Source organism: Microchirus variegatus (genome assembly GCF_963457635.1).
Source record: "Microchirus variegatus genome assembly, chromosome: 13".
NCBI classification, from domain to species: domain Eukaryota; kingdom Metazoa; phylum Chordata; class Actinopteri; order Pleuronectiformes; family Soleidae; genus Microchirus; species Microchirus variegatus.
In genome coordinates this window covers 8,683,464-8,963,893 of record NC_139814.1, presented here as the reverse complement: position 1 = coordinate 8,963,893, position 280,430 = coordinate 8,683,464, and the positions used below count along the sequence as shown (strand labels likewise).

Genomic DNA, 280,430 nt, shown 5'->3' with positions numbered 1-280,430 from the left:
TAAATATACACTGCAGATAATAGTACTTATGTGATTCTATTGGATTTTTCTTCCCTGTTGCAGCCTGAAAACACCTGCACCTGCACCAGCCTGACTTCAGTAAAACCATCACAGGGATTAGATGGTGTGGCTGAGAGAGAGAAACTACCAGAGAGAAAGAAGCTTGGGGAACCAGTGGAGGATTTTGGTCACAGTGGCCATTGTTCAACAGAAGCTTCTCAAGGGACGAAAAGCCATTGAAAAGTCTGTAATGGCTGAGCTGTCATCAGCACAGGTGAGTGAATGCACCTGAGCATTACTGCTGCTGTGTTAGCAGCCCCCTGGACATTTTACTGCGCAGTAAAAAAAAGGAAGATCCACATTCCTGTGACACCAGAAAGGACAGAATACCCCCCCACATTTCTTTTTGTCTGCATCGTTTTTTAACCTGGATTTTCTTTCACCTGCGAGGGAGCAAATGACTAATTGTGGTTTTGGGAGCCTTTTGAGCTGAGTTGCAGAGGCTCAAGGGTCCACATGCAGGAATGCAATACAAGGAAGAAGAACACACAGGTTTGTGGCAACAGTTCATGTTGTGTAACAAGGCACACTGTTTCTTTACACCGTTTGTTCCATTAGTTTTGTTGTGGTGTCGGTGTAGCATTTTTACTGTATTATAATTATTATTATATTTACACTTTTTAAACAAGTAAAAGAAGCAGTAAACACTAATTAAAATACACTACATTAAAACAGACGTGCTAATATTCAGTCTAAATCACAGATCAGAAGCAGCTCTGATGTTCTTTAATTTTTATGTCATGATCTTGTTTTTTTTTGTTGTTTTTTTAAACTGCATCTTTCAAAAAAGAACAAATGAGATAGGATAGTTGAAATGAACATACAATATTTCCAACAAAATACAGAAATATTCAGCTGTATTGTATTATTGGAGGTTACATTTCATAACTACATGTCTTAATACAGACCGAAAGAAATATAGTTACTGTATATCATTTCCAACCATATACTTATACTCTAACATATACTATATGCTTCTTTGAGTGTCCAGAAAAGCGCTATATACATTTGATGTATTATTATTATTAATTATTATCATTATCATAGAAAAAACAGATTCATGTCTAAGGAAAGTGGTGTAAAGTTACATTGGACATGTTGGACACAGTCTCTGCGTGGTCCTCGCTGCTGTCTTGACTGTTTATCTTTCAGCACTGTTTCTTATCAGTTCTCATGAATTTGAAGCGAGAAACTTCCTCCTCACACTTCCTGCAAGACAGGATGTTGAGTGTTAGGACATTTACACTGACTTTTACTCTTGACCGTGCATTCAGTGTAATTTAATCAAATTGGATAATGTGTATATATTTTAACGTCGTCCAATGGTTAATTAACATCAAACTCAGCTTATCTTACATTTATCGACCACTTAGCAACTGACAAAATGTGCTAAACAAAGCAAAATAATTGTAATTTATTACTATTGAGGGACAGATGAATAATAGTTTGTTGTTATTGCAAAGGAGAGATGTGTACAAATACTCATTTTTTGCATACACGTAGTCTTCCATGTGCATTACAGATATACTGGCTGGTAGAAGACTGTAAAAACTCCAAAACTGGACACATACAGTAAGATGGTAGAGGACGGATGCTGAGCTGTGGTCTTCAGTTAAGGCTCAGTAGTTACAACATGTCACAGAAAGTTTTAGATTGAATTATTTATATATATAATATTTTTATTTATTTTCCATTTTCACATCTGTTTTGCTTCAAAGCAGAAGTCACTAACAGGATTGTGAGATGTTTTAAACTTCGGCAACAGGATATTAGCAGCATTGCTTCATAATGAAACTGACCGATGACATACATTTCCCTTTCATTTGCACTTTGACATCAGAATTTGTGAATCATTTTAAGCCATGTCTGCGGTTTATGTAGTGTTTCATCATGATCTTCTGGTGATGCTGAGATTCACATGTTGTCACATACATTTTAAAAGAATGTTACATGTAAAAAAGATAAGGTGGACAAGTACAAGTTCACGGAAGTTTTAATTTGTAAAACTGAATTTTATAAAACAGCGTGCCATTGATCATATATTATATTTATATTCGATCAATAAAGAAATTGTAAATGGTAAAATACCCAGCCTGATGTGAATTATGATCACATCAACTATATTTTACGAAACGATTAAATAGAACAGTTCACTGTCTGATAGTGTCCCTAAAGGACAGAATTAAATAACACAGAATAAAGAAACAATAAATAAAAGTAGCACCTGCTATAAAAATTCAGTATGGAGATGATAGGAAACATTAATATATAGGTAGGAACTCTCATAAACAACCAAATATTGGTTAAAAAAAACAAGGCATTTAAAGCAGTTAGCACAGTGCAGAATGTTAGGGAGTAAAGTAAAGAGTCAAGAGACTTATCAAGAAGTATGACAGTCATCAATACATTAAATCATTTCGCTCTGTCTTGCTCTCTTTAGCATTGTTTTTGAGCAGCTGAGTCCGTGAAGGCCCCAGTACCGGCCATGTTGGATCTCTTCCTCAGAGTGCTGGTGTTGACCCGTCTTCACCCATCGCCTCGCAGCAGCAGCACGCTGCCAACCTAAACCCCCACTCTCTCCCTGCATTCCTCTTCTTCCACTGCCTGGTCAGGAGAAAGGTAAACAAGGTGTGCTTGTTTTCCATTTTTTTTTCTTTTAAGTTGGCAGTTGTTATTTAGAAGGCGTGCTTGATTACAGTTAGCAGGTTTTTGAATAAACAAACTGTAGATTAGTTTGATAAGTTGCACTTACACACAGTGTTTGTTTACTGTGAGCGGGAGTCTGATTACACCTAAATAGTTGATGGGCTGAGACCTGAGAATCGTTATGTTCTCACTGTGGTGAAATTACATCCTCAAAAACACACCATTGGAGCATTTATTAGGTGACATTGTAACTGCTTAATTCGTACTCTCTCCATTGGTTGTACTACACTTGTTAAGCTTGTTTATTTGATTTAGTTTAGTTTATTTTTGCGTTGACGGGCAGTGTGAACCCTGTACATGCAGTTTTCCGCATCAACTTTCCTATAACTACATCTTTAAAGGTGGACTTTCATTTTATTCCACTGCATCTGACAGTCAGTACGTTTCATAGAGCCATAGGTCAACTGCAAGCCCTTGCAAGGAATCGATTTATTGACTCATGTGTGTCCACCTTTGCTATACTAGGTGATGATACACTGCCTCCTTTCAGGGCCTAGTCTTCTTACCATCCATGAACTTTAAAATATTAAATTGTTTAAAATGACAGAGCATAACATTGCTGTCTTCATCGGTCCACAAAGATCTACTAGCCAGGATCTTGACAAGTTTTTCTCGCTGTTGTCTTATTTGTCTGTGGACTGGCTTCTTCTAATATTTCTGAAGTCGACTCACAATCGTGTTGTCTGGGTGTGGTAGTCTGTCATTGAGGAATTGGATTTATTACCATTTCTGTCAGACGAAAGAGTTAACACAGTCATTACCAGAGACTGGATCAGACCCTCAGATGGGTCGTGGGAGATACTTTTTGGGTCGCCAAACAAATTTGCTGGATTTTTCCCAGCCTTTTACTTAAGATTCATTAAATAATACAATTAATAAAATTCAAATATTTATCTCTTGAAAATCTCCTGGTTTACCTATTGAAAAAAGTAGGTGTCTATAAAATCATGACATGATCACAAATTATATTATGCACAAATTTCTTCTTATATTTTTTTTTGAGTGGGTCAGATAGTTTGTCATCTTTAAAAAGTTGGTCCCTGTATAAATACTGGGAAACACTGTGTTAACATGTTTTTTCAAAAGTCCAACTATCGCCTGACTAACACAGTCATTTATTTTTTCCGAAGTTTAACACATATTAGTCTTTTTCTCCAGTGCTGAATGGAATTTGTAGACAATGCAATATCACTTCAGCAGCTCTGTTTAAACACAGATATCACAATGTTTTCAGGCTTTCTGGAATCCAAGGATATGTTCACATTACCCTATTAACATAGGGATGGCTCAAAAACACTTTTTGTTGCCCGATGCCAATGTCACAATCTTGAGAATTTAAAAGAACCAGCCATTTCAAAAACATGACGTTAACTGTATAAAACATTTTTTTGCCTCCATAAAGAACAAATAGATAGAAATGGATAGTGTAATTTTTTTTTACATTTCCACTAATTGATCCAGTAGTCTTGACCATTATTGGATGAAAGCCAAAACTGCATGTTATATCTGCTCATCTCTTATTACCAGCAGCATTATTCATGTCAGATTCAATACAAGTCACATTTGACAGTTCACGTTTACAACGCTCATGCATACATGCATGTAGGCAGAAAAGCTCAATGGATTCTGTGATGAAGTCAATGTGGTGGAACAGATATGTGTTTGAACGTTTTTATACAGTAAGGTGCAGGCCTTGAACAAGTTGTGTAAAAAGAGGATATTTCGCTGTGTCGTTCTTTTAACATTTAAATTATGACTCATTGGGGATAAATAAATCAATCTGAAAGTTTGGTGGGTTTGAAGGATATTGGGCTGGAGTTTGCAGTGAATGAGCTTGTGGCAGGTTGGCAGAACATGATGATGTGCTTATGCCCCTCTGTTGTCTTTCCCCAGGTCTTCTTAAGGTCTTCAAGGAAAATGTCCTATGCACATCACAAACTGCTCACCTGGGGCGAACCTCACTTCGCCCTCCTGCCACTGACCTACCTGTGCCTCATGGCTCTGACCACAGGTAAAACGAACACCAAACAGGAAAGCATTTGTTGACAGAAAACGAATCAAGAAACTCGGGTCTGTTACACCGTCTGCGCTCATCTGCATTCTAGATACACGGAGTAGATTCACACACCTTTGATTGCTCAGGGTGGGTCTTCATCTGTCTTGTTGGGGCTTACTGTATGTGTTTAATCTGAGGTTGATACACTGAGGACTGTTGGATCCCCCACTGTGTCTGTCTGTGTGTGTGTATGTGTGTGTATTTGCTCATGCGCGTCCCTTCTTTCAGATGCCATGCCACTCAGTGGCTTACAATGACAAACAGAACAATAAGGGCCTTGTGGGTAGACACTGTGTGTGTGTGTGTGTGTGTGTGTGTGTGTGTGTGTGTGTGTGTGTGTGTGTGTGTGTGTGTGTGTGTGTGTGTGTGTGCGTGTGTGCGTGTGTGCGTGTGCGCGTGTGTGTGTGTGTGTTGGGAGGGCTAGTGGACAGAGAAACAGTGAACAAGGCCTGGGGCATGACACCCCTTTCTCAAACAAACTGTAGCACTTTTGTGTGTTTTTCGTTAGTGTTTTTTTCTGACTTGTCTCACACTGACACATCCCATAAAGTTACCTCTGGCTCTAGTGTTGCCATGGTTGCGGAAGTTATTCCCAGATGGTCTAACTCTAATGGACTGCATTTTCTTTCATCTTTCCTTTTGCTTTAGTTTGCAGAAGTCAAACTAAAGCACTCAGCAATTTTCATACAGTTATACCCCACCTTTATGTTATTTATCGTAATTTTTTTTTAACCATTCACAGCCTTTACCTCTCTGTATCCATCATTCCTGGGTGGGATATCAAACAGTTAATCCACGTCATCCAGGTTCATTGTTTATAATGGCTAAGGAAAACAATGCGCCTGTCATTGAGATTTCGCTAATGAAAAATGCATCAAACAGATGGAGACATTGCTTGATAGAGCAGCAAGGTAATCGACTCCTTTATCTGTGCCGCTGAAGTGAAGTGAAGTGAAGCTCATGCCAAGATCATGGATGCATGATGAAAAAGCTTGCGCTGCTATATTCCTGACAAAGTAACAGTTCAGTTAGCCTTGCAATACCAATCAGGGGAGGTTTATAAGATAAACTGTTGAATAAATAATATTGTTTATCTGAATAATGCAAGTAGAAAACACAAAAAAACAACAATATACAGTCTGTTCTTTACAAATAGTGGATATGGACAGTAAAATAACAGGCCATCAACAACATAAAAACATATATAATGTGATGGATACACGACTGGGTTGATTTTACAACTGTAGTTTTTCCCTTTATTCCCCAAAGTGACTCAGCCAAAGTCCTTTCATCTAGTAATGTATTACTCACGGCCAGTTTGGCTTCTTTGTCTCTGTGGACATTGACTTAAGTAATGGTGAAATACAGTATAAAACCTCCATTGTGCTGTTTTATTATACCTGGCTATAAAAGAAATGTTTCATCTCAGACAAATTATGGGTTTATCCGACAAAGGGAGCACATGAGAATTCTTTTATCACCAGAAATAACCCCCCCCCCCCCACACACACACACACACACACACACACACACACACACAACAGCTAAATGTCCTGGTTCACTGCACTGCTGATGTAAGTCTGATAAGGTCTGGCTCAGTGGGCGGAGCTTTGTGCGTATTGCTGACTGTGCTTTGGGTTTTAATCAGTATCTTGTTTTGTCGGGGTGGAGGGGGTGGGGGGGGGCTCACTTCCTCTCTCTGCTTCTGAGTTGGCTGACTCCTCAAACTGAGGCCGCACATCGGCTTTTCTTCAGTGGGAGCCTAATCTGTTAAGTGTCACTGGTTTGGAGCAGGAATTCACTGTGGGTTTTACTTTGCCCTTTTGCCTATGACTTTGCCAAGTTCACCCAACAATGGCTGGACTGACACAGATGAGCGTACACTGCCCAGTAGCTCAACTGTGCATTTGACAGATCCATTTGATATTCTATAGTGAACATGTTTTTCATGACTACTCTGTGGAGCCGTTGCACGCAGCTTCTTTTGCACGCAGTCATACATTATTTACAAAGGAGATGCATGTTAGACATGTGCACAGCAACAATTTTGATACTTGGGTCAACGAAGGACAGTAGGCTGATCTTTGTCGACTTAGAAATAAGCTTTGGACCTTCATCATCCCAACTAAGGTCCTGTATAGTGGGGTTCCTCAACCCTGCTCCTGGAGATCGACTGCCCTACATGTTTTAGACGTTTCCCTTCTCCAACATACCCAATTCAGTTGGTCAGCTCATCAGCAATCACTGCAAACATTGAGAAACCCTGCTGTATAGACCCGTGAAGGCTAGGATGTTCCAGACACATTTCTGTGTTTCTGTGGCAGATAGGCAGTGCTGGTAATCTGTCTTCATCTGTCATTTCAGCAGGTTTTGGTTTTGGTTGCACCACACTCCCTTTCTGCTCATTGTCTCCTCTTCTTATAACCAGGATCTTGTTGCAAATGTTGTCTTGAGTTCTTGTAATAAAAAGACTAATTTTTATTTTCTACCTCCTCCCCATCTCCCTTCCTGGTCCAGGGGTGTCAGCAGATCTGTGCAGGGTGACTGGTGGGGTTCTGGGGATGCACTGGAGCAGCACCATCAGCCTGGGTTGGTACCCTATAGCAGACGGGATAGGCGGGGAAACGTGTTGGGAGTCCTGCTGCTTACATCAGAGCTGCGGTGCCGCGTGGAGCATCGGCGGGCGCTGCATCCTCCTCGGCTGCTTGAAGACAGGGGGCTGCCCCATCACTTTCCTGCCCCAACCTCACCAGGAGTATCTTGGCCTCCTTCAGTTGCTCTCCAAGGCAGGTTTATTTAATCTCACACACTGATTTGCTTTTCAGATTATTGAGCCATTGATTGGATTCATGCCCAACACTGCCCACAACAAGTACATCAATCTTAAACTACTGTAACTGACTTTCTCTTATTGTTAAGAAGCATGGACACTGGGGTGATTTCAGCATATGAGCATGTTTTGTTACAGGTAAAGCTCAGGATGCACCAACTTAAATTAATCAGTGGATCTGATATCTGTTTGACATTGTAAATCCCATGCAGAATACAGTTAATACAGAGAGCATTGGTAATAGTAATTGATACTGACGTTTTTGACATTTATAGAGGACAAATGTATTTCTAACATTCTTTGTCTGTACCTTTACTTAAAGGGTCCCCTCAGAGCAAAACACAGAGTGGCTCGCCATGCACTTCCTGCCGGAAGCAGACCACAACCAGACCTAACAAGCACGGTAACATCACAGAATATTTACTGCTTTCCATTCAACATTATCACATGCTTTGATTGTTTAGGTCAGTGGTTCTCACACAGATATAAGTATATATATAAATAAGTATTTGGTCCCTCAATAATCTTGTAAGATCATCCACTAACAAAGAAATGAACGTTCTATAATTTTAATGCTAGGTTTATTTTAACAAGCAGAGACAGAATATCAAAAAGAAAATCCAGAAAATCACACAAAACAAAAGATTTATATAATTTTGCAATTCATTGAGTGAAATAAGTATTTGACCCCCTATCAAAACATTACTTAGTACTTGCTAAAGAAACCCTTGTTGGCACAGTACAGAGGTCAGACGTTTCTTGTAGTTCATCACCAGGTTTGTACACATCTCAGGAGGAATTTGGACCACTCCTCAGGAGGAATTTTGGAATTCTTCTTCTTTGCAGATCTCCATCATGGGCAAGACCAAATGCTTAACTTTCTAAGGACATCAGGGACACGATTTTAGATCTGCACAAGGCCGGAATGGGCTACAAGACCATTGGCAAGAAGCTGGGTGAGAAGGAGACAACTGTTGGTGCTATATCAGAACATGGAAGAAACATAAAATGACTGTCGAGCTCTGTCGGTCTGGGGTTCCACGCAATATTTCACCTTGTGGGGTATAAACGATCATGAGAAAGGTGAGGGATCAGCCCAGAACTACATGGAAGGAGCTTCTTAATGATCTCAAGGCAGCTGGGACCACAGTCACAAAGAAAACCATTGGTAACAGACTACACCGTAATGGATTAAAATCCAGCAGCGCCTGTAAGGTCCCCCTGCTCAAGAAGGCGCATCTACAGGCCCGTTTGAAGTTTGCCATTGAACACCTGAATGATTGGGAGAAGGTGATGTGGTCAGCTCTTTGGAATCAATTCAACTCGTTGTGTTTGGAGAAAGAGGAATTCAGACTATGATCCCAGGAGCACCATCCCCACTGTCAAGCATGGAGGCGGAAGCATTATGCTTTGGGGGTGTCTCTGCTAAGGGGACAGGTCAACTTCACCACATCCAGGGAAAGATGGATGGGGCCTTGTACCATGAAATCCTGGGTGACCAACGCTTTCTCTCAGCCAGGAAACTTAAAATGGATGGGTCGTCCAGCACAACAATGACAGCCAGGGCAACGAAGGAGTGGCTCAAGATCATGGAGCAGCCTAGCCAGTCTCCAGACCGAAATCCTATAGAAAATCTATGGAGGGAGCTGAAGCTTTCAGTTGCCAAGCGACAGCCTTGAAACCTAAAGGATTTGGAGAGGATCTGCAAAGAGGAGTGGTCCAAAATTCCTCCTGAGATGTGTACAAACCTGGTGATGAACTACAAGAAACGTCTGACCTCTGTACTTGCCAACAAGGATTTCTCCACCAAGTACTAAGTAATGTTTTGATTATTTCACTCAATGAATTGCATACTAATTTAAACATTTTGTTTTATGTGATTTTCTGGATTTTCTTTTTGATATTCTGTCTCTCCATGTTAAAATAAACCTCCACCTTAACAAAAAAAAGTGAGGGATCAAATACTTATTTCTTTCACTGTACCAAGTACTACCTGAGAAAATGTTGAGCTCTTAAAGTAACACCATTATCAACAACAGGGTTAAAATACCGTGGTGTAAATTGGATAAGCAAAGTCAGACTTTTCACAGGAGGCAGATTTATTCCCAATAATATATTTTGCCCTCTCATCATCCTCCTCTTCCTCATATACACTTCACACGGTGGTATAGTCAAATTAGATTAAGATGGAGCAAGAGATAAGTCGACTCTAATTATTAAAATGTTTTTTTAGCTATTTGTAACGATTTTCTACGCACCCAGGTCAAAATTCCTCAGGTCCACTCTGAACACGTCATCATTATTTTTAAGTACCACCAGAGGAAGCTCCGTTTGACAATCAGTTTGAGAACCATGGGTTTAGTCAAATAAAAGTGTGGTGGTGGTATATTTGGGGAATTAAATAATAATTCAAAATACATTTTATACACATATGAGCCTAGATATACAGCCTCATATGTGTAGAAAATGGACAGAAGTCCATGGGAAAAATTATCCTACTTCCCTGTGATTTATATCATTAGTAAACATTTTCTTGAGGAGTTAATGATCTTGATTGCTTATTTCAGCTCTTCTTCAATAGAACTTTATGTCAGTTTTGTAAATCATGTTCTATTTTGAGGAAAACATTAAGCACTGTACAAATGTGTCGACACCAGTGTAATTGACATCTATCATCGTCCAATGGTGCAGGTACTCTGGTAGTACTGGTCAAATCATATATGTTCACTTTTTATATACAATCTATGCCTCAAATTTTGCTTAAATCCTTTATTGTCTCTGCAGGAAAGTTTCAAACTGGAAACATCTTTCCCCACTCCGACTTCACCCAGTACCATCGCACTCCAGATACCCCAAAAGAGCCTTAGCCATTTATCCAATGGGAGTTCAGACACAAATGTAGCATCATCACAACAAAACTCAACGGTGGATAACACCATTGATAGTCCGGTGTCTTCCAATAGCAGTGATGTCACCTCGTTCACAACCCAACTGAATGTCATCACAACTCCAACAAAGCCTGGTAAGACTATCAGAGATTAGCTATTTCCAGCTCATTCAGTATCATTGTCATCATTTATTAATTATCAGCTAATATATAATGTAACAGCGCTATGGTTGTGCAGCCAAGGAGAAAGATTCCACCTCACTCTCACATTCTTTCTTCACGCCTACATGCTTTTAGGGCTCATGGGCACGCATGTTTTATCTTCTCGTTTGCTTGTGCTGATGTTTAACAAAACAACGGTGTACTTTGCCCACAAATTTAACGGCAGACTGTGCAGATGTTATTTTTCCCACAAGAAAAACCACACATGTCGCGAGTGTGATGGCGGGTAAGTGTAATCAATAGGAATGTGCGGCGACTCCTCAGGCTTCTCCAAACAGGAATAACTCGCACGATCACTTTCTGAAAATGGCACCTCTCTTCTCTTCTGACATTCTGACAACAGACAAAGCCATGCACATGTTGGTACAGATTCCTTAAACTCACACTGTAGATTTATTAGTGATTCTACAAGAGAACAGCTTATGTTACCATTAACCACCGGATGCAATTCACAGTTTTACAAGATGATCAGTTTATTAGTCATGAGGATTAATGCTTAACACATTGTAAATCTGGCAATTTACCCAATTTTATGGCGCAGTATCATCGAGTAAGCACTAAATACATGTAGTATTATCACCTTTTAATTTGACTTTTTCCCCATATAGTTTACACATTAAGTATATGTTGATAAAATTTACATTGATTTGAAATCATGGCTGAACAATTAATGGAAATCTTGTCAAAATCGCAATATGGCCTACTAAAATTTTCAAATAGCAGGAGGCATATTATTTATTGAAGCCCAAAGAAAAATGTGTGTCAGAATACTATTTTGGATTAAATATTGTTCATTGTATTCTATAGACTGAAGAAAACATTTTTGTTTCTCCAAGATCTGCACAATTCAGTAATGATTTAATTTTCACTAATATTTCTTCTAATATCACAAATAATGTCACCGTTTCAGGCAAAAATAATCGCAAGTTATATATCTATTCAAAATTGTTATTAGAAATCTTGTTTCTAACTACATATTTCTGCAAGTTCAGTGTCCAACCTGTTTTTCGTCTCCATTAGTATTAAATCCCAGGAAAATTGTCATCTTTTCCTGGGATTTAATACTAAATTCCTGAAAAAAACATTCAGAGGCCACAGGCTCTAGTGTCAACTGTCAAGATGCATTCACTGACCTCCAGGAAATCTCATTGACAATACAAACTTCATTCTTTGTGCGATAATCGTGATCGAGATGATAATAATGATAAAAATAATAATAATATATTTTTTTTCCACATATACTCGCATTACATTCCTGGGAAATCGGGAAATGGTTCTGATGTGTTTCCCGAGTGTGTTTTGTTTGTTGCTTTGCAGTGAATGAACATTTACTTTTTAGTGGTTTTCACTATAAACCAGCTGCCTAATGCGTGATAAACACACTACAGTAATGATGTAGACCAGAAAAAATTTAATAAAATGTACAATATATAAAATGATAGAAAATTGACTTTTGAATGCTCTATTCCCTGACCAGTTCTAGTCCTTTGGTTGCCATGCCAACCTTACCCCACTGTCATTTTGGCATTGTCTCTGATCATGTGTTGTCACCCACAGCAGTGAAGGAGCTGGTGGTGTCAGCAGGACAGAGCGTGGAGGTCACACTTCCCCGCAACGAGGTTGAACTCAATGCCTTTGTGGTCCCTCCACCTCCGACAGGTAAAACCACTGCATCATGAAAATAATCCAACTGAATCAGACATTTCTCTCATTACATTGTTTACACGAGTTGCTAGTAGAATATTCTATCAATATTTCTGTTAACATCATGTCTCTAGTAGGGCCGCAACTAACAATTATTTTCTTAATCAACAAATCTGTTGATTATTTTCTCGATTAATCGAGTACTTGTTTGGTTCATAAAATGTAAAAAAACTAAACATTTTGAACCTGGAAATGATGATGTTCTCAAATGTCTTGCTTTGTCCACAAATCACAATTATTCAGTTTTAATGATTTCTTAAAATATTCACATTTAAGAAGTTGAAATATCAAAAAGCCTGTTTTAATTATAAAAAAACAAAACTCAAAGTGATTCATTGATTATCAAAATAGTTGATGTTTAATTTAGTAATTGATAAATAATCGTTGCAGCCTCAGTTCAGAGATGATCTTTATTGCCTTTCTGTGGGTAAGGTTTAGTGCCGATCTGTCATCTAAAACCAGTGTGACCATTCTTCTCTCACTTTTGACATCAACAAGGCATTTTCTGCTCACTTACCCACTCATTCTCTGTAAACCCTATGATGGCTTTGTCTGAAAATCCCAGTGGATCAACAGGTTGTGACTGTCACAACCTGTTGAAGTCACTTCAAAAACACCTTTCTTCCTCGCTCTGACGCTCAGGTTAAACTTCAGCAGCTTGTCTTGATGATGTCCACATGCCTAAATAAACTGAGTTGCTACCGTGTAATTGACTGATTAGATGTTTGCATCATATTTGAACAGGTGTATAAAGAAAAGTGTTGATAAGAGTGTCCCTGTAAACATCGTCACTGTCAGTGTCACATGTTTTAATTCAATACTGAGTCAGCCTATCTGATTGCTGTGTCCCTCAGTCACTATTTGTCAAACAGAATTTTAAATCCAGCTTGCACGTCATAATAATTTCCAATCCCGTGATCTATCATTGGCAAGCTCCTCCTGTGCTGTCTCTCATGTGGAAATGATTCTTATCTGACAGATTTGATTCAAGTAATGTTGTGTAATGTACTGACTTGGTAAACACTGCTGTTTCTCCATAGGGACGAACTATGCATTTGACTGGCGCTTGATATCACATCCCAAAGATTACAGTGGGGAGATGGAAGGAAAGAAAAACAAGACTCTTAAACTCAGCAAGGTACAGATGAACAGCTCTCACTTTCATACCCTGCTAATAATAGAATAGTAAAGCATGCAGCTGCAGCTCCACTGAATACAATAAACAGAAGGTTTCAGTTGTCTCAGAAAGATCGTTTCCTCTTAACGCTTGCTTGACTTACTCAACTCTCTCCTCTTCTCTCTCTCTCTCATAGCTAACTGTGGGTCTGTATGAGTTTGAGGTGATGGTGGATGGGGAGGGAGCTCACGGAGAAGGTTTTGTCAACGTCACGGTCAAACCAGGTGAGCTGAGGTCCATTCACATCATCGTTTGCTCACAATATGAACGGCAATCTCTTACTAAGTAGGACAAAATAATGAAGAAATGGCATTTTGTAACCAGAACGGTCTAACATGTGGCATCATAAAAACTAGCATGTGTGACTGGTTTTGCACAGTAGAAGAACAAAGATGACGGGATATGTATAAGATATCTTGTACGTATCATAACTTTCACTAGCGTGACAATTCAAATTCAAAATATTGTTATCCACCCTCCCTAAAGGCTCTCGTGGATTGCCAGGTACTTTCAGGATCTTATAGTCATCATACAAAGATTAAATTGGATTAGATTAGATTAGGTATGACTTCATTGATCCCACACTGGGCAAATTCACCTGTTACAGTAGCATAAATAAAAATACAATAGCAGTATTATAAACTATGAAATTGGGTTGTACATGTATGCAAAACAATCCAATCACGATGTGCTATTTTTATATCATTCAATTACGATATATATCACATGGTAAATCAAATCAATATTTCTGTAAGGCTGGTGATATGGCTGATAAAATGAAATAATATCTTGATGGTTTTAGTCTATATCCCGATATACAACATATATCTGGATATAAAGCTGCACACACTCCTCTAAACTCATGAAACGTTTTCTTTTGAGATGTTAGTGCTTCTAAAAGAAGAGTGACAAGACACTGTAAATACACTAAACTGTATTATCTGTATGACATGATCATAAAATAAAGTCATTACCTTTCATTTCAGTTAATACTGGCTTTATTTCTAGCTTTTTAATGTTAAATGAAGGCTATTTAGATTGTCAGAAACAATGAAATTGACTACAAATATGGTCAAATTCTGCTATAACAAAATGACAAGAAGTAATAATATTTTGCCAATCATTTCTATTTTTTTAATCAATATATAATATTTAGTATGTTTCATTGAATTATGAAATATGATGATTATCAATGCAACAGCCTTTAAAACCATGAAAGGTCATCACAGATGCCTTATAACTCAGGTCACAATATAAAATAGAATACATAATATAATATACGTACAGCCCAGCCCTATTCACAAATAATAATTAAAAAAAAAATCCAGTCTTTATTACATATTTTATGTGAGACAATGATGTAAACAACGGCTTGACCGTGAAAAACAGAATATCATCTGAACTGAAGGACTGGATATTTGTGTAAGAGTTTTCAGGAACAATTTGTGCAAGACTATTATATATATATTTGTTATTGTGTCCACCCACAGGAGCATGTTTTTGATCACATTATCCTTTCTGAAAGAGTCAATGAGAAGGAATGATCATAAGTCAGTGCACAGTCGATGCCTCTTGTTTAACTCCGATCATGTTACTGGGAGATGAGGCTGCTGTCCACCCACACACATACTTCATGACTGTGATTTGCTGACAGTGCCTCGCTCTGAAACAGATGATGTGCGGCTCATCTCAGTGGGTTCATTTCTTGTCTTCCACCTGACAGTGCCTCGGGTAAACAAGCCTCCTGTTGCCATAGTTTCTCCAAAGTTCCAGGAGATTTCCTTGCCAACTAGCTCTACGGTGATAGATGGCAGCCGTGAGTCTCGCACACACACACACACACACACACACACACACACACACATCTCAGGAAAAATGAAATGTATTATAATTTCCTCTCATCCTTTAATGCGTTTAACTTAAACTTTTATTTCATGTTTGCTTTTACACTGTTTCCACACTCTCTTTTAAAGCTGCAGGGTGTTAACTTTGGTGACTTTACTTGTGTAGTGTTGCTGTTGCCTCCATCTGTCTTGACATATCCTGAATCATATCCTGCAGCACAGGAATGTCGTTGAATAGTTTTAAACACTGCTGCAGTATACTGTGTTTGGAGCTGATAGGCTAAAAATTGAAATGTTATAAAATGTATTTTAAAATGTTATATATATTACATTCTTCAAAGTGAATCCTGTTGTTCCTGTGTGCTTCTTTTATTTCTAAAAGCACATTGTGTTTCCTTTTAAATACACCCGCCTTGCCCTCTTTTCAGAGAGCACTGATGATGACAAGGTGGTTGCATGGTACTGGGAAGAGGTCAAAGGTCCACTGAGGGAGGAGAAGGTCTCTGCCGAGACACCTGTCCTCACCCTCACCGGCCTGGTGCCTGGGAACTACACGTTCAGGTGCCGGTGCACCTCATTTATCTCATAACTGAATACTGAGTTCTTATGTACATTTATACGGTGTATCCCATACAGTTTGTATATTTAATAAGTTGATTATCCTTCTTTTTTTTGCAGTTTAACAGTGACAGACTCAGATGGAGCCAAACACTCGACGCAGGCCACCCTCTCTGTTAACAAAGCCAAGGATTACCGGCCCGTGGCCAATGCCGGCCCTAACCAGGTTTGTAAAATTTAGCAACATAATGGTGAAGTTATAGGCTGCAGCTGAATGTCCTTCACCTCCCCCTCCCCCTATGTAGCCTATGTAGCCTCCAGTTAGCATCAAAGCTCAAAAAGAAATTCAGTTTGTCCATTGTGGGTTAGTGTAAAAAACATAGTGGTCCAAAATGACGGCCACCTTTGAGCTTACCTTGTTCCTGATTTAAATATAAACATGCTCATTCTGGGCTAATGAAAAGTAATAATTGTACACTAAAAAAAATGATTATTATTTACAATTATTTCATCTTCGATGTCTGAAAAAATCAGGTCATCCAGTTGCCTCGTAACTCCATCACTCTGTATGGCAACCAAAGCACAGATGACCACGATTCCCTGTCTTATGAGTGGTCCCTGAGCCCTGAGAGCAAGGATAAAGTGGTGGAGATGCAGGTGAGAAAGTCGCCAACTATGCACATATTTTACTCACTCATGCTTTTAGTTCATTATTCCATGAGTTCGAACATGACAGCTCACTGTGTGTGATTTCAGGGTGTACGGACACCGATTCTGCAGCTATCAGCGATGCAGGAGGGAGATTACACCTTCCAGCTGACTGTGACAGACTCATCTGGACAGCAGGACACCGCCCAGGTCACGGTCATTGTGCAGCCAGGTAAAATGCTGGACAGTTTAATAAAAAAAAAAAAAAAGCTCCTGTTTGCTGACTCACCCTTTTGGATGAGCATTTTAATTCAATCTTATTTGTATAGTGCCAAATCACAACATATATTGACTCACTACAGAGATACATAGAGGGTACAGTTCACACACACATTTTGATCTGAATGTAACAATAATAATGACAATTCTACCACTAATAATAATAGTTTTGCAACTGAATCTAGGTCCTGCTGCTCTGGAGTCACAGGTACCAGCAGAGCAAAGGACAGAGAGATTATGAATAATAACAACAATAATAATAATGATAATAATACAGAAAGAAGAGAGAGAGGAGCGAGAAAATGAGCAAGGCTAGCGTCATGTCATAATGTAATACAGTTCAGGTTTTCCTGAGCCAGCTCCCACTTTAAGTTTTATGTCTTGGTACATTTATAGCTTCTAAGTTTCTTTGGCTTTGGTTTTCTGACACAGTACATGAAGCGAGTGGAGAGAATCTAACAGTGGACTGAAATGGTGTAATATGCATATGATATTTTCTTCTAGTTCCTGTTTGAATCTTGCTGCAGCACTTCAAATAAACTGAAGGGCTTTTCTTTTTTTTTTTAGCTCCTGTAGGGATAAAAATGTTTGTAATTTTTGAGTTTTGCAGATGGAAGAAGGTTGTTCTGGAAATTAGTTTTACATGTGAGTCAAATGACCTGGTCAAAAATAACTCCTCAGGTTCCTCACAGTGAAGCTGGAAGCCATGGTAACGGCATCCAAAGTGATAGTCAGGTCAGATCATGTTCAAGTGAAAAGGAATGAAAAATACTTGTCATCTGCTTCGGACACCAGCTTTAGCTTCATACTGTCTTGCTGCAGTACGTAGAAGTATGAAAATTATTTGAACTAAACATGTCAAAAAAATTAATTTCATTCCATTATGTAGAGAAAGTCAGAATTAATTAAATGAAGCAATCATTCTTGAAATTACATTTGGCAGACACTTTTATCCAAAGCGTCTTACAATTGAGTACTAACCAGCCAGGGGTGGAGTTGTGACCATGATGCCTCTGCACACAGGAGTACCACCACTCTGCTACTCCACCCCATGGAATGGCACAATTACCATTTAAAGAGTACACATTGCTCCATTTATGATATTGTACACTATGAATCTGCACAGTGTGGAGCAGATTCAGATAATAATCTTGATCGAGATGTGTGATGTGATCTTGACCTTTTATGCCCTCGACAGATTGCCCGTCTACTTTGGGTTTGTTTGTGCAGCTGTCTGCACTTAAGCCAAACCACTAAAACCGAGACTTGAATTAAACTCCTTATCACTTCCTTTATGCTCATTACTTCCTGAGTTATGTCTTGTTTACACGTTCTCTCTCAGGCTTTATACAAATATGAGCATTGTTTATACAGCACGCTGAGTGTCAGTTGTGTGTCTGTATGATGTGTGAAGCTTTTTTTAATGTCCTCACGTGAGAAGAGCTGCACCAAAGACAGATATACATGCACTAAGAACACTTAAAGGGCCAGCATGTTACATTTAGGGAAATCATTTTCTTTTGGAAGATAAAATACAATCACCTGATTAAATTAATTGCTGTTTTTCTTGACCCTGAATGAGCCTTTTGTATTTGCTTTAAGGTATGGATTTTGATATTGTAATTTTTACAACTACCTACTATGAAGTTGCTATACCAGTATTTTACCCATTCAGAAACATTTAAAAATGTTAATGCATTTTTTAATTTTTTTTATAAATAATAATAATAATAATAATAAAATAAATACAAATTGTCATGGTCTGTAGTGTCACACTCATAGGTGCTCGTTATCCTTCTCAGCTGATTCTCTGAAGTATTTTTACACATCCCATACAGTGATTTACCACCACAATATCCACACTGATTACTACATATGGATTTTTATTAGATTTTTTTCATTGTCAAGCTGAGTGCAGCAAATCACATGAAACCAGCTCTGACTCTTTGACTCAGTATGTGGAAGGCGATGAGCAGCTGGTGAACTGTAAAGTGTAAACATTAGCAATACATCATTGCAGTGTTTGAACAGGATATGGATGTGTGATGTTATCACTTGCTGTGTCAACATAGTGTAATTCCACAGTCTGATGTGCCTTATGCAGGTAGTGGATAGCAATTATCATACATGAGCAGTTCTGAAGAAATAGTCAGGTGTGTTACTGTTTCTTGGATGTTTTGTGTTGTTGTTTTTATTTTCATTGAGTATTACTCACACAAAGAGCAGCAGGCGGCATACATCTACACTAAGGAAGCAATAGGATGTGGGTACCTCAGCTCTTGATCTGTCCAGGGATTTTAACCAGCAAATCTACAGTTACAAGCCCAATTCCCTTCCACTTTGCAACCCAGAAGAAGTGCATGCAAACCCACAATCATTATATTCAAGTGTCACATGGTCTACAAACAAGAGCTAGCCAGACTATACAGTGTAAAAATGTTTCTTAATCTTCTCTCTTTCTGTAACTGTGTCCCTGCAGAAAACAATAAACCACCAGTAGCAGATGCAGGACCAGAGAAAGAGCTGACTCTGCCAGTCGACCGGACCACACTGGACGGCAGTAAGAGCAGTGACGATCAGAAGATTGCCACCTACCACTGGAAGCAAACCAGGTCAGTTAGACACCAGCTCATACACACACACACTGTGGCACATTACTTTTGGAAATCAAGCTATTTTTTTCATTAAGATGTAGATTTTCAGTTGCTAAAACATGGTTAGTTAGATGGAAACGTCAGTGATTAAGTGCTGCAAGTTAAAGTTAAATCCTAACTTTAGCTTATGGTTTAACCTCTCCACTCTGCAAACTGCACAATAGTAAGTAATAAGTAAAGTCAGTATAACTCTGTGTTAAAATCACTTCACTTCAAATATATAATGTAGTGGAACTCAAACATCCACAACACTCTTTTTCATCAAGGTCCATGAGTTAATCTCATTTCATGCTCTCTTGCTCCATCAGCGGTCCTGTTGATGTAAAGATCGAGAACGCAGACAGTGCCGTTGCCACGGTGACAGGTCTGGAGGTCGGCAGGTATGAGTTCACCCTGACAGTAATGGATGAGAGGAAGCTGCAGAGTACAGACACTGTCACCGTCATTGTCAGAGAAGGTGAGTGTGTGTGTGTGTGTGTGGGTGGGTATTTTCTTACCCCTTTAGGACCTTTTCTAGCATGAACACTGACCTTGTCGGGGCCAGTAGTCCTCATGAATACCAAAACCTGGTTCTATTGAACCTGAACCTCATTTCTGAGGAACTGGTTAAGTTTAGGGCTAAGATTTGAATTGTGTGGTTAGGTTAAGCTTAGGTTATGGTCAGGGTTAGCGTTAGGGATAAGACTTAAGTCTAAACTGTCCAAATTAATGGAAGTTGATGTGAGTCCCAAAAGGATTGCTGTGTGTTAATTATTACTTATTAATAATCATCTATTTCTTATCTCATTCATTTTGTTAAAGAATAATAATAAATGGTTGAAAGATGTATGCTAATGTGTATTTTAACTTAATTAAACCTGCAGAATAAAAACCTCCAACAAAATCTTTTTTTTTAGAAATATTATACTGCACGTCTTAAATACATGTGCACATACACTGTCAAAAATACATACCCATACATATTTGAGATTGTTTTTTACCTGCACCCAACTGACCTTCAAAAATATACTTTAAGCTATGACCTAATTGGTTTTTAAGTTCTATTTCAGCTTTTTTCTAGTTTTCCATATCACTATAAATAGATAGTGACATAAAAACAAATAGCTATAGATTCATTCAATGGGAAAAAAACATTATCGTTAACAGTAGTTTACCACACATGCGTTGACCACCATTTTTTTCACCACCAGAGTTGGACCAGCCACCTATGGCTCACGTCGTGTCGAGTCCACCCATCTCTCTGCCTGTCAGGACCGCCATTCTGGACGGATCCCACTCAACTGACGACAAAGGTGGAGTCACTTACCTGTGGACCAGAGACGATACCAGCCCAGCTGCAGGGGTGAGTGTTTCTGATTTAAGCCCTTGACTGTACATTAGAAACATGTTTTTACCTGATCTCATTTATAAGAGTACATGCTAAACAAGTCCTGAAACTATAAAATATGTGAATAAATGTTATCATACGGTAACTGTTCAAACAATAATTTTTCATGTACCTTTTTAAAGCTAATTTGGATATCCTCGTTAGGAAATGTCAGTTACATGTTTTGTCATTTTTCGTTCCAACAGGATGTACTGAACAACTCTGACCACCAGGCAGTCCTATTTCTGGGAAACCTGGTTATGGGGAAGTACAGCTTCAGCCTGACTGTGACTGACAGTAAAGGACAGGCCAGCACTGACAGAGGGACAGTGGAGGTCAAAGCAGGTAAAGGGACCAGACAAATCTATCTAATCTAAGAAGTTTAACTGCAAGCAATTTAACTGTTCTCTTTTATTATTGTGAGAAAAGATCAGATATATTTATATCACTCCGCTTATAGAGGAAATTCAACTTGACATAACAGCATAGAAGGTAGCAACAAAAGATATTTGATAGAAATAGCAGGCAAATAAAGGTTATACATACATTTTTATGCCAATTTAAAAAGAAAATAAGATATACATGTGCATATACTAAATGTCATTCTTGTATTACATTATAGTCATAGTAGTAGTCATTATTTAATTCCGTCATTTGGTAAAGCATCACTATATCTAATACACTATAACATATGACTTTTGTTTTGTAGTAGCATTCAACCCACCTACATTAAACAACAACAACAACAAACGTAAACCCAGACAATTCATCATGTTTATAAATGATTCGTTTTTTCACACCTGTGTAGAGAATCTGGCATGTTACAGCACTTTTGTTTTGAGATTAATAAAGCAGAAGCACATGAGATTGTTGTAGGTAAAGTGTGTAAATTTGAAGTGAACTTGCAGAATTTCATCATAAAAATTATCCTGAGGATGATAAAACAAAAGTCTATTGCAGAGTCTACACAGCAAGAAACACAACCCTACAGCAGAAGGTTGAACAGATCAGTGTACGACATACGGTGCACAGACAACTTTCCGCCAGAAACTAATCCATCGCTCGGCGCTCTGGCTCCTTTCCCAGATTTAAGAGTCAGATGGATTCTGTGATCAGCATGTTCTTATCTCAGCTTCTCCCTCTCTGTGTTACTATATTTTTATTTATTACACACAGATAAATACAGCAATAACATTAGTCAAGTAAAATAAAAGAAAACCACATCCAGAAAAATATGCATGAGGTAAAATCACTAAGACATAACAAAAAAAAAAACACAACAAACTCTCTCCCCCTCCCTTCTGTCCCACGTCAGACATGTGGGAACGTGACTTGGTGGAGCTGGTGTTGGAGGTTCCAGTATCACAGGTGTCCCAACACCAGCGTGACATGCTGCTGCGCCAGGTCGGAGTTTTACTGGGCGTCCTGGACAGTGACATCATTGTGCGAGAAATAACTGCATTTAATGAGCACAGGTGAGTCGTTCTGCACGTTCTGCTTCTTTCTCCATTATTTTTGTGGGAGAAATTCACATTAGCCTGGTAATAACAATGGAAAATGTAAGTGGGAACAATCGGTGGATGAATTTCAACTTCATGTGATGGTAAATCTATTATAATATAATATAATATATTAATGTGAAGGTATTACAAAGATGGTTATTAGAGGTTATGTTCATAACTGAGCTATTACAATGAAATAACATGGTATTACTTTCACATTATTTCCTAATTACCACACTCTTACCACTGAAACTACATTAGAAATAAGATGGTATGACAATAATACTGTAAAATTATTGCCATGCTTTTAGTGAAGCACTGTTTTAAGTCCAGATGCTTTCACTACAAGATAAGAATTGACGGATATGAAAATAATGAATGAATGAATGAATGAATGAATGAATGAATGAATGAATGAATGAATGAATCGTTTATTTCGGGCATGACAAGTAATCAACATCTGCATACATCATCATTTATATTCATACACATGACCGAAAGGGACAGCGGGAGAAGCAAAGCTTATCTAGTCCCGCCCCCATTACCCATATAATTTTATTACTTTTTTTTTTTTTTTTTTTTTTTTTTTTTTTTCCATGTTAACTTTCGACATTTTGGACGTCGCAGCAACAATAGCATAAGGCTGCAGTTCATCTCAAGGCAGTCAACAGACTACATGCACGGCCGTACATGTGTCCCTGTCGAACCATCACGAGCGATCACAGTCTCAAGTTGTTGCCTAATAATAATGATAATAATACATTTCGTATAGCACTTTCACAGAAATAAGATTTTCACAAATAACATTCATTCCGTTTTTTTCTTCCCTCCCCAGTACTTGTTTGGTCTTCCTGGTGTCGGGTGGTCCAGGGCGCCCTCCTCTGTCTGGACACAGTGTTGCATTTGGCCTACGCAACAAATTGCGCAAGCAGAAAAACGACTTCCTCATCTTTAAGGCTCGACGAGTGGATACAGTCAGTGAGTACCTTTTGGAAATAAATGTTGTATGAGACAAACGCAACAAAAGGAAATGAAGAAGGAGAATATTATTATGAAATATTTATTTTTCTGAATTATGACAACAATTAAATCAATTAAACAATTAAACCCTAACCCAGATAACAGGTTTTCATAGAGGGCAAAGGTTAAATCTCTCAGATTTTTCAGCTGCTGCTAAAAGTTATGTCTTTTTCACTGATGTTCTCTCATACTTGTGGTAAAACCTAACACTTGAATTCCTTGATTTTTATTCTATAACATTCATATATTGTAGTTTGTTGTTGGTATTTTAAATCTTGTCATCACACTGAGATATAAAGTTTCTTAACACGTGCTCTCTCTCCTCAGTCTGTCAGCTGAACTGCTCCAGTCACGGCGAGTGTGACTCGTTTACACGACGCTGTGTCTGTCACCCTTTCTGGATGGAGAACTTCATCAGAGCTCAGTTTGGAGATGCGGAGAGCAACTGTGGTGAGATGAGAAGAATTCATATACTGTACACTCATCAGCCACTTTATTAAGCACACTGGGCACCCTAATAAAAAGGCCCAGAGCAATACCTGTCTGCTCCTCTGCTGCTTTAGACAATTAACTTGAGTTAATTGAGTTAATTGAGTTAATTGAGTTATTAAGAATTTAGTTAATCTCTGAATTTTTAAAGACAGGTTATTCAAGTTACTCTTGCCTTTTTGTCATTTAAAACCAGTCTGGTCATTCCCCTCTGACAGTAGATCACCTGTTTCTGAAATACTCCAGCTAGACCAGCCAATCTGTCACCAACAACCAGGCCACATTCACTTAAATCATAGTTCTTCCTCATTTTAAAGCAGAACTAGACCGGAAGTTCCTATTATCGCTGTTTTTTTGGTGTGTATCTGCGTCATTACCTTGTTTATGAAGCCCTGACGGTTCGAAACAAACAGTTCAGCCACTGCTGAGAACGTTGTGTTTTATTGTAATCTCGGGGCTCAACGAGATCACTGAAAATCCCGTAATAGTTACGTTAGCAGCGGTTCTCCTGAACAACCGATCGTCCTGCTCCGGGCACTAGTCCGGGCACATCCGGTTACGTACATTGAACCGCAGAAGAAGAACAACGTCCGTTGTGGAGGTGTTTCAGGAGCAACAGTGTCTTCTGACTCTGGGTCTGACTCCGGTTTAAAGTCATAAAAGGGACTGTGGCGGGGAGTCGTGACGAAGCTATTTTTAAACACTGTTAAAACAATGTTTTGATAATGAGGAGCAGTGCATCCGCCGTTCCAGAGGGGGGCGCTGCGCTTCTGAGAACAGATGTGCTGGATAGTACTGGCTAATCACAAGACTCTGTCTTCTGGGGGTGAAAGTTCACTCTGAAATCTCGCAGCAAAAAAACACTGTCAGAAAAGAGGATTTCTATCGGCTAGTTCACAGCAACTAGGAGGTTTTTGACCATAAAAACAAGTTAATGTATGTAAGTAGACCTCCATAACTAACATTTATGTGCAACAGGACCACTCTATGTGACCTTTAATGCTCAGTTTCAACCTCAGCTTGTCTACATGCCTTAATAAATTGAGTTGCTGCCATGTGATTTACTGATTAAATATTTGTGTTACCTGGCAGCTGGACAGGTGTATCTCTGGCTGGTCAGTGTATATTATATAGGGATTATTCTGTGAAATTTAGTTGCAGTCTTAAAGAGACTGTATAATGTACAATTTTGCTGAATTATATTATTTTAAGTACATTTTCTTTGTGCCAAACATGCTTTGTTTTCAGAGTGGAGCGTACTCTACGTGACCATAGCATCTTTTCTGATCGTGGTCGCTATAGCAACAGTGGTCTGGGGTATGGTGTGTTGCTGCAAACGGTGAGTTGAAGTCCTAAAACTTGAAATAAAATATGCCGATTGTTCTAAAATTCCTTTGGAAGCACAAGTATACACTTTCTTTTCTGAGTTTTTTTTCCACCTCGTTACTTCACCGGCAGATGAAAAGTTAAATGTTTTTTTGTTTTTTTTCCTGGAAGACGAAAGAGCAAAGTGCGCAGAAGCAAAAGTCGATACAAGATACTAGAAGCTGACGAGCAAGACAGTTTGGAGCTTCAGCTGCCGAGAGTTGGTAAGACAGACACACACAAATATGACAGAATATTGTGTAGAGGCTTTTCAGTCAGGTAACTGACCAAAAAAGGCTAAATAAATAATTAAATGAAGGGTAAGATAAAGTAACATTTGCTGGTTTCCTTGTCATAACTGAATATCTTTCAATAACACAGGCAAGTGTTATCATACTATAGCATGTCTTTTTCTATCTAATTTTCTTATGCTGCATACATTAGAATAAGAAAAATAACTCAGAGAGCACAAACCTGTGCAAAAGGCTGCTCAGATTTCCACAATGTCAATACAGTGAGTCTGTATCCTGGTCTCCACTGAAATCTTATAATTTATTCCTTGGTTCATTTATTACATATCCAGAAACCTTTATCTAAATCCGTTGTAGATAAAAGTGTAGATGTAATAATTTTATAAATAAGTTACAGCTCTGTAACAATAACAACATAGTCCGGTTTTAAATCGGCATCACTTGAACTTCACACCGTTTCTCCCTCTTCACCACAACCTGCTTTCTAGCACGTTTGAAGCCAGTACCTGCTCCCACCTCCTCCGCTCTCATGCACTCGGACTCTGACCTGGACAGCGATGATGGGCACGGCGGCGTGCCGTGGACGGAGCAGGAGCGCGGGCACCTCCTCCGGCCCCAGAACGGCTCCCTGAGGAACGGCCAGGGGCCGACCAGGGCCAAGAAGCAAAGGGAGGAGCGGCTATAGCAAGAGAGGAGGAGGGAGCTCGCTGCTGCCCTCACACACCCCTCCTCTGATCATCACACCCCCTCTGTTCCTCACTCTTCCTCTTTTGTTTCACTTCAACACGAAAACCTCGCACCTCCCATTCATGAAGACAAGACAGCATGATACCCGGATTTGGGAAACACATGCTGGAAACGTGTCACAGCTTAAAACACCCATTATACTGGAATTTTCCTGATTGTTCTGAGCCAATATGAAGGGGAAAACATCACTCAGTTTTGGGTGAACACTGTTTTGTATTGTATAAAATATGGCATAGACCCCTTTTATTTAACACAGAGACATAAAGAATGTACTGTTACCCGTCTGACTGAGGCACACATTAGTTACACTTGACTTTCATTAGTGACATGAAAACCAGCCACGACTCACTCACACCTTGCCTCTTGTATCAGACTTTAATAATCGCACACAAACACATCGTTGTCACACTGTGCCAGGTCAACCTGGTGCTACCAAACACTGCCATGGTTTTTTCTGCTCTGAGGATGGTTTTTTTTGTGATTTGCTGACGAAAACAACAAAATGGCCACCAACAGCAGAAGTGCATGAAGAATCAGATCGCAGTTGTGGCACAATATGACACTGGAATGACCGCCTGCATGTTTGTGTGAGTGGAATGTATGTGTGGGTTTGTCTGGCTGCTGTGCCAAAAAGATGTGATCTTCAGTGCATTTTGTTTGATTTTGTTCGTTAATAATTAACCCACAGAAGAGTTGCTGTGTTGTCAGTGGATTTGGGGCAGAATATCTTCCTTTTTTTTAATCTCTTTAAAAAAAAAAAATTAAAAAAAATGTTTTTATTGTGAAAGCTCCTGTCCTTGTGGATTAAGTCCACAAGGACACACACACACATACACACTGGAACACACATCGTTAATGAGTGAGGAAGATAATTATAAGTTCACAACAAGGATAATTGGGACACGGCTTCCTCCATTATCTCAATTTACTGCAGTGTAACAAATGCTTGAACCCTGGAGACCACTTTGTTTTTTTTAACAACCTTTACACTGTGATTAGATTTCAGTGCAATTTGATTTCATTTCTGTCGGTCTTATTTTTGTCTCACCGGTTGGAAGTTCAGTCAAAAACACTGGATTGTGTTGCAGTTTTTTTTCCCTTGAATATAGAAAAGAAATCTGAAGAACTTGAGCAAACCTGAACACAGCTCATATCCAGAGGCATCCTCAATAACTGTTACATACTTCTAGGCTTATAGGTGCAGTAGGTAGGATATTATTAGCATATTAATAAATCCTTAATAACCTTTCAGGATAATGTAAATCTAGTGATTTGAGAGGACGACACTGCAGTTCAGAGTGTGAGCAGAAACATCTATTCACACCACTGCCTATGATAGAAATAAACCTAAATATGAAAACAGAGAGTTGGACATAAAGGCAATTAAATGTGTTTGAATGTCAGTGAGAGGACAGTTCCATCCTGGGCCTGAAATTCAAGTGTGGTCCTGCCTACTGCAGCTGAAGGTGTATATGATAATATTGTATAAGCTTGATGTCTATCAAAGTGGGATTTTAAGTTTCTCTGTAATTTCAGCAGATTTATCTAACTGCTTTTATTGTGGCACATATTAACACATCTGTGTGAGAGGCCCTGACCAGGTCAAGACGGACATTCAAGATTAAAACGGGCATCACTAAACCTCCATTTGTAATGAAAATGAGCTTTATCAGGACAACTTATTGTTCCTTTTTCCACAAAATCAGGAGGTCAATCAGAGGGATGTTTGCCTGAGATGCGCCAGTTACAAAACACACAATGTAGGAGAAAAAAGAAAAACAGCAGAATCTGCTGTCAGTGTTATTCTAAGGTGTTTCTGGACTGTGCTGATTGAACACATTAACCAAAATGAAGAGTCATTTGGAGAAGAATCCTCATAAGAGCTGAGCGTGTGTTCGCTTTGCACACAGAATGTGAAACTGCTCCACGAGTCCACATTTTGAGGCACTTTTTCCTTTGCTTTGTTGATTGTTAAAGGGTTACACTGTTAATTCACTTCTGTTTGTACTCCATGTGAAATAAGCAATCATGTAAAAGTGCTCTGTTTTCTCACTGTCAAGTCGATTACTGCTGATTTCAGTTCAATTCATTATTTAAATTTGAGTTCTTTTCCTCCAGGTTTTCTGAAATGATTTAGACATTTTTGTCAACGTCTGTGAGGAAAACTAGAATCAAGTTTACCCAAGTGCCCACTTTTCTTTTTGTCACACATGGACCTGTGTTCTTGATTCATGGAAATTCTCTATAAAAAAAAAAGACAATTCCAAGTCTTTTTTTTTTTTTTTTTTCTTTTTTTTAAACAAAACAAATTTTACAATACTGACTTTGGCATTTCTTCTGTTGTGTGCAGCACTGGCCCATGACATTTGGGATTGAATAAACTAACCTTGACTCTGATGGAGTCTTCTGTGAAGGCAGGAGGAGAAAGGAAAAGCAACTGAAGGGAATTTAATTTAAAATGTTTAACAGGAAGTATGGTTTAATGAAGGATTATTCCTCATTTCTGTCCGTCTTTCTTTCTATGTGTGACCAGACCTGAAGCGACTGGATTATCTGTAAATTAAAATAAAAGGTTTCTGTTTGTTCTTGAGAAGTGTTTGCTTTTTTCCCTTAGGAAATACTTGTAGGGTGGAGTTACTGTATGGAAGTAAATTTGTGCCATCTGAGTTTGAATTCGAATTTCTAACACTGAATTTTTTGCATCGAAATTAGACTTTGAATTTTAAAAAACATCAAATTTCAAGCACAGTTTTTTTTTTGCCATTGATTTTTTTTCAACGTTTAAATAAATTCAGTGTAAAAAATTCAGTTGCAAAAAATTCGTAGTCTCAAAAAATTCAGTTGCAAAAAATTCACTCAAAAAATTCAGTCTCAAAAAATTCACTTGCAAAAATTCAGTCGCAATCAATGGCAAAAAAAACAGTGCTTGAAATTTGATGGTTTTTAAAATTCAAAGTCTAATTTAGATGCAAAAAAATTCAGTGTTAGAAATTCGAATTCACTCAGATGGCACAGATTTACTTCCATATTACTGCACATATAAAATCTTTATTGTGAGGATGCCAACAGTCCTTTTTTTTAAAATTAATATTATTCTTTGAATTATATGCAGGAGAACAAATGCCACGAAGTGCATGCATATTAGGTTGATTGTGGAGTTTATTCTCTCTTTAAGTGATACTGCTGATCGTAACAAACGGAGGACTCCTTTTCTCATCCCTCCCAAGCATGTCGAGGAACTACGATGGCTTTCACATACCAGAGAGGATGTAAAACAGGGGTCTCAAATGACCTGGAGGGAGATTGTCTCAAAAGGAGTGCTTTTCTAGTTGAGGAAAGTAATGTTATAAGATGCCTTTCTAACTTCATTTTCTATGGTGCCCTTCCAATCATAGAAAATGCCCAGCTCGTTGATAGAAAGCGATGCTGTACTCTAAAGGATGTCCCTGTATACTTGTGTAAGAATGTGGGAAATTATATAATATTGGTGTATGCTTCCCATCTGTCTGTTGGTTTTCTCTGGGTTCTCCGGTTTCCTCCCACAGTTCAAAAACATACAGATTTGGGGATTAGGAGAATTATTGGACACTCTAAAACCCTTTTGCCCTATGTCAGCCACTTATGACACTTATTTTTGTAAAAGTAAATAAATAAAATAATTCAAATTGACAACCTCTGTTTAAATGGATCAGATGAGAAAACATGCTCTAACAAGAAGCATGCAACTCCACACGTTTTCAGCAAATCTGTTATCCTGTCTGTAATTGTAACTCATTTCTTTACGGGGGCAGTGGTTAGATTTCTGTTATCATGTGTGTGTGTTCTTTCATCGCTTCTCTCTCTTTTTTGCTGCCCTCTGCCTCTTACATTCCTTATAAGGGAAAGGACTTAGTTGCACGAACAAGGGCGGAAACGCGGCGCGGTGACAGCTGGGTAATCTCACCACATACAGGAAGAAAGACGACGCTTGTGCTGCTGTTGCTTTGACGGTTGTCACTGTACCTGACCTGGTGCTGTTGCTGCTCAGCTCATTCACCGACACACACGGACCAAATCACTGCTCCACCAGTTTGGCAGGTGAGCGCCATGTTGTTGTGTTACTGCAAATTTAACACAATTTTCCTTTTATATGTTTTGTAATAAACGATAGGGGGAGATATTAGCTTCAGCGCGCCCGCTGTTTGTCTCACCAGGAAATGTGAATTGTAATCGGTGTGATGCTAACACACACACCGGCTAGTCGACACTGTTAGCTCGCACGGATGCAGCTTCACCCCGACACAAGTGTGTTTTTAAACACTTAAAACAGGTATCCAATCACGCACTTCTTCTTTTTATAAGAAGAAACGCTTGCTCGCTTGAATGTGGTAACTTCTTGTTTTCTGCTGTGTTGAGCAGCGTTAGCTAACACAGGGAGGGGTGTGTGTGTGCGCGAGAGGAGGAAAAAAATCCAGGAAATGCCGACACAGATAGCAAATGGTTAACTGCATGGAGGAAGAGGAGTTCTAAACAGACACACATTATACTAACAACATAGATAACTGCAGTTTTGTCCAATTTGTTCACATTGTTGTCTTAAAAGAAACCGTTAACGAGCGTTCTGTTAGCTCGCTCGTCTTGTGTCCCGACTGGTGTGCCGAAACATTTTGTTCACCTCGCAGACTGATCCGATTGATATGTTTTTTCACATTTAATATTTGAAAATGTTGTCGTACGTGATAATTGCTAGTGGTGACAAAATGCTGCGTTACAGGAGACTGCATGTGCCAGGCGTAGGGGGTTGCCCACTTGACCCATTATCAGCTCTGCTAGCTAGAGTATAAACTCAGTGATCCATTAACAACAACACCATCATAATAATCATATTAATAATAACAATACAGTTCATTAAAAGTCCTCTCCTGACACCCGAGGTCACAATTGAACAATGACATCATACATTACAATAAAATCACACATTAACAGCAGCACACAATGAACATTGTGTAAATAAAAACAAGCTCTGCAAAGCAACAGAACATTAAAGATAACGCACGCATAATTATATGCATCATTGGGGTTGTGCATCCTCACTGGCGTCACATTACAATTGTGATTGTCATGTCAGTGATTCACTTCACTTACATCCTCAGTTTTATTTACTAACGCACATAATGCACATGGCTATTTTAGACTCAAACTGGAACATGTATACCCCCCCCCCCCCAAAAGCTGAATTTATATTTACAAATAAACCTTTAATGTTCTATGGTGTATGGTGATGGTTTGTTCTGTTTGAACGTGGCATGGTTGTTGGTGCCAAAGTCATTTCAAAACACCTTTTATCCCCATTCTGCTTGGTTTGAACCTCAGCAGGTCAACTTATCCATGTCCGTATGCCCAAATGCATTACGTTGCTGCCATGTGATTTGCCGATGAGCGATTTGCATTAAGCAGTTGACCAGGTTTCCCTAACAAAGTGGGCAGTAAATGTACATACTGCATACTAAGCTGGACTCGCCTTTCTTTGTTTGAATGTCTATGTCCCCAGCCACCGTCTCCCACCCTCAGGCAAAAGAAGCACAAGCTCACAGGCCTAACCTACTTTATGGCCTCTCCACGATTATTGTGCAGAATATTTTTGCAACATGTCCACATGAGTAGGTTTGAGAATGCAGTCGGCATTGGTGCACATTTTGGAGAAAAGCCAGCAGGGGCCATAATATGGAGCAAGTAAATGTAATCCCTGCAAAGTATGTTTCTATTGAAATGCATCAGATCTAAAAAGCTGGTACCACTGAACTGGTAAGCAAGTGTGCTCAAACAATGATGCAAATGATCAGAATATCTAAGAGTATCTAATCAGTTCAGTTTCACAGTATCAGTTGGTGAGGTGCCAGGTGAAGTGGGGTCTGTATGAGTTCATCAAATGACAATTCTTTCAACAGATTGCTTTCTGATTTCCCGACCTTATCTGTGGCTAGTGAATAGTTTATTTTCTCTAAATCAAAGGAAAATATTATGTCAGGCACAATTTCCTCTCGACTCATGACTATATCTCTTGCGTCCCTGCAAAGTTCTTTCCTTGACAGTGGAGTTTCCTTGGTAATCAGCACTTTTCTTGAACGGCACTATTTTTTTGAGGGCTGTTGAGAATGTTATATATACGAGTTTCATCACACACAGTGCCAGAGCAACCGTCACATAAAGAAGGTTGTTATTATTTTTTGCTGTTTATTACTGGTTGAGTCACCTTTAGGGGCAACTCCCTTCCTGGTTTGGTGTTGAGTCAGGAAGTGTAACAGCTGAACTCTGGTACCTGCAGAGACTTTGCGGTGGTTCTATAGGCATGTAGGTCAAAGACAGAACAGGGTGTGTTATCCTGCTGTGATCCAGTTTATCTCCAAGCCTTGCAAAGAATAGTACCTGACATTTTCTCTTTTAATGTTAAAGGTGTCAAGTCGTTCCTCATGGAGTAGTTTAAGTGAACATTTTAGAGGTTTAATAATGTAATGCTGCTGATACTCATGCCTATTGATGTTGTTTCATCCCATACAGCAACTGCAGACCTTTAACTCGCCACACCCTGCTTTTAAAGTGTTATTATACAGCTTACAGAGGTTATTAATATGAGCCTGCCCTGGGGGTTAAGTCGATCTGTGATTAAACACTGAAAAAGAAGCTGAGAGGCTGTCACTGGGAAATTTTTCATGTTTTTACTTGGGGAGTTGTCAACATATTGTAAGTCGAGACCAGCTCCATTTTTAGTTTGCAACCTACAGTCATTTTATTCCTTTTATACTTCCTGGAAAGTTCATGCTTTTAGCCTAAAGCTTCAGCTATCACAGCCAAAACTGTTAAACCTCCCAGTCATGAGATATCAAAGGATTTAGCTTGGTTCCTCTTTAGTGAAAGTGAGACAGCAGTCGCATGTTTCTTGTGGACTCATTAGTGAGAGTGGTCCATGTGGATCCATTTATCAGCCAGGTGTAATCACCTGAGACACTCTCAGCAGTGTCCAGTTACACTCTTTGTGTAATGTTAGCCTTGTTCATTAGGTATGTGTGTGTATCTGTGAGTACTTCAGGTGTACGTTTATGCCAGAAGTGGATTGAAATTAGTTTTTATTTTATTTATTTATTTATTTTTTTAAATATGGTTTAACAGGAGCCAGCTGTTACCATCGTTTAACGATGAAAGGTGGCTCATACAGGAAAACTAAAACAGGAAAATTATGCGACTAACATCAGTCATACAGTCATGCAATGAAATAAACCGAAGATGAGTTTAAGAGGACTCTGTTGACTTTAATCATCTACTCCAATGTAAAAGTGAGGCGTATTGGTTCATTTCTTGACACCAGGCTTTTAGCTAGCAGGGCGTCCGGGCGTTCTGAAAATAATAAGAAATTAGATGCCCTACTTTTAGGCAGGACGCCCTAAAGACGCCCTATTTTTCCCCCGGTAATCACCGAAACGATGTTGTGATGATTCCCTGATTCGGAATCCCTGTATTTCATCACGACTGTACTCAAACCTCGTCATAAAGATGTGTGTGTCATATATGGGCAGTGTTGGGTTAGTTACTCAAAAAAGGTAATTGGTTACTAGTTACTGCTGTAAATGACTTTACTCGTTACTGGATTTGAAAAGTAACTTCACTACTTCTTAATTTACCATGTCGAAATGTGGACAAACATCACTTAGCGTGCCCACATAGTGTTTATTGTATAATGTATACAAAATGGCATGTAAAACCATATGATCCAACGCAGACTGGATCATTTCTCTATGCGTAGTTTTATCCACACATCCATATATGACGCATACATATTGATCTTTATGACGAGGATTGAGCTACTCGTGATTCTAATGAAGTGAGGAATCGGAATGCAAAGACAATTACAGTCAAAATACTTTGACTGTGCAAATCAACATCTTTTATTAAAAAAAATCCCAGTGTTACCTGCTGATGTGGAGGGTGCCGACCTTAACTTCATGCATTCTTGATATTCCAAGACACGCTTACTAGGGCTGTCAAAATTGCTCAAAAATTCGAATATTCCCTCTAAAAAAACACAGATAATCGGATATATTCACATATTTGCATCGCACATCTGGGGTGCGTTGCATCCACTGCATCTGGGTGCTTTCAATCATATATATAAATATTTCAGAACATATTACTACACAAAAATTAGTAAATGAACTTATGGCCAAGAGCACAGACCTCGCTCTCTCGCACTCTCTCTCCCCCGCCCCGTGCCTCACGCTCTCTGCTCATACTGGTTTAAATGACAGACAAACAAATGCTGAGTGCTGATCAAAAGTTTTGTGCAAGCAATTTAACGTCCCGACTCTTGTTCCAAATATGACAGGCTTCGTTCAGTGATTGAAACAAATATCTAAACATTAATGAAACTTTTACATGCAGAGCGTGCCCACTCACAAAGCAGACAGCATCGCCGCGGCTGCGCAGATGTTGTGTAATCAAAAACACCGGTATGGTCGTATATTAAAAATAAATATCGTAACGAAAACAAAAATGGTATTCTGTGTGAACCAGTATACCACCCAGTCCTATTTGGGTGTGTCTGTCTGACTTTTAGACATAAGGTATATTGCAATTTTACTCATTGTTTTAACTATAGTAACACAATTAGTTTTGTTTCTCTGGTGTCACCTATTGTACCCATATGTAGTTTATTTTGTTAGTGCTGCCCAGTTTTTTGTCATTAGAACATGCACAACTGACATTGTTGAGATGACTGGGCAAGTCTGCACTACTCAGAGAGTTGACAGTAAGTGCTAATGTTCTACATACCTTCGCTAACCAGCAGGTCCTGACCTGCCCACCAGCAACACCACTCTTCTTAAGGAACCATCTGAGCTGGGCTGATAAAGAATGCCTTGCCTTTGCACATGTATACACATGTACATGTTCCAAGAGAATGACAGAATTAGCATTTTGTCGTTTCTACTAAAGTAGAAGCATTACTAAAGTTTCTGCAGTCTGTCGAAATGTCCTAGCACTTCAATGACTGTTCAAGAATAAACCGATAGATCAGTCATTTAGAAAAACAGAGGTATAATGCTGTGTTTTAACATTAAGGTCTGAAACGCCTGGAAAAAATGCCTGTCAAACCTATGGGTGATTTCAGAAAGGACCTCTAAAACCTGAGGTTCAATGCCTACTAAATGACTGATTTCTCAGCCTCTGTAGCAGATAGGAACACAATTCAAAAAGTATTTAAGAGCTTACATCTGTGGCTTTATTTATTTAGATACAATCTCAAAAAATGTAAAAGTAATTTGAAAAACTATTTTCAATGGATTAAATGAGCTTCATATCCTCCTGCTGTATCACATGACTGACTGTAGATGAGTAATCCCTCTGTGTTGACTCTAAACTGTTCTCACCTGTCTCACTCCTCATCTCCACCTCACAGTTATGGCAGAGTTGGCGGGTCTGGTGCAGCGGCTGGAGGTGGCGGTGGGTCGTCTGGAGACCATGTCGGGCCCCTGTGGCCCAAGTGGAGATTCTGCTGGAGGAGGTAAACATCAAGCATAATTATTACAGAGCAATTAACTCTCTTGAGATGGATAATTTCCAGGAATGAGAGATCCTTTTCCACAAAGAGTATTACTATTGGATAGATTAATAATTTGAAGTTTTAACAATTTAATTCAAAATATATACCATGTTTAATCACACACATGCCTCTGTAAAATTTCTTTAGATGATGTATGTTGTGAGTTGGAGCCATACAAATAAAATGTGTTTTGTTTCTTATTTCTCCAGCTGTATCGGAGTACGTTGAGGCCTTTGATGAGATCGTGAACGGTGCTGTGGCCCGGTACCTGTCTATCAGCCAGAAGATAGGTGGCGACGTCCAGGAACATGTAAGTGACAGGTTTAGACGGAATAATAATGTTTCTTTGAAAGCTGGTTCTTTTTGAAACACTGTCATCTCAAACTAAATCATTTCTACAATGAGCCTGCATTGTCTATGTTCTGTATTCTTTTGTACAATCATTTGAAAACCAGATAATAAAGTATAACAAAATCATCATTTTTTTAAATTTTAATACTTTGTAAATTCCTCATCTTGTCCCTCCAGGCAGTAATGGTAAAGCAGGTGTTCTCCTGTCAGAGACAACTCCTCGTAACAGCATCTTCCTCCCAGAAGCCCTCTGATGTGAGTTAAACACATTTGCTAATTGCTTTCTCTCCATTAAACACAGCAGCACATTGATTGATCATTGGCATCAATTTGCATTATTCATGTAGTTTCCCTCCTGTCTTTAATTCTTTGCTACTCCCTGCTTTTTCCTGCCTCACAACGACATATTTAAAAATCTGCGGACTCACTTCTGCACATGCGGCTGTAACTGTAAATCATAATTTTGTGATGCTATAGTGAACATATTTTGTTGTAGTGGAACTTGTAATCAGGACAAAGCCTGTATGAATCTAAACGACTAAACCCCATGTTGCCTTTTTCCTGTTCAGGCGGTTATGACAACACTGCTGCAGCCCATGTCCAAAGTGCTGCAGCTGGTGCAGGCATTCCGTGAGAAGAACCGCAGCTCGACACTCTTCAACCATCTCTCAGCTGTCAGCGAGAGTGTTCCTGCTCTCGGATGGGTCGCCATGGTGAGACTGGAGATGGGAGGGCAGGAAAAGAAGTGTGCGTGTGCTTGTGCGTGATAAACGAGTGTATAATGGCGAGGGAAACAAATCCACTCTTTGATTCTGTCTGATGAGCGACAGTTTCTTGGCTGACGCATGGACACTCGCAACAAAGCTGCACTGTTACAATTTAGATGATGATCATTATGAACATTGTTAGTCATTGTCATTTTTGATGCTTATGAATAATACATCAGCTTCTGATATGCACATAATATAATCAGTCTTTTTTTGACCTCCTCTTTTACAAAAATATTCTCATTCACTTGGGTTTTGCCACCCAATTGTTACTGTAGGACACAATTTAAAGGAAAGGCTTATATTTTGGGAAATGCACTCATTTAAATTGATAACATGCAAACATGAGTGCTATACAAAGCTGTAGCAGCATGAAAACGGCAAACAGCTTGGAGGGTGTCCAATTAATAACATTTAAAATATGTTAAGCTAACTGGCTGCTGAATGTAGCTTGATAATTTACTTTACGTATGCAAGTGTTTTTGATCCTTTCATACTCAAACTTTTTCTAAACTATTCAGTGAAGACATGAATGGATTAATGTTTAAAAACTTTTTTTTTATTTCCATGTCTCAGGCACCAAAACCGTGTCCTTATGTTAAAGAGATGCATGACGCTGCCACCTTCTACACCAACCGTGTGCTCAAGGACTACAAGGACAAGTAAGTGAAGCCTCTGTTTACTGCGGAGGCACTGATTGTCTCATTCGACTGTAAGCAGCATGACTCGATAAGTAAAGGACACGTTTGGATGAAATCTTCTGATTTGTTTTTGGTGGTGATATGGATTTAGATTCAGGATATTTTTCCCCATTTATTTTTTAAAACTGGCAAGAGAGTGGGATATAGTTTCCTGAGCAAACTGTGCAGTCTCGTTGGAGGTTGGTGCTTTTAGATGTAAACTCCTTTTGCATTATTAATATTATTATTTGATTATATTGTTTCACGAGTGACAGTGTCTTCTGACTCTGGGTCTGATTCCGGGTCAAAGTCATAAAAGGGACTACTATTTTTAAACATTGTTAAAACAATGTTTTGATAATGAGTAGCAGTGCATTCACCGTTCCAGAGGGGGGAGCTGCGCTTCTGAGAGCGGGTGTGCTGAATATACTGGCCAATCACAAGACTCTGTCTTCTGGGTGAGAGAATTGAGTCTCAAGTCTCGTGGCTCGGAAACAGCGTCAGAAAAAAGGATTTCTATCGGCTCGTTAACAGCAACTAGGAGGTTTTTGACCATAAAAACAAGTTGATGTATGTAAGTAGACCTCCATAACTAACATATATGTGCAACAGGACCACTCTAGGTCTGATTTTAATAATTTTAACAATTAGGAGCAGACTTGAGTTACAGTCAAATTCCTCTGATTAAATTAGCCCAGGTTTAAGTTAAATGCAAAACAATGAGGCATTGGATTGCAACAGCCAGTTGTCTATTTTGGGTTCTAAATCTCAGATTTTTGGTTTAATGTGTGAGGGTTACATATATTGTCTGAGAATGGACACAAACCAACTGTGTTGCTTCTTTTCCACTGACAGGGACGTGACACACGTGGACTGGGTGAAGGCATACATCTCCATCTGGACTGAGCTGCAAGACTACATCAAGAAGTACCACACAACAGGACTGGCCTGGAGCAAGAGCGTGAGTCTTAAATGACTTCCTGAGAAGTAAAAGTCACTGAATGTGATCATGTATATTCTGACACTGGGAGGAAAGGATTTTGGGAAATGGAAACGACTCCTTTAGGTAGTTAAACAAATTAATATGTTTTTAATGGCAAGCATGATGCCAGATCTCATGCTTATCATTCCATTTCGACTTCAGTTCATAAACGTGACGTGTTGGATTTTCTAGTGTAATTCTCCTGTCACCTTTTTAATTTCCTGTCCACCTCAGGGTCCTGTAGCCTCAGCTACCGCAGCTGCACCTGCTGGTGGTGGTTGTCCTCCCCCACCTCCCCCAGGACCACCACCTCCTCCTATGGACCTGAGTGGATCCTCTGGTGGTGGCAGTGCCGATTCTGGTCCTGGTCGTAATGAATTGTTTGCGTCACTCAACAAGGGAGCCGACATAACCAAGGGTAGGTTTTTATAAAACTACAGTGTGTGGAGTGTAGGTAAATTCTCATGTGATTTTCCCCTTTTTCTTTGACCGCCAGGTCTGAAGCATGTGAGCGATAATGAGAAGACTCACAAGAATCCTAACCTGAGGGAACAGGGAGCTCCTGTGCGTGCTGGACCCAAACCCTTCGCTTCTGCCTCCCCCAAACCTGCTGCGTCCCGTACCCCAGCCAAAACCCTGCCCCCAGTGTTGGAGCTGGACGGGAAGAAGTGGAAAGTTGTAAGTTACTGAACCTAATCTCCTCGGTGAATAGGACAGAGGACTTAGTTTTAGTAAAGGCAACCAGTCATGGAGGTGTAGTGAGCGCTTACATTTGTTTTTAGACCTGTTCAGACAAACATTGGAAACTGCACCAGTGGTAAAACAAAATATTTAATTGTCCATTTGGGAACATTTCAGCCAAATGATAAATGAGAGCCAGAGAATTTAGATGAGGCAATGTATACAAAATCTTTGCCCCCAAAAAACTGTTAAGGTCTGAGGTCTCGCCTTGGAAGTTATCTTCCACAGGGGTGTGATTTTTCCGATTTTAAACGGAATTTATTTTTTATTAAAGGAAAAGAGCCGCACTACAAATAACCAGTGTACCTGTGTACTGCGTGTGTGCCTCTGTTTTTAAAGTTTAGCGTTAGTTTAGAGACTCATTTTAACAATCGGGAGTCTTTTTCCGGTCAGTAGCCATGGAAACGCTCCATGCGTTAACGCTTACATGGTATAGTGCCTTGCACTATACATAAAAAATATTTTTTTATGATTTTTTTGTGAACATGTAATATTGGTGAAACATTAAGGTAACCAGCAGGGCTGCAACAATGAATTAATAGATTTTTAGAGAGTTTTTTTGGTTAGTTTTTTTTAACAATTAATACAAGCTTTGTGATTTTTTTAGCTTCTTAAATGTGAATATTGTCTGGTTTCTTTGCTCCATTTGACAAATCATTATAAATCATTAAAACTAGGTTCCAGGCTTGAAAAACACTGATAAACACTTTAACTATATTTTATGGACAAAAAAAATATTAGATTAATCGAGAAAATAATTGACATTGTTTCTAAAACTAAACAGTATATTTCATTAAACACTGAAAAGACATCTCTACCAGTGTTTCTTTGACAACCACTTTCACTTCAAGAACAAAATTGTGGCACTGAGGCCATCTCTGCCAAGATGAAAGCCTCTGTGAGTAGTGAAGAGAGCATCATGGTTTTCTCTTCCATGTAGGCTACTGCACTTTATTTTAACTTTTGAAACAATACAATGCCTTCGCGTCATGGTAGGTGTACTGTATATATTTTCCTTTTCTTTGGTCCTTTGCCTATCACACCCCTGCATCCAGAACTTTTTATACGAGGACCCTTTTTTATTTACTTATTTGTTTTTTTAAAGGTAATACCTGTTCATGATCCAATGTTTCAATTGTGGCTATAGCTGAAATTATTGAGTTGATTTATTTGCCAAATCCTCACAAACTGCTGCATTAATCAACAGACAAAAAAACTCTTGGGCTCCTTTTTGTTTTTCAACTGAAACCACTGATTTTATTATTTCTGGGTCCCTGTAGGAAAACCAGGAGGGAGCACAGAATCTGGTGATCAGCGACACTGAGCTGAAGCAAGTGGTTTATGCTTACAAGTGCAACAAAAGCACTCTGCAGGTCAATGGCAAAATCAACTCCATCACTGTTGGTAAGAACAAAGCTGAGGTTTTTAAGCTTGGTGATGGATTAGATACCATTTCAGTTGCATATTGCAATAGAAGAATGTGTATCAAACTTCAGTTTCAACAATATAACTCAAGTATCAACACACTTCTGTTTGTTTCACTCCATCAGACAATTGTAAGAAGATGGGTCTTGTGTTTGATGATGTCGTGGGCGTCGTAGAGATCATCAACTGCAAAGACGTCAAGATCCAGGTGTGTATAAGATGATTATCATGTGTTCCTGTTGACTGTGGTGCTGTTTATACTTTTTCAAGAGCATCATTCTGTATGTTCATGTAGTTAAGGGCTGCAACTATTAATTAAACTCTTTTGAGAATTGGTTTTAGGGAGTTTTTTGTCATTAAACAAGTTCTCTGATTCTTCAGCTTCTTAAATGTGATTTTTTTTTTTTGGTTTCTTTGCTCCAATAACAAATAATGCATTAAAATAATTTGGTTTGTGGACAAAAGACATTTGAGACCATCATCATTTGGAGGTTTGGTTAACACTGATCAACATTTTGTGGCCCAAACGATAAATTGAAAAGGTAATTGTTACATGTTGGTAAAACACTGAGCAGTAGGTTGAGAGAAATATGTCCCATTGCATAGAAGTGAAATAAGTCCACGGTACTGTTGTTGTTTACAGCTGTCACATGTATTTGTATATTGAGTATGAATATTATTGTTTTTAATATGACTCCAGGTCATGGGTAAGGTCCCCATCATCTCCATCAACAAGACTGACGGTTGCCACATTTACCTAAGCAAAGGCTCTCTGAACTGTGAGATCGTCAGCGCCAAGAGCTCAGAGATGAACATCCTGGTTGTCAAGGATGACGGAGATTATGTGAGTATCTTTGTCCCTGAAACCATTTTTCCTGTTGGGTTTAATACAAAGCATTACAGGATTGGTTTAATATGTTAAAAAAATATCAAAGTAGGCTTCAAAGGTACCAATCATAATGAATGATGATTTTCAGAGAATTTACTTACTCACTTTACTTTCTGGGATTTCTTTTGAGAAAATGGGTTCAGGGTTTCTTTTATAAAATGTATAATAATCAGAATTATTCATCTTAACAGTTAAATGATATCTGGATTATTATATGTCTGTAAAATGCAGCTTTTTGTTATAACTGTACTTTTTTTTTTTGCTGATGTTAAATAATATTAGTTAAAAGAAAAAACGGTCTAAAATTATACCATACATTTTGTTTTGATTCGGGGTAAGTTGCCCTAAGAGGGCAGCCATTTTGCGTTTCCCTAATGGACTGTATTACCCATAGTGGTCTTAGAGTTGTAATGCTGCTGTTGGCAATCAAGTCAAACTGTCTACCATCACATATAAACACTAAAGAGGTATTCAGTAACCCTGGAGTCTGTGGAAGTAAATCAATAAGGTTAAACAACCTTTCTGTCTCCCCCCCTCCCCCTCTCTACTCAGACGGAGTTTGCTGTTCCTGAGCAGTTCAAGACCATCTGGGACGGCACCAAACTCGTCACCACAGCATCAGAGATCAACGGGTAGACGGAAGCGTGGGGAAAATGGCCGCCCCTCCTCGACACATCACCCCAAACGCCCGCCTGACTGATGGACCACCCCACCAGCTCACTATCAACGTTGTAGACTGAGATTTGGACCTGCATTCCATCTCCCCCTTCCCTTCCCTGTCAGCCAATCACAGCTTACGCTGTCCCTTCCATAAGCCAATGAGAGGATCGCTTGCTTTACCTGCAGCAAATCCTCCAGCCAATCAGCAGGGAGCAGCTTGTTAATCAAATCAGATTCCCTGTAAATCCAAGGAGCACTTTTCAAAAATGAGTTTTGCCAACAGCTGGGATGCGCTTGATTTTCTTTTTTTTTTTCCAAAAAAGTTAAACTCGTAGAATAGCCATCATGGAAACAGATGGTGATTTGTCTGCAAAAGCACTGCAGCCAATCAGGTTCTTCTTTAATTTGTGACCTGATACTTCTGCTTCACTTAAGGCAATTATTTACCAATGACAACAGCATTTCTACACAGGATAATTGCATCCATGTTACCATCACTATCGCTGATGTAGACCGTAAAATAAATATCATTGGAAGTCACTAATTATGCATGTTAAACATTCGTCAAATTAAAAAAGCGCATAGAAATAAGTAAAAAACACTTTGTGTGCAAAATCAGTCTATTTCACATCGTAAAACGTTAACTAGTAGGAGAAAAGGTAATAATTCCACTATACCTTTATCACACACATAGGACATTCCTGAGTTTTAAACATTCCATGTAAGAGGCATGTAAGAAAAAAATGTTTTTGGTAAAGAGCAAAGAGATGTTGACACAGACGGAAGGAAAAGGATGACGCAGAAAGACTAAAGAGGAAAGAAAATCATTGATTATTGTTAAATGCTTCATGTTCACCTCAGGCACTAGATTGAAAATATCTGCTGTAATCATGTGTGTACATATAAATATGATTGATTTTGAAATAGTCTTAAATATCAGCTCTCACTATCAACATCTCTTCACTCTCTCATGTCGGCTCTCTCTGATGTTCAGCTCCTGTAGCTGTGACCTTCACTCATTTCATTCTTTTTCCCGATCGCCTCTTTTACCTTGTTTTCTGGGTCCAACAATCAGATGTCTGCTCATTAGTACTGGAAACATCATTAAAGGAAATCTTGCAGTAAAACAACTGTAGTTTGGTCTGTCTTTATTGTATCATTAATGCATCAGCTGTTAAAATAACACAAACAATTGTAAAAGCAATAAAACATCATCAGGAAATAGCATTGAGTTACAGTGTTAGTGGATTTGCTACAAGTGATCAGTGCAAAAAAAGGTTTTTAAGCCTCTTCATTATTTTGAAGCCAGATCCTATATTTTGTCCAGTAAGAGTATCAGCATTAGGGTTGCAAAAGTCTGGAAATGTTCCATTTATGGGAATTAATGTGAGTTAACTTGAAAATTGGGAACTTAAGCCACGCCCCCCTACATGCCCTGTGCTTTCCTCCTTCACATGCTATGGTTGTATTATAAGAACTGGATACTGTATTTGCAGAGAATTTATTTCCAGTGGGCACTGGTGGTACTGCAATAAAAAACAATTATTCCATAAAATGCCCAGAAAAATTTCAGAATGATGTCACAGCTGGAGAGGCACATATACACACACACAAATATATACCTATACCCAAATGAATCTGTGTTGCGTCTTAAGTGTATCATTGCATGCATGTCTGCTTATGACAAAACAAACTGCTTATTTTGTATATCATAATTTCATTAAATTATCCAAAATATTAAGTTAATTTTCATTCATTTGCATGTACATTTTCTGGAGATTTACTGCGCCTTTGCAACCCTAATCGCATTTAAAGTGTTGTTTGGTTCTTTAGAGAAGGAAAGGCAGCAGGTTTTTCTTAAACCATTCTTGGGTGAACTGGAGGTGATCGCCTGCAGTCGCCAGAAAAAACAGCTTTCCGGCTTTGTCCATGGCTGCCAGGCCCAAACGATCCTGAAGAGACACAAACAAGACTTTAGCCAGGAAGGTTTTATAAGACACGCACACCCTTTCACCGGCTGTGGATAATTAAGAATTTTCTGATTTCACTAAGATATTATTTGGAGATTAGTGGCAAGAGAGTCTCCGAAGTGATTTCCTCATTCACATATACAGCCTGCCAGAGTAAATGTATGCATTTATAAAGCACTTTTCTCATCTGGATGATCACTCAAAGCCAAGTTACACTTAAGTTTTGTTATTCACCTATTCATACAGCACATGTTTCTATCACAAGACCACTTGCCTGACCACTGATCCTCAGCTATGGACTTACTGGCAGTGCTTGATGCAGAATACTAAACCCAGATGAGTGAAAAGCTGAATGGTCAATATCAAACGAATTGTTTTCTTGGGGAAAAACATCTATAGATGCACTCATTCATTTATTATTTTATCAGCATATATACACCGTTTTCACTAATGCAAATAACATTTAGTATTGACAGTCTTAAATGTTTATTAAGACTAGGAATATTTAAAAAATAATGTAAGGGAATAAGTAGCAGGGCTAAACAGAATTTGGAAAATATTTGTGCTATGTTTCTTAAAGTCAATGATTAATTAGATTAACTGTGTTATAGATTTAAAACATAATGGAGCAGATATGATCAAAATAGTAAGTATATTCTAATATAAGGAGAACAACTCAAAAATATAAATTGCTTTTAACATTACATAAGCCATTTGCTAATAGCATTGAACCATTTTTCATCGTTGCATATAAATGAGAAGTTAAAAGATTCTTGTTTTTGAAAATAAGGATAGTATTAAAGGTTATTTCAGTAAGTCGAATGATTGGGTTTGTGATTATTCAAAGATGGTGTGAAGAGCTGCAGTGCAATTGCTTTTAAAATGACCATTTCTTTAATGTTTTCTTAATAGGACAGGGTCTATGCTCACACGCACTGACCCATTTTTCTCTATGAATACATAAAAGTAAAAGACTTTCACCTCTTTGTAGAGAACACTCTCCTGGAGAGTCTCCGTCTCCTTGGCCTGGCCGGTTTTCAGGAAGCCGAACCACTGAGAGACAAAAATATATATAATAATTACCTGTTAGTGATGCAGCGTCCTAACATTTAAAATGTTTAATATTAAGTGTGTGTTCGGAGTGTTACCTCACTATCTACAGGATCCACCACAGTGTCATTCAGGAACTTGATCATGACAAACTTGTCCAGCAGCTGGAGATTCTTCTTATAAGTCTCATTTACAGCCTTCAAGGTTCAAAGACACAAGAGGATGTTTAAAATCATTTGCATTCAGTTTAGCCAAGATAAAATCAAGATAAGATAATCACTTATTAGTCCTACAATGGGGACATTTGCATTGTTACAGCAGCAAAGACAGTCAAGGTAAATGTAATTTAATGTAATTAAAATGTTCACATCTACACATATTCACATGCAGTATAGACAGAATATACAGCATGTACAGCACCGGTTTAATATTACAGTGTAATTATTGCCCAAAATTGCACATGAGATATTACAATTTGACATTTGAGGGTAACCGGTTGGGAGTCGTGTTTGTTTTTTCTATTTCGTAATTATGTGGTTATAAAAGTTAATAGATTATAAGTCGCTCGTGAAACACCTCCGTAGACATTATTTTTCTTCTGCGGTTCAATGTACGCAACCGGAGGTGTCCGGACTAGTGCCCGGAGCAGGAGGATATGCTGTTCCGGAGAACCGGTGTTTACATAACCGGACCAGGTTTTTTCAGAGATCTCACTGAGCCCGAGATTACAATAAAACACAGCGTTCAACAGTGGCTGAACTGTTTGTTTTGAATCTTCAGGGCTTCTTAAATAAGGTAATGACGCAGATACACACTGAAAAGCAGCGTTAATTGGAACTTCCTGTCTAGTTCCGCTTTAAGGTCCACTTATTTGCTTATTACAGAGCTTTTAACCACATCTCAGACTAAAGCAGCAGATGTATTAGAAGTCTAAATCCATCCTTTACTCCTTATGTGGAAGATTAAAATGCACAATGACCCCGTCAGTTGCCAGTGTGCATTTCTAATCTCCCTGTGATTGAACTGATCGTGCCGAGTTTTCCACTGATGCAAATGTTGCATTTGCCTGATCTGGTTTTTCCACATACTGACCCGCTCCTGGTTGATGTCGGCCAAGAACAGGCTGTGCTTCTTGTACAGGTCGTCATTTAACGGGTCGTGCCAGTACTGTGCCTGCACGAGGCTGAAAAACCACAGACACCACAGGCAGTCAGTGCTGCGCCTTAGTTTCACAGGAACAACAGTGTCTAATGTAGAACCAGTCATGACTTACTGTTTCTGGACGATGTCGGTGTAAGCGCCGTCGTTCAGAGCTTTGCGGATAATGTCGCAGAGGCGGGAGCTTTCACCAGGACAGCGAGGTAAACCGTACACACCTGAGGAACAACACAGACGTTAAGAGGGTTTAGACTTTACCATGGTGTTTAGGTGTATTCACAACACAACTCTAAATAAAGCAGGGCTGCAACGATTATTCCATTATTAATCCATTACTAAATTAATCAGTATGAATACAAACCATTATTTTGATCATCAATGATTATTTAATTTAATTTAATTTAATTTAATTTAATTTAATTTAATTTAATTTAATTTAATTTAATTTAATTTAATTTAATTTAATCAAAACATCTAAATAACAAGATATTAAGGCACAACATCATCATTTGAGGTTTAGGAAATAGTTAGGAACTTGTAGTGTACGGATATAAATGCAGCACTTTATTTAAAGAATGTTTAATTTAAATTAAGTTTTGTTGAAGACAGACCAGAACCAACAAAAGCTCAGTTACTGTAAATTTGTTGGGGACTATTTTCTGATGAGGATTAACACACATTTGGTGGAGCATGTTTTTTGTTTTTTTGTGGTGTGAATGGTGAGTGGTGAATATTGAAACAAGGTAAGACAGCATAATATTCTAGGGTCAGAACAGAAATAATATAATAATATTTCCTGCTTCTTTGGGAGTGAGCGGTTTTGATTTAGTGTTTTTTTTCATGATTATGTTACCTTGGTGCTGACCACCGACAGAGATCAGAGTTTTCATTGTTGGAGAGGGACAGCGCTGAGCCACAGCTCTCCTGTGAGGACAGTAAGCAGCGGGAATCAGAGTGAGCTTCCACATTCTTATCGAAAAACATCAACCCTAACCCTGAGACTGAAGCATCTCTGCACCTCCAAGACAAGTTTTCCTGTTTCTTTCACTTTGAACAAGAAGGAAAGCTACACAACAACAGGATCTGTCATTCACATAAAAAAAAAAACATACAGTGTTCAGAACAGGAGCTACATACAGAAATTGCGCCCCCTGTGAGAAGCCCATGGCGTTGTACCCTCCCTTCAACTTGGGGTCCTGAGCCAGCTGACTGCACACCATGGACACCTGCTTATTCACGTCCATGAAAAAGCCATTTTCTGTGTCCTGCAGGAGAGGAAATATAAAAAGTTCAAAGCCTGGCGGACAAATTAGAAGAACGAGACGAGCATGGTTTGCGAGGAGAGACGCAGTCATGGTGTCGAGATGGATCAAAGCAAAGTCAAACTGGTTTACAGCGAATATAAATGTGGAAAAACGACACAGAGAAGCTGTAAAGAAGCCATTTTGTCTGATGTAACTTGTGCCAGTTGTGCTGCAACTGTCACAGAATGGGACTCCCGACATTTTCATATGGACAAATCAGTCACAGCTGCTGTATCACTGGTTCCATACAACTTTCCTGGCTATACATTTGTATGCATTGTGTGTTTGTGCAATTGGAAAAAGAGAAGTTGGCTTCTCAATTCAAGGTAGTGAGACTGAATTTATGTACATTTATGGAATTTAAATGAAGTCTCAATGAAATATCACACATTTCTTAGGTCATGTAGGTTCATTTTCAGAGCAGAAAATATATACGGAGGATAAAACAGAACTTGACAAAGGAAATCTGCTATTTAATTTCAGTAAATGCAGGAACCAAGCAGAAAAATAATTGAAAACAATAAATAATGGACTGCAGATTTAAAAACACAGTGTTATGCAGCGTAATGGTACCTCTATGATGGTTTTCCCAATCTTGAGTGAGATCACGTAAATTCCTGGGATCTCCATCTCAACCATCTTCTTTATCGCCCCCATGCTGAGAGGGTTACAACAGCTGTCACCTGGTGAAAACACGCACACACACGCACGCACACACACACACACAACTTTAATAGTTAAGATATGCAAGTTTCTTCATTCAGAGTCATAACTCGCTGAGACACAATTCACTGATTTTTAGATTCATTGCAACTAGAATTTCCACTATGAATGGGAAAAACCAAATCAGCTAAAACGTCAGGAAAAAACATGATTAATTTGATGTCAGCTTCTTTCTGAGAATAAGCACTTCTGTGCCAAACATTACAGATTGATTAGTGTACTTCCATGGGCAAAAATGGGGTTTTACTTAAATAGATTTATTACTAATGACTTATTGACTAATGCCACAGCAACATGATGCTTCCTGTTTTCATCCCCAGAGCCCACAGAAAACTCAAAGAATGATCATTCCCCAATGGAAAAGTAAAAACATGAGTGAAACCTCCTAATCTGGATCAGATACGGCTCTAATATGCTAAAAATGCCTACATGTTTTAAAACATAAGGTTAATCATTGTTTTAGCTGTTGCAATGACCAACAAATCCCAATAACAGATTACAATGACAAGTAATGCCTTTGTATTCAAACTCTGTCAGTTACAGTGTGTAAGACATTTTCAACGTACTAAAAATGATAAAGGTAACTCACTAGACTTCTGTTTCCTAACTAACCTGCCCTATGTGTCACAGGCTACTGGATACGTAAAGTTAAAGTGCTGGAAGACAGATAGTGTATGTAAACATGTTTAAAATGTGTTATGTATATGTTAACTACAATACTCACCCATCCCATGCCAAATCACCAACGGTACTGTCCCATTGTTGGAGTCAAAAAGTGGACCGGCAGCAGCCAGCAGCACTGGACCAGCCAGGAGGAAACACAGGAGCGCTGCTGCCATTATGGAGCCTGAAATAAGAATCCCACAATACTTATGTCTACAAGTACAAAACAGCACACAATATATATATATACAGTATATGTGTGTGTGTATGTATGTATATATATATATATATATATATATAAATATATATATATATGTATATATAGTGTGTGCTGTTTTGTTCAGACAAAACTAACATGAGGAACAATCTAAATTTGATGCACTTCAACAAGTCTTTGCAATACGTATACATCAAATACTCTATATTGTAAATATTGTTATAAAAATGATGATAGATTTTCTATATATTTTGAGCCCAAACATAAGTGAGCGTAAAAGAAAAACAACTGTAAAAGAATATGAGGAAATGTCCTCATTATTTGACACTGCTGTAGAAAAATGTTATCTTATTTACTATTTATATACTATTTACTATTCAAACATTTAGAACACAAATCCAGATTAAATTGCTGCACCAATTCAAGCTGTGTGTTTATAGTTGGCGTTTTAAAACAGTGTTAATGTGTTAGTTTGTGTTATCAATTGATTGTGCAGAACAGAAACCAAGGTTTTATATTTCCTGTTATCTACAGTGCTTTCGGTTCTTTATCAGTGCCTCACATATAAAACATAAAAGACTATGTTTGAACAGCGAATGAGTCCACAAATTATCCCCCCGAACAACCTTATTTCCACTGAGTCACTGAGTGACATTCAAGTGAGTACGTGCAAGCTAAAAACAGACTTTTCACTCAAAGATTCGTAACTAAATATACTTCCGTAAAAAATGTGGAATATTTAAGATACGAAACGCTTAAAACAATCAAACTAACTTTTAAATATAGCTCATAATTCAATTTAACACCAGAGAATTACGGTGAAATATACACAAACACATTACTCACCGCTTATGCACCAGTTCCTGCTTGTTTGCCGATTCTGTCACATGACAATTTGGTTTAGACAAAGCAGCCAATCAAATACAGGGAGGCTGGGTTGCCATGTTGGCCGTTTTCCGCTCTGTTGAAAAAAACAAATTCCGTCCGTTATAATTTATGCTGCTTTTTCATCATTGCATATAACTCTATAAAGGTGTTACATACCCACGTCGAAACCATCAAATATTGAATTATTTGTTTAAAAATTACTTTATTAATAGATATATTTGTCATAATGACTCGTAACGCAATATTACGATAATGTAACATTTATACAAGTGTTATTTCAAACCACATGTTGATACGTTAGTGTCTGACCTGGCGTTCTAACACAGAAACACCGAGGGTCAACTGCTAGCCTGTTAGCTTGCCATGCTAGCTTGTCGCGAAAGTCCTCGACAACAATAACATTCTCGCTCGGGACAGTTTTTAACAGGACAACCAAAAACACCACCGTGTACAAACAGCGCCCTGCTCTAAGAAGAACACAACACAAAGAGGTCAAGTACAGAATGTCTATGAAATGCGGGGAGTCTGCGTTTACTGGGAGTTACGATGTCGGGTCGTTTCCCAAAAGTTTTGGTTACGGGGCGGAGGAGGAGGGAGACATGGAGGAAAACGACTCCCCTCCAGATAAACCTAGAATTCTGCTGATGGGACTGAGGCGCAGCGGAAAGTCATCCATACAGAAGGTAGTATTCATTTATATTTAGAGGAAAGTGCTTATGATTTATCTTCTTAAATGTATATTCGATTATTATTAATAACAATAATAATAATAAGGTTTACTATATATATGTTTTTATAGCCGGGTTAAATGTTATAATACTGTCCCTTATGGTAACATTGCCTCCTTTATAACTGTGAATGTTAAAACACACATAATCAAAAACACAATGTTTAGATATTAATAATACAGTTTAGAACATTAAACACAGCTTGCATGTGCATAATATTTTAATATGTGAAACAAATACATTGGAGCATTTTGACTTATATATAACATGCTATATTAGTATAATATCATACAATAAAGTCTAACTTATTTTAAATAATCAATAGTAAGCCATAGCTATACATAGTCACTTCAATTAAAAAGAACACTGTATTTTGTTTTGCATGTCCCTGTTGGGGAATTTTACATTTACCCTTTTCTCCACTGCAATAAAAGAAACAATGCAAATATATAAATAATGCAACCATAAAACACAAAAAAATAAATAAAATATTTGTCACTGAACAACTGTACAGCAAAATTTAAAGGAATAAAAAGGATATAAAGGGTAGTATAATGGATTAAAAGAACAAACAAACAGTCAGTAGGCAGTCAATTTTATTTATATAGCCCAACATCAGCAAGTGGAATCCTCTATCCTTAGACCCTCATGTGAGGGAGAGGAAAAACCCTTGTGCAGGGAAATAATAGGAGAAACCTCAGGCAGAGCCACAGAGGAGGGATCTCTCTCCCAGGCCGAGATGCGCAGGTGTACATGTGTCACATGTACAGAAACAAGTTCAACAGATTATGAACAAAAAACGTCCCATTTTCAAAGAGGGGAAAAGAAGACCGAGACCAGGAGCAGTTAAAAAATTCATATTAAAATATAAAATATGACATTTAAATCAAACATAATCAATGTATCAAGGTAATAGTTTCAAGTCACCAAATATTTAAAATACATCATACTAGATAATAATAGACAATAATAGAGTTGGAAGAAGAAATGAGAAAAAGTGACAAGAGTATTATTGTATTTATTTCTATCTTGTTCAACACCACCACACAGACAAGCTTAACAACGCAGGACTTTTAAAGCTTATTTAAAGCTTTAAAGCTTGTATCACATGGTACAAAGGCTATTGTACCTAATAAATTGACTTGAAAGTGTACATATAATTACACATATCACCATAGAGATTATATATCTTTTGAAGTTGACACTGACTATAGTATTGCTTTGTTTGTTGTTTGTTTTGAAATAATATGGTGACATGCACATTTCCAGGTTGTATTCCACAAAATGTCACCCAATGAGACTTTGTTCCTGGAGAGCACCAACAAAATTTACAAGGATGACATCTCCAGCAGCTCTTTTGTCAACTTCCAGATCTGGGACTTTCCTGGACAGGTGGACTTCTTCGACCCCACGTTTGACAGTGAGATGATTTTCAAAGGAACCGGCGCTTTGATTTTTGTCATCGATGCTCAGGTGGGAGGAGCTGAAGCTTACATTTAAATGCTTCCTATGTGAAATGAGTCCGCACATCCAGGCTTTTGTTTCTCCTTCAGTAATATGTCTCCTGTCATTAGGACGATTACGTGGAGGCACTGGGTCGGTTGCATCTCACTGTATCAAGAGCCTACAAAGTGAATCCTGACATCAACTTTGAAGTTTTCATCCATAAAGTAGACGGACTGTCAGATGACCACAAAATAGAAACACAGAGAGACATTCATCAGCGGGCCAACGATGATCTGGCAGATGCTAACCTGGAGAAGGTTCACCTCAGGTGAGTTTCTGATAGGTTTCAAACTTTAGATTCCTTAAGCAACTGGGGGTTGAGACTTTTGGTGCAGATTACAATTAAAAAAACATGTTCGTATCGAGCAGTGTCCTGTTTAGTTACTGTGGTCAAAAGGTCAAATCTTTGTGGAAATTATTATCTTGTTGTTTTGGTAAAAAAAAATAAATACACAACGCATTTCCTAATTTTCACATAGAAACTGCATCCTGGGTGAAATAAAGAAATAGTAGTACAGTGAAAGCAAGACTTGTGGGACCAATAAATACACAGTTGATGTCACTTTCCTGTCGCAGTTAGACTATCAACATCAACATCATAGTGATTTATTTTTAATCATACATTTTCTAATTTATCCCCCTTTTTTAATAATTGTTCTTCAGGGACCAAAAGAGAAAAATGTGCATATACATGATTGATGTTGTGTTTTATCTGTGTATATACAATATTCTATAAGTCATTTTGATATATTGTTAAATGTAACATGGTAATAACTGGGTGAAAAAAGGGTGAATGGAAATGTTAACACTCTCCTTGCCATGATAAGGTTTTTGCCCTCACTTGTCTGGTAATGCCTCACCTCTTCGTCACAATCCTCTCCTCTTTTTTCCTTCTTCAGCTTCTACTTGACCAGTATCTATGACCACTCCATATTCGAGGCCTTCAGTAAAGTTGTCCAGAAGCTAATTCCTCAGTTACCGACTTTGGAGAACCTTTTAAACATTTTCATATCAGTATGTTGTTTTTCTTCTTATCTACAGTCAGTAAAAAAAAAAGTGTCCTTCTCATATTAACATTCTTTGTATTTTTCAGCATTCTGGGATTGAGAAAGCCTTCCTTTTCGATGTCGTTAGCAAGATTTACATCGCCACAGACAGCTCTCCTGTGGACATGCAGTCGTACGAAATCTGCTGTGATATGATCGACGTCGTCATTGATGTCTCCTGCATTTATGGGTAAGAAGAAGAATGTTTTTTTAAAAGTAAAGGCAGAGATTATAACCTCTGATTCTTCAGTCATCTCACTCTTGGCAGACTCGTGGAAGACGGCAGCGGTTGTGCCTATGACAAGGAGTCAATGGCTATCATCAAACTCAACAACACCACAGTGCTTTATCTGAAGGAGGTCACAAAGTTCCTCGCTCTCGTGTGCATCCTCAGGGAGGAGAGTTTTGAGAGGAAAGGTGGGTAGTCGTAAATTATATTAAAAAACAGTCATGTTGGTATCACAGTGGTTTGATTATACAGGACAGTGTATATGTGTTTATATGAAGTCCAAAACTGGTAGCATAGAACTGTCTAAACCAGGGGTCTCAAACTGGTGGCTCAGGGGCCACATGCGCCCCCCCGAACGATTACATTCGGCCCCCCACTTAATATCATGTGATAATGAAAACATGGCCCACGACTTCACCGTCTTTTAAACACAGTGTGTAACTGTGTTTTTATAACAGTAATAATAAGACTTTTGGTCATAATTATCCCATTATTAAATGTATCATATACAACATTCAATTACATATATAAATACACTTGTTAGGGCCCGAGCCACGAATAGCAGTGGCCAAAACGGCTCCTGGTACAAATTTTAATTACAGTTGTACACACTATTATTTATGTAATTTAAAATAAATGTCAGTTTTTGATATTAATACATTGATTTTGCATCATAAATAGTATTATTAAGTATACGTGCAATATCATGATGCAATTGTAAACAGTTGAACTTTTTGTTCTCTAGGCTGGCCCCCTCTTGACCACAATAGATGCGCATTGGCCCCCAGGTCATTTGAGTTTGAGACCCCTGGTCTAAACTGCTTAAAATGACACACGATTCTACTTTTGATGTGTCCATATTCAAACAGCTAACGGTGTGTCTGCTTTGGTGGCTTTGTATATAACATGTTAACTGTCTTGTAACTGTGGGATAGATCAGGCATTTTGATCTATGGACACATCCTGGACTGGCTCACTCTTGTGACATGGCCATACCATCAGGGTTATTATGTTATTAGAGTTATCTAATAAAATGTACACCAGTGTAAGAGTCTGATATCTTGAGAATATGTTTGCAGCTTTATATCACTCATGTCTGTAAACTGTTCATTCTCCACCAAGGTTCATAGAGAAAGAAAAGTTTTTAGCTTGCAGGGACGTAGGAGCTGCTGGTCTACTGCTGCCTCATTGGGTAGGTTTGTGTGACTTTAAACACCACAGTGACAAGATAACCCATTTTAATTTACTAATGGAGGCAGCAGTGGACTCCTGAATGCCGTAATTTCTGATAAAACATATTAGTCCACTTATTATGTACACCACTTAGCCACAGAGAATTGAGGGTCTGACATAAGGAATGAAAGAAAGGCAGGATATATCCTCATACAACCAATTTGAAATGACCCATTTTGATGGACTTTTCTTCCCTTTGCAGGTTTGATCGAGTACAATTTCCATTGTTTCCGCAAAGCCATCCACGAGGTGTTTGAAGTTGGCTCTTTGGCACACACTGCTCACTGGAGATCAGCGAGCTCCTCCAGCAACAACCTTAGTGCTTTAAAATATGCGGCACTGAATGGAAATGATGTTTAAAGGGCAGCGGGGAAACAAGTGACGTGTTTTGATTCTTTAGTGTTTACCTGAAGTGCAATGGCTGTCGCGCTATGTGGAAAGAAATGGTTTGAAAGCACACATGTCCTGTCCTGCAGATGCCTCACTGTTTGCAAATGAATGTGGACGGATTAGAAGAAGACGCAGCTCATGAACTGGACTCAGAGAGGCAATGATGTTGACTTTGAATGGAGTTACAGCTTCAGAGCTTAAACAAGATGTTTGACCGTCTCATTCTCCTCTGGCTTAAACAGAGGAGATCACACGTATTATTCAGAAATGCAGTATATTTGTCCAGTATAGGAGATTTTATATGTATGTATATATGTATATTTATATGTAAATATATATACATATATATGTATATATATATATTTAAGAAAAAAACTAACCCCCAACCAAAGTTTGGTTCATATTTTCTGTACATTTAATAGTAATGAAATGTCAACATGATGTTTACCTTAATGGCCAGTTAATCCTCTTTACTCTGCAGCTTTTAAACACTCGTGAAAGGCACTGGTGGTTGAGGATAGAGAACTATATTTTTCATGAACTACTATTACTCTTTTTTTCACGTTTCTGCTCATTTGAATTCTTGAAGACTTTAAGTGGCTTTAATCTCCAGCGTGGAAGAAACCAAACCCTGTGACTAGCAGTGTTTGAGTTTTTTTCTGCTCAGACCGTGACCATGCCAGTTCCTGGAGTGCTCAACAGAGGGAGCGACATCATCGTGGTCAAACAGGTGATAGTGTCACTTGGACTTCCTATTACGCCTGCACACAGCTGACTTTCTGTAGCCTCGACAACAAATTTACGGCGCAAAGTTCCGTGTGAATGCTGAGTGGTAGCTTGAAAATATTTTTTGTTGTATGTGAGTCTTAAATAAAAGATGTGCTATAGTTTGATGAGACGAGCTTTATTGCAGCTTTTTTCTAATTATACAGTATGCTCAGTGACACAATCAAACCTAAAGCTATAGTATATAAGTGTTCCTGCTGTTTCCTCCATTATACACATCACATGCTTCCTACTTAGTATCACTCGAGTCTATGAAAAGCCTCTTTAACATTTAATTGACTCTGCTCATATATCACAGTTAACCAAAATGAACATTTCAGACAACTTTTTTCTTCGTTTCCTCTTCATCTGTATGTGGCTTGTCATTACAGTTAAATTATATCATCACTATCCACAATTCCAGTGTGAGATACCTACACTTTAATTCTGACTAGTCGTAAATCCATTTAAAGATATCTTCAATTCCCCCTGGAAATATAAACTATATGATAACCGGAATGAAAGTATATGAATTACCATGGAGAAGATCTAAGAATGAATTTCCTACTATATAAAAAGATTTAAATGTTCATACAGCATAAAACTGCGTATGCTCAAAGGAGAAGTTCAGAAATGTGATTAATATGTGCAGCTGTATCTTCCTCTTATAAGACACTGGCACAAATAAAGATGATCCGTAAAGTTATAGTGTTACTGCAGCAGACATTGTAAAGGGTAAAGTTAATAAATAGTAAGCACACATCTTAAACTCCAGAAAAATATATGAGATACAGAAACATAAAAAGAACAAATACCATAGAGAATGGAATATATATTAAATATGGTCATATTACGTACAGAGTAATGATTGCACAGATATTAAATGGTGTATATTGCAGTTATATGAATTCAAGTCTATCTATATGTATCTATCTATCTATAAAAGCCCATAATAGGGTAACCATTGTAGTTATGTAGTTTGAACAGCAGATGGCAGCATTTTAACACATAAATGCTGTGTTTTACAGGATACAGACACAGATTTCAAATGAGGAATCAACTTTCATTTATTCTTAAACCAGATTCTCTAGATTCAAGATTCAAAGTGTTTATTGTCATATGCACAGTAAAGAAACACGTTTCCCTGTACAATGAAATTCTTACTTTGCTGTCCACTCAAAAATACCAGCATAAAGTAGAAATAAATGTTTTAAAAAGTATAACATACATAAGAAAAATAATAAATATTACCAAAAAACTAAAATAATATATATGCATGAAATAAGTATAAACATATGCATATATACAAGCAAGAAGAACTGTACATAAAGTGCACACTGGTTGTGCAAGATGCTGTGCATACAGATTTAGAGTGACATGTGTCAGGTTTAAAGTGACGATTGTAGTGCTGCTCAGCTGTTCAGGATTCTGATGGCAGTGGGGTAAAAAGAGTTCTTTAGACGGGTTGTCCTGCATTTGGCACTCCTGTATCTCCGTCCTGAGGGCAGGAGTGTAAACAGTCCATGTTGTGGGTGGGTGCTGTCCTTTATGATGGTGGCAGCTCTCCTGTAGACTCTGTGGTTGTAGATGCTGTGCAGAGAGGGCAGTGGAGACCTGGTGATCCACTCAGCTGTCTTTACCACTCTCTGCAGGCGTTTGGGGTCCATGGTCGTAGTGCTGCCGTACCACGCGGTGATGCAGTTGGTCAGACTGCTCTCCACGACACAGCTGTAGAAGTTGCTGAGGATCTTTGTCGACATGCCAAAGATCCTAACAAGCCGCTGCGTCATTCTCTCTGTCTCACTATTCATCCCAACTTTAATGGATAGTGCCAGGATGAAGCCACAGCTGAAGCCTCTAATCGTCCCCAGAAACTCCTGCTCACCACTGTGGAAAATGGAGGTCAATGAGAGAGAAAATGATATCTTGCTCGCTGGGGTGTTCTTTTTATTATCTCACAGTTCTAACCACAGGGACATCCATACAACAGATAAAAGTCTTTTTTTGTGATGGGGTTAAATGCTGTCACTCAGGCTCCTTAGCTCTGCTGTAGCTGCACCATGATAACGCTGAGTATATTTTATCAGCAACAACTGCCTATAACTTTAAATCAACTTTATTTGTACTTTTAATCTATTTTTGAAGTCAAGAATAAAACATACGTGCATGTCAGCGTGTTTCCACGTGTATTTACGTACGTGCTTCATAATGTGCATAAACATCCCTTCAGATAAAACTATCAAATGAATGTGTCCATACACTCAATAATGTTAATTAATAGTAAAAAAAAAAGAAAACCTTTATAATCTGATAAAACACTCAACATTATCAGAGTTTACCTTCAGTAATGTGACTAAACTGTCAAAACCATGTGTGCAAAAACTCAGTATTAGTCATTAATATTCAATAAATCATTTATAATCTGATGAGATCTGACCAAATTATATGAGGTAATGCTCAATAATTTGAATAAACAGTCAATAAAACCATTTAAAGTCTGAAAAAAACAATCAAATCCCTCTGTGCAAACTCTTCTTTGTAATGTGATAAACATGACACACATATGTAAACAACACACAACCATCCTTCATATTAAGATTAAAACACTCAAATGTGCGTGAATAAACAGTAAACAAATATTTTATAATCAAATTAAACAGTCAAAATCATATTTTCAAACTCAACATGTGAATAAACTGTCAAGAAATACTTTATAATCTGAAAAAACTATCGGATTTATGTGTAAAAACGCTCAATACTGTTGATTAATATTTAATACATCGTTTATAATCTGATAAAACAGTCAAAATAAGGAAAAACCACTCAGTAATGTGACTAAACGGTCAAATAATCCTTTCTTATCTGATCAAAACAGTCCAAAATATGTGAGTTAACACTCAGTAATATGAATAAACAGTCATAAAGTCCTTTATCATCTGATAAAACATACAAACCATGTGTGCAAACACTCAACAATGTGATAGAAAAGTCAGTAAATTACTTCTAATCTGATAAACAGTCCAAATGATAAGTAATCTGAATAACTAAGTTAAGTAACGTGAATAAACAAGTCAACAAACCCTTAATCTGATAAATGTGTCAGACACATATTTGATACGAAACAACCTACAGTACAACTATGGAGGACGAAACCGGACATATCAATAAATAAATAAATGCATAAATAAATACATAAATAGATAAATAAATACAGAAAAAAATAAATATAGAAATGCATAAATTAATAAATAAATGCTTTATATTTATGTCTAAATTTCTGTTCACCTACATTTATTTATTTATGTATGCATTGATTTATTTATTTATGCATTTATTTATTTATTTATTGATATGTCAGGTTTCGTCCTCCATATACAACATCTAACAATCCTCCATAATCTGTGATAAAACTCATAAATGTATGAATAAAAAGTCAAAATCATGTGTGAAAACACTTAGAAATAAATAAATGTATGTGTGTTTGAATATATGAATGGTTGTTTAAGAGTGGCTTTGTCTTAGTTTTTGTCCTATCGTTTTACTTTGGGTTCTATTGACTGTAGCTGGAGGAACATTATCAAGAACATCAATTAGATTATTTCTTTATGGCTCATAAAAGTAGGTACATGCAACTGAAAAAGCTGGATTACTCGCAATTTTGACTTGGGAAAGAAAACCAGTCCCGAAATATCCAATATCTTAAGATGAAGCATCAAAAAGAAAAGACTGATTGGTTCTATGTACAATTTGCTGATAAACGTGGAAAATAGTAATACATTATTAGAGAATATACATAATAAGTGGTCTGAAGACTCAGGCGTTGATGTTAAATAAAAATTGAAAGCAAGCTTGTCATTAACATACAAATTAACCACTAATGAAAATCTGAGCCTAATACAGTTTAAGGTAATGACAAGAGTATACTATACTAGAGATAAAATAAGCAAGTTTGACCATTTAATTTATTAGTATTGAGGGAACCATTGAATATAATAAGACTGATGAAATTCTGATGTAACTTTGATTTTGATGAAATAATGTGACATTTTGATATTGATGAAATTCTGAAATTCTTCTTTTTTTTTTTTTTTTAAATGTTATTGTCTTGCTGTACTTCCTGGTACCTAACTATGATGACCCACAGAAATTGATAAAATAAAATTATATATATATATATATATATATGTATAAAAAAAAAATCCTTATATAATATGATAAACAAGTCATACATATGTAAACACTAAATAGAATACAATAATCCTTCATAGTATGATAAAACACAAAGTATGTGTAAAACACTCAATGTTGACAGTGAAACTCGTGTGCAAACTCAACATAATGCGAATAAACAGCCAATAATGTGATTGAACAATCAATACTTGAGTGTGTGAACACTACTAATATATGAGGGTACTACTAATACATAATTCTTCTTTTTTACCTCTCACATACACAATTTTACCTCACACATTCACAATTTTACCTCTCACATACAATTGTTTTACCTCTCACATTAAATGTTTTTACCTCACACATTAAATGTTTTTACCTCACACATTAAATGTTTTTACCTCACACATTAAATGTTTTTTACCGCTCACATTAAATGTTTTTACCTCACACATTAAATGTTTTTACACATTACATGTGAGAGGTAAAACAATTGTATGTGAGAGGTAAAATTGTGTATGTGAGAGGTAAAATTGTGTATGTGAGAGGTAAAAAAAAGGAATTATAGTCTACACGGCCCCTCATACTAATACGCAGTCTACTGACTGTAAATGTTATATATAGGTCATCATCATCATCATCATCATCATCATCATATCAGAGTTTCCACACAGAGAGAAGATAAAGTGGTTTGACATGAGCAGCTGAGAGCAGCAGCTTCTCTCTAACATGTATTTAAAAGATTCTCTTACATCCAAAAAACACAGACTTTTACCTCATTCAGCATGAACTCATCACAAGGTAAAGAAAAGAAAAGACAGAGTGAGCGGAAAACACGTGGAGGAGAGGAGGAAAAGGGGCGGGGTTAGTGAGAGAGAGAGAGAGAGAGAGAGAGAGGTTTGGTTTTACGCACCACAGACGCTTCAGTCAGTGGAAAAGGCGTCAGTCTCCAGCTCACAGGAATCCACGCAGGACTTTCTTAACCAGCTGTCACTGTGAAGAACACGCCACAGCAGCAGAGCTGCAAGAAGAAGAAGAAGAGGAGTTTACACTGAGAGAGAGAGACAGAGACTCCTGACTGAGAGAGAGAGAGAGAGAGCATCTGCACGCTGCTGCTGCGCAAAGAGCGGTACGTTTCAAATTACGCACAACTTTGACTCGTAAACACGTAGACGAGCAGGTACGTTTACGTAAACGTGAATGCACGCTACATAAATGTACGCTACATACATGTAAATGACTGAGTCATGATATTCTATACATCCATACTACCAGTGTGCACCTGAGTTTGAATGTTGTTGAATTAGACCTTTAATTTAATGACACTGAACTCTGCTCTTACCTGCTGCAAAAAAAAACAACAACCCACAATATTAGAGCGACGAATACATTTTGATTATTTTTGTTTGAGGTCAAAGTTCAGGTTTCAGGATAAAGGATAAATCGGACATTGACTGATTAATCAGTTGGTATGGCTGATTAATCAGTTCACAGAATGTTCTGCTAAGTCACTTAAACTTCTTTGTGTGTGTGTTTTGTGTTTGATGTTTAATTCACTGAATTTTATTTGCTTTTATATCCAGTATTTTGTCTATATATCATCTTTTATATAAAATCTTTAATCAGCCTTGGGGGTTACAAGAAAAATCCATATCAGTTGACCTTATAAAATCAGGCTATGGTGCATTATTTATTAATGGTTAAGTAATAATATAACACATTAAACTCGTTCATGAGGCTATACGTTTGGTTTGCCAGGTTGAGATAAGACCATTGAAGGAGTCATTTTTGAATTTGGACTAAAATCTACTTATTGTACATTTGATTTCTTATAATAAACTAAAAATACTGTACATTTGTGGTAGATAGATAAATGGTCTGTATTTGTATATACGGTTTTTGCCGTATATACCCATTTTCATACCCATTTACACGCTGCCAACGTGGGGTTAAGTGTCTTGCCCAGGGACACATCGGCATGTTGAGCCAGGAATCAAACCCACAACCTTCCAATTTAAAAGACAACTCACTCCACCACTGACCTTCTGTCGCACCCAAATATACAAATATCCCAATAGTGTATGAATTAAATCTATTAAACTAAACTACATTATACCTAATAATCACCTGTCAGAGGGTTTTTTCATGACCAAGTGTATTTTTGTCAGTCAGACACACAACCACACATCCAGGATGCACCAGAGAGGATGTGCTTTATGTAGAAGGAGGAAATGGTGGATGTTATTGGGGGTCGGGGGCCTGGGACAGAGTCCAGAGTGAGTAAATGATACTGTGGATAAATGCAGCAGCCCCTGTTCTTCAGGTCAGATTTATGAGAGCAAGAACAAGGAGACCTTTGAGGAAACAGTCGCCCCCCCCCACCCCACACACACACACATGTTGATTTGGCTCAGATGCAGGAGACATGATGTCTTTTGGGCCGAAACATGAAGTAAAACGTTAATAAAAGAATCACCACACACACACACGCACGCACGCACGCATGCACGCACACACACACACACGTTTCTGTGCTGTTGGGTTTTAGTGATGTCACGTCTGCAGATTACACATTTTGTCCCAGAGACTGAGCCTTCTCCTCCCTCCCTCCCTCCCTCCCCCCGACCACTGCCTCCTCTCATAGTTTCCACCACCACACACCGTCCCCACACCACCACAATGTTACAATCCATTTGGGTGAAATCAATGTGTTCATTGAAATAATTCAGCTCTGGTTGCTTTCTCTTGCTCAGGGGCAAAGTGAAAAAGTGTCTGTGCATTGTTGTCTTGGTTTCACCCAGAAAGAAATTCCTGACTTTTGTCTTTCTTTTAGAAAAACAGCGGGTGGAATTAAAATGCCATTTCTTCTCCTTCTCTTTTTGGCTTCTTCTTCTTCTTCTTGGGCTTGGAACCACATGGTTTTTGCCTCGTTTTGACACCACAGTCACATTCCTGTGAAATTCTTGCACTGGGTGAAGGTTAGTAGTGCTGTGTACTATACACTGGAGATGAGCCAGAGGCGAAGAATACAGATAAAAGGTGACGTCTGACAGTCATTAACTCAGACTGAGTCTCATGACTCACTCTCACATCATCACTTTTCCATTTCCCATTCAGTTGTCGCCTACAGCCTGAGGAAGAGGAGTTCAAGGAACTTTTGCAAACATATTGAATCATTTATTTGATAAGAGTAAAAACTTTGGTAATGTTGTTACAAAATGTGAAGTTTGGCATTCTTCTATGTTTTATTTTGCAAAAGCTATATTTTGGCCACATGGGGCATCAGTCTCAACTTCATAACATTAAAATGACAATCTTTAAGTCAATATTGCAAACTGACAAAAATCCTTTAAAAATTTTTTTTTTTTTTTTTCTTAAAGACACAATAGAGGTTTTGGCCACATGGGGACAGCGGACTCTTCATAGCAGTTACAATTTTTTTTAAAGCTGTAAAAAATGTGGCCACATGGGGGCAGCGTATTTAAGTTCATCTCTTTACCGTCATCATCATTTTTTAAGTCAATATTGCAAATAACTTTGCAATGAATATGAAGTTGAATCTCGGGTCAATCCGAACTTCACTAAACCGGAAGTTTTCTATTTTTTAAAGCTGTGAAAAATATATTTTGCGTTGATGTTGCAAATTTGTTAGCAAACCGTTTGTTATTTACTTATCCACCAGACAGTAATAAATATAACTCTAATATTCACCCTCTTTTTGGGGGGAAACACACATGACCATTCAGTGATTGCATTTATAAAAGAAGAAAACAGCATTGGACCTCAAGTTTAAGCAAAGTTTACTTCGCTAAATGGATTGAAAAGGTTAACGCTGGCCGCCTCAGTAACCGTGAACCCCCCCATGGTTTTTGGACGGTGACGATAGACTTTTTAACTTGTTTCCTGACTGAGAATGTGTCTGTCAGTTGAGTCGACAGCAGCAGAGGGGAAGCTGCAGCTGGAGACCTCATTGTTTCACAGAGTAAACAAACAGCCAGCTGTAGACTCGTAAAACAAAGCCAGACACTCAGTCTATGTTTAAAGCTTCTTTATTCCCTAATGTTATGAGCTTAGAGTCACAGGTTATGTGTCGTTATTATCCAAGGACACTAAGGGGACTCTGATTTTAGTGGAGCTTAGTGTAGAAGACATCAATTTAGTAGAAAACTATGATTTTTCTCATTTTTTTAGACACAAAAATCATATTCCAGCTCTTCCAGCTTAAGAATATCATCAGTATTTTAAACAGAAAGATTCGTGCATGTGGCTGAATACTTTATCACCTGCAGGAAGTTTGTTAAAACAAATCCACACATTGACTTTGTGTTTAGAATAATTTAGGTTAATAACAGGATTTGTGTCATTGCTATTCAGCCACAGCAGTTATGATTCTGTTTAAAGGGGAAATAAGTAGTTTATAGTGCCATCTAGAGGAGAGGCTGAAATTTACAACAAAGACCTGCTCCTCTGCTCACCCCCACCCTTCCCTGAGCGCTACGGTATCCGCAGCTGGTCAAATGTCGTCCTCGTTGTCTTTCTCCGTGTCAGCAGATGAGGTTCGTGAGGAGAGGGAGAGGGCGAGCTACCGCGGCCGTAGCAGACGAATCGGAGAGAGAGAGGAGGCGGGACTTCCGCTACAAGTAAAGAGACGCTTGTTTTGTTCTCTCGTGTTTGTCCTTACAGGCTCCGGTAGAAACATGGCGTCTCGCTGCTAACAGTGGCTATGCAACCGCGGTCCGCGGTCATGTTATTTTACATGACTTTTTGAAACACTACGAAAATGAAACAAAAACTATTATACAGCGACTAGACAATGCAGGAGCACATAATATGTATAAAAAAGTGGATTTTGGGTTATATAAACCCATAAATACTACATATTGTACCTTTAAGTGGAGTAATTAAAGCGGACCTAGACCGGAAGTTCCAATTAATGCTGTTTTTTAGTGTGTATCTGCGTCATTACCTTGTTTAAGAAGCCCTGAAGGTTCAAAACAAACAGTTCAGCCACTGCTGAGAACGCTGTGTTTTATTGTAATCTCGGGCTCAGTGAGATCTCTGAAAAAACCCGGTCCGGTTACGTAAACACCGGTTCTCCTGAACAGCAGATCGTCCTGCTCCGGGCACTAGTCCGGGCACATCCGGTTGCATACATTGAACCGCAGAAAAAGAATAACGTCCGTTGTGGAGGTGTTTCACGAGCGACAGTATTTTGTGACTCTGGGTCTGACTCAGGGTCAAAGTCATAAAAGGGACTGCGGCGGGGAGTCGTGAAGAAGCTATTTTTAAACACTGTTAAAACAATGTTTTGATAATGAGTAGCAGTGCATCCACTGTTCCAGAAGGGGGAGCCACAATATGTCACTTCCGGGTACTGGCCAATCACAAGACAGTTGGGAAGGCTCTACGCTGGCTGACAACACACTGTCTTCTGGGGGTGAGATTTATGTCTGAAATATCGCGGCTCAGCACAGCGTCAGAAAAGAGGATTTCTATCGGCTCGTTTAAAGCAACTAGGAGGTTTTTGACCATAAAAACAAGTTAATGTATGTAAGTAGACCTCCATAACTAACATATATGTGCAACAGGACCACTCTATGTGAGCTTTAATAAAACAAGCATATAAACTGAAGCCCAGCTGTTCAACAACACAGCCGAACCCTTGATATTTATTTGACCTTTAAGGATTTCACTTAAGAAAGTGATTCTTACATAGAAGAAAAGTCAATGTTATAACTCTGCTACTTCAGCATCTCCTGAGTTCTTCAGTTAGATGTCTAATTTAGAAACAACACAATGTACAATGTACAGAGAGTGTTTATTTTGATTTGTGTACTTTCAGCTGAAAGTGGCCTTGTGATCAGCAGGAAGCCGCTCCACATTGAGTGTCTTTGTACGGTGGATGAAAGAGAGCACAGTCATCTGACAGCCATAAGTGACCAGCTTTGTTTTTGTTTCTGGTACAGTTGCAACCAAGTAGGAGTCATGTCACTCCACCACTGCTGCAGGACATTTTCTATAGAGCATTGTGTTGCCGTCAGTATTCTCCTTTACCTCCTCAAATCCAGGTTGTGTTTTTCAGGAGTGGCACAATAATATGGGGACTGTTCTGGATTGGAGACGCCTTTAAAGCAGCTTAATTAATTTCAGGGAGAGTATTTGAATTATGACTTTGTTATTGTTTTCATGAATACACACATGGTGCTACAGTACAGAAGAAAGTAGTTACTGTAAGTTCAAGCTGAAGAAAAAAATAAGGCAAAAAGCTACATGTCCCCGTGCTGGCCTAAGTCTTTATGGGGCTCTAAGCTGAATTTGATTTGAAGGCCCCTCCTTCCACCACCACAGAGTAGCCAGTGCTTGATTATTATTGATACAAATGTAAAACTATAAATTGCATTAATTATAGTTGTGTTATTTACACAAAACCAGTGTCACTAAAGTGTCTATAAATCTGTACTGTCATATTCAAAGTGAAGCACTTAGTGTGGTGATACTGAACTTGAATTAAACAAGTTTAATGACTGTGGTTTTTAAAACTTAGAACAGATGTACAAATGTCCACTAAATAATTCCTTAACTCCACAATAAAATCAAATTCCCAAACACAATTTACCCATCTAAATATACAGTATCTAAAGATATCTCGATTTTCGCTGCTTATTTCTTCTATGCCTTGGGCCTCCTCTGACATCTCCTATACGATATACAGTGCTGCGCTAGTTTCATATTGTGCTGTTTAATGTGAGACATCTTCGAAGACACACTTGTAAACCTCTAAGTCTGAGGGTCACTGCAGAGAGTGATGAACATCAGTACAAAATATGTTGCATTACTTCAGTCTGGACCAAAGCTGTGGCCCTTAAACCGACATATATGGTCTGTAATGCGTGATGTGTGCACTCGGCCTTTCTCTGCAATCCAGATATTAACAGGCTTTAAAACTGTGACCAGTGTGATACTGATAATGAGCAGTCCCATCGCAATTTATCGCAGCACGATGGGCCTGGCTGTGGGAAACTGTCTCTGCCTGGAGTTTACGAGATAAAGTGGGGGTTTCGAGGTTTATTCATTTGGCGACTTCACCTTATCTTCAATTATGGGAAAGTGTAAATTTAAAGTCTTGTGTGGTTAACATCAATGTGCAGTCCACTTTGGGCAAGAGAAGACACTGAATGTGCTTTGAAAGTAATACTGGGGCTCCAATATTCCTTTCCCCCTTTATTATAGTCGACATATGTTTTAAGTTGTAATCCATTATGGTCCTAAAATGGTCTTAAAAGTGTTGAAATAAACCATGAGTGTACAGGGTTATCCACGGGGTCTTAAAAAGTCCTAAAAAGTCTTAAATCCAATAATTTGAATTTAAGGCCTTAAAATATCTTAAATTCTCCTAAAATCTCCTAAAAGGTCTTAAATACAATTTTGAAAGGTCTTAAAAATCTATTAACGTTTTTTTTAAAGCATGCATTAACTTCAGTCTCGCTTTGATATGTTTCTATTTTTGAGGATGCTGATAACATAACTACAACATGGAACTAAAATAGTCCACCTGTGCTGCCTGGTGAGAATTTATCGAGCACCACTAGCTAGTGTTTGCGCGCCACGGTGTGTTACAGCTTAGCATAGCAGCGGAGAAAACTTAATGAAAGCCCACAGCTAAGCTGAATTGCAAGTTCAACAATTTGTGGCTCCAATTTTCCTTCATGTCTTTTGTACTTTTTTGCCAGTATGGACTTGAAATGGGTCTTAAATTGTATTCATTATGGTCTTAAAAAAGTCTTAAAAAGTCTAAAATTTGACTTGTTGAAACCTGCGGAGACCCTGGTGTTTTCCTGTTGTTACTGCTCAGATTGCAGTGTGAAGGAGAAATGAGTGATTTTGAGTTAAGCAGTAAGGAAAGAAATTGTTTGTGAAACAGATTTTGAGACTCAGACTCGTTTTAAATACAGTAATAACGTCACTCCCGCCAAGTCAGGTCAAGTCATGTCAACTTTATTTCTAGAGCACATTTAAAAACAACCAAGGCTAACCAAAGTGCTTTACAGCGTTAAAGGCACAGCAACATAAAAGATATAAAACATACAATAATATAAGTCAAAACTGTGTTTTTTCAAAGGCAGCAGTTCGGTCCAGGTGGAGTCACCAGAATCAACAGGTAAAAACAAGTCATTAAAATTTCTTAAAAGAGCAGTTTCGGTGCTATTACGAGGTTTAAAAAAATGTCAAGTGTCAAGACACTGAGGCTGTTTTATAATGCATGAATTTAGCTCCTATGGCCGTGACAGACCTAACACTTACCCACATGTTTGTCCTGCAGGATTTTATTACATACGACAGTGGTTTTCATCATGGCACAGTCTGGTTTGTAAACCTCACACGTGAGTCTAAATTCCACTGAGGGGGGAAAATAAACACTAACACCCAGCAGAGCTGTGATGGTTCCCAGAGTTCTTGGCTCTGCTGGTCATAAGAACGTGTCAGGTTGTTGAGGAGTGAAACAACAGCAGTGAGCCATGAAGGGACATGAGACAGGAGGCACCATGGCTCATCCTGGGAGACAGTTGCCATTTGGCGACTACAAAGCTCTCATAGCAAAGTGGTGGCAGTAAATCCCTCACTTGGACACACAGTGTATGTATCAGTGAAGAATTCAGCTTGGCCACTCAACAAGGTGAATTGTGGGCATGAATCCTGTCAGCAGCTGTGCTACTAGAGAGAACAGGTACTTAGACAGGACGGATGAGTATTTATGTCTTGTGGTGGGGAGGAAGGACAGCAGGTATTTGTGGGTGTGGTCCAAGAGAACACCTGTAAAATGAAACCTCCAAAACCAGTGAGTGTTGTTTATGACTCAGTTTATAAATCAGACAGTCGGTTGCAATGGTTTGGTTACACACAACACTGTTTGACAGTCAAAAAGCTGTCTAAATAGTTAGTTTTAGCTTTTTTTGGGTGGATGTCCAGTGCTTGTACAGTTCGGTACACATTTAATTTTACTATTTTTAGTATGAGTACTTTTATTGGCGTACTGGCACCTCTCTCAAGAAGCAGGTACTATGTTTAGGTTATTTGTCTAACTCATTATTATGGCACAGAGTATTCTCAGGGTGCACTATGCAATGTTCACTTTCAGAGTCTTATATTTGTTCTAGTGTAAGGAGTTTTTAGTTTTTATTGTTAAAATCAATAGAACAGAACATTCTCTCTCTCTGAGCAGTTAACTACAGAGATCAGCTCATCTGATGCATCTGTTATTCCATTAATTGCAGCGCTAAAGTGTCTTCTACACAAAGATTCAGAACATGGAGTGAAAACAATGAAAAGTGAGCTCTGCTCTTTAAGAGTCTGTCACCACATTTTATTATCTACCCAGATCCACTGCACTTCATCGCGACTGTACTCGATCCTCATCATAAAGATGTAATGTTATGTGAATTGTTTTTGATGGGTTAGGGTTAGGTTTAACTGATGTCTAAAACACATGTTACTATTTGAAATGAAAATGCATTTTTTTCAGCATATTTCATGTCATAACTAATGTGATCAGGTGGTGCAACCAATATTTGTCAAGTGGTGCAACAAATTTAAACCAATAAATGATACGTCAAAGTGACCAAATGGTTTATATAGCTAAGCTAACACAATCACCTTCTACTGCAGCTTCAAGACTTCCATAAGACTCATTAAGTCTTTGTGCTAAGCTAAGCTAATTCCCTCCAGATGCCAGCATTGTAAAAACATGCATTTAACAACAGTTTTCACTGTTGGGAAGTGAACATGACGTACTTGGCATTCAAAGCTGTGAGAACAGCATTGCTAGGCAACGGCAATGCAAGCTAATGTGCGGCTAAAAGCCATCAAATATTGGCTTTTAATTAGATGTTATGTCTGGAAGACTTCCCTATTGGTGGCCTTAAATAAGAACTGTATGAAAGACAAACAGCTGGACTCCACAAAATGTGTTTGCAGATGTTGGGGCTCAGGAAAAGAAACACAAAACGCAAAAAAGAAAACTGTTTCCGGAAGGAAAAGCATTGTTCTGCCACTGCATTCATGGATGGATGAGAATAGAAACTTAACCTCTTCAGACATTGGAGGAGGAAGTTGGCCTGATTTCTTCATCAATCTGACAGAACTAAGTCATAGGATGTGAATTTTGTCTCAGTGTGTTTTTTTTTTCCCGTCCGTGTTTTGTTGACCTAGCTTGATTCCCTCTCAGAGGCAGCGCTGGTGTTATCTGCAGGGAGGGATGCTGTGTTGTTCCAACTTGGTGCTGGGAGGAAAACTCCGACAAGTCATTGAGGAGAGGGAGTTTGTGCTTCTGGTATTGGCTTTGGGACATGACTGAGAGCAGACTGTGTTTATCTTTTATGTTTATCTGAAATTGCTGCAACGCTGCTTATTAGAAACAAAATGTTTGATAGCAGTCAGACGTGAGGAATGTAAACTGCACTTTCAAGAAGACTCCTTCGCAGACCAGATGCAAATGCTTGGCTTTGTAGAGCACAAAGCACAAAGTACCTGTAAAATACCAGCTTCTTGGACCGGGAAACCTTCATCAGGAATGTTTATTAGCTCCGTGGCTCAACATGGTTTTCTGACCTTTTTACACAGTTAGGCTATAAGTTGTACAAAATAAAGAATAAAACATACAAGAAAATAAACATCCACCCATTGTCTACCAACTTATCTCCCACCTGAGGGCTGCTGGTGCCAATCTCACTCCGAAAGGCGTACAACCTGGACAGGTCACAGAACATATAGAGACAAACAACCATCCACTCACACCTGTGGACAATCTCGAGTCTCCAATGAACCTCTGCGTGTTTTTGGACATGTGGGAGGAAACGGAGAACCCAGGGAGTAGAACCAGCAACATTCTTGCTGTCAGGCAACAGTGCTAACCAGATAAAATGTTGTATAAAAGATAAATAAAATGACATAATGTGTCTCAAGGGGTTATTATCCTTTCAATACATTTCTCAAATTACGATGACTGTGTTTGGGTATATGTGTGGAACTGGAGTGGCTGGAATTAGAGAGAGGATCCGCTGTGCCTCCCTCCTGCAGTGCTGGCATTAAATGTCAGCTCTGACCTGGTGATACACTGGGCTGACTTTACCACCCTCTACAGTGCTTTGTGTTTGAGGGTGAAGTAGCTTTCTTAAGAGGCCATGATGTTTCCAGCCAGGATACTCTCGGTAGTACATCTTTATCTTTCTTTACAAGTTTGTGAGTATCCTGGTGTCCCTGCAGAACCTCCTTAGTCACTGCAGAAAGAAGAGACGCTGTCTCGCTGTCTTCATGATGACATCAGTGTTGTTGAAGCCTCGTATAGTGCATACTCATCTTCTTGGTCTTGCAGATGTTGAGCAGAAATTGCACATCACCATGGACTTACTCAGTTTGTGCTGTGACTGTACTCAATGATGGTACCAGTGTGGAAGGTTGCTGTGTTAGCCTACAGCTTCTGGTTGGGATAAGTCGATACACCATTCCTTCACTATAATGTAGACACCACCTCCCAAATTTTTGCAGGAAAATGGAGTAGACTGGAATGTCATGGCCAGTAGGTGAGTCCAGGACCATGGGGTCAAGCCAAGTTTCTGTGAAAACAAAGGCATTGCAGTTCTTAAAGCGGACCTCGAGTGGTCCTGTTGCACATATATGTTAGTTATGGAGGTCTACTTACATACATTAACTTGTTTTTATGGTCAAAAACCTCCTAGTTGCTGTAAACGAGCCGATAGAAATCCTCTTTTCTGACGCTGTTGCCCAGCCGCGATATTTCAGACTCAAGTCTCACACCCAGAAGACAGAGTCTTATGATTGGCCAGTATATTCAGCACCCGCTCTCAGAAGCGCAGCTCCCCCCTCTGGAACGGTGAATGCACTGCTCCTCATTATCAAAACATTGTTTTAACATTGTTTAAAAATAGCTTCTTCACGACTCCCCGCCGCAGTCCCTTTTATGACTTTGACCCAGAGTCAGACCCAGAGTCAGAAGACACTGTCGCTCGTGAAACACCTCCACAACGGACGTTATTCTCCTTCTGCGGTTCAATGTACGCAACCGGATGTGCCCGGACTAGTGCCCGGAGCAGGACGATCGCCTGTTCAGGAGAACCGGACCAGGTTTTTTCAGAGATCTCGCTGAGTCCGAGATTACAATAAAACACAGCGTTCTCAGCAGTGGCTGAACTGTTTGTTTAGAGCCTTCAGGGCTTCTTAAACAAGGTAATGACGCAGATACACACTAAAAAACAGCGTTAATTGGAACTTCCGGTCTATGTCTGCTTTAATGTCCTGGTGGAAGGCAAGTCCAGCTCATAGTTCAGGCAGTTTGTTTTTGATGGATTAAACATTTGCAGAGGACACAAAGAAGTAGAGGAGAAAGTTGTGTGCTCCTGCTCCTCAGCCAGCTTCTTTTCCTCTGGTGACATTTTATCACTAGTGCAGATACATTAAGGGCAGTCCAAGCAAGTTTTAGAGACAGACTTTATCCTGGGTGTCCAAAGCGGTTTGTCTGCCATAAATGACCAAAGATTCACTCACTTCACTTCACAGTGATGATGACATCTCCCAGGGCAGCACATTCTCCCATCCCTTTGGGACATTTCAAAGCCACATGGCTTTTCAGCTGCTCTTTGTTGAACTGCTTCAAGCCCAAAATAAGAGGGACAACTATAAAAAATAACTATTTCTAAGTGAAATATTCAAGTTCCTGCATTTGCAAATGCAATGCTACAGGTCTTTGTAGTCCTGACCATGAACATGTTGACTACTTACACTGGGTTGATATTATTATCCAAGTGTCCAAGCTTATTTCCACCTGTGCTTCCTCTGCTCCACAAGCTCATTCGTGGTAGTTATTTTGCACGTCGTCGTGGTTGCGTTTTAGTTCTAGGTGGTCATTTAACATCTGTCGAGGTAATTATGTGCTTTTGTTTTTGTCTTTTCCCTCTGCGCTCTCTTGGTTGTTTTGTATGTTTCTTCATCTACTTTTGGTGCCTTGAGTGTCTTTCCAACAAGAGATGTTCCATGGCATAGCAATAGAGGTGTCATCTGCCACATTTAAAGTCTTGCTTCTCAGTTCTGGCACATTATTATCTTGAGTCATAATTTGTTAGTAAGTTTTGTTATCATCTGTGTTCATGAATGAACCTGCATTGGATTATTTTTCCACATAAGGCAAGCTGAAATATAGACTTTTTAAAAATGCATGAATTTTTTTAACAAGTAAAGTTGATGGTTAAAATCAGACTTTTCAACATCGTTATGACTCATGCTAAAACCATGTTCTCACATTTTGTCATTCTACTCCAGACCTCAGATCTCACTCATCCACTTGTTTTCTACTGCTTTATCCTCAACATGGGGGTCATGGGCGAAGGTGGGCTACACCCTGGATACGCAGGCCAAACATACAGAGATCAACGACCATTCACTCTCATATTCACACCTACATTTAATTCAGAGTTTCCAATTAATCTGTTCAATTAATCTAATCTAATTATTTTAGACTGTGACATGCAAACTCCCATTAGGCCCTACCTCAGATCTCACAAGGGCATTGTAGTGGTGTCAAAATGTCTGGTCAATTTTGATTACTCAAAGTCATGCGCTTCTCATGCTTTTTTGGCCAATAATGAAATGATTGAAGATGATCAAGTTACAGCATCAGTATATGTTGAGAATGATAATATTTGGATTTGACTTTTGGAAATTGGTCCGATTTCCTGATGAAATGATTGAGATAAAAAAGATTTGAATGAAGGGCAATGTTTTACAGCTGAAGTCAGGACGTGTCCTGTGAGTATTTGTTCACAGAGTCTTGAGAAGATGGAACTGAGAAGCAAATTCTGGGATAAATTAGAAGCCTGGATAAATCTCAGCTGATGCTGTTTTAATAGAATATATAACAGTCATGTTCTTTGTGTAACTTACAGCAAACACAATCCAATTAGATCTTTTTTTTTTAAAGGAACAAAGCTATGAAAGGTGCGGACAAAAGAAGTAAACAAGATAAAGGCGTGGTATAGCCCTTTAAACATAAGCCAAACACAGATGAAAAAGCCCTCGAGAGAGTCTTTGAAACTGAGAACGCTGTTTCCCTTCAGCTCCCAACAGTTAATATTGTTTAGTTGTTCTTTCTCAATGCCAAAGTGCCACGGGGGGTTTCATACAAGAATGAGTGGGAGGGAGAGGCCGGGCTTTCACTTGTTAGTGAGTAATGATGAAATAAGAGAAGAGGCGATAGCATTGGAGCAGTGATTTATAGGCAATCGAACATAACTCTGTGACTTTTTGCCTTTATTCAGCCACATCTGTACTTCCAGGTGTGAGGTTTAAAACAGATGACGCTGTATAATGACTCAAATAAGGAGGATCGTCACAGCTGTTTCTATGATAAACACATTGTTAAGGCTGAGATTAATCACAGGAGTTCTACTTCTCATGTCTCTTACTGCCGAGCAAACAGTTAAAGGGACACTGTGTAGTATTTATGGGTTTATATGACCCAAAATTCACTTTTTATACATATTATGTGCTCCTGCATTGTCTAGTCGCTGTATAATATTCTTTGTTTCATTTTCGTAGTGTTTCAAAAAGTCATGTAAAATAACATGGTTCGCGGGCCGCTACTGCATTGCCACGACGCCATGTTTCTGCGGGAGCCTGTATAGACAAACGTGAGAGAACAAATCAAGCGTCGCTTTACTTGTAGCGGAAGTCCCTCCTCCTCTCTCTCCGCTTCGTCTGCTACGGCCGCAGTAGCTCGCCCTCTCCCTCACGAACCTCATCTGCTGACACGGAGAAAGACGACATTTGACCAGCTGCGGATACCGTAGCGCTCAGAGAAGGGAGGGGGTGAGCAGAGGAGTAGTTCTTTGTTGTAAATTTCAGCCTCTCCTCTAGATGGCACTATAAACTACTTACTTCACCTTTAAATGTTGTGATGGGATGCATTAGATGCAAAGATTTCCAGATGAATTAATAAAACTCAAGAGCAAAACATCCATCCATCATCTACCGCTTTATCCTCCACCAGAGGGTTGCTGTGCCTATCTCAGCTGACATTGGGCGATAGGCGGGGTTCACCCTGGACAGTTCGGCCGGTCCATCACAGGTACACATATAGAATATACAAACAACCATTCACTCTCACTCTCACACCTACGGTCAATTTAGAGTGACCAATTCACCTAATTCCCATATTGCATGTTTTTGGACTGTGGGAGGAAGCCGGAGAACCCGGAGAAAACCCACGCACACACGGGGAGAACATGCAAACTCCTTGCACAAAAGGCCCTTGTTCCGAAGTTGTTCCAAACACAGCTCGAACCCAGGAACCCAGGTCTTCTAGCTGCAAAGGCAAGAGTGCAAAAAAATATGATATTCTCAGCGGTGTAATACATCTTGTGCAGATTTAGGATCTTTGTAAAATGTCTTGAGGGCTCCCTGCATTTCTGTCCCTCTTGTTCCAAAAGTCCGAAACTTTCTCTCCCTTTCCCTTCCTTCCTTCCCTCACTTCTTCTTCTTCTTCTCCTCCTCATACCAGGAAAAACAACATCATGAGCGACCGATTTGACTGCAAAAACTGTAACGAGTCCCTGTACGGACGCAAATACATCCAGGTGGAGGACAACCCTCACTGCATCCCCTGCTACGACCGCCTGCACGCCAACACCTGCCAGAAATGTAAAGAAATCATCGGTCACAATGCCAAGGTATATCATCAATTTAGTTACTCTGCTGCTGTACATACACTGAAAGTATGTGTACTTTTGTGTAATGCTACTATGTGATACTTTTACTCCACAAAGCTTATTTGAAAACATGGTTACAATCAATGATTAATCTGGAAATCATTCTCTTAAATAACTGATTAGTCACGTTTTGTTAAATCAACAGTACAGTTTATTTTATTTATTTATTTAGCTTATGATAAAAAACATCTGAAATCCGAGAACAGTTATCATGAGACTGAAAATGATGGTTCAACATTTTGTTCCTAATTGATATTGATTGGTTATTGATTAACTGTCTCACCTACACAATAAATGTTTACCAAAAAAATGACATAAATTAAGTCATTCGTAATCTTTTAATTATATTTACATGATTTCAAATTGTAAAATAAATATGAAGATATGACCATTGTATCACTGTAATATGTACTTCATAGGAAAATAACATAAGAGCAGTGGTTCCCAAATGGGGGTTCATGGACACATGGGGGTCCGTGTCATACTGTCAGGGGGTCCATGAAATGTTACTATATTTATCCAATAAAATTAGCAAACTATACACGTTACGCATAGACCTTTTTTCTAGGTGTCAGAGTATGGAATAATACATGAATGTTAATGTATAGATTACTCTCTAATTTAACACATTATGTCAAGGAAAGTACATGAGGGTGTTTCTCAAAATGTGTTGAATCCTCTGTAAATCAAGGCCTGAAGTACATGTAAAAGTCCTTTTCTACAAACTTTTTATTTCATTTCAACGTGATTGTACACTTATACCAACATACTTATGGGTAGTTTATTATTTCTTTCTAATGTTACATACTGGACCTTTAATAGTACTTCCTCCAGTGTCAGAGACCAGCTTGTATTCCTGGAAAACATCAGCTCATCATTACTTGTGTGTAATTGCCTTTATCTTCCCAAATGCCTCAGTTAGTGAAAAAAAAAAAACACTGATGGAAACACTCATAGACACCATGTGGCCTTCAGGGTCCTGTGAAATATGGACTCCCTGTGAGGGACTGGCAGTAAATTACGCCACTGCTTGCTTTGGCCGTTGCCTCCTCCGCACACGACGTAACAACTCGTCCTTCATGCTTCCTCAGCAACGCTCGCTTGGCTGTTTCTTTTACTGTGAAACCCCATTCCTCAAACACCAGTTTTTTACCAGGCTTTTCAACGAGGCCATTAGTCACAGAGCTGCACATAAACAGGAACACGGGCAGCTGAGAGAAACAATCACAAAAGAGGGTTATTCTTATTACAAAATACTGGAGAAAGTACTTTATGTTTGGAGGGCAGCAGCAGCAGCAGGGTGTCCCGGAAAATGAAAAAAGGCTAAACTTTGGGTTTAGCCTTCTGTGTCATAAAAACATCCAAAGCACTGTAGTGTCCTTGTGTGGGAAACTGAATCCTCCAGCTGACCTTGACCTCTGACCCCTCAAGCGGATGGGGAGCAGCAAACAGAGGAGCTGTGGAGTAACAGGAGAGCCCCAGTAGATAAGGATCTCAGCTAAGGGATGACGGCTATAAAATCATATCTATCTTTTTTACAACATCATAGATTATATTTATGCATTCAACTTATTATTTTAGATGATTAAATTGTATAATTATTTATTTTATTATTTCTCATGTGTAAATATCCCACACTGTGCTTGGAGCAGCTTTAAAACAACACTCTCCTCATAACAGGATATTTTTTTCATTTCATATTCATTCCACTTTAACACTGTAGTGTATAACTTTTAAATATAAACAAATGTATGTGTTTCTCAGGATTTAAATATTGTGTTGCCTGGTGACACTTGAATAATTTATGTCAAGACAACATACGCAACATTGTACACATTTTGTGTTTTTAGGTTTTTAGTTTTACCATTTCTGATTCTGTCTTTGCAACTGTAAAGCAAAACAGCTGCAAACAGGGGGGAGGTTGTCCCAAAACACCCAGAAAAGCACATGAAAAGTTTCAGGACATTCAACAGTTTGATGGGATACATGATTCTTGTCCCCGCCCGCCCCTGCACTCCTGCTGTATACACACAGACGCTCCCTCACTTAGGTCCGATAAGATGCAGTGCGCAAATAAATAATGTTCCACAATTTCTGTTCACAAAGAAGAAGAAGAATCACATCAACAAGAGCAAACATCACCAAAAGTTACACAACGCTTCACTTGTTTGTGTTGTTCCTACATAGTCTTTGCCTTTGACTTTTTGTATAAATAATATATCTTTAAATATGACTCATACTGTGGTCATAGATCTTTTTTTCTGCCTATTTTGCTGCAAACCATGCGCGGCTTGTGAAACAAAATGCTGAAAGCTCCATTTTCAAGAAGAGCAGCGTGAAAGACACATGTTTGTGGTAGTGTGGCTGCTCTAATGTCCATCCATCCATCCATCCATTATCTACCTCTTTATCCTCCACCAGAGGGTCAAACTACTTACTTCACCTTTAAATGATGTGATGGGATGCATTAGATGCAAAGATTTGAGATAAAACTCAAGAGCAAAACATCCATCCATCATCTACCTCTTTATTCTCCACCAGAGGGTCGCGGGGGGTGCTGTGCCTATCTCAGCTAACATTGGGCGATAGGCGGGGTACACCCTGGACAGTTCACCAGTCCATTAGGGCCACATATAGAGACAAACAACCATTCACTCTCACACCTACGGTCAATTTAGAATGACCAATTCACCTAATCCCCATATCGCATGTTTTTGAACTGTGGGAGGAAGTGGGAGAACCCGGAGAAAACACCACGCACGTACACGGGGAGAACATGCGAACTCCTTGCAGAAAGACCCTTGATCCGAAGTTGTTCCAAACGCAGCTCAAACCCAGGAACCTGGGTCTTCTTGCTGCAAAGGCAAGAGTGCTAACCACTACACCAACCGTGGGCCCCCTGCTCTAATGTGTTAACATAAAATGAAACTGTCCCCAATTCAGCATTAGTCTTGGTGTTGCTGGGCCTAACTCTGGCAGTTTAAATCTCTGACTATCATGAAGTTACACTCTTTTTAAAGAGGTGCAGCCTGGGAATGAAAGACTTTCCTGTTAGAAGTCAGTGGTCCATCAAAATGACGCAAAACACCAAAAACTTTTGTTAGGTGCTTATTTGCATATAGTAATCCTTTTCAAAATCATTCATTTCACATTTAAATTTTAAATGTATCTCATCCTAATATCTGAATTCAGGAAAAAGTAATATAGAGTTTGTCTGAACCTCACAATGAAAAATAGGGCCTTTCTGTATAGAGTTTGCATGTTCTCCACATGTGCTCATGGGTTCTCACTGGGTACTCTGGCTTACAGACTGGGGATTAGGTGAATTGGACACTCTAAATTCAACATAGGTGTGAGTTTGTCTGTATGTTTGCCCTGTGAACGGTGACCTGTCCAGGCCTTTTGCCCTCATCTCAGCAGGGATTGGCTTCAGCTTCCCATGCAACCGTCAAGTAGAGGATAAAGCAAGTTAATAGATGTTTAATCTCATGTTGTTGTTTTTTTTATCATGGATCCATTTATATCTCTGTAGTCGCTCAATATGACCCTTTTTGTCTTTCCCCTCCAGGAGCTGTTCTATGAGAACAGACATTACCACGAACACTGCTTTCGCTGTTTCCGTTGCGACCACTCTCTGGCAGACGAGCCCTTCACCATCCAGGGCGATGCGCTCGTGTGCAGCGACTGCTTCTGCAATGAGTTTTCCTCCAAGTGTGTGGCCTGCGACAAGACAGTCATGCCAGGTAGTGACAGGGAAGACGGTTCACATACGATCTTTGAATACTCACACACACACACACAGTCAGAGAGTTCATGTTAAGGAGTTTTTGGTGAAGTGGGGTGTGACAGCTCAGATGTGACAGAATGATTGTTTCCTCGCTCTGGTGAAAATTTCTCCCTAGCAGAGTTTTTTTTAGCTGCTGTGACGACACAAGTGCAGTATGGCGGTGTCGGATGACTGAAAATTACCCCAGGCCTGTGGGTGCTGTGGGATTATTATAACCCACTGCTCTGAACTGCAGTAGTCACTTTTCTCCAGTTTCTGCTCAGCCTGGAATGTCTTTAAAAAACTTCTCCCTCCTCTTCCTCCTTCACCACCATCACCACCGTCACCCCCCCCCCCCCTTTCCTTAAAAGTGCAGCCAAGTTCAAGTTCAAAACACCGTCATGCCTTTGCTCTTCATGTCAGGTCCCAGAAGTTGTAAAACAAGGCCAGTGATTAAAGGAACTGACATAACATCCAATTTCATAAGCATGACTGGTTCCCAGCTTCTATAAACCTCTGCAGTGAAGCATGTGTATGTACAGTATGTGGAAGTGGAGCAACTCAAAAAAATTGTTAACAGATTTATTTGATGTGCGATAAGCTAATGTAAACGTACTGTGCAGTGAGAGCAGGTTTAGCTGTCGTGAACGTGATCATTTTCTTACATTTTATCAGAGCAGCAGGAAAACAAGCAGACAGGAACACAAAAGTGTATTTTCAACAAACAACACAAACCTATTCCCTGTATTATATTTTCTATCCTACAACAGGTTCCAAGATGTTGGAGTACGGAGATGCCACGTGGCACGAGGACTGTTTTGTGTGTCACGGCTGCGAGAAGCCGATCGGCGCCGAAGCTTTCATCCCAGACAAGAGCAACTACTACTGTGTGCCATGCTACGAGGGCAGGGTTGCTCCTCAGTGCAGCCTCTGCAAAAAGGTGAACCAGGCCTCGTCTAACTCTCTAACCTTAACCATGTCATTACACAACACTTTCATGGCTGGGTTTATTTCACATTTCATTCTTAAGTTGATAAAGTGTCAGTTTTTCAAAGGCCAAGGTGACGACTCTGAATGCTGTGATTTGTCCAAAAACAGATAAATTCAAATTATAATCACATTTAAAGTGATAGTTTGGAATTTTGAACATAAGACCTATTTTCCAACTCAGCCGGTGTGATGGAGACGTCTGGAGACGTTTTTAAGAAATTTCATTCAGTTCTTCTAGTTGCCGAGTTCGCTGGTGCTATGGCTAGCGCAAGTCAATGGTACCTGCTAGCATGGCATTAGAAACACTCATACCGACTCCACAGTGCACCAGAGGCAAATCAATTGTAACGGCAGACTATCGATGTACATATCTGTGTTGACAGAATAATATTTGAAACAAAACTAACCTCGAATTGCATGAATTTTTGATGGACTACTTTCTCAGCAGCAGTGGAATCAGTCCGCCGCTGCCGGAAGTATGACAAGAAATAAATCCTTCAAATTGCAAGGTTGATTTGCCTCGGGTGCACTGTGGAGTCGGTATGAGTGTTTCTAATGCCATGCTAGCACATTCCATTGACTTGCGCTAGCCATAGCACCAGCGAACTCGGCAACTAGAAGAACTGAATGAAATTTCTTAAAAACGTCTCCAGACGTCTCCATCACACCGGCTGAGTTGGAAAATAGGTCTTATGTCCAAAATTCCGAACTATCCCTTTAACAGGAAAACTTTTTTTAATTGATAGTAAACCGGCTGTCAGTCAATGCATGCATCAACCAACTATGTCTTACTTAGTCAGTGAAGGCTCACATTTTATTGTCGTCCTACCATTCTTCAGTCTTTTGTTTGTGCTCGTACAGACAGTGATACAAAAGCAAGAGACGAAGAAAACACTGACCCTATATAAGCAGATGAAAACATTTTTTTTAGAAAAAAATATACACATAATATATGACGTTGACGAGTAAAAGGCACAAAGCAATGAATAAATAAGTCAAACACCAGATAAAATGACAAATATAAATTAGATTTAAGGTCCACTTTGCTTTTTGTTTAAGCTTTTAAAGCAGGGGTTCTCAAAGTTTTGATACCTGAGGGCCAATTTAGGAACCCAACATTGGACTGAGGGCCGCCAAAGGAAAAAAAACAGAAAGAAATCCCATTTGTAATTATTTAAATGACCAGATTTCACTTCTACAGTTTAGCGTTAAGTAATTTAAGCATTAATACAATAACGCTTTATAATTTACTGGGTAATTACAGTATTTTGGCCATTGTTCTTACCTTCTAATTACAGGTTAGGGCCATATATTTACTAGCTACCTACTTATTACCAGCTTATAACCCAATAATACACTAAAATTCCCCATATAAAAACCAGGTAAATACCCATTATTTTTGTTTACACTTGTTGGTCTGTATCCAGTAATGTACAATAAACATTTAACAAGCTTAGAAGCTCCTGGATTAAAACTATCAACTGTAATTCATTGCGGGCCGCCAGAAATGTTTCTGCGGGCCGCCATTGGCCCCCGGGCCACACTTTGAGAACCAATGTTTTAAAGGAATGATACTGTATACTCCATACACATGTGCAACATGGCTGTTGGTTCCTCTGATCCACAACCAAGCAAAAACAAGGACTACAGCTGCCAGATAGAACTAAAAATAGGTTTTGAACTATTTTCACTGATCTGGACAGTTTGTGTGTGCGTGTCCTCCAGGCTCTCACTAAAGGAGGAGTGACCTATAAGGACAAAGTGTGGCACAAAGAGTGTTTCTGCTGCTCGGGCTGCAAAGCGTCACTGGCCGGTCAGTCGTTCACTTCGCAGGGAGAGAGTCCGTACTGCGTCAAGTGCTTCAGCAGCCTCTATGCCAAAAAGTGTGCCGGCTGCAACACGGCCATCACAGGTGAGTTATCACAAAGCACTTACAGTAGAAAAACAAAATGGTAATAATTCTGTGTATTTATAATATTGCTGTTATTTATTGATTTGTTGGTGTTACTTGTTATTTTTATGTTGCCTTTAACTTATTTTTGTTAAATCATTTTTACTTGTAAGTATAGGCGACAGAGACCAGGGTCTCATTCCTCATGCTGAATGACAATATAAATCTCCTTCATCCTTGACATTATTACCAAGTTATTGCCATAGTATTATCTCAATAGCAAAGCTTGTTAGTGACAATCATTGTGATACCTTCACATTTGAATTTAAATGAATAAGTATTATATAGTAGATGGTATCACCATAATATTACTCCCATATTGCAATCACATGTAATTGATCAAACTCTCCTGTTTTTTTCTTTTTAAATTGTTTGCATGAATATGTCTTGACTTTTTTATGTAGAGCCAAAGACCGTTTTCCCACATTGTGGACAACAAAGTTTGACCTAAACTGACCTCAGTGCAATACTCGGGATTCATTTCCTGCTGAGGAGTTTTTGTTACTTATCCTCTCCTATTTTCTCCTTATGATTCCCGTCATGGTTAAGGTTAAAATGCCAAAACAATAAACGGTAAGAAACGGGTTTAAGCAGAGCTCTCGCTCTCAGGTAAAGTTCCTGCCAAACTGCTGATGCTATCTGGAATTCATTTAGTATTTCCTGCGCGTTTCGTGGCTGTTATTAAACTCTCCGTGGAGACATTCCTTCACTTGTCGCTCATGCGTTTCTCTGGCAGGGTTTGGCGACGGAAAGTACGTCTCGTTTGAGGAGCGACAGTGGCACCAGCCGTGCTTCAAGTGCTCACGCTGCTCCGTGTCGCTGGTGGGCTCCGGTTTCTTCCCCGACCGCGACCAAATTCTGTGTGCGGACTGCAACAACGAAGACTGACCACCTGCAACAACTGTATACACTCAGCAGAGAAACTCCTGAACCTCAGTTTTGCACTTGAACACTGCAATTCACCCAAAGCTCAGTATTTACAGCTTTCATCAGACTTCTGCACGTCGTAATGTTTGTATAAATTCTGCATTAATTGTTCTTTGTACACAGAGAGTGTACGACTCCCCCCCCTCCCGCCCTATTTTATGTTGCACACCAAAGAGCGAATGAAATATTAAAATGTAATTTTAAGCAGTTATATTTTTCATAGAGGTGATAACAACCTGTATATAATACTTTCTTTCATAACAGTTCGACAACACCAAATAATAAATGTATTCTATCAAAAAGTGCCTTTTTTTTCCTTTTGCTAGTTGCTTATTGTATGTAAACGCGTGTTTGAATCAAGTGCTTTCTTTGCAGCTTTAATTCACTGTCACTGGTGTACATGCAATAAAATGATCATAAAACAAGATGGTGCATATATTTATTTATAAATGACGTTGTCACGTTTCTCTTATGGAGAAACGATCCAGCTAGTAGTGGACCCGGAAATGCAGACAGATGACAACCGAAGATAAAACTTAAATAATATCTATTTACAAATAATCACAGAAAGTGTATTGTGCTAACAACCAGTGAGTGAGGTGAAGGGGGAAACGCCGATGCAGCTAGGCGGGGACGGGACAGTATCTATGTTCCCCGGGTCCTATGTTCCCCGCTTTGTATGTGACCGGGGTTAGGGGTTAGGGTTAGGGTAAGGGTAAGGGTTAAGGCCACATTATACTTCTCCGACTGCGTATGCGTTATCCGTCTGCGTCACCACGGAGACGCCTCGAGCATTTATACTTCTGCGTCGTGGTGACGGACACTCGCTGCAATTTCCCGCCCGATCAGTAGGGGTCGCTGCGCAAGGTTGTTGTGCTTCTGGCTACAGTGAGCAATGGCGTCCGAGAAAGAAAGAGAGAGAAAGACTGTTGTTGTTGAAAAAGTGGCCGTTTCTCACTTTTCTGTGTCACGGAACGCAGTTTTAAGATAATTTGAGGCGAGAAATTGGCCATTTAGAGTCTAAACATGTGCTGTGTGTGTTAAGATATGACGTATTTATAGTTCGGCAGCGGCGTTATCGGCGGGGATCAGCTCCGCCTCTGTCAGGACGCCCGGAGCGCACTGAGAGCCGGCACAGAGCAGCTTAGCTCGGCCTGTCCTGAGGACCAATCGCAGCTCTTGCCGTCTCCGTTGTCCCTTGACGGAGTGACGGACACTTAAAAAATATTCCGTGCACCCGGAGACGACGCAGAGGCTCTTCGACAGGTTCTGCGTCGACGCAGAGGACTCTGCGTAGCTACGCAGAGCACTTTACGCAGGAGTATAAATTGGGCTTTACAGAGAGAGAGTGAGAGAGGGAGTAGGTCAGCCACGCCTCCTGCAGAGAGAGAGGGGGAGACACAGAGCAGCAGCAGCACGAACCAAGAACAACAATAATAATAATAATAATTTGTTTAATATAAAATCACCTGATTGTATAAACTATTAGTTGATGTTGTTTTGTTACCGTAGAGTGAGCCTTTTTACATTTACTATCACTATGGAAGCCTTGAGTTTTAATGCGAACAGAAGGCTGCATCTTTCTCAAACACACGTGTGTATATTCATCTGCAAATTGCACACTTCACTAGTAAAAGTTAAAGAAGGAGTTGAAGAAGGATGTCGCATTAAAGTGTTCAATCCTTGATACAATGATTTACTTAAACCATTGCGTCATCTTAAACCTTTTTTTTAATTATTATTATTATTTATTTAATTTTTTTTTAAATCCTCACCATGTTCCCAAAGGTTTTCAGTGTGTGCAGACTGGACCCATGAAGACTTTCCCTTATTATTAACTAACATAGTCTGTGTAAATATTTACAGTTCAGAACCTCTGCACTGATCTGCTCTGATTGTGTTTATATGGAGGCTGTGCCAGGCTAATGTCCACGTCAGGCGGGGGGAACAGAGGACCAGCTGACAGGGACACACTGATCTTAAAGGTCAGACGTTTAAAGTTACAGTAGTACTGACGTCATATATAAATAAAACAGCTTGCAACTTGTTCAAATACCCTCAAAATATTAGTATTTAGTCGAAAATGTTATATAAATTCTTAATATTTGAAAATAATCATGATTAATCCACTTCCCCAAACTTGTAAATGCATTTGGGGTTAAGATAATTCGGTTAACTGGAATAATATTATTTGAAGAAAGGAGAAAAAGTCAGATTAGATAGATTTAAAGGTACAGACAGTCTTGACAGGTGCTAATGTAAAATAATTACGAGCACTCTTCTCACTCCAGGCCTGTGGTACTAACTGAGAAATGTAACCGTCGAGCAGTGATGTACGGCGCTGCAACTTCCTGCTTTTGATCATCATTTATGAGCCGGCGTTAGTGTTGACTCACTGCAGCAAGTCCGTTCTTTAGCATGCCGCCGTTAAACATCTTATCACGAGATCGACCAGATGAAAAATAAAAGTTCCATGTGGTGCTGTTATTTGTTTGAGCCGTTCCCATGACTCTTCCTGAAATATGCTTGACCTTGTTTGTGGGGATGTAAGAGAGCCGTGTTGTTTGGTCCCAGGAGGAAGAAGAAGAAGAAGAAGAAGAAGAGGAGGAGGAGGAGATAGGATGAGGTTGAAGAACCACAGTGAATATTCAAGATGTCATCCTGCACGACCTCGGGGGGAGATTCTGCTGGGGAAATAATCAGACGACATTATTCTGACAGACCACAGAGGAGAGAAAAACACGACACCTCACACACAATCCTAGAGGTTCATATTTCCTTGTGTCTACAATCCTTAGACAACTCTGTGCAGTTGAGGATTCACGTTTGAGCTTTTGCCAGCTGGTCTCAGTCTTTGCCTCCTTGGGATTTGTCCTGTTGTAACTTTTGAATGATGAGGACAATTTTAAGAGGGTCAGTTCACTCAAATTACCAAAACACACTTGTGCCTTAGCCTGCCGGAGTAGCTGCCAGCATGCCAATAATTCTGTTTTATTAAAACCATCTGTTTCTCTGAAATAGAACTTCAGTTCATCTGATTCTCACAGCATCAAAGCCACTTGGATTGAAGACGTAGGGTCATAATTTAGTTTATTTACAGAAAACACTGACAACATTTTTTAAATAGAACATGTCAGGAAAAAATACATTTGTGTCACATGATGAGTTTGGCTGAAACAGCTGAGACAACGTGGATGAAGATGGCCTTACATTTAGAGATATTGCCAGAGGCGATTCTAGAGTCTTTAGGTGCCCGAAGCAAAAATTCCCAGGGGGCCCTTCCAACCAGTGTTCATCACCGTTATGTTACAAATAATCTGACACCAATGAAAAATCTATGAATTCAAAATAAATATTTTTTTTTCAAAATGAATGAAATAACATGGAAAAACCTTGTCATTAAAAAGTATGTGAACATATAAATGTAAAGAACAATAAAATACTGTAAATAGCTTTTAAAAAACTATATAAACTTTGTAAAAAATAAAAATACATTCCACTGTTAAAAAAACCACATAATAAAACAATATAATTATATAGAACAATAAAATACTGTAAATAACTGAAAAAAAACATATATAAACTGAGTAAAAAAGATATGCATTACACATATGTAATGCAAATAATATGATAGATGCAAATAATCCTCTTCATTTTCCAACTTGCAGAATGATAACTTCACAGAGGTTACATGAGGTGGGGCCCCTTTAGGGAGGTTTCCTACTGAGATGTCATTGCAAATCGCCCATTGTTGTTTAAGGGGGATGGGGAGGCGACTGGTCACTGCACATTTCAGTAAAGGTGTCGGGGGCCCCTATTGGCTCGGGGCCCCAAGCAGTTGCCTGCCTTGCCTGTTCACAAGCTGCGCCTCTGGGTATTGCAATAGAGTAGACAAAGCAGGTGATTGCTTCTTTCTGATGAACCAGTGTATTCCTGTTGGGTTGGATTTCCAGCATGCAGGAAATAAGATTATGGTCTAGCGGGCATATCATGAAGGTGCCAGTTGGTCTCTCTGGTTAGTGTCTCAATATCACAGCTGATAATGTACTGATTAGGGTTGCTTTGCTGTGAAAGTCTGAAAGGTTTATTGAATTCTATGTTTGGCGCTATACGTAATGACTGAAATGACAGCATGGTCAGAAAGCCCCTAATGAGGATATGCCACTAGCTTGCTGCCAAAAACTTCATAATTTCATATGAACCATGAATTATGTTTCATGGAGTTTATTATAAAACTAAAAAAAAATTAGGTTTGACGTAAGCCCCCAGGTCCTTATGCCTGGGCCACCAAAGTCTCTTGAAATTCCCCTGCTTGATTTGCCCAAATAAATAAACATTTGGGGTAAAAATAGCAAAATAGTGTAGCATTGGCCATTAACTAATCATTCATTCAGCTGAGCAAGTCATAGTAAACTTTAGGAATCTCATTTGGCTCAATTAAAAACTTTGCCATGGCCAGTTTTGTCCAACTAATTTCTTGATGTGACAGGAAATTTAACATTGGTGTTGTTAAGTAAAACACAAATCACACTCATGTCCTGTTACTCACTCAGCCCAAGGATAAATGTGTGGAATGCATTCTTCTGAGTTTCCAGGCAAATTACATTGCACAGCTGGGGGTTGTTGAGCATGGTGAATATGACTCATGACAGAGTCATTGGCCATGTGAACAAAATCACAGCGTCTACATTATCTATGTGTTGGATGACTGAAGCAGACGTGGGAGGAGCGGAGGAATATAATAGCACTGAGTGAAAAATGATCAGCATGTATCCAAACCTGTGCTAATGCACAATAACCTGTCATTACCTTTGCCAAAGAGGTCATGTTTTTGGCTGCATTTGTGTCTGTCTGTCTGTCTGTGAGAAGGAAATGTTCCAAATGTCATCGCAGCTGCATCAACAGCTGTAAGGAAACGTCAGTCAAAACCAGTGCTATGGCAAATGCTAACCTTATGAAAAACAATCGTTAAAAGTTGACAAAGTCATTAAAGCATTACACAAAATAAGATCAAGAGCCACTGCTAACATGGCTGAGCAGGAGTTATCACCTTTATTCTATTTTCCAAGCTAGGTGAAAAAAAAAAGAATACAAATTTAACCAACTCCAACAATCAATAAGTTTGATGGAAAGAGTAAACAAAACAAGCCCACACTGAACTAACACTTTTTGGTTCCCATAATGTTCCCTAGGTTCTCCTGTGGTTGATATGGAAACCTAAAGTTCCCCTTGAAGTTACTCTGTCACAACCTTTAAAGAACATTCTTTTGTTCATCTGTATAGTGTCTATGAATGTGTAGGTGACCAACTATCTATTTATTTTATTTTGCTTGTCTGATTGTTTTTAATATATATGCATATATTTCTTATATTCTGTATGTCGTTAATGCTTTTGCTTTAAAAATAAAGTATTAAAAAAAGAAAGAAAAGAACATTCTTTTGGTTCCCAACACTTAAGCCCAATTTATACTCCTGCGTAAAGTGCTCTGCGTAGGAACAAACTATAAATACGTCATATCTTAACACACAAACCACATGTTTAGACAATAAATGGCCAATTTCTCGCCACAAATTATCTTAAAACTGCGTTCCGGGACACAGAAAAGTGAGAAACGGCCACTGTTTCAACAACAACAGTCTTTCTCTCTCTTTCTCTCTCGGACGCCATTGCTCACTGTAGCCAGCAGCGACCCCTACAGATCGGGCGGCAAATTGCAGCGCGTGTCCGTCCACGACGGAGAAGTATGAAGGCTCGAGAAGGCTCGAGAGGTCTCCGTGGTGACGCAGTCGGATAACGCATTACGGAGAAGTATAATGTGGCCTTGTTACAACCTTCATACACCCTTGGAGAATGTTCTCCTTTGGTTCCCAGAACGTCCTCTCACGTCACTTTTCTACACCCTTTATAGAACATTAGTTTGGTGATGTTAACATGACAGAATGTTGTGCATATATACTCATTTATTATTTCAAATACATTGGTAGTCATACTTGCTGTCTTACATGAATGAACAGGCAAACTTGATAGGATTTATAAAGTTTTATTTTCATTAAACCAAATTAAAATAATATATAGAAAATATATACAAAATGAAAATATAATCAGGTTAGCATAGTTAAACATGAGCTAACACCCTTGGCTAAATGCTACCATTATCATGCTAATATGCTAAGTTATGCTAATGTTTATAGAATTATTTTGACATTTGTATTTACAAAACATAATTTATCCAAAATCAACACAAAAAAAAAAAATTATGCCATGGATCAAAAGGGTTTTAATTAAATGTTAATCAAAACAAAAAACAATAATCACAGATCACCAGAGCCAGTAGTGCTAGAGACAAAGCTGGGAGATCACCAAAGTCACAGCACCAACATAAATACTTATTCTTAGCTCCGGAGATCCAGAGAATTTTACTTACTATCCTTCGGATAACTCTTCAGCTATTTGAATAAATAACCCTCTGGAAACCATGAATGTGTCACACTGCTGCATGGGTCGGAGTAGAAAAAAAAGAAAGGATCATCATTGCATTCATACCAGATATGTGACAGTGGGGTGGACCGGTGATGGTGGTGAATGAAAAAGAGGAATGTTATTTTCAGGAATGAACTCTTTCCAGTCAGTCTGTCCCTCATTATGTGTCAGGGGATTGATCTTTTTCCACAGGATGCCATGTCTCCATCTCCCCCTGTGATGATGATAGTGGTTCAGGCCAGTTGTGACTAATGTTGTAGTCAGTGCAAAATTTAAGTACTTCAACAAATGTTCAGTAGGGGAGCTTTAAAATATGTCAGTTCAATCCAAAAAAAAAAAAAAATCCAAGTAGGGAGGAGGATACTGAAGCTGTGGCTCCAATAACCCTAAACTCGGGTTAATGCACAATTCCACCTTCATCAGCTGAAGTAAATCACCATTATAACTCATCATTGATCAGTTTATTTCACTTTAAAATCCATATTCATTAATATCACTAGGATCATTAAAATTTGAAAAGGCTCAATTTGAAATTTGAACTTTAAAGGTGCCACAATTATGTAAGAATGTGGCCAAAAACGGTTACTACGTTTTTTTAGGTTTCGTTTTCTGACGTAACTGGCAACCCGTGGTTGCTCGGCAGCTGAGACTCTACTGACTGCAATGATTGGTAGACAGCGGTAGGTGGCGCCACATGCCAAAACATGATTTCAAAACATAAACATGATTTGCAGTCTGCAAAAGATTTTTTTTAATGCAAATATTTTGTCTATACTGTTATTGTTGGTGAGTTCAGTTTGTTATATGACCATTATTCTTGAGTCTCTGAGACATATGAGGAGGATTTGAGGGCCAGTTGCTTTAGATTTATTACATAATGCACCTTTAAACATTTGCTGAAAGATCTCAAAGTGGTGGCCAAGCTATGCTAAAATGAATGAAAGCACCCTGAGACATTGAAACATTTACATGAGTGCAAGCACTTCAAGTTTTCAGTAAAATAAATAAATCCACTCCTGATGTTTCCCTTTGGTTTGGAGCATTGCCTTAAATTTACTGCGAACAAGATTACTTGCACTTTTGTATACAGGCCATTTTAAAAACCCAATAAAACATCCAGAGCTGCTTCCAAGCACGACAACAGAATCCTCCCTAAGCAACATTTACTACACATACAGTATAAAGTCTGTGGGTGGTGTAAATTATAGAGATGACTTAATAAGGTCTTATTCGCTTGTTACTTTATGGCCTTACTCCGTACTACATCAGTGACAGCCTCACACTTTCTATTCCTGACATCTCCTTAACTGTACTTTGCTCCAACACCGCTTTTGGGCCAAACTCTGAAAGAGGATTTTTAGTTTTTTAATGTGATGCTTAACCACATTATACCCAACATCAGTTGTAGATTAATGAGATTAATAACAAACCATGCTACATTGCATTTTTGTACATAAAAATTTTTTTTTATTTTTTTTTTATCGTATTCTACTCCAGTTTTTCCATATGGATTCATTAAGTTTATGTTGTTTACACAGCTATTAGCTTGACTGGATCTTCTGAATAAATATGAAAATGTGAATGTTTTGTTTTGAATGTCAGTGTGTTATAATTAACCTTGCCTAATGGCACCACCTAGTGCACCATTGTAATACTGCATGCTGAAACTTTAAAAAGTAAAAAAAAGAAAAGGAATAACTGAATAATTATGACTTTTTTGTTGAACAGATTAAAATATCTAAGTGTGTAACAGACAGAAGCCAGGCATCAGTATGCATAACTGTGGGCTGTCATCAACATGTTCTAAAACACCAGTTTATTTCAGCATCTATTTTCATTTGCAAACCAAGAACTGTCACTTAAGAATGTGCTGGGTTTCCTCTGTAATAGCTGGATAAACACTGAAAATATTATTAGGACAGAGTGGAAAATATTCCATGTGTGGGAAATTTTTTTCAGGCATCATGAGATGTGGTAGTAATTGACACTCAAGGAACTAAGATGGAAAATGTGTGGAGGTTTAAGCCAATCTTTAACCTCCAACAATCCTCTAACTGCTGTGATGAGTGAGGAAAAAGCGCAGCTTCTTATTCTGGATACATATAACCAAAACACATTCACGTTGCTGGTATTTTATTTTTTTTGTAAAAAAACAAAAACAAACAAAAAAAACGTGATAAAAGGATGTGGGATATTTGAGGATTATACAACAATGTGATGCTTAACAAAAATCTTTCATACAATGGAAAAACATCAATAAATACAGTCTTCTTTTTAACACTATACAAAATGGTGTGCTCCTGGAAATGTCCTTGTCAGGCCTCCAGTAACATTTCTACTTTAATACGTAGGTCACAATCTTCACTGTGGTGGCAGGGGGAATGTTTCAATACAATGCACACAGTACAGGCTAAAATATGACGATTTAAGAAAAAAACAACAACAAAAACAAGGCATACAAAGTTCACAATGTCCAGAAACTGTGTGTCTCTCTCTACATGCATCCTCCTCTTGTGTCCAGGTTTTCCAGTCGTTTTTTTAAGTTGAGTAATCCTGCAGGAGATGAAGAATAAGAAAACCGACTCATGTATCAGTTACAGCTACAAATAAAATAAACACAAGGCCTCAAAATATGATCTAATATTGTCAACAAAAAGAGAGCCACACAATCAAGTTGGCAGGTCATGGGTTCCAGGCAAATAATATGAGAATTTAAGTTGTGCCATTTGCCTATCATATTTATTTGAACAAAGCAAAGGTGATTATAAAGGTATTCAAACTTTATCTTTGGGAAGAAGTGACAGCCCTACTTAATATTCATGGAAGTACAGTGTTGTAAAAGTGTTAACAGAGAAGGGTTATAGTGATTAATCAATTAGTTATCAAATAGTAAATTAACTATTTGAAAATCATATTATCTGAATATGAACAAAAAAACAAAAAACATTTTAGGATGTTGTCATTATGAGGTATATTATCAGTTAATCTATAAATTATGAAAATGACCAGCAGATCAAATTTCTTCAGTATTGTAGGAGAAAAAAATTATAAATGTTATATGAAAACAGAAGCAGACTATTGTATCGTTTCCTAAGATATTTTATTGATGATTGAGAAAACAGATGTCAGAAAAATGCCTAATGATACACAACGGTTACAGCACTTATTTATCACAGTGCTTTCTTAAATACACAGATGAATTCCACTTACAGCTCGTGGTTTCTTGTTCACTTTCATGTCAAACCTATGACAAAAACAAAGTACAGATGCATTAGAGATCCCACATAACACAGTTTCTGACATGCATCATTGGTGAAAATTGGTACCCACTACTGTACCATGGAAAAGAATGCTAAATGGCCATGTGCTTGTTCTTGTTTTGTGCACAAATCTACAGCCAAAGCTCTGACAAGACCACCAAACTGCTGGAGTGACCATTGACACACTTAAGATGAATCTGGGCTAAAATAAAGGAATAAGAAAAACGCACAACGCGTTTCCATGACGACTGACCGGAAAAAGGCGCACGTGACATCATGTTTACGTGACTCCGGATTGTTAAAACGAGTCTGTAAAGTAACGCTAAACTTTAAAAACAGAGGCCCACATACGCAGTACACATGTACGCTGGTTATTTGTAGCGCTGCTCTTTCCGTTTAATAAACAGACCGCTGCAGTTCGACTGTAGGCGAGCTAACGCAGCTAAAAGGAGCTAATGTAGCTAACGGAGCTAACTGGTAAATGGTGCCTGGACTCCGGTGTCGCGGCACGTAAACATGACATCATGCGCGTCTTTCATTTCTGGTCAGTCGTCATGGAAACGTGTTGCACACAGCACTAAAAAAAATCTTATGCTGTGATATCCAGAGCACAAGATGCTGATAAGCATTCAAACCAAAGAATGTGTTGGACATGCAGTATGGCTGAATGGTGAGCAGGCTTCAACTCAAACGCTATATGAACAGAAGAAAGCAGAGCAGCTGGAAAAGTTGAGGATGGGAAATTAAGAGCAGGCAGGATGTGAAGGCCACAGGAGCAGGAAGTAAAAATCGGACTTACTCAAAGTCATAATCAAACATGGCAGAAGGGCTGAAGGGTGGAGGATTTGGGGAAAGGGGGGCAGCATTAGAGGGAAGGAAGAGAGCAGCAGCAGTTAGTTCACCAACCTCAATCTAAGTCTACAGCCTACACAATACTGCAGTTCAGACTTGAGAGAGAGAGAGAGAGAGAGAGAGAGAGAGAGAGCGAGAGAGAACCTGCTACCATTAATATAGGGTTAGAAAGAGTGAGGGTCGAGCGGACCTGAAATAGATTTTAAATGATATACTGACATTTAACCACAGTAAGGAAAACCGTTTCACTCCAACAACTAAACAAATGCCACACGAGACTGTGAGTGAGTGACCATTGCTGTTAAGCTAAGTGCAAGGCTAGAATAACCAGTGTGTCGCTGACAGAGTGAGGGCTGTTAGTAATGAAAGAAAATGGAAAATTAGAGCGACATTTATTGTGGCAAAAACAACGTAACACCAGTGAAACAGGAAGCTACGCAATGTCACTCGCTGCTACCCTAAAAGGGCTAACCCATTAGCTTAACAAACAGGGAACCCTGCATTATCTCACCAGCTCTCATGTGCTGCAGTCTAGAATATTCAAATAATAATACCACCCATATTAGAATTGCCTTTTTGCTATGCCCGGCCCAAACATGTGTACAATTCCTAGTCATAATCTTATGGAAACAAAACTAGATTTGCTTTAGTCTATAGATTTTTGAAAAGGAAATCAGAAGAAAAATATTTGGAACCACTGCCTCAAGTATCAGGCCTGATTTTATCTTGTAGACTTTTTGCAGGCATTAGTGAGGTTAGGTGTGTCACCTAACGAGATATATAAGAAAGATTCTTGCTACCTGCAGGTTTAAGTGGTTTTATTAGAGTTTTTACCAGGTGCAACAAAGGCTTCTGACCAGGAAGCTACAGCTATGACAGCAGGAGGAAAGAAAAGTGTATTTATTCAGAATCAGACTATTAGTAAAGCATTGTGACATGTGGACAGATGGGAGGCCGAGACCGAAAAACCAGCCTCATCTGGTGAGCGACAACTGCCTGATTATTACATCTAACTATAACAGTGTAATTGTGTACTTAAAATTCAGACTCTACATAAATCTATGTGTGGACAGTTTCCACAGCTGAAGAATGTGCTTTTGTTGTTAGGAAGTATTGCAGGAAGCAGGATCTTCAATTTCTAAGTAAAATGACTAAGCCATATAGTGTATAATAAGGATAGAGCTGTATCTTAATTTTTGTACCTGTGTCTGTTTTTGTTCTTCCTCTTTTTGTGGCTGGCGTGATGGCTGCCTGATGAGGAGGAGGAGGACGCTGCCTTTTGTGGCTTTAGGTCCTGCAGCGTCGAGTCCACGTCTTCCGTGTCCTCCTGGCTTGGCTCGTTTTCTTGGTTCTGGAGATCCGGAGAGGCGTCGCTTTCTGTGCCGCTGCCTGCCTCACCTGATGAGACCCGAAGAGCAGCACAAACTCAGAATGAGAAACAAAGAAAGACCACGAAAAAAAGAAACACTCCATCACTTTTGGAGTATTGATGTTACTCACGCTTTTCATTCATGTGATCGGGTATTCCACCAAGTGCACATACTGCCTATAAAGGAAAATACAGATGGATTTTTGTACATATCTTATGTAGAAACAAAATAAACGAAAAATATGAGTGAGTGAAGGACTTACTGCAACTGATGTAACGGACGACTTGCTGAATAAACGCTCTGCTTCCTTGAATTTCCTATTTCTTCTGTCAGTCTTACTATTAGAGTTCCTGTGGGAATTTGAAGTAACAAAATTAATAGAACAATTTCCATGTTGTATTCCACAAATTTCAGGAGGATTTTAAACATAAATAAATACTCCAAATGCACTTCTGTCATGTTAAATATTTTTGTGAGCCTGAACAAAATAGTGATTAGGTGTACTTAAGCTGATCCTTTAAATTTGGTCTCACCATAAACATGACACCCATGATACAAAGCAAATAACAAGGATATACAACCATTTGGTTTTCACCAGAAAGACGATGACAGGGTCATAGATATCTTGCCGTATCTACCAAACTCCCACAGCATTTTCTCAGAGTTCCTACACATTTTCCATTTCAAAATTCTATACTTTTCCAGACACTAATTTCCAGACTTATTGAAGGATTTTTCAGTCAATATTAAACATCTGAATACCAATAGTTACACGCTAATTAAGTAAATAAATAGCTTTAAAATCCAACTTTTAACATGCATGTTAAATTCTGACTATGTATGCCATTATGTTGCCATGTAATTACAAGACATTTTTACCTACGTGTTATAGCTCATGTAAGTGAATGAACTCCAAACTGCGACATGTCCAATGCACAGCATTTTATTAAGGCTAAATGCTAATTAATAATTGTGTATCTGCAACCCCTACAGACAGTAACAGTATGGATGTACAATTAACTAAAACTTGCTTCACTGGCTATTGGCGGAAACATACTTAATAAATTATAAATGAATAAAAAGAAATCATAAATAAAAAGTATTTTAAGACCTTCACATGTATAACAAAATGTGAAAGTACAGATGCATTAGAGATCCCACACATGCCAAAAATTTGAGACGACTTGATGGAAAAAAATGTTTATAAATGAGAACGGCACAGCGAACGGTAACCCAACACCATTATACAGGCAGCTTGATTAGTTTCATATCATCTGCAGGTAGGCTATGTTGTGTTAGTAAACTTGTTTTGATTTGTATAAAATAATATATTTTATTTTAGAAAGTGAGATAATAGTCTGGAAACCACAACACAAACAATTTTCCATACTTATCCAGACCTGGAAATTACTCAAATTAGATTTCATACTCTTCCATGCTATGTAGATGTATTGTATATAAAGTACTTACTTTTGGTTGGTGAGGTATCGATCCCATCCTCTGATGATGTTGCCATACATCTGAGTGTCTTCTAGGTAGCTGCCTTCAAACGCATAGATTTGTCTTTCCAGGTTCACTAGCGTCTCCTAGGGGAGATTAAGAAAATAATTTAAAAAGCTGCAATTCAAAACTTGCTTATGTTATCCTGCAATCATGTCCCCCACATATGTGTATATATGTATAAGAGTAAGATAATGTAATGGCTTTAGTTAAAGATGCAAAGGTTTTATGTTTGTCAAGAAGATCATATTTAAGGGAAAAGCTCTCATATGAAATAATGCAACCACTATTGTACAGAGTCACCGACCTAATCCCTTCATCCAACCTGTTTTTGTTGCAAAACGACTCGTTTTTTAATCGTAATATAAAAGCCACGTAAAAACAAACTTCTTTAATGATGCTTTCCAAACCACTGACGTAAGATTGAATCATAACAACGCGAGAACTCCTCTATACCGGGCGATAGTTAACATGTAGCTTGACATGCTAACTAACTGACATATTCGTTGTATTGCACTGCAGCAGAGACTTCGGTCGCAACAGCAGTCAATCACAATTAACTTTAAACACATAATAATAAAGCCTACAGCGTTAAAGTGAGTAAAGTAAACCGACAGATGTGTTACTGTTTGTATTGTTAGCTTAGCGCGTAGCATTTAGCACTTAGCATGGCCTCGGCTAGCTGCGTGTCCAGAGCGAGGCACACAATAAAGTTACAGTTAGCTGCAATTCGTGCTAAAATAATTAACAGCGATTTATTTTAAAACGAAACCGCGGCAGCGAAAACTTACAGCGAGGTCTTGTTTTCTCTTCACAAGCTCGGCGAGTTCCCGGCGGGTGTCCGGGATCTGTGGCGGGGTCGACTTTGCATGCATCGCCATGATGAATCGATGTGTCTGGAAACAAAAACACCGGCGGACTGAGCGGGTTGTAAAAGAACAACTGGCTGCATGTCTGTGGTTTGACCACCAGATGTCGCTGTAGGTCTGCTACAGGGCGGCAGTTCGAAGCTGCGTTGCCAGGTTTTACTGATAGGACGTAATTAACGTACTTAGTTCGATTTTTTTATATATATTTTTGACCGTGGTGTTTTGGATGATGCCAAAACATACGTCAGAAAATGACTTTAATATGTCATTGTATAACATTGTAATGGATTGTTGGTTTGTGCCTGTGTGTTACACACACATTTTTTTTGCTATAAAATGCCATTAGTTATTTATTAGGGCCCGGTCATGAATGCCAGAGGCCGAAACAGCTCCTGGCTCTTCAGATTATTATTATTATTCCATGGCTTTCCAGTCAGTCAGTGCGTTTATATGCTCACTAAAAAACTGATTACTGGCAATAATCGGGTGACTGGAATAAACCGTTTAGGGTGTATACATGTCTCTAAGAAATCAGATTATTGACAGAAATCTAGGTGTGTTAAACAGGTTTTTCGAAAAACCGATAATGTTTATTTTGAACACTTGAATAACCAGATAACTACAAAAACCCGATAATAATCTGTTTTTTAGTGTGCATATAAACACACTATTTTTTTTTGGGGGGTGGGGGGTTAAAATTACAGCATCAAACTTTCACAGAGTTTTGAGTCAGACGAAAATACGATATTGGCATGGTGCCCTAACCCGTACATTGTCCGGGGGCTCTATAGTGCCCCTTAAGGTGAAAACCAAGCCAAAATTAAGTTCCACCAAATTTCCCGAAACATGGTGTGAAGATGTTATTATATCCCAAGATGAACTAAAAAGTCGTTTGGAAATTTGGCCTCAACTCACAGGAAGTCAGCCATTTTGAATTTTGGTGTCCATTTTGGCGATTTGCACCCTACATAAATGAACAAACTCTACTGAGCGCGTTTATCGTATGAATATAAAAAGCGACTTCAGTTGGGGGTGCGAGGGTCCTTTCATGACTGTGAGTATGATGAGCAGTCCTAGTTTAAATTAGTAAAATATGTCAATTCACAAATAATTTCAACAAAAACAGTGATTTCTCGATATATACAAGCTCTAACCACAATGAATGATTTCCAGAACGCGCAAGTCACGCTGAATAAAACATGTTTTTCAGATTAGACTAATTTATAAGAAACTCGCCCCACATTTTTGTTTGACAGCACAGCAGAGTGCCTTACTGTCCAATCTGGCAACCCCATGTCCAAGCACACTCTGTTTTTACGTCACCATGGCAACATGTCTTCAGATTTACTCCCTCACTTTCTTCCTGTTACTTTGACTTGGGCAACATGAACTGAGGATTTCATAACAGTGAGTGAGTCTGGATTACGCATTAAAAATAGAACATTTCATTATAGAAGAGTTAATTTAATCTGACATCAGTTAAGATTCTAGATTTATCATCCATGACGACAAAATACCCAAAAATGGTGATAACAAATCCAGGAAAGAAGGGGTTTTCATCTCAAGCTAAGAGATTCCCTTCACAAGTCTGTCTGGTGGGACATTTATGTAATTTTTACATAAGCAACCATACAGGCTAAACATGAACATAATGATGTGTATTTGTTTCAGGATGACAATCCAGGACCAGGCAGTTATTGTTCCATATCCAGCACTGAAGTAATTAGTCCTTCCTTCTCAAAGAAGGGCACCACAGGCTTTGTTGCGTCCAAGGTCAGAAACTCCCCTGCTCGAGTCTAGTGGTGTGCTGAAAAGGTCATATGAAAAAAAAGTTTTAGGTTTAAGTGCCGTGAACACTGACTTTCTTTAGAGGCCTTTTCTCAGACTTTCATTAGAAGAAGGAAAAAATGATATGCAAGAAGAAATTCTTTTTTTCTGACTTAAATCTGTGGTATTCCTGCTGTGACACATTTCATGTCACAATGTTACTTTTATTTCATGTAAATTTAAACTAAAATTCAGTTTCCCCATCTTCTATGAAGATATTGTTCCGAGAAAGTATACGGTATAGTCACATTTAAGTGTTTGCTATTATATTTTACTGTATTGTATATACGTACACATACTTGTTTTGTTTGATTCTTAGGAATATGCAATAGAATACAACTACTCCTCCAATATCAGTTTAGATTTTATTGTACATCATATATCATCATTTCTCCACCAGGTTTCCAAGGGTTACAGTAACCCACAGAGATCCATCCCAGGACCAAATACATACAACCTACAGAGTTCCTTTATAAACAAGCATGACTTCAACATGGGAGTGTCCAGGGTGTTCAGGCTGCCTCTGGCTGTGCAGCTGGGTGGACTGAAGCATATCATGCCAGCGCCAAATCAATATGATGTATGCACCTTGAGTGTGTGTGACTCATTCAAGTGAAAAGGTATCAGTGACATTCAGCGTTGCGTTTCTCGTTCACTGCTGCAGGTCAGCTGTGGAAGCAGAGAGAGAATCTCCTCAGTGTTCGGTTCATCGGCTTTCACCTCAAGAACTGGACGCGACCCGCTCTGTCCAAACAAATATGTGCCGTCGCCATGTAATCACCTCACTCTTTTCACAAGTGATTCACTGTTATTGCTTTTTCTGATCATAATATTATTATATTATATTATATATTTGTGATTTTATCACAGGCCACTATGACGTGCGCAGTCACTCAATTCAACACGGCTCCAAGGCAGTTTTATCCCCCTTCAAATCAAAAACAAAGAGAATCCCTGCTCTAGTGGACAATCATGTGCCTGGTCCAGGAGCCTACAGTCCTCATCAGGCTCCTGCATCAGTGAAGAAGACCATCTTACCGTGAGTAAAGCACTCATATGACTTTTTTTTGTTACCGCGTTATTTCATTTTGATTGTATAAAAATGTAAATTCTCTTGACTGTTTTTGAAGGAGGGGTTGTTGTTTGACAATAGCAGAGCCTCCTGTGATTGTCCCTAAGAATCCACCCTTCCCAGGCCCTGGACAGTATGATATAGGGAGTTATGATGGTGTGTCCAAGCATCCTATTCCCACTGCTGCATTTGCTTCGAAAACTGAAAGAGTACTCAAATACTCACAGGGCGACACAAGGCCCGGTCCAGGTAAAAAAAGCACATTCTTTTGTCCAGGTCATTTTGGTTTTTGTGTTGCACTTCTCGTCTTTATATGAACAACCCCACATGCAGAGAAACTGTCAATTTTTCTACACTAAAAACATTAAACATTAATGATAAACTCCTTCTTGTATCTTTCCATAGTAAAATAGGATTGATTAGATATGATTGTTGTTGTCACATGCAAATTCAAACAGCTTTGAATGGATAATCTGGGGTTACATCAGATTTAAATCAAATCTGCATCCTACGCTGGAGCTGTTTGGAGTGTGTGTTGAAATTGCCGACTTAAAATGATGTAATTGAGGCAGTGTCAGGAAAAAAAATAGATGGACTTAAAATTTTAATGACAACATAAAGCAGCTCCTGAAATCTGCCCAGAATTTCTCACTTCAGCATTTACTGATGTTTAAAAACCAGTCTTCTTTATGGGCAGAATTAGCCACCAAGGTTGATATTGGGTTATAATCCATCCATCCATTTTCTACCGTTTTTTTTAAGTGTCCGTCACTCCGTAATACACACAGCACATGTTTAGACAATAAATGGCCAATTTCTTGCCTCAAATTATCTTAAAACTGCGTTCTGTGACACAGAAAAGTGAGAAATGGCCACTGTTTCAACAACAGCAGTCCTTCTCTCTCGGACGCCATTGCTCACTGTAGCCAAAAGCACAACAACCTTGCGCAGCGACCCCTACTGATGAAATTGCAGTGCGTATCTGTCACCACGACGGAGAAGTATGAAGGCTCGAAGGGGGCTCTATGATGACGCAGTCGGATAACGCATTGCGCAGACGGAGAAGTATAATGTGGCCTTAAATTGTGCTTAACCCACGCACACACGGAGAGAACATGCAAACTCCATGCAGAAAGCCTGGTTTATAATTGTTAAAATCTATGTTGTTAAATGTTATCTTTGTACAATGCATCATAAATGTAAAAAAAAAAAGAAGAAACCTTGCACACAAAAGATTCTTAGTTTTTAAATGGTGGTTAGCATGGAAAAAAACCTGCAATATAGCAGCATTTGGAGCCACTGAGTGATACTGACAGGCAGATTCATAGAAGTGCCTCAAACACATTTACTTTGCCTGAAGCTGAAATGGTAAATTCCCTCCTGACACAAAGCTTGGACACATTTAACCAGGAAATGCCTACTCACTTTTGGGATTTTAGTGAGAGATGAATTCTTTGTCTCTTTCTCCCGTTTCGACTGAAGCAGTAGATAAGACAAACTCTCCTGCAGCTCGTAACTGTCACATTATATAAAGTAACCCTTAATTTAAAGTTTCAAAAGTCTGTCACTTTTAAACGGTAGCAGCTCAGGTTAACCTTTTATCACAGTAGGTGTTGGAGACAAATGTCCTTGATATTAGCTTTACAAAACACACTGTATTATTTCTAATTAAGTAACACATTTGACTAAATATACTAACACACTTTCTCGTTTCAGGTTTCTATGATCCACAGATTCTATCAAAGCAGTCCTTCATTTATAATGATTCCACAGTCTGGATCCCCGTATGAAGCTTTCATAAGACATCAATTCACTGATACTCTATATATTATACTTAATACTTATTATCATTTTTTTGTTTGTATGTAGAAAACTGTGACTTTTAAATATAAACAAATGTATGTTACATGCAAACCATTGTCAGAGGAGTTCAGACAACGCTGATTAAGCTCCACATGACTCTCTGTGTTTCTCAGTATAGTGGTGTTTAGAGCTTTGTGTCATAAATACTAAACCATTTACCAAAACACTAAGGGGAAAAAAAGGGCCATATGTTTTATCCTCTCACCTTAGTTTCCCGATGCTCCAATCTAGAGAGGATATAGCAGTAGGTGTTGCTTCGTCCTCTTCAACAGCTGCCGGTCCAGTCACTGGTACGCTACAGTAACAGCTGAGCGCTTGAGATGACACCACGGTGCCAACTGCTGGAGGGCACGCAGAGGGGCAGAGTGTATGTCAGCAATGTGACCGACTGGGCATGAAGCAGAACTGCTGTTTAATCCCAAAGACTAATTGTCACAACACACGCCCTCATGTCCACTGTGGGATTGGTCGGCCAAAACACTGTCCTGACCCCAGTTTTCTGTTGTTTTGAAGCAATATAGTTTAAAAATGCTTGTTTGTTTCCTTTGTCTCTCTACATTTTCATGACAACTTAAATGTGAAAAATCCAAAAGGAACCTAGAGATAAGAATATGCACCTTTGAAAGGTGCCTATTGCACCTATCTAAACCTATCTCAGCATCAAAGAAACAAAGAAATGTGTTATTAAATGTAATTAAAGGTCCAGTACAATGACTGAGATATAATGATGATTGCAACAAATGAAGGGACATCTACATCTAAAAGGCTTATTCTAAGGCAAAAAAATAATATACTTAAAACATATTTTTTTATAGTGATTACACACTTATACAAACATACCTGTAGGTTTATTGTATTCGATATGTGCTAATAAACCCTTCAAACGTATTCAAATAAAAAATACAAATTAAACAATACAAATTAATGTGATCATTTGGAAAGGTCTTGACTAAGGTCTGAAGGACGGATTTTTATATGATAAAACTTAATATAAATATTCATATAAAAGCAAAAAAACAAAAACAGACATATTCATATACAGTAAAGCGTAAGAATAAGCACTCACATCCATGATAAAAAGTATCATAGATTACTTTAGCATGAGAAACACTTAAGCATGCAATCCAGAAATGCTTATTATTTCATATACATTTCACTGATATTGTCTGATTGTCTTAAGATTTAGTTTTCATGAACTTTGCTTTTTAAAAAACAAAAAACCAACAACTTTTTAACACCCTTTGCTCTGTGTTAATTGATGATGTACGGCAGCTATATTTTCCAAATAAAAATGTGATTGTGTTGTCCATCTCCACAGTTTACTTCCTGCCAGACATAAAGAACCGAAATTCCCTTTGGCTTCGTGAGAAATGTTCACTCTGAAACGCTGAAACAAACACCAGTGCGGCATTCGCAGCTGCTAACATGGAAATTAATTTCAGGGAAACATATCTGCTCTTTGGAAACGACTGGAGAAAAACACTGCTCCCAGTAACAACTGCTGACATGCCTGACTCCTTCAGCGTAGCAGCTGTGGTTATATTCAGACTGTGACTTCAGCAGTGTTCTCTCCAAATATGTGCCCTCGCCCCTGTAAAACCGAACTATCCGAGCGTTTTTTTTTCTGCCGACAGAAATGAGGTCTCCCTTTTGGTGAAATGGACAGGGAGGACCCAGACAAATGTTTTAAGTGCCTTTGTGTAGGAGGGCTGATGATTAGCAACAGGCCTCTGTGGATTTACAGGAGGCTCTGTGCTCCTCCCTCTGTCTCAGTCAAATGGTGGCGAGTATGGGCATGTTCACCATCAAAGAGGAAGCTCTTTGTTTCAGGCTGCAGGCAGACTGGATCAATCGCTCACTGATCTTTGCTGATTTAATACCCTTCCTCCGTTTTAAAGTATATAGCTCAATGTCTTTTGAAGTGTTGTTAAATGAGTTACTGTTGACTTCACTGTGCTGTGCCAAACTGAAACCCCGTCAGAGACATGGATGCTCGAGAGTGGCAGCCAGCAAGGACACAAGGGAAATTAGATTTTAGCAACTGAGAAAAAGGTTCACCAAATAAAATCCATGCCAAGAATATGTTTGCCACTTCATCTTGCTGTTTGACAGCCTTTTGTGACTGGAAACTGAAGTTTGTGTTGCTTTTCTACTCTGCTCTCTCCCTGCACCAAACTCCATAGAGAAAAAACATCAATTTTACAACAACATGTACACGAGTTGTCCACCCATTGCTGCTTTTAGTTACTAAGATCAAGTGTGTTTTTTTTGTGACTCAGGGCGCTTTCACACCACTAGTTCGATTATTTGATCCGCACCAGGCAGGAAGACGTATAGCGCATCATTTCAGGCAGAGGAGACGCGCTATTTTCATGAATGTGGTCGTGCTAACTATGAGACGAAGATTGCTCCAAAGACCTACAAGGTCTATGGTTTGGACCCGAGTTCGCGTTCTCACCAGAGGGAGTCAAGTGGACCGAGACCACCTCTTTTTGGCGATCTCGATCCGCTTGATTTGGTGCGGACCCGAGTGCGATTGATGCTTTCACACCAACGAAAACGAAACGAACTAGAGTTTTTGGTTCGAATGGATCGTTTGGCGCGCACCAACTGCTGTTGGTGTGAAAGTGCCCTAAGTGTGTGAAAACATTCGCTCTGATTTATCTAAGTGACACATGAGACAGCAGTAGACCATCAGCTCCTGTGTCCATGTGAGCTTAAAACGCTGAAAAATGCTGAAAAATGCTTTCTCTATGGACTTTGGTGCAGGAACTTACAAACTTAAGTGTCCAGACAAAAGAGGCTGATAAAGCGACATCATTTTCCCAAGTACTCACAGTGTTTCTGAGTTTATCGAGTTTTCGGTCGAGATTTCTACTTTCGACCTTCTGCTGTGCAAACGGTACCATTTTATCTCTACCGAGTGCCTTAAGTTGACTTAAAGGGACACTGTGTAGTATTTATGGGTTTATATAACCCACAATTCCACTTTTTTATACATATTATGTGCTCCTGCATTGTCTAGTCGCTGTATAATAGTTTTTGTTTCATTTTCGTAGTGTTTCAAAAAGTCATGTAAAATAACTTGGTCGCGGGCCACGGTTGCATAGCCACTGTTAGCAGCGAGACGCCATGTTTCTACTGGAGCCTGTAAGTACAAACCCGAGAGAACAAATCAAGCGTCGCTTTACTTGTAGCGGAAGTCCCGCCTCCTCTCTCTCCGCTTCGTCTGCTACGGCCGCGGTAGCTCGCCCTCTCCCTCTCCTCACAAACCTCATCTGCTGACACGGAGAAAGACGACGAGGACGACATTTGACCGGCTGAGGATACCGTAGCGCTCAGGGAAGGGAGGGGGTGAGCAGAGGAGCAGTTCTTTGTTGTAAATTTCAGCCTCTCCTCTCGATGGCACTATAAACTACTTACTTCACCTTTAAACTCTGTTATAAAAGTAAGCTTTGTCGGTTTACAATAAGTTCTACAATATTGTTAAGTGGTAATAGACTTGAGAGGCATGGCTTATAATGGCTGAACTCAGTTTTTGTTACTACAGGACATTCCTTTTTATTGAAGAATTTCACTCTTCTGTCATCTCTTAAGACTGCTTAAGTGATTGGTGACAGACAGAAACAGGACAGGGCCACTTCAGGAGCCAATGAGTAATACTCCATTGCTGATTTGACACTGTCTGCATCCGAGTGCTCCATGAGTCGTATAAAGACACATGGAGTATTTAAGGCGTCCTTGAGAATAAACATCTCACTGTATAAAGACAAAAATGAATGATTTTCATTTTCAGTTGGTCCATCATATTTCTTCATGAACCTGAAGAAGTCTTAGTTAAACGTAGCTGTGCTCTGTTTATCTGATTTTCACAGGCATCTGTGCCTGAAAACCATCAGCCGCTCGTGCAACAAAGACTCTATTCACCGATCAACATGTGCTCTGATAAATGAGGTCATTAATTTGAATTTTGAGGTTATAGCCTTAAATGCACACGTCAACCCGTTATGTTTTATAACACATGACTGAGAGTAGCAACATAAAAAAAAATTGTCAGTTGTCTTATGTCTTATATCTGTATATTTTGTCCAGTAAAGCAGAAGGATGAGAAACAGAAATGCAGAGTGTGTGATGATGCCAGTGAACATGATATGCAGGGTTTATTGAACGCTCCCCGTCTTACTGTTTGCTCCCCTTGCATTTCCACACCCACATTACTGCATTAACACGTCATTTTGAACAGAGAGCCAAGAACAGAGGTGTTCTTTGGTTCACAGACACAGATCCATCCATCAGCTCTGATAGAGCTGTTTCTCCTGCTTCTCTTTGCTCTTGTGTTGCAGGGCCACCGGTGGATTGATTGTCAGTATTTTTTTTTTTTGCCTCAGTGTCTATCTTAAGCCTCCATGAACCACATGTAAAGAAAGAAACAAGGACTTCTGGAACGAGGTCTTCTCAATCATAAGGTGACGGTAGCTCAGTGCTAGAGCGAGTCATCTATCTTGAAGGTTGTGGGTTCAATTTATGGCACTGCTCGTCTACATGTCGACGTGTCCTTGGGCAAGACACAACCCCATGTTGCTCCTGATGGCTGTTCCTGCAGCGTGTGAATGGGTATGAAAGATAAGTGATGCACATAGAAGTGCTGTATGAAACTGTGAGTGAATGGGTGATTGGCAAAAGCAGCTTTGAGTGGTCTCAAGACTAGAAAAGTGCTATATAAATACAGACCAGTCTAATTTGCTTGTCCTTAAGGTGAAAAGGTGAAACCTGGGTTTCAATGTTTACATTTTGGCCAAATATAAATAAAAACATCTTTGAGGCAGTATTTTATTTAATACTGTGGAGTGTGGAATCAAAATATGTATTATTATTATTATTATTATTTGGTGTCATTAACCCTAACCCAGGAAGAATACTCATGTCCAAAAATCCCTGTACAATATTAATATTTTAGAAAATAATGGCACATATTTTAATTACAGCTTGTCTTCCTGCTTTTTTATAGGGTTGGGGTCTTAAGGTATTTATGATTTATAAGTATAATATACTCTATTTTCTTCTTGGTGTGGTTTTCATAAAATAAGATAGACCTTTATTAGTCCCAAATTGACACTGTTATTAAGGTAAAGGTAATAAAAAATAAGTGTACATTTATAGAATATAGAAACATATTGACTACTATAAAGTCAATATAGTAGCCGGATTTCCTCTGCATGTCTGAAATTTACGCGGTTCGGCAGTGGCAACGGCAAAAATAGAACTGCTACAAACTTTGTTTTTACTTCTTGTCCTTCTTTTGTTTCACTTTCTATCACATTAGCCTGGACAGTAAATCTCCCACAGTGACAGGAGGCTCATATCAATAATTGATCAGATTAGAGCAGCACAGGCAGATACAGCTCTCTCACTTTTTATTCATGAGGAATGTGGTTTAAGCATCCAGCGTGCAGGATTTGTTTTTGTGTCCATAGAAGAACAATAGAGGAAAAATAAGCCATTGTTGAAAACAAAGAGAACAATATCATTTCCACTTTATAACTGTAAAACCTTTCATCTTTTCCATGTGAGGTTTATTGAAATCATGTTCAGCTATTTTTGATCATCTCTTATTAGAATACTTTGAAATTCTCCCGTGGTAATATTAACAAAAACTGACGTTTTGTTATTCTGTGTTCTTTAACGTAGAGTTTTAATTTCTATGTTCCTTGTTTCCTGTTTTATTTTCTACTTGTCCTACCTTGTCATGCTTTACTTCCTGTCCTGTCTGTCTTCCCCTTTAATTGTCTCACCTGTGTCTGATTGTCTCACTATTTAGTCTCTGTGCTCGTCAGCATCTATGTCACTTCTCTTTTTTCAGTTTCGTTCGGTTGTCCATGTTGTCTCCTTGTGTTCTGGTCACTGTTCCACATGTGTCTCTGCTTTCTTTTTTCAAAAATGTTTTTCACTTTGAGTTTTTCTTGTACCTTTTAGTTGTTGTTAGTTTTTGATCTGAATTTTGGGTCCTCAGATTTTGTAAAAACTTCCCAAATGTTATCAAAAAAACAAAATGGCCTCCACAAACCCATCAGACACTGTACATAACTATCGACTAAAGCCCAATTTATATATTTATATTTATGCGTAAAGTGCTGATCACAGCTGTCAAACTATAAATACGTCATATCGTAATACACACACCACGTTTAGACTCTAAATGTCTAATTTCTCGCCTCAAATGATCTTAAAACTGCGTTCTGGGACAGAAAAATATTTATTTCAGGTGCGAAACGGCCACTGTTTCAATGTTATTCCGCTGCAACAACAACAACAGTCTTTCTCTCTTGGACGCCATTGCTCACTGCAGCCAGAAGCACAACAACCTTGAGTAGTGACACCTACTGATCGGGCGGGAAATTGCAGTGCGTAATCAGCACCACGACGGAGAACTATGAAGGCTTGAGGGGTCTCCGTGGTTACGCAGTGGGATAACGCATTACGCAGTCGGAGAAGTATAATGTGGCCTTAACTACTGCGTTTTTACAACTTCCAATTTTTATGATTTATTTTAACCTGTGTTGTGTCGTGTGTATGTTTAAAAGCCTCTGATGAATTAAATGTATTTATTATTATCAGTAACTTGACTAATGATCTGTATTTACTTGTTTGCGCTGTTTACAGTTGGGATTTCAAAGCCTCATATTTTAAAATACCTTTACACAATATGTATTGAATGCAGAATGTTCTATTTGAAGTTAAAGTTAGTAACTAAAGGTTACTAAATAAGTTAAAAATAATAATAACGGTGTAGCAAAAAGTGTAATATTTTCCTTTGGAATGTAGTGTGATATTGAAATGTGTTATGCTAAATGTATTTCACTACTTCCCACATTATTTACATTTTTGAGCTGTGATTTTAAGGATGTTTTCTCTGTATAAAGTGATAATAAACCCGCAGTAAATACACAGGCAGTGTGTTTAATAACAGCTCCCCTCCCCTCAGACAGCAGGGTCATTTTCAGCTGCTGGAAATCATCTGATAGATCAAACCATTCGCGGGGTTCGGGCGTTAGAATGTAAAACCAACTTCCGTCCTGATACTGCGGGTTAAACCAACGACAGAGGTGAAACTGTGGCTAAGAACTACACATATTGTTCGAAGTTTTCGACACGTATTTGGTTTATCGTTTAGTCTGTTGTTTACCGGGCAAATGGATTCTTTCTCTTCTTCATCAACTGGTATAGTCCTGTTGTCCGGCATGCGGCTCTTCTGCAGCGGTTGGCGACGTAAAGCCAACGAGGCCATAAACAGAAGTAAAGCACATCTGCCTTCAGAATAAAAGATGGTTGCGCGATGAAAGGAGAAAAGTGGGCCATCTGTAAATCCTTTTTACAGCTGTTTGTTGATATGTTCATTCACAACCTAACCACTTTGAATGATATTAACATTTCATATGTTCTATTTCTGTATTAAAAATAATTGTAACTATGCTGTAAAGCAGTGTGTGGTGGAGGAAAAAGCGGTAGATAATGGATGGATGGATGGTATACAAAATTTTTTTTGGGAGATTTGTTTTTTGCTTTCACATAGATGAATGGATAGATATGTGCACCTAAATCTGTTGTAAACAATATAGCTAAATTAAATAACAATATATCACTATAAACTATCCCATAGAAATGTATTTAAAATAGGTCCACTATGTGTTTTATTTAGTTATTCGTGACAAATTGAAAATATGACATTTTGAAGAGGCATTTTGAAAGTAAGTATTTCAATAGATAACAGTGCTTAGTGGTACACAATTTCCAGCATTGAAGGAAATAAAAATAACCCGGTTGTTGTATTTTTCTAAATTTATTTTGAAAAATTGAACCGGAAACGTGTGTATTCCTGTACTCTGTAACTTGACCGTGGCAGGCAGGACTCGCTGAGCCTCATCGGCTGAGGCGTTTTTTTTTTTCATTCTGCCACTGTGCATTTTTCCACTGAAGACCTGTGGACCCTCTGGATTGGACCGAGTCTCTGATTGTTCTGGTTCGGTGTCGTCACTTCACTGTATTTCAACATAATCAACCATCCCCACTCTGTTCTTTTTCCTGTCGGACACGGGCTTTTTTTTTAACCACACTGATTTTTTTGGGGGGGTGACTTTTTTCCTCTCGGTTGGATTTACTAAGGGCGTGTTTGGTCGTGATCTGTACCGGGAGTTTCATCTCCTGTACTTTGTGCGTCTCTCTGAGGAATGACAGCAACTGGAAAAGGACTGAGATCCGCCTAAATGGACACGATGGATTATACAGAGCTGGGAAATAGACTGGAGGAGAAGCTGACACTAACAGACAAATGTGAGTACACACACACATATATATATATATACAAGTGGTTCATATAAATAAAAACAATAGAATCGTTTTTAACCCTTGATTTTTATACCAATCATAACCAAACAGTGTGTTTTTGTTGATGAAAAGCATCATTGTGAGCAGTGAAATGCTTTGAATGTTTTGGATTAAGAGCATCTGTCTGCTGTAATCTGAATCAGATCTCTGAGGGAAATTGTCAAAACAGTTTTTTTTATTTTTTTTAATCTTTGTAATTCCTCCACACCAAGCAGAAGGCTGTCTGTCTGTCTGTCTGTCTGTCTGTCTGTCTGTCTGTCTGTCTGTCTGCACAGGCTGGTCCTGAACCCACACAGAGATCCTGGAAATGCTGCACTGGAGCTGTAGTGGTCTCCATTTACCAAACACGTCAGTGGAGGAAGAAAATAAATAAATAAATACATTAAACATATACAACCAATTCAGACACAAACACCATGGAGCTGGTGCAGCTCTAACAACATGCCTTGCAGGGATAAACCTGCAATTGCTTTATTGCTAAAGAGCACTTAAGCAGAGCAGATACTGTTTGCTGCAGCAGAGATCTTCATCATATCCAAGAACCAAGAGAACTTTTTTGATTTCACTGAAATCCTTATAAGAAATTAGATAAAAGGTTAAACTATGATCTGCAAGTCCAGTTTCCTGTTCTGCTAATAATGAAATAATGTTAAATTTCAATGCAAATCTGATGAATGTTTCCTAGAAAAAGAATGGAAGATATAGAATGTGGTTATGATTTCTCTATTAGTATATAATATTTTTTTAGTGATGGTCTAATGATCTGATTGTGAAAGTAGTTCCTGGAGTGGTTAATTTAGGGTTTTTATGAAATTGCTTTATCTTGTTAGCTCAAGGGCAAAGTCATTTATAATTCAAAGACCCCTTTTAATTACCATACATCCCACACATCATATTTACTGCACATCTTCCAATGACCTGTGTGTGAACGGCAGAAGGTGACTTTCTGTTCGGTAGCACCCCCTCCCCCATTTCTACATGAAGTGGAGAGGGATGTGGATGGAAGGAAGGAAGGAAGGAAGGAGAAACGTCTCCGCAGCAGCTTTTCTTTTTTATTTCTGCCATGATGTTCTTTCACTGTGTGTGTGGGTGTCGATATACGATGAATGCTGGCGCTTGCAAGAAGCAGAGGACACAGATGAAGGAATAAAATGGCTCCTTTTTGGTCTTCTGCAGGGGAAGACGCTGAAGTTTACGATCCAAAAAATAAATCAGGATGAAGGATAATGAGTTTATAAGGGCCCAAATATGCCGGGCTGCAAACCAAGGTACTTTCTGAATGGATTAATCCATCACAGATTAGTCATTTGGTCTATAAAATATAATCTAGTTCACGCAACATGGTTTTCGGATAGTCACTCTGGACTGGATCCTGGATTCTGGAAAATGGGTTCAGTCCATCAAAAATTCAAAAGGCCAATTCCAATTCCTATCTTAACCCTCAATCTTAACCCTCAAGCTCAACCCTTAATCTTAACTGGCCCTCAAAACCAAGTGTTGAGGGTTATTTTGTCACTTAGAAATGGGACACCCCTTAAATGCAGATACGTCTTCAGACTGTGGGGGGCAGAATAACGTGAAAGCTGCGTCCAGTCTGTCAACTCCAAAAAAGAAGAAGAAGAAGAACACATTTACGTCACGATTATTTAAGTTATTAGGTTGTCAGTTAGTTATAAGGTGATACTCATACAAATACCACAACCACGGACATATTCAGCTGACAGTTACCACACACCACGGCTTATTGAAGGGTAAACGATAGCAAACGTTCGATTGTCCGCACCGGCCGGCTATTGACAAAAGATCGTAAAATAAAAATAAATGCTACGCAACAATGACGTCAGTTATCCATAATATGGGCCTAAACTAAGATAATACAATGGTTTTCATCATTTTTATATCTCTATTAACAAAGAAAATACTTAATTTGTAGCGTACTCGTTTCGCTGCTTTCGGCGCCATCTTTGTTATGTGAAAACACGCAATGCATTCTGGGTAGCCCTTGCTCCCAAGGGTGGTCTCGGAAAATCTCAATATTGAGGGCGATACAGCCCTTAAACTTGGCCCTCAACTTAATTTTTCTGAGAATCGGGACAGCACTTGCACTAGAGGGAACGTGCATTTTTGAGATTGAGGGTTAAAATTGAGGGTTAAGCAAGGAATTGGAATTCACCCAAAGAATGATAGCCCACTTTAATACTTGCAACAGTAGGCTAACTTCTGGCAGCTTTCAACTTTGGGTTGAAATAGGTGTCTGGCCTAGTTTGATGATGCCCCCGCCAAGGCCTTTGTGTCTTGGGCCCCAAAACCAAGTGTGCTAACTCTTCAAAGACTCAAAAGGTTGTAGGTGGAGGACCAGAACAGACGGATAATAATAAAGAAGAAAGACGGAGCACTACAACATATTTCTTTCCCTGTGTTTGTGTGACCGAAATGTACGTACCGGAAACTGGACACACTAAACGTTGGCACAACTGAAAGAGTCTCGATCACAAGACAAAGAGTGTGATCCTCACAGCGATCCTATGACTTTAATAGTCGTGAAGCGTGAACTTGGCTAAGGGTAGCAGACACTCATGTCTTGTTTTACCCAATGCAATCAGTCCAGTTTTTCATCACGGAACGGTAAATGTGTCCTAATAAAATGTTTTTTTACGGTGATAAAATATAAGTTTTCAGCTGTTTACCAGTGGAGGGACATGTTTTTCAGTCATGGCTGTCAACTGTGCAGCTTAAACCGGAGACCTCTCTGTCAAGTCCTCTTCATAGTTCGTTGATTGAAAAGCTTAACAAGGTATAGCATTGTTCGGCAGCAGACAAAACCGTGAATACATGATCCAGGATGAAACAACACGGACATGTTTTTTGGTTGCAGGCCTTCAGCAGAGAGGGTTGATCAACATGTGACAGGAACGCTTGATGCCGAAAAAGTGCCGGGGCGTTAGATAAACAGAAACATTCCTCCTCTGTGACTCCTTTCCAAGCGCTTTGTCTGAAAAAGAAAAGGAAAACGTAGACAGTGAAGGCGAGTGAAGCCGAGAGAGGTGATCATAATGCCAGACCAACATTGATTTATTAGGTCTGAGGCAACCAGAACTTTAGATTTGTCTCTAATACACACACACCCCTCCATCATCCCTCCTGTCACCCCTCACAGCCCCTGAAACCAGTCAAACGGCGACATTATGCCACTTCATCAGAGGCTGTTTTTGTGCCTGCTGGTGTTTCTGAGTCGACGCGACACAAAAGACCAAAGCTGGCTGGAGTTTTTCTTCTATGTTATTTTCAGGCAAACGCAGCTCGCGGCCTCTTTTCTGTCTGTCTGTCTCTGTAAGTGTTGGAGTTAAACCAAGCCTCTCCAAGACACGACATGTTCAAAGACTCTCTGTTTTGCGGCTCACAATTAGGAGTGGCACCGGCTTCCCGTCCTCAAGACAATAGATATGTTGTGTGTGCAGCAGGCAGAAGAAACCTCAGCATTTCTCTCCACACTTGAAATCGTGTTGTTATCCTTCATTTCTGCAGAGTCACTGCACTAACTCGTCCAGCCTTGTTTTTTTTTTACTGCAGTCAGAGTTTTGAGTTAAAATGCTCCTCTGTGGAAGAAACCATGAGACGTGGACTCCCCTCCGCCTCGCGAGCTTCCCCCAGTCATGCTGACGTTACGCTCTTGGAACACAGTCAACATCGCAGCCAGCCTGGAAGTGCTGTAGATGTTGGCCTACAAACCTTTCCCCTCTCTATTAGTCATCCACTATCATTAAACTCTGAAAGAAAAGTAGCACTGGTCTGAGGTTTGCAGCGTATAAACAGAGCTCTGTCACTTGGTTATTTTCTTTCTTTATTATGATTCTTTCTCCACGATTATTGAGTTAGACATGCAGTTATGTTAAAGCGGACCTAGAGTGGTCCTGTTGCACATATATGGTAGTTATGGAGGTCTACTTACATACATTAACTTGTTTTTATGGTCAAAAACCTCCTAGTTGCTGTAAACGAGCCGATTGAAATCCTCTTTTCTGACGCTCTTCCTGAGTCGCGATATTTCAGAGTGAACTCTCACCCCCAGAAGACAGAGTCTTGTGATTGGCCAGTACTATTCAGCACCAGCTCTCAGAAGCACAGCTCCCCCCTCTGGAACGGTGGATACACTGCTACTCATTATCAAAACAGTGTTTTAACAATGTTTAAAAATATTCTTCACGACTCCCCGCCGCAGTCCCTTTTATGACTTTAACCCGGAGTCAGACCCAGAGTCAGAAGACACTGTCGCTCGTGAAACACCTCCACAACGGACGTTATTCTTCTTCTGTGGTTCAATGTACGCAACCGGATGTGCCCGGACTAGTGCCCGGAGCAGGACGATCTGCTGTTCCGGAGAACCGGTGTTTACGTAACCGGACCGGGTTTTTGCAGAGATCTCGCTGAGCCCGAGATTACAATAAAACACAGCGTTCTCAGCAGTGGCTGAACTGTTTGTTTAGAACCTTCAGGGCTTCTTAAACAAGGTAATGACGCAGATACACAGTAAAAACAGCGTTAATTTGAACTTCCAGTCTACGTCCGCTTTAAGTAATGCTGCAGCTAGCCCAGTAATAATCTGATTTTTTAAAATCATTTAAGCCATTTCCAGACATAAATCCCGAAGAATGACTGTAAAGTTGGTTCAGGACAAAGAATTATTCCTTCACATACATAGAGTCTGTTTTCAGACACATTCACAACAGCAGAAAAGATTTCTAGAGCTTCCATTGTTGGGGTGTCAATTTTCCTGCCGGATTGGGCTCAGTTGGATATTTTCTGGAAATGTGACTCTTGAGCTGGCAGCAAAAGTTCTGGGAAATGTCCAGGGTGACATTTTCTTTGTCTCATATAGACAATTTCAGGAAAATGAACTATAGTCTGAAAGCAGTTTTTACGCTAAAGGCCTAGATAACTAGACTTGGCAACATCCGTTTTTAGCCTCATTCTTATACATTCTTATCCTTCAAGCGTAACTTCAAAATGCCTTCCTCTTATTGTTAAACATTTTATTGTTTCACTGGTGAGATTTAGATTCAGAGATCAGAGTTCAGAAACTTGGAAAGCTGGAGTCATGCAATGACAAATTGTTGTCTGTGAAATCAACCAAAATGATTCCAGAGTTTGAACAGTAGTGAGGACGTCAGTCACTGTCTATGGCTGAATAGATCGGAGTTCACAGGTCCAAATATGGTGTGATGCTGTCTAATGACGTTATCTTGAATTGTTAACAAACGTGTTATTACAAATGTTATTACTATGACAGAAATGTTACATACAAACTCACTTGTTCTCAAACATCCAGTTGTCTCCTGTTCCAGCTCAGTTTGTCTCCCGCCTTCCTGCTTTACAGCGAGAGAATGGACATTCGGAGTGAGACGGACCAATGGGAAGAAGTTTTGGGATTCGCGAAGAAAACATTTAAATTTGCAAATGACAAGTATTATTTTTTTTTGCTTTATAATGCATTTGGTTGCAAATTAACTCCATAGTTTGAGAAGACGCTTCATTTGTTGAGGAAATATTCAGTTATTCTACTACTCTGTATTGAAAATCAGGAAAATGCATGAAAAGACATACATTTATACTTGTGAAGTTACTTAATTACTTCTTTACATAATTAATACGGGCTGAGTGTGCCATCATCCGAAATACTGACACAGCTATTACTGTGTATTATGAGGAAAGGCTCAGAAATCCATAAGACAAAGCTCGTCTCATCTCCTGCTGTCTGTCAGGGCTCAAGTTCTCATTTGTGTCCCGGGGGCTCGAGTGCTTGTAAACGGCGGTGGGGACAGGATCAGCTATGAACTCTGAGAGAGTGGACGCTGAAGCAAGGTCCAGGCATCGTATTTTGTGATGAACAACGAGGAGCAGGAGCAGGAGGAGGAGGAGGAGCAAACCACAGTGCTCTTCTCACTACATTAGCGATCCCTGTGTCCAGAGTCCATATATCAGCCATGACGCCGACCACTCGCACAGAGGAAATGCTCCATTCTGCTGCTGCTGCACACGAAGGAGAAGGAGGAGGAGGAGGATGTAGCTTCCTGTGAGCTTATCCACAGATTAGTCATGTTTCCCTTCCATTCAAAAAAAAGGAAATTAAACCAGTTATATTGATAAGCCTGTTCACAGAATAATCCTGTTAGGGAGCCGTGTGAGGCAGCGTTTGGTCATAAAGGGAAGTGTCACAGCATATTTTAGCAACTCCTTCACCTCTCCACACATCTGTGACTGTTTTAGAGCTGATGTAGGGAGGAGGAATGATGAGCAGTCACATGCTCACCTTCTGTGATTCAACAGTTTCTTTCAGTAGAAGAAGTAGAGGAAGGAAGGCTAAATCTATTGTATGTATTATGTGGTGATTTTAGCAGATGTAGTACAAGAATCTCTTTTTTGTGTTCACACAGCTGCTCCATAGAACAGCCAATAGGGTCATCCTCTCTCTCAAAACTGCCCTGTGATTGGTCAAGGTCAAAAACAGAGTCCAGAGAATCACTTATTGTGGATAAAAGTTCAACCAAAATTAGTACATGTAAATAAATGCAGGCAAAAATGGAGGTATGTATTTACTGTGCATTCAAGCCCAATGGAATCAATGAATGGATTAGTTTAACAACAGAAACATTGCTCTAATGTCCTGGGAAATTGAACCATCAACCTCAGTGCTGCCCTTTAATTGCACATTGAAAATTAGACCTACAATGTACAATTTGATGTAACCCGACAGAGCCTCTGTATTGATCATGTCCTCTGGGACAGTAAACCCAGAGACATGGACTCTTAATTTAAAGTGGAATTCATCAATATTAATGCAGCTGAATTCATCCTTTGCTGTGTTTCCCTCAAACGAGGCCTAATATGCTTTAGGTTTATATGTCTTATTATTTTGGGAAACAACTCTCTAGTACAATACATATTTGTTTAACTGGAGCCTGTCCTTTTTTACCCATGATGCCTTGCAACACATCCTGGATGTTTTAGCCGATGTGTTTCTAGAACCTCAGGGGAATCGCTAACAGATGCAAACCCTCGCTTTGCTGCTTTGAAGTGTGTTTTTGTGTGTGTGTGTGGGGGGGGACACTGCGTTACTGCGACATTGCTTTCCTGGAGACTTACTCAAACCATAACCATAATCCTAAGAGTAAAACAGGTCTTCACCTTAAAGTCCCCATAATGTTAGTGTGGAAACAGATTTAGGTCCCCACAATATACATACCATGTACACACACACGCATGCACGCACGCACGCACGCACACACACACACACACACACACGCACACACACCCCCGCACACACACACACACACACACACACACACACACACACACACACACACACACACACACACACACACACACGCACACACACACACACACACACACACACACACACACACACACACACACACACACACACACACACACTTGTCACTCACTTCACAACGTCTCAGTCACAGGACACACACTCTAATATTAGAGCAGAGATGATGGTGCATGTTTGCCGCTGACGTACATCCCGATTTCATCTGAGCAACAGAACAACACACCAACAAACATCGTTCAACATCATAAAAAACATTCTCACACTTTTGGTTGTGTGATGATATTTTGACGCGTCACATTTATTTTCTGTCTTTTCCAAATTGTAAATGCTTCTTAAACGGCAGCATCAGTCGGGTAAAGATGCAGCGTCCACCGCTGCACCAGTCGATCGATGACATCTGCAGTCTCCTCACAGCTCATTGTGTTCTTTCCCTGAAATGATCCTTTTAAAGTATCCTCTCTTGGACTGAAGATGCAGACCAGGGTGAAGCAGTCAACAAACACATCATCATCAGCACAAACACGTCATTCTCTGGTATCCTCTGTAGACTCAGGTGAAGGAAGATTTATGATGAATTAATGAATTCATCCATGTTGTAATTTTGCCTTTAAAGCGGACCTAGACCGGAAGTTCCAATTAACGCTGTTTTTTAGTGTGTATCTGCGTCATTACCTTGTTTAAGAAGCCCTGAAGGTTCTAAACAAACAGTTCAGCCACTGCTGAGAACGCTGTGTTTTATTGTAATCTCAGGCTCAGCGAGATCTCTGAAAAAACCCGGTCCGGTTACGTAAACACCGGTTCTCCTGAACAGCAGATCCTCCTGCTCCGGGCACTAGTCCGGGCACATCCGGTTGCGTACATTGAACCGCAGAAGAAGAATAACGTCCGTTGTGGAGGTGTTTCACGAGCGACAGTGTCTTCTGACTCTGGGTCTGACTCCGGGTCAAAGTCATAAAAGGGACTGTGGTGGGGAGTCGTGAAGAAGCTATTTTTAAACAATGTTAAAACAATGTTTTGATAATGAGTAGCAGTGCATCCACCGTTCCAGAGGGGGGAGCTGTGCTTCTGAGAGCGGGTGTGCTTAAATGTCACTTCCGGGTACTGGCCAATCACAAGACTCTGTCTTCTGGGTGAGAGAGTTGAGTCTCAATTCTCGCGGCTGAGAAACAGCATCAGAAAAGAGGATTTCTATCGGCTCCTTTACAGCAACTAGGAGGTTTTTGACCATAAAAACAAGTTAATGTATGTAAGTAGACCTCCATAACTAACATATATGTGCAACAGGACCACTCTATGTGAGCTTTAAAGATCAGGATGTTGACTCAAGTGAAACGTCAGATTGTGCTGCAAAACAGCAAGAGTACTGAATACTGACAGAAAATAATGATTTTTTAAATGGTAAAATTTTAGAGCTCTTAACTAGTAATTAATTACATATCCTATAATGAAATATCTTCTATATGGGATGCGGTTGATTACGACATTGTTTGGAAAATATTTCAGAACTTATTTGTTTCTCTATCTCTTAAAACACTCTATCACTTTTCCCAATAATGGACCACTGTCCTGCATGTTGTAGATGTTTCCCTGCTCCGTCACACCTGACTCAAACATCATCAAGCTCTGCAAAAGCCTGACAACAACCTGAGGACCAGGATTGAAAAACACTGACTTAAGATAGTATTTTCCTGTTTAAATAATACACATGAATCTCAAACAAAAACAAAACAAAAATGTACTAAAACTATAAATCATTTCAACTTAGTCGATCTAAAGGCTGCATCTCACAATTATTTGGATAATTAATAATTTGTTGTATATAGTTTACCAGATCCCAAGTTTACTTATTCAGCAGTTGTTACCCTAACCCATTGGAAAACATGTAAGCGGACACATTTTTGCATCTGTAAATCCCTTAAATCTTTTTGTATTTTTGCTAAAAAACAAACAAATTGCAAATTGACTTTGTATTTACTTTCTTCCAAAAAATCAGTCAAAAAAATCACATCAGCTCTCACAGACAGATCGTAAAGAAGTATAATAACTGTTTGCTTCCACAGTGTCATGTATAGACCTGCTGTGATCAAGCTGATGACCTCTGGTCGCACTGAAACCAGACCTGAGCTCAGATTAAACTTAGTCCATCATCACACCTCATCCTGCTGCCAGGTCAACATTAGTCAGACAGATACAGTTATGCCCTAGTTAATGAGTCCAAAACAGAGGGTGGAGGAGCAGCTGGAGTCTGTGTGTTGATTCACAGGTTTCCATCACAAACAAAGACCATTTGGTCGCTTTGGTTTCTGATTCCTCAGCAAGTAACTTTGGCTCTCTTGAAAAACAGATTTCTGTGTTAACGAGGTTAAATAAAGGAAAAGACAGAGTATAATTTGTGCCTGGATTCACCCGCTCTTTAATTCAGCGTATGCTGGGCGTGTGTGTGTAGGCTGATGGTCTGCAGTGAGACGAATAAACAGCGGCAGTGGAACTCAGTGCAGCCACAGATCTCTGTTTGAATGTTTCTGAACATTATATCCACTTTTATTGAGAGGAATCATATTAAAGCTGCTGTCAGTGATGTCAACGATTGGTTAACTTCCTGTTAACTTCCTCCATACTCAATTATTCCTTTTGGGGACATTTATATTAGTTTATTTAGTTCTGGCTCCTGATTGGATAGTGTTGTGTTGTACTGTACTTTTAAGTGTTCTGCTGATTTAGAAACTTTGATTGAGCCATTTTTTGTAGCTGCTCCCTAACTATGGAATGATTTACCGGTTCAAATTAAATCTGCCGCCAATATCGAACATCTTCTCTTTCGCCTCCACTTAAAGGTACAATATGTAGTATTTATGGGTTTATATAACCCAAAATCCACTTTTTTATACATATTATGTGCTCCTGCATTGTCTAGTCGCTGTATAATAGTTTTTGTTTCATTTTCGTAGTGTTTCAAAAAGTCATGTTAAATAACATGACCGCGGACCGCGGTTGCATAGCCACTGTTAGCAGCGGGACGCCATGTTTCTACCGGAGCCTGTAAGGACAAACGCGAGAGAACAAAACAAGCGTCTCTTTACTTGTAGCGGAAGTCCCGCCTCCACTCTCTCCGCTTCGTCTGCTACGGCCGCGGTAGCTCGCCCTCTCCCTCGCCTCACGAACCTCATCTGCTGACACGGAGAAAGACGACGGGGACGACATTTGACCAGCTGCGGATACCGTAGCGCTCAGTGAAGGGAGGGGGTGAGCAGAGCAGCAGGTCTTTGTTGTAAATTTCAGCCTCTCCTCTAGATGGCACTATGAACTACTTATTTCCCCTTTAAAGGGACACTGCGTAGTATTTATGGGTTTATTTGACCCAAAATCCACTTTTTCATACATATTATGTGCTCCTGCATTGTCTAGTAGCTGTATAATAGTTTTTGTTTCATTTTCGTAGTGTTTCAAAAAGTCATGTAAAATAACACGGTCGCGGTTGCATTGTAGTGGTTGTAAGTAGTTTATAGTGAGATCTAGAGGAGAGGCTGAAAGTGTAAACGTTATGGATTAAAACATGACAGGTTTTAATATATTGTATGAAGCTGTTGTTGTCTTTACTAAAATCAAAACTAATCAAAGAGCAAAACGCTCTTACAAATCACGAGCGAGCGATTTCACATTTAATTAAAGGCTGCGCTGTTATCGCTGATCCCTGAATAACCTTGGATTATATTCATTATAATATAATAATATTATAATAAATTATATGTAAGTTAAATTGGTGTGTTTAAACTTCACCTGGGGAAACTTCACATTCAGATGGTCGGGGGGAGCGCAGTCGCTCCTCTCTGTGCCGGGATGCAGAGCCACCGCAGCAGACTCGCTGTGTGTGAGCCAGACTGTGAACAGCGCACTGCACGTTTGATGCAGGGCTGTAGCAAAGTGAGTCAGGGGCCTAAGATTATATTTACAATTATTGACTTTTGGTCAATTTATTGTTTGTTTCACTACTTTGAAAAGCTTTTGGACATAGTTGCGGATGTTTTTACAAGTAAAGTTTTTAAAACACAAAAGTTAGGGGGGCAGCTGGGGGGGGGGGGGGGGGGGGCTGCCCCCCTGTAGCTCTGTCCCTGGTTATGAACCTTTCACAGATACACAATCACAAAGTGCTTTACGTTAGGGGAGACTCGTGGATCAGTGGTAGAGCGAGTTGTCTTTTATGTGGAATGTTTCGGGTTTGATTCACTACTGCCGATGTGTGCTTGGCCAAGACACTTAACTGCACATACGTACGTAGATGCATAAATGTGAATGAATGGGTAAATGGCAAAAAAAACTTAGATATAGACCATTTACTAATAGAAATACATACATGATTAAAAACAAACTTATTGTTAAGATTGAACACAAGGATTAAAAGCAATTATCAAAAAACAAGTACATTGTCGAATAGTACAAGTAAAAACACAAATGCAACATGGAAGACATGGAGCTAAACCAGATTATACAAATGCCTGTCAGAATAAAAACAAACTTTTTAACTGTGAGTTCTTATGTGGTAACTGTGGAGCTCAGTTGTTGCTGAATAGACATTTAAAGCAGTTGGCATGCACATGTTTACCCTTTCACGTCTTGTGTCTCTAAGTCAGCAGATACAAATGCCAGCTTAACAGTTTCATTCTCTTCTCTCTGTTGCATTCAGCCTGAATAGAAACGTAGCTTTTGTTAACTTTATTTACATCATGTGTTTTGCCATGTTGTGGAGGATGAGGTCACGGCTGAGGAAGTAAAACTCCCCAAATCCAGTCTCGGTCACAACAAACCACGCCTCAGCTATTTTCTCTCTGCTGCGCAGAGAAGCTTTTCTTGGATACTTCTCTTTCCGTTCTCACTGCGTTACCTTTGACCTTATTATTTTAGAGCCAACATTGAGCGGCTGAATTAGAGAAGAAGGATGTGAATAATAGATAATCCATGTATGATTCATGCCTGGCTCTGTTGAATGTCTTTGTGACTGGGTAACCCACTTCTCATCTGGAGATCTCGTAGGTTTCACAGAGGAGTAACATCCTGTCGTCTCCCACTCCATTCTGACGAAATCTAATTTGAATCTCACATTAAACTTAAAAACAGATTTGCTTGAACCCTAATGAGCATCTCCCAGTAACAGTCCCAGTCATCAGCAGTGATGAAAACCACAGACATCTTCTTTTCTTTCTTTCTTTTACCTCCATGTGAAATCAAAGGCACATTGTTTCAATCATTACTCAGAACTTCAGCAACAGATCTGCTACATTTATCATTTTAAATGAGCCATGTGAAATTGGAAAATTGGACAGGTAAAAGAGAAAGGTGCAGGTTCACGTTCTGTCATAGCAGCACAATCCAGGAAAGTAAAAAAAAACACCTTGTGATTCAGCAGCGCCTCAGACCTGAGGGGTCTGCAATTAAAATCAAGCTTTAAAACACAGGCTTCTCTTCTTTCTCCCTCTGTGACAGTGATTAGTACCTTCGCTCGTTGCTGTTGCTGCAGCCTGCAGCTCATTCTAAACACAGCTGTTGGTCTGGTGACCTGCATCTGCAGAAACTTGGGCAGGTTCAAAGGTTTATGTGGCGTTTGTTTGCGAAGCCTGAAGTTTTCCCGAAGTTTTTCCTGCCTCCTGTTGCAGATTGTGTCGTTGACATGGGATGACATGTTTTGACATCACTACTTTACCATTACTGAGGCGAGAAAAACTGTCATTAAAATTTCACACATACTGAAACCAGAGGCGTGTATTTTGGCTGTTGTTGCTCTCAGGAATGTTCTTCCTCTGGTATTCCCTGGAGTGTGGATGCTTGTTGCCCAAGGGCATTTCCGCTTTTTTTTAAATGTCCACGGTGGAAGTGATGGTGGTGTGTGCTGGAGTTTTGGCTTAGTGTTGCTGTTGCTGCAGACCTAAATTCTGAGAAGTATTAGCTCATGGTGCATGGCACTGCTCTGCTGGTGACTCAGGATCTCCAGTCTATGATCCAGATTGTTTGTTGGTCTTTTAATTTTCTTTTTTGTTTGTTGTTGTATACATTTAAATCTACACTACCGTTAAAAAGTTTGGGGTCACCTATACAAGTTTTGGTGTTTTTCATTAAAACTCACACGTTTATTCATCAAAAGAGTTGCAAAATGAATAGAAAATATAGTCAAGACATTAACAGGATTAGAAATAATGATTTTTATTCAAAATAATAATTTTACCCTTCTAACTTTGCTTTGGTCAAAGAACCAGAAAAACTGTTTTCAGCTGTGCTAACACAAGGGTTTTAAAGGGTTTTCTAATTATCCAATAGCCTTCTAACGCCATTAGCAAACACAATTAGAACACTGGAAATGGGCCTCTATACACCTATGCACATATTCCATTAAAAACCAGACGTTTGCAGCTAGAATAGTCGTTTACCACATTAACAATGTATAGAGTGTATTTCTGATTATATTCATTGAAAAAAGTGCTCCCTTTTCCTTTAAAAATAAGGACATTTCTAAGTGAACTCAAACTTTTGAACGGTAGTGTACCTAATCTACCTACCGACCTACCTATCAACACTCAACAATCAAAACAACAGTGACATTTTAAACACAGTTTTTAATCTCTTCCCTTTGATTTTGGAGGATCTTGTCGTCTGCCTCAATCAGACACACGGATTCAACAGACACATTTGATGTATAAACATGTACGAGGGGGGAATGTGAATGCCAGGGATTCCTCTGAGGTTGGTTTGACCCAGATCCAACATGTCCCACACACACACACACACACACACACACACACACACACACACACACACACACACACACACACACACACACACACACACACACACACACACACACACACACACACACACACACACACACACACACACACACACACACACACACACACATGCATACATTACTTTAAACAATAGTGTGACCTGCTTCACATGAGGCTCTGCATGCCTCCAATATTACGTTCTGGACTATATATTAAGAATAACTCTCAAGTAGCGATATAAGAACATACAAATACTAATTTCACAGTCCTATTGTTTAACTGCAATGTGTGTCTTTTTCTACTGAAAACCACAGGCTCAGTTCATTTGAATGAACTGCATGGGAATAATCTAGGGCTGCAAACTAACGATTATTTTTGATAATCGATTAATCTGTCGATTAATTTTTCAGTGAATAGATTATTCATCGGATAAAAAGGAAAAAAGAATTAAACAATTTGATTCCACAACGTCACGTTATACACTGTTATTCAACTAATTATCGTCAAATCTATCGCCTTTTTTGGCAAAGTTGTGTCCGTTTTGTATATCCTCTGTTTTCTCCACAGAGATGTTGTGAGGGTTAAAATAAAAATATATATATATAGTAAAAATCCAAATCTGCAGTTACTTATCTGACATTTTCTGGTCATAAATGCTGTAAAGTAGTGTACACAACAGGTGTGTGGTGCCATGTTTACATTGTGGTATTCTGACACACTAAGAGCTCAGGTTTGCCCTCTAGAGTTATCCTCCAGTACTACACATGGTAAACAGGCAAATAACTTTGTGTACAATATTGAAAAGCAAACATGATATCAACCGAACAGTCGTTGACGTATAATACGTGAACGTGTGACTGGGTTTTACTGTTGTTTGACACAGTTCAATCAAAAGTGAGACTATATATGTCCTTATATGCCAAACTGCAGCACCCTCATCCCACAGCTGTGGCACATTCATAGCCTTTATTCTTGCCGCCTCTCTTGTAGCTGTGAATCTCACAGGCTTAATCTGCCAAGATGAATGAGATGCGCTGTTGAACAGTAGCCTGCTGTGTGTGTGTGTGTGTGTGTGTGTGTGTGTGTGTGTGTGTGTGTATGTGTGTGTGTGTGTGTGTGAGAGAGAGAGACAGAGAGAGAGAGAGAGAGAGACTGTAATTACTTGTGTCTGGTCAACTTATGAAGATGTTATTTAAAGGCCAGATGTATAACATTTAGGGGGGTTTGTTGAATTGAATATACTACTATGATGTACAGTATATTACGGAGGCGTATTGCATTCACTTGAAAAAAAAAAAACTCCTGTTTTTCTCAGTAATTAATTAAAGAATTAATTTCTTTTTCTGTTTTTCTGACTAATTTTTTTCTTGTTTTTCTGAGTAATTATTTTCCTGTTTTTCAGAGTTATTTTTCTGTTTTTCGTGCAAATTTTTTCCCCCTGTTTTTCAGAGTAATTTTTTTTCTGCTGTACGAAAAACAGAAAAACAATTACTCTGAAAAACAGAATAAAAAAAAAAATAGTTTTTCTTTTTTGCAATGCAATACGCTTCCATAGTATATACATATATACATATATACATATACACATATATATACACACACACACACATATATATATATACAGTATATAGGGTGGAAGGCGAGGTCACATCCTGGACAGATCCATTTCAGTCTTGTGTTCCATTGTATTCTTACTCAATCCCATTTTGCACTCCAGTAGAAGCAGGTTTCCATGGATACACTGTGTTCTTCTTTGCCTCTTTGGACCAAAACAAGATTGTGTCACTCAATAGGAAATTGGTGTACTATAAAAGTGGAAGTGTGCATGGATTTGTCTGCATAGAATCTGCATGGATCAGCACAGAAATTGTTGGATGACAACAATTACATCACAGGAAAAGTAAGACCTGGCCCGGAGTCTTTAATATGGCAAGGGGGTCTCTTTCCAGCCATCTTGTACTGCCAGATTTAAAAAACAGCTTCTCTGGACAAGCCAGCCAGAACTTGCATTCAATTTTTAATCAAAAGCTTGTTAAACAAACGAAGATGAATTTGTTTCCTGATTAAAGGGAGGTGTATTAAAGGATAATACAACCTGCACAAATGACACTGTAGCCAGAAGCACAACAACCTTATGATAATACATTTTATTTGTAGAGCACTTTTCATAAAATAATCTTGTGTAGCGACCCCTACTGATGGGAAATTGCAGGGCGTATCCCGCACCACAACGAACTAAGAACTATGAGGGCCCGAGAGGTCTCTGTGGTTAAGCAGTTGGATAACGCATTACGCAGTTGTAGAAGTATAATGTGGCCTTTAGTCACTGAAGCACAATACAAATCAAAAGCCTGTCCAGGAAAACAGCACCTGTGTTGTCAGACCATCATTGGTGAATTTCAGCTGTGATTGTAGTTAAATGTGTGGCCTTCAGTTTGGCAGGTCACCATCGCTAATATGGAAGGTCCACTTACTTTTTTTTTTCTATTATTGGTGAATAGAGAAAGCACAATCTTCTTATTATTCTTAGTACATCATGAAATCTGCTTGAAATCTTGGTAATCCTGAGTATTTTCTCACTCAACTGTTACTATTTATGCTCACAATTGTCTACTTGTTCCACACACGAGGCAATTTTAAACACAAAACTTGAAATAAAGACCCTAAGTGAATTGAAGTGATCTGAGCAGTCAGACAACTACCAGCCCTGTGGCTACTAGCCACCAGCAGCAGCTAGCCACCACCAGGCCAAGGGGCTACTAGCCACCAGCAGCAGCTAGCCAACATCAGGCCCTGTGGCTACTAGCCACCACCAGGCCCGCCAGCAGCTAGCCACCACCAGGCCAAGTGGCTACTAGCCACCAGCAGCGGCTAGCCACCACCAGGCCCTGTGGCTACTAGCCACCACCAGGCCCACCAGCAGCTAGCCACCACCAGGCCAAGTGGCTACTAGCCACCAGCAGCAGCTAGCCACCACCAGGCCCTGTGGCTACTAGCCACCACCAGGCCCACCAGCAGCTAGCCACCACCAGGCCCAGGAGCAGCCACCAGGAGCAGCCACCGGAGCAGCCCAGGAGCAGCCACCAGGAGCAGCCCAGAAGCAGCCACCAGGCCAGCCCAGGAGCAGCCACCAGGAGCAGCCCAGAAGCAGCCACCTGCAGGCAGCAGCTAGCTACCAGGCTAGGGCAGGTACTTTGTTTGAGTACTGTTACTAAGAGCTAAAAATGCCACCTAAATTAAGAGCAGAAGGAAAATCTGATGAAGATCATGTTTCACTCACACAAGTATCAGAACTGCTACAACAGCAGAAGGACATGTTCACAGCTTTACTTCAACAACAGCAAGAACATTTTAAAGGCTTTGTTAAAATAATAATGGACTCCACGAACACCAGAATGGAAACATTAACACGAGAATTACAAGACGTAAAAACAAGCCTTCAATTTACCCAAAAAGAGGTGGATGACATCAAAACAAATAATGCTAATCAAGCTGATCGCTGCAACTCCATGCAGACAGATTTGTTTAGAGTGTGTGACAGTTTACTAGTTGTCACTGACAAGATGGAGTATTTAGAGGGACAGTCCAGACGAAACAATTTGGTCTTTGATGGGATAATGGAGTCACCAGGAGAAACCTGGGCTGAGACAGAGGAAAAGGTGAAGAAGGTTCTGGCTGAAAAGCTACAGTTAAAGAAGGACATGGAGATGGAGAGAGCCCATCGCACAGGGAAACCCGGAGGTGACAGACCCAGGCCCATAGTAGTGAGGTTTTTAAGCTATAAGGATAGATCAACCATTCTACAACACACCAAGAACCTGAAGGGAAGTAAAATCTACATAAATGAGGACTACACAGATGCTGTGAGGAGGAAGAGGAAAGAACTGATGCCAGATCTGAGAGCTGCGAGAGAGAGGGGGGACATTGCCTACCTACGGCACGACAAACTGATCATTCGTCCTCGCAGCAGTACTCCAAAATAGTCAAGAGCAACAAGCCTAGCAGGTATGGGTAACCCCACATACTTTTAATGATAACAAACACAACCCAAACACATTCTGGAAATAATAATGTTACACAAAATATTACTGAATATGAGGATCTAGAGCTAAACCCTTTTCAATATACTGAGCATCATCCACAGGACATAGAAAATGATATTGATCCAGAAAACAACTTTTTCCCTAACATCAAGAACAACTGCTACTATTACACTGAAGAACAGTTCAACAACACTATAAAATCTGGAAACAAAATATCAATAATCCACTTTAACAGCAGGAGCTTGTATGCCAATTTTGAGAACATAAAATATTTCCTAAGCCAGATCACACAGCCTTTTAGCATCATTGCTGTATCAGAAACTTGGATGAACAGTGAACGGGCTATTGACTTTGAACTGGATGGATATGAATTGGTCTATGTAAACAGAAAAAACAAGAATGGTGGTGGTGTTGCTTTGTTTGTGGACAGGAAATTCAATTTCAAGGTTGATGAAAAGTTGTCAGTAGTAGTAGATAATCTTCTTGAATGTATTACTATAGAAATTGTAATGGAGAGAAAGAAACATATTATTGTGAGTTGTATATACAGAACACCAGGTTCAAACATAGACTTGTTCAGGGACTGGATGGAGGAAAATTTCTCAAAAATAAGTCAGAAAGTCATGTTTATCTGTGGTGACTTTAACATTGACTTACTAAACCAAAATAAACACAAAATGACAGAAGAATTTATCAACACTTTATACAGCTTAAGTCTATATCCTAAAATCACCAGACCCAGCCGCATTACTTCCCATAGTGCCTCACTTATTGATAATATCTTCACTAATCAAATAGATAATGACACAGTGAGCGGACTGTTAGTTTGTGATATCAGTGACCATTTGCCTGTTTTTACAACTTACAACAACAGCCACATGAATAACCAACAGGATATCAAACTACAATATAGAAGGGTTAGGACAGAAGAGTCTATGGTTAAATTAAGAAATGATTTGCTAGCTCAAGACTGGGAACGAATATATAAAGAAAATGACTGCAACAAAGCATATGATGAATTCTTAAAAATTGTTTGTGTTTTCTATGATAAAAATTGTCCAATCAAACAATATAGAAAAAAACAAAATCATAAAGATAATCAGTGGATCACAAAGGGACTTCAAAACGCTTGTAAAAAGAAAAATACATTATATCGAGAATTTCTAAAACATCGAACAGCAGAAGCTGAAAACAAATATAAAAAATATAAAAATAAATTAACTAGCATTATGAGAATACGTAAAAAGGAATATTATAATGAAATATTAGAAAACAACAAAAACAATATTAAAGGTATTTGGAATATTTTGAACAGTATAATAAGAAATGGCTCTAGACAGACTAATTACCCCGAATATTTTATTGATAATGATTTAAATGTTGATAATATTGAGGAGGTGGTTAATAAGTTCAATCATTTCTTTGTAAGTGTTGGACCGAAATTGGCAGAAAAAATCCCAGATCCACCAATGACTGGAAGTACCAATGAGGAGGTCATAGAAAGGAATCCTTCTTCTATGTTTCTCAGAGCAATAGAAGAAAAAGAAATTATAGAAACTGTTAATAAATGTAAAAATAAGATGTCCTCTGACTGTCATGACATAGACATGAAAACAGTAAAAAGGGTTATTGCTGGGATTTCTAAACCACTCACTCATATCTTCAATTTATCATTCCAAACCGGGCAATTTCCTCATAAAATGAAACTAGCAAAAGTAACACCGCTGTACAAAACTGGGGATCGTCACCACTTCACAAATTACAGGCCTGTTTCTCTTCTTCCTCAATTCTCAAAAATATTAGAAAAACTTTTTAATAACCGATTGGACAGTTTTATAGAAAAACACAACTTACTCAGTAACAGTCAATATGGTTTCAGATCAAACCATTCAACATCACTTGCTCTAACAGAACTTATAGAAACTATAACAGATTCCATAGATAAAAAGCAATATGCAGCAGGAGTATTCATTGATCTAAAAAAAGCATTTGATACAATTAACCACAATAGATTGATTTATAAATTGGAGCAATATGGGATCAGGGGGGTAGCCTTGAATTGGGTGGGAAGTTATTTGAGAAACAGGCAGCAATATGTGAAGATGGGAGACTGTTCGTCAGAATGTCTGGATATTGCATGTGGTGTCCCCCAGGGGTCAGTGTTGGGACCCAAACTCTTTGTCCTATATATTAATGACATCTGTAATGTGTCTAGTCTAGTTAAATGTATTTTATTTGCAGATGACACAAACATTTTTTGTTCTGGTGAAAATTTGCAGCAACTTTTGGATGTCATCTCTTCAGAGTTAAGTAAAATTAAAAAATGGTTGGACAAGAATAAATTATCACTAAATCTGAACAAAACAAAAATCATGTTATTTGGAAACTGTAAAATACACAATCAAATACAGGTACAAATAGATGGTGTAAATATTGAAAGAGTAAATGAAAATAAATTCCTGGGAGTGATAATAGATGACAAAATTTGCTGGAAACCTCACATAAAACATATCAAATCTAAACTGTCTCGCAGTATTTCAGTTTTGGTAAAAGCAAAGCATGTCCTAGATCATAAATCACTCTATATTCTGTACAACTCACTGATTCTTCCTTATTTAGAGTACTGTACAGAGACATGGGGAAACACATACAAAACTGCACTTCAGCCACTTTTCATAATGCAAAAAAGAGCAATGAGAATTATTCACAGGGTTGATTATGGGGCACACACCAATGACTTATTTTGGAAATCTAAAACTCTAAAATTGTTTGATTTGGTGGAGCATAAAACAGTCCAAGTATTATATAAAGCAAGGAACTATCTGCTACCAATAAATATTCAGAGAATGTTTCATGAAAGAGAGCAAGGTTATGATTTAAGAGAGAAATCAAATCTAAAGGTTGGTAGAGCTCGTACAACAATGAAAAGTTTCTGTATCACCATTTGTGGAGTAAAACTGTGGAATAATATGAGTACTGAAATCAAAAACATTTCGAGTGTAATCATGTTTAAAAAGAGACATAAAGAAATGATTCTCCAGAGGTACATTGAATAATTCACACAAGGTGTTTGATTACTTACTATTTGGATTAAAATGTGTAATGTGTAAAATGTTTAATTAGAACATATAGTTAAAATTATAGGGGTAGGATTAGATAAGTTTATACTTCTTCCTACTCCTTTTCGCTCATGTAAACTGCGTTGCTTATGAGATGTTGTGTATACATTTTTTCTGTTCACTTATTATATTATTATTTTATCTTATTTATTTATTATTATTATATATTTTTTTTTTTTTTACACTGTCGTTTACATGATCGAAATAAAGATATCAATCAATCAATCAATCAATAGTCTTTCCATGCCAGATGGACTTGGAACTCAGCAGCAAATGCTCCCCACATACAAACAAACAAACTGTGTTGTGTTGTGTGCTTGTGTGTGCAGTCAGTCTATAGTTCCCCACATGCTGCTGTGGTTTTTGGTCGCTGCACTGCTTTCCCCAAGGTGCCTCGACAGAGGCCAGTCCCTTTTATGGTGGACGTTCTCAATATGGCGCTCATCGCTATTTATACACCTTGTCTGAGTCTGTCATAGTGGCACAGAAACCTGAGATGAGAGTGAGTGAGGGAACGATGGGTGAACATCGTGTTTGAGTTTATGTTTCTGTGTTAAACGGAGTCTGACACATTAGTGCACTTAAGCACTTACTGACTTGACACTGAGCGTGTTTTTCTGAAATTCCGTGTGACTTTTCACATTATATTCACATACATTCACCATAATGATAATCATAAGTGCATGCAAGTTTATGAAACATCTTTTTATTAACAAAAGAATTCATGGTTTTATTTGTCCCGCTTGTTAGGGTTCGATTACGACTGTGCAAGAAACTGAGGGAATTCTTATTATTAATACTTGTGGTTATGTTTTTTTTAATATTTGACAAATTGTCAGTCCTTTGTCAACAGTATTGTTTTTCTATTTAATTAAAGCTGTAGTAGGCAGGATTGCAAGAGATATAGTGGAGTTTAATCTCCAGCTTATTAAATTTTAACATTTTGGGATGCAGCCTCTCTTTCAGTTCATTCTATAACCTGAATAATCTGACTCCATATCTGTGTCTAAAAATGCTCCTTCCATATTGACATAGTGTTATTGCATTTTTCATGATCACTTCTCTTTTAGAGTGTTTTTTTTAGGCTGCGTTGCAGTGTAGGCAGTTGAAACCAGTGCTTGAATAATTATCTTTCCTCTGAATTGATGTGTATGCAAAGCTTATTTGTAGAACAGCCAAGAAATTTTTAAATATAAAAAAAGTCTTTGTTCAGACAAGTGTCTCAGCTTCTTATTTCTTGCCTACTGTCACACCTAAAAATGTAAAAATGTAAAATCACATGCTGGTGTATTAAAAAGCAGATCGTTTGCTTCCTTTCGGAAATGACTTCTGGCCAATAACAACAAACCAGGAGGTGACTGTGTAACTGTGTCGTCAGTTTGTCTTGAGTCAGCATTATTCTTTAAAACTTCTCCATTTTTGGGTTTTTAAAAACATCAGGAGAATCCATAGCACAATTTATGATTTTGTTTTTTAAATAAAAACAAATTGTTTTTCCAGCTTATAAGGGGCTGCATACATGTAGTTCTCTCTCACCATTTTATGCTGAGAGATTATTATGCAATTATTCATCAGTGACATGAAAAATGTGCTGCCTTCCCCAGCTTTTAAACTCTCAGTTAATCTTCCAACAATCATTCCTTCATTTGGCGTCTCACAGTTTCTCTCATTTTCAGCCGTATAAGGCTGCTAAACTGGTCAAATACAAAAACATGTAATCTTCTCAAGTCAAGAGCAGCACTGAAATCCTCTTTTGGGCCAATTGTAATCCTTTATTTTCAAACATCAGGTTATAGTGGTGGTGTCATGACCCTGCATGTCTCTTTTACTGAAGTTGAAACACACAGACACACTAATTCACACCCTATTAACTCTCCATTAGTATTCTGTAGTGCTGCCCGCCTGTGCACTAAGCTCTCAAGTACAGTGGGTGCAGTTGGAGAAGAGCCCAGAGTTAATCTGTGATTTATGTGGTTCGGCGAGCATTTGGACTGGCCTGAAGAGAGCGTCATACTCCATCTGCCCATCGGTGGTTGAACCGAGTGACAAACTCCAGCCTCCGGCCTCTCACCTTGCTTTCTCCAAGGCTCCTTTGTCTCTGTACATGGCTGTTTCTGACTTTATCTCTCCTCCTTTTTTGTCTTTTTTTAGTTCTACTCTACCTCTGTCTTTAGAGAAACAGCCTGCTGCACCATTTTCTTCTGCTCTCTCATTGTCCTTTCTCTATAAATCTCTCTTTTTGCTCTCCACACGTCCTTGTAGAGGAGCACAGATTGTCCCTTCTCTTCCTTCCTGCTCCTTCTCCCTCCCCGTCCTCCCTCCGTGCGTCAATGCAGCTTGGTGCAGTTTGTCACCGACTTCTCTCACATGACAGCGGGAGAGAGAGCGAAAGAGACGTTGAAGGAAGGGGAGGGACTCAGACCAAGCAGTGGCTGAGCAGAAGAATTCAGTGTCAGCAGAGTGGGATTAAAACAAGATATGTTTTTATCCGTTTTTGCAACATAGAGGTCAGAGGTCAGAGGTCAGGTGGTCTGGCTTCATGACGAGGGTGTCTGGGAAGACATGGACAGTGCCCATGAGTGTTTCAAAGATTCCTTATTCCTTATTTTTGAGTATTGCAGTCCAGCCTCTAATCAGATGTAATGTGATATAACACAGACGTGTGTGGGTTATTAACTCAGGAAAGAATTTCAGGAGATCAGGAGTGAAAACCTGAATTTAAAGCTGCAGTGTGTGTTTTGATTCCTGTTGTTGTTAATCTTTTTACTCAGCTTCTGTTTGTCTTCATGAACAGAAGCAATGTAACATTATTTGTTTGCTGCGTCCTTCGTCTGAAAACAGGCTCTGTCATGCAATACTATCAGACTTCACTGAGGCAGCATTTGTGTTCGTATACAGTTTTTTCAGCAGCACTTTTTTCATGGGCACTTCTTTGAGTTTTCAGTCACACTCCAACCTGTTTGCAGTCGGATTGCTTAACTAGCGCAATGTTGCTGTTGCTGAGCTGAGCCGTGATATTTTAGACATAAATCTCACACCCAGAAGACAGAGTGTTGTGATTGGCCAGCCAGTGTAGAGCCTTCCCAACTGTCTTGTGATTGGCCAGTACCCGGAAGTGACATAATCAGCACACCCGCTCTCAGAAGCGCAGCTCCCCCCTCTGGAACGGTGGATCATACTCATTATCAAAACATTGTTTTAACAGTGTTTAAAAATAGCTTCTTCACGACTCCCTGCCGCAGTCCCTTTTATGACTTTGACCCGGAGTCAGACCCAGAGTCAGAAGACACTGTCGTTCGTGAAACACCTCCACAACAGACGTTCTTCTTCTTCTGCGGTTCAATGTACGCAACCGGATGTGCCCGGACTAGTGCCCGGAGCAGGAGGATCTGCTGTTCAGGAGAACCGATGTTTACGTAACCGGACCGAGTTTTTTCAGAGATCTCTCTGAGCCCGAGATTACAATAAAACACAGCGTTCTCAGCTGTGGCTGAACTGTTTGTTTCGAAACTTCAGGGCTTCTTAAACAAGGTAATGAAGCAGATACACACAAAAAAAAAGTGTTAATTAGAACTTCCGGTCTAGATCCACTTTAACAACACAAGATACAAACATTGCTATACTGAGAAGCAGAAAGAAAGAGTTAATCAGCATTGGGTAAACTCTGACAATGGTGGTTGGTGTAGTGGTTAGCACTTTTACAGCAAGAAGACCCTCGCAACCTGGCCCTTCTGCAAGAGTTTGCATGTGTGTGTGTGTGGGTTTTCTCCAGGTTTTCTTGTTTCCTGCCACAGTCCAAAAATTGGGAAAATTGTAATACGCAAATTGTTGGTCGCTCTAAATTGGCCACAAGTGTGAGAGTGAATTGTTGTTTGCCCAATCACCTGGGATTGGCACTGAAACAGACATGACAAAATAAGGTTATAATTAAAGTATATAGTAAATATTGTCATGCTGGGGGGGCAGCTGTGGCCTAGTGGTTAGGGCTTCGAGCTCGAGACCGGAGGGTAGCCGGTTCAATCCCCGACCAGTCCACAGCTGAAGTGCTGTTGAGCAAGGCACCTAACCCCCTCACTGCTCCCCGAGCGCCGCTCACTGGCATGGCAGCTCACTGCGCTGGGTTACATGTTCTACACCTCACTGTGTGCTGTGTGTGTTCACTAACTCACTGCTAAATTGAATTTCCCCTTGCGGGACTTAAAGGGTTCTTAATCTTAATCTAATCTAATCTGATCATCTTGTGATGATTTTAAAGTTCACATTTGGAGTGATTTACAAATGCATTGTGGGAAATTAGGCGTTTCTAGAGCTTGATCCATTGCAATTCTGATAGTTTCATTTATCTTCTTATCCTGTCACATGTAACTTTCAGGAAAAACAAGACTGAATCAGTTTCAGTGTTAAATATCAGTAACTGGTGAAAATGAAAGTCCCATAGTTCAAATCCAAAGTTCTTGATGATAGAAAACGAAGACAAGCAGCTGATTATTCAGAAGATCAAGTCAAAAATGTAAATTCTGAAACTTTTTTCATTGTTCTTTGGGAGTTATCCAGGTCATAGTGATCATAAAGAGTTAGCTTTAGGAAACTGTATGAGCTTAAGTCAACTAATAGATGGTGGTTTAATGGTTATTGTCGATTTGTAGATCATTTCCTCACAAACCCGGACAATCTGACTAAATCTTTGCGCTTCAGATTTATGGATCAATTTAGATAACGATTATTTAAGCGTTTCTTCTTGTCAGTGAAGAAAGTTTTAAATAATCTCACACAATAATCAGTAATTTAATCTCACCATTTGGGGCGAAATGTATCTTAGTCGTTCCATCTTTTTTTTCTATTTTAATATTAATCTGTTGCCTTGGTTAGTCTTTATATTTCAGATATTATTCCCACGCTTTCTGTTGATTGCACCTGCTGCTGTTGTGTTTAGACCCCACACATTGACAGATGAGTGTGAATAAAGCCCAATTTATACTTCTGCGTAAAGTGCTCTGCGTAGGCTACGTAGAGACTCAGCGTCGACGCAGAACCTGTCGAAGAGCCTCTGCGTCGTCTCCGGGTGCACGAAATATTTTTTAAGTGTCCGTCACTCCGTCAAGGGACTACGGAGACGGCAAGAGCTGCGATTGGTCCTCAGGACAGGCCGAGCTAAGCTGCTCTGTGCCGGCTCTCAGTGCGCTCCGGGCGTCCTGAGAGAGGCGGAGCTGATCCCCGCCGATAACGCCGCTGCCGAACTATAAATACGTCATATCTTAACACACACAACACATGTTTAGACTCTAAATGGCCAATTTCTCGCCTCAAATTATCTTAAAACTGCGTTCCGTCACACAGAAAAGTGAGAAACGGCCACTGTTTCAACAACAACAGACTTTCTCTCTCTTTCTTTCTCGGACGCCATTGCTCACTGTAGCCAGAAGCACAACAACCTTGCGCAGCGACCCCTACTGATCGGGCGGGAAATTGCAGCGAGTGTCCGTCACCACGACGCAGAAGTATAAATGCTCGAGGCGTCTCCGTGGTGACGCAGACGGATAACGCATACGCAGTCGGAGAAGTATAATGTGGCCTTAAGGTGTAAAAGAGAAGTTAATGATTTGTAATTAGACAAGAGTGTTGTACTAATGAAGCTACTGCAGGGTTTGGCGAAGGTGTGAGCAGTCATCAAGAAGACAATCATTTTCTCTAGTCTCGCTGAAGTGTTGCCTTGGAAACGGCATGTACATTCAAAACATCTGAAACGCACGTTGCCTTGGTTCCACTTCATATTTCAGATATTATTCCCACGCTTTCTGTTGATTGCACCTGCTGCTGGTGTGTTTAGACTGGATAGAAGCTAAGGTGTGAGCAGTCGTAGAGAAGACAGTAATTTGCTTTAGTCTCGCTAAAGTGTCGCTTTGGAAACGGCATGTACATTCAAAACATTTGGAACACAAGATTTCACAAAATGAGGCAAAATATTGGGACAACAAGAAGTGGATGTAGGTTGTCAGGATTTATATACTGTATATATCCAGTATATACAGTGGCCCTGAGGTGCAAAACGCAAACGCAAATCACAAAACACAACACAAATCACAAACGCAAATCAAAAAACACAAACGCAAATCAAAAAACACAAAAACATTAACTCAAAACGGAAACACAAATCACACAACACAAGCACAAAAGCAGAAAACCAAAACATTAACTCACAACGCAAACACAATTGTGTTAATATTTTTGTGTTTTCTGCTTTTGTGTTTGCGTTGTGTGATTTATGTTCGCTTGTGAGTTAATGTTTTTGTTTTCTGCTTTTGTGTTTGCGTTGTGAGTCAATGTTTTCGTGTTTTCTGCTTTTGTGTTTGCGTTGTGAGTTAATGTTTTTGTGTTTTTGATTTGCGTTTGTGTATTTTGATTTGCATTTGTGTTTTTTGATTTCTGTTTTTGATTTGTGTTGTGTTTTGTGATTTGCGTTTGTGTTTTGCATCTCAGGGCCTCCGTATGTTTTACCTTTGCCATTTATGTTTCACCTGTGTACCACTTAAAGATATTGTATGTACCATTTCTGCATAAAAATGTCTAAAAACAAGACCACACAACTAATGTTATATATGTTGTTGGGTAGTATACTTCCATAAGCCACAACATCTCCAACAGAAATCCATATTTATATTAAATTAATGGGCCATTTTATTTTGGTCACCTTTTGCTTATGTCATGCACTAATGTTTAACACTCACAGCATTAACTGCATCACTTCTGGTTCCCTCCATGTCCCTAAAGTAACATAGCAAATGCTTAACCTCATTTGTAAGCTCCGCATATGACAACTAAATAATATTGGTCTTACAAATGAGCCATTATGTTGTCTTATATCAGTTGTATTTGTCACTAATGGATCAAAACTACTCATTGTCGTTTGCTGCATGCTCTGTTTCTGAAGCTCTTCCCGTACAACAATTCCCATGATTCCACACTCATGACAGCATCATACTAGGTCTTTGGTGTTGTTTTTATTGAGAGACAGTGTGTTTTTATTTATGTGGTAGCTGTATCTTTTTTTTTTTTTTTTAATGTTTTTATGTATCTTGATGTTTGCTGTAGATCAAGTTTCCCCTTATGATAATAATAATAACATTTTCTACTTTATCTGTCCCGCAGCCCTGCCCCTGCAGACAGATGCTCAGTCTATCCAGAGTGGGGACAAGTCTTTGGGCAAAGATCTCCTGACTCCAGACGACTCAGCCGTCTCAGACCTTTCTCCTAAATCAGACTCTAAAAGCGACACCTTCACCAAGACTGATGTCTCAACCAAGACAGACGTCAGGCCCTCCACACCAGGCAGCTGCAGCAGCCCTCAGCCCAAGAAAGGTATAATGACACAAGATGTGTTTTTGTGGATCTCTGTCAAGCACAAGAGCTGCTCATAGCTCAGTTTTAAGTCAAAAGTGGCACCACAGTAATGAATCCCATTTTTCATCAAGTTTACTATAGCAGACGGCTGTCAAGGACACAGTTTTGGCGGACTTTAAAGCTCACATAGAGTGGTCCTGTTGCACATATATGTTAGTTATGGAGGTCTACTTACATACAGGGATGGTCACAAATACATCAAAATGTATTTCCAAATAAAATACAAAATACGTACCTTAAGAATGTATCAAAATAAGCTACAAAATACAGCAGCCAAAAATGTATCAAAATAAAATACTGTATTTTTGTATTTTCAAAATACTACAAAATACTTCTTTCTAAAAGCCTTTTTGGTCTATCCCTTCACTGGTGCAGACCATCTGTAAAAACATCTGAAAGCAAGAGAATCCTTCCATAATCAGTCAACAGATTAGATATGCTGACCTCTCGTGTTGGACATCCCAATATAAACTTCTGCCCTGACTCTATTGTTGTATTATATTGCCCACTATGAATCAGTGACAATAACTCAAAGACAAACAATCCAAATGGATGATTTATTTTGAAATTTAAACTACAGTAAGAGGCACAAACACCACCATTACCACTCTTTCATCATAATCCACGACCAGTGTTGGGAAGATTACTTTGGAAATGTAGTTGGTTACAATTACAAGTTACCCTGTTGAAAATGTAATAGTAGTGTAATTATTTCAATTACTTTCTCAAAGTAATGTAACTAATTACATTTGATTACATTTTGATTACTTTTCTTAATTTTGAATGAAATCTCTCAACTGTTAACCATTTTCACATTTTAAGACCTATAGTGTGATAAACCTTTCAGCAGTACTTAAGACTATAAAAAACAACATAATAAAAGACTCTTTTTTTTTAACCATATATTATGAGTCTGACATTAGGCCTGTACTGTGAAGGAGGCTCACTTCCTCACTAAATGGAGCGACAATGGGCTGATTTTAGCCAAGAGGAGCAGGTTATTTTAATGAAGAGAGTATGAGCGATACAAAAAAGCCTGAAGCAACAGTGTTGCTGCAAATATGACAAGAGGCTGATCTTAATTTCTGACAGCTCTACATTGAGCTGCTATTAAATATGAACCTTTAGAGCAACAACTGTTGTTTTAAACTGTGTTTTATATTGTTTTCATTGTTTCACTGATCACAATTATAAAATGCCAGTGTGTGTTTTATTGAAACCTAGGCTGGGTGTGCGTATGAAAATAGGTTATGGTGGGTTTTGTAGGTGCTGTAGCTACAAGCAAATCTCATGTTGTCTCTGTACAAAGACATTTTTAAATGTGAGAAAACAGAGTAGACCTACTCAAGATTTGTGTTTGGGCAACACATAACAGGAGGAACAATTAATTTATTCATGGCCACTTTAAGTTAAATTATCTGCCCTGCTGCGAGCGCACAACTTCTTTCAGTGGTGACTGTATATAAAGGTAAATAGGCAATAGCCTAATAAATGACCTCCTGATGCTGAGCAGCTGAACATCTGTAGGCCGACACGCTCAGAGAGAAAGTAAACAGCAGCGGATCAGCGCGATCTCTCCCTCTGTACAAATGCTCCGTTCTGAACCAGCTCCACTGGACTTTAGTGACGCCAGCCGTAAATGAGTTAAATAGTGAAACAGCAGCGCTTTTATATCCGATGTTATGATTAAACTGGTCGGGACCAGGTTCTGGTCTGTCTGTATGAAGTGTTTTTGTATTTCCAGCCCAGGAACAGCTTGTGCGCTGTCGACATTATCGCTGCTGAGGTCTGACTGCCGCCGTACGGTTTGTCGGTTGAGTCGAATGGCACATGACCAGAGAGAGCCGATCACAAGCGTCAGTTTTGGAAGGAGAAAAAAGTTTTAAAAAAACTAAAAACAAACATGAATTGTTGTTATTTTCACATTTTAAATATTTTATACACTATAAAATAGTGTCCATTATATGTAAATACATATACAATGACAGTGCGACTTTAATATAAATCTAAAATTCAACGTTACAATAAGTTAAACATTGATATTATACAAACAATCACACTTTCAGGTCAAAACGTTTGCATTAAAACAAAACAACATGTCAACAACAAATCTATGGATCACACCAAGTATGTAATGACGGAGCCGTCTGAGCCAGTGGATCATTTCATCAGGACAGGCCGAGGTAACGCTCCTCTGTGCCGGGCACTGTGAGCACTGAGCGTCCGCAAAGGCTGCACTCATTATCAAAACATTGTTTTAACAGTGTTTAAAAATAGCTTCTTCACGACTCCCCGCCGCAGTCCCTTTTATGACTTTGACCCGGAGTCAGACCCAGAGTCAGAAGACACTGTCGCTCGTGAAACACCTCCACAACGGACGTAATTCTTCTTCTGCGGTTCGATGTATGCAACCGGATGTGCCCGGACTAGTGCCCGGAGCAGGAGGATCTGCTGTTCAGGAGAACCGCTGTTAACGTAACCGGACCGGGTTTTTTCAGAGATCTCGCTGAGCCCGAGATTACAATAAAACACAGCGTTCTCAGCAGTGGCTGAACTGTTTGTTTTGAACCTTCAGGGCTTCTTAAACAAGGTAATGACGCAGATACACACTAAAAAACAGCGTTAATTGGAACTTCCAGTCTAGGTCCGCTTTAAAATCTCCTAAGAAAGGGAACCGATCACAATCCTTTGCCTCTGATACACTATAGACGGACTACAGAGAAGCATTGTCCAGCAGCTTTTGTATACATCCAACATGGCAGCCACTAAAGAGCAGCAGTCTTTCGATTTGTCTGTTGCTTTCATTAGTCATCGCTCCTAGAAAACTACTCCTTCATTGGTCTGATTGGTTTTAGGTCTATTCAGTTTTAAGTATGAGGTGACTAAACCCTTTCCAGACTGCATTTGGCATTAGTCAGGCTAAGCTTGTGCAGTAAATCATCAAATAATTCATTTAATATGATTACTTACAACACATTGGCATGAGTTGACAAACTTAAAGATACTTGAATTAGTAACACTCAAACAAATTTAGCTCAGTGCAAAAGGTGATAATGCAGTAAAAAGACATGTATGCTCATTATAACACCTGCAAGTCACATTGCAAGTTGTTGGCTCATTAGCAATCAAGTTCATTAGTCATTGATTTATTCATTATCTATCACTTTATCCTCCACATGACGGTCACTGAGCTAATCTCAGCTGACATGGACAGGTCACCAGTCCATCACAGTACCAACATACAGAGACAAACAACCATTCACTCTCACATTCACACCTCGTGTCTAATTAATCTGGGAAACCAGAATACCCAAAGAGAATCCTCAACAAGCACATAGAAAACACCATAAAGAATGATTGAACTGGGATTCGAACCAGTGACCTTCTTGCTGTAAGGGCAACAGAGCTAGCCCAAGTTCATTATATGGAGTCATAATAGCAAACAAAAGGTGATTATTATAATAGAAACTGAAGAATGAAAGACAAAAATAACCGAACCATCTTCTGCAGTTTATTAATTTTGTGTTGCCGTGTAAAATTAGCAGTCAGTCAGTTTCCTCAGCACCACTGCAGTTTCCACTGATTGCACAGTGACTCTCACTTTCAATATATATGTGTTATAAATGTAAATGATTTTCATTCACTGTTTGTCCTAATACATGTTTGGATGTAAATTGAGTCATTCTTAAGCCCAATTTATGCTCCTGCGTAAAGTGCTCTGCGTCGACGCAGAGCCTGTCGGGCAGAGCCTCTGCGTCGTCTCGGACGGCACAAAATATTTTTTAAGTGTCCGTCACTCCGTCAAGGGACAACGGAGACGGCAAGAGCTGCGATTGGTCCTCAGGACAGGCCGAGCGAAGCTGCTCTGTGTCGGCTCACAGTGCGCACCGAGCTGATCACCGCCGACAATGTCGCTGCCAAACTATAACTACGTCATATCTCAACAGTCTTTCTCTCTCTTTCTCTCTCGGACGCTATTGGTCACTGTAGCCAAAAGCACACACCCCTACTGATCGGGCGGGAACTTGCAGTGCGTATCCGTCCATGACGCAGAAGTATGAAGGCTCCGTGGTTACGCAGTCGGATAACGCATTACGCTGTCGGAGAAGTATAATGTGGCCTTTACCCAACAGATGGTTGTGGCCAAAAGCCAAATCACCATGTGAATAGCAGAGGGAGACTGGTGGAGTGTGGGGTGAGGAGGGGGAGGAGGGCGAAGTGACGTCTTCAGTGGCACACTGGCCCCAGCAGGACCATGAGATTTATTTTCACTCTACAGCATCTGCATAGAGGCCATACTAAATCAGTGAAGGAAACTCACTGAAAGGTAGAGCAGGTTGCTATGGAGACGGAAGTGCTACACGGCTGCCTGTGATTGGCTGAGAACACGCACATGGCACACATATTACATCAGCATGAAGGAGAACCACAAAAGCAGAAGGGCAGGGCTCGGCGAGCACCCCAGGGGTTCACGGGTGTGTACGCGGTTCTTCAGTCGTGGCTTTTCACAGCCAGATTAAGGGCGGGAAAAGCAACACAAATCCTCATGTTTACACCGCTAAGACTTTCAGATAACATAAAGATTCATACTGAATGTCACTGCTGAAAGTGTACCGTTACGCTCAAAACACAGCTACACATCGGAAGAGATGGAGCTGCTCTAACCTTGAATCTCAATGAAGACATGTGCCTGAAAGTCTTAGTGGTTTCTGGGTTTATATATAATGTAGTTATACATAGCGGTTTTAGTCCTTTGCCTCTAACTCATTCCAGTGAAAGTCAGATCTCCTCTGTGGCGTCATTCCTTGGAGAAATTACATTTTAAGTACCTGGGAACAATAACAATGTCTCTGTTTTTCTCCAAAACCCACAGCCCTCACTGTTCACCCTTAAATTGTGCAAGGTTAGGCTGCGGTGAAGTGAAGAAGTTCTTATGAAACTTGGCTATAAATTACACAGAAACATTCTCCATATTTTTTATTTAATTCAACCAAACCTTTATCACCCATTTACACAAATCATGTGTCAAATCGTGGATTTTGTTGTGCGCCCCCTACATGAATAATCCAGTAACATACATATCGTACACATGTAATGCAGAGTAACTATGTGAACAAATCTCTGACCTTAATCTCACCAATATGTCAAAACATGAGTTGATGAAATTAGGGCTGAAAGAATTACTCAATCTATTATTAATCGATTACTGAAATTAATCGTCAACTATTTTCTGTTATTATAGCATTTTTTAAAGAAACAATTGACAATGAAAATAATCAATAGTTTCAGCCCTAGATGAAATAATTAATACCAATACGATTATAGATAAGTGATGATTTTTGGTGTTGACTTCATGAAGCTTGTTATGTTTTGTAAATCATCTCTAACTTGATGTCCTGCTCCTCTGCCGTGATTTCTCTCCCCTCTGTAGATTCCATGAGCTCAGAGCAGCGACAGAAACTTGCCAAGGAGCGGAGGGAAGAGCGGGCCAGATATATCGGTAAGAACTGATCATCTTGACAGTGAATGTTTACAGCAGAACTCACTTATTCTAACCAAAATGAAGCATAATGTGCTTCGATAAGTCTCACTAGCATCTCTATTATTAACCCTGCTGTGATAAATTCCCTCTTTCTGTGTGTGTCACTCTGCTCTGATGTGACTGACTGTTATTGACCTCTCACTGTTTCTCCTTGCATGGCTCTCAGAACAGCAAACTCAGTTGCAAGGTAAGGGGCTTCGCTAAAACCTGGAGCGTTTGCAGCAGTCATGTCATTTGGGAATAATCCCATTTCCTTCCATTTCCCACTGCTGCTGCCAAAAACACATCTTCCTCTTTCTTCATCCCCCATCAACAATTGGTTATTTTTCTGTCATTCATTAGGTAAAAAGCTCATGAACCCCGTGAACTTGCTGCTTTTTTCGCTTAATGTTTCCACTCATGCTCAATTTAAGTTAAGTTTTGCCTCACATTTCCTGCATGTTTCAAACCTGTAATCATGGTTTTTATTTTATGGCTGCAGAATGAAACTCCTTATGAAAATATCATTCTATTCCAGAGTGGGGAAAGATGATATCTATAGTATCCAAACATGGGGCTTCTCCCTGAAGGACGACGGCCAAAGAGTGAAGCAGCCAATCAGAGCGCAGCTTGGTGGGCGTTTCCCCGCAGAGATGTCCATCGGAGCCTAAAGCCCAATTTATACTCCTGCGTAAAGTGCTCTACGTCGACGCAGAGGCTCTCTGACAGGCTCTGCGTCGACGACTGCACAAAATATTTTTTAAGTGTTCGTCACTCCGTCAAGGGACAACGGAGACGGCAAGAGCTGCGATTGGTCCTCAGGACAGGCCGAGCTAAGCTGCTCTGTGCCGGCTCACAGTCTTTCTCTCTCGGACGCCATTGCTCACTGTAGCCAAAAGCACAACAATCTTGCGCAGCGACCCCTACTGATCGGGCAGGAAATTGCAGCGCGTATCCGTCACCACGACGCAGAAGTATGAGGGGTCTCCGTGGTTACGCAGTCAGATAATGCATTAGTCGGAGAAGTATAATGTGGCCTTAAGGCACTTGGCGTGAAAAATGAGCAGTCATTAACGTGAACTGAGCGCAGGCCTCTCATACAGATTAGATTTAATCACTACTTTCATCAGCATCAATAACGTGGTCATGCTGCAGTCGAGCCACAGTTTGAGGGGATTTCTGCTGCGCTTGAATCAATAAAACCCGCAGTTAACTGCGCTCCAGTTGCTTTGAGATCAGTGTAGTTCCACTGTCTGTCCACAGTCTGCTTCTGTTTGTCTTTGCATGGTGCAATGTTTTGTCCATGGGGAGCATGAGAAGTATGCAGGGCATGAACAAAAGTGCATGCTCCTTTAAAGGAATTGTTGATCCCAACAATTGAAATTCATTATTTATTATGTATTTATTTATTTATTTATTTATTTACCACAGAGTCAATGGGAAAGTGGTTAAAGTTTCTGACCACATAACATTTTTGGAGTTTCAGGCAATGGTGACCACTCCTCACTCACTGTTTACAGCTCCATCCTCCACATAATGGTTGCGCAGGCTGGAGCCACTCCTATCTGACATAGGGGGAAAAGTAAAGGAGCAGTCATATATTTTAGCAGAAGTTGTAAGTGATGCTTCATGCATGACATCGTCAACTCAACAATCAATTGAAAGGGCAATGGAAATGGTATTAGTTTTTATGTTCACCTAGCTATACCTGCTAATTTCAGTGTGAAAGAGGCTATACGAATGTCTTTAGCATATTATGCTAAAGACATTACATACAAATGATCTTATTGGGAACAAATCTGCCTCCTGTCGTATGTCTGACTTTGTTCAGCCTATTGACACCGCTGTATTTTAACATTGGTGATCATGTGATACTCTGAGAACTCAATATTTTCTCACTACTGCTCTGTTGCATTGGATTTTGCCGAAACCCTAAACTTCCAAAAGTGTTTTTTGGATGCTGAAACTTCACCCACCCTAGTGGTGAGTAGATGATGAGTGAATATTTTGTGTGAATTATCCCTTTAATTTACAACTCAATCAGAACATAATAGTAAAGAACTGTGTTATGCAACAGTAGCTTTGCACAAAATGATTTAACACAAAAAGCACACTGTCACGCAGATTTTCCTTTCTGCCAACAACATAATTGCATTTTTGGTCAGGAATTAGATTCAGAGGAGTAAAAAAGGCTTTCACAATGTTCATGAGGCTCATACTTTGTTCGCCTCTTTGGCTTATTAGTGACACTAAGCTGCAGAATTCCAAACTCAATACGAAGCTACGTTGCCTCACAAAAACCACTGTCACATCCTCCTAGAGCCGCTCAATCCAATCCTGAAACTCACAGCGGATCATATTTTCACGCCAGCGTCGTTTGTTAAATCCTTTCACATCATCCTTAGTTCTGAGCCTCACACTGTTTCAACCCCTTCAGCCTGCTCAGAAATATAGACATAGAAAAGTGCAACTCTTATTACAGTCATGAAACAGATGCTGTCCAACATGAAGACAGTTTACTGTAATTGATTGTAATTGTTAGCAGAAGAAATGAGCCACAGCAAAGAGAGAAGTGGGATCTGCTGGAGGCTGCTAACACTCAGCAGGAAACCATGGCGTATTTACTGTTATCAGGAGTGGAACAAACACAGAGGCTTCCATCTGTTTTCACCAACCCTCTCTTTCAAAAGCTTTCAGTGATTATACATTAGATTAATTAACCTCAGAAAAAGACAGAAACATGTATTTATTTATTTAAAAAAACAAAACAAAAACAAAAAAGAAAATCTCTTTTAAGTCATGCACGGACTCATTATGTTTATCTTGTGACCGACGACTCGGATACTTGGGTCTCTGTGGTTGCGCCTCCAAGCAGGAATATGGTGAAAAGTTAATCTCGCCAATTGCGATTGTGTGTTGCGCTGTTACACCCCACGACACAGCAACGGTTTAACATGGTTGAGATGGTAAGTAACGCCAAATTAAGAAAACTGAGAAGAGTACGTCTACAGTGCACAGTGGTCCAAGTAGTACAGGAACTAAAGGAAGCCTCCAACATGGCTGTTTTTTTTCTAGTTTTTCATCTAAAAGCTTTTTTTTTTCATCCTGGCTGCTTCCATTGATTTTACCACCCACTTAAAATGAAAAAGTACCCAGTTCTGTGTGACGAAATCCTTGACTCACAGACTTAACCAAACCCTTTCACTAACCTTAACCAAAAGTGTGGATGGTTTCATCAAAAGTGGGTTGTAGAAAACAAAACAAGGATCCTTTGCGTCATCTCCCAGTGGGAGTTATTTGGTCAATAACAAGAAGAAGGAATCTTCCTAAACATGATGAATGTGTTTTTTTTATTCAGCGGCGAAGAAAGCCCAGTGGCTGGGGAAGGAGGAGAAGGCCCGGCGTCTGAGGGACAGCCAGCTGGAGGAGCGCAGGAGGAAGCTGGAGGAGCAGCGACTGAAGGCCGAGAAACGCCGATCACTGCTGGAGGAGAAACAGAGACAGAAACTAGAGAAGAACAAGGTGACAGAGATTTGTAATGGCCTCATACAGTGGCTCAGAACTGTGCTTGTTCTTTTATTATTATCGCTTTATTTTATAGCCTCACGCTGAAATCTGCTCTGCTCTGCAAAATATTCAGCGTTAGATAAAGTCAGAGAGGTTGAATTATATTGACCACTGGAAAACTCTTGAGATGCCAAGTATTTCCATGTAGCCACTTTTCCAGGACTGCAGATTTTCCTGGCTCTGGGTTTTAAACGAACAGTTATTGATCACAGCATTGGTTCCTATAAAAAAGTGAAATGTCTTCTTGTGTCTTCTCGTCTCAAGTTGCACATTCCACTTTCCACTAGTCCCCTTTATCAACCTTCCATAAAAAATGACCACTGTTCGGTTGGTTTTGGGGCATAGCTTATCATGCGTGTCCCATCCGTGTTGTTCATGTACGTGAAACCCTACGTAAAATGTGTTTTTTGCCCACTCACAATTGGCCCCACCCACTCACCAAAACCCTTTTCACACGTACATTTTCACCACAACTGACTTGGGTGCAAGATGTTGTGCATGTTAAGGCCTTTAAAAACCTGATTCATTGCATAGAACAATAAGAATTATACTAAAAACTCCTTCAGTGCCAATACAAACTTTTGTCCAGTGGAAAAGTTGATTTATTTTCCGCTTAAAGAACACAAACACTGGGAAAATTCTGCTTTAATGGTACACTATCAAATCACCCGTGGTGGGTGTGAACTCTCTGACTGACTCTTGACTGTCTGCTCCCGCAGGAAAGATATGAGGCAGCTATCAAAAGGTCCACGAAGAAGACGTGGGCCGAGATCCGCCAGCAAAGATGGTCGTGGGCGGGCGGACTCAACCAGACCTCTCGCAGAGAAAGTGAGTCTCACATGAAAACCCGGCCTGACGCGTACGGGAAACAAAAACAGGAATGTGTTTTGCGTCCTCGCTGTAACTCGAATGCTCATGTTGAGTAACGCCGCACAGACTGTGACTCACTGGTCCAACTGATGCAACCCGAGGAAAACTGCTCGTGAAGGGGTTTGAGGTCATTAAGGCGGGTGGAAACCTGCGCAGTCAATTATCATGCTAAACTTTTCTTAAATTCCTCTGTTTTTCATGGTGAAAATGAGTTTCAGTGCTGAAAGACGAGTGGGAAGGTATCGTGTGTAACCCTAACAGCCTTATGAGTTATCACCAGCAGTTATGAATAGGGATGAGCCATACTACCATACTCAATCGGTCCGATAAGATAAGAAATCAGATATAATCAAAAATCCAATATGTTGCATGCTTCACTATGCGACTGTATAAATGTAAATAGAGTTGTGTTGTGGGCGGCTTATTTCTTCTTTATGAGAGAGTATTTGTTACATAGCTGGAGAATGATATCTTTGAAATAGCGTGAAATGCCTAGCCCATAGTTTAAAACGTCTAAAATGGCTGTTTTGGACTGATATCAGTCTCGGTAGATACTTTAGAAAAAGGCTATCCCTACATATGAATATAATAACATTTCAGATTCACCATTAATGGCAATCAATTAATTGTCTTATTATGAGTTGTTGTGGAGGAGGAGGATAAAAAAAAATCCACCGTGTGTTGCGTTCACTGTCATGCCGTAAATTGTAAACCCAGGTTCTAGAGTGAAACACTAGGTCACTTAGCAGTTTTAGTTTAGTTATTCTTTTTTACATGTTATACATCTATTCGTCAAGTCTTTACACCACATTACACAATGGTAGTGCAGAAAAACATTAACATTTTACTTGAAATGACCCTGTCAGTTGATGTGACCGCAGTCAGCCCGACAATCATTCCTCGTCAGATATTTAGGTGTACATATGAAAAACGAGGATCTCTGACCGTAGATATTTTTGTTGGATGGAAGGGAAGAAATGCAAGAGAAGCCGCATTTAATTTGTGGATGTGTGCGAGAGCGTGTGAGCAGGAAAAAAAGAGGAAAAAACTTTAACTATTCCACTCCCCTTCCCATACTTTCCTCAAAGTTCCCTCCTTCTCTCTCCCCCCCCCACCCCATATCTGAATTCTGATTAATTCCTGTAATGAGAAGCCACTTTGACCTCAGAGAGCGGCGCAGTCCCCCGCCCTCCTCCTCCAGAGCCAGAACCGAGGCAGTCGATCCTCGATCGTCGCTCCTCGGCACTCGCCTTGTGAACAGTTGTTGTCTGTTGCGTTCTCTCCGGTGCAGGCAGATGCTCGGCCTCCACAGTCAACTTGCCGAGACAGGTGGACCCTGTCATTAACAACAGGCTGTCCAAGTCCTCTGCCACGCTCTGGAACTCCCCTAACAGAAGTAAGGACGTCCAAACTTCAGTGTCCACCAGGCTTCCTCCTCCTCTTCCTCCCTCCTCTCACCCTTTTCCTCTTCATCCCCCTCCACCCTCTTCCCTTTTGGTTTATTTTTTGAATTCATTTGATTATAACTGTCGTCTCTGGTGGCCTGCCTGCCTGCCTGTGCTTGGTGACTGGTCATTTACCACCTACTCTCCTCACACGCTCTCGTTCTCGTGTGCATCGTGTTTTTTTTTTTTATTTGTTTATTTCAGTTGGTGGTTGTCGTTGATTTAAGTCTCCTCTGCATTTTTGATCAGCCTCCCTTTCACCTCGACATGAATCAGCCATGTTTTGTGATATGATTTTTGGTGCATTTTTTTGCTTTTCATGGGTTCATACGTTCACATCTTTGACTCAGCAGCACCTTCTATTTTTTAAGTTGTCCCCTCCTCCACTTGACTGTTGGTGGTTTGGTGTAATGGTGGTGGTGGAATTAGTGGAATAAGTGTCACTGATGCAAATGAAGTACAGTAACTAACTGCTCATTCACTGTATTGTACACTACTGTTGTGTTGTATTTTATGTTGCAGGAGTGAGTCTGTTTTGTACTTTGTTAGGTTTTCACTGCGTCACAGCCAACATGACAAACAACATTTCAACAATCAGTTTTGTGTTTTACATTAATCATGACAAAACATCACTATAACTTGTTACATCATAAATATTTACAAAATATTACACAAGCAAAACATGGTTAAATCAAAACAACAAACAACAATCAAATAATACAAAATAAAGAATCAGTGCATTGTAATTGTATTTTCACAATCAACACGGATAGACATAAGCATAGTATATATCTTTACCTTTGCTTTTAAGAATGATTTAACCATGTTATTATTTGTATTATAATATGTCAGTGTTGCCTTAGTATTGTAAAACAATACAATTCAAAAAATCTGACCACATGAGGACTTTATAAATGGAAATATGGGGTTATTTAAGTTATTATAATTCATCTAGAGAGGATCTAAACTTCAATCCAGTCCATCACTTATCAATAATTCACTCAATGCCACAAATGTGAATGTCATTGAGGAGCTGGATTAAAATTCAGAACGAAGGTGGAGAAATCCTCTGAGGCCACAAATTATACATTAAACTATCTTTGTGATTGATTCAAAATATGTTAGAATATAAACTTTTTTCCTGTTCTTTAACTGGAATATTAGAACAAGAAAAGCTTGTAAAGAAATGTAAAAATGTTATGTATAAACAAGGAAATCCATCACAATAACTCAAGATTTGTGTTGATATAATGTGAAAAAGATGTTGAAAAGGGGGGTATTTTTTATGTTATGAAATGAAACTTGTCATGGTGACAACTGGCAACAACACACTGCCCATGTGAAGAGATTTTGTTATATTCAGCTCATTTCATCAGACTCCTGAGTTGCCACATGTACATAAACAAGCACTGTCATCATATCAGGCTTGTTGCGTCTCATAACTCGCGTCATCACAGTTGCAGTCAGCAGTTTGGCTCTTGGTTTCTATAGAGACTCAGATTATTGCTTGATCTCCACGGCTACAGATCCTCTGATAACGGCAGGCACATGAACGCGGCTTAATCAGATTTCTGCAGGGTCAGGGTCGACATCAGACCTGGTGATTCTGCTGTTGGAAATCGCTGTGCACAGTGTGTGGAGGAGGGGAGGTTACATTTATAGATCATTCTATCTCCAGGTTGAGCAAATTGATCACCAGGCAGCAGCTCGCCCTCCTCTTGCCGCATTGGAGAAGGAGGAGGAGGAGGAGAAGGGATACCATTGTTGCCTGGCAACAGGGAAGAAGGTAGTCGGCTTATCAGCTACTCATAAAACAGGTTGCGAATATGATTCATGTAGTTTACACCAGAAGAAACTGCCTGTTCTGCTGTGCATGAGGAAAGCTGGTCAGTGATTCGAAGAGTGTTGCTGCAGTATGTGACCTATGGTGATTTTGATGTTGTTGTTGATGTTATTATTCTGCTTCTGTTTGGTCTTTTTGAACAGAAAAATATGTAACATTATTGTGTATGCTGTGTCCTATACTATCAGGCCTGACTGAGGGAGTGTTTGAGTGTATACAGCAGCAGAACAGGGGCGGGCGGGGATAAGAAGTGTTTGTCCCACCAAATTGTACATTGACTAGATTTTCTGAGCAGTAGAATTCACTTTTTGTGGTCACTTCTTTGTGTTTTCAGTCACACTCCAACCAAGTCTTGCTTTTGGGAACATAGCCGAGCGACAGAACATCTAAACACATCTTTACTGAGAAACGCAGAGAGAGCCGCATGGAGCTGATAGGCTTAATCAGCATGATGTGAACACATTTAACAATGGTTTTTATATGTTTTAAATCAAGCTCAACACAACAGCAAAAAAGTGAAGTTGTAAAAGTGAAACCTCTCCACCACCATGTTTTTGATGTGAGAGATGGGACGTCAGTAGAAACTTTCTGTGGATGTGAGCTGTTTAATGTGAGGGGATTATGATGATAAGCTGAAATGAAGCGCTGGTGCAGAACTGAGGATTTTCAGGATTCGGTTTGCTCATCTGATTCATGTTTTTTTTAATAGCAAGTGGAATAAAATGTGACGATAGCTCTGAGCAGTTGGAAATGTAGCACTGCAAACGCTACCATACACACGGATGGTTCCTGGAATAACTGAAAGTACCACCCCCTGAGCAGGGCTGTTATGGGTAAATGGGTAAATCATAACAATATTTTAGTTATGGGTAAAAAATGATATGCTGATATAAAGGCTTTGGGCCAATAACCAAATATATACTGTATATGTGTTTCCCTGTGATCTGGTGCATAGGTCATTTAGTCACTTCTGCTCTTAACATAATAATTTTCATACTTATGACGCAGCAGGTGTAGATATACATTTTCTTTATTATGCAAAATAAATAAAGATAAAAAAGATGAGTTGGATAGAGGGTGCCAGCACAGAAGGAGGTAGCAGCTTAGTCATTAATCATATCAGTGGATCTTGGCTTGTTTTGCGATGTTTGATAATATATTTTTAATCCAATATCGGCTGATACCGATATTGTGACGTTAATATCGTGCACTCCTCCTAAAAAAGGCCTGTTACTGTTTAGTTACTGTTTTGGGCCACTGAACGGCTAGTTTGGTCAGCCTGGGCTGGTCAATTGAATTTGAATTGAATTTTTTTAAGGGAAAAAACATAATGTCCATACAGGTTGGTGATATGATCTTAACATTATTATCACAATTCATCATAACTATGTAAAAAATGATATTCCTAATAATATTTCACAGAGATTCAAAATGCATTTTTGATGGGGAATGATTTCAATTTCACAATAAAACCACATTTATTGTACAAAAACATACAGCAATAGCACATTATAACTTGATTTTAATTGGCAAGATGCATGGAATTGATTGGGGGCAAGTTTGAGACCCCTGGTTCAGTTCCTGTGGCTGAACTGTGCATTACAATTTCTTTGTAAAATTATTTAAAAAATATTATTTCATTCATATCATTAATAATAATGAAGGAAAACACTTAAGTACAGAACTTGAATAAATGTACTTTACACCTCTGTTTGCAGTCATAACATTGGTGAGAAAAACGCTGCACTGCACTGTTTGTCTCTGAGTTCCAGATTGTGTTTGACTTTTGTCTCCTCCTTTATGTGAAGAGTGAGCTCTCATTCGTCACTATCATATCTCTCGTGTACGTGTCCAGTGTGTGTCTTGCACTTTATGAAATCCATAGCTTCTAACACAAACCTTCAGGCTGATCTTTGCTCGACTCAAAGATTAATCTGACATTACTTTTGCCCGTGAGAGAAAGTATGAATACGTTATGTGTCTACGTACTGTTTTCATCCGTCCATTACAATGCATTGGGTTTTCGTGCCACAGTGCTGAGTCTCCATCATGTGACACTCAGTGACCCTCACATAAACACTGCATACCAGCAGAGTGGCGTCAAGGTCAGACCAGTGTATGTGTGTATTGCATTGAGGGAATAAGAAAACAAAAACACTAATTCTGAACTCACCAAGAACTGACAAGCATTTTGCACTGTACTGGGTGTGAGTGAGGTCAAGTAAATGGCCTCTGTGGCTGACGTGTGGTGTGTTTTTGAGTGGTAAGTAATGACGATTCATCTGGGTTTGCTCCCATGTGTGGTTTGTCCTGCGTGTAACACATAGGCTAAGGTCCACTCATCCATCTTGTGTAAATCTCTGTACAGTTGAGTGTGATTGGTAGACTGGAGTCTGTGGTTTACAAACATTTTGTAGCACATTCATTTCATTAAAAAAAATACATATTTCCACTGCGGCCCTGAGAGGTAATATAGCAGCAGGTTAGTGGGTGGAGCTAAAACAGTTAGAAGTGTTGTGTTTATGTATCTCAGGTCATCACATACAAATGCTGCTGTAAAATTACATCGGAAGTTTTAAATATAAACCAGATTCCATAAGAGCAGCTGTTGCATTTATGTGCTATTTAAAAAAACACAATTTAATGGTCCATTTATGTGTATTGGCAGAAATTCATTATACTACTTATAAAGGTAGTATATCTTGTTAGTATCAGTGTATAATGACAATGGCTTTATAGAGGCTGCCATCCTGCACCACAGTTTTCTGTAGCAGCTTTGAAAGGACAAACCAGGACCTGCAGTCTCACCATTAGATGTCACTGTTTCTTACACACTGGACCTCAAACCGACAGACATGCGTTCATTTGTTTTTTACTCTCATAACCTGGTGACATTTTCTCAGACTTCCCAACCTGATCATCCTACTTTGAACGAGTTTATTTAAGAAGGGATCACGTTTTTCAGCAGCGCCTGAATGCATCGCACAAACTCCAGTCTGCAGAGGCAGACAGTAAGTGTGTGTCTGCGTGTGTGTGTGTGCTTATGTGTGTTTCTATAACAGTCACCCGACACTAACAGCGCCCTCTTGTGTCAGCCCGCAGTCTGCGTCTCAGCCCATGGGAGAGTCGGATCGTGGAGAGGCTCATGACCCCGACGCTGTCCTTCCTGGCCCGCAGTCGCAGCGCCGCCACCCTCCTCAACAGCAGCGACTCTCGTGAGTGTGAGACCCCGATCAGCGACACAACCCTAAGTTTAGTTTGCAGAGAGGGAGGAACTTGTTGGTCTTCTTTACCTCACGTATTCATGGCATATTCAGACGATAAAAGTGGCTCATAACATCAAAGTCAGAAACAAAACAGCTTCATTTATTTAGTACCACCTGTACAATCTATTTTTGGACAGTTTTTTGTTTTTTTTACATTTTAGTTACTTTCATTGTCAATTATTGATTGTTTGCTAAAGAAAAGTGACTAAGTGGAGAGAAATATACACCAAGGCTTTTTGGAGCCAAAGGTGATGTCCTCAAATGTCTTGTTTCATAAAAACAAATCAGAAAAGACTCAAACTGTCACATGTGAGAAGCTGAAAAAAATGTATGAATCATTTGTGACTTTTTAAAAAAAAACAGATTTATTTAAGATATTGAATATTCTACCCATAACATGATTTGTATTAAGTATGTGTATCATCTTTTTTTTTCATTTTCCTAGCTTCCACTAAGCATTTTATATGTATATTAGGCAAAAGGCCTCATTTTAGGGAGGCTGCGATCTTCTCGTCTGAATCAGAGGTGGAAAGTAACAAAATACATTTACTCAAGTTACTGTATTGAATACTTTTTGTTGTGTATTTTGTATTTTTTAAGTACAATTTATAATCAGGATTTTGTATTTTACTTGAGTACGTATTGACTCAAGTATTGTACTTAGTTACTTTATAAATCCTATCCGTTACTGCGTAAAAATAAAAATTCAGCACAATGAAGACCTACAGGGGAAAATATACAGCAGAACCAGACCAATGATGATGTGATAGCAACAGCACTGGCGCGTGAACATAGAGGGCGCTACGCCAAAAGTGACGTAATATCCTGTGTTGCATCGGGCGCATTAGCTCCAAAATAGTTTTGGATTTCTGACCCCTTGTCATATTTCTAGTAACTCAGTAACTTTTACTTAAAGTACATTTCAAATGAACTACTTTTTACTTCTACTTGAGTACATTTTCAGATGACTACTTTTAGTTCTACTCGAGTAATATTTCGACAAAGTATTGGTACTTTTACTTGAGTACAATATTTTAGTACTTTTCCCACCTCTGGTCTGAATGGACAAAGCAGCCAGAGTGTCTTTGTATGTGTCACTCAGACTCTGTCCGCTGCCCCATCCTCAGCCTCTACCAGTCCACTGAAAGCTTGCTCCCATCACCACCCACACAAGAGCACCGCCGAGCGCTGGAGGGTGTCCTCGGCCAGCACGCCAGACATCACTGAGCGACAGCGCCGAAGAAACTCCACACCGGTAAACTGTGAAAATGAACTCATGTCCACTTACATAGAAATGGGTAAAAGCAGAAGGGAATCGATAGACGTGTCCCTCGACTTAGTCCTTGGCTCCTGTCATAAATACTTTCGCCATTAGAGGGCTTTGTCGCCTCATCATCAACATGTGACCACTAGATGTCACTATAATGGCCAGTGTATGCCACCACCACGATGGGCGTTCTTCTTCTTCTGCGGTTCAGTGTACGCAACCTCACTTGCGCCTAGAGCAGGAGGATGTACTGTTCAGGAGACGGGATACTTACATCACGATTCCAGGCTTTTTTAGACCGCTTGCAGATACAATAAAACCCAGTGTTCTCAGCAGTGGCTGAACTGTTTGTTTCAAAGCTTTAGGGCTTCATAAACAAGGTAATGGAGCAGATACACAACAAAAAAACAGCGTTAATTGGAACTTCCGGTCTATGGGATAGTTAAATATCATTGAACCACAAACATGTCCTTTTGCCCTTCACTTTGGCATGGTTGTTCAGTGATACATCCACTAGAGGGCAACATAGAGAGGTAAGAGATGACAACATCTCACAAACATGGCGATGTTGGAGGACGACGTGATAAGGCGCCTTTCAGAATAAGACAACAAACATGGCCGTATCGTTGATTTTCTGTTGAAAATGATTAGCTATTAGCTACACTGCCCCCCTATGATTTGCAGCGGTATTGTTGTTGTCAGCACTCTGTAAGGCAAGGGTTTCAAACTCATTTTAGTCCAGGGGCCACATACAACGCTGTTTTTATCTCAAGTTGGCGGGAGCAGTAAAATAATAGCATAATAACCTATAAACAACTCCATGATACAATTAATGAAGTATCTTCTTATAAAACATACACTGAACAACCTGAAACGTCTTGTTCCTAAGTTTAACATTAAATGTTAAACTTAGGAACAGTGCTCTATGTAAAAATGTTTCCACATAGTGCTCTATGTAAAATTTACATAGAGCACTATGTGGAAACATTTTTAAATCAAACCACTCATACTTTCTTACAACTTTCTCATGCAACAAACAGAAAGAGTTCAGGGCTGATGAACACAGTTGAGCATGTATTATCAGTGGAGACACACGTTTCTTTCAGGATGTGATGGAAACCAAACCAGAGCTAAAATGGGAGTAAATACTGAGTTTGACGGAAACACAGCTGGATATTTACACACACAATGTGAAAAAGACTAAGGAAAAAATACTGTTGCCAACTTTAGATGTCAAAGTTTGAAAAATTGTGTTTACAATTTGTTGTGTTGTCCTGAACTGGTCAAATGACAACTAATGCTATTTAGATTAAAGGTAGACCAATTAATTTACTTAATCATGCCGATATGCCATTATTTTAAAGGGACGGCTATTATTTATTCATCAGTCAGTTATTACAAATTGTGCATTTTGTTCTCACTTTTTTGATGACTTGTTTTATATATTTGTTTTTTAGTTTCTATAGTATTTTATTTAATTAAAAGTACTGTATATAGTACAACAGGGGTCTCAAATTCAAATGACCTGGGGGCCAATGCACATCTATTGTGGTCAAGAGGGGGCCGGCCTAGAGAACAAAAAGTGGGAAAAAAAACAACTGTTCACAATATTGAATCATGATATCACACATATACTTAATAATACTATTTATGATGCAAAATGAATGTATTAATATAAAAAACAGACATTTATATTAAATTACATAAATAATAGTGTGGACAATTGCACCAGGACCCGTTTCGGCCGCTGCTATCTGTGGTTCACGCCCTAACAAGTGTATTTATATATGTATTTGAATATTGTATATGATACATTTAATAATGGGATAATAATGACCAAATGTATTATTATTACTGTTATAATAAATATTGCTAGCAAACATATAATATGTTCTATCACCTCGCTGGCAGCTGTGCCTCAGCTACACACTGTGTTTAAAAGACGGTGAGGTCGTGGGCCATGTTTTCATTATAACATGATATTATGGGGGGCCGCATGTAATCGATTGGGGCGCATGTGGCCCACGGGTCGCCAGTTTGAGACCCCTGGAGTACGCATTTCCCCATTATGGGACTGATAAATGTGGAAATCTTAAAATGTATATTGGATAGACAGACCATTAGTGTTGTTCAGTACCTGGCTACCAACTACTGTACCTTTTGTTGGCATTACTTCAGAAATGGAGTTGTTATGATATTACTTGGAAGGACCATGCATTTCTCTTTGACTATAAACCAACATCTGGCAAGGACTTGAAATGTCTGTCAGTAACATCAGCCTCAGGTTATGACTGGGTGTGTGCGTCACTTCTGTATTCCAGGTGGATAAGAAGAAGAAAGAGAAGAAAGACAAGGAGAGGGAGAATGAAAAAGAGAAGAACGCTCTCACAAAAGTGCAAAAGAAGAGACAGACGACATCACCTGTCCCCACATCCACAAGATCCAGGCCAGAGACAAGGTATCAGCTCAAGATGAACTGGAACTGTATAAATAATCTATAAAAGTGTTCAATTAATATGGAGGACTTGGCGCGGGATATGAGAAAGAAATAAGAGCTCTTGTGCTTCATCCGTGGAGCAGAGTCATATGTGACTGTAATATCTCCAGTGAAAATGACCCTGTTGGACAAGGTTCAGTCAGTGATCTGTCCACACCAGGTGTGTTTCAGTGAATGTGAGGAGCTTGTGGACAGAATGGGGTTTTCCTGGATGAAGCTGCCTCTTCCTCTCATGTTACACCCCCTCTCCCCTCTTCAGTGACAGAAACGGTTCATACATACACAGCACTGTGAACTTTATTACCCTTACACTGCTATGAAATCTCATTTCTTCTACCAACTCACTTTGTCTTTTTCTCTTTCTTTCTTTCACTTCCACCACAATCATCTCGTCTCTTCTTAGCACCCCAAAGCTGAAAAACAGACCCCCATCACCTGCCGCCCCCAAAAGTCGGCCCTTGTCACCCCTGGTGCCAGCTGCTGCCTCCAAGACCCCCATGGGCAAGAAGACACCTACTCCTGGCACCAAGACCAGACCTAAACGGGCCCAGACGCCCGCCAGAGTCCAGTCCCAGACGGTCACAGCGGTCCCTGTGGAAACAGGCCACGAGCCCCAGAAGCTCGAAACCCCCGAGGAAAAAAAGAGTGAGTATCGAAGGTTCAAGGAGACCTGGAGACCTTTTTACAAAACACAAGCCCCAATCTATGTCCTGAGAACACATTTAGCCCTGGGTTTCATCTGTCAGGCTATGCTGATTTGATATGAACTGAGAAAGGTTTTTTTTTATGATTTTTTAGACATGGATATGGACAAAGTCACAGTTTTTGCTCACAGACATCACATGCAAACCAAGCTCCTCAATGAAACCCATGTGTCCACTCATGTGTGCTGTGCTTCATTGTCTATATTCCTCTAAATTGGAACGTAATTAACAACATTTACATCATGTTCTATTGGAGATGATCTGAAACTAGGGATTGAGAGCATCTACTCTTCAAGAAAATGTTTACCGAAGCTAATTTTCCCATATTGTTAGCCTATTAGCATAATTGCCTAAGACATTTTTTTGGTAATTGTGATATCTGCCTAACTTTACATTTAGATTTCATTTTGATATAAATGTGTTTTTTTTTTTATTTTATCAATGAATCCAAACAGAACAGTTGTGTTGTACAGTCTTTATAAACAGTTTATCAATGCTAATATTCCAAGCTTAAAATTCTTTGTGGTTACAGCTAAATCACTCTGAGCCTCCTGTATGAGGTTATTGTTGCATTCATTCATTCATTCAGTTATAAGGAATTTATTTAGAAATTATTTAATTTTATTTATTCTTAGTTTTATCAATACATAAATGAAATATAAATATAGAAATGAAAAAGTAAAACATACAAAGAGTAAAGGGATTAAGAAATTAAAATTAAATTGTAGTTGTATCCAATCTAACGTGGTCATTTTTTTAAAGATTGTCAAATTGTAGTTTGATAGAAAAAGGCTTACTTTCCATCCTCTAAATGTCAAAAATTATGTAAAATTTACTCAAAATTGTTCTGGTTTTTAAACAAACTGTTCTGTAACTCTGAAACAGATAACCTGACAGCATACATGAGCATACATAACCATTACCATTGTCATTATACATATATATACGCATATAAATATACATATATACATACATACATACATATACATATACATACATACACTTACACACATATACATATATACATATATATATAGACTTCAACACTTTGTTTCTTTGAGAACATAATGGCCGCTGTCTCCGAGTCTAATTGCCCCTCGGGGACATGGGAAATTTACTCTGCAGGGAGCAGTTTTAACGAAATTTGTTCTTGTAACACAGACATTAACTGACATATTGTTGTTGTTTTTGAAAACAAAGGAGTCACTTGTTCTCTTTCTCTTACAGACTCTGGTAATGTACCAGCCATCACAGTTTCCTCTGCACCCATTACACCTCCTTCCCTCAGTCCTCCAGTTGTATCAGCAGCTTCTCCTGTTGAACGGGCTGCTTCACCTGCAGCATCCTCCACAGTAAGCAGTAATCCTGCTCCTACTACTACACCCTCTACCACTACCACTGCCACCACCAATGCTGCTGCCCCTGCAGCCCCTGCAGCGGCTGCACCGGCCAGCAGGCCGTCAGCAGGCACCAACAACCCAGAGGAGGCTGCTCGAGTCCTGGCGGAGAAACGGCGACAAGCCCGAGAGCAGCGGGAGCGAGAAGAGCAGGAGCGTCTGGAGCAGGAGCAAAGGAACAGGTCAGAAATCTCTGTTTACATGAATAATATTTGAAATACTCATATTAAATGAGCAATGAGTCTTATTTTTAAGGTTTAGGTGGTATTTGTAACATGCAGAGAAACAGTAAAACATGCCATGAAACAAGCAGGCTGCCGTGTCTCGATATATTGTGCAGATACAGAATAAAACTCTCAACCTTCTCAGGATCCTGCGGGAGGAGGCGATGGCGCGGGAGGCAGAGGAGCGCAAACGCAGAGAGGAGGAAGCTCGCTTCATGGCCGAGCAGCAGCGTCTGAGAGACGAAGCTCAGCGAGCGCAAGATGAGAAAGAGGCGCAGGAGAAGGCCAAAGCTGAGCAGGAGGAGAACGAGAGGATGCAGAAACAGGTCAGTCACCAGGCAGCGAAACACCTTCACCTTTGTGAACCCTGGGAAGGTTCTCAGTCAAACAGGTCATAGTCATCTACTCAAGAGGCCTCTAAGATGAGAGGTGAAACCTCACCTCTTAGAAGCACCACGTTGTTCCTAAACTGTCCATGTGCACCTACCAAATTTAAAAAAAATACAGTATGAGTTAATGTTTTGCGCACAAGTGTCTGCAAGAAATGTGCCATTTGGTAATAACCGAAAGAATTTATAAAGCTCATCACATGATTTTCTTCAGCAGATGGTCGAGTTTCATTAAAAGCTAACATTGTTCTTAAGCCAACATTGATAAGGAGTTCCCAGAACAATGAAAACAGTCTACAAACCCCATGAGATCCAAGCAAACTCCATGTGCCAAAGGAAGCTTGAGTCACACACTCTAAAGTGCCAGAACAGCTATAAAATGAACCTTGCAATGAGGTCATTTCTTGTAAAGCATCCAACAATGATATTATCAAGACTGACATCATTTCTAGTTTTTATCCCTCCCTCCGTCCTTTTTATATTATTTTATTTATGATGCAGGATTATTTGGACAAAAGAACTTGTTTTGAAAAGAGCAGTTTGACATTGTTCCAGTTGTCTACATTTAATTCTTCACAGATATTTGTAAATATTACATGAAAATGAATGAGAAGAAATGAATCATCCATCATCAAGAACACAACAACATTAACAACATGTTTGTTTTGGTAGAGATTTTGTCAATGATAAAATAGTGACTTTTATGATACTATTGTGTACTCAGAAATTCCGAGTGCCGACTATAAATGGAACACACCAAGAGTTCTCACCTTTTCCTTGACTGTAATTAAGACATTAAATAATATTATTTTACTTAATAGCGTCAATTAGCACCTTGATTAAATGTAATGAATCCAGCTTTAGCACCACAACCTGCACAATTTATTTATTTTGTTATTTTAACTAAACACCACTGGTGTTACGATTTGACTGGCACCATATATGCTTGCTGCATCATCTTACAACTAGTGTACATTTTAAAGCTCACATAGAGTGGTCCTGTTGCACATAATAGTTATGGAGGTCTGCTTACATACATTAACATGTTTTTATGGTCAAAAACCTCAGAGTTGCTGTAAACGAGCCGATAGAAATCCTCTTTTCTGACGCTGTTTCCCAGCCGCGATATTTCAGACTCAACTCTCTCATCCCATTCTCCCAACTGCCTTGTGATTGGCCAGTACCCGGAAGTGACATATTCAGCACACCCGCTCTCAGAAGCGCAGCTCCCCCCGCTGGAACAGTGGATGCACTGCTACTCATTATCAAAACATTGTTTTACAATGTTTAAAAATAGCTTTGTCACGACTCCCCGCCGCAGTCCCTTTTATGACTTTGACCCGAAGTCAGACCCAGAGTCAGAAGACACTGTCGCTCGTGAAACACCTCCACAACGGACGTTATTCTTCTTCTGCCGTTCAATGTACGCAACCGGATGTGCCCGGACTAGTGCCCGGAGCAGGAGGATCTGCTGTTCAGGAGAACCGGTGTTTACGTAAACCGGACCAGGTTTTTTCCGAGATCTCGCTGAGCCCGAGATTACAATAAAACACAGCGTTCTCAGCAGTGGCTGAACTGTTTGTTTAGAACCTTCAGGGCTTCTTAAACAAGGTAATGACACAGATACACACTAAAAAACAGCGTTAATTTGAACTTCCGGTCTAGGTCCGCTTTAATACCCAGTGTGTCAGTGAGACACATCTTTGATTCTTGTTAACTGTAAATAATCTGTAACAACACTGAAAACCATTAACCACCAGGAACCCCCTGTGATCCCTCACATGCAGTAAACCCTTTTACCGTCTGGGCAGATTAGTAAATACAAACCTTCAATGGGGGGGCGGGGGGAAGGGATTTGGATTTGGTGGATGTATAATTTACTGTACATGAACCCAAACATCAGGCTTCTGCCTCTGACTGTGGCATCAGGGCAGCTTAGAGAGGGACAATGCTCTATGTGCTGCTGCTGCCACAGGCGATGTGTGTCACGCATGAGCCCTGATATAATAGTCAGAGACCCGCTTGTGTGCCCGGCCAGATGCCAGCTGCTGACCTTCATAATAATGGTGATAAGCAGAGGCTGTAGGGAGCCATTGTGATGGTGGAGATAGTGACAGGCCTGTGTCTCGTACGCTGGATAAGCAGCATCAGTGTGCGCCGTGCCTGAAGTACTCGCTCGCCTCTTACCCTCAATCACACAATTGTTCCCCCGATCGACAGCAGAACTGGCTCGACTCTGGCGTGTCCTCGTGTTTTTATGGATCTCACTTTAGATCAAGTGTTGCGCTCTCTGTGCGGTGTGTGGAAACAGACATATGAACAGGAGAAAACGTGTGGAAACAGCTGCAGCTGTTGTGATTTGCCTACATTTGATCATTTTAGTTTTCTTCAGCAGAATCTGTCTGGTTGGTGCAGAGTATTAACACACTGTGCAGCAAACAGCGTAATGGTGTCACTACTTATACAATAGTACAATATTTCTTTTTTCTTTCTATTTTTTACTTCAGCTGACGAAACAGAAGCTGATTCAGCAGTGTTTTCTTTTTTATGACTCAAACTTTATTGATGTTTAATTCTTACAACATAAAATAGGACTATAAGGAAAAGAGAAAATAAATACATAAAATCAAAATTAATTAAATAAATAAATAATCATTAAAAAAAAACAAAAAAAACACACCTTATAGAAACTAAGCTAGACAGTCCATGACAAGAAGAAATTAAACCAAGCGTGACGTGTTGAGCAGTCTTTCCAAAAGATTACCAACCTACTACTGTGTGTCCGTCCATTGACTAATGTGAAATTGAGGTATTCCAGTAAACAAACCCCTGCATGACCAAAAACAGGTCATAATGATCAAAGCGTACACATATCTTTTAGCTACCATGTAAAGAATACAATGTTGTTTATCATAATGTAGGACATTCTTTCAAAAACCTAGTTCTGTAAGCCAGTCCTGGAACAGCGGGGCCTTCTGTATCGTTCCACTTCCTCATAATCATCTGCTTTCCAATCAGTATACTTATCAGAAGTTTTCTTCATTTTTTTGAGGCTCTCAAACTTTCCCAGAGCAGAACGTATGCATTTTTTAAAAATGAAAATATAAACCCATGTAGTTAATGAAATATGGAGGTAGCTTTTCCCTGACTTTCTATTTATGTGAACAGGATGTTCGACTCCCTGTGCCATCAGTGAACTCTCAACAATAGGTGTGTGTGTGAGGGTGTTTTGCAAAAGTACATTTTCAGACCAGACACATGAAACTGAATCGTAATTTAGATTTTGGAGCATGTAACACACCTGTCTGAAGTAATTAACCTGCTCGAAAAAAGGTTTACAGATTTTTTTTCTTTTATTTTCTCTAATTAAAACATATTTATTTAATAATTATCTTCATTAGTATAGTACTTCCTAAAACAAAGTTATAAAAGTGCTTTAAGCTTTTGAAATTGGATTAAAATAAGTGAAAAATCACACTTTATACTAAGTAACATCATTCACACACAAATATGCACAAACAATAAATATAATGAAAAAAATAATTGAAATGAAAGCCTCTTGGCAAAAATACTATAAGACCATTATTTCATTTACAGTGACAAACACATTGTTTTTGATCAGCTGATGGAATTAGATGAAGGGTTAGCTTTGGGTCAATGGGGACACAGTAACTGGATCAGGAGGCAAATGAAACTGCCGCTGTTACGTTCAGGGTTTTAACGTCATGTGACGTGATGTCGTTTCACACTGACAGTGAAAGTCTAACATTTCTCATACATTTTACATGGTAATATAAACACACATCAACCCTGCTGGGCTGAAGGCTGCACTACAGACTGAGAATGTGCTGCTCCCTAGTGGTGAGAGATGATCAGATGATTTGAAAAACAAAATGGCCAAATCATTCCTTTACTGTACATTACGGTCATGTTGATGTCATATACACACATTTTGAGATATTGTATTACAGTTACTGCAAAAACACACACACACACACACACACACACACACACATACTTTCTTTTTTAAATGAGATGATTACATCTTAAAAATACCAGACTTATAATTATGAAGAATTATACATTAACTTAAGTGTCTTTGTTGTGTATTTTTGTATGTATCTGCATCCTCCCCTAACAAAAGTATGTATGCATTACTATTAGTGTTTATGCGTATTATTCAGAGCTGTGCATGTACAGAATGTTGAACTAAAGTATTAACCATAAAACATTGTAAAATTACATTTTGTTACCTGTAAATTTAAATCCAAGTTGGATCATTTTAGTAACCAAAGTAGAGATCAGTGTGAGTTTGGTTTATTTAAGTGCTGAGTAGTTTTTTTGTTTTGCTTTGTTTCCTGAGAGACAAAACTCAGACAGGTCCCCAGTGTATGACAGTTCCAAAACAGAGAGCCAAACAAACATTTACTGTCACATTCACACCTACGGGCAATTTAGTCTCCAATTTACCACAGTCTGTATGTCTTTAGAGGAAGGTGGATCACAGTTGAACCAGGAATTGAACCATGAACCGTTTTGCTGTGTGACACTGTGTGACGCCTCCATGCAGCCACCAACTTTATCTCAAACCTCTCGTAATCAGTTAAATGTCAACATGAAACCTTAGTTTCGATGTGTACTTGTATTGGGTTACAGCAGGGGTTCTCAAAGTTTTGATACCTGAGGGCCAATTTAGGAACCCAACATTGGACTGAGGGCCGCCAAAGGGAAAAAAAACAGAAAGAAATCCCATTTGTAATAGTTTTAATGACCAGATTGCAGTTCTTCAGTTTAGCGTTAAGTAATATAAGCGTTAATACAATGTAATTTAAGCATTAATATAATAACGCTTTATAATTTACTGGGTAATTACCCAGTATTTTGGCCATTATTCTTACCTTCTAATTACAGGTTAATACCAAGTAACACATTTCTGTTACCATATATTTACTGGGTAAATAGCTAGTAATTGGGGGCTGTAGCTACCTGCTTATTACCAGCTTATAACCCAATAATACACTAAAATTCACCATATAGAAACCAGGTAAATACCCAGTATTTTTTTGTTTACACTTATTGGTCAGTATCCAGTAATGTCCAATAAACATTAAACAAGCTTAGTACCTCCTGGATTAAAACTATCAACTGTAATTCATTGCGGGCCGCCAGAAATGTTTCTGTGGACCGCCATTGGCCCCCGGGCCGCACTTTGAGAACCAATGGGTTACAGGGAAGACTTGCCCATACACACATACATACATACATGCACATGTGTGTGTCACATCTATGACTGACTTGCTGCATCTCCTTCACTGTTTGTAGCTTCATATACTGTATGAGGTCATTAAAACGTGACTATGTGATTTTAATTTAGTGTGAATTTACTGCTACTATTTCTGTTTGCTTGATTTTATTATTCTTTTTTCCTCAGAGGGAGGAGGCTGAAGCCAAAGCCCGCGAGGAGGCCGACCGTCAGCGCGTTGAAAGGGAGAAACACTTCCAGAAAGAAGAGCAGGAGCGACTAGAAAGGAAGAGGGTGAGGCGAAGAAGAAATTAACGTTTTGCAGTCAACACACATGTAACCTGGTACTTTTCTCTTTTAAACAAAAAAGTAATTATCATCCACTAAAATACTGATTTCTCTGTATCAGCGCCTTGAGGAGATCATGAAGAGGACTCGGAAGAGTGATGCGGGGGAGAAGGTGAGAGAGCAGGGTTCATTTTACACACAAAAGGAGGCCAACACACTTTTCTTTTTCAAATAACAAACATGTTTTTATTCTTTATAGAAGGAAGTCAAAGCTTCACCACAGGTCAATGGCAAGGACACAGAGCTAAGTAAAGGTAACTGTCCCAGTATAATGTGCTTTTCTCTTACTCCTCCATTTTAAATCAAATAAATCAGTGTCAGTTCACTGGACTAAGGACAGACCAGGGACTGCACTACACTGGGGCTAGGGGGTGCTATAGCCCCATCAAAAATCTGTGTAGCCCCAGTTAAGCCCCTCAAGCATTTTATTTTATATTTTATAAAATATATAATATATATATTTATATATATATATATATATATACATATATTTCATTTTTTTTCTTAAGGAGCCATTCTGTTCCAATCTTACCCCCGCTTGCGTGTTTGTGCTGCGCCTGTACCCCATTGATTAGTGTATCTGTGTGTGTGTGTGTGTGAGAAGGCAGCATTTATCCTGGAAGAACTGGAAGAAGGCGACAAGTTAATTCAAGACACACATATCGAACATGCTCGTGATGTGTATCATAGCTGCTTTTATTTAAAAAAAAAAAAAAAAAAAACAGAACCTCTTTATAAAGTAACTGAAGTCGTGAAAATCAATTCTTCACCTATCAGTCAAGCTCCCCATTAGCCCTGGGAGAGAAAAAAATCCTGGCGCCGTGACTCGGACAAACCGTCTAAGATCCACAAAGAATCTGACCCCACATATGACCTTTGACAACAGGACCTTGTCACACTGTCACACATGTTTTCTGGACTTGTTCAAAGCTCTATAGATTTTGGAAACTTTTATAGTATATTTGGGAAACAACACACCGTCTATTATCGATCTTCGTGGATGCAATGGAAATATGATCATCATCTAGTCCCTGCGGGTGAAAATACTTTTTCTTTCTCCAACATATGGTTCTGTGTCATATTCACCGAGACAAAAAGAACCTGACATACAACTAAAGGTTCTGTTGGGAAGTTCTATGCTACCTGATAACCATTTTTATTATATTATACTATTATTATAGCTACATGCTATAACTTATGATTTGATGACAATGAAGAAGAGTCTTTTGGTAAATTGTTTAATGAATATGTTTATGACTTTGACTGGCTAATTTAGGAATGGGGTTCAAGTGTTTTTTTTGTATTTATTTTTATGTTGTCTATATTGTTTAGAAATGGAAAATAATTAATTGTGAAAAGAAATAGAAATTACCATCATATATAACTGCATACATCTTAACTTGTCTCCACATCATATAATCTCATAAACCTTTCACTCGTGTGTCTCGGCAGCTCCTGCAAACCTGCAGAGTCCCGGTGCAGCAGTCCTGCCTGGGTCTGTTGTGAATGGACTGCAGCCCTCGTCTCACCATAACGGCGTCTCGGCCAACGGCGAGGCAGCGGACTTGGAAGCGGTCAATCAGTTGAACAAGAGCAGTAACCCCGGTCAGCAACAGAGCGGGCTGGTGGGTGAGCCCATTCTGGCGTTCGAGGGAGGGGAGCCCTTCCTGATGAAGACGGCCCCGATGAAGCCTCAGCACGTAGCAGGTGAGACGCGATATGATCGGCACAGTAACGGTTGCCTCAGAAACAAAGGTTTGAGAAGAAGATAAGATGAGGATAATACGAAATAAATAGAATAGAATATGCACAAACGTACAGCTTGTAGTGAATAAGATGCTGAACCGTTACATCAGGGGTTCTCAAAGTTTTGATACCCGAGGGCCAATTTAGGAACCCAACATTGGACTGAGGGCCACAGAAAGAAATCCCATTTGTAATAATTTTAATGACCAGATTTCACTTCTACAGTTTAGCGTTAAGTAATTTAAGCATTAATATAATAACGCTTTATAATTAACTGGTTAATTACCCAGTATTTTGGCCATTGTTCTTACCTTCTAATTACAGGTTAATACCAAGTAACATATTTCTGTTACCATATATTTACTGGGTAAATAGCTAGTAATTGGGGGCTGTAGCTACCTGCTTATTACCAGCTTATAACCCAATAATACACTAAAATTCACCATATAGAAACCAGGTAAATACCCAGTATTTTTGTTTACACTTATTGGTCTGTATCCAGTAATGTCAAATAAACATTTAACAAGCTTAGTAGCTCCTGGATTAAAACTATCAACTGTAATTCATTGCGGGCCGCCAGGAATGTTTCTGCGGGCCACCATTGGCACCCGGGCCGCACTTTGAGAACCAATGCGTTACATGATAGATGAAATAATGAAAAACTAAAATTGAAAAAACATTTTAATTCAGTTAACTGAAATAAAAACTAGACTAAACAATACCTAACTGAAACTGAATTGTGTGTTTACAAAACAAACTAAAACTAGTTTAAAGTGTATTAATTTTGTTGTATTTTCATTCATAATAAAATGTTTACGATGTGGGACATAAGGCTGTGCAAGTTAAACATAATAGTTCATTGGGTTGAGTTTGTTCATCGAAGTGAATCAAACCTTTAGTCTATGGGTTTATTGTTTTTTTTTTTAAATTTTGCTCATGTTTTTCATCAGATTTGAGAGATTGAGACAAACAATGTGATGTGTCTCATGAGGGTTTCATGTACGTCTTTAGAGTGAATGGTCTGTATTTATATAGTGCTTTTATAGTCTCAATGACCACTCAAAGACTTAGTTACTCAACTTATCACTACAGTTTTGCCATTCACTCATTCACTCACACTTCTATACAGAGCATCCATGTGCAGAACACTTTCTATCACTCATCTTTCATACACATTCACACGCTGCTGGCACAGCTGTCAGTAGCAACATGGGGTTAAGTGGACCCAAGGACACATTGGCACATAGACTAGCGGAGCCAGGAATTGAACCACCAACCTTTCAACTCACTCGACCACTGAGCTCCCGTCATCCCAAGAGTAGATTAGTAGATTTTTACCTGGCATACTAGCTGCATCCAACCTCAGCAGTATTATGCACATGTTGCACTCTAAGTTCTTGTAGACTGTTATATTTGATTCAGGGATGGTTGTTCATGTGTCCTAAATACTTTTTTAAAATGGCATCTTTTGTTGGGTTTTTATGACACAATGCTGTACTTATTATGACCTTTTGGAATCTGGCACCTGGCATATACTACGGTGGCCCTGAGGTGCAAAACACAAACGCAAATCACAAAACACAACACAAATCAAAAAACACAAACGCAAATCAAAAAACACAAACACAAATCAAAAAAACACAAACGCAAATCAAAAACACAAAAACATTTACTCAAAACGGAAACACAATCACACAGCACAAACACAAAAGCAGAAAACACGAAAACATTAACTCACAAAGGCAGACAACACAAAAACATTAACTCACAACGCAAACACAATTGTGTTAATATTTTTGTGTTTTCTGCTTTTGTGTTTGCGTTGTGTGATTTGTGTTTGCGTTGAGTTAATGTTTTCGTGTTTTCTGCTTTTGTGTTTGTGTTGTGTGATTTGGGTTTCCGTTTTGAGTTAATGTTTTTGTGTTTTTGATTTGCGTTTGTGTTTTTTGATTTGTATTGTGTTTTGTTATTTGCATTTGTGTTTTGCACCTCAGGGCCACCGTAATATACTCCGTATTACGAAAAAACTAATACCTGCAATTAAAAAGTAATCAAAACAAGCTCATTTTAAAACAAAAAGTCAAAATTAAATAATAACTCATACTAATGAAAAATCCAAAACTATTACAACGTTGGTGAAAACCTGGAAAACAGAAACTGACTGTGTCTCTCTTCTGTTTACCCTCCCCGGTCCCTTTTCTCTCTGCAGAGGTCCTCTGAGTTTCCACGCGGAGACAGAGACAGAGACGGAGACGCGCCTTATGTCTCTGCTTGAGCTATGAGATTTCATGCCACACCACAGCGGCTTACAGAAACAGTGTGCCAAACAAAACAATGAACTGCGCTGAATTCACCTCGACATTATCTGCAGCAGAGAACAATGAGGAGGAGACAAACTGCCCACAGAGAGAAAGAAAGTGCTCATCCGAAATAAACACAGTATATATATATATAAATATATATATAAAAAGCAAAAACAAGTATTATCTGTCTTTACCGTGTGTTCTGGAGCAGCATTTGTCGGGTTTTATTAAAACAGTCACAGATTTTATGGTGCACCTTAAAGACAACTGACAGTGTAACACATTTAAAAAAGAAAAAAAATACAGCATCAGACCCTGGAAATACATAATATTCGACAATGGCTGTTATTATTACTGTCGTTATTATATTGTTATTGTTATCTTACGTTGAAAAAATGTTTGTGTGTGTGTGCGTGCGTGTTTGTTATTTTAGTCTTGAATTACTGAGTTATTTAACATGGGGGAGCATTGTAAGGACTGGCCACAGGACAGTGTATGTACATGTAAATGTATAGTGAGCCTGGCTGCCTCAGCCTCCTGTCACAGGAGATCTGTGAAATAAAGCTTTATGAAAGGGACACGTGTCTCTGTGTGCGTTCATTTAAGTCAAGACATCAGAAACCCTTTGCACATATGGAATAGTGAATATACTGATGCAGTCTTTTATTTCGCAAATACCTTTGTGCTGTATATTAACTCTTATTGCTCATGTGTCACGGATCTGTGCCGCAAGTGCACCCATGGTCTTATTTTCATCTTCTAATGTGTTGTTGAGTTAAAGTTATCATTAATTTTTTTTTTTTTTTTTTTTTCACATTTTTAGTAGTGACATAAAGTGGCAATCATTTAGCAGATGTCACAAAATAGAACGTTTTAATTTTGTTTTTGTTCATAAAAATGAGCCAAGTCAACTTTGAACTCTGACCTGTTTCCAGATTTCACAAATTACGCAACAATTCTAAATAGTTCCTGTACAGGTTACATTTTTATTTGACTAATTTAATGATCTGGAAATGGGTCACCCTGCATAAAGACCAAATCATCAAATTTAAAATCAATTCAAATTAATTATTACAAATATTTTAACAATATACTTTTTGATATTATTCCAAGAACTAAGTAGGCAATATTACTGTAAATACAGAGGGGATCATTTCCATTGCCGTGTTACCACTCACATCCAGAAGGGGGCAGCAAAGCATTGAAACACACAGGAATGAGGTCCACATTTGAATTCAGCCATTTTCACTCCCTAACCAGAGGTATAATGATGTATTTAAAGCCACAGTTTTACAACATCTGTGGTTCATATATATTAAATCTGAGGGAAAAATATGACAACTGCTTACTTAATGTATCTTAACTGGGTCACAACACTTACACATAAGTGGATGCACACTTTTCCCTGGAGGTTTGTGGACCATGACAACTAAAATTAATCTTATTTACATTGACGTCCGCATGTAACCGCTAACTTGCTTTGAGCACATCAGTGTTTTGATGCATTTAATATTTCATATATTATGTGTTTGTTTTTGTTGCTGTGCTGCAGGAAACAAAGCTAGACCCACACTCTTGGAAAATCTCACCAGCTTCACTTTTGCTGCATGTCATGAGATCTGTTCTTCAAGCTGATGAAATAGATACTGTCGATATTTTCTATTAAATATACACAAGACAATATACTGTATATTGTACCATCATTTATTTGGTAAAAAAAATTTTTTACGTGGAAACAAGTACCTACTTTTTTGTGCCTTTCTTGAAACTCAAGGTTACCAAAGGCAAACATTAAAATAGAATAAAATACAATAACATATAATGATAATAGAATACAATGAAATTGAACAATGCTGTGTGGTCGGTGGGAGTATGCTGTTCTGAACAGGGGAGTTTTTAGTTTATGTTAAGTTTTAGGTTATGTCAAAGTTTTAGACCCATATTGGGATTTTTGGGGGAAATTCTTATTTGGCCACTAACAGAAACATGTCAGAAATGTAAATGTCCTTACAAAACAAGATTTAAAATAATGCATATGTCACACGTACTCCCACTTTTCAGGATCAGTCTGTGTTTGACTGTACTTTTGAGTCGTATAACTGAGAAATCTCACAGATGTCAACCAGCCAAAGGATCAAAGGTATGTGTGTGTGGGGCTTTGGGTCCACTTGCTTTCATGCACTTCCAGCCGTCAAATAATTGCAGCCTTGTGGTCGCTCTTGTTTTCCCCTCAGCTCCAGGTTACTTCATCCTCAAACAGAGAGTGGCCAATGGGCTTCGGCCACAGTGCATCTGCCACAGGGCCATGAGCGTATCAGATGTCCTATAAAATACACACTGCCTTGTTTCACTGCGGCCAACCTGCCATTTGGCACAGTGATGTGATTCTGGACGTGTTGTATGTCTATTTGCTCTGGTTTAGACGGTGATGTTATAAATAGAAAACTCACTCACTACACAATGGAGTGCTTGATACAAAGAGTTTCCCTCCTTCAGTCAATATTATATATATACATTTACATTCATCAATCATTGGCTATTGGTTACATGCTGTAAAGCAGGGGTTCTCAAAGTTTTGATAACTGAGGGCCAATTTAGGAACCCAACAGTGGACTGAGGTCCGCCAAAGGAAAAAAAAAGGAAAAACAGAAATAAATCCCATTTTGAATCATTTTAATGACCAGATTGCAGTTCTACAGTTTAGCGTTAAGTAATAAAAGCGTTAATATAATGTAATTTAAGCGTTAATATAATAACGCTTTATAATTTACTGGGTAATTTCCCAGTATTTTGGCCATTGTTCTTACCTTCTAATTACAGGTTAATACTAAGTAACACATTTCTGTTACCATATATTTACTGGGTAAATAGCTAGTAATTGGGGGCTGTAGCTACCTGCTTATTACCAGCTTATAACCCAATAATACACTAAAATTCAGCATATAGAAACCAGGTAAATACCCAGTATTTTTGTTTACTTATTGGTATAGATTCTGACATAAAACATATTTTGTCTTTTGATATTCAAGAAGAACTTCGCATTAAACAAACATGTCTGAATTATTGTAAGATGCACTGTAGTTTCAAAATGATTTGACATGGAAAAAGAGTAATGTGCATTAGGACAAACGCGAGAGAACAAATCAAGCGTCTCTTTACTTGTAGCGGAAGTCCCGCCTCCTCTCTCTCCGCTTCGTCTGCTACGGCCGTGGTAGCTCGCCCTCTCCCTCACCTCACGAACCTCATCTGCTGACACGGAGAAAGACGACGAGGACGACATTTGACCGGCTGAGGATACCGTAGCGCTCAGGGAAGGGAGGGGGTGAGCAGAGGAGCAGTTCTTTGTCGTAAATTTCAGCCTCTCCTCTAGATGGTGAAGTAGGTAGTTTAAAGCTACCGCTTCCGCTACAAGTAAAGAGACGCTTGATTTGTTCTCTCGCGTTTGTCCTTACAGGCTCCGGTAGAAACATGGCGTCTCGCTGCTAACAGTGGCTATGCAACCGCGGCCCGCGACCATGTTATTTTACATGACTTTTTGAAACACTACGAAAATCAAACAAAAACTATTATACAGCGACTAGACAATGCAGGAGCACATAATATGTATAAAAAAAGTGGATTTTGGGTTATATAAACCCATAAATACTACACATTGTCCCTTTAAATCTATGCAATTAAAATCAAACAGAATATATATATTCATGTAGGTGAATGATTCAACCCTGCCAATCCCTCATATAACAAATGGGATTACTGTCATTGATGTTAAGGATACTGTTGTGCAGCCAAACTACACATCCATTATAACTTGTATATTCTTCCCAACAGCTTCCTTCAAACAACATTATTAAAAATGCCTCCAGAGAGTGACCTATTTATAAGTCAGATGTGATTTCACCAAGTGGTTGTCAGTGGGACAGTTGGTTTCAGGAGGCTGTACACGTTCTCAACACCGTTCATTGTGAGTTCTCTTCTGCAGGGGGAAGCAAAGACACCTGAGCCTCCTGTGGCACTTTCACTCTCTGGAGCAAGGTGAGACGTTTTCTTTTTACTTGCCACAATTCTACATACATTTACATGCTTTGTTTTGCACTATACCTTAAAAGTTTTTCAGATCCCTGCTGAGTTCTCAATTCTCTCTGGGAAACTAGACATTGTAGGTGTAATTGTCATTAATTACTTTTAAGTTTGCACACTTCAATACTGTATTTAAAGCAGTGTTGTAATGTAACAAATTACACATACTTTGAGACTGTACTTAAGTATAAAAATTCATATATCTGTACTTTATTTATAATTTTACTTTTACGCTGCTACGTTTCCTAAATAAATTGTGTACATTTACTCCACTACATTTCCTCTAAATATCTTTGTTACTCGTAAAAAAAAAATCAGAAGAACTAGAGTTGTAGTAATGGTCTGTATTTATAGAGAGCTTTTCTTGTCTTGATGAGCTGTTGAGTTTTCACCCATTCATACACTTCAACATGGGGTTCAGTGTTAACTGTCTTGACACATATCTATTAGCAGCGCCAGGAATTGAACCCCAACCTTCCAGGTAAAAGACAACTGGCCTGACCACTGAGCTGCCACTTACTTCTAAAACTTAAGTACACTTTATATCAGAAAAATGACTTTTGATTCTTGAGTCTGTATATGCCATTTACTTTACTTAATATTGTAAAAGTTACAGTATGTATGATTTAGCTAAATCTATTGGTGAAGTTGCATGTTGCAGCTGAATATCTCTCATCTCACCCTTATCTTCCAAGCATATATTTACAAATCATTAAAATCCAAAAGATGTTTAGTTTTGTTTTTTTTAAACCATGGTGATCCAACATAATGGCCTCCACAGAGAAGACCCGGTCCTAATGTAAACACAAAGGTCTCATTCTGTGGTGATCAGAATATAGCTGTAACTAACGATTATTTTGGTAATCGATTAATTTGTTGATTATTTTCTCGATTAATCGTTTGGTCTATAAAATGTCTGAAAATGTCAAAAAACGCTGATCAGTGTTTGTCAAACCTGGAAATGTGTATCACGAATGTCTGGTTTTGTCAACAAACCAAAATGATTCAGTTCTAATGATTTCTTTGTTTTATGGAGCAAAGTAATTATGAAAATATTCACATTAAAGCTCACCTAGAGTGGTCCTGTTGCACATATATGTTAGTTATGGAGGTCTACTTACATACATGAACTTGTTTTTATGGTCAAAAACCTCCTAGTTGCCGTAAACGAGCCGATAGAAATCCTCTTTTCTGATGCTGTTTCCCAGCCGCGAGATTTGAGACTCAACTCTCTCACCCAGAAGACAGAGTCTTGTGATTGGTCAGTACCCGGAAGTGACATATTCATATGCTCTCAGAAGCACAGCTCCCCCCTCTGGAATGGTGGATGCACTGCTACTCATTATCAAAACATTGTTTTAACATTGTTTAAAAATAGTCGCTCGTGAAACACCTCCACAACGGACGTTATTCTTCTTCTGCGGTTCAATGTACGTAACCAGATGTGCCCGGACTAGTGCCCAGACCAGGACGATCTACTGTTCCGGAGAACCTCTGTTTACGTAACCGGACCGGGTTTTTTCAGAGATCTCGCTGAGCCCGAGATTACAATAAAACACAGCGTTCTCAGCAGTGGCTCAAATGTTTGTTTAGAACCTTCAGGGCTTCTTAAACAAGGTAATGACGCAGATACACACTAAAAAACAGAAATCTTTTAATCATGAAAAAAGCTTCAAACTGATTGATCGATTATCAAAATAGTTGACGGTTAATTTAGTAAACGATTAATAATCAATTAATGAAGTAATTGTTTCACCTCTAAATGAGAACAATTCATATACTCAAAAAAAATCAGAATAGTTATTCTATATTCCATTTAATGGAAATTATGACACCTAAATCCACTGGACCTCTAATTGAAGTAGTAAACATATGTATTTACAATGATGTGAAATAAAGACATATTTTAGTCTAATAAAATCTGATATTTCATTGACTTTATACAATAAATGAGATCCTGTTTTGTTCCCTTTGCTCTATTTTGAGCCATGACACAAAGACTCCACCGTTCATGTTGCACTGAGTGAACACCCTATAGTCCCTTTGGTCTTACTCACATTATAATCTCATGACCTCACTGGTCACAGTTGTCTTCTGCCCCTTGGAATCCAAATCTCCACTAGACCATAAACAGCTCGTAGCTGTGAGGGACAGACAAAGATCCATGTGTGGTTCCACAATGTGGCCCAAGGAGAGATTTGTCTGGGTTAATTTTAACTCTGGCTACACCCAAGTGTCCAGCACCTGTGCTGCGAAGGGAAATGACAGTGAGTATGGACCGTTTGTCAAAGGGCAATGAGCGGTGCCTCGGTCGATGTGTGCCAAACTGAGTTGTAAAAATTCAAACCTGGTATTTTGTGCGGGATTGAGGACTGGGTGATATAAGGCTCAGCTGCACACACATCACAGTTAAAAATACATCTCCACTTGATGCACTTGGGATCAGAGGATCAGCCCTGGCAACAAAGGCATCATCACAAACATAGAACACATCTTCTTTATAATGATAAAATATAAACTGCACACAGTCAACAGGGATGCAGATAATTAAAGGCAAATCCCTTAAATTAAATTAGAACCGGAATGTTTAATAATAATAATGCAGTGGGCATCAAATATTAATATAACAGAAAAAAATTCACACATTGAATAAAGAACATGAAACATCCTAATTAGTAAAAGTAAATAATGTACAAAATAGGATAAGATAAGAGTCCTTTCTTCGTTCCGCAGTGGGGAAATTTTCAGCGTTACAGCAGCAAAACAGTAAAGATAATAAATAATAACCATGCATTAACAAGAAAAGTACAATATAAAACGATATTAACACTTAAACTATGTCAAAAAAGTTAAATTGAGTTGATTAGAACAGTGTGCATAATAGTGTGCAAATGCAGTGTACATAATAGACCATTTCCAGAATATATACAGTATGGACTAGATATTTACATTATAGACAGAGATTGAGCTTGGGATATAATATGTTTATATTGAACTTTTGTAAAAAGACAGTATATTGCACATGGGATGAGGAGCCTGGTTACTGTATGTGTGGTCTACTAAGAGCAGTGCTTGTTGTACAGTCTAACAGCTGCAGGGAGGAACGACCTGCGATAACGCTCCTTCAGACATTTAGGATGTTTCAGTCTGTTACTGAAGGAGCTGCCCAGGGCTGTGATGGTGTCCTGCAGGCGGTGGGAGAGATTGTCCATCAAAGATGAAAGCTTATTAGTAGCCATTCTCCTCTCTCCCACCACCTCCACTGGGTCAAGGGGATGCTGCCACAGGCTGCCATACTACACGGGAGGCACCATGTTGGAAACAGTATATGTATGTACATGTTTGTTCTGTAATTAACAGGTCAAGTGAAAGTAATGTGTTTTAAGGCCACATTATACTTCTCCGACTGCGTATGCGTTATCCGTCTGCGTCACCACGGAGACGCCTCGAGCATTTATACTTCTGCGTCGTGGTGACGGACACTCGCTGCAATTTCCCGCCCGATCAGTAGGGGTCGCTGCGCAAGGTTGTTGTGCTTCTGGCTACAGTGAGCAATGGCGGCCGAGAAAGAAAGAGAGCGAAAGACTGTTGTTGTTGAAAAAGTGGCCGTTTCTCACTTTTCTGTGTCACGGAACGCAGTTTTAAGATAATTTGAGGCGAGAAATTGGCCATTAAGAGTCTAAACATGTGCTGTGTGTGTTAAGATATGACGTATTTATAGTTCGGCAGCGGCGTTATCGGCGGGGATCAGCTCCGCCTCTGTCAGGACGCCCGGAGCGCACTGAGAGCCGGCACAGAGCAGCTTCGCTCGGCCTGTCCTGAGGACCAATCGCAGCTCTTGCCGTCTCCGTAGTCCCTTGACGGAGTGACGGACACTTAAAAAATATTCCGTGCACCCGGAGACGACGCAGAGGCTCTTCGACAGGTTCTGCGTCGACGCAGAGTCTCTACGTAGCCTACGCAGAGCACTTTACGCAGAAGTATAAATTGGGCTTTAGGGTGTGGTTCAAACGTCTGCCACAAAAGGCCAGTTAAACAGACCCTTTGCATTTCACAGTTGGTGTTAAATGTTCTTTTCTTTCTTTGCTTTGTAAACACAAGATCTTGATAGATGTCACCACCCTACTCCATAGAACAACTGAAACCAGTCTTTTGGAAAGTTTTCACCAAAACACATATCAGTGTGTTAATTAAACACGTTGCAAAATTATCAAAGCATGTCTTATCCACTTGAAAATAAGACAGACGTGTAAATTAAATTAATAAAAGTAATACAATTATAATTCAAATATTATATAAGAATTTAAACTGCTCCTACAGTTCTACAAGCTTGCTTGCTAAAGAAACATAATTTGACACAATTCAAGAGCTTGTTTTGTCTCAATAATAATAAACATTACACGTAATGTCAAGATAGCAACGGAAACAAAACAGTTGTCTCGCAGCACGCCAAGTCTCGCGTTATTTGGACGTAGTGGTGGTCAAGTATGGATAGCATCGTGGGCTAATCTACCGCGAGTTGCCTTTAAGTACGTACGCCGTGTAAAAACACACGTTTAGCACGATTCAAAAACAAAGACTAGCATACCATTGATATACTAGATATACTTTGGACGCATGGTCTCCTGTGAAGGGCCTGTCCGTTGTGTTTTCCGAGCTCTGCGGTAGCTGCTGCTGCTGCTAGTGAAGCTAGGTGGCTAACGCCCATTGGTTGGTGTTGGTGGTGAAACGAGGATCAGTATTGAACCAGGAAGGTGGAGCAGACTATCAGCCTGCACCCTGGCCTCAAAGGTTACTCCACATTTATTCGTGAAAACCACGATAGTCAAGTCGGCCAGGAACGGAATAAAGGTAACTGCTGCTCGCTTTCATTTTGTTGCGTAGCTTGTGGTCTGTTAAGGTGAATTTTGGCTAAATGTGAGGAGTATAATTTACGTTGGTGCTTTGAGTAGCATCGTGGAAAGCTTCAACCAGTTTGGTCGGGATTCGTAATGGTTTACTGCGACTGCTGCTGCTGCTTTTGAACACAACTGTATTATTAGTAATGGTGTCATTACTAAGTATCCAAGCTGGAGTATCTGAACCTTAACTATAATACAACTCATTAAAACACGATCGAGCATTTCTACACCAGATACCATGATACCAGCTATTCTATGTTCTAAAAGGAGGCGGATAACTTACGCTATTGTTGTTATTATTATCATTAAAACCATTAACACATAATGCACCGATTACAACTGTTCCTGTTGTGCAACTAATAATAGGACATTCTTATTTTAACAGCAATCAATATTTACATGTATTTGAAATGGCAGAATTTACTATTAGTTTATTAGGTTGTCTCAAATTGCAGTTAAAAAAGAAAGTTAACCTGCAACTACTCTGAAAACGAGAGTCAAACTCGTTTTATTTGCCAATTTGAAAGGTCCACTTTAATAGCAAACTTTGAAGTTTAGGCTGTAGTTACTAGTGTAGGCTTTTGAACATGTCTCTGAGTACAATGACACGTTTCATCCATTGATATCTGAAGTAGTAACATGTAGCTTTATTTTGTTGCAGTGAATGCCACTGTAAATGGTGATGATTAACAAACCCAACCAAGTAAACAACTGAAGATCGCACATTGAACCCCAGTGTGACATTTGTAAACTGTTATTCATTCCCAGGTTTCATTCATGTAGTTAACATGTTAATGTTTTAACCTTTAATTGTATTTGTTTTTTCCCTGCTTTTGCGATTAATGTGTTGTTGTAACACTGCAGTTCTTTTTGGTATTAACAGAGAACTTCACCAACCAGACAACTAACCAGCCAAGCTTACCAAATTAAATTAGGTTAGTTCTTGACATGAACCGATTTAACCCAGTCCTTTGGCCCTGCTTTGGCTTTTTTCTGTGTCTCAAGATTCACACGGTCATGTATCTCCATGTATATGATGTGTGTTTCTGAGGTTTTACTCTGCGACACAATTTCACAGAACATCGACCGTAAAAGCAGTCTTGTTTCAGTGTAAAGAAGAACTAGCTCTCCATTAGTTGCTAACCCAGAACATATGTATTGTAATGGGTAAAATTAAGACTTTAGAAATGATGCATGTGTGACGTGTATTCAGGGGTCACAGACAATCACTGATGTCTGCCTCTGTGCAGTAATGAAATGGAAACGTTCATATGAATGAATGTCATACTTTCACTTCCTTTTTTTGCTGTAAGAGACTGTATTGTTAGCAGCACAGAGTAGATGGATAATGTTGTGAAAGTCACCACACCAATCCTCCCTACGGTAATTATCATTTGGGACATTAATTAAGGCCTGTGGGGGCATTTTCCACAGCAGAACAGCATCAGTGATGAAATTAATTTGTTATAATATATGGTATATTGTTAGTGCTTGCTCTTCATACCTGTTTTAGACTAAATTAGTGATGGAAAAAAAAAGGCACAATAATATTTTTTTGTGTGTGGAGATTAATCCTAGATCTGTAGTTGCTGTTAAAAGCTTGCAAAAAACATTTTATTTAACATGAAATCAGACCAAAGTGGCTTAACTACCAAGTGCACAGGGGGACTGGGGTATACAGTATGCAAAGGTTCAAGGAAGGTGCAAGGGGCTTTTTTTGTGCACTAAACGGTCTCCATTGTCCTGGTTTAGGTTTGGACAGGCAGGGGAAGACCTGAAGACCAGTCATAGCAACTCTCTCAAACACCTAGTAGAAAAGGCATTTCACAACATTTGCATTTCACTTGTACCCAAAGGGACTTGACAAATAAAATGCAAACGCCTCAGGATTTGTCGTAACAGTAGGAATAGATAGACTGATGTCACCAGTACTGCAAACGCTGCATGTTTAACATAGTAGTTGTGTGGTATAGCATAGTAGCATAGTGGTTGTTTAGATTAAATACCTGCAGAGCTACTGCTTTGTAACATTATTTTTGAAATTTTGCACATCAGTTTTAAAGAGGAAACACTTGCAGGCTATTTTAAGTAGGCACACAAGCTTCTTCACCCATGATGGGTTGTTTACAGTTTAGTTGTGTAAAGTTGTGTAAAAAGTACCCACTGATTAAATTCACATTTTATTAACCCAGTGCTTAATGAAAAAGTGCACTCTCAAAATATCAGCAGTAACATGATTAAGGTTGTTGATGGAAGAAATCCACTGTTGGACATTTGAGGTTACGGGACTCAGCTTCTTCTTAATTATTTGATTTACAAACAAAAACAAACAAAAGATGGTGCTGTTGCCTTTAATTTGCACACATATTTAACATGCTACTCCAGTGGTCTACTACCAAGTTATGGCTGAACTTATGTGTGCTATCATCACATTGGTCTTGATTTACTTTTCTCTGACAGTCCAAGGCCATATGAGGCTTTAATTCCTTAAAGGAAGTAAGCTATAGAGGTCATGACGACAGGCAACGTGGTGTCATGGAAAGTGTCCAGTCGAGTTCTGTCAGCAGGTCTAGAAATGAGTAGCTATCCAATTCTGATTCATGGGAAGGATTTATCTGTAATGCATTTGATGTTTGCTTATGAAGAGCATTTTAACATAACAGTATAACCTTTGGTGTCTGTTTCAGTCCCACAACCCCGTTTTCACTGAAGAGTACATCTCAGAAGAGTTAATCTCAGAAGAGTTCAGTTCAGTGCGATTAATTATGCAGTTATTTGTATTTCCATTGTTAAGTGTTGTGAAGGGTACCAAAAGAATAATACTTACCATCCCAGTTTTTGCACCCTTTTATTTCCAGCACAGTGGTCCAGCTCTTACAGGGTGGACCAAAATGCACTGCTGTTACTCACTCAGAATTTTTATTTCCCTGCAATGGTAGAATAAAATGCACAACGTGCCATAAAATAATAGGTATTGTGACAGCAAGAAGATAGATGGTTGCTTCTGTTTAATTGTAGCAAAGAAGAAATAAAATGAAAAGACCAGGTGTTTTACATATGTTTACCGTTTGTTTACAGTGTTGCATTCTTTCCCTGTATCCAATTCCAGAGGCCACTTAGTGTCTTCAGTTTTGAAATTAACATAATCTTTCATAGTCATGTCGCAGTAGATTTTAAAACACGTCTTAAAACCCATTTTTACTCTTTGGCTTTTGATCCAGTATGAGACATTGGTTTTTATCTTATTTATTGTATGACTTATATTTTCCACAGTATTTTTATGTTTTATTGTTTGTTCTTAGGTCTATTAGGTCACATATGTACTCTTTGTTTCAGCAGTGTTTTTAAAGCGCTTTATATATATAAAGTTGGATTGGATTGGAGTCGATGTAGATATTTATTTGTCTTGTTTGGAGAACTTGGCTAATATCCAATAATACATTTCGAAAACCTATATTGATCAATACTGATATTGTACCAATAATATTTTGCATCCGTATTATGTTGTACTCTTCCAAACCACGCCGTGGTGAGCTGAGCACACTGTAACACTTGGTGGAATGTAGGCTAAAGTGTTCAAGCAAAATATTTACAGCAACACTATTTAAAAAAATAACAAACTTCATTTTTTTTTCCTTTTCTTTTCTTTTAATGTTTTTTTTTTTTCTTCAATTTTTAAGGATTAAGGATATTCATTTTGGCCTGAGTGCAGAGATGTCGAAGGCTCCGGATTTGCATGCTCAGTCCCGCTCCCGATCAAGATCCAGGTCCAGATCCAGGTCCTACTCTAGATCTCACTCTAGAAGTCGCTCCCGCTCAAGATCCAGAAAACGTCGCTACAGGTAAATCCAGTTGTTTTTCTGGTTTTTCATTGACCACCCTATTTTAATTTAACAAATTCAAAGCCTGATTTAAATAACTTATGAAATAATCTCTTCTTCACCCATGTCCCCGCTACCGGGGGCAGCGTCAGACGCAACAACAAAATCGCCATAAAACCATGTCTAACTTTAACAAACACAGACATGCTGCATACCCACAGAAAGGTCACAAACTCAGCTAAAAGCTCATATAAACCATTCTTATGTTCACCAACACAGTTAAATCACTGATGGATCAAACCCGCAGGAGCGAAAAAACCTGTTACAGGGCACACATTGAAAAGCGGCACTGGAGCGTCAGCGTGATTATGTAAACAGCAGAGAATTCACAGATTTTTATCACTCTATGAACCAGATTCACGGATCCAGCCCCAAAATAAGAGCAAAACAACAACTGACTTTCAAGAAATACAAGCGGAAATGTTGTCTTACCTTTGCTGTTTATCAAAACGAGTTATTTCCACCGGAAACAAAACTGCTTCTCATGAAGAACTACACTTCCCAGCATGCTTTGGGGACAAATCCCAGTCTGATTGATCATTTACTTTGTATTTTTCAACAGTATTATTTTGTTACAGAGAGAAATCTTTGGTTATTTATTTATTTATGTTCAAATCTGTTCACAGTGTTCCAAAGTATTTGTTATTAAAGGTTACATTAAGTTGCTATATAAGTAAATGTTTAAATAAAATGTTTTTTAAATTTAAAAAAATTGTGGAATGTATCGAATCGTGGGTCAAAAATGGTGATACAAATCGAATCGTGAGTGTGTGTATCGTTACAGCCCTGGAAACTACATTTCATAGTTAAGTGCACTTACTCCAAGCAGTGTTTACAATCCAATGAAATGTGTAATGAATGTGTTAATGTCCTACTTGTGCTTTTTAAACATACTTAACACTATGAGTGGTTTCTAACCCTGTTACTTAATGCAGTTCACGTTTGAAGAGCTTTGCCACGTTCATTTATTTTTACTCTTTATTTGCATAAATGCATCTGTTTTCCATTGGAAAGAAGGCTGAAGATGCCTCAGGCCATTTCCATCAGCTCACATTTGTCTCACACAAGTTTCTCAGGTGGGAAGAGAAAAAGTTAAAAGGTTCATGTCCTTGTACTGGAAATACTGTATATTCACAGTCTACCTCAGGTTTGATTGAACTTGTCTCACATCTTTTCTTGATTAAAATCTTGTTTATTTATATGGATTGATTAATACAGGTCATTAATACAGACATGTCACCAGCAGTAAAATTGCACTGATTCCTCCTCTCTAAACCATTCCCAAGCACACGCTCTCATCTCCACTGCTGTTAGTTACCAGGTCTCGTAAAGTCTCTTGGCAACGTCTTGTGTGAATTAGAGGCAAGTAAAAGTGTCACATGAGACAGATGACAGGAAAGGTTGTAAGTAACATTCAGGCCTGATTTTTATCTTATCTTTTGAGACTCATTTTGCATTTCAAAGGACTTGTTTTCTGAAAGTCAAAAAGAAACAGAAAAAAATAGAAGGGTAACCATGAGCATATTCCTCCACCAACACATAAAACATCCCAACTAGCAATGTTAAAGTTGGCAGATCATCTTTATATTTTTCTGCTCATCTGGAGTCAGATCACATGTGTGCTATACAGGGTTTTCATGATGTCCTCCTCCCCTGTAAATGGTATTAAGCTTATGAGTAATCCTGACAATCCTGGAATAGTATGCATTAGTAGAGTACTAACTTGCACTACTAGAGAAAAAAGCAACAGAAAATTTAAACGTGTCGAAGCAAATCATGTTGAACCACACCACATTGCTTTAGGTTCACTTAATTTATGACCCTGCTTAGATCTGGTATTGGCATCCTTCCTGAGTGATCCAATCATGGGCAGATGGTACAGGTCCTTAGTACTTCCAATCCATCCTGAATGTGTCCCCATATCCAATTACAGAAAACAATATTCAGAGGTGGTTTGCGGAACCATGTGGTCACAGATCCCTGAGCTGCATGAATGCAATCGGTCCTCAGGACCGGTTAGAGATTAGCTCCTCAGTTGGTGTCGCCTGATCTGCAGCAGTTTCAGTGTTTCTTTACACTAATCAGTAATCACTGCCACAATATTAACACTAACTAAGGTTGAAGAAGTCAGATGTGATCATATGTGGTCACAGGAGAAAGTCCCTTCTTAGTTTTGCTGTATCCCCACCACTTTTTTCTGCCTCTTTCTCTGTGGATTACAACAGATTCTGTCCTGAATGTGCCCTTTGTCCTCCACATGCAAAAAGGTGACCAACAGTTTTGCATATGGGATGTATTTTGTGATTAATTCAACACTATTTTTATTCATGTAGTATAATCCGTTCCCACATTGTAAAAAGAAATGTCCACTGCTGTGAGAGTTAAAGTAACTAGTTGAATACATCATAGATGCCAGTAAAAATAAGAAATATAGAAAATATGATATATTAAGATGATAAGAAATAGAATAATCCAGATAAAAATACATGTAATAGTGGCACTCTATGTATTTATCTCTCTGGTGTAATTTATGGGGCATTTGAGTCTTTCTTGCAAATCATCTGACTGCACTGATGTAATGTGGAAGAATTAAAAGTAAGGTGACAAGTGTTGCAGGTGATTTTTTTTGGTGTGACAGTGACAGGTGTTGGATTATTTTCCATTTTCTTTGACATTTAGCAGAGGTGAGGGGCTCCATCTACTGGTCTGATACCATATTGACCAAACCTGTCTTTAAAGCAGTCTTTGATCTAAAATAGCCTTTTTCCCCATGTGTGCGTGGGTTTTCTCTGGGTTCTTTGGTTTCCACCCACAGCCCAAAAACATGCAATATGGAAAAACACTTTAATGCCCTGTTTAGTTTTTGTTATGCATTATTCAATTAACTAAATGACGATCTCTTGTTTTTTTGCCTTTTATTTGTAAAATGAAAAACAGAAGTTCTGTGATGAATACTTTTTTTATAAGTTGCCTCAGCCCTTTTGAAATTTATAAAAAAACATACATATTTATTTATGAGGTTTGTTTTGCCCTGATAAATTCTGGATACTCCTCATCCTGAAGTGTAACTAGTAGTTCTCTTTTTCCATTAAGAATTTTTGCCGGGCTGGACACTGAGAGGTGTAATGCCGCCTTCCAGGTTTCTGCTATTTCATTGCATCTGGCTTTGATTTATTGTTTTAATTTACTCTTTAGTATGAATTTTGGTTCTCTGTAGCAGATTAATGTTTGAAGGACCGGAGCTTGAAGTTTCATTAATGACCATGGAAATAGTTTGGCAAGGTATAATAAACAATATCTTTTGTGCCAGGTTGATGGTTCAGTATACATCATATCGGCCGGATCCGGTCTGTATCTCAGGTGCTGAATGTGGATTCTTAGATTTTCCTGTGACTCCTGATTCAAATAGATTTGTTTGTCCCATCTGAGAATTTCTTCTTTGGCAAAAGTGCTTTAACAGCTGCCCAAAAACACTTCAGAATTACATAATATATTTAAACGTAGGCAAGACCAGACATTAAAACACAAAACCCTGTAAAAACAAGGCAATAAAAAACAATGATCATAGTGCAATCAGTGCTTTTTGAGATACATGACAGTAATGAACTGATACCTTGTTGAGCATCTTCACTGACTTGTTGTTTTCTATTCCATTTCACCAAGTTGAAAAATGCAATAAGTCAGACCAAATGCTTCCATCTTTTCCCTCTTCATTCAGCTCTAGGTCTCGTTCCCGCTCTCGATCCCACTCTCCCTCCTACAGAAACCATCCCCGGGACTATCAGAACAACAGAGGCGGATTTAGAGGCTACAACCGAGGCTACAGGAGGCCGTTCCACTACCGAGGCAGAAACCGTGGCTACTACCAACGTGGTCATTACCAGAACAGAGGAGGAGGCGGAGGCTACAATTATAAATCCAACTGGCAGGGAGGTGGCGGCGGTGGCGGTGGTGGAGGTGGAGGTGGAGGAGGCTGGCATGATCGCCACCATGACCAGGATCACCACTCACACAGTCCCAGGAGGGGGCGATCCCGTTCCCGTACACCCAAGAAGCGCTCAGGCAGCCGGAGCCACTCTCGCTATTCCGATCGCTCATCATCAGGCAGATCTCGGCGTTCCAGACGCTCCAGCTACTCCTCTAGATCCAGGTCCTCATCCCCCCATCATCGCAGTAGCAAGAACAAACGCAGTTCCAAGGATGTTAAAGACAAGTTAGCAGAGAGTCAAGCGGAGAAGGGAGCTGCTGGCAGCGCCATCGAGAAGGCATCTGGGGGGAAATGGATCGACTTAGACGCCAGCCCCAAACAAACCAATCCAAAAAAGAAAGAAGATGGACCCGCTGGCTCTGAGTCCAAAGGGCCCGGCAGTGGAGGTTCCCTGTGGAAAACTATCGGCAGCGTTACCCCTCCAGCTAAGAGTCCCACAGAGTCGGGACAAACCGCCTCCTTCGGTGGCTTTGGGTTCTTCTCGAAGGAAGATGCCAAAGCAGATAAGACTGGGATCTCTGCTGCCTTCAAAAAGTATGTCCATTATATTTATTTCAGTTGTTTGACATTGACATTTAGTTTTTATTTTTATTCTTCCTAACAAATTATTATTTTTCTCTCAAACATGTTTAGCCCTTTTCAAAGATCCTTGGAAGAGTACAGGTTAAAAACGGAATGAAACATAAGACTGATGCTTTTAAGTCCATTGAAAATGTAGCTGGCTTTTTTCTGTGCACTGAGAGGAAGTAACTTGATGGTTGTTAATGTGAGTATAATTATTGCTATGAGAATCTTGGTCTGTACTGTTTACATAAGGGATGGGCTTTTTTGATGGGCAATATTACTAAATATTCGTGATGTTGGCAAGTTTATCTTCTCTTTGGACAAATATAAATGTTTGTTCTATGCTCTACTGTTATTATATCCAGCCAGTGTAAAGAGCAAGATGTCAGGCTGCTCATGAACCACTTTGTGAATAAGCACCTTTAAATGGGACATTCCTATTACATTCCTTGTTTATTAGCTCCCTTGGTCGTTCAAATGTGAGTAATGGTGAGTCAGGGTCTCCCCCAGAAAACCTGCTAAGCCCGGTATTAGGGCCTCTCGGGCAGCCCACTAGCTGTAAAAAAAAAAAAAAGTTTAAAAGTTGACAGGAAATTTGAAATTATGACTATTATGTGTTATTGTAAGACATTTATATTCTTAAAAAAGACACACTCTTGAAATTAAAATAATATATATATATATATATATATTCATTTATTTTTTTAAATAAAAAAGTGGTAGTGCCCCCTCATCGGCCTCATCTGACTGTACATGAACATTAAATATTATGATCGTCAGTATATAAGTTGTTGACATTTTGAAGCAGGACAAAGAGAAGCCGGTTTTTCATTCTTTATTTCACCCTTGTGTTTTGTGTTTGGTGTTTGTCAACATCTGAAGTAAATTGCTGTATCACATCCTCATAGTGGTGATTTAGAGCCATTAATATGTTCAATCCCATTGTTTTTGTTCAGGTTTTTGGCTGAGAACAAAAATCAAGTGGATGAAGATGAGCCCGGTCATGAAATCACCACAGACGGGGAACCAGAGAAAGGAAGCAAGTCTGAAAACCTTTTCAACATCTCGTCCACATCTTTTGATTCCAAGGAAGACAAGACGGATCCCTTCTTCGATGCTGGAGAGGAGGAGTTCCTTAAATCCCACGGACTGAAAGATCAGGACATTGAGGAGGACGGTGAGATCAAGCCGACATTGACAGCTAGAGACATTTTCGGGAAATGGGGCGATGAGCCAAGTTGTTCAACGTCCTATCCTTTGGCAAAGGAGAAATCCAGGAGAGATGAGGAAGAGAACGAACCCACAGAGCAGGATTTATACCAAAGCCGTAAGCACAGCTCAAAGAAAGAGGAGAGGGCCAAGAAGAAGGAGAAGAAAGAAAAGTCCAGGAGGAGTCCGTCCCCTCCCACATCTTCAAGAGAGAAAGACCGTCCACTTTTTCCTGGAGCTTTTCCTCCTCACGAGGATCCGCCTTCACGTCTGTCTGCTTCGAGGAAGGACTTTGAGCTCAAAGTCGCTTCTTTAGATGAAATGCCCAGGTATGTCCAGTAATATGCATCCATTTATGGCAGTGTCACTGCAGTATACATTGTATACTCCTTAGATCACAACATACACTGCATTGGGTTGTCACAAAGACTTATACAGTCAAAATACACAATTATGTCTTTTTTTTAGTTAATATAATTTTGAAATATTTATTACTGTCCTAAGCTAATAAGATTTCTGTTCACATGAAAACAGGTAATTGGAAATGCAATATTTAGCAGCTGGTGGCCCAGTCATTACATAATAAATTCAATTCAGACTGAGAATATGCAATTCTAAATTTCACTTATATTATACAACTCTTCTTTATCCTGTATCAACGATCACTGTCGTAGGGATTTTTGCATTAAACCTTGATCATATTTTGTTTCAGCTCATCCCTGTTCAAAGATCACTTCACGCCCCGGGATCTCCTGAATACCTCCAAGAAAGATCCAGAGTTTCACTCAGTTTTCCAGCACATTCAGGCAGCACAACTGCGTCTCAGCCCCTCTGAGCTGTTTGCTCAGCACTTAGTCTCAATTGTGCATTATATCAAAGGTACGGTATGAAATGTGCTAATCTGGTTCAGACACAAAGGTGACGAGACAACAGGGCAATTGTTGGTATATTTGATATTGGTTATTTATATGTTTGTTGATGCTGCAGCGTGTGTGAAATAATCATCCTGTTTTCTTGTTGATTTGCAGCTCAACACTTCAAATCCACAGACATGACTTTAAGTGAGCGGTTTGCCATGTACCAAAGAAAAGCTATGGAGGTAGAAATGATGAAGCCAAGGAAGAGCCCAGAAATCCACAGGTATGTACAACATTTACAATTCAACAAAGACTTTCCTTTATTGTGCAGTGATATTTTTAGAACTCCCACCATCTAACATGACTGCATTTCCTCCTCCTTTCAGGAGAATTGATGTTTCCCCCAGTGCCTTTAAGAGGCACTCTCAACTGTTTGAGGATATGGAGGAGACGAGCTACAAGGTGACCCGCCCTTTTGAAATTTGACGTGTTTGGAACAAGCAAATTTGAGACGATCCAAAGCAGCAGTGTTCAGCTTTGTGCTTTTCTTTCAAAGGATGCATATTTCTAAAACAAAAGAGCCCAATTGTGTTTTGTAAGTGCCAAGCAAGTTCCCCCCCAGCCTATGAGATATGGTTATTGATTGGGTATATACGAACCCAAGAAAAGGCTAAAAGGAAGTCAATTAAGATCCTGAGTCCAAGCCTCTCAAGGGACGCTTATCAGTGCCATTACCTTGTAAGTATTTTTCCTAAAAAGAAAAAAATCAAGCCACAAAAACAGAAATTGTATTGATATTAAAGTTCTACATGCATGCCGCTGGTTACCACCGATACTACAGTATATTATATATTTTTACTTATTTTTTGGAAGTTTTGTATCACACTTAATTTTGTAATGCATTATTCATAATTCACATTTTCACCACTAGAGGGAACACAGTACTTCTATATGTATACATCATTTTAATGTGTAGCAGGTTATACATTTAGTGTTTTATGAATCTGAAAAAAGCTTTCCTAATTGCCTCATTCAAAAATTACCACATCCCAATTTGCAAACAGCTGGTGAAGAATTAAATAAATCAATATCTCTCTGCAGGACCCAAGTAAAAAGTTCAAAGGCGATGTCATGGACCTTCGGCTGGATATTGAAAGACGCAAGCGGTTTGCAGGGAGAGAGCGTGACTGCAAGCAAGAAGGCGCCAGGAGCCCAGGAGGCTCCCGGGGGCCGAGCAGAGAGAGGTCCTCTGATAAAACTGGGAAACACCACAAAAAGTCCAAGTACGCTCATATGTCATGTCACTTCTTCACAGACCCAGATAGAGATGATGAAAACAGGATTAACTGTTGCTGCTGAGGACATGTTCGAGTGCTGATAACAGAGGCGCTCAAAGTGTTGCTATATCATGTTACCATGAGAAAATATTCAGGCCATTAAGATAAAAAAAAAAAAACAGGAATAAGAGAAGAGGAACATAAACCACAACTACAGTTTAATCCTATGTGGGGCCACAAAATGGTGGATTAGTGTAGACCCCACAGTGGTGTAGTCTAATCTGAAAAGTATTTCTGGACACAGTTCAGGAAGCCCTAATTAGCATAACTGCTGCTCAAATACGATACAAAAACCCTCAGCGTGCTTTATCAGTGGTTCACACATTCACTCATGAGTAACAGCACCTGCTCCTACACTGCTGCCTTTGGTTTGTTAGTTAGCCGAAATGTCTTGGTCCTCCTGAATATCTGATACCTTGATGTAAAAAGACAGAAAACCTCAGACTCTTGCTCTGAGGCTGCAGTACCAGTGCAGAGTGCAGGGCTGTGGCTAAACCAGCTCTGTGTTTGTGTACAGTATGTCATTAAACTGCCTCTAAATTTGTGAAAATGTCACTAATATAATTTGTATATTACAACATTTTTGTTTAACAAGTGGTTTAAATTTGGAGCATTTATGTTAATGTTCTGTACAAACACTGATGAACAGTGACGTTGGCCCACTAAAGCAGTGTTTTTCAACCTTTTTTGAGCCAAGGTACACACCACCAAACAAAAATGTTTAAAAAATTATACTCTGTAGCCTATATTAACAATTTAGTCATTCTTATCAAAGTGTCTTGAATATTTATATCCATATTATTTGCAGATAATTAATTATTTGTTTTCAAAAAATGTTTTTAGACCAATTAGGTGAAATTGGATAATTTCCCATGGCACACCTGACGATCTCTCACGGCACACTGGTTGAAAAACACTGCACTAAAGCATATGTCTGCAAGTCTGTGTGTATGTACTTGTATTTGTTACCTCTTTAGGACCCTTTCTGGCACAATATCATAAAATAAATTTAAAATACAGTATGAGTAATCCAAAGAATGATGTACTGGGCGATGGTAATGGGCCATCTGTAATGTTTTTTGTTTTTTTTAAATCAGGGTAAAGTGAGTTCCCATTTTGCTTACATTGAACATTTTTCCCCACAGGAAGGGTAAGAAGAAACGGGATCGCTCCCCATCCTCCTCCTCCTCGTCATCCTCTCCGTCCCCTTGCCCTCCACCTTTCAGAGGTAAAGAGTACATGGGGGAGGGAATGGAGCACTCGGAGGAGGGCTTTGGTCACTCGCGTTATCCTCCACGAGATGGCAGTGGACCTGGAGACAGAGGCCCTCGAGATTTTGAGGGCCACATCCCGGAGAGAGGCCGAGGCCGTGGATTTGTAAGTTCCCACCCAAGTGTTGTACATTTCTTCTTCAGGATTTGCTTTGCAAAGTACTGACATCTCATCTTCTTGTAATTCTCTGTCCTAATGGCGCCACAGTAGACTGCGCTTCTCTGCTCTCTTCCTTCCTCCTAATGCTAAGGAACATAATGTGGATGATGATGATAATGATGATGACACTATATCATACATATTCCATGCACTACCTGATTTTTATTAAGGTAATGTTGCGCAAATCAGTGGAACCACTCATCACTAATCCAATGCCTTATTTCCATCAGTATGAGCATATTATTCTGTGTTCCGTTCTCATCGTCCCTGCGTTCGCTTCCTTTTTGACTCTGACTTGTACCAGGTTTATCAAAATCCTTCTCCATCTTATTGTTGAACATGTGTTTTGTCTCTTGGCTGCAAGTTAAAAAACAAAACAAAACACCTGTTATTTTAATTTCAGTTCCCCAGAGTCAGAGGAAGAGGCTGGAATAGGGGAAATTATCCAGGCAACAACAGCAATGGAAACCCAGCAAATATGAATCCTCAGCAGCGCCCCCCAGAGGAGGAGTGGGACCCTGAGTACACTCCCAAGAGCAGGAAATATTACCTGGTGAGTCCCAATAAATGTTGTCAACCACATGGAGAATATCCTTTTGATATTTGTGAATATAGAACATTTTGAACAATGAACCTGAGAGACTTGGCAATGTTTATCTCGCCAACATACAGTCCTAGTGATACCACATCATTCAAGTTTTAGAAGTAATTCATGTCCGCCCTCTGGTCAAAGCTATGCCCCAAGAACACTGGAAGTTTTGCAGAAACTAATACAACATGGTTTTTGATTACATATTCATAGATATGTTTTATTCTTATTGGTAATTGATATGCAACTGTAGACTGTTAAAATCTAAGTTACAGACTGTTTCATGTTTGTATGTTTGTAATTAATACAGCATTTGATCTTTTTTTTGTTCCCTACTATTTGTCCCCTGAATTTGGTTCGTTTAGAGCTCCGCATATGTGAAAGCAAACCGTTCCCACGTCTGTTTGCCACATTCTAACACTGGTGCGGACCAAAGCAATGGTACTATAGGTGTGAATGCGCCCTTAGCATCCTCTTGTTCTCCTTCCAGCATGACGACCGTGACGGAGAGAAAACCTGGGTTGACAACCGTGGGCGAGGCCGGGGTGCGTTCCCTGCTCGTCGTGGACGCTTTGTTTACAGGAAGGGAGGCAGCAGCCCGAAGTGGACCCACGACATGTTCCAGGGAGGAGAGGAGCGGGAACTGGGAGACGACAACATAGACGTCGACCATAAAGGCGTGAAGGGCGCTGGAGGCGTGAAGGGAGCTGGAGACGCTGTCGGCCTGAAGCAGTAAACCAGCTCCACACGCTGACTGTGATGATTAAAGGGTTACTTTTCCTTTTCGAACTATTTCCCTCCTCTTAAATTGATCTCATCGTTTAACAGTTTAAAACATATTTAGTTGAGGACAGAACTGTAACTCACTTGAATGATGAGCGGCACTCTTGTGACCTGTGTATGTGAGGTGATAGTCAACATTGTTGTTGTTATTTTATATGTGATGGTTTTGTTTTGCAGCTGGATGACTTAAATAGGAGAGAGATTACTGAGGCAGCAAAGACGGATATTCTCTGCAAAGACGTGTTTGTGCCTTAGAAAGTAAATAATTACTAATAAAATATGATTGTGTTATCTGTGTGAAGGTTCAGTGATAGTTTAGCAGGTGCTGCTCCACTTCTGATCCAGTGTAGGATAACGTTATATATTTGCTAGTTTTTCTTTTCTTTTTTTGAGGCTGTGAGAAATTGGTGACGTGATTACATGATTCATTTCTCGCTCCATGGGACCAATTTGTCAAGAGTGATTGACTTGTTATTTGCCATCTACAAATTTGTCAGTGGTGCCTTCTTATGGTATTCACGATATTCAAATGGAAATTGAGAAAACATACAAAAAATATCTTAATCTAAACATTTCTTCCTTGGACAATTAGCCTTCTACCAACATACAGTTTTTTTTTTCTTAAATTGTGAGCACAGACTGGATCTGGATATTGAAAATCTGAAATTTTCCACTCGTAATGTCATGAATATGACGAGATGCATTTAAATTAACTAAACTTGTAAATGTGGCACCACAAGTTATCATCTTTTAAACCAGTTAACTATTGATGTTAGTCACGCATCTGAGCTTGTTCACCTCACCTTTATGTGTCATTAGGAGAAGGGGAAAATATTCTGTGTGTAACTTTGTTCTCATTGATTGTGGCTGATATTATTATTATTTTTAAAGAATGCATTTATGAGAATTGGATCATAATCCTTTGACACATTCGGTTTTCTGTCATATCAATGACATAGGTAGTAGTAACTGCTGTCCTTCATGAAGACTTTACAAAAAAACATATATAGAATAAATAAACTAAATTATTAGTGGTTGAGAGAGAGGGGGGGGATAAAAAGTGAATACTCTTGGGTTTTAAACACACTGCAGTAATCCTCTCTTATTCATCTGCATTTTTTTCCTGATACTATTGAAATTTTCATGTAGCAAAATATGAAAGTGCACATCTTAAAGAATAGTTGACACAAACTAGCAGAACTAGTTTGGTGAATCTTACCGTTGCTGCTTTGTCCCACGTTTGTCTGTACATAGTGCATGTTCTAAAACAAACTGTAGAAGTGTATTTTTCTTTTCTTTTCTTTAATCAAAAGTTTAAAGTTTTTTACTGTTCTTGAGAGCTTTGAAATACTTGTATTTTAATTTTCAATAAATTCTTTTGATTTGGGGGCAATTCTGTTAAAGTGTCTTTTTTGTTTTTAAACTATGAAGCTTCCTTCTAAGTTTCTTGACCTCTGGTCCTTATTGTTATCTACATGTTAAGTAAATGGCTTTGTTAAAAAATAAAGTTAAATGTGCATTATGTAATAAATCTAAAGCAACTGGCCATACAATCCTCCTAATATGTCACAGAGACTCAGGAATAATGTCCATATAACAAACTGAACTCACCAACAACAACAGTACAGACAAAATATTTGCATTAAAAAAATATATTTTGCAGACTGCAAATCATGTTTAGGCATGTGGTGCCACCTACTGCTGTCTACCAATCGTTGCAGTCAGTAGAGTCTCAGCTGCAGAGCAACCACTGGTTGCCAGTTACATCAGAATACGAAACCTAAAAGACCTTGGTATTTTGAATTTGAATGTAGTAACTGTTTTTGGCCACATTCTTACAGGCACCTTTAATGGCTAAATCATAAATATCTCCTACCTCAGAACTGCTTTTACTATTCAAAAATGTATTCAATTTGTAGTTTTTGGCTTAGCCCAAAATATTTGCCTAAACCATGACAAAATACAAACATATTTACACATTTATTCACAAGTAATATATATTTTTTTATGTTTTACATTGAGTTCAGAGGCACAACAAATATCACATTAATTTCTCTGCAACAGCAGCTAGCTTACCTTAGCTTGGTTAGCATGACTGGAAAATTAGATAAACACATTTTCCTGGCTCTCCCTGAACATAAAAGAAAAGTCCACAAAAAAGTATTTGAAAATAGAATTATGTTAATGTTAATTTGCCTTTTGACCTTATAAAAAGTCTCTAAATAAACTGCTATCTAATATTTGTGTCATAAACATTAGCATTCCTGGGGTCCGTTTCACAAAGCAGGTTTAGTGAAAACTCTGAGTCTGTTAACCCTGAAATGAGGGAAACTCTTTGAGTTTTCCGTTTCACAAAGGGAGGTAAGTCAAACCAGAGAAAGAGGAGTAACTCTAGCCTGTTTCACAGAGAGAGGTAACTTAAGCTCTCGTTCAGTTACCATGGTAACATGCTCTTTGAAACTAACCTGGTCGGGAGCAGGTTTTTCTCCGCAAACCTTGAGTTTCTCTCTGTCTCCGCCCTCTTTCAGACACACATGGTATTTGATTTCCTCATTCATTCAGTCAGCAGAGTTTTGGCGTAGTATAGTTATGCGTCTACATTAGAAGTTATATTAGGTGGAGACTATTTTCACTACCATGTCCTTTTGACAGTGATCCTGTGGATGAAGGAGCAGCACAGGAGATGATTATCAGACCTCATAGATGTTCTTACATTTCCAGACACTTTTCTTTTTGAGCGGAACTGTTTCACATCACAGTTCATCATTTACATACACAACCTAATCAGTCCTTACATTTCAACATTAACAACCAGAGTCACGCTCTCACATCACAGCAGAAACTTTGTCGCGCTGCGGTTTTCTTTATTATTTTTTTTTCTTACAAATTTAAATTTTTTTATTTTATAGAACGTCATAGATGCAGAGCACTTGAACGTGATATAAATAATGAGAAGTCATTTATGTGTGAAAACATAATTATGTTGGGGATAAAACAACTGTACAATCAAACAGCCACTTCATATTTACTTTAAGTAAAACATGATCAAAATGAGGTAATCCCATGAGATTATAACGAGGTTTTACCTGTTTGAACAATGTTTTTATGTTTCATCTTAATCTTCTGCCAACTGCGCTTCTCCCCCGCGTGATTACACCTAAATAAATAAATTAATAATCTACAACTCAAGCAGTTTCCCCCTGTAATACTATTGTGATTGTGCAAAGGACGACATTTAAACTTCCTCATCAGCAGCAGTGTTCTCTCAGACGCCGTCTCCCTGTCTTTTGCTGCTGTTACACTTCCTTCTAAAACATGCTCAAACTCACGCATTAATATTTCCAACTCCAGTGTAATGAAGAACGTCACCCTCCGCTTGCCCGTTATCATGGTGACTCTTTGAAACGGGGCTCCATTCATACTGTCTTTTTATAATTGTGGTGCACGCGCTTAACTCGAGGTGAAACTACTCCGAGTTGAACAAACTAACTCAAATCAGCTGTTCTGAAACCGAAAACTCAGAGTTTCCTATCTCAGAGTAGATCAACTCAGAGTTCAGGGTTAGACTCAGAGTTTGTTGAACCTGCTTTGTGAAACGGACCCCTGATGTCTCAGACAACTAAAACTCACATAGAAATGCTATAACAAGTCAAATTAGGTGACATTGAGATTTGTTACAGGATTTAAATAGGTCTTTGATTCAGCAATAATTGTGGAATACAAGTATTGGAATTAAGTTTACATTTAAGTTGATTAAACACCATTCTGGGCCATTACAATGACTCGTAGTACGTCACTGTTTTGTAGCACTGCTACATTTTGTCTCTTTGCAAACAACATGTAATGTTTTGTCTTTCTGTCCCATTCTTTAAAAAGTCTTAAGGGAATATTTTTAATGTTGTTGTGGTCAGAGGTAAAATGTTACTATCTCACTGTTTTTTTGTTTTGCCTTGTGAACATGATATTTTAGGAACACAGAGAATCCTTTCAGATTTAGCACAACAGCTCAGATTTTGGTTCCTGAAGGGGAGCGACATTATGTCTGGCAGTTGTATCATGAGCAGGCTGGACACTGGGGCCCTGGAAAGACTGCCTCTCTGATTCAGAGAAGCTTTTTCTGGCCACAATTGGCCAAGGTGTGTTCCTAACTCTAGACCTGTGCCACTGACCCCTATTTTGACCTTTGCTCCTTTGGAATTATTGTCTGTAGGTTTTTTGTCCATAGGGAACCCAGAAGACACGTACCACAACATGCTGGTTATGGTAGATCATTTCACCAAGTATGCCTGAGCTGCAGTGACCAGAGACCAAACGGCAACAACAACAGCCAGGGTACTGTGGAACAAAGTCATTCAGCCGTTTGGCGCACCTTACTACGCCTTACCATCCGGCATTGGGGCTTGGGAACACTTTAATAGAACCCTTCTCGGACTGCTGGGAACCCTGGGGGAAGACGAGAGGAACTGGCATGAACATCTCCCGGAAATGTTACAGGTATATGGGTCAATGACAAATAAAGCTTCTAAAAAGGTGTTTTTAAAAAGTATTTTCAAAATAGATGTAATGCATATTTCTGAGTCCAGAACAATGTGTTTGAACATTTCTCATATACTTGTATAACTGTTTTAACTCATTTTTTAACAGTACTTTTAACTTCACAACAAAAAAATGTCAGGTGGCACAACCAACTATTATATATAAAAATATATATACATTCCTAATATTTATTTTAAAATTCATTATTTGGCAACTATACCTTAAGGTGTCTACACTAGATAAACATTTTTATTTTTATCATTGTGGGTTGTTTTTTTTTTACAATAATTTAAGATTTTAGCTCTCTGAAGGTCAAGTTTTTATTTTGAGTTTATCATTATTAAAATAACATTTTTAATAGTTTTCTTAGTCTGCTCAGTTGCTCGGACAGCTGCATCACCTGATATCTTAGGGGTTTGATAAGCCAAAACATAAAATAATATAATTATTTGAAATTACTGAAAAATGCATGAAAATTAATAGGTTTTATAGAATAAAGTGATAGATGAAAAGATTAAGTTATGGTTTTTTTATATATATAATGGACTTGGACACAAAAATATGCATGTCATGTCATTGACCCATATAACAATACAGTAGACAGCTCTACCGGATACCCCTCACACTATTTAATGTTTGGATTTTTCTCACAGGATCGCCTCCTGGGACTTTCAGAGAATGCGGGCTGCTCATCAGTCGAGGACTGGGTCAAATGTCACCAACGGAGACTGCAGCTCGCGTTTGAAAAGGCTGTACAACACAGAGACTCTGAGATGGCCCGACAAAACACCTACTATGACCAGAAGGCTGGCAGTTCACCACTGATCACAGTTCCAACAGGTACTTCTACAGGACATGAGAGCCAAGGGCCAGGGTAAACTGGCAGCCCGACCCTGAACTTCCAGTTTATGTCATCAGACAAGTGGAGGAAAATGTCGAAAAAGCTGTGCATCGTAATCTCCTGAGACCCTTGTTGGCACCATTACAGCATGGGAAGCGTGGTCCCTGTCAGGAGTGACCCAGCCCTTAAGTCCCCAGCCACAGACCTCAAATAGTGTCCCTGTAGGTCCCCCATGGGTTGGGTTTTGTGTCCCCACAGGTGCTGAGACGAGACCAATGTCCAGGACTCCGGAGCCCAGAGGGTCCTCTAGAGCGACCAGAGGCATGCCCCCCACAGCGCTACCAGGACCTTTAGAACCAGTGTGCCGTTGCACAGTGGTCATGTGGATCCCACACCTTCAGGCACCCCTTCTTAGTACTTTTTTACTTAACCTTCACTGGACTCAATTAGCATTTTAAATATTGAGATGAATATTAAAGGACTCATTTAAAAAAAAAAAAAAAATCCATATAAAATATATCCACTGGTTGGTCAATTGCACGAACAAAGAACACTTTACACTCGTCCTCATGTAGGAAAGATGAGTGATAGAAAAACGTGCTGCACATATTTCGCTCAGTATCAGTATGAAAGTGTGAGTGAATGGCAAAACTGTAATGTATATGCTGTGAGTGGTCATCAAGACTAGAAAAGTGCTATACAAACCATTTGTGAGATCATAAATATCTATAAGCAGGTTAGGTTAATTGCAGGTGGCCAAATATGTAAAATATTATATGTATATACATAAGGCTTCAAACCATCTTCTCTTTATAGCTCATATTTCATATATCACAACCATTCTCTAATAAAGTGAAAAAGCTTTCGTCAGTAAGACGAAATTAAAGCATAATGTGTTATAATGCACACACACACACACAGACACACACACGCAGGCACACAAAAGTGTTTCATAAACATCAATACAGAATCAGTGAGCACACAGCATGAGGACACAAGTGTCTCATTTGGACCGTCCTCCTCTCTCACTATAACAATCCACAATTCAACCTTTATGACCTTCAGGGGACAGTGGACACACACTCTGCAGTCATAACACAATCAAGTCTTTTCATGAGTGGAGGAGGAAAACTCCGTGGACAGAAAACGACTGTCTCTTGGGACATCGCTGGATTTACTCAAGGAAGCTCTGCATAGGTAATAACCAGAGTACAGCTCAGGTCAATGGCTCTTTCATAGACACACACAGACATGTCTTTACCAGAGAGAGGGGGTAAAGACAGGGGTGTCCCCTCCAACCTGAGGGGAGGGGACGGTGCTGGGAAGTGTGGGAAGAGACACACAGAACTTAGGGGAAGACTCTGCACGAGGCCTCCATGAAACCCAAGCTGCATTTATTTGCTCAAAACGAGACATTGGGTAGCAGTGGGTCAGCAAACAATCAAGTCTCATCTGACAGTTTTAACATAAACAGAAACACAACATATAAATCCTAATAAAAGTGCAGACACAGATTTAAAGCTCCCATAGAGTGGTCCTGTACTTACATACATGAACTTCTAGTTGCAGTTAAACGAGCCGATAGAAATCCTCTTTTCTGTGTGCAAGTTTTTATTCAGTTTTTAGTCACATCTCAACGACCTCAACAGCACAACATTGCTGTGTATTATTTTTTGGTGATCCAGTTGCATCATGGGAATTGTAGGATTCAGTGTTTGCAGGGAGTAATCCACACTCACGGGTTCATGAAATTAGAAACATTTGTTGTAATGGTTTGAAATTAAGTCAATGTTTTTTATTTGGGATGTCCTGACTTTATGTAAAATATATTGAATATAAAACTGCATGTGCTGCATGAACAGAATATAAAACAACAGTGTCATGTAACACATACGCATTATGTTTGGAGTGAAGTTAGCAAGCGCTAACAGGATGCTAACCTGCTGAAATGCCAGACAAGTGTTTTTGCATTAATGTGCGGCTTTCAAATGACAAATAAAAGACAGAGACGGAGTCGACTGTGGATGTTGAATAAGATATTACATTACAAATCGCAAACATATTAGCTACAAAGCCCATGACAGGGCCGGTGCATCACAGTATAAGAGCCTCATTACTGGGCCCTGTAGTCACTTTAGGGGCCTACTGTTGTGTAGTAATATTGTGGAAAAGTTATGTTATGTTTTGAAAATGAAAAAAAAAAACAAAAGGAAAAAGTCAATTTTGTCCAGCTGTGAGCGTCGCTGTACACTTTTTAAACACTTTTTTTGTGGCTAGCACAGAAGATTAATTGTTCGGGACCTTGCATGTTGTCCCTGTGTGAGAGTGGATTTTCTCCAGTATCCTCCCACATGTCGGAAAACATGCTGAGGTTCATCTCTATATGTTTGCCCTGCGATGGACTGGCGACCTGTCCAGGGTGTCCCTCGCCTTTTGTCCTATGTCAGCTGGGATTAGTGGCCCTCGTGGAGGATAAAGTGGGAGACAAGTCACAGAAGAGTCATATTCCTCTTGTTACATGAAGGTGAAAATATGTGTATAATGATCTTTGCAGTCTGTGAGGTGTCTTTAAGATGCAGTGTCTGTAGTGTCTGTTAGTGGTAATGCACTCGTCCGATTGTCCCGGTCCCCGTGACCAGGATGTCCGGCTGCCCGTTCCTCCAAATCTCCCTGACGATTCGTTCCCTCTCCTCCAGACGTCTGGCTTTCTCCAGCTCCTCCGCGGAGGCGAACACGTTCACACTCCTCAGAGTGCCATTAGACGGGCTGCTGCGGTCGCTTATGGACGCCACTGTCACTTTGGGGATGTCTGCCTCGTCGCCGTCTTCCTCTGCGATGCTCTCATCCTCCTCATCATCCTCCTCCTCTGCACTAGACTCCTTCAGCTGTCTCCTCTCGGGGGACGGTGGGGGTTTGATGCTGCGCCGGGTCCTGCAGGCGATGGCGGCCACCATGAGGCAGAGCGCCATGAGGAGGCCGAAACAGACGCCCATCATGAAGTAGAGGGCGAAGCTCTCTGGGTTGGCTGTGAGGGCAGAGGAACACAATCAGCAACACTGCAGGACAGCAACTTTATCAAAGGATCACATGATAAAACTGCACGTCTGTACTGACTTTTACTGATTAAAATATTCTTTACTCTGGTATTCTTTATTCTGATTTCTGAACTTCAGATACTGAACTACATGGGAACAGACTGGCCCAGTATTGTTATATGGTGCAAGAGCATGTCCACTACTGTAAAATTTGAAAAAAAAAAAAAAACCTCAAAGATCACTGGTCAACCTTCACAGAACCACTATGAACCTACCATAACAAATTCTGAATATACATCAAACCATACAGGGTCCAGTGACTCAATATAATCAAAATGAAGCACACTTTTGTTAAAATGCACACAGTTTCTCTCTTTGCAGTGACTGTTTTGTGCACATACATACAATCACACATAAAATCTTTCGACATTTGTCCAAAAAGAAAAGTATTAATCTCTTAATATCTAATGTTTGAGCCAAAGAAAACATGACACCTAAGTCCCAGGAAGTAGTACATTGAGACAGAGAAATTCATTTTAAAAGTCTTTTGTTTAATGATGGGCATGAATTGTCAATAAGTTAAGGCGACTAAAATGCACAATTCAAGAGGTTTCTTGAATGCATCTTGAAGCCGCTTCACCGTAGATCCCACAGAAGTGATTAAATTTACCAGGGTCATTGAATGCATCTCATTACTGCTCCTCTTGGTTCAACACACTGTGAACCCTGAATTACTTTCACTAGCTCTCATGTGCTGTAGTCTAGAATATACAGCATGATTGTATGAATAGTTGTTTTTTAATTAGAACTATTACAGCATTTTGGAAGACCATGTTTTACAGTAGCCACATTTTTGACAAACTGAAGGCATGCATTGCAACTTTGCCAGTAAATTAATACACTGTTTTCTGTATTCCCCAAGATATACATGCTATCCACTTTATTAGCTACACCCGTTTAATTACTCAGTAAAACAAATCTACTCTAATAACATGGCAGAAACTCAGTGCATTGAAGCATGTAGACATAAACGTAGTCAAGATGACCTGCTAAAGATCAAACCAAACTGATTTAAATGACTTTAAATGTATCATGGCTCTTGGTGACAGGGTGCTCTGAGTATTTGAGAAACTGCTGATCTAATGGCATTTTCCTGAAAAAAAAAAAAACATCCAGAGTTTACAGAGAATAGTCCAACAAAGTGAAAATATCCAGTGAGCAACAGCAACTCAAATAACCACTCGTTACAACTAATAAGACCATCTCTGAATGTACAACACATCATATGTGAAGCAGACGATCTACAGCAGCAGAAGAGCATCTGGAGCTCTTTATTAGGCGTCCTGTGTACCTAATAAAGTGACAGGTGAGCTTTTACCTTTGATGTGAGCGTAGGTCGCCATGCTGTTACTGAGCAGTTCCATGTCTCTCTTCACAGGCTCCATCCTGGTTCACAGTGGGTTCAGATATCTAGCATGTCCGGGACCTTTCACTCTCTCCACTCCTGCAGCAGCAGCAGCAGCAGCAGCAGCACGTCCTGTCATGAAAAGACACAAGTAGAGTGTTCATGTGTGCAGCTGAATTTGAGACATTTTAATAAGGAACATACAGAAAAAAAAACTGAGCTCATGCAAAAACCAGTGGAAAGGATCATCCAAAGCTCCCCTGTCATTGCTGTGATTTAAACACAGTGTATAGGTCAGCACAGAGGGACAATGTGTTCCAAGTAAGTGGCGAGAACAGCAGTGTGAGGCCCCCTCTCTCTCTGTCTGATAGGGATGTTTACAATCATGACGTCAGAGACCGAGCTGGCTCTTTTCCTGTCTCAGGGACATGGGGTTTTCTTTTTCCCACAGAAAAGTCTTGTTCTGCCTTCGGCTTGTGTGTCCACTGGGGAAACTCCCACTAATTAATGAAAAAAAGTCAAGAATTAAAGGGCCAGTTCACAGAAAATTTCCAACAAGAAAAGTAAACACACTCGTTGTCGACTACTTTATTGTCCATATGAGGGTCTCACAGTGCTGGAGCCAATCTCAGCTGACATACACCCTGACAGGTCACCAGTCCATCACAGGGGAAGTGCACTCTATCTTTAAATGAACTATTATGTCCATATGAAGTGTCAACCAGTTGTGACATCACCCAATAGAATCTGAACTCCTGTTTTAAAGAATTTGCAATTTGACCGGCGCCATACTGAGTTTTTGCAGCTGGACCTACTGGACCAGTGCTTCTCAAACATTGCATACCACCTGAGATAATATTGCTCTCTTGAGGTAACAACATTGGACCAACATTTTTTTTCAAAAAAATGGTCAGATATTGGACGACATAGTATAGTTTGACGTTTTGGTCACATTTTGGGCTGAAAGTTTTTTTCTTTAATTGTCCGATTTTGGACGATATAGTATAGTATGGCGTTTTTGGCAAATTTTGGACCCAAATTTTTTTTCAAAAAAAATTGGTCAGATATTGGACAAAATAGTCTAGTATGACATTGAGGTCGACCATATGATATTGTGGTCACATTTTGGACAAGAAAAATGTTTTCCAAAAATTTGTCCGATTTTCGATGACATAGTATAGTATGACGTTTTTGTCAAATTTTGGACCAACATATTTTTTCCAAAAAATGGTCAGATATTGGATGAAATAGTCTAGTATGACATTGAGGTCGACGACATAGTATAGTATGACGTTTTGGTCACATTTTGGGCTAAAAATATTTTTTTCTTTTAATCGTCCGATTTTCGCAGCAAAGTATAGTATGGCGTTTTTGTCAAATTTTGGACCAAACTTTTTTTTCAAAAAAATTGTCAGATATTGGACGAAATAGTCTAGTATGACATTGAGGTCGACAACATAGTATAGTATGACGTTTTGGTCACATTTTGGGCTAAACAAATTTTTTTTTTTTTTAATTGTTCAAATTTGGACGACATAGTATATAGTATGGCGTTCTTTTTCAAATTTTGGACCAATTTTTTTTTTCAAAAAAATGGTCAGATATTGGACAAAATAGTCTAGTATGACACTGAGGTCGACAACATAGTATAGTATGACGTTTTGGTCACATTTTAGGCAAAAAAAAATTGACGTTTCAATAAACATTAAAATACAGTGGCGTAAATAGTCGAGCAAAGTCAAAGTCACGTTTTTTGTTTTTTTGTGTAATCTCGATAGATAGCTCTCTCTGGGCTGTGGGTGATACTAGGGTTGCAGCTCATACGCACAGGACACAGTTCTACTGTCCCGAAATCTCTCCCACCTGACAACAAAGACAGGTAGGAACCAAAAAGAATGAGAGGTGTAAAGAAAACATAAATTTACATTAAAATAAACACCCATATTATAGACATATCAGTTTACTAGTCAAGATATTAAATATTTAACATGTTCTATATAATATGCACTGCACAGAACTATTATATTTACTAGCCTATAAGATATAATACACTTAATTTGTAATTATGTGCAATGATATATCGTACCATAACCAAGGTTTGTTTCATTTTCCACTTTGATCACTTACCCTGGTATATACAGTAGAACATATTTCTGATTTTTCAAGTACCACCAGAAGAAGCTTTTGGTGGTACAAGTACTACAGTTTGAGAACCATGGTACTGGACAAAACTGTTAGTATACTGGTGTCCACTCGTATGTGCCATTATTTACCGTCAATTTTCCTCTAAATTGACATATTTTATTAAAGGAAGAGCTGAATGTTGTGATTGAGATTGTAAACTCCTCATGGAAATATTAAGTAGAAGCTCATTTTCTCATAGGCTTCCATTCAAACTGGAAGACTTTGCCTGTTTTGTATATTGAATCTATGGTTGTAACTGAAGTACAGACCATTTATTAAATTACTTAATTGCAATGCAACACGAATGCACTCACAAGAAAAAACAGAGGCAGAGGAGCAGCTGCAAAAAATTAAAACGAATTATGAGACGGTGGTGAAACGGAGCAGAAAAGAAAACAGTTTAATGTCTGTCTGTCGAGTTTAACTGACTGTGACGTTTCAAAGCTACAGTTTACGGTCTGTGTATCAGCTGACCTACATCCATTTCATGTTTCTCAGTCACAGGGACAAACACAACATGGTGACCAAGTGTAGTTTCTCTGGGGGTCGTACCTTTGTTCCCCGGGTCCTATGTTCACCGTTTTTCCCAAAAAAGGTCCTATGTTCCCCACTTTGTATGTGACAGGGAAACATGGGACCCTTTTTTTGAAAAAGGGTAGGGTTAGATGTTAGGGTTAGAGAAAGGGTCCTATTTTCCCCGGTCACATACAAAGCGGGGAACATAGGACCCGGGGAACATAGGACCCGGGGCACATAGGTATGGTCCCGTTTCTCTGCCATTGTCATTTAGCATGTTAGCATGCTAATGCTAGGTAGGCAACATATTCCAGGCACAAGCTGGTTTATTGTTTAATCTTAAAATAGTGTTCTCAAACAAAAATAAATCTGCATCCAGTAACTATTATTTTTCTCTCATAATCCTGCCAACTGCAGCTTTAATGACAATCTTATATTATTTCAGTCTGGACCAAAGCAGACGTTTACATAAAATGTAACTTTAAAGGCTCAAATGTGTAAGAAATATTCATGACTTCATAGTACGTCCTCAACGTGTGGGAAGTCCTCATAGCACAGCTGCGCAAAATTGCTGTGACGTTGTTTTGACTTGACACAAACGCACAAACCAGTGACTTGTAAAAGCAGTTGTTTTCTGTGTAACTGAATCATTAGAATCAGTTGATTAAAAAGAGTCGTTCACAGAAGCGTTCAGTACTTCCTGCATTCACTGAAGTGAAATACGAAATAATAATTGGGCTCACAATCGCTGGCTTTCAGCAGTGTTGTCACTAAATACACCAGAATCCTCTATTTCCTTTGCTAAATGTTGGAGATTAAAATCTTTTTTAAGTCTTTCTAACTGATCTACAGTTCATCATTGTTCAGTTAGATTCTACTGTCGGACGTCACGCTAATGACTCTTCCAGTGATGACACTCTCTGACCAATCAGTGTGACGTCACATTTTAGTATCGGCTCGGCATGTTTGGAACCACATCAGAGGAGGTACTAAAACTAAAAACTAAAACACCAGGTACTATCGCTGATGGGAAAGGACAAAACGAGTAGAGTCGAGCCAATTAGTGCTAGGACTGTATTATGGAAAAGCATCAAACCAGAAAGGATGTAAACACTCTCACAGTTCTCTCTGCAGCGTCCCCTTTCTTCTTCGTCAGTTTGTGCAGGTTTATGTGCGCGTAGCTGTAGAAATGTGTTTGTGTTATAAGCTTCTCCCTCAAAACTTGAAACATACTTCCATTTGGGCCCCACCTTAAGCACATCTACAGTAAAAAATGGTACTTATGTATACTCTATTCACTAAACTCTCCTAAATGTTACATGTTAACATTTATGTTACTGGTCCTTTAATTCCCACAGTTACAGTAAAGTTTGACGTAAACACGATGACTGATATTTCCCACCCCCTCACATTCACTGTCATTACAACAACAATGCGCATGGGAGCCCAATGTTTTTCTTTCTACTATTTTCTCTCCGGGGGAAAAAAAAAGCAAAACCATGACCTGCTCCAGCCATTGCCACCGGGGTCCGAGTGTTTCTCTTCCACCCTGATCTTTATCCTGGTGACTCTTGGCAGACTGTGAACACACTGGCTGGTCGTCAGGGTGGGGGCTGAGTCCGGACCCACTGACTCATGGGAAGAAGCATGACTCCATCTGCACTCTCAATTTGCTGCCTCCAGACCTTAACAGCATAAGTGGGCAATTTAGTTTTCAGTGTAGCTCATGTAAAGCCAAACAATGTTTGTTTTGATTAAAGACTTGGCTTTTACATCCAGTAGTGCTTCCATGCCATGTTTATCAAACATGTAGCCTTCACCGCGCTGTGGATTATCACCTTGTAATCAAGTCATTCCTCTCTGTAATTTGCTGGTTTAAAGGAGTAGGTTCACATTCTGGGAAGTGTTTTCTCTCCCCACCTACTGTAGCACCTTCTCAGGTCAACAATTAACAAGTGACATCGGCGCAGTTTGTGGATTTATGTGCGAAAGTATAGCAGCACATAAGGACATTTTTATTTTTTAGATTCACCTGTATTTCACAAAAGTAAAATTTTTACTTTTTTTTGTTCTCAAACTTTCTATTCAATGCCGATATTTCTCTGAGCACCTATCATTTCTTTTGATTTTGAAGCTTCATATATTAATTTGTATCACTTAAAAAAAACATTTGATGTAGTTTGATTTCTTTTGAGCACACGTTAAAAATCATTAAGTCTTTAAGTGATTTTTTTGAAAAAATTTTTTTTGACGTACTGATACAGTCACCCCCAGCTTGTCACTGTCACTGGAAACTAGCCTAGGGCACCTGCTGTCTCTGAAAGCATGGCTGCCAGTGGGAAACCAAGGAAAAACAGACAAGCTCAAACATTAAAGCGGACCTAGACCGGAAGTTCCAATTAACACTGTTTTTTAGTGTGTATCTGCATCATTACCTTGTTTATGAAGCCCTGAAGGTTCTAAACAAACAGTTCAGCCACTGCTGAGAACGCTGTGTTTTATTGTAATCTCGGGCTCAGCGAGATCTCTGAAAAAAACCCAGTCCGGTTAGGTAAAAACACCGGTTCTCCTGAACAGCAGATCCTCCTGCTCCGGGCACATCCGGTTGCGTACATTGAACCACAGAAGAAGAATAACGTCTGTTGTGGAGGTGTTTCACGAGCGACAGTGTCTTCTGACTCTGGGTCTGACTCCGGGTCAAAGTCATAAAAGGGACTGCGGCGGGGAGTCGTGAAGAAGCTATTTTTAAACACTGTTAAAACAATGTTTTGATAATGAGTAGCAGTGCATCCACCGTTCCAGAGGGGGGAGCTGTGCTTCTGAGAGCGGGTGTGCTGAATATGTCACTTCTGGGTACTGGCCAATCACAAGACAGTTGGGAAGGCTCTACGCTGGCTGGCCAATCACAACACACTCTGTCTTCTGGGTGTGAGAGTTGAGTCTGAAATATCGCGGCTGGGGAACAGCGTCAGAAAAGAGGATTTCTATCGGCTCGTTTACAGCAACTAGGAGGTTTTTGACCATAAAAACAAGTTAATGGATGTAAGTAGACCTCCATAACTAACATATATGTGCAACAGGACTCTATGTGACCTTTAATTTATACACCTGCTTAAGTCTATGATATCTGAAGAATATGTTGACCACTTTTTTTGCAGCCTTAAGACAACCTTTTCCAACTTGAAATCAAAATTTGCGTTGCTTTGTAAATGCTAACTCCCCACACCAAAGTCCATATAGAATATTAACAATTTTACAACACAGCACACAGGAGCTGATCCTCTGCTGCCTCCATCACCAAGTTGGAATGTGTTATTTAGTGACATCTGTGTTTGAAATCCTTTGTGATACACATTTACCAAATTAGGCATCAGTAAACCAAGCAACACCTGTGTTGCCATGACCTAAAAAAAAAAACATGTTGAATTTCTCTATGGAATTTGGTAGAAAGAAGACTATTTTCAGTGAGGGCAAAGTTCTGGGTCTGGTTCTCAGTGATGATGTGATGCTGCACAAGGTGAAATCAGCATTGACTTTGTTTCAGCACCTCATACAACCACACCTCAAAACTATCACTTTAATGTTTTATATGATTTAATAGACAAATAAGATTGTCATATCTTCACAAAAGCAGCCTCTGACTTTTTCTGTTTTCCAGACAAAAGCAGCTCCAAATATCGTATATTTATGCAGAGCTGCACAGATTTATTCACAGTCTGTGGTGAAGTTCACGCGCGGTGCTGGACACACATCACAAGAAGCCGAGGGAGGCAAATGTCCATTTTACGCAGCCACACTCTTCGGGGCAGACAGATTTAACACCTAACATTTCCAGACAAGTCCAATAACTCGTTACTCCACACATGCAAAGCCCCGCAGCTCGGGCTGTTTATGTGACCCCGTAAAAGCACATTCCCCTTCAACCCTCGGCACATTTCCTGCTTAGATAATCCCATTTAAGTCAAGAAAATGAAATCTGACACTCTGAAACCAGGACATTATTTTAGGCTCTACGGCTTCCACCAAGAAGCTGCTGCCAGGGATGCAATGGTGCAGCTTCTGTAGCAGAAAGATGGTAAACGTTTTTTTTTCTTTGAGTTTATATTAAAAAAATATTAAAGATTTTGTTGTGGAAAGCGGCAACTTTAATGGACTGTGGTGTTATAAAAAAAAAAAAACATGCTGTAAGTTCTAATAAACCAGTTTACTGCTCGAGAGCAAAGTTAACTGCAGTAAATGTGGTCAAATCCACACAGAAATATACAACTGTTTAAAAGTCTGGGATTGTGGAAAGTTCACAGTAATTGCTCCATGTTAATGTGCAACAAAATCAGGATTTACATATTTACAATAAAAGTCAGCACACCACTCACCTTGATCCTGGATGTGACCGTGTTCCGACTGGCAAAACAAACAAAACCAAAAGAACTCAGACACTTGTGTGTCAGACAGCATGTGGACAAGATCCAGAGGCAGCAGGAGGTGAATGTTGCTGCTGGAGTGGACGAGGAGCAGCTCCACACTGTGATCCACTCCCTCTCATCCTCCAGAGGGAGGAGGACCAGACGAAAACAGTCCACCAGAGTTTCCTTTTCCTCTGAGATAAAATTAAACTCACATCTGATTCCAAAATAAAAGCCCTGATTTGCAAAAGAAAATATGTTGTCCCTCACTTTCATAGAAAATCGGACTTTACTAGACTTTTTTTTGTGCTCCTGTGCAGATTTGAGCCTGATGATGCCTGACCCTCTCCAGTGCTGCTGGTCACACCACACTGAGGTCTGTTCTCTGTTTAAAGCCAAGAGGGTGGAACAGGAAATAGCAAGTTGGCTGCCACTGGCACTCTGGGCAGCAGTGCTGCGGGGGCTTGTGGATTAATTGGGGGGGGGCGGGGGGGGCTGTAATGTGTAACTTTTCATTATGAATGAATGTCTGTCAGTAAAGTGAGGCGGCAACAGAGGTCAATCAGGTTAAGGAATTATCTCCAGTTACTTGAGAGAGGTAGTGAGAGACTGAAATGAATGTTGAAGGAGAATGACTGGAATATGGACCGAGAGTCGTCCTTTCAGAAAGATCTGCAAACTCAGATGAAGTGTGGGGTACAGTCTGAGGTGGCAGCAACATTATCAGTGTTGTGGCAGTGTTGTAATGTAACAAGTACAAGTACAAATGCTGCAGTACTTAAGTACAAAATGCACATATCTATACTTTACTTTGTTATTAGCAACTTTTACTTACTGCTGCGCTTCTGAGAGCGGATGTACTTCCGGGTACTGGCCAATCACAAGACTCTGTCTTCTGGGCGAGAGAGTTGAGTCTCAAATCTCGCGGCTGGGAAACAGCGTCAGAAAAGAGGATTTCTATCGGCTCGTTTACAGCAACTAGGAGGTTTTTGACAATAAAAACAAGTTAATGTATGTAAGTAGACCTCCATAACTAACATTATGTGCAACAGGACCACTCTATGTGAGCTTTAAGACTTTATAAAAAAGTGACTTCTACCAAAGTCATTTTCATGTATCCTTTGAAAGCTATACTTACCTTTCTTGCATGTCTCACAGCACTTAGTAAAAATATGAACATGAACACTGCTGTTGTTCTGGCTGCTCTGACTGTTGGCTGGGACTGCGGAGGTTTGGGAGGTGATCCCAGCAACACACGCTTGTTGAGCTCAGTAACTGCAGAGTGATACGTGCTTTGACGCGAGAGTCTCCAAACACCACAAAAAGTCGGCAGATTTAGCGACAAAGTCGCCATGTTGGCAACACTGCTCTGTCAGAGGTGCGCGCAACTCGCAAGCTGTGACAGCGATCGGCGAGGCGCACAACAGAAGACAGACCGGTAGCTCGGCCAATTATTTTATTCGGCTTGAATATTTTAATTGGTCATACTTTTATCATAATAATATGAGAACTAAATAATGATGAGTTTCAAAACCTGGTGGCTTTATCTTAGGTTTTAGAGTGCCATATGCTTATTAGGAGCAATTTAAGATTACAAAAGAAAAGTGCAAGAAAGCTAAGTAAAGCTTTGAGGTAATTTTAAACAAGACTGCACACTGGTGATTTAAATTCAACATCAGGGTTCTTGGAGTATTTCTGTGTTTTGCTCCCTTTAATGTCTTCTAAATTACAGTTCAGAGACGAATATTGATGTTTTTTTCTCTTTACTGTACTGGAAACGTTTACAAAAGTGCATTTGTTCCTTCTGGACCACACAGTTATGGTGGTCACAGTTAATATTCCTACTCATACTATGCCCATTGTCTACTTTATTATTTTTTAACAATCTTATTTTGTTATACAACTGTTAATTTTGCTGACCCCACCCATTCATTTTTCAGAAACAACAAGAATGGAACTAACGTAAAAAGTCAACACTTACTAAGAATTGAAATGTATAAAATGTAGTAACATACAGTATATACCTAAAAAAACTCCCTCGTCATGCTTCGCTGAGCATCAAAACTCACAAATATACTTATTTAATCTTCAGTTTCTACCAAATGAACATCATTTCATGAAAGGTTTACACACTGGACCTTTAGAGATCAGTGTCTGTGAACAGCGAGCCAAATGATGTGATTTATGTTGACAGAATGATGTTTGAGTGAAACCAATGGAATGGCTTTAAGTTTGCATGTGTTTGTGCAGAAAACTGTAAAAGTTGAAAAGTTTCGATCTTCTGTCGTGCTCGTGTTTGTTTCCTCTGAGAATATTTTGTTTTTGAATAAATTCTTTTTCCATGTCTCGTTGATTGTATGATTGAATTGTCTTTTATGTTTACGGTCTTTTGAAGTTTTATTCTTCAGGAACACTTATATATATTTCTGTGAAATATAAAGGTGTTGTGGTAAATACTTTCCTAAATAGAATATATTTAAACAATCACAGCATCTGCTTCTTTGAAATACTATCGACTTGTTATACTTTTAGTACATTTCACTCTCTTACTTTAATAACATCTTCACTTAAGTTTGAACAAATCTTTCTTTTTATGATTTTAATATTTTACATCAAAACACAAAAACATGTAGATCAAAAAAAAAGAAAATGACATGAACAGTCAAACATTTATTGATGACGATGCTGATCATGTGCTTTCTATCTAGTTACTAAAGGTATGTAATAAATATAGGTACAAAGCAATATTTCCATATAAAATGCACCTGAGTTAAAGTGATAAGAAGCATTTCATTTTAAATATGCATGTGAAACTTCAGGTAACATTTATTATCTATTGGATTATTTCAAGAACTGAACTCAGGGACTTATTTTCCATGGGTAAAATATACAATATGTACTACTTGTACTTTTAAATTGGCACTTCTACTGCAGGACATGAATACTTTAAACACTGGTGGAGCCAGTGACACCAAACCAGTCTGTGTTATGTGTTGTAAAAGAGACTGTTCATGCGGTGGAGCCTCTGTAAAGTGCTATTCTGAGTCTGTAGAGTGTTGATGTGGCACTCGGTGGTGTTTTCAGCCAAACAGTAAGCAGTCATTACGTGGGCTGCTGTCATTCAGACGCTCCCAACATTGGTTTTAAAACAAACATAAAAAAATACATGTCCCTAAAAACACTCAGAGGAAAAACAATGACCACACTGCCAGAGGGAAATTCCTGTGTGTGGATTCCTCTTAGTCTTAATGTAATGCTTCTGTGTTGAAATGATACAGCTGCTGAGAGTGCACACACACACACACACCCATCCTTCCATCTATCCATCCTTCCCTCCACTGCTGGTGTTATGTCAGGCTTGTCCTCTTCCTGACACTGCCTAGGAATAACATACCCCTTTGCAAATTCCTCAAATTCCCAATCGTATTTGTGCATCAGCAGAAGACTGAGGCGGCACTTTCCAAGTGAAACACTCTCTTCCTTTCAGCCACTCTGCTCATCTCAATTGGCTTGAAAGCAATAAGTCCCATCCAGGCTCGACTGTCACAGCAGAGCACGAGGGAGTGACAGGTCGCTGCAGCAGGGATGTTTGTGAGGTGCAACGTGACCACTTGTTTTTCTCTCCACCACACTGTCAGTGAATGTGACTAATGTTTTCCTGCGTATGGGCAGTTATTAACTCTGGGCTGGTATCATCGCCAGAAAGACAGATGGGCTTTGTGGTGGATGACAGGATGACTCGAGAGCAGATACACAGAGCCTCTGGCACACACCCACACTCACTATTCATCACAATAGCTTCCTTTTAAATGAAAACTTCTTACCCTAACCCTATTTGTCAAAACAGCTCCCTTTTAAATTAAAACGTACTGTAATTAAAGCTGTAGAGTGTAAGTTTTGGGTGATATTTTTGTTGTTATTCTCAGTGGTAGACCGAGTCATCTTTCAAATTGAAGGCTGTGGGTTCGATTCCTGGCTCTGCTAGTGTACATGCTGATGTGTCCTTGGGCAAAACACGTAACCCCACATTGCTAATGACAGCTTTTAAATGGGAGATAAGTGATAGAAGATGTGCTGTATGAAGGTGTGAGTGGCAAAACTGCAGTGTAGTCATCAATACTAGAAAAGTGCTATATAAATACAAACCATTTAACTCAAGCGCGTTCGGTTCTTTACTTTGAAAAAATTCAATTTGAGATCGTCAACACAGCCTCAAAAAATCAAAGGCCTATGCAGTAATACATACTGTGAACAAATATTTTTGAGCTTTGAATTAAGTAGTTTATTAACTAGCTATTTTTGTACACACAATTAAGTAATAGTGAATTTGTCCTTTCAATTTAATCTCCTTATTACACACCAGGAGTGAACACACACAAGCAGTGGGCAACACTTTTCTGTACCAATGGGGATTTGGTGCCTTGCTCAGAGAAACCCAAGTCCTTGACCCATCTCAGGGTTTGAACTGGAAGCCCATTGGTTACAAGCCCAATTCCTTTCCTCTTGGCCATGAGCTGCCCAGAGAGTACACACTTCAGTCCCAATAAGTGATGACTGGTCACCTTCAGCTCTTTGACATCTATAATTATTGTCCAATAGATCATTAACTGGACTTTTTCTGTGGGTTAATCACATTAGAACAACCTGTCAATGGACCACAGATGGAAATGAACCCGTGGTTACAGTCCAGCACATTTAAATGGAAGTGTTCATTAATGTGTACTGTGTCTATTTTCTAAATAAAAAATTAATCTGTGTGGTGGTGCAGATTTCACCAAGGACAAAAGAAATTGAATTGAAGTGAAGTCTCTTTACTTTACAATGGCTTCACCATTATTCTAAATATAAGAGAGAGTTTTGTCATATAGATAAAACCCAGCAAAGATTGCAAAAGAGATAATACAAAACGTCAGAAAAATTATGTTTTATTGTGTAAGCTGATCTTCAGCAGTTGTGACCAGCCAGAATAATAAGGCTGTACCACTTTTCTTAACCTCATGACCAAATGTCCAGTAATCCATCAATGATCAACAGTGACGCATCACAAACATTTTTTAAAGAAAAACTCCATGTCGCCTCCACACTTGCACAGTAAGCACACAGCAGAGAGTTGTTTGTGTCTTTGTACAAAAAAAAAGGATAATGAGTTACTTGGCTTTCTTGAACTCTTTTCTTCCTCCTCCTTGACTGGCAAAGTTGCGGACTCTGTGGATCTTGGCCAGCTGGCTCTGTATGGTCTTCATTATGTCCACGTGGTCTGGGATATGAACATAGCGGACATTCCTGCCAGTGATAAACATGTCCTGCAGCTGAGTGAGTCGACCACTGCGGTCCCTGTACAGCACCCCCTCCAGGCGTATGTTCATGAAGGCGTCCACGTTGACCACACGCCCCCGGGCCGTGCTCTCGTTCCTCAGGTCCACCGTGGTCACCTCTCCGTGCAGACCCTGCAGCAGCACCACCATGCTGTTCTCTGCAATCGTACGCTCACGGATGGAGTTGACGACCTCCACTGGATTGGAAGATGGCGGTGGGGATTCACCTCTCTCTGACTCCATGTGTGCGTCTGGAGTCGGCTACAAAAATCAACGTTCAGCACTTGGAAAACAACAGAGAATTCCTCTTATCTTTCAAAAACAAAATACCAAAACGCTGGTTTACAAACGGCTCCAAAATATGACGCTAACTTCATGTCTGTTTGTTTAAGTAGAGACATTAAAACTCTTTTGGTTGATGTTTGGTAGACGCTAATTTAGCCAGCATTATTACTGACTGTTAGCTTTAGCAGCAGCAGCTAAATAACGTGGAACACACTCTAAAAAGATCAAATATGAACTTGTCAGCGTCACATGTTGTCAGTAACATTTACCTGCAGCGGCTAAAACTCTGTTTCATGAACAAAGCTGCGCCAGATCATTGCAGACGCCGGACATAAAGCAGGTTGGTTTAAGTTTCCGCACGAACAGCGTCACACAGAGGAGACGTAACGTAATCACGTCATATCCTGAGACTGAGATTACGTTAAAACAAAACAACAGTGCCCTCCTCCGGCGGCTGCAGGAAACGCATGAACACACACACATATACATATAAATGTATATGTATATAAATATAAATATAAATGATATATAATATATAAATAATATATAATATAAATAATAAAAATAAATAATAGTAAATAAATAATATATATAAATGTATCCCACTCATTTTATATAAAAAAAATAACAAAAAATGCACGGTATAATAATGTGAATTGATAAAACAGTTTCTAGTACATTATAAGAAATACTTAATAAAATAAATGAATACAATTAGTTTACAAATGTACACCATACATTTTTGATAGAACACTAATTTTAATGTTAATTTTTTTTTTACTTAATATAATAATGGACAAGCATTAAAAAAAAATGCACTGATGCACACACACATTTTAATAAATACTTTGTACTTTATGGGAAAATAAAATAATACTTAATAAAATACACTGAATCTGAAATATAAATATTAGCATGTCCTCACATTTGCATCAGTGTAAAAACACGATTTGTAAAATACACTAATAATTGTAGGTGAGACATGATGATAAACTGATATTAAACACAAAACAATATATACATTGAACCAGTGATGAGAGTCTTTTAGGCTACAAAGTTTCAAAATAAGTCTCACTCAAACATCTTTAACTTTATCACCAGCACCAGTGTCTGATTAGGGTCAAAGGTCATCCATCATGGCCAGCAGGTCATCTCCTTTGTTACAGCTGCTAAATTCAGGCTGTTCTTGTTCTGCAAACTGGCCGGCGATTCGAGAGAGTTCAGTCGCAGCCTGTTCATCCTGGGACGACAAGATCCAAACTCAACGAATGTTCATAACAAAGAGGACATTATAAAATGTTATCTCAAAATAATATTAAAACCGCGTGTTAATGTCACACTTGTAACATGTTTGCATACTCTCTCTCTCTCAGCTTTAAAATTTGCAAAAACAAATACATGCAGTCAGCAGTGTTACATCACTCTACCTGCATGGCCTGAATATTTATCACTCCAAACCTAGAGTCATCAGCTCCTCTTGAATCACTCCTGTTAACCCCCCAAAAAATGACAGAAATAAAGTATTTGTGAGAATAGCATGAACAAAGACACAAGACAAAAAGCAAAAGATGAAAACTCACGCTTGCTCCTCCTCTTCATCTGTGGTAAACAGGTTGATCCAAAACCCAGTTTCAGTTTTGGACTTGTTCTCGTCCTTCATGCTTCCCATCAGACGTGCCAGCAGATTCAGCTCCTCCTTGGCCAATGGATTGGGAGAGTCATTCGTCTGCAGAATGATGATAAAATCAGTAAGCGTACTGTTTATATAACACACAACGAAAGGAAAACATATGATGACTGAGAGAACTGGTCTGAAACTGGGGAATTTTTGTGTTCATAATATGCAAAACATAAACGTATATGAGATAATTATACAATGTAACCTACTAAATACAGCATAAAGTGAAACACTTATCTACCGTCTGCATAGTGCACAAACAATAATATATTATTGCAGTAGCATACAGTTCATGTTCAACATGTTTAAATATCTAATAACTTATTTTTCTTATCTTAATACCCTTTTTCTGATTGTTATTTTATTTATTTGTTGTTTATGTGGTTGTCCATCCTGGCTTGGCCTAGCTTTAAATGTGATATATTAGTAAATTAAAATGTTTAATTATGGGAGAGCTGTTTCAACTTCACTTAGTATTGGTTAATGTCTACGGTCCGAACTTTGATGATGATAATTTTTTTAAAAGGATGCTAAACCATCCCTAATCTACATAGTCATCACTTGATTATGTCTGGGGATTACAATCTGGTATTGGATTCTACCTGGGATCATTCTTCCCAGTCTGAGTACTGTCTTTCTAGTACTGAGGCCATCTAAATCCGTGCAAACAATCCAATCGTTCATAGATATACATACATTTATAGACCCATGGAGATTTAAGCACCCTACCAAGAGGGAGTATTCATATTACTCTAATGTACACAAGTCCTTTTCCAGGATAGATTTATTTTGGTCGTGAACATTAAAGTAACTCTTCCGAGTCAGAGGACAAAACAGACATGGCAGCTTGACACACTTCTGCTGGCAGATTCAGACTTTGTAAAGTTTGTTACAGAACAAATTGATTTTTTTCTGCAGGTAAACAGGACTGATGGTATCTCAGCTTCAACTCTCTTCAAGCATATTTCAGCGGGCAGATTATTTCCCGTTCTGCCCATATTAGGAAAATGAAGTATAAAAGGGGCTATCTTTGGAAATACTCTGGACGGACTCATAGCTGGCTCCCTGACCCCTGATCTGATTAGGAGGAGAGTAGGCATACAAACTGAATTTGATCTCTTAACTACCACCCAAGCAGAGAGGCTCATCCTTTAATCTCGTAGATTCTATGAAGAGGGGGATAAACCTTCTAAATTATTAGCCAGTCAACTCCGTCAAAAAGCAGCCTCTCTTATTATTTCGCAAATTAACCCTAACCCTAACCCATTATGTATTGTATGTTTTGGGTAACATCTACTGCATGTCTGTCCGTCCAGGGAGTGGATCCCTCACCTGTGGTTCTCCCTAAAGTTTCTACCCTTTTCCCCTGTTATAAAGGTTTTTTCCTTGTAGTTTTTCCTTACCCTGGTCGAAGGTCTAAGGACAGAGGATGTTACCAACCCTGTGAAGTCCCGTGAGACAAACTATGTTTTGTAAACTGTGGGCTATACAAATAAAGATTGATTGATTGATTGATTGATTATGCTATACTGATGGTTCCTCAAAAAGGAACATCAGATTATCTTATTATTAACTGCTTTACAGAGTTCTATTCTAAATCATATTCTTCAAATTCAACACTGGATCACATTTGCCATCTTTTTTTTCTAATCTGAACATTCCCTACAATTGACTCCGGCTCTAACGGGCGATTGGAACAAATGTTGACGCTGGAGGAAATGAACAATGCAATAATGTCCCTTCAGAGTGGGAAAGCCCCCTGGCCCCGATGGGTTTCCAACTGATTTTTATAAAAAATTCTCTCAGTTTATGCAGAAGCAATGGAGAATAACATCTATTACACTGTTATTAAAAAAGAATAAGGACCCTTGTGATTGCTCATCGTACAGACCAATTAGCTTGACGAACTGTGATGGCAAAGTGCTCTCAAAGGTCATTGCACTCCGGCTTGAGACAATTCTTCTAGCAGGTTTGGTTTTGGCCCGTGCTCATTTACACTGATCCAACTGCCTCAGTTTATACCAATGGCATCTCATCAGAGTACTTTCCTCTTCACAGAGGGACGAAATAAGGTGAATCCGTTGCTTTTCGTTCTAGCTATAGAACCACTTGCAATAGCTCTCAGATCCAATAATATTATACAAGGCATTAACTCATAACTCACACTGTCACGCTTTATGCAGACGATTTATTACTTTATGTCACCAGCCCTATCACATCTACCCCTGAACTTCTAAGAGTTTTGCAGGAATTTGGAAACATATCTGGATACAAACTAAATTTTAATAAAAGTGAATACTTCCCCATTAGTAGTAATGCTAGAGAATATCCTAATCTACCATTTAAGTTATGTGCTGAGTCATTTTCATATCGAGGTGTAAAAGTCACCAAATCCTATTACAGTCTATTTAAAAGTAACCTCACTCCTCTGCTGGAACAGTTCTATATTACCTCTGGATTCCCTGTTAAGAGTCAATAAACGGAATAAAAGCAGAATATCATTTATTTATTCCCATATTATCGATAGCTGCAACCACTCTATTGTACATATTCGAGAACAGTGGGAAAATGACTTGGGGGACCAACTGTCCGATGACGAATGGCATATGACTCTTACTAGGATCCACTATTCTTCTATGTGTTCCAGACACGCTGTAATACAGTTTAAGGTGCTGCACAGATTGCACTTCTCAAAAGTTAAATTAGCAAGAATATTTGGAAGGCTGTTACTCCTCCATCACGTCACCACTGGATTAGGGACGTTATGCAGAACCTTAAGATGGAAAAGATCAGACGTACCCTCAACGGTTCCATCAGCAGATTCCACAAAACCTGAGACCCTCTAATAACTTATGTGAACAATTTACCTGCAATTTTACCCGAACTCTGAATGATTACACCTACCCTTGAATAATCCTGTAACAAAAAGTATTGGGTGCACTTGCTTTCTTTTTTCTTTGATTTATAATTTTTTTGTTTATGAGGTTTTTGTCTTTTCCTGTTGCCTATGTCGATTTTGTCATGCTGATTTTGGGTTTTGATTTGTCTCTGTTTATCATCTGGATCGTTTTCTGTGGTTATTTATAAAACAAATAATTCCACTGTTTTGTATGATCATTGGAAAATGACAAATAAAGTGTTTAAAAAAAAGTTGAATTAAGAGAAATAATAATAACAATAGTAAATAGATTATTATAAATGATGAAGGAAAGTACATAGAATAATAATTGGGTTGGGTATGACTCAAATGAGCCAAAAATGTCCTTAAAACAAAAATATTTTAATTACATTTCAATCCACTGTGGTTAGACTATATACTGCGATCATCATGCGACAGTGAGCGTCATATATCTACACAGTGTTTAAGTTGTTGACACCCTTTTAATTACGCCAATGGTACATGACATACGTGTGTGATGGAGATGGCTACAAACCTTGACAGGCGGAGCCTTGCATGTCTGTGTCTTCTCTGGGTGGTTCACAGTATACCTTAAAATCCATCAAAAAAAAAGAACATGGTGTGAAACTGTACATCGATGGTTACATGTGCGTGTTGTTCCCACATCCCACTACAAAGCATGCATACATGTTCACACCCAGGGTGATGACTCTGTCTCCACGCAGCTCAAAACATCCCTCTCTGACAGGGCTGCTGTAAGTTCCTCCTGTGGGGAACTGGCTGCGTCTCACTTCTCTGGCCTTGCTGTCAAAGGCCCTGTGGAAACAGGAAAACGATGATGACACTCTGGAATAATTTGTAGCATCTTGGAAAGAGACATTTCTCAGACTTAGTGGGACTCAGTCATATTATCTTGTCAGTAGAGTCTGCACAGTTGCATCAGCTGTCTCGCGCCAGGTTAAGCAAGAATGACTGTGGCTGTAAGATGCGCTGGATTGTCTTTTGACTGAAATGTTGTATTGTATACTTTTACAGAAAATAATCGGCAGATTCATCGCTCATCGCTTACGAAAATAATAGATATAGTTAGTTGTAGCCAGTGTACGAAATACTGTTTCCCATTTGTTGCGCAATACTGTTTCACCACCCCACGTGCCACGCTGCAGTATTGGCTATCTTCCCTGTCAGATGTGGGCTTGTGTGGGCCTTTTCCACAGCTATTATTAAAGCACCATATGTAAGAATGTGGCCAAAAACTGTGACTACATTCAAATTCAAAATACCAAGGTCTTTTAGGCAGCTGAGACTCGACTGACTGCAATGATTGGTAGACGGCGGTAGGTGGCGCCACATGCCAAAACATGATTTCAGAACATAAACATGATTTGCAGTCTTTAAAATCATGTTTTGGCATGCGGCGCCACCTACTGCTGTATACCAATCATTGCAGTAAGTAGAGTCTCAGCTGCCGAGCAACCACGGGTTGCCAGTTACGTCAGAAAACGAAGCCTAAAAGACCTCTGTATTTTGATGTGAATGTAGTAACCGTTTTTGGCCACATTCTTACACATGGCACCTTTAAAAATACACAATTAGAAATAAAATAAATGAAATTTTGTCTGGTTTAAAAGGATAAGAAAGAATGCAAAGTGTATTATGTATGTAGATTATATATGTAAAACTGAAATTACAAAAGTTTTTAGGAAAAGAACATGCTTTCCAATAACACTGTAACATGGTCTAACCCCCCCAGACCCCCCTGTATTTCGCACAGTGGTTGTAGCCTAAAATCATGACCAATATGTAAAATTATTGTAGATTAGATATTAAATGATTAATGTCCCTTGCTCATAAATACAAATGTTATCTAGTTTATATAAAATGCAGGAATTGTTACTAACAAATATGGAAAAAATAGATAATCTTTCCGCAATTCCATTGCATAGGATGATGTTAGATTAAGGCTAACCTTACCTTTAGTTAGCAAGTGTTAGCCTCAAAATATAACTGATTTGTCCTCACAAAGGGTTTCTGATATGAAGCTAAAGGCTAAAACTAGGTTTGCAGTCGCCATAATGTGCCGGGCGCACACAACAAAAATGAGTCGTATCCTGTGTCGGGCCACAATTCCAGGAATTCCAACAGGTCCTCGCACTACTGTGTGAGGGCTCAGGCCTTAAATATAAAACTCATTGTAATATGTGAAGTGTGGACGACAGAACATTCTAAACCCTTGAAATCAAGGACATGGATTTCCAATGTTTTGCCTACCTAATTAAGCCAGGAACATATATACCATGAGGCACTGGGCCTGACGTTGACAGGGCAAAGCGTCCATTAGGATTCTGGATTTTAGTCTTCAGAAAAAGTGACAACTGGGAATCGAAGATGACAGATGGTATTGGTAAAGAATAAAAACAATTGCTTTGACTTGTTGGGCTGATGACAGTAACTCACGCGGACATGCATGTCTTGAAAAAAAACGAGCAGTGTTTGTCTGAGCAGCTGGAATTCACCCTCTGATAACGAAGAGTACACCTACATCAGGAGGAAGAGAAAAAAAAAACAGGTAACACGGGATGCAGCACCTTTTTATGTCACAATAGGAAAAAGCAAAGGAAGACAAATGAATGATGGTATTCTGTTTTCCATTTAGCTGCCTCTGGTTCAGGATTATCAAGAGTGACTCATATTTCATGAGAAACCAGTGGTGATTGTTCTAAGACAGCAAGCGAAGCTCAGCTTCCTCTGAAATGTCGTCAAATATTATGTACTGTGTTGTATTTATTTGTGTTGTTTTATTTCAATACTAAAGGTGCCGTAGAACGCAATAAGAGTGTCACTACTTCGGATTGTCTTAGGTGATTTTCGTAGCAGCCTCCGCATTAAAACGGCATTCTCTATGGGATAACACAGAATAAGGGTGAATTCCAATTCCTTGCTTAATCCTCAATCTTAACCCTCAATCTCAAAAATGTGCGCTCCCTCTAGTGCAAGTGCTGTCCCGATTCTCAGAAAAATGAAGTTGAGGGGCGAGTTTAAAGGCTGTATCGCCCTCAATATTGAGATTTTCCGAGACCAGCCTTGGGAGCAAGGGCTACCCAGAATGCTTTGCGTGTTTTGCCATAACAAAGATGGCGCCGAAAGCAGCGAAATGAGTACGCTACAAATGAAGTATTTTCTTTGTTAATAGAGATATAAAAATGATGAAAACCATTGTATTATCTTAGTTTAGGCCCATATTATGGATTAATTATGGATTAATTATTATGGATTGGAATTGGCCATAAGTTTTTTTCACTGCGGTTAGCTTGACGTTTATTGGAAAAATGCCGTAAAAACGTCACTTCCATGGAAGCTTAGTTACTCTGGGAGTCAATGGAGCAGAGGGTGGGCACCACAGACGCCGAGCTTCTGCATGATGATTGGAGGAACTGTCTGTAAGGCGGAACCAGTTTTTGATTGACAGCATTACAGAAACAAACACGACAGCGGAGCCTGTGTGGAGATCATTAGGGAAGTCTGTAGAGAAATAGCTGGTCGTTGTGTGTTATTCGCTATATATATATATATATATCCCATTTTCAGATGTACATATACACTGTAAATAAGAACACTATTATAGCATTTCAGTTTTACATAATTATAGCTTGTCCTTATTCTAGTCCAGTAACCGCCATAACCGCCATTGACAAGTCAACTGTGTTAAAACGCCCCGAGACATGTGTAATGATAATGACAGCTGGAAAAACTCGTATACTGTATGGATTCTTTTGACTGGTGTTGATCTCAACAAAGTAGACACTGCTAACTTCAAGTACATTTCCACGCAATTATAGTTGTCAGTGTTTCTTTAATGACAATAATACCTCTATCATTTTCCGATGCATCTCATCCACCTGGTTCACAACCACAGGAGTGTCTTTCACAAGTTCCCTGATGGCGTCGATGTGATTGTATGTGATGAGCAGCAAGTCTTTTGGCCGTGGACAAAGGAAGACTTGATATTTGAATGGCATAACCATCAGCTCATAAAGCTGCAGGGGGAAAGAGAAGTAAGAATTAAAAAGACTCATCAATCAACTTGACAGTGCAAACTTGTGAGGGTTAATTTGCCCACACTGGTCTCTGGTGCATACCTTGTCCATGCTGGCCGGGTTCAACCTCACGATGGAGGCATGTGCTAAGCGGGTCAGCACTGTTTTTAGAGTCCTGTGAGAATATAGCTGCTGAGGTTTGAGAAGCTCATCAACAAAGGCTTTACTGAACATGGTCGCTGTGATGTCATTCATTACTACAACAAATGAGGAAAGGACAGAAAAGGGAAGAGGTTTATCCTGCTTAGACTTTACTTTCTGAAGTTCATGATATTGTGACGACTGTGTTCAGATGGACTCAGGTTCAGGACATAATGTATGTTTGCCATATTATGGCAACTGGAAGGTTTCGGCAAAAAATACATAACAAAAAGCCATGTTAATGTTTGTGTGCAGGTTTTAATGCATAGGCAGAAAAAACATACACAAAGGATCATACACATTAGTGGAAACGTGGGGAAGATTCTTGTAATTATTACACAATTCTGAGGGAGTGTTAAATTGGACATACACTGTGCAGGTTTTTTCCCTCGTGTGACTCCTTTTGGGATCAGGCCATTGTCATACATTGTGTAGTATATACGTGGGGTAATGAGACCGATTAACCCCTCATGATCAGCTCCTAATCGTACGGTCGTATGATAATCAAACCCCTTAGACATTTTGGTCACCCCTCGTTAAGGTATTGCATGCGATTACGTCATACAGTTTGAGGAGGTTATTTAAAAAACAAACGAAAAAAAACTATTGAAAAAATTGCACAGCGTAACAGAGTTCATATTCATGATAATGAAAACCTAATTCATATTTCTGTAAGGCTGGGTGATATGGCTTAAATCTCGTAGATTGGGATCAGAGGCGGACAGAGTACACAGCTTCATTACTTGAGTAAAAGTACAGATACCCCTTGCTAAATTTTACTCAAGTACAAGTAAAAGTACTACAGTCAGATGACTACTTAAGTAAAAGTACTGAAGTACTTGCTTTTAAAAGTACTTGAGTAGCAAGAGTACATTTTCTTAATATTGCATTAATACTGCCACAGTGCTTACATTTACGTATAGGAACGTCCTACACGGCGATATAAACAATATTAATGTTAATACCTTGAATATTAATATTATTGTTAATACCATCTTTATACCTTTTATGTTGCTTTATTTAACATTTCTCACTTGCCCACAAGGCAATAGCACAATGGCAACGCTCTGACAAACCTCTGCTAGAGTTTGAATGGACTTTTTGAACCTGACTGTGTTAAACACACAGCATAAAAACAAATGCTCAGCTTACATAAATGTGTAATATCACTGGCGGTGATGACGTTTTGCTTTGGTAAACACAGCAAACACTTGAAGCGAACACCATCATTAACTTGTTCAGAAAATTGAAATAGTCTGGCGAGGTGGGGCCACGTGTTGGCACATTCCCGGGATGGACTTGCTGCGTCTTCATCCATTGTTCGTCCATGGTTTCGTCTCTCAACTAAATCTGACCATGGAGTTGTTTTTTTTGTTAGAAGAAGTAACGGGTACTCACGGTTATGGATAGAAATGTAGTGGAGTAAATAGTGCTATATTTGCTTCTCAAATGTACTTGAGTAAAGTCATACTCCCCAAAAATGATACAAGAGTAAAGTACAGATCCCTCAAAATTTTACTGTACTTAATTAAATGTACTGATACTGTCCGGCTCTGATTGGGATACAGCCTAAAAGTATATAGTTTATATCGAGATATAAAAAGCTGCACACAGGTTGTTTCTCTGGGTTCATGAAAAGTACACAAAGTACTGTAAATACACAATGTTTATGATTCGTATTACATCCTTAAAATATAGTTATTACTTTTCATTTGAGATAGTACCTGGTTTATGTATTTGGCTTTTTAATGTTAAATGAAGGATATTTATGTGTGTTAGAAACAATGAAATTGACTATAAATATGGACAAATTCTGCTATAACACAACTAATACTACGGTGGCCCTGAGGTGCAAAACACAAACGCAAATCACGAAATGCAAATCAAAAGCAGAAAACACGAAAACATTAACTCAAAACAGAAACGCAAATCAAAAAACGCAAAGCAGACAACACAAAAACATTAACTAAACACAAAAAAACCCCCACAAAAGCAGAAAATGGGGCTAATGTATGGCTGGTTAACACCACACAACCAATATGTTTGTTTATAGTAATATTTTATGCATCCCAAGCTTAGACAATAAGATTTATGGATTATCAATGCTTAATACTCATAATGCTTTAAACAATAATAATAATAGTAAATAAGTCAAGACCTGAATTCGATCCTATGTAATGTATGTAATGTAATTTTTATGTGTCATTACCCGTCTTGTACCAGAAACTCGATCCATCGAACCGTCAAGGTATCGCGGGTGCGAGCGGTTTCAAACCTTTCAGAGGATGGATGATATTCGCACCATATGCTTATGCTATTCAGAATAGAGCTTAGATCGGCCCCAAAAAATCAAGCCCGATGCACCTGAGCACGATGTGTCCGAGCCGAGCTTCCATGAACATGGATGCATAATATGAACTGGATAGAGCACCGCCCCTTGCTTCTGTTCATTCCTATGAAGCTGCTCACCCAGCACATATGCCCATAGGGGCCCATATCATGCGCAGTGTCACTACGATATAAAGATTTATAAAAGCCTGTGTCCATGTCTCGAGGTGTCCTGTGGACACTTTTACTATTTTACTATTGTGGTCAATGGGAAAATTTCTTTTGGGCTCCATGGGGTTTTCTGTTGCAGTACCCACAGTGGCCACCATGTAAAAATTGTCTTCAAGGCAGAGGGGGCGTTGCTCTATCCAGTTCATGTTATACATCCATGGCCATGAACACATATGTTGCTATTGACGATATGCTTCCTGGTTTTTAAATGATGCGTTCACGTCCGAAGTTTTTTACACAATACGACGTGCTATAACAAAACACAAATGCTTGATCGAGGGCAGAGAATCCAAACTCTAATTCAGAACCGTTTTTAATGATGTGTACTTCAGCGTGAGAAATCGGACGTGTGGCGTGAGACTGTGAGAAGTCAATCAAATTAAGATTAAAATTCCCTTATTAGTCCCGCAGTGGGGAAATTTCCAATTTCTGCATTTTTAACCCATCCGTGAGTTAGTGAACACACACAGCACACAGTGAGGTGAAGTACATGCTAACCCAGAGCAGTCAAGCTTGATGCCCTAACCACTAGGCCACAGCTGCCCTGTTCAAATGCGTGAGTCTCACGGCCAATGCGTGAGAGTTGGCAGCTATATTAAATAAAACATTTGAATTGGTTTGCTGTTAGCATTGTTTTTGCTCAAATGAACAATAGTACAACTTAATATTACAGACTTCATTTAACTGTAATTCTGTTGTATGAATGAGGTGGTAATAAAATACTACTACTGTACCAACTGATCAACAAACCTAGCAAACAATAGACATCATACAACTGGGAAAATGTGTAACACTAAAGGAGGATTAAAATATTTCAGGGTAAATGTAACCTGCAGTAATAGGTACAACTACAACTAACAACATGTAAAAACTACAGGAGAGAAAGTAGCTAAATAAATACTAATACGCTAGATACCTCTTTTTCTGTCATTATCTGACCATACTCCTGCAAGACAGGATAAAAAAGAAAGGCAAATATAATTCATTTAGGGTGATGCACATTGGAAACGTGAGATGCACAAGCTCAGATTAACATCTGAGTGCTGCAGATTGTCAGGGGGAGGGATGAGTGGGAAGGAAAACAAATCTACCAAGCCTGTCAGGTCTCTTTTTACCTCTACCTTTCTCTGAGTTGTCATCAGACGTGTTGTGAGCTTCCAGACGCTGGTCCAGTATGTAAAGCATCTCCCCACCAAGGTTAATGAAAACCACGGGCAGAGTTCTCAGGGACATCTTGCAAAATCAAAGGAGGGATTAGCTCCAGGACAAAAGCTGGTGCAGGTTAGGTGTTCGGAGCAGTTTAGCCTCTTGTAGATCAAAGATACTCTTGATAATTAAAATACGATTTTTCCTGTTGTGATTTACCAATTATAACTGAGTTGCACATGTTGAAGTCTTATCTGATCATGATTCTGCCGATAACATTTTCCCCTTAAGACGCAACAGGTGGTCAGGAAGAGGATCAGCAGAGGCATAATACAAGCTTATTGGCCAGGATAAGAATGACGTCACAGCACAGCACAACCAACCAGAGGAGGAACAGTATGCATTCAATGTGTGAACAAACAAAACACAAAACCATACCAATAAGACTCACTTATATGCTTGATGTCAACTATTTAAACTTTCTGCAGTAGTAAACTTACTTTATACATACTAAAAACCCAGGCAAAAGTGAATATGTATCTATACGTATTAACTAAACCTATGTAAAAAGCATTATATTAATCTGCTTCTATAACATTCTTAAAAGCAAAAACAAAGTAAGAAAAATAATTAATAACTCTATTTAAAAGAAAGGAAGTATTTTTGGTCATATAGTCAGTATAGCTACCAACTGCATTTACTGTGCCAACTGCTGTCTAATATCTTACATGCAAAGGTTGGCCACACTGACAAAATCATCTCTTCATTACTTTTTCTCTCCCTCTCATTCAAAATAAAAGATAGCAGAGTAGAAACATGCAAATTAAAGTCTATCATTACACTTACTGTTACAATACGTAGCAGTGGATATTTGAAACAGTCACAGTGACAAGGTAAACGCATTTCAAGGCTTGTCAAATTGTTGCCAACGATTGGTGAGTGAAAATGTAAAGACTATTTGGAAAGAAAAAACGTTTGTTGGACAGCTGGGAAACAAACTGCCTATAATCTATTATGGAGATTACAATCAATTACATCTGGATTTTCTCTATGTAAGTTGAACATTGCTGATTATTATTTTGTGACAACATTTTATTAGATGTAAGGGTGCACTTTAAATTTATTGCATGGCTTGCTAAAACATACAACAGATATTTATTAAACATTTTCTGACTTTTTTGTACAAGTTACACTTTTTCAGATTTAAAATTTGAAAGAAATACTCAAAATATGATCTCTATCCCCCACCCCCACCTCCACCAGAATTGCCTCCTGTTCAGGTTCTGGATCAGGTTTCAATAATGACCCAGCCATTGATCCACATTTTTATAACTTGGAGTGGATGAAATCTATACCTGATGAGACTCTACTATCTGCTCTCTCTATACCGGGAACACATGAAAGCTTATCATTACATGGAGGACCTCTTCTTAAATGTCAAGTTTGGACTTTGGACACACAACTTAAATTGGGAATACGGTATTTTGACATACATGTTAGGATTTGGTTGTTTAACCAAGAACATGTTTCTGTCAGTGATAGTCACTGGTTGTTTGGGCAAAATATTGATCTTGAAGAAGCACTTGAGATTTTTGTAAACTTTTTGAATGTCCATAGAAGTGAGACTGTGCTTGTGAAAGTAACATTACATGGATTATATAAGGGAAAAGTCAGAAAACTGATGAAGAAATTGATTGAAAAGTACAGAAATAACATATGGATGGAGTTGTCAGCACCAGATATGCAACAGGCAAGGGGCAAGATTGTTCTGCTCCAGAGTGACACTTTATCTTTTGGAACACATAACCATGATTCATTTTTCTTTGAAAATGACAAGCTGATCAATGTGGAAGTCAAAATACGGAATATCAAGTCAAAACTATGTGGAGATTACATTGTGTTGAGTAACAGTGCAGCATCAATTTTTGGCAGTCCCAAAACATGGGCTCAAAAAGTTAACAAGCAGATTTATAGCTTTGTGGACCAACATAAAAAGAGCTCCACGAACCAAGGTTGCATAGGAGTCTTAAGTATGGACTTCCCAAGTGCTGAACTTGTTAAAAACATAATTGATATCAAACCATGTAACTGTGTAAAGGGTGCAAAGGAAGAGTTATTGCCTGGGAAAGAGTCACAAACAACTGCTGGAGAAATATCGGCACTGGACTCACTCGTGCCAGAGATGGATATGAGTGAAGCACCACCTACCCCAGATTCAATACCTGTGCCAGAGTCCACCATGCCTGTGCTAGAGTATACAACTAAAGAACCATCTGCACCAGCATCAACAATTCATGTGTCACAGTTAGATACAACGGCTACTGCAGAACCTACATCAGAGTCAGCAACTACAATAGAAGCAGGATCTGACTCTACAACATTTGGACAGGAACTGGAAACAAAAGTAGAACCAGGACTAGCACAAGAATCCACCACAACTGGACCAGAATCAGAAACAACAATAGACACAACACCCAAGCCAGACTTACTAACAACAGTTAAAACAGCACCTGGCCCAGAGGTGGAAACAACAAATGAGATAACACCTATGCCAGGCTCAACAGTACCTGGCCTGAATTCAGAAATGGCAGATAAAGCAGTGTCTGCACCACACACAACAATACTGAGGCCAGATTTGGAAACACAGGCAGAACCAGCAACTTCCCCAGACTCACCAGTGCCTGGCTCAGAGACAGATACAACTGAAGAACCTTCTGCCCCAGATTCCACTATGCCTAGGCTAGAGTATACAACTGAACAACCATCTGCACCAGCATCAACAATACATGTGTCACAGTCAGATACAACAGCTAATTCAGAGCCTTCACCAGAGTCAGCAACAATAAAAGAATCAGGATCCATGTTAGACACAACACTTGGACAGGATCTGGAAACAGTAGCAGAACCAGGACTAGTACAAGAAGCAACCACAACTGGACCAGAGTCAGTAACCATAATAGACACAATGCCCAAGCCAGACTCAGTAACAACAGCTCAAACAGCACCTGGGCCGGAGGTGGAACCAACAAATGAGATAACACCTATGCCAGGCTCAGCAGTACCTGGCCTGAATTCAGAAACGGCAGATAAAGCAGTGTCTGCACCAGACACAACAATAGTGAGGCCAGATTTGGAAACACAGGCAGAACCAGCAACTGCCCCAGACTCACCAGTGCCTGGCTCAGAGACAGATACAACTGAAGCACCTTCTGCCCCAGATTACACTATGCCTGGGCCAAAGTATACAACTGAGCAACCATCTGCACCAGCATCAACAATACATGTGACACAGTCAGATACAACAGCTAATTCAGAGTCATCCCCAGAGTCAGCAACAATAAAAGAAGCAGGATCTGTGTTAGACACAACACTTGGGCATGATCTGGAAACAAAAGTAAAACCAGGACTAGCACAAGAATCCACCACAACTGGACCAGAATCAGACACAACAATAGACGCAACACCCAAGCCAGACTTACTAACAACAGTTCAAACAGCACCTGGCCCAGAGGTAGAAACAACAAATGAGATAACACCTATGCCAGGCTCAACAGTACCTGACCTGAATTCAGAAATGGCAGATAAAGCAGTGTCTGCACCACACACAACAATACTGAGGCCAGATTTGGAAACACAGGCAGAACCAGCAACTTCCCCAGACTCACCAGTGCCTGGCTCAGAGACAGACACAACTGAAGAACCTTATGCCCCAGATTCCACTATTCCTAGGCCAGAGTATACAACCAAACAACCATCTGCACCAGCATCACCAATACATGTGACACAGTCAGATACAACAGCTAATTCAGAGCCATCACCAGAGTCAGCAACAATAAAAGAAGCAGGATCTGTGTTAGACACAACACTTGGGCATGATCTGGAAGCAATAACAGAACCAGAACTAGCACAAGAATCAACCACAACTGGACCAGAATCAGAAACAACAATAGACGCAAAGCCCAAGACAGACTTAGTAACAACAGCTCAAACAACACCTGGCCCAGAGGTGGAACCAACAAATGAGATAACACCTATACCAGGCTCAACAGTACCTGGCCTGAATTCAGAAACAGCAGATAAAGCAGTGTCTGCACCACACACAACAATACTAAGGCCAGATTTGGAAACACAGGCAGAACCAGCAACTGCCCCAGACTCACCAGTGCCTGGCTCAGAGACAGATACAACTGAAGCACCTTCTGCCCCAGATTACACTATGTCTGGGCCAAAGTATACAACTGAGAAACCATCTGCACCAGCATCAACAATATATGTGACACAGTCAGATACAACAGCTAATTCAGAGTCATCCCCAGAGTCAGCAACAATAAAAGAAGCAGGATCTGTGTTAGACACAACACTTGGGCATGATCTGGAAACAAAAGTAGAACCAGGACTAGCACAAGAATCCACCACAACTGGACCAGAATCAGACACAACAATAGACGCAACACCCAAGCCAGACTTACTAACAACAGTTCAAACAGCACCTGGCCCAGAGGTAGAAACAACAAATGAGATAACACCTATGCCAGGCTCAACAGTACCTGACCTGAATTCAGAAATGGCAGATAAAGCAGTGTCTGCACCACACACAACAATACTGAGGCCAGATTTGGAAACACAGGCAGAACCAGCAACTTCCCCAGACTCACCAGTGCCTGGCTCAGAGACAGACACAACTGAAGAACCTTCTGCCCCAGATTCCACTATTCCTAGGCCAGAGTATACAACCAAACAACCATCTGCACCAGCATCAACAATACATGTGACACAGTCAGATACAACAGCTAATTCAGAGCCATCACCAGAGTCAGCAACAATAAAAGAAGCAGGATCTGTGCTAGACACAACACTTGGTCATGATCTGGAAGCAATAACAGAACCAGAACTAGCACAAGAATCAACCACAACTGGACCAGAATCAGAAACAACAATAGACGCAAAGCCCAAGACAGACTTAGTAACAACAGCTCAAACAACACCTGGCCCAGAGGTGGAACCAACAAATGAGATAACACCTATACCAGGCTCAACAGTACCTGGCCTGAATTCAGAAACAGCAGATAAAGCAGTGTCTGCACCACACACAACAATACTGAGGCCAGATTTGGAAACACAGGCAGAACCAGCAACTGCCCCAGACTCACCAGTGCCTGGCTCAGAGACAGATACAACTGAAGCACCTTCTGCCCCAGATTACACTATGCCTGGGCCAAAGTATACAACTGAGCAACCATCTGCACCAGCATCAACAATACATGTGTCACAGTCAGATACAACAGCTAATTCAGAGCTTTCACCAGACTCACCAGTGCCTGGCTCAGAGACAGACACAACTGAAGAACCTTCTGCCACAGATTCCACCATGCCTAGGCCAGAATATACAACCAAACAACTATCTGTACCAACATCAACAATACATGTGACACAGTCAGATGCAACAGCTAATTCAGAGCCATCACCAGAGTCAGCGACAATAAAAGAAGCAGGAACTGTGTTAGACACAACACTTGGGCATGATCTAGAAACAAAAGCAGAACCAGGACTAGCACAAGAATCCACCACAACTGGACCAGAATCAGAAACAACAATAGACACAATACCCAAGCCAGACTTACTAACAACAGTTAAAACAGCACCTGGCCCAGAGGTGGAACCAACAAACGAGATAACACCGATGCCAGGCTCAACAGTACCTGGCCTGAATTCAGCAGCGGCAGATAAAGCAGTGTCTGCACCACACACAACAATACTGAGGCCAGATTTGGAAACACAGGCATACCCAGCAACCGCCCCAGACTCACCAGTGCCTGGCTCAGAGACAGATACAACTGAAGAACCTTCTGCCCCAGATTCCACTATGCCTGGGCCAGAGTATACAACTGAGGCACCATCTGTACCAACATCAACAATGCATGTGACACAGTCAGATACAAAAGCTAATGCAGAGTATACACCAGAGTCAGATCCTGCTTCTTTTATTATTGCTGTGTTAACAACACTTGGGCATGATCCGGAAGCAATAACAGAACCAGTACTAGCACAAGAATCAGCCACTACCAGACTAGAATCAGAAACAACAATAGACGCAACACCCAAGCCAGAGTTACTAACAGCTCAAACAGCACCTGGGCCGGAGTTGGAAACAACAAATGAGATAACACCTATGCCAGGCTCAACAGTACCTGGCCTGAATTCAGAAACGGGAGATAAAGCAGTGTCTGCACCGGACACAACAATACTGAGGCCTGATTTGGAAACACAGGCAGACCCAGCAACTGCCACAGACTCACCAGTGCCTGGCTCGGAGACAGATACAACTGAAGAACCTTCTGCCCCAGATTACACTATGTCTGGGCCAAAGTATACAACTGAGGCACCATCTGCACCAGCATCAACAATACATGTGTCACAGTCAGATACAACAGCTAATTCAGAGCCATCACCAGAGTCAGCAACAATAAAAGAAGCAGGATCTGTGTTAGACACAACACTTGGCCATGATCTGGAAACAAAAGTAGAACCAGGACTAGCACAAGAATCCACCACAACTGGACCAGAATCAGACACAACAATAGACGCAACACCCAAGCCAGACTTAGTAACAACAGCTCAAACAGCACCTGGCCCAGAGGTGGAACCAACAAATGAGATAACACCTGTGCCAGGCTCAACAGTACCTGGCCTGAATTCAGAAACGGCTGATAAAGCCGTGTCTGCACCACACACAACAATACTGAGGCCAGATTTGGAAACACAGGCAGACCCAGCAACTGCCCCAGACTCACCTGTGCCTGGCTCAAAGACAGATACAACTGAGTCACCTTCTGCCCCAGATTCCACTATGTCTGGGCCAGGGTATACAACCAAACAACCATCTGTACCAACATCAACAATACATGTTACACAGTCAGATACAAAAGCTAATGCAGAGTATACACCAGAGTCAGATCCTGCTTCTTTTATTATTGCTGTGTTAACAACACTTGGGCATGATCCGGAAGCAATAACAGAACCAGTACTAGCACAAGAATCAACCACTACCAGACTAGAATCAGAAACAACAAGAGAAGCAACACCCAAGCCAGAGTTACTAACAACAGCTCAAACAGCACCTGGCCCAGAGGTGGAAACAACAAATGAGATAACACCTATTCCAGGCTCAACAGTACCTGGCCTGAATTCAGAAACAGCAGATAAAGCAGTGTCTGCACCAGACACAACAATACTGAGGCCAGATTTGGAAACACAGGCAGAACCAGCAACTGCCACAGACTCACCAGTGCCTGGCCCAGAGATAGATACAACTGAAGCACATTCTGCCCCAGATTACACTATGTCTGGGCCAAAGTATACAACTGAGGAACCATCTGCACCAGCATCAACAATACATGTGTCACAGTCAGATACAACAGCTAATGCAGAGCCATCACCAGAGTCAGTAACAATAAAAGAAGCAGTATCTGTGTTAAACACAACACTTGGACAGGATCTAGAAACAAAAGCAGAACCAGGACTAGCACAAGAATCAACCACAACTGGACCAGAATCAGAAACAACAAAAGACACAACACCCAAGCCAGACTTTCTAATAACAGTTAAAACAGTACCTGGCCCAGAGGTTGAACCAACACATGAGATAACACCTATGCCAGGCTCAACAGTACCTGGCCTGAATTCAGAAATGGCAGATAAAGCAGTGTCTGCACCAGACACAACAATACTGAAGCCAGATTTGGAAACACAGGCGGAACCAGCAACCGCCCCAGACTCACCAGTGCCTGGCTCAGAGACAGATACAACTGAAGCACCTTCTGCCCCAGATTCCACTATGTCTGGGCCAAAGTATACAACTGAGGAACCATCTGCACCAGCAGTAGCACAAAAATCAACCTCAACTGGACCAGAATCAGAAACAACAATAGAAGCAACACCCAAGCCAGAGTTACTTACAACAGCAAATGAGATAACACCTATGCCAGGCTCAACAGTGCCTGGCCTGAATTCAGAAAGAGAAGATAAAGCAGTCTTTGCACCAGACACACCAACACTTAGACCAGAGGAAACACAGGAAGAACCAGCAAATGAGTCAACACAACCTGGGCCAGAGCTGGAAACTGCTGAAACAATGCCTGCACATGACTCAACAATTCCTAGACTAGAGTCTGGAAAAACAGAAGAAGCATTGCCCGGGAAAGAGTCAGAAACAAATTCTGAAGCAACATATGCCCCTGCTGCATTAGACTCAACAATACCTTTTCCAGATATTACCACTGAGGCAGCACCTGTAACAGCACCTGGGTCTGATACTGAACCACTAGCTGAGCCTGTGTCTGTATTGTCTTCTGTACTTGCACACTTTCTAACAGAGTCTGCGCCAAAATCCTCATCTCAACGTTCAGAGCCATCACATGGACCTGAGTTAGAATCAGAATCAAATGTAGCACCTGACTCAAACATGCCTGCCCTGGATTCAGAAACATCACCTGGAGCAGCACTTGCATCTGACATCACAACACCTGGGCCAAATCGGGACACAGCTGAAGCATCACCTAGACCAGAGGCAGAAACAACAGATCGAGCAAGACCTCGGCCAGAGTTGGAAGGAAGAGCTGATGCAGCACCTGCACCAGACTCTAGCAAGCTTGGTTTACCTGAGGTGGATACTAAAACATCAGCTAAAGTGGCACCTGGGTCATATTCCGTATTACCACACCCTTTAGCTGAACCTGTGCTAGAATCAACACCACAACAAATTTCAGAGTCACACTTAACCAATGTACTACATGAACCACAAATGATAAATCTACCAGACACCAAGCATGCTGCAGTGCCTGTGCCACATCCAGGTGTTCTTCCGAATATCCAACCTCCAGCAGAGCTCAAGAAAAAAACAAAATGGAGGCCTCGTAATTGTCATAGAGGGTAAGAGGAGTGAGAAATGTGAGAAAATTCAACTCTAAATGATGTTCATTATTTTGTTGGAAACAGAACCCATGGGATGTAAAAAATTAAAAGCCATATCAAAATGATTTGGTCATCTATTTAATTTTTTGTTAATACTGCTTTGTTTAAATTGGTTACTTGGAAGTGGTGTTTCTTTATCAATAAATGTAGTAGTAAATAATTAAATTGAATGGAAGAATCCTGTAAATATGTAATAATAAACAAACTATAAAGAAATAAAATGGTATTTTATTAAGTCTTGGAGAAGAAGAATGCACATGTTTGTAAAGTAAGTTTTGGAAAAAGATATTGACACTGAATTATACAAAATGCTCCTTCAAAAGTGATGTATTTCAGTGCAAATGTGTGTGTGCAGTTAAATGCACGAACCCAAGAGTGTCAAACTCATATGACCTGGGTAGGACTGCAAATAATATTTGTTGAATCAATTATTAATAGATACTAAATTAATTGTCAACTATTTTGATAATCGAATTAGAGCTGCAACTCGATTATTTTCGTAATCGATTAATCTGTCGATTATTTTCTCAATGAATCGATGAATCATTTGGTCCATAAAAGGTCATGTTAATGTTAAAAAACGTTGATGAATGATGTTCTCGAAAGTCTTGTTTTGTCCACAAACCAATATGATTCAATTTTAATGATTTCTTTCTTATGTGGAGCAAAGAAACCATGAAAATATTCACATTTAAGAAGCTGAAACAATCAGAAATCTTGTTTCAATCATGAAAAAAGCTTAAAACCGATTAATCGACTATCAAAATAGTTGGCGATTAATTTAGTAATCGATTAATAATCGATTCATCGTTTCAGCTCTAAATTTTACATCTTATGGCCCAAACAAGTACTCGAATAGTCGACAGATAAATTGATCATGAAAATAATCGTTAGTTGCAGCCCTAGACCTCTGGGCCAATGAGTGTCTAGTCTGATCAAGAGGGGGCCAGTCTCCCAGAATTTAAATAGTAAATGTGTTCTGATATGGAATGATACTTTACAATTAAAAAATTAAAAAACAAATAAATCTAAAATCAACTTAAAGGAATACTTCACCGATTTGCATTTAGCTGTTTATTACTAGAATAGGGGTAGTATTTTTGAAAATGTGTCCTTCCCAACCTCAGTGTCCCCTGAGTCGAGACATATCTGAATTCTTTTTTTTGTTACTTGCCCACCAGTGACACTTGGTCCTGTTAGCGTAACTGTTAGCAAAGATGGCGGACACTGTTTACATACGGAATCTAAAAAGTGCAGAATCAGCATCGCTTTGTCACTTGGTCCAAGCCTTGGTCTGATGCTGCGTTACAAAGCCCATCCAAACAAATGGGATGTGGGACTTATCCTACCTGGATTGTACTAGCTCTTACTTCAAAGCGTTCCAGCAATTGAAGTCGAACGTTAGAAAACATGGACGATTGCGGCGCTTTCTCTTTATGTTTGAAGAGGCATTTTGACTGTCAGCAATTCACTCTCTACTTACATACACAAGCGAGCCGTATATGTAAAAGCGATACGTATCGATATATAACGTCACGAGTATACGTTTACCGTAGCCCTACATATCTTCACGCTAAAGGATAACAACGACGACATAATTTCACGCCATAACAGGAAAAACAAGTTGTGATAAAATTGCTGTTTCTAAAACAAGTCGTTTATAGCCTATTCATGTGACTACATGGGCGCCGCCATTATTCTCCGACGTCATTTTGGTGAAGTAGGGGTAGGTCGATCAGCCCCGACTTCGCGAGTAGGAGGTCCCACTTTGACAGGCATTCCAGTGCACTTTTTCTAATTGGAGGTAAGATAAGTTCCACGTCCAACTGGTTTGGATGGGCTCTGGAACGCAGCATAACTCCACACTTTTTAGACCCACCTGTAGGGGGTCAGGACCACATTCCCAGAATGTAAACAGTGTCCGCCATCTTTGCTAACAGTTTACGCTAACAGGACCAAGTGTCACTGGTGGGCACGTGACAAAAAAGAATGAAGATTTTTCTCAAATCAGGGGAAATCTGATGCAAAGCTAAATGCAAATCTGTGAAGTATTCCTTTAATAATAAAGTGACCAACTGCAATTAAAGGTGAAGTAAGTAGTTTATAGTGCCATCTAGAGGAGAGGCTGAAATTTACAACAAAGAACTGCTGCTCTGCTCACCCCCTCCCTTCCCTGAGCACTACGGTATCCTCAGCCGGTCAAATGTCGTCCTCGTTGTCTTTCTCCGTGTCAGCAGATGAGGTTCGTGAGGCGAGGGAGAGGGCGAGCTACCACGGCCGTAGCAGACGAAGCGGAGAGAGTGGAGGCGGGACTTCCGCTACAAGTAAAGCGACACGCAACCGCGGCCCGCGACCATGTTATTTTACATGACTTTTTGAAACACTACGAAAATGAAACAAAAAATATTATACAGCGACTAGACAATGCAGGAGCACATAATATGTATAAAAAAGTGGATTGTGGTGGAAACCCATAAATACTACACATTGTCCCTTTAAATAGGAGGTTCTGGAACATGTTTCCGTTAGAACATAACATTGCCCAAAGTCTGTGCGGGCCCCAAGGCCCCCTTGTGGTTTTATCTGGCCCTGCTCATACATGAACTCAATTAAATAAAAGATACAATACGATCGATACAGCTCAGTGTGCAGCAGTCTAACACATATGGGTTAAGAAAGACTTATTTAACTTTTTGCCATGTAAAAAAAAAAAGTGAATTTTTTTAATGTTAGTTTTGACCAGATTTACAGCAATATTTGTGAATTTTGTGATATTTACTTCTCTTGTGAAAATATAATTTCAATGTTTAGTCTGAATAAAAAATCTAAATCTAAATGTTAAATATTAAATGTTAAATATAAATATAAATGTTAAATGTTAAATGTTAAATGTTAAATGTTAAATGTTAAATATAAATGTTAAATATAAATATAAATATAAATATAAATATAAACGTTAAATCTAAATGCTAAATATAAATGTAAATATAAATGTTAAATCTAAATGTTAAATATAAATATAAATATAAATATAAATGTTCTAGCGTCAAATGATTTTAAAACTGCGTTCTGGGACACAGAAAAATATTTATTTATTTGTATTCTCTTCTGCAACGGTCCGACGAAATGCATTCTGGGATACATGGCTTTCCCAAGTAAAACGGGCAGAGCGAAAACACTTCTGAACATGTTTTTTTTGTTATTTTAGGTAGTTATTATTATGATAGTATGTTTCAAGTTTATTTCCCCCGCTAGAGTGGTTTTAATTCGTTATTTGATTGCATAAACACAGCCTGACCTCCTCAAGCTTTTATTTTGGTATATCCGGTTACCGGCAGTGTGAATTTGCATATTAGCTAAACATTTAGTTTTAAACGAAACATTTAAATTTAACATTTTTATTTATATTTATATTTAAAATTTAGATTTAGATCTAGCATTTATATTTATATTTATATTTATATTTATATTTATATTTATATTTATATTTATATTTAACATTTAACATTTAGATTTAGATTTTTTATTTAGATCAAACATTGAAATTAGATTTTCACAAGAGAAGTAAATATCACAAAATTCACAAATATTGCTGTAAATGTGGTCTAACTTACATTAAAAAAATTCACATGTTTTTTATACATGTTTTTTTGCTAAATGTGGCAAAAAGTTGCTGTTTATTTTAGCATGCGCAACTTTACAATCGGCACCTCAGACTCTAGAGTCGCGCAAAGTCTATAACGATTCTACTGAAGGCTGTGATTCTTACATGTGAACGCATGGTGATTCAGTCACTTTTCTTCTGGATGAGAGCGCAGGTTACTTCACCTTTAGTGTTTCAGGAATCCCAGCATGTGACTGGCCCTCGCCTCCCTGCGCGCTGATGTCAGCTACAATGAAAAGAAAAAATCTTACTTCCTTGTTTCGGCTTACGTCTCTTCAAGAAGCCTCACGCCAGCGCACTCCTCTGCAGCGAGCACACAAGGCTGAAAGGATCTTGTAGAGCTGTCGTCCACCGCTCTGCTTTCTCAAGTCGTATCTGACGCACACAGGTACGTCCTAGCTTTTGTTATGACATTTTCTATGGAGATTCTGTAAAGCAGGCTGTCTGTGTGTATACTTGAGAATGGCAGGACTGTACCTTTGCTATCTGGCTTTGCTCTAGTTTGTCTTCAACCAAACTCTAAGGTGCCTAAATCCAGGTGTGGAGTTCACCAGCACTTAAACGGTTTTAAATCTCACAAAGGATCGGTTTACAGAGAGGCAAAAGTAGGAGAACAGGACCAAAAGTTTGAATTCTACATTTACAACAGTGCTATTATAGCTGGAGTTACTTTGCAGTTACTTAAAATACTAACCCAAGAGCAAAAGTTTCATAACACAACAACTAGGGGTGAAATAATTACTTGATTAATAATGGTTAATAGATTAGAGTTTATTTTTTATTTTTTATTTTTTAATTATTGAAATACGTTTTCAGATTTTCCAGCTTCTGAAAAGATTTCTTTGATCCATATAATAAATAAATAATTACAACGGGATAATTTTTGTTTGTGGACAAAACAAGACGTTTGAGAACATCATCATTTCCAGGTTTGGTAAAAAAAAAAAACGATTTTTGAACAAACCATTCCTCGGTTAATGGAGTAAATAATCGACAGGTTAATCAGTTATGAAAATAGCTGTTAGTTGAATCCCTAAAAATACAAACTATGACGGTAAATCTGCAGCACACTATTTAAATCATGCTTGTATATTAACACTTATTAATTCATAATAGAACGATTATTTTCGTAATCGATTAATCTGTCGATTATTTTCTCGATTAATCAATAAATCGTTTGGTCCATAAAATTTCAGAAAACGTTAAAAAAACATTGATCAGTGTTTGTCAAACCTGGAAATGACGATGTTCTTGAATGTCTTGTTTTGTCCACAAACCAAAATGATTCAGTTTTAATGATTTCTTTGTTGTGTTCAGCAAAGACGAAGAAAATATTCACATTTAAGAGGCTGAAACAATCAGAAATCTTGTTTTAATCATGAAAAAAGCTTCAAACCGATTAATCGATTATCAAAATAGTTGGCGATTAATTTAGTAATCGATTCATTGATTAATCGTTTCAGCTCTAATTCATAATATCACTGGCGTCATGATAAATGTATTTACTTTCATAATTTTAAATGATAACGCTGCTGTTATTGAAATGAGGTTTTAAAATGCAGCGTCTTGAGTATCTACTCTGTGTTTCAGGCCTGGACACAAGGAAGTTGTAATGTTTCTGACATGAACGAGCTACACCTACGTAGTAGGGATGAATGCCGGCATTGCTTATTCCACATTTGTGCACCCGTGGACCGAACACCCCTCCAAGGCCTGTCTGAACCACACAGACTCTGACGCTGCTGCATGGATTTCCACTTCACGTCTCCCCGTTCAAAACTCCCCCCACCCTTCCTGTGAGAAAATGTATTCCTGTGATTCTGACCCATACCTGGACTCACAACACACAGAGGCCCAAATAGACTTCTTCCACAAGCTGGGCTACTCCACGGCTCAGGTCCGGTCCATTCAGCAGAAGTTTGGCCCCAACGTCGACACAGATAAAATCCTTGGACAGCTGGTGCAGATCGGGCCCAGTCAGGATGCCAAGCAGGGGCCGGTGACCATGATGACGGTGCTGCTGCCCAAAGGGGACGTCCAGCAGTTACAGGGTCCCACCGTGCAACTGCCTGTCACTGTGGCATCCACCCTGAGCAGAGAGGAGAGCAGTGAGGACGAAGACGCCCTGAGACCCATCGTTATAGATGGTAGCAACGTGGCCATGAGGTGAGAAACTATGAAATGCTTATATACTGGTACTGGTGAAAATCTCCACTGCAGATATCAGAAAGAGAAAAAAAAAGATCAAATCCAATACGATCTAAAAACCCTACGTTATTGGCAGTTTATTTCTTATTTATACGAGCAGCAAATGTGTAATACAGTTAGAATTATGTTTTGGTTTTGTGGTAAATACAGCGTAAATGTGTTAGTAACAGCTTTAAAAACAGCAGTTTTATCAGAATGATAGTGGTATGGGCAGATGTTCGGACAAAAAAAGTGGTAGCCAAACAATATACAAACCTCATGTTTTCGTTTTTCAATCAATCAGAACCGAAATTATTATGATTAATTATTGTTTTGAATTTGGAACTTCTAGTTTCTCATTTTTGTAAAGCAAAACACCACAATTGACATTTTAAAGACACTTTATTTTTTCCTTATGTACTGACGCTCCAGTGTCGGAATTATTATTTATTTAAAAAAAACAAAAAAAACAACAACGACAACAAAAAAACGTCTGCATCTCTGATATTTGCAGATAATGGGTTTGAAACCACCAAAAGAAATGACTAATATTTAATCTTTCATGACACACTCTTAAGGGGAAATACAGCAGATATTTTGTGATTAGGGTTTTATGAACTCAAATAAAAACATCTGACTATGTGTGAACTTTCAGTCACAGTCCATTAATGAAGATTAAAATAATTTCTCCTGCTGTCAGACCCTCTCAATATTTCTGTCATTATTATCCAACAGAAACGTTTCGTAGCAAAGGAGGCGAGTACAATGTGTGTTAAGTGCAATATGTAAACAGCATAACTGTTCTTTATTCTCTTGTTCTAGGAAGTTGGCAACCCTAGGTTTAATGCAGGATTTCAACATCTTAATCAGATTTTAGTGCGTAATAGTATATGGAAACATATTACAAACATGAAATAGTCTAGATCTGGATCTTTAACCAAATTTACATGATTTTTTTTTTTTTGTCTGAGCCATCCTTCTGCCGCGTTTGGCCCAAATCAGTTCATCAATAATTATGATTTACTTGCACCCTAATATATATGTATCTAAGAATATAGGGTGTTACCGACTTGGCAGAAACAGGTTTGAGCTTCTCAATAGACCTATTTGTTATACGTCTCTGTGTTTGCACGGCTTAACCTGCGAGCCTGATCCACAAGAATGACTATAGTTTCATTTACCCAGACGATACCCAGCCGTCACGGAAACAGCAGCACTGGAGTCGGAGGTTTGACGGAAAAGTCAACTGATTTTAAAGTTACCCCCTGGTTTTACAGGGATATGCACACATAGCTGTAGGAACAGATGAAGGAACAGGAAGTAGGTGGGAGAATGAAGAGGAAAAAAAAAAAACTCACTGTGCATAATAGTACGTGCATGAGAATACAATCTGTCCTTTTGCCTCTCCCAGGCAGGCACGCCCGTTCAGGCACGTTGTAAATAATCTGCTCAAGTATGCAAATCAGAGCACATACGTGTGTGTGTGTGTGTGTGTGTGTGTGTGTGATGTGTGTGTAATGTGTGTCTTCCAAAGACTTCCTTTCAACAGGAACAGCCATTACACCATTTACCCTGCAGTGCAGTCACCTTTCCTTGTCCTCTTTGACTTCAAACTTGACACATCCAAAAAGCCCTTGAGGCATTTGAAAAACTAAACAGTGAGATTTACACAGTAAAGTTTGCTGAAGGAATTACTGGGGCAGTGTCTGTTTCTTAATCTATGGTATGAATTAGATACAAGTTGGGCGATGGCAAATAAAGCATTTTTTTATTGTTAGATTACTATGTTGTTGTTCCATGATCCAAAGACGTCACTTGAGTATGCAAACATTTATGAATATCTACGTCGTAAAGCTCTTATGTGTGCGTGGACTCGTTGTCTTGAGTTGTTTTGAAGAGCTGAAAGGGAAAGAGCTGTGAAGTCATTTGAATATCAAAGAGTGAGATTATAAATGACACCTCATTCATTGTTCCATATATACATTCATTCATTCATTCAGCCACGGCAACAAGGAAGTATTCTCGTGTCTGGGAATCCAGTTGGCAGTGAACTACTTCTTGGACCGAGGCCACACTGAAGTCACTGTGTTTGTTCCCTCGTGGAGGAAAGAACAGCCTCGGCCAGATGTTCCCATCACAGGTCGGTCAAGATGACGGGAGATTGGACACTGTCCACTTCCTCATTCACATGACACATTCTTGCTGATTATCTGACTTAGATAATATTTCTATTTCCAATAAGTTAAAAAAAAGGTGACAAGTTGTAGCCTTCCAAATGTGTATGTTTATCTATGTTTTATGTCACTGTGAACCATCTATCATCTGTCTATCCCATTGTCTCCTCTAAAAGACAGTTTTATTTAATGTTTTATACTACTAAAACACATGTAAGGACATTAGTCCTTGTATAATTGAATGTCAGAATAATAAAGAATGAAACTAAGTAGGTTTCTGTTTCTAGAAAAGATTACGCTTCAGATAGCTTTAGAGTGTTGTTCTAGTTGGGAAATACCCAATGTCAGTTAATTTCCTATAAGTAAAGTAGTTTTATCAGTGGTTCAGTGCAGGCATAACTTCAAAGATAAAAATGTGGGTTTTTTTTCTGAGAAACCACACAATTACCATACTGTTCTCTATAGACAACAGCCCTTGGGTGGCCTACATTTGGAAATGGCTTCTGATTCAGCAGCGCTTGTTTGCAGTTTCTACTTCTGATCAACAGTTTTTTGCAGGAGGATGTTCTCGTTTAGTGTTAATATTTAACCAAGTGCGATCTATTTGCTCACGCACTCATATGTAAATGGAACCATGACTTCCTGAAAAAAATGTTGGGAAAATAACATTTTGAAAAGAAAACATTCACTCCTCCAGCACCAAATTGATAGAGAAAATCAACACTTTTACATCATGTACGCCAACTTAGTTGCTCAAGGAAAAACTGATTTAAGGTACTTGACAAAAGGATCACTCAATAAAATCATGTTTCCACATGGTAAATGCCTGATGAACATAGTCTACATTCAGTATATGATATTTTGGACAAAGCTATAGTGTGTAATGTCCCAGTATAAACGGATGTCCACTACAATCCAATCATTGTCATATGAGTCCCAACAGTGTTGATTTATTCCATCAGTTCCACACGCCTCTCTGATGTTTCGCAGTATAGCTGTGTTTTGTTTGCATTAACAGCTACGCTAGTAAAGTAAGAACTTAAATCAGACATAGAGTGGTCCTGTTGCACATATATGTTAGTTATGGAGGTCTACTTAAATACATTAACTTGTTTTTTATGGTCAAAAACCTCCTAGTTGCTGTAAACGAGCCGATAGAAATCCTCTTTTCTGACGGTGTATCCCAGCCGCGAGATTTGAGACTCCACTCTCTCACCCAGAAGACAGAGTCTTGTGATTGGCCAGTATATTCAGCACACCCGCTCTCAGAAGCACAGCTCCCCCCTCTGGAACGGTGGATGCACTGCTCCTCATTATCAAAACATTGTTTTAACAGTGTATAAAAATAGCTTCTTCACGACTCCCCGCCGCAGTCCCTTTTATGACTTTGACCCGGAGTCAGACCCAGAGTCAGAAGACACTGTCGCTCGTGAAACACCTCCACAACGAACGTTATTCTTCTTCTGCGGTTCAATGTACGCAACCGGATGTGCCCGGACTAGTGCCTGGAGCAGGACGTTCTGCTGTTCAGGAGAACCGGTGTTTACGTAACCGGACCGGGTTTTTTCAGAGATCTCGCTGAGCCCGGGATTACAATGAAACACAGTGTTTTCAGCAGTGGCTGAAATGTTTGTTTTGAAACTTCAGGGCTTCTTAAACAAGGTAATGACGCAGATACACACTAAAAAACAGCGTTAATAGGAACTTCCGGTCTAGTTCCGCTTTAAGATTAAAGAATCAAACCCTGGTTCTCTGAAACATGAGAGAGATACTGAAACAGATGTTGAAGGAGAACGCTGTTGTCTTCTCAGAAAGTTCTGCAGGTTTCACTGAGGGAGTGGGGGAAAAGTCTGGGGGAGAAGTGACACTAGCAGTCCTTTGGTGACAGAAGTTACAGACTGGGGCTTTTTAAAATAGTCAGAACCTCATACGATCACACTTGACGAACAATGATCATCGTGCTCGATGATGTTCAGATCCAACGTCATAAGGCAGGGGGGAGAAGAACAACCACAAGAGAAACAACGACTTCATGCAGCCTTGTGTTTGGTTTACAGATCAGCACATTCTGCGTGACCTGGAGAGGAGGAAGATCCTGGTGTTCACGCCGTCCAGGCGTGTCGCGGGCAAACGAGTGGTCTGCAATGATGACTGCTTCATTGTCAAGCATGGCTACGAGTCTGATGGCATCATCGTGTCCAACGACATGTACCGCGACCTTCAGGGAGAGAAGCCCAAGTGGAAGCGCTTCATCGAGGAGAGGCTGCTTATGTACTCGTTCGTTAACAATAAGTGAGTATTCCCTTCCAGACGTGTGTATCTGTAACCATTTGTTTTCCTGTGTTCTCACAACTTTGAATACCAAGCATGTGGCATTCAAAACTGTGAGTTATGGCGCTTTTACATTATACAGTTCTAGCACTACTTAGCTCTTAGCACGTTGTTCATAGCACGTTCAAAGTACCTCCTCAATGTGGGCAAGGTCATCATAGCACGGCGCACGATATGGGCCGGTGCTAAATACACTAGACTTCTCTGTTAAATATTGAGATTTTAGACATTTCCTTTGCTAAATTTTGTTGATGTCTTTTCAGGATTTTTAGGTCTTTTTAACTGATGTACAGTTTGGCAATGTTCGCTGTGATTCGTCGCGCTCATGACTCTTCAAATGACTATACTCCGAGTAGCGTCGACTTAAGTCATGCAGATTAGTGCTAGAACTGTATAATGGAACAACCCTATTAGTGGGTTTGGTGTAAAATGTGAACAGATTTAAAGTTCTTGAAGATTAACTTGATTAAATGAATTTTAACTCTGATGCAGGTTCATGCCACCTGATGATCCTCTTGGCCGACATGGTCCTACTCTAGAGAACTTATTGCGGAAGATTCCGAAGACTCAGAAAAAACATCTGTGCCCTTATGGTGAGACAAAATGATTTTGATGTGAAATACATTTGGCCAAATATGTATAAACTCAAATATCATGCAAATGAGTAGATATTCCTGGTCCTCAGAAGATGAATCCTAAGTACTTCTGATCTTTTAGCCCTCAGCCATCAGTTAAATTTGTTGTTTGGATTGAAAAATTGGATCATGATGACTTTAAAGGACTTCTAGTTTGATTTATGATCAAATACCTGCAAAACTAATGATCTTCACAGTATTCTTGCCAAGCACATTTTGCTGTGCTGACCTCATAGAGGTGCCCGACTGTATAACTCTTTCTTCTTCTTTCAGGAAAGAAATGTACTTATGGAATCAAATGTAAATTCCACCATCCGGAGCGAGCCAAACAGTCCAATCGCTTGGTTGCCGATGAGCTTCGCGAGAACGCTAAGCATCCCTCAGCTGCTCAGAAACAACCTTCTACTTGCTCCAGCCCTGTGCCTGGACAGAGCCTCCTGCTGGTCGAGGATATGGCCAAGAAACTAACTCTGGGACACGAGAGCAGCTCAGTAAGGAAAGAACATAAAAACGAACAAGTGAAGACGAGTCACCGCTCAAGCAAGAAAGTCGCATCCAAGAAGGAGAAGACCAGCCAACGCTCCATTTCCTCTGACCATGAATCGGTGCGGCAAAGTGAATCTCATGAGCAGCTTGACTCTGGTTTAGGCTCCATTGACAGTCAACAAATGGAGGCTCCCTGGAGTCAGTTCGATTACCAGTATGGGCCGAAATACAGGAGCTGCCAGCATGTATGCAATGTTCGACAACAGTGCTGCCCTCCGAGAAGTGCGCCGTGTAGCTGCTGCTCTCATGGTCCTCCCTCTTTGGGGATTGCACCAGATTTCCAGCACCACCCCGTACATCACAACATGGGGCCCCTGAGCAGCCACAGCCCTGATGTCGTACCCCACAATCTGCCCCATTACCATGGCTACGGCGCGTACCCGGTCAGTGTACCTGCTGCATACAGTCAGCCAGCAGATTTCCAGCACACCAGAGTCCACAAACACCAGCAGCAGACTTACTGGTCCGATCCCTTCGGTGCTCACCATCCGGTGGTGCACGCCCTGCCGGGGAAGCACTTACCGCGGGAGCTTCCACAACCGGGCCCAAGCAGAAAGGAGAGGGAGGTCGTCCGGAAAAAGCTCCTCGCCATCTTCAGTGTCCACCTGGTGGACACGGCCATGGACATGTTCCCTCAGGTGATGGATCCACAGGTGCTTGTCGCCGAGATCCTCATGCTGCAGAGTAAAAACCCGTCACTCAGGTGATCCGAGTCCAGCCTGCAAACCGTTTCTTTCAGTGGAAGGAAGAGACTCAAGGCTGCAAGAAACTGTGATAAACATCAGTTTGTGTCATTGTGTATTGTGGTATCCACCTTTTTATTAGAAACTGTAACTGCAGTTGATACAAATTGTATCTTTATTTAAGGAATCGGTCACATATTTTCTTGTGGTACTGACTGTTTTTTGTCGCCTTGTAAACTACTACTACTTCTTGCACCAAAGTCCATGGAAAATCATTGATTTTACATCATTGCACACTGGAGTTGTTTATCCACGGCTGCCTCCATCGGGAAGTGTGATTGAAATGTAAGTGTAATTTCTTTGGAGTCATCAAAGGGACACAAACGTATCAAATGAGGCAGCAGTAGACCAGCAGCTCCATGTTTCCATGAACTTAAAAAGCTGATTGGTGCAGGATCATGAGTGCTTTACAAACTTCAGTTCCCACTCAGAAAAGGTTGTTTGCGGGCTAAAATAAAGCAGAATACTATTGGTATTATATTAGTGTTCTATCTCATACCTGTATATAGCTGAGCTAACACTTTTCCAACAGTGGCAACAAAAACATTTGATCTTTGTTGTAGACGACAGTATAGCAAGGCCTTTGAATGAGTCTATCAAGTTTATTGAGCTGGTCACTGAGTGTACACGGTGGCACGGATGAGATGAATGAAATATGTGTCATATTGGCACAGTTTACGCTCTCACCACCAACTACGGCTAAAGGTTTAGCAGTAATTAACTTGTACCAACCACTCACTTATGGTTTTATGATGGCATTTTAATCGCATGTCATTTTAAGCCTCGATTAACAAACGATGACAGCAGTGAGTCATTTTAACCTCACTGATAATGAGTTTTTGAAATTGAAATCTGCTCTCCTAATGCTGGACATTCCCAGTTCAGTGTATTTAATTGAACGTTTTTTGCAGGAGTTTTCACAACAGTTTGTCCATACTACTCAGCCTGACCACATTTTGTACATGCTCTACATACTTACACAGAGTTAACACAGTGTGCGTTTCCATTTGTCTGTGACACACCGTAAATCTCAGGCTCTGCAAGCAGAAGTTTGACAAGAATGTACCCGTGTGTATAATTTATACTCGCACTCTTCAAATGAGGGCAAACTGATTTATGGTCACTGGACGTTACAAACATCATTTTGTTTTTATTAGCAACAATTATTGATGTCACTGTTATGGAATAAAAATAAAGTTGTGTACATGCCAACAGACCAGGTTTTAGCTTCTAATCTTCAACTGGTTGAGCATCCATCGTTCACTCTTTATAACATAATAAGCATGGTGTGTGTGTGTCTATGTGTGACAGACACCCCTGTCTTTGTGGTGCAAGAAAATCTATTTTCAATACAAATGAATGCACCGGTTATTACTTGAATATTTGAGGAATTATTGCTTTCACCAGCTCTCACCTCAGACCCGGGTTCCCTGGGTTCGAGCGGTTAGAACAAGGGCCTTTCTGCAAGGAGTTTGCATGTTCTCCCCGTGTGTGAGTGGGTTTTCATTACAGAATACTGTGAAGATCATTAGTTTTGCAGGTTTGAGACCCCTGCTTTAACCCTTAGATGTGCCTTCAAAAAAGTTACATTAACACACCTATAGAGCACCAAAAAATGTTCATAAAAAATTAAGCTATAAAAAACTGTATACAAATAGATACGTTTCTGTCATGATGCACCTTCATTTTATGGTCTACAAAAACACAATAAAGGAATTATTTTCAATATACGTCATGGAGACTGGATTATTTGATTTTTGTTTGATGTGAAAAATGAGCAGAAACACTTGTTTATGTGTATTATTTGTATTTATTTATCATGAAATGCTCACGTTAACACCGAGAGCACCAAAATGTGCTCATAAAAAATTAAGCTACAAATTGTATAAATTGTTATTATTATTATTATTAATATTATTATTATTATTATTATTATTAATAAACCAACATCAGGACTTATCATACATATCAAACATTATTTAAATTTTTTAAAGTTCCCAAGTTTTTGTCATGATGCACGAAAAATAGTTATTTGAATGAGTTTCAATGAGGATATTTTTGTGAGTAGGTGTGTGAGTGTGAGTATTTTAGTTAACATTGTTTACAATAGACTTAAAATAAAACATACATGAAAAATGCAGATATTTCAAAATATACACAAAGAAAGTATAAAATACACAAAAAATTGTATGTGTGTTCAAGGGTTAAAGAAAAATAATGGATGTGATGCTATATTTATGCCTTTATCTCTTTATCTTAACATGAAAATCAAAATAAACATTCTTTTTTTTTTCAAAGCTACAAGGTGCTGAAGGGGCTGACCCCTGCTGTAGGAGCAGCTGATCAGCTGACCAAAGAGACAGGAGTGTAAGGACCAAACACCTCAGGAAGGTCAAATGGGGCAAGATCATTTCAGGAAAAACAAATAAAGTCATTTAAAGAAATACTCTGGCAGCCAGTGGAGAGAGGCCAAAATGAGTGTTCTTGTTCTTTCTCATATATATAATATAACACATTCACCTCTATGGTCGATTTAGCCTTATTCTGTGGAAGGAAGCAGGAGTGTGTAGAGAAAAGTCAAGCACACACACACACAGGAGAGACGGGCAGACTCCTCACAGAAAGTCCCTCATTCAAACCAGGATTTAAAATAATAATAATAATAATAATAACATTTAAAAAATTTTTATGCTTTTATTGCTTTGAGGCAACGTCTACCCACTGCCCCAAAAAGCAAACATATTTAACATTCAGTTTTGGAAGTAGGCAAAACAGTTTGTCTAATTAACAATGAGACAAACCGGAGAACGCACACAAACCTCCACAGAGTTTCTTACAGTATTAACCCTTAGGACACAGCATTTTGGCTGCTGTTTTCCCAATGTTAAGTTTAAACATACAATAAATACAGAGGGTATCAGGATGTGTCTTATGTATAGGTTTTTCTTATATCCTTTTTTTCAGCATAACCCGAGCAAACTCAAAATGTTTAAAATCGTTCATTTGTGAAATTTGGAAATACGTCACAGTTCAAAGATCACTTGGCTCCTTTTTTCCTCTATTTTGTGACTATTTATATCACAAAATGCAATATAAAGTTAATCATAACTTTGACTCAACAACACAAAAGCCTGTATACTGTATGTGACCTATAAACACACACCCCAGGATGTCAACATAAGGAGTTGTGTATTATCCCCATAGCAAATTACCATGGGTAAGATCTGTGCCGCATGAGCACTAAGGGTTAAGACACTTTATCTGGAGCTGGATTCGCCACCAAAATCTTCCTCTACGTTCCCAGAAAAAGTCATCTTTCTTAAATTGAGTTGAGTTATGCTGCTCATTAACTGACAACCACAAAAATGCCTGCAAAAAAACACAACCTGTGACTGTGACAGGTCCTTAAAGAAGACTGAGAATAGATTTGACTAAGTGCAACAGAATGTCCATCAACTCCATTTAAACAGGCGTGTCTCCAATTTCATTTTAATAAGTATAACTCTGTTTGTTTACAATTATTTTTTTAATGGTTGCAGCAAGAACATGACGACCTTTTGTTAAGAAAACATGTGGGTGCTTGAGTACAAAGTCAATCCAGTACAAGCAATGGACGTGCGTAGAGGTTGGTGTTCAACTGTCCTGCTGACCTATGACCTGTGAGGGAAATGTTACTGAGCATCACAAAGTCTGTTGTTAGAATTCGGAATGAGCCAATATGATACTCAGTATCAGTAAATATCACTGGCTCTGAGTCATAGATTCGACCTGCTTGACTCTGCAACAGCACTAAGAGAATAATGTCCATGAAATAGCTACAAAAGGCTAAATTCATAGTTTTAGTTTAGACGTAAAATTGCGGTGACCTTCAAGTTGAAAGACAACTCATCCTCCTCACTTTTTTAAAATATATTTATGTCTAAAACTTAAGAACATGTTATGTCAGAAAAGTACTTTTGATACGTAAGTACAGTAAATGTTGTCACATACTTTAAGACTTTTACCAAAGTAATATTATAAAAAAGTGACTTCAACTTGTACCAAAGTCATTTTCTGGTAACATACTTGTACTTTTTTTCAAGTATCACTTTAAGGTCGTACATAGACTGTACATAGTCGATGTTGAACGGGAAACAGCCTGAGACACAGATGCACGAAACAGAACTCAACTCAACTCAACTTTATTTATAGAGCCCTTTAGGCAGCTATAGCTGGGACAAAGTACTTAACAATACAATAAATAAAACATGGCACATAGAACAAAGTAAACAAAATAAAAACAATAAAACAACATATATATAGTAAAACTATAAAACAATAACAATGTTTAAACAATGAAGACAATAAAACACTAAAACAAGAGCCGAGTCTCATGCTGAGTTGAACGTAGAAGAATAAAAATGTGTTTTAAGATGAGTTTTAAAAATGGACAGTGAGGGGGCCTGTCTAATATGGAGCGGGAGGGCGTTCCAAAGTTTAGGACCGGCAATGGAGAAAGCTCTTTCCCCTCTGAGCTTCCGTTTAGACCTCGGTACCTCGAGGAGCAGCTGGTCAGCTGACCTGAGGCACCGAGCAGGAGCGTAGGGATGGAGAAGCTCAGAGAGGTAAGGCGGGGCGAGACCATTTAAAGATTTAAAAACAAATAAAAGAATCTTAAAATGTACTCTAAAATGCACAGGCAGCCAGTGAAGGGAGGCCACAATTGGAGTAATGTGCTCCCTCTTACGTGCTCCAGTTAAGAGGCGAGTAGAACAGTGATTTTAGCCACAAAAAGCTCACATAATAAAAGCTACACCTGCTCAATTCTAAGATGTCTTGGGGAAAACTGAAGAAAAAAAAACCCCCTGAACTTTGTGTTCTGCAAATTGCTCATTCTCCTGCACCAAAGTCCATGAAGAACATTAGCAGTTTTATTCTGTATCATGGGCACACAAGACTTCATTATCCACTGCTGCCATAAGTGCATTCAGATGTGTAATTCTGACACTTCTGTGCTTAGATCCTATACTTACACTAAGTGGAGCCACTAAAACATGACTGAGTCTTGTTTTTTTCACATTTTGGGGACTGGAATGGCCTCACATATTTAAAATTCTTTCAAACGGCTCCTGTCAAACATAACTGGTGCATGAAAGTTGTAATGGTTTTTTTTTTCCACGTGTGGGTATAGTTTCATTCTTTATTTATGCACCATATTTTACACAGCCATGGGAAATCTCAATCTATATTACTGAAGAAATACGGTGATGTCATGGAGAAAAGTTGTAGCATTTTCTTCTGACATAAAGACGAAGACGGGGTGAAGAACACGTTTGTAATATTTGCATGTTTGATTCTTCATCTGTGCAGTCTTGTGATGCTGAGTCAACAGATCACCTTGAAATGCGAGTTAAAACAAACATTCTGAGCCACGTTGAGCTGTCACAACTTGTTCTTGCACTAAACCACATTTTTGTTGCTTTTGCAGCTGAAAAGAGAGACAGAGGACAAGAAGGCGATCACTCAAGCAGCTTAAAGCACTTTATGTGTGTGTGTCATGTGCGCACGCCTGCAAAGAGACACCAGCACACACCAGGCAGCGGCGGTTGCTCTAATCGAACGAGATCAAATGAATTTGCAGCGGGATCAGATAATACTCGGCGGCTCCATACTTATTAAAATCAGCCGATGACAGTGGACGAAATAACCAAAACCCTTTAATTTACCTCAGTTTTAATGCAATGAGTGGTTTGCTTCATAATAAGGCATGAAGCAAACAAAGACATCAAAGTGCTCACACTGTACTTTCCCACAGGGCAATTAAAAAAACGAATAAACACGTTAGTCATTAACACATTTGCAAATACAGTACGCACTGTATGCAAATCACACACCCACACCCACACACACACACACACACACACACGTACAAGATGTGGGACGAGGAAAGGTTTTGTTGTCTAATATTAGCCCACTGGGGTGGAAATAAACACGTTATTTTGTGAGATTGATAGGCCTTTTTAACAAGAAAGACGGATAATCAAGTTAATGATAGCTTAGCGACATTTAGCTTCCTATTTCCTAGGCGGTGCCAAAATAACAGAGTTTACACTGATCATGTTATCTAAGAACATGCAGCTATATACACGTGTGAAGTTTTGAAGGGAAGCGTTCTGCAGAATAGACCTTTACTTCAAGCACTAATTTGTATTTTGTGTTTTAGGACACTCATAACGGTCGCCATGTTAATAAGGAAACCAACTTGCCAGGATCACATTGTGTGTTTCTGCAAGCCACAGATTTGTTTAGAGCGCACGCTTCTGAACCGGAATGACGTCTGAAATGAGGACGATAATGACATTTCCTGGTTCGGCGTGTGGTTTAGGCTCAAAAAGAACCTCATGATCATTTTCCACGCAGCGTCAACATCGTCTCTATAAAAACGCTGTATGCTGAATGTCCTCAGAACTGCATGAGAGCCATAAAAAAGGACACTGCTGATCCACACATGAGACAAGGATCAATAATTTCCCTTTATATTATTATTATTGTTGTTTTCATGAGAACATGCGGTTACAACAATTCAGTACAGATTAATAATAATGATAATAATAATAATGATTAATTATTAATAATAATACAATTATGTCCACTTCACTTTATTTCTGAACTTGTATTTCTTTAAACATGTTTGTGGTTATTACAGCTTGACTCCATATCCATATTTGAAAGGTTTAGCTTCACATACACTGTAGCTTGTGTTTTTCTAACTAATTTCATAATTTCTAAAATATAAAACTTTTGTTTGCACATTTAACCACTGAAATTGAATTCAAAACTTCCTCAAAAACAGACATTTTCAGCTTCTTATTAGTTCCACATATTAACCCTTTAACACCTAAGCCTCAAAATGTCCTTCTGGACTTATTTTAACCATAAAAGGGCCAGAAAATACCCTGTAAGTAAGTGCCCATTTTTCCAGAATAACTTACAACTTACTGGCAGTTAGTTACAATTTACTGCATGTTAAAATAGTGTATTAATAATTTAAATGAAGCAAAAACAAAAGCTTTTATTGAGAAAAAAAACACTAACTGTACACAAACACCAGATTTTGCGTGTTAAATTTGAAATTTAAACAGTATAACATATTTTTAAAGTAACATTTGTTTGAGTCTTTGCCTCAATGTCCCAAAAAAAAATGGAAACTATGCAACAGGCACTTGCCAACTCTCTCCTCTCTGGTGAGGAAGACGCTGATTCGCCAGCTTCCTGCAACAGCGTGAAATTACCGCAATAACCACCAAGTCGTCTTTTTACGTACAACTTCTCAGCTTCAATAAACCTAAATCATCTGCGATACAAGAGACAATTCATCACTTAAATGAATTAGAACACACTCCAGACACACTGATTTTCTACTACTAACTGGCAGGGGAGAAAATCCTATTTCATGGTTGGTGAGGGACATTAAGGGGACATAACCCGACAATAAACACTCACATTTCAGAGAGTATTTCCTGGGGTGATAAAATGTTGTATTTTTGTGCTGTGCATTTTCTCCCTTACTCTCCTTTGGTATGTGTCTGTCAGTAGTGATTAATTGTTCCTTGTTATTCCATGTACAGTTTTTGGCAGTGGGGTGGTAGATGACAATGATACACATTATATGACTAACTACATATCTGACATGAAAAGTAAAATAATTAGCAGAATTGGGGCCAATTCCAATTCCTATCTTATCCCTCAATCTTAACCCTCAAGCTCAACCCTTAATCTTAACTGGCCCTCAAAACCAAGTGTTGAGGGTTATTTTGTCACTTAGAAATGGGACACCCCTTAAATGCAGATACGTCTTCAGACTGTAGGGGGCAGAATAACACGAAAGCTACGTCCAGTCTGTCAACTCCAAAAAAGAAGAAGAAGAAGAACACAAGAAGCGCTTTTTTTGAGATTGAGGGTTAAGATTGAGGGTTAAGCAAGGAATTGGAATTCACAGCAACATTTGGTCTAACCCTTAGTGATCATGCTCTGTGTTCTATGGGTTAATTAGAAACTGGATAACTGTTGAACTGAACATCTAAATCAAAGTGATAACTACATAATAAAACAATAAAGCTGGAATATAACATCAGACTCAGAACATAAATAGCCTAAATAAATGTATTTATAGATCTTGGTAGTAAAATGTCACAAGAGTAATCTAAAATGACAGTAAAATAACTCCTGACATTAATGAGAGAATGAGTCAGTGTCACCTCTCTGTTCTCCTCTTTAAAAAAATTTAAAAAAGATTTCCAACCCTTCCACTTCATTCAAACTTCAAAATATTCTGAAAAAAAGTGGGATTTTAATCTTTAATCTTTCATGACCCTCACACGCCTCACATTTACAGTTAATCAGAGAGCCTTAAATGTCCTGTGTGATTTATATTATTCTGCTTCATCTTCCTGCGAAGCTGTCAACCACTCAGCTCCTCTCTCACCCTGTCAGTACCTGGATTAAGGATGTGTAAAACAGAGCAATTGAAGGGGAAATAAATCAAGATATGCATGACATGTAGTAATTGCTGTAAAAGCCACACAAAGCTGAGTGGAGCTGCTGTTTCAGGTGATTATTTGTAAGTAGGAAGTAAGTATAACATTTTGCATTGTAACTTTTTTCGTTTGCACAATATTATTATGCAAATGTATTTTCCATAATTCATTAACCTTCAAAAAGTCTGCAAAACGTCCAGGTTCCACATGCAGATGTGTACATTAACACGAATGTATCATTAAGAATTATAATCGCAATGTTGATCAAACTACTAGTTTGAACATAACTGAGAATCCCTGTGTTGTGTTTACACAATATGTAATTTATATATATATATATATATATATTAAAAAAGTGTTTTATTGCACACATTTTGATATATTTTTTTTGTTTTTTTTTAAACAAAACAATAAACACAGGTCCAAAAATTGCCATGACATAGAAAAACAAATAATTCAACAGCTGACAACCATTAAAACAGACAAAGGAGCTGCAGTCACATACTTCATCACGCGTTTAAAATGCCATCTCCAAACATGACTCATTCCGTTTCGCAGCTTATATGCAAATGATGTGGCTGGTGTCCATTACAGGTTACACACAGGTGTTTAGCAGCAAAGAAAATCCAGGCTGCAGAGATGTGACAGGTGGAGATGACAGAACACATGCAGCGTTGTCTCCTCCCTCTCACTCATGACCAAGCGCTTATTGTTCCACTGAAAAACGAGAGTGCAACGACAGATGTGAACTGGGACGACTTTAATACGTGTGTAACCAGAGATAATGTATGTAAATACAGACCATAATACCAACTCTTCTTCTTCTTCTGACTTAGTAACAAGTAACAAAGACAGTTAGAGCAAATGTAGTGGAGTGAAAGTAAAAGTTGCCATAAATATATCATATAATATATTATATATATATAACAAAGTAAGGTACATATGTGAAATTTGTACTACAGTACAGTAAGTATTTGTACTTTGTCACAATACAACACTGCAAAACATACATTTGTGGTTTACTCTAATGCAGTAGTTCTCTAACTTTTTTTTAAAGTACCACCTGAGAAAATATTGAGCTCTCAAAATAACACTAAAATACAGAGGCGTAAATAGGTCGAGCAAAGTCAGCCAAAGACTTTTCACACGAGGCAGATTTATTCTCAATAAGATCATTTGCTCTCTCATATTCATCCTCTTCCTCACATATACTTCACACACTGGTTTAGTCAGATTAGATTAAGATGGAGCGAGAGATGTTTCATTTTCTATGCACTCTGGTCAAAATTCCTCAGTTCAGCTCTGATCACGTCATTATTTCTGATTTTCCTCCAAGTACCACTAATCTTACCACAACGCACTATATTAATGTACCACACAGTTTGAGAAGCACAGCTCTAATGAAAAGGAAAACACGTAGAAAAAAGGGTCTTTCTGGCTCATTCCTCCTCCTCCTGGATAATGTGATTTACAGCTTGAAAACAACTAAACAGGTTGGATAACAGCTTCTCCTGCTGGACAGGTAAAGGATTGCAACTTTACTCAGGACTTTTAAGATAAGATAATCATTTATTAGTCCTACAGTGAGGAAATATACAGTGTTACAGTGGCAAAGGCCATCAATGTGAAGGTAACAAACATTCGTTTCACATCTATGAATATACAAAATAGAAAAATATGGGACCAGGGTCAAGGTCAAATATATTTATATAGATCATGTGGAGAATAAAGCAGAAAAGGGAAGCAATAAATTACCATAAGGAAAGAGTAAAAGCACAGCAATTTAAACAAAACATGAAAAAAGGAGGAATGATAAGAACTGGAACCAATAATAATAATAATATAAATAAATGAATAAAAGAAGAGCTAAAAAAGGCAAAGCAAATAATTAGGTTTGCAAGGTTTGTCAAATCTAGTCAGGCAGAGTGTTTCACACTTTGGAGTCTGCCACTAAAAAGGGTTCTCGAGTATGTCTGGAGTTAGGAATGTCCAGAAGCTGCAGAGCTGTCGTCCTCAAGGCTCTGACTGGAAAATGAAGGTGCAACAACTCAGGACACCTTAAATCTCTATTAATTCAAGGAGCATGTGTCTTTGATGTCATGACAACAGTTACCATCACTCCACATGTTCATTGATTTCACTGTTTATCTGCAGTAATTTGGTTTAGTGTCTGTCTGTGTCCTGGGTCACTAGGCTGAGGAGATAAGAGAATGAGAAGAACTGTGATAAAGAATTTCAAAACTGTGATTAAGAACATCTCCACAGACCTGTGGAGAGCAGCTTCCATGGAAATGAATGCTCTGATCCTTTCCAGCAGGCTGTACACTTAACCTGTTGTGGGCCATGGCCCTCGTGTGGGTCAGTGACGGTACTGCAAGTGGGCAATGTCCAAGTTCAGAAATTAAGTGAAGCAGACTGATTATGTACTCAATGTTTGTATCCCCATGTTCACATGTAAACAATAATATACAGTACAGACCAAAAGTTTGGACACACCTTCTCATTCAAAGAGTTTTCTTTATTTTCATGACTATGAAAGTTGTAGATTCACACTGAAGGCATCAAAACTATGAATTAACACATGTGGAATTATATACTTAACAAAAAAGTGTGAAACAACTGAAAATATGTCTTATATTCCAGTTTCTTCGAAGTAGCCACCTTTTACTTTGAATACTGCTTCGCACACTCTTGGCATTCTCTTGATGAGCTTCAAGAGGTAGTCACATGAAATGGTTTTCCAACAGTCTTGAAGGAGTTCCCAGAGATGCTTAGCACTTGTTGGCCCTTTTGCCTTCACTCTGCGGTCCAGCTCACCCCAAACCATCTCAATTGGGTTCAGGTCCGGTGACTGTGGAGGCCAGGTCATCTGGTGCAGCACCCCATCACTCTCCTTCTTGGTCAAATAGCCCTTACACAGCCTGGAGGTGTGTTTAGGGTCATTGTCCTGTTGAAAATGGTCCAACTAAACGCAAACCGGATGGAATAGCATGCCGCTGCAAGATGCTGTGGTAGCCATGCTGGTTCAGTATGCCTTCAATTTTGAATAAATCCCCAACAGTGTCACCAGCAAAGCACCCCCACACCATCACACCTCCTCCTCCATGCTTCACGTGGGAACCAGGCATGTAGAGTCCATCCTTTCACCTTTTCTGCTTCGCACAAAGACACGGTGGTTGGAACCAAAGATCTCAAATTTGGATTCATCAGACCAAAGCACAGATTTCCACTGGTCTAATGTCCATTCCTTGTGTTCTTTAGCCCAAACAAGTCTCTTCTGCTGGTTGCCTGTCTTTAGCAGTGGTTTCCTAGCAGCTATTCTACCATGAAGGCCTGATTCACACACTCTCCTCTGAACAGTTGTTCTAGAGATGTGTCTGCTGCTAGAACTCTGTGTGGCATTGACCTGGTCTCTAATCTGAGCTGCTGTTAACCTGCAATTTCTGAGGCTGGTGACTCGGATGAACTTATCCTCCGCAGCAGAGGTGACTCTTGGTCTTCCTTTCCTGGCACAGTCCTCATTTGAGCCAGTTTCGTTGTAGCGCTTGATGGTTTTTGCGACTGCACTTGGGGACACTTTCAAAGTTTTCCCAATTTTTCGGACTGACTGACCTTCATTTCTTAAAGTAATGATGGCCACTCATTTTTCTTTACTTAGCTGTTTTTTTCTTGCCATAATACACATTCTAACAGTCTATTCTGTAGGACTATCAGCTGTGTATCCACCTGACTTCTGGGGTGGTCCCCACCCCATTTATAAGGCAAGAAATCCCACTTATTAAACCTGACAGGGCAAACCTGTGAAGTGAAAACCATTTCAGGTGACTATCTCTTGAAGCTCATCAAGAGAATGCAGAGAGTGTGCAAAGCAGTAATCAGAGCAAAAGGTGGCTACTTTGAAGAAACTAGAATATAAGGCGTATTTTCAGTTGTTTTACACTTTTTTGTTAAGTACATATTTCCACATGTGTTAATTCATAGTTTTGATGCCTTCAGTGTGAATCTACAATGTCAATAGTCATGAAAATAAAGGAAACTCATTGAATGAGAAGGTGTGTCCAAACTTTTGGTCTGTACTGTATATGTGTGTTGTGTGTTGTCGATCCTGGTCTCATGTGTTGATCAGAGTCATGACTCTATTTGCTACCTCAGAGGATTTTCAGATTTCAAAGTGGCATCGGCACTCTTTCATTTTGGGAATGGCAGTATTATTAAGAGGAAGGAGGAAGACAGGTGTCAATGTCCAGGCAGGAGTCCCTTGATGACTTTGAACTACACTGTTAACTGTCATCATTTGGTCATTAAAGGTGAAGGAAGTAGTTTATAGTGACATCTAGAGGAGAGGCTGAAATTTACAACAACGAACTGCTGCTCTGCTCACCCCCTCCCTTCCCTGAGCACTACGGTATCCTCAGCCGGTCAAATGTTGTCATTGTCATCTTTCCCTGTGGTGCGGGCGTACGGTCAGGTACTGGTGTTCCTTTATCCGCTGTAAAATACGTGTGGTCCTCCATTCTAAACGTGTAAAAAAATCCGCTCTCAGCTTCGTCCCAGCGCTCGTTTTGTTCTCTCGGGTTTGTCTATACAGGCTCCCGTAGAAACATGGCGTTGTGGCAATGCAACAGCGGCCTGTGACCATGTTACTTTACATGACTTTTTGAAACACTACGAAAATGAAACAAAAAAATATTATACAGCGAATGCAGGAGCACATAATATGTATACAAAAGTGGATTTTGGGTCATATAAACCCATAAATACTACGCAGTGTCCCTTTAAGTAAAATTCCTTTGATGTAAAATGTGACATACAGATGATGAAGGCAGTGGCACGTTATACATCTGTCTGTGAAGGTTCCATTATCCAGGTCATTGTATTCTAAAGTAAACTACATTACCCAGAATGCTGCTGTGACTCGCGCAGTCAGTTACGGTTTCACGAGTGATGTCGTCTTATTGCTGCGTTCATAGCCCTGTTGTTGTGCTGCTTTGTGCGAGAACCAGTGAGAGAGTTAACTGAACTAAACTAAACCAACTAGCACCCGGCCGCTGCAGTGATGTAGCTCACAGAGGAAGGACTTACCCTGTTGCTAACCGTTAGCTAATGTTACGGTCCTCACTGTACTCGAGGACCTGCTCCGTACGGGTAAACAAACCGCTTAGCCACATGCTAGCACACTCGCGGCTGTGAGTTAGCGGTGTGTCAATGTTTTGTTTTTCTTTTCACGTCTCCCAGCCTTTTAGCCTAGTCTAGTTCGTGTTTATTCAGTTCATGTGCTGCTGTGGAACAGACTAAACTCACCGCCCTCGCCGTCTTTCATGCCGTGGTCGCTGTCCAGAGTGGAACTGCTGCTGTAAAGATGTGGCAAAGTGTCGGACTCACGCTGCTGGTCATCGTGGCCACACTTGTCTGTGCTCTGCTCTTCATGATGTTTGGTGAGTTTAAGAACCGAAAACAAACTTGACACATGCACCCGGGATTAGAACACACCGTCACCAGTTTCGAACTGTCCCTTTGTTGCTTCGTGTCAGCTGTGTTTAACGTCTACAAGTTTAAATAAAGTCTGTCCATTCACACGTACACGTTTTATTAGATACACATACAACTAGTTAACACAAGTAAGATTATCACTACTAGATAAAACAAATCCCTTAGAATGCGCAACTGTCCCTGTCCTTAATAATCCCTCACAACATTTATCTAAATAAATGCTATCATGCAAGGTGAGCCATTGGAAGAAACAGCTGTGCCAAAGGCTTAAACTGGGTGAGAAACTGCCAGACTCTGCTTCCAAGATGAGGCTGCTTCATGTCACAGGTCATGTATGGCAAGACTGAGCACAGCAATAAGTCACAAGATAGTTATACAATACTACCATCAGCAAGGTCTCTCCCAGGGAAAGATTTCAAAGCAAGACTGGGGTTTCAAGTGTTCTGATCGGGCTCTTTTGAGGATGCACACAGAAACTGGCAACACAGTGAACCATTGGGGTCACCCAAGGAAATTTAGTTTGGCAGATGAAAGTCAAATCGATCTTACTTCCCTTCAAAATCAGAAGATGTCCAGCAGTGCCGTCAGCTCAGAACTGGCACAAACCTGTGGGATCCAGGTACACACTTTTATATTAAGTGTTCATTGAAGAATTGTGGCAAAAAAGCCGTACCTCCAGTGTGGATAGAAGGCTTAGCAACCCAACTATGCACATAAACATAAGAAACGGTGCAGAAAAATGACAGAAGAAAATATTTTGCTGTAGCAGAAGGTAGCATGTTTTGCCAAAAGGTTCAATAATAAAATGACAGACTATATTTCTGGGTGAAAATGCCTTGTTGATGCCAGAGGAGAATGACCAAGCTGGTTTGAAATTATAGGATGGAAGGAATAATTCATCACTGGTTACAACCAAGGCCATCTCTTAATGCACAACACGTCAAATCTAGAGTCAAATGGACCACTGCAGCAGCAGAAGACCACACCATGTTCTATTTCATTTCATTAGTAATGTTGCCAGTGAGGGCATTATATTTCATGGAAATGTCTGGTTTACACACTCAAAATAATAATTGGTGTTACAGAAATGGCAGTGAAACAGATGTTATAGTACACACAACTTTCCTACATCAAAGTCCATGCAAAAACTTCAACTACAAGACACGTAACACAACATTTAGCAAAATAGATTAAATATGGCAGAGTGAGAAGTCAATAACTTGACAGTTAAAAAATGCTGAACTCTCCTTTTAATGTTGCCTCATGACAGAACAGTGTATTGAGTGTCCACAAGTCTCAGCAAGAAGTTTCTATTTATATCCTGTGCTGAGCAAAAGCCAGATCCTAATCGGTTCCTTCACCTCTCTGAGCTCTGGTTCCTCTTTTTTTTACTGTCACTAACATGATCAGAAGAACCAAAGGAAGAAATTAACATCTATATAGATCGATACTGAAATTAAACCAAGGGTTGTTTTAGCAACCAGTGTTGACCTGTGTTGAGTTCTATACCATCGTCTTTACTCCTTGTTGTACTTTAGATTATGAAGATCTTGACGATTCTGGTTCCATGTTTGGAGTTGTCTCGTGATGTAAAAAGACATGATTATAGAGCTTATAGATACATAGATGGATGAATGGATAGATGGCCTTTATTTAACCTGGGGAAACCTATCAGGAGCTACATATACATTACAGATTATTCTATTCTGCATTTCTATAATGACCATACATAACCCTTTTTAACATAACACATGCAGGGAGACAATACATTCAGTATTAAAAGAATACATTTTTCAGACAGTTTCTACTGAGATTTTGTGTGTCCTACCCTTACACTTCATCTTATTTTTCTTTAGTGTGGCCTATTTTATGTCGACAAATATCTGCTGTGAGAATGCTCTATTATACTCAAGACATATCAGCAAATTGTCAATGAGTTTAATGCATAACATCAGCATATGTAATGCTCTAGCATAAGAACAACTTTCAGTCACATCTTTACAATTTGACAGACATAAAAATGTTTTTTTTGATATACATTTTGTTAGTAACTAATGTATTTAAATATGAATTATCTTTAAGTTTGTCTGTTTATTCAGTTTTGCTTTGTACATAATTGATGCAACTGTATTATGGAACCATGTGCTGCATGCAGGTAAAAGGAGAGTTTGGGAGGAAGGATAAGAAAGGGACTACAGTATATAGTTGTTACTAGTGAGTGTTACTTTGTGCCTATAACATTAAAACAGTATACAAATGCAAAGTTTACATTGATCCACAAAACAATACCTGCACAATGCAGAACAACATGCACTATGGCACAATTTTAGCTTTTCCACAAATAAAAGTGTGTTAAACTTGAGTGTCTGACCTTCATTTTAGTAGATGCCATTTTCCCAATGTTTGTATGAAAAACTGATGTTGACGGCAATGTGCTCTTGAGAAGGAGCTTAGTACCCAGTGTCAGATTTCTGAGCGGTTTAAGTTGAGCTGGCAGCCTATTAGGAGAAAGTAATACAAGACATTATTCTCTTTGAGTTGTAAGTGAAGGCCATACTACAGTACCTCCTCGTAGAAGACAGTGATGACTGCTCTGAGAGATGTCACTGAGCCGGAGTGATACCTGTAAATTCTGTTTTTCTTCCTCTGCAGGTTGGTATGTAGTCTGGCAGCTGTTCTTGTCCAAATTCAAGTTCCTGCGTGAACTCGTTGGGGACGCCAGCACCCCGCAGGCTGAGAGTCAGCCGTCCGAAACAAAGAGTGAACGTCCCGCTAACGCCCCGGCTCGCAGTCGCCCAAGGACTGCACGCCAACGAGTTGCCATTGCAGAAAGCACCTCATAGATCACGCAGATGAAAACCTGCCTCACCACAACGTATCGCCAGCTCTCAAAAAAGCTGTACAAGATCATCTGACCCTGCACTCTACACTACACAAGGACCTTGTGCACATGTAGTTTCAAACCTCCGTCTCCTCACCAGGACACTTTAAACTGACCAGGCAGATCTCCTGGTTTCAAAGGGAAAAGCCATTAATTAATGTACATTTTGTCCATTTCTTTGTGTCCTCTGTTCACGTACAGCCGTATATACCAAGCAGTGAGTCTCTGGCTTCACTCTCCACCTCTGTGGAGTATAAAGCCGCTCCCACGCACACACACGTGTATATTCTCTTACTTTCATGTCGTGATCACATATTTTTAGCAGATAACTGTTGACACTGAGCTTGTCTGCATTATTTCGACAACTGACAACTCTTACTGTATATAAAGATGTAACAAAGTGCAATGAAGGAATGTCCACGCCGCTGCTGTGTTGTCTCTCACACACAGTGCTGCATCTCTGAGGTAGAAACTGTTGTGCTTAGTAGAAAATGCCCAAGACAAATGACAAGGCTTTATTCCACTCGTGTACAATCTGACCTAATTCTTGCAACTTCTCCGCCGCTCTTTGTTTTCATAGATTTCTTTTTATTTGAAGAGTCAGGAGAATGTTTATTTTAAATGACAGTTGGTGTTGATGAAGCATAGTTAGCATAACGACAGCACAATGCTAACCTGCTGCAGAAAAATAAAGGTGTGTTCCCTGTGCCTCCGTCTGTACCAGTGCCTGTCGACATGACATCCACTGTTACTGTTACCTGGCCTCATGTTGTATAACCAACAGTAGCTTTGGGCTTAAATCAAAGCTGAACCAGGGCCCAGTCAATATTCCCTCCAGGTTCAACTCCTGTAACGATTGCACCTTTTTATTAGCAATTATTTGTTTTTCTTCAGGAGGAGCTGTAGCCTCAAATAAATAATGCCATACATATAAGGTCTGTCTTGTTTGCTTCTTAAACACAATAACCAAAAACCAATAACTTTCTTCTGTTTTCTTTTGTTTCTTTATTCTTAAACTGTGATGCAGTGCTTCACCCCCTCCCTTCACCCCCTCCCTTCCCTGAGCGATACGGTATCCTCAGCCGGTCAAATGTCGTCCTCGTCGTCTTTCTCCGTGGTGCGGGCGTACGGTCAGGTACTGGTGTTCCTTTATCCGCTGTAAAATACGTGTGGTCCTCCATTTTAAATGCGTAAAAAGATCCGCTCTCAGCCTCGTCTCGGCGCTCGATTTGTTCTCTTGGGTTTGTCTATACAGGCTCCCGTAGAAACATGGCGTTGTGGCAATGCAACAGCGGCCTGTGACCATGTTATAATACATCCATGGTTATTTTACATGACTTTTTGAAACACTATGAAAATGAAACAAAAACTATTATACAGCGACATAATATGTATAAAAAGGTGGATTTTGGGTCGTATAAACCCATAAATACTACACAGTGTCCCTTTAAACACACATGCAACATCACTTTTCGAGCATGAACAGCAAACATTGAGATTTAAATGCTTGACTTCTAAATGACCAAAAATGAATCATGTAAGTAGAAGCTAGTTCCAAAGCATTTAATCAGCAAATGTCTTAAAGTAAAGTTTAATGATTTAACCATTTTAAATACACAATTGTTTTTAAGGCAAGTCTTTCAAATGCATCACATTAGTTATATTTATAATATTTATATTTAGCTATATTTAAAGAACATGACTTCAAACATTTGCACTTACACCTGTCGACCAGCTCATTAACAGGACTTAAAACGGTGTAATCCGAGCAACATGAACAACAAAACCCAGTTACAGCCCAGGAAACAGGCAAAAGCTCACCGACTGCTACTTCCTTATTTGAGCAAGCTTTATTAATATATTAATATAAATCACAGATACTGAGTTTACTGTCATAGTGAAGCAACGAGCGTGAGCTTAAATCAGAGGAGTTTGTTTTATACAAAAACATAAACTCAAAATGATTATGGCAACATCCCTGTAAACTAGAGTGAAACAGGTTGGTTTAAACTTTAAAGTCACTGTACCTCACACGGCTGTTTCTTTAGACTGAACACAGGGTGGCAGTGTCGCACTATTCCATCAAATCTGTGTGACCGAAGATGAAAACAGTCACACAGAAGGTGATATAAAGTATATTCTGAAATGTACTTGACATGAGTACAGATTTGAGGTACTTTTATTGTGGTACTTTAATGAATACACTTCAAGATCATGTTAAAGGGAAATGATATACTTTTTACCCGACTACATTCATCTAACAGTTACAGTTAGAGTGAATATTACATATACACAACTTTTCTGAAAGAAAATGCATTTATAGACTCAAGTGTTTGTAACTATTATAATAATACAAATTTTCTCTCATTGCATTAAAAAAACAACTAATAAGTTGTTTTTTTGTTTAAAAAACAAACAAACGTATTTCATCAAAAACCACCAAAGTTGCACAGATGTGTGAAAGTTGTTTGAAGTTGAGGGTTTGTTGCGTGGAGTGGAGACAAAGTATGTTGGTCTATGTTGGTCTTTGTTAATGAGAATCAGATCTGCTGAGCCAAACAAAGTTCTCTTTTTTTCTCCCTGGCTCATGTGGTTTGATTAAAGTCAAGTTAATGAGGTTAGGACAGCTGTTTTGATTTTAAGTGCAATTCAGAGACAAAAACAGATGCCTAAGTGAAAATACACGAACAATAAAATAAAATCAAACACAAAAATAAACCCCAACTCCAGTGAAATATCTCTGCTAATCTCTCTGCTGTCCAATTTCAGTGAATTAATCATCTGGATAAATATATCCTGTCCTCAGTATAAATGCTCAAAAAGACATTTTTATTTTCTGACAACTCTTATGTTCTTTAACTAGCAAGTTGTATTTGTGGGGTAAAGTAAGAGGTTATGTTCATCTAACTCTACTTTAAAGGTGCCATATGTAAGAATGTGGCCAAAAACGGTTACTACAATCAATTTCAAAATCCAGAGGTCTTTTAGGTTTCGTTTTCTGACGTAACTGGCAACCCGTGGTTGCTCGGCAGCTGAGACTCTACTGACTGCAACGATTGGTAGACGGCGGTAGGTGGCGCCACATGCCAAAACATGATTTCAAAACATAAACATGATTTGCAGTCTGCAAAATATTTATTTTTAATGCAAATATTTTGTCTGTACTGTTGTTGTTGGTGAGTTCAGTTTGTTATATGAACATTATTCCTGAGTCTCTGTGACATATTAGGAGGATTTGATGGCCAGTTGTTTTAGATTTATTACATAATGCACCTTTAATTAAGTTTAAATGAATTGAATCTTGTGGTTTTCAGAGCATTTTCTGTCAGCTCTGTTGATGCTAATAGTTAGCATTTTATTCACGGCTGAGAAACCAGTTTCTCACTTTATCGTGTCAATTTGTTGTCATTTTGTGTCATATCTCCTTTGACTTGTAGTTTAAAGGTGCATTATGTAATAAATTTAGAGCAACTGGCCATAACATCCTCCTAATATGACCTCCTAACCTTGACTCTGGAAGGGAGGGGTGGAGTGGGAGGTGGATACGACTCGCCGCAGTGTTTTGATTTTGAGTGTAGTAACCGTTTTTGGCCACATTTGCGGCCACACATTTACGATGCAATATCCATGAATATCAAAAGCCAAATATTTTAAGTTGATGCTAATGGCGTTTTTCCATTATCCAGTTCTGGCATGACTCAGCTCAGCTGGTTTCTTTTTTGCTTTTCCATCAGTGATAGTACCTGGTACCTGGTGTGTTTTTTTAGTACCTGCCCTGATGGTTCCAAGCGAGCTGAGTCGACAAGCATGGCGCTGGAGCAGTGGGCAGCACTGGGGTTGGATTAGGTATCTTGCTCAGGGGCACCCTGCTATTATCGCAGGATTTGATAAATGAACCCAATTCCCTTCCACTTGGCCATGGGCTGCCAACATGCAGTACAGTTTGGTTCATCCTGTGCTATCCAGTCTACAAATCCCACAGTGGAAACCCAAACCAGACCAGGCATTACCATTCCAAACTCTACCATGACCAGCTGAAACAGTGCTTTAGTTAGTGATCTTGACGACATTTATTTTCCTACACCACGGCATCGCCGCTTTTTCCTCATAACCACTTTAGCAACTGCTGCAGGAGCATCGTCAAATGTAATTAAATGTAAATAAGAAATAGTTCTATGTTATTTCAAGTGTAATTGATACATTTCACTGTGGTTTGACTCAAATGCTGCGAATCCACTCGCATCCATAAAACAGTGGACACAGACGCAGAAAATATGAGAATCCACTCTCAGAACTATCTCACTCAGGACTGTAGTTTCACTGGCTCTAATGATGCCACCTCTCCCTCAGCTCTGGCTGCATGTCTGCCAGCAGCTGGGGCCTTTTTGAGAGAAGGAGGCCCCGCAGAGCAATGAAGCTGTAATTTCAGTGCCTGCAAATACTTTACAGGAAATGATTGTGGTAAGCCAAGGAAATGACATAGACTCTCCACTGCTCCTCTCTCTATATATGTGCAGCGAGAGCAGAGCTGTGCTTGTTGCTCCCTGCACTGTAGGGCTTACACATCATGTCTGTGATGACCTTTAATCGTGTTTGTCCAGGTCCAGCTGAGACACAAGCAGCTGACTTTTTGGATTACAGGTGCCTCTTGCGTATCGCTGCAAATTTCCATCTCAGCAGTCCAATACCTGCTTGCCATTTCTCGGCTCGACTAGACACGATGTCATCACAGAGTGAGAGGACAATCGGTGCTGCAGGGGACTGAACAGTCTGCAGCTTCAGCTCTATCTCGTCTCCGCGGCACCTCGTGGTGGTGATAAACCCAGAGACAGAGAGTCGTTAATGACATGTTTGGCCCCAGAATCACACAGTTTGTGCAGCTGTTGAGTCCAGACTGTGACTGTGTCTTCTGACCCACGTGGATGTCAGTCTTGTATAAAGTACTTAAAGGAATACTTGAGTAAAAGTACACATTTCTTACCAGAAAATGACTTTAGTAGAAGTTGAAGTTTTTAACTTTTATTAGTGACGGGCAGATGAAGCTTCTGTGAACCACTGAACCCCTTGAGCCAGTTGTTTTGAACATGGGTTCATTACTCTCAGTCTTCAGATAGAGTGACCTCTCCTATGGAGTTAGATTTGTCTTTATTATTCAATCAAAAAAAAGTTTGCTTCAATCAAAAAAAATATTTTCAATCAAAAAAACCTTCACTTCAATAATAAAAACTTTTTAATCAAAGAAACAAAAATATATTTGAGACTCAAAACAATGCATTTGAACACTGTTTTTCTTTGATTGAAAAAGTTTTCTTTGATCGAAGTGAAGTTTTTTTTAGTTTGAAGCAAGTTTTTGATTGAAGTAATGCTGTTTTGCGTTTGGGCCATATTATGGGTAGGACATTTGTGTCTTTATATCTCAAGAAGAAGTTGCTTCAAAAAAAAAAATATTTTCAATTAAAAAAAAATCACTTCAATCAAAGAAAAAGTGTTTGAATGCAAAAAATATTTGAAACTCAAAACATTTCATTCAAACACTTTCTTTCTTTGATTGAAAAGGATTTTTTTGATTGAAAATATTTTATTTGATTGAAGCAAACTTTTTTTTGATTGAATAATAAAGACACAAATCTAACTCCATACTCTCCTGGCAAAGTTCAAGGCTGCAGTCAAATTAGGCAGGCGAGTTGGTGAACAAGAGGCTTTTAATTACACGCACACCTCACTGCGCAGTGTTGAAGAAAGTACTTTACTTAGAAAATACCTTTTGTTCAGTCTCTTTTATGATGCTTTTTAAAGAATCTTTGGTTTGAAAATTATTATTTAAGAGTGAACATTATGTTCTATTTAAAAATAAAGATGAATGAATGTGTGTATTGTGTTACTGAGGAGAGAATATTGGGAAAATATGGCATAGGTTGGGTGTGATTGTCTAAGTATGGCAGTGGGATGATTATGTGGGATTGGCAAAGCTCAGAGATTTTTATTATTTTTTTCAACAGTTTTTGAGTCGCGACAGTTTTGCAACAATTTGCTCAGAACTTCTCCACATTTGAAAAAAAAACACTCACTCATAAGGAACAGTGCCAGTGAAGTAATCGGTCACGTGGTTCATTCAGGCAATGAAGGAATTGCTGCTTTGGACGACGTCATATGTCACATGATTTATTTTTTTTCGCACCAAAGCGAGCTTTGAAGCAGTGGAAGGAAGTTTAGTTCAGGGTTTGAAGCACGTATGGAAGCTTCAGTGTCGCACTGCCATCACTACCTTTTAGGATATTCCTTGAGTAAACATCTGAAAGTATATGATATTGTACTTTATTATCATGCGCAACAGTAATTAATGTAATGTAAAGCAGACGAGAAAAACACAATATAAATACAGACAATTTATCAACTTCTGATTTTATGTGGTAGTAATGAGTAACAAAAACACTTAAAGGTACAATATGTAGTATTTATGGCTTTATATAACCCAAAATCCACTTTTTTATACATAATATCTGCTCCTGCATTGTCTAGTCGCTGTATAATGGTTTTTGTTTCATTTTCGTAGTGTTTCAAAAAGTCATGTTAAATAACATGACCGCGGACCGCGGTTGCATAGCCACTGTTAGCAGCGAGACGCCATGTTTCTACCGGAGCCTGTAAGGACAAACGCGAGAGAACAAATCAAGCGTCTCTTTACTTGTAGCGGAAGTCCCGCCTCCTCTCTCTCCGCTTCGTCTGCTACGGCCGCGGTAGCTCGCCCTCTCCCTCGCCTCACGAACCTCATCTGCTGACACGGAGAAAGACGACGAGGACGACATTTGACCGGCTGCGGATACCGTAGCGCTCAGGGAAGGGAGGGGGTGAGCAGAGCAGCAGGTCTTTGTTGTAAATTTCAGCCTCTCCTCTAGATGGCACTATAAACTACTTATTTCCCCTTTAAGGGAAATGTATTAGAGTAAAAGTACACTTTTAGGAAATGTAGGTGTGGACTAAGAGCAAAAGTTGCAAGAAATATAAATAACAAAAGTACAGATACTTGGATTCTATACTTAAATAACACAAATATTTGTACTACGCTGCCAGGGATAAAATAACATATGTATTCACTTATGTATCCCCATCAAAAGCTGTTCTTCTCACTAGTTTCTATACACAAACATGTCCTGACTGAGACGCAATTATTACTGTCCTTTAGGCAAAACAACAGACAAACAAGGCTAATTGTTGCATTAGACTTAGTTAAAATTAAATAAATTATTTGCTTTTTGTTTTCAAAATATACATTTAAATGAACAAATACCTTCAATTATTCCACATAATTTAAGGTGGCAGCATCATAATGTAGTCATGTTAGCAAAAAAACAAACAAAGCAAAGATCCTGCTAATGCTAACTAGCACATAGCTACACTCTGAAGTGGAGAACATTTGGTGTTCTGGTTCAGCTTCTCACAAATATTATCTGTAAAGTGAACTAATACAACCTCTAATACATTTTTCCTACATTAAAAGTGCATGCACTTTTTTTTGCACAAAAACTGCAAAAAAAAACCTATTAGTAGTTACTAGTAATGCTAAAACAATGATTTACCCCTGCTTCGTGGTGTGTACACGAAATACACAAAATTGTAGGCTATGTATTTAAACTCGTCTTAGTCACATAAAGGAAGTAAACATGTCTGACATGACAGCATTTCTTCACTTACATTTTAAATTTAGGCCTGTTGACTGTTTTCCCCTCATTTTATTGCACTACAATCTGAATCAGATTTTTTTTTTTTTCAAACAAGAAAATGTGAATCAATTTAAGATTATTAGTCTGATTTTGAGTAGGGCTGTTGCAGTACTGATTTTTATGTTGTGTTTAGGTTAATTTTGTTCTACGTGTAATAGCTCAACAAATGTACCAGTTTATCTTCTGTCTATGATCATCTAATCGTTTTGGCACTATGTATTATTATTATCATTATTATTATTATTTTACTTATCATCTCCATCCATCCATATGAACACCATCTGTTCTCATGTCCTCCTTCACAACATCCATGAACCTTTTCTGTGGTGTTCTTCTAATCCTCCTGCCCGGCAGATCCATTAATTACTTACCTTAATTACTGAATTTGAAATTCTTCTTAGTTGGCTGCAAAATTGAGTACTCATCGTCTCAAGAAAATGAATCCCTAAGTAACTCTTACATCTACATCAGAAGATCTCAGACTTTTTTATACCAAGTACCACCTGAGAAAATATTGAACTCTCAAAGTAGCACAATTATCACCAGCATTAAAATACAGAGATGTAAATAGGCGGCGCAAAGTCAGGCTTTTCACAGGAATTTCACATCTATTCATAATAAGATAATTTGGTCTCTCATCATCCGCTTCTTCACTTCACACACTGGTATAGTGACATTAGATTAAGATGGAGTGAGAGATAAGGTGACTAATTATTATGAGACTCTAATTATGTAATGTTTAAAGCGGACCTAGACTGTAAGTTCCAATTAACGCTGTTTTTTAGTGTGTATCTGCGTCATTACCTTGTTTAAGAAGCCCTGAAGGTTCTAAACAAACAGTTCAGCCACTGCTGAGAACGCTGTGTTTTATTGTAATCTCGTGCTCAGCTAGATCTCTGAAAAAAACCGGTTCCGGTTATGTAAACACCGGTTCTCCTGAACAGCAGATCCTCCTGCTCCGGGCACTAGTCCGGGCACATCCGGTTGCGTACATTGAACCGCAGAAGAAGAATAACGTCCGTTGTGGAGGTGTTTCACGAGCGACAGTGTCTTCTGACTCCGGGTCAAAGTCATAAAAGGGACTGCGGCGGGGAGTTTTACAAAAATTGTTAAAACAATGTTTTGATAATGAGTAGCAGTGCATCCACCGTTCCAGAGGGGGGAGCTGTGCTTCTGAGAGCGGGTGTGCTGAATATGTCACTTCCGGGTACTGGCCAATCACAAGACAGTTGGGAAGCCGGAGTGAGAGTTGAGTCTGAAATATCGCGGCTGGGGAACATTGTCAGAAAAGAGGATTTCTATCGGCTCGTTTACAGCAACTAGGAGGTTTTTGACCATAACAGCACGTTAATGTATGTAAGTGGACCTCCATAACTGACATATATGTGCAACAGGACCACTCCACTCTGATCACGTACCCTGGTTTATAGAACAGTATTTCCCCCAAATACCACCTGAGGAAGCTTGTGAAACACTGGTGGTACATGTACCACAGTTTGAACACTACGGATCTAGAGGAGATCTCTGCATCAATGATGGACCGATGGCTAAATCCCAGCAGCAGCTATCATCAAATGGAAACGAATGACACTCGACTCAGCTGAAAATAAAGGCATCACAACTTTTCTCTCTGTGTTACCCAGTTTGTGAATCAGCCCTTAAAACTTTTCATACTCCCACCATTTCCCTTTCAACCACACTGTTACTGCTCTGTGCCTTTGTTGGGCAGATTAACGGAGACAGAGCTTTAAGGTGGATGTGACACCTCCTGATTTACCGTGTCTTGCTGCAAAATGGGAACTCTTTGTAAAAAAAAGGTCTTTCCATCACAAATTCCTTTCTTTCTTATCTCCCCGGAGAGCGGTGAGAGGAATGTGGTGAATAATGAAAACACTTCGATTGCTTGTAAGTGCCAGCCTGTGTGAGCTTGCAAGGATTTTTAATGAGATTTTGTGATTGTGTGCTGAGGGGGTGGAAGTCTCACTGTGGTCATGGGCATCTCCTCTCAACATGGTCCCATTTATTCATCTATAGAGGGGAGGTTTTTCACGAGCAGAGACCCTATTCTCACTCAGACTACAATGAAAAACAAGACAAATGCGCATGGAGGTGAGTAGAAAAAAAACCAAAGGTTATTTGTTTTATAGTTGCCAAAGATTCACTTTCATTCAGTGCATCTTATCAATTCACTCTACTTTGGAGCAGAGAAAATGTGTTGCGGCTGATAGGGTCGCTCTGAATGAAATCACATTTCTCATGGTCTGGGGAACATGGATAGCGGCGTCTCATCCTTTACTTTACTTGCTCCTCATTGTTCTCTATGTGTCATATCTAATGTTCTACAACAAAGTGAAGGATTGTTTGGCACAGTCACCTCACTCCAGCAGCTCTATCGCTTCAAATTCTTTCACTGAGCCTTTGTTAAGATCAGATCATGGTGCAAATAACTGATCACATCTGACTGGAAATGCATTAAAAATACCTGTAGGGATTTAGACAATACTGGTAATCCTCTAATTATTATTTTGATTACTATTATAATCTGGCATCCACTCTGTCTCTGATGTGTCTTTTATCTCACGAATGTAAATCAGAGTCATATTCTTGATTAGGGGATGTTGCAATACAGTAAAATGGGTGCCTCAGGCTGAGAGGCAGACAAAGTCCACAGCAAAGAGAAATGAATGTTAAGCCCCTAAATTGTAAAATCAACTTCACTCTGGAGACTGCAACGACACCATGATAGAAAACCGCCATTATGAGGCCTGGTGTCGTTAGGGTGGTTGAGAATTTCTCCATAATTCTTCAAAATTAGACAGCGCTGTGCTGAGAGTGTGCTTTGTTTATTAATTAGTTTTGACAAGGGTGACAAGGGTTTTGCAGCAAAACTGGAAGGATGACGTATTCAGTGCTAACAATTGTTGTTGTCGATTAGCTTCTGTCTAAATTGTCTTGGTTTGGTGTATATTCCCTCTCAGGAGTTGAAGAGGAGTTGTATAAGGTCCTTACTTACAGCTGACTGTGCTCCCTGTGCTTGTGCGCAGGCACATTCTCAGTGAAAACATGGCTGCCAGTGGGGACAAAACGGGGTCGTACCTATGTTCCCCACTTTGTGGAAGCCTGGGTGTGGAGCGCCAGAGTAAAGGGTTAGGGTTAGGGTAAGGGTTAGGGGTAGGGTCTTATGTTCCCCGGGTCCTTTTGGGTGAAAGCGGGGAACATAAGACCCTTTTTTAGAAAAAGGGTCTTATGTT

General features: G+C 39.3%; 14 protein-coding genes across 23 annotated transcripts; 9 read left to right on the top strand and 5 right to left on the bottom strand.

The window, feature by feature from the left end:
- Positions 1-12,332: 12,332 nt before the first annotated feature.
- On the top strand, positions 12,333-26,674 carry kiaa0319l (KIAA0319-like). Its single transcript, XM_083900250.1, has 18 exons — positions 12,333-12,420; positions 13,506-13,603; positions 13,779-13,866; positions 15,366-15,458; positions 15,915-16,047; positions 16,165-16,270; positions 16,579-16,701; positions 16,801-16,924; positions 19,451-19,583; positions 19,934-20,082; positions 20,816-20,967; positions 21,198-21,336; positions 22,307-22,466; positions 23,329-23,471; positions 23,841-23,963; positions 25,251-25,341; positions 25,500-25,591; positions 26,107-26,674. The coding sequence occupies exons 2-18, from the start codon at positions 13,565-13,567 to the stop codon at positions 26,301-26,303; spliced, it is 2,085 nt and encodes a 694-aa protein (XP_083756376.1). The 5' UTR covers positions 12,333-12,420; positions 13,506-13,564; the 3' UTR covers positions 26,304-26,674.
- A 3,657-nt stretch (positions 26,675-30,331) lies between these two features.
- On the top strand, positions 30,332-43,545 carry cap1 (CAP, adenylate cyclase-associated protein 1 (yeast)). The gene is made up of 13 exons (XM_083899345.1): positions 30,332-30,442; positions 35,793-35,897; positions 36,146-36,246; positions 36,465-36,542; positions 36,857-37,000; positions 37,631-37,716; positions 38,590-38,695; positions 38,951-39,134; positions 39,213-39,394; positions 40,738-40,861; positions 41,008-41,090; positions 41,583-41,726; positions 42,324-43,545. Exons 2-13 carry the CDS (start codon positions 35,795-35,797, stop codon positions 42,405-42,407), a joined length of 1,419 nt encoding a protein of 472 aa, XP_083755471.1. The 5' UTR covers positions 30,332-30,442; positions 35,793-35,794; the 3' UTR covers positions 42,408-43,545.
- Positions 43,546-43,578: 33 nt separating this feature from the next.
- Positions 43,579-50,387, bottom strand: ppt1 (palmitoyl-protein thioesterase 1 (ceroid-lipofuscinosis, neuronal 1, infantile)). The gene is made up of 10 exons (XM_083899346.1): positions 50,363-50,387; positions 49,361-49,483; positions 48,487-48,596; positions 47,747-47,874; positions 47,463-47,533; positions 46,725-46,827; positions 46,544-46,634; positions 45,550-45,648; positions 45,383-45,454; positions 43,579-44,383 (listed from the first exon to the last, which is right to left on the bottom strand). Exons 2-10 carry the CDS (start codon positions 49,473-49,475, stop codon positions 44,261-44,263), a joined length of 912 nt encoding a protein of 303 aa, XP_083755472.1. The 5' UTR covers positions 49,476-49,483; positions 50,363-50,387; the 3' UTR covers positions 43,579-44,260.
- Positions 50,388-50,697: 310 nt separating this feature from the next.
- Positions 50,698-56,349, top strand: rragcb (Ras-related GTP binding Cb). 2 transcript variants are annotated; one of them, XM_083900025.1, is made up of 7 exons: positions 50,698-51,087; positions 52,402-52,605; positions 52,707-52,906; positions 53,538-53,652; positions 53,732-53,874; positions 53,953-54,101; positions 55,349-56,349. In XM_083900025.1, the coding sequence occupies exons 1-7, from the start codon at positions 50,908-50,910 to the stop codon at positions 55,504-55,506; spliced, it is 1,149 nt and encodes a 382-aa protein (XP_083756151.1). In that variant the 5' UTR covers positions 50,698-50,907; the 3' UTR covers positions 55,507-56,349. The 2 variants fall into 2 exon arrangements, with proteins under 2 accessions (XP_083756151.1, XP_083756150.1); XM_083900024.1 differs by having other exon boundaries at positions 53,935-54,101.
- A 19,700-nt stretch (positions 56,350-76,049) lies between these two features.
- On the top strand, positions 76,050-83,839 carry fhl3b (four and a half LIM domains 3b; the record flags this gene model as incomplete). The annotated part of the gene is made up of 5 exons (XM_083899983.1): positions 76,050-76,205; positions 79,813-79,987; positions 80,781-80,950; positions 82,726-82,912; positions 83,688-83,839. The coding sequence occupies 5 exons, from the start codon at positions 76,050-76,052 to the stop codon at positions 83,837-83,839; spliced, it is 840 nt and encodes a 279-aa protein (XP_083756109.1).
- A 773-nt stretch (positions 83,840-84,612) lies between these two features.
- Positions 84,613-98,230, bottom strand: meaf6 (MYST/Esa1-associated factor 6). Of its 5 annotated transcripts, XM_083899874.1 has the most exons (8): positions 98,133-98,230; positions 97,312-97,427; positions 96,104-96,191; positions 95,972-96,017; positions 95,674-95,869; positions 94,419-94,448; positions 93,570-93,603; positions 92,633-92,912 (listed from the first exon to the last, which is right to left on the bottom strand). In XM_083899874.1, exons 1-8 carry the CDS (start codon positions 98,220-98,222, stop codon positions 92,898-92,900), a joined length of 615 nt encoding a protein of 204 aa, XP_083756000.1. In that variant the 5' UTR covers positions 98,223-98,230; the 3' UTR covers positions 92,633-92,897. The 5 variants fall into 5 exon arrangements, with proteins under 5 accessions (XP_083755999.1, XP_083756000.1, XP_083756002.1 ...); XM_083899876.1 differs by lacking the exon at positions 94,419-94,448; XM_083899872.1 differs by lacking the exon at positions 92,633-92,912 and having other exon boundaries at positions 93,450-93,603.
- A 1,503-nt stretch (positions 98,231-99,733) lies between these two features.
- Positions 99,734-102,899, top strand: stpg1 (sperm-tail PG-rich repeat containing 1; the record flags this gene model as incomplete). Its single annotated transcript, XM_083900186.1, has 7 exons — positions 99,734-99,805; positions 99,882-99,983; positions 100,438-100,617; positions 100,702-100,810; positions 100,908-101,076; positions 101,168-101,358; positions 102,826-102,899. The coding sequence occupies 7 exons, from the start codon at positions 99,734-99,736 to the stop codon at positions 102,897-102,899; spliced, it is 897 nt and encodes a 298-aa protein (XP_083756312.1).
- An 8,038-nt stretch (positions 102,900-110,937) lies between these two features.
- On the top strand, positions 110,938-173,242 carry LOC310935848 (uncharacterized protein). Of its 2 annotated transcripts, XM_083899819.1 has the most exons (17): positions 110,938-111,300; positions 139,784-139,993; positions 145,467-145,535; positions 148,915-149,078; positions 149,843-149,951; positions 151,285-151,389; positions 156,377-156,496; positions 157,675-157,802; positions 160,136-160,272; positions 160,715-160,956; positions 162,243-162,594; positions 162,782-162,962; positions 168,457-168,561; positions 168,677-168,727; positions 168,815-168,869; positions 170,068-170,322; positions 172,571-173,242. In XM_083899819.1, exons 1-17 carry the CDS (start codon positions 111,234-111,236, stop codon positions 172,579-172,581), a joined length of 2,361 nt encoding a protein of 786 aa, XP_083755945.1. In that variant the 5' UTR covers positions 110,938-111,233; the 3' UTR covers positions 172,582-173,242. The 2 variants fall into 2 exon arrangements, with proteins under 2 accessions (XP_083755945.1, XP_083755946.1); XM_083899820.1 differs by lacking the exon at positions 151,285-151,389.
- Positions 173,243-176,656: 3,414 nt separating this feature from the next.
- On the top strand, positions 176,657-197,663 carry thrap3b (thyroid hormone receptor associated protein 3b). 3 transcript variants are annotated; one of them, XM_083899843.1, is made up of 11 exons: positions 176,657-176,696; positions 185,323-185,484; positions 189,242-190,045; positions 191,032-191,613; positions 191,997-192,163; positions 192,313-192,424; positions 192,528-192,603; positions 193,243-193,424; positions 194,624-194,855; positions 195,313-195,462; positions 195,989-197,663. In XM_083899843.1, exons 2-11 carry the CDS (start codon positions 185,357-185,359, stop codon positions 196,232-196,234), a joined length of 2,679 nt encoding a protein of 892 aa, XP_083755969.1. In that variant the 5' UTR covers positions 176,657-176,696; positions 185,323-185,356; the 3' UTR covers positions 196,235-197,663. The 3 variants fall into 3 exon arrangements, with proteins under 3 accessions (XP_083755969.1, XP_083755968.1, XP_083755970.1); XM_083899842.1 differs by lacking the exon at positions 176,657-176,696 and adding an exon at positions 181,285-181,592; XM_083899844.1 differs by lacking the exons at positions 176,657-176,696; positions 195,313-195,462; positions 195,989-197,663 and adding exons at positions 181,285-181,592; positions 194,958-195,102.
- Positions 197,664-204,252: 6,589 nt separating this feature from the next.
- On the bottom strand, positions 204,253-213,311 carry eva1bb (eva-1 homolog Bb (C. elegans); the record flags this gene model as incomplete). Its single annotated transcript, XM_083900129.1, has 3 exons — positions 213,172-213,311; positions 206,072-206,230; positions 204,253-204,683 (listed from the first exon to the last, which is right to left on the bottom strand). The coding sequence occupies exons 2-3, from the start codon at positions 206,136-206,138 to the stop codon at positions 204,253-204,255; spliced, it is 498 nt and encodes a 165-aa protein (XP_083756255.1). The 5' UTR covers positions 206,139-206,230; positions 213,172-213,311.
- A 4,799-nt stretch (positions 213,312-218,110) lies between these two features.
- On the bottom strand, positions 218,111-219,169 carry lsm10 (LSM10, U7 small nuclear RNA associated). Of its 2 annotated transcripts, none has more exons than XM_083899333.1 (2): positions 219,071-219,169; positions 218,111-218,777 (listed from the first exon to the last, which is right to left on the bottom strand). In XM_083899333.1, exon 2 carries the CDS (start codon positions 218,757-218,759, stop codon positions 218,349-218,351), a length of 411 nt encoding a protein of 136 aa, XP_083755459.1. In that variant the 5' UTR covers positions 218,760-218,777; positions 219,071-219,169; the 3' UTR covers positions 218,111-218,348. The 2 variants fall into 2 exon arrangements, with proteins under 2 accessions (XP_083755459.1, XP_083755460.1); XM_083899334.1 differs by having other exon boundaries at positions 218,111-218,799; positions 219,071-219,160.
- Positions 219,170-219,921: 752 nt separating this feature from the next.
- On the bottom strand, positions 219,922-231,408 carry oscp1a (organic solute carrier partner 1a; the record flags this gene model as incomplete). The annotated part of the gene is made up of 11 exons (XM_083899278.1): positions 219,922-220,041; positions 220,229-220,289; positions 220,382-220,527; positions 223,914-223,968; positions 224,066-224,194; positions 225,650-225,753; positions 225,836-225,916; positions 227,248-227,415; positions 227,518-227,672; positions 231,092-231,121; positions 231,297-231,408. 11 exons carry the CDS (start codon positions 231,406-231,408, stop codon positions 219,922-219,924), a joined length of 1,161 nt encoding a protein of 386 aa, XP_083755404.1.
- A 14,198-nt stretch (positions 231,409-245,606) lies between these two features.
- zc3h12ab (zinc finger CCCH-type containing 12Ab) lies at positions 245,607-252,535 on the top strand (the record flags this gene model as incomplete). The annotated part of the gene is made up of 5 exons (XM_083900185.1): positions 245,607-246,121; positions 248,143-248,282; positions 250,374-250,608; positions 251,140-251,240; positions 251,556-252,535. The coding sequence occupies 5 exons, from the start codon at positions 245,607-245,609 to the stop codon at positions 252,533-252,535; spliced, it is 1,971 nt and encodes a 656-aa protein (XP_083756311.1).
- A 13,525-nt stretch (positions 252,536-266,060) lies between these two features.
- On the top strand, positions 266,061-270,386 carry smim13 (small integral membrane protein 13). Its single transcript, XM_083900274.1, has 2 exons — positions 266,061-266,522; positions 269,230-270,386. Exons 1-2 carry the CDS (start codon positions 266,447-266,449, stop codon positions 269,418-269,420), a joined length of 267 nt encoding a protein of 88 aa, XP_083756400.1. The 5' UTR covers positions 266,061-266,446; the 3' UTR covers positions 269,421-270,386.
- Positions 270,387-280,430: the final 10,044 nt, after the last annotated feature.

Bases quoted from the DNA above. Each gene is read 5' to 3' on its own strand.
- lsm10 (XM_083899333.1), bottom strand. From the start codon at position 218,759: ATGGAGTCAGAGAGAGGTGAATCCCCACCGCCATCTTCCAATCCAGTG.
- meaf6 (XM_083899872.1), bottom strand. From the start codon at position 98,222: ATGGCGATGCATGCAAAGTCGACCCCGCCACAGATCCCGGACACCCGC. The intron at 97,428-98,132 runs GTAAGTTTTCGC...AATCTCCCCTAG, and splicing joins AGAGAAAACAAGACCTCGCT to GAGACGCTAGTGAACCTGGA. The intron at 96,192-97,311 runs GTAAGTACTTTA...AAATTCCCACAG, and splicing joins CGATACCTCACCAACCAAAA to GAACTCTAATAGTAAGACTG.
- cap1 (XM_083899345.1), top strand. From the start codon at position 35,795: ATGGCAGAGTTGGCGGGTCTGGTGCAGCGGCTGGAGGTGGCGGTGGGT. The intron at 36,247-36,464 runs GTAAGTGACAGG...TTGTCCCTCCAG, and splicing joins GTGGCGACGTCCAGGAACAT to GCAGTAATGGTAAAGCAGGT. The intron at 37,717-38,589 runs GTAAGTGAAGCC...TTCCACTGACAG, and splicing joins CTCAAGGACTACAAGGACAA to GGACGTGACACACGTGGACT.
- thrap3b (XM_083899843.1), top strand. From the start codon at position 185,357: ATGTCGAAGGCTCCGGATTTGCATGCTCAGTCCCGCTCCCGATCAAGA. The intron at 193,425-194,623 runs GTACGCTCATAT...TTTTCCCCACAG, and splicing joins AAACACCACAAAAAGTCCAA to GAAGGGTAAGAAGAAACGGG. The intron at 195,463-195,988 runs GTGAGTCCCAAT...TTCTCCTTCCAG, and splicing joins AGAGCAGGAAATATTACCTG to CATGACGACCGTGACGGAGA.
- kiaa0319l (XM_083900250.1), top strand. From the start codon at position 13,565: ATGGAAGGAAAGAAAAACAAGACTCTTAAACTCAGCAAG. The intron at 23,964-25,250 runs GTGAGATGAGAA...CTTTGTTTTCAG, and splicing joins AGATGCGGAGAGCAACTGTG to AGTGGAGCGTACTCTACGTG. The intron at 25,342-25,499 runs GTGAGTTGAAGT...TTTTCCTGGAAG, and splicing joins ATGGTGTGTTGCTGCAAACG to ACGAAAGAGCAAAGTGCGCA.
- ppt1 (XM_083899346.1), bottom strand. From the start codon at position 49,475: ATGGCAGCAGCGCTCCTGTGTTTCCTCCTGGCTGGTCCAGTGCTGCTG. The intron at 46,828-47,462 runs GTAACATAATCA...GTTGTTCCTCAG, and splicing joins TGTCGGTGGTCAGCACCAAG to GTGTGTACGGTTTACCTCGC. The intron at 45,649-46,543 runs GTCAGTATGTGG...TGAACCTTGAAG, and splicing joins CCGACATCAACCAGGAGCGG to GCTGTAAATGAGACTTATAA.
- rragcb (XM_083900024.1), top strand. From the start codon at position 50,908: ATGTCTATGAAATGCGGGGAGTCTGCGTTTACTGGGAGTTACGATGTC. The intron at 52,907-53,537 runs GTGAGTTTCTGA...TTCCTTCTTCAG, and splicing joins CTGGAGAAGGTTCACCTCAG to CTTCTACTTGACCAGTATCT. The intron at 54,102-55,348 runs GTGGGTAGTCGT...TTCCCTTTGCAG, and splicing joins GGAGAGTTTTGAGAGGAAAG to GTTTGATCGAGTACAATTTC.
- smim13 (XM_083900274.1), top strand. From the start codon at position 266,447: ATGTGGCAAAGTGTCGGACTCACGCTGCTGGTCATCGTGGCCACACTT. The intron at 266,523-269,229 runs GTGAGTTTAAGA...CTTCCTCTGCAG, and splicing joins TCTGCTCTTCATGATGTTTG to GTTGGTATGTAGTCTGGCAG.
- LOC310935848 (XM_083899819.1), top strand. From the start codon at position 111,234: ATGGACACGATGGATTATACAGAGCTGGGAAATAGACTGGAGGAGAAG. The intron at 145,536-148,914 runs GTAAGAACTGAT...TTTTTTATTCAG, and splicing joins AGAGCGGGCCAGATATATCG to CGGCGAAGAAAGCCCAGTGG. The intron at 160,957-162,242 runs GTGAGTATCGAA...TTTCTCTTACAG, and splicing joins AACCCCCGAGGAAAAAAAGA to ACTCTGGTAATGTACCAGCC.